Source organism: Polyodon spathula, chromosome 2 (assembly GCF_017654505.1).
Source record: "Polyodon spathula isolate WHYD16114869_AA chromosome 2, ASM1765450v1, whole genome shotgun sequence".
Lineage (NCBI taxonomy): Eukaryota > Metazoa > Chordata > Actinopteri > Acipenseriformes > Polyodontidae > Polyodon > Polyodon spathula.
Window position 1 is genome coordinate 11,723,448 of NC_054535.1, and position 255,223 is coordinate 11,978,670.

At 38.3% G+C, this 255,223-nt stretch overlaps 4 protein-coding genes across 7 annotated transcripts in view; 1 reads left to right on the forward strand and 3 right to left on the reverse strand.

Annotated features, from left to right (window-relative positions):
- Positions 1-7,483: 7,483 nt before the first annotated feature.
- On the reverse strand, positions 7,484-112,019 carry LOC121330153 (janus kinase and microtubule-interacting protein 1-like). The gene is made up of 13 exons (XM_041276464.1): positions 111,725-112,019; positions 53,014-53,273; positions 42,564-43,058; positions 31,600-31,809; positions 30,714-30,833; positions 29,262-29,408; positions 28,454-28,600; positions 21,624-21,683; positions 12,546-12,665; positions 12,097-12,225; positions 11,246-11,329; positions 8,986-9,048; positions 7,484-7,720 (listed from the first exon to the last, which is right to left on the reverse strand). Exons 2-13 carry the CDS (start codon positions 53,140-53,142, stop codon positions 7,529-7,531), a joined length of 1,896 nt encoding a protein of 631 aa, XP_041132398.1. The 5' UTR covers positions 53,143-53,273; positions 111,725-112,019; the 3' UTR covers positions 7,484-7,528.
- A 13,817-nt stretch (positions 112,020-125,836) lies between these two features.
- LOC121330168 (SWI/SNF-related matrix-associated actin-dependent regulator of chromatin subfamily E member 1-related-like) lies at positions 125,837-146,621 on the reverse strand. Its single transcript, XM_041276489.1, has 13 exons — positions 145,838-146,621; positions 143,269-143,360; positions 142,171-142,331; positions 141,670-141,749; positions 141,242-141,365; positions 140,771-140,897; positions 140,295-140,353; positions 138,950-139,058; positions 132,451-132,651; positions 131,695-131,786; positions 128,937-129,066; positions 128,431-128,492; positions 125,837-126,991 (listed from the first exon to the last, which is right to left on the reverse strand). The coding sequence occupies exons 1-12, from the start codon at positions 146,092-146,094 to the stop codon at positions 128,458-128,460; spliced, it is 1,467 nt and encodes a 488-aa protein (XP_041132423.1). The 5' UTR covers positions 146,095-146,621; the 3' UTR covers positions 125,837-126,991; positions 128,431-128,457.
- A 384-nt stretch (positions 146,622-147,005) lies between these two features.
- LOC121330163 (wolframin-like) lies at positions 147,006-160,748 on the forward strand. Its single transcript, XM_041276475.1, has 8 exons — positions 147,006-147,120; positions 148,034-148,272; positions 152,930-153,006; positions 155,459-155,603; positions 156,741-156,911; positions 157,439-157,525; positions 157,824-157,972; positions 158,236-160,748. Exons 2-8 carry the CDS (start codon positions 148,167-148,169, stop codon positions 160,033-160,035), a joined length of 2,535 nt encoding a protein of 844 aa, XP_041132409.1. The 5' UTR covers positions 147,006-147,120; positions 148,034-148,166; the 3' UTR covers positions 160,036-160,748.
- A 5,627-nt stretch (positions 160,749-166,375) lies between these two features.
- LOC121330172 (serine/threonine-protein phosphatase 2A 55 kDa regulatory subunit B gamma isoform-like) overlaps positions 166,376-255,223 on the reverse strand; it is a 100,522-nt gene continuing 11,674 nt past the window's right edge. The window contains exons 1-9 of one of the 4 annotated variants that reach the window (XM_041276511.1): positions 238,603-239,193; positions 201,920-202,017; positions 199,723-199,888; positions 197,784-197,896; positions 196,168-196,345; positions 190,268-190,432; positions 178,522-178,691; positions 174,540-174,631; positions 166,376-169,082 (exon numbers count right to left, since the gene is read on the reverse strand). In XM_041276511.1, coding sequence (XP_041132445.1) covers positions 168,791-169,082; positions 174,540-174,631; positions 178,522-178,691; positions 190,268-190,432; positions 196,168-196,345; positions 197,784-197,896; positions 199,723-199,888; positions 201,920-202,017; positions 238,603-238,672 — 1,344 coding nt within the window. In that variant the 5' untranslated portion in view covers positions 238,673-239,193 and the 3' untranslated portion in view covers positions 166,376-168,790. Of the gene's footprint in view, positions 169,083-174,539; positions 174,632-178,521; positions 178,692-190,267; positions 190,433-196,167; positions 196,346-197,783; positions 197,897-198,171; positions 198,266-199,722; positions 199,889-201,919; positions 202,023-214,721; positions 215,420-238,602; positions 239,194-255,223 lie in introns of those variants that run through there. The other 3 variants (XM_041276527.1, XM_041276504.1, XM_041276519.1) reach the window with 3 other exon arrangements.

Here is a 255,223-nt window from a genome sequence, read left to right on the forward strand (position 1 = left end):
TTGTACCGTTTTCATTTTAAGAACATGCCTGTTTTTTGTATGACTAATTATTATTATTATTATTATTATTATTATTATGAAGTATATCCTCAATTGGAATACAAAAAGGGTATTAGAACAACAAAACACTTTTAACAACATTCAATAGGAATACTGCATCTTTTCTTGTGCTGTATATCCCAGCTTACCTGCTGTGCTTGTTGCAAGAGCTCCATGCGCTCCTGTAAGACCTGACTGTCAAACTCTCGGCTCTGCCTCAGTATCTGTCTCCTCAGCTTTTCCACCGCTATTCTCAGCTCCTCCTTTTGCTTCTCTGTCAAAGCCTCACTCACTCTGTTGCCTGGGTCCTGCTGTAGAGCATTATACAGTGTGGCCTCCAACTCCTGGATTCTCTAAGATGATTGAAATGAACATGGAACAAAAACTTTCACGTTGAGACGCAAATCAAAGAAACCAAATGACAAGCACACAATGAAAGTACTACTAAAACCTGTCTACAACTATTAAAACCTGTCCTGAAGCCATTACATTAAACAATACAAATGACACAGTAACAAATCTTCCGAGGTTAACTTGCCAATAAGAATAAAATAAATGCAGACCGGGTTAAGTGTTAAAAATACTCCCATTTCAACAGTTTGATTTTATTCTCTGAACCCAGTGGGTGATGTTATGTTTAGGGAATAATGAATGTTAGCAAAACAAATAATAATGGAAACAAAACAAAGAAGTACCGAGCCTGCTATCAAAAGAAGCTTTCAATCTGCCGTGCAACTGCAGGAACAAACTTCCTGTCTTTGTTAAAGTAAATCAGTGCTACTGCATTAAAAAAAAAAACAACTAAAAAAAAACCCTATTGTAGAAACACAATCTGAATCTTAACTCCAGAGCAAGCGTTGGGCTAATGATTCATTAAAATATTCTCGTTTTACACCACGAACTTACGCTCCCTAAAAAGTTTATTTTCTACTATACTAACTCTAGTAACAGAAGCCCCCTCCCTCCTGAGGGCCTATGGTTAATCAATCCATAAATGCCATTGTTGTAAAAGATGCAGTATCCCGTTACAATTTATAGAAAAACAAAACTAAAACTGTCAGCCAAAGTGATAAAAATGTTATTTTCACAACTCACAAAACCGTTATTAGTTAGGCACCTTAAAACACAACCTTTCAAATGAAACCGTTCCCAAAGCGTTGTATTAACCAATAGTCAATTCTCAAAGCATCTGATCAACCAATAGTCAATTCTCAAAGCACTGTCAATTCTCAAAGCATCTTATTAACCAATAGTCAATTCTCAAAGCATCTTATTAACAAAGTGTCAATTCTCAAAGTGCTGTATTGATGAATATTCAATTCTCAAAGCATCTTGTTAATAGTCAATTCTCAGTGTTGTATTGATGAATAGTCAATTCTCAAAGCATCTTATTAATAGTCAATTCTCAGTGTTGTATTGATGAAGTCAATTCTCAAAGTGCTGTATTGATGAATAGTCAATTCTCAAATCATCTTAATGAATAGTCAATTCTCAAAGCACCTTATTAATGAAGTCAATTCTCAAAGCAGTGAACTGATGAATAGACAATTCTCAAAGCATCGTATTAATGAATAGTCAATTCTCAAAGCATCTTATTAACTAATAGTCAATTCTTAAAGCACCTTATTAATGAAGAGTCAATTCTCAAAGCATTGTATTGACGAGTAGTCAATTCTCAAACAGTTGTACTGATCAATAGTCAATTCTCAAAGCATCTTATTAACCAATAGTCAATTCTCAAAGCATCTTATTAATGAAGAGTCAATTCTCAAAGTGTTGTATTGATGAGTAGTCAATTCTCAAAGCATCTTATTAATGAAGAGTCAATTCTCAAAGTGTTGTATTGACGAGTAGTCAATTCTCAAAGCATCTTATTAATGAAGAGTCAATTCTCAAAGTGTTGTATTGACGAATAGTCAATTCTCAAAGCATCTTATTAATGAATAGTCAATTCTCAAAGCATTGTATTGATGAAGAGTGTGTTCCTACCATGTAGGCCTGGTCCAGTGCCTGTTTCCTGTAATCCAGCTCTTCCTCCAGATAGCCCTTCTGTTTACTGAATAACTCCTGGCAGAGAGTAAAAATGCCCTTAACTCATCACTTATTCTGCACAGTTATTACAGCTTGGACTGAGGCTACAGCCAACAGTATGCTTGAGTACTAGACTGAGAGGTGAGCATTGTGGCCACTGAAAGAACCTGATACTGTATCAAAACAATTATTTTGCTCTATTGATTGCATTTTTGACATTGCCTATGAAATACAGTAAATGACACAGTAACACATATTAAGGGCTGTGAATTAGTTGCCCTTGAGCTGCATAGCAATACAAAACTATACTCCTACCTTTAAAGGAGTGCTAATTATATCTAATCACACATCCTTATAGATTTATTAACATTACTACTGGTAGCCCTTTTATTTTGACTCTTGCTTCTTCACCTGTACTTTTATAGTTCCGCATATGCCAATATTTCAATTAGAACCTATGCTATACATGGTCTGACTGCAGGCCTGGCATTTTGTTCGACTTCTATGTGCTTCTTTTAAAACTGTACATGTGATATTTATGTAGTGAATGATCAAACAAAACCAGAAAAGATGTAACTGGAAGAATAGCAGCAGATTATTCAAGGGGAATCAATTAAAATATTAATGAATTTAACTTTTCTTCAGTAATAAACCATTGAGAATAACCATTTGACAGCCTACACCTCAAAAGAGACAACTTATTTTGGTTTATTAACAATGACTATGATATATATATATATATATATATATATATATATATATATATATATATATATATATATATATATATATATATACACACACACACACACACACACACACACACACACACACAGTATATAAATATCACCCTTTCACATATTTTACAATGAAGAGACAGTCAATACATCCTAGTACAAACAGTGTATTAATCTGAGTTTAAACAGTTTAGACTGTTTAATCGAAATCAGTTTAATCGAACAGATTAATCCGAGTTTAAACAGTTTATACTGTTAATCTGAGTTTAAACAGTTTATACTGTTAATCTGAGTTTAAACAGTTTAAGTGCTTAATGTACTGTATTACATTTGCTATCAAATACAGCATTACAGGCCCAATTAAAACCATGCCCTGACTGGGTCTTTCTGAACTAGAAAGACTGACAATGGCTTTTGCTCATTAAAGTCAACTGTCTTACCTTCTCATTCTCCAGATCCATCATCTTCTGAGCGAGTGCCGCCTCTGTGCTGTCAATTTGTTTTAACCACTGCACAGACAGAAAAAGCAAGGGAAAATTGCAGCTGTTTGAATGTAAGAGTTAAATAGCAGTGCTTTTAACTCTCTTAAGGTACTGACACCATGTGACCTGAGGAGGGTTCAACCAAATGTTTAATACAGAAATACAAAAGGGTATTTTTATTGTTTATAAAATGAAAGGGAGATGAACACGATAACTGATACAAAAGTACTTCACTGTTAACTTTGAAAAACCTAAAATGAACACTTACCATCCACATTTTACTAACACTTAATTTCACACCTGTTTAATCTTATTGTGTGTTTTCCATGACTACTACCATCTATGGTTGCATCTGTTTCGATATTTATTTTCAATGCTTGCTACATTTCCAGCAAGCTTTTGAATATTTAAAAAGTAATATGGCCTATTCTTTACTCGCTACGTATATATACTATAATGTAAATCTAGCTGCTATAGATTATTATTCATAAGGAACTGGAGAAAAGAAAAGGACACCACCCCATAAGTTTTTTTGCATCTCAAAACCAACAGATGTCAGTATTGCCCAAGGAATGCCAAGGAGGTACACTCTAAACTTAGGTGCAAATCATTTACCCCAAGTCTAGTATTTTCAAGTTTCCCTTTCTTTTTTTGTTCTTAGTTTTAGATACAGTTACTTTGCAGACACTGGTGTGCCAACCCTCCTTTTCTAAAAGCTGACACTTAAATTCTTTATCCCAATATGAGTTCATCTAAAATGCAAAGTCAAAGGTGAGTTCAGTGTAAATGTAAATAAGTGTGGGAAAACTAAAGGAATGTCGTACAAAGTCAAGCACTAACCAGGCATCTGCTGTTAAGCTTATATATTTATTATTATACCATAATTCTGAAAAAACAATGAATAACATTCACGTAGATGCGTTGTTTGGTGACTGGCCTTCGTCAGTGCAGTAATACAATTTTCTTTAAACTAAGGAACCTCATCTCTACGTGTGGTTTCTGCCCCTACTATACATCAAATAAAAATAGAACACAAAAAAATGTAAAACAAGAAAAAAAAAAAAATCAACAAAATTAAGTGGGTTGGCAAATCTTTATTGAAGACAAAATAACTAAAAAAATCTCTCTCTCTCTCTCTCTCTCTCTCTCTCTCTCTCTCTCTCTCTATATATATATATATATATATATATATATATATATATATATATAAAAGATAAACAAACAATAAAACCCATAAATGGCATGTTCTTGAATCGGTTCTTTGAATTGAAACAGTACCTTTTCACAAAGTGACAGCACAGTTCCTGCCTGTATTACTGCAACTTGTTCTTCATTTCTAAGGTTCTGGAAAAAATAGGATTCACAGTTTGCAACTAACACCATGAAAACAGAAATAGAACATTCCATTACAGACTTTATTCACATCAAATTAATTTAAACCAATATACATATTTCCGCTCAAACGTTCCAATCTCATTTCTTTAACAATTGGCATTTTGGAGTTAACATTCCCATGTTCCAATTACACTTAAGTTTTCATTAAGACACAACATTAGTAGAAAAACAATCAGTTATGTGTCACAATTGTTATTTTATTTTCAATAGCTTCAATTTTAATGTATTTTAATCATACAAATAAAATAAATCTCAGAGCATTGTGTTTTCTTGTTCTCATTTGGTGAACCGTGCAGTCAAATTGGTTCTTATTTGCAGGAGAATACACAAGATACAATGGCCTGCAAAACAGTGATAGATTTTAAAATAAAATGATTTGTTTAGTTTGCTATCTTTGCTTTACAAACTCCCCATGTGCACCACTACTCGTACAGTAGCTGTCAAGGCCAAGCCACAGCTTTCATGACATCCCACAGCGCTTTCTGTGACAATGCCAGCTTTATCTACCCTTTCTAACAGCACTGTCGCAGTTAAGAAGTAAATATTGAACATGGATGTTTCACAAAATAAACCTGATGCTATTTTGCTATAAAATAACATTTTACGACTTACTCCATTATCTCCAAGTATATCAAGCTTCTTCATGAGGTCCGGAATGACAACATCCTGAAATGAATTTGAGTGTTTTACAATTGCGCGCATTAAAACATTTAAACATTCCATGACACCTATATCTAATTCCAGTTAACATAGTTTGGTATTGCTAGCACTGCAGCTATAAGATAATTTTAAAAAGTAATAATAATAACAACAACAACAACAACAATACAGAAACAAGGAATCCATGGGTCAACCTGAAAAGTGCTTTGCTGGAAGCCATTGATTTTTAAGGATATGCGGTGACTGTAGAAGAGCAATGCCTGATAATTTAATGCACCAGGAGTTGCCCGCTTGTTTAATGGAGTACAGTACATAATATAACATTACTTTAATGGAGTGTGGTACTTTCATAACCAACACACTGACAAGTGTAGTGATCACAGCTGCATTTAAAAGGTAACCTTTTCCATGAACTACCTCTGAGTCCTTTAACTAGGTTCGCATGCTGCTGCTATCCCTTACCTTTATCCCCTCTTGGTGACAGTGGAGCTGGAGAGCACTGCTGTTGTTCTCGGAGAAGGCTCCAATATGAAGATTAAAAGCCGGGGACCTGCGCTCCCGTTCCTGCAAACACCACACCATTCGTTTAGCCTCAGTTTTAAATCATTCTGCTTTCAGTCAGGGGATTAAAATCATTTAAACACTATCTGAAGAATGCCAGCAGTTTCTAAAACTAATGGCACAAATAATGGCAGAGTAAAACATTGCCCTGCCTTGTAAAGTGACATGTGTACACACTGGTATTTAACCTTTTCTATATGTTAGTTTTTTTGGTGCGTCTCCGAAAAGAGCCCTAATATTCACTTATAGGAAAGCTCAACCTTCCTTACTAATTCTGACCCTGTCTAGGAGTTAATGCAACAGGCCCTAGGTTTGTTCAGGGGTTGAACGCCAGGATAACCCACTCCTGGGTTTTATAAGCACACTGGGGGTTGCTGCTACCATTTATTTTTCAAGGTGGTCCAGGATGACCAAGGTGCTGTAAAATGTCACAATAAAGTCCAGCTATGGTTTATATCGGGAGGGTATAGATAGATCAAATCTCAGTAAGCATACAGGCTCTCTACATCCAACAGCTTAAAATAACTTTACTTTGGCAGAAACAAATTTGACTTTTGACAATGATTGATCTCACATCTAACAACGTAACCCTGTCATGAAGTAATATTTATAATGAGATGAATAGCATGGGTGTCAATTCAAAATGGTGAAATTATTATTATTATTTATTTTTTTAATGTAACTTAAAAGGCTAAGCACTTTGCTGGGGCTGTAAGCTGAGTTAGGATTCAGGTAGCATGCAAACTGAACTGCACAGAACAGAACTGATAGATACACGGGTACTTACATCACTTTGAAAACATGCAGAGGTACTTCTGAAATGAACCAAGGATGCTTGTATAGGACAGGTTTCAGAGCAACTGAACAGATGCCAAGATGATAAATGAAGGATTGCAATAAACAAAACCAATGAATGGGTCAAGTCTAAATGAAGATGTATGATGTTACTATGACGGCATGTAACACGAATTCACCCAAGGAATGTGTTCTATTTTCAAGAATAAATTGAACACACTCCTTGTTGCACCATTGTAAAACTTTCAAGGCAATGTAATCACAGATACAAAGCCACCCTCGGGCAACTTTCATTGGTGTTCCAGGTATGATAGTGCATACTACAAACTTAATCCTCAAGCATCAAAATATGCATTTAATAAATATACTTTAACAATGCAAACACTGATAATAAATCATACATCTAATTTAGTTATACAAGTGATTTCTAGCAAACCAGTGCATTAGATGTTAATAGAAGGATTTTATATAGCTCTATATTTGTAACGATTGCACATGAACAGAAATCACAAAATAATAAATATACATGCAGGATAAAATTAAAGTGTAAAATGAACTAAGGATGCAGGTACTTAAAGTTTATTTTTTTATTAATATTTAAAAGAAAACAAATTTATACTTCACATATTAGAATATAATTTACATTTTTATTCATACATATATATATTACCAAGGCATGTTAAACATAATAAAACATAATAAATTAAGTCAGTGAAAAAATATTATTTTTTCAACATAACCACATTTATATAAAAAAAAAAAAACAGTAACATTAAAAAAAAATAATAATAATTATGTGTTTCACAAACGTGAGTGGTGCCCTTCAAGCTAAAAATAACTGTCTTTGTGAACATAAGTTTTCCTTTTTGGTTCAAATAGAATCTCCCCTCCAGTGGACAGTTTAGAGATGGAATCTCTTACTTCAAGCTCAAGTACTCGGAACTCTAACAGTTCATTCTGGTCCTTTGAATCCTGCATCTCGGCCCTCAGAATGCCCTCATCCCCCTCTAGTTTTGAGATCTAAAAGGAAAAAGGCACAGGAAATTCAGAAATACCCATATTGAGCTATAAAGTGTGCGTGTGTGTGTGTGTGTGGGTAGCACTTCAGCGGTTGTGCGTGTTGAGAGTAAAGAGATGATATCTTCAATTCTCAACCCCAGTCACTATATGTTGCTTCTAGAGGCTACATATAGGCACATATTACTCCATGAGCTGGTGTTTAGAATCCCTTTGTAACAGCTGACAGAAGGCAATGTAATACAAATTTCTATTTTTGCCAGAATTCCAACCCTTCTGCTCTGGGATTTGAGTCACACCACAGGGACAGAAAGAATACTGGCTTTTGAGGATCATTCATAGCAAAACAGGTTTGATGGAGACATCAAGTATGGATGAAGCCTGAACAACCTTATAATCAAGTACAGTTTGCAATGGTGGTCTTAGTGAACCTAGGAACTGCAGCAGTCAGTGACAGGAGGCGTGACATTATGCACCAAGAACTCTGCACTCAAAATACTTGAAGGTTTGAATACAACTATTTGATTGTGTCATTTGGAGATATAAACCCACACCAACTATTTTGGATTCAATATTTTGGATCATGTAAATATTTACTTGTCGCTATTTATAATAAAAATAGGAGTTAGATAATGGGTGCTCTACTGAAACCTGATTATGAACAGGGTCCCTTTCATGCAAGTATCATTGTAAAGTGTTACAGGCAGCCTTGATCACTCAAATCTCTGCTTTCCAGTCTTAAGACACACATACAACTTAAAAACCGGTATTTATCTGATTACTGCATTTACTACCGCAACAGATTTAAAAAAAAAAATAAAATAAAAAATCTTATAATACCATTCTAAAAAATTTGTCTAATTAGTTACTAACGAGTTGTTTCAGCTTTTGCGGTTAATTGGTAGACAGAGGCTTTTCCATAAACAGGTGGTTGGTGGCACTGGATAAGCATTGTGGGCTGGCTACACAGTACTGTATACTGTAAATATTGCCATGTACACAAGTAGTTGCATTATGTATTTCCTCTAAATTATTAAAATAACCCTAACTTTGATTAATGCTGTTTGACATATGGGGTGTTAAGTGACTGTTGGTAAAACAGCTGTTTAGAAGGAGGGAAGGGTTTCTGTTTTACAACATAGTTGATGTAAATCACAGAAAAGCTTTTAATACATGAAATATCCACCACTGCACCTAGTCTCTGTGCACTAATCAAGCTTTCATATTGCAAATTGAAACTGCTGACCCATATTATGGTTTCTATGTACCTTCTCTAAGAGCTCCTGGTTTGTTTTGATGAGGCGTTGTTTTTCCTCCACCCATTTGGAGTCCTGTGGTTATAAAATAAATAAATAAATATTGTAGCACAACATCAAAAACAAGCATAGGTACTCATTTCACATATATTTCCTAATTAATTTACAAACCAGGCTGTATATTCAAATAGTTTGTAAATGATGTTATACCCAGTAAGACCTTTTTTGTCCCCGTGCTTTTTTGTCTATATTGTGGTAGAAACATTTTGTTTTTACTGGTAAACGCACAAAGAATTGCTGTCCACGTGAGAAGACCCCTCTGACTTAAAACAGCAGGAAAACATTGAACCACCTATCATTTTATTAGACTGAAAGGCAGATGTAGACAGTACTGGAAAGGCCTTTTTGAGAAGGTAACATTTTGAAACAAAAGCGCTTTTGTACAGAAAATTAGACACTTAGCCATGCTTGAGAATCACTTTTAACATTTACCCCATATAGACAACATTCACTGAACAGCCATGAGAACAACGACAAGACATAATGGGATACAAACAGGACAAAAGGCAAGCCATGAACTGAAAATGGTGAAGAAATGAGACTAAAAACGAGGACGGCAATAACAAAGCAGCAGCAAACACGACAAAAAATGAGGTTAGAAAAGGTTTACATTCGCTGTTGTGTCAGTTTTTGTAGTAATTTTGTTCTCATCAACACAAGTACAAACTTGCCTGTTCTTCCAATTATTATTTTTATGCTGATCAAGGTGTCTGAATTGATTCACGCCCATTTTCTCTTAAAAAAATGGTCATTTAAGAGCCTTCCTCTCCAGTATACAGAACAGAGAGAACGGTGCTATAACACGGTGATGAAGAGATGACTGGAAAAATATGAATATTTACGATATCCGAGTTATTTTAAAGTTACGCAAATAGTCATCTGGTAACCTACCAGTTAAACAGCATTTCTGATATTGGCCCAAATTGAGTGTTTCCCTACAGAGAATGCATTCATCTAGAGCAGGGGTGACCTGGAGGGCCGCAGTGTCTTCTGGCTTTCGTTCCAACCAAGCTCTCAATTACTTAATTGGTCTAATTATTTGATTAACTGGACACATTTAACACTTCTCTCCAGGCCTCAAAATGTTTCATCGCTCGTGTACCTTGAATCAAGTGCAATTTTAAAACCAACTGTAAAAGACCTTGAGAAATATTAAATATGGCAAATTCGACAAATAATTAGATCAATTATGTTAATTGAGAGCTTAAGTTGGAATGAAAACCAAAAGACTCTGCGGCCCTTGAGGACTGGAGTTTGACACCAAGATCTAGAGTGATGTGCTCTTCCCAAAGTTTAAACTATATTCTCTTACCTTTTCAAACCAACAATGTGCCACAGAAAGTGTGCAGTTTAAATTCTGATATAGGTAGACAAAATGGGCTTTGTGAAAAAAACACAAAAAAAAACCCTCAAAGCCATTAAAAGTATAACTCTCCTTACAGCAATAACTATAAATGAACACAGTAAAATAACCGAGAATCATATGTGAAAATCTGTACTTTAGCCTGTTTAAAACTAAACTTTCTTTTTTTTTTTAAGTAGTTGCCAATTATTTTTTGTATTTTTTCTCCCAATTTAGAGTATCCAATTATTTTGAGGCTCAGCTCACATCCACCACCCCCACGCTGACCCGAGAGTGGCGAAGACAAACACACGCTGTCCCCTGAAGTGTGTGCCGTCAGCCAACTGCTTCTTTTCACACTGCAGACTCACCATGCAGCTACCTCAGAGCTACAGCGTCGGAGGACAACGCAGCTCTGGGCAGCTTAAAGGCAAGCCCGCAGGTGCATGACTAGACTACAGGGGTCACTGGTACGCGGTAAGCCGAGGTCACCCCCCCGGGTGTCGATCGGCCAATTGTGCACCGCTCCCTGGGAGCTCCAGTCCACGGTCGACAGTAGAATGGGCTGGACTCGAACCAGTGACGTCCTGTACTCCACTCGGGACCCCCAAAACTAAACGATTCTATGTGGAAATGCTGATTTGATCTAAAGATAAGCCTGATTTTTATTTTTATTGAAACACATATCATTGTTAGAGTTTAGGTGCACTGCAGCTAAAACGCAGGATATAATGCAAACATTTTATGATCAAATCGAACAGCCGGTTGGCAGATAAAGTCAATAAAATGTCAAGCAAAACAGAAAGCAGTGATGATCATGCACAGCAAGGCAATGGCGACCCTAGCGAGTTTATTTCCAGCTCCTTTTACCTGCCCCCTTTCTACCAGGGATCTCTCAAGGTCTTCTATTTTCCCCTGATATCTTACTAGATCCGCCTGCAGCTGCTCACGGGTCTGTGGAAATAACAACAGAACACCAATTAGTTCCTTTGTTAACCAATGGAGCGTTCCTAACTCTCTCAAACAGGAGCAGGGAGAAAACAACAACAATGCAGAACTGGCATCCCTGGTGGAGATAAGAGCAAGTGCACAATGAGCAGTGGAAAAAATGTGAAGACACTATCTCAAAAATGTGGTCTTCATTGATATAGCCAACATGAACGATATGAAGGAAATCTCTCAAGGTGTGTCGTCTCAATTTTGCAGAAACCAAAAAGAAAAAAGTGTCACATCTTAATGCAGCAGCCAAATTGGGTCTCATGGTTCTATACTGGGTCACAGATAACATCTAAATTCTTTGTCAGAGCGTGTGTACATTTTATGTAATGCCATTGGTGTTTAATTGAATGCTACTGTTTTTATCTTCTCAAATTAGGAATGAATCCCAAGAGCTTGGTTTCTGGCACAATTAAAATGTATGACTATAATTAACTTAATTTCAGAAACGCTGTCAACCATTAATACTGAAGCAAAGTCTTAACATTCCATTAAAAACTGCATGAGAGCATTGGATAAGCAATGTAATAAAATAAATTACTAACCCCCTACCCCAGCCCTATGGTAAGTATTATAATAGGCAGACTTTAACACGAAACAGTAAGTGATAAAAATCACTTCTGTGTCTAAACTAAGACAACATCAGCATGTTTGTACCCATAAAATTAAATCACATAAATGGAATTCGTCATATGGGCTAGATTTTTTTCAAAAGGTGTTCCTACCCTAACTTCCCTCTCAGCGTCCAGCGTCCCCCCAACTTGCTTCTGAAGCAGAGCGTAGGCCCTCTGCAGTGCCTGGTACTCCCTCGTCAGCTGTCTAAACCGCAGCTCGGATTCTTCTCGCGATATACCCTAGGCAACAAACCAGAAAAAAATACAAAACCAATGTCAAATAGAGTAATATACATTATGGACAGAAAGTCTTTATAAATGTCTTTATAAGACATTTAAGTCTTTATGCCGTCTTTATAAATGCATGCTTATTTAATATGAAGTAATGTTCACAGAACCTACAAGCCTGTCATCAAATATCTGTAGGTTAGTCTGGACGCTCAGTTTTCATCCTTGGTTCAGAGGTTCACACCCACTCTCTCTCTAAAGGTATAGGAAGTGGCTGTGACCAAACTGAGAATATCAAGCTGATGGTAATGCCGTGTTTCGTTTGTTCTTACTTCATCCAAGTCTTCTTCTGGAGTAGCCGGGGTCCTGTCTGTGTTGTAGGAAGTCAAGGAGGAGGTCTCGGAATCCACTGACTCTTCATCAAATCCAAAATATGTCTCCACAACATGCCTCTGCAAACAAAACAGAAGGTCACACTACTGAGACTGAGCGGTACCATGACATGCATGTGTGAACTCACACACATCTCCCAGCAACACACTGACTGCAAATCACCTTACTGTAGAAGGCATGTTTGGGGTCAGAGCACAATGTAGACAGCAATATAAACCAAACATTGATTGTCTAGAAACCAATTTGTCAGCAACTGTGACACAACACACCTCTGTGTATTCATTTAAATTCAGGATTACAAAGAATCAAGGCCATTAATTAGTTTGAAATTCCGAACAAACAAGGAGTCACAGGAGACTGGGCAAGCACCATACTGTACGAGTTTTCCCTCGACTCCCTGTCAGGGAAACGGCGCTCAATATTCGGCTTTTTTATGAAACAGCTAAATCAGTGTTGAATGTTTCTGTGACTTGGGACACTATAGTACTGTAACTACACCCTGCAAATATAGGCAATATATTGTATAAAATGAATACACTACAAGATTCAAAATAACTGATGTACAGGTAGTTGATAGGGGTTATATCTTGTAACCTATTATCAATTATGGCTTGTGTTGCAATTAGCTGGAGAAATTGGTAAGCAGTTCCCATATATATATATATATATATATATATATATATATATATATATATATATATATATATATATATATATATATATATATATATACACACACACACACACACACATATAAGTACAGAGTATATATTACATAACACAGCATCATTTATACAGCTCTTACCAGTGTCAACTGCACTGGTAGCAAAGCTTGTCCAGGTGAAACCACAAATATAGAAACTGTAAAAGTGTACATATATTTTGAACAAATGCTAAATAAAAACTATTTATAACATATTCCAAAGGTTTCACAGACCCCTACATTGGGGAATCTGAATCCCTACCTTCATGTTTGTAGGTCATTTCTTGGCAGCCAGAAAAGTATAGGCAAACAAGTGCACACAAACAGATGAAGGAAGAAAAATACAAGACAAGAATCAAATCCTCCATCGTAGAATAGTAAATGCAACAGGCAGGTAGAAACACTGTTCCGCAATTATCCTTGATTCATTCCTACCAAAGCAATTCTCTATGCTATCAATATCAGGCAGCCGTGCTGTTTTTTTTTGTTTTTTTTTAAAACAACACACAACTATAAAAAATGCGCAGTGACAACTTCCTTTTTTTTTTTTTTTTTTTTAGGAAGGTACACAGAAACTTGAGATTGAAGATTATAATTCTGTCCACATAATTATAATTTATAAAACAGCACCGCTGTAAGATGAAAATCCCTTGTCTTGACTCAATTCCAGTCACAGCTCAAACAGGCAAAGACAACTGTTTTTTCTTTTAATCACCACTCTGTGAGGTTTTAAGGCTTCATCCTTTGAAGCACTGCTGAAAATCTAAGAAGTGTGAGCGTGCATACGTGATGACAATACTTCTGCAAGTCTCATTGACTCTGGGGGTTTGAAGCTCCACCTGCTCAAAATTACCTATACAAATATCAGTAACAACCTTCTACAGATCGTAAACAATATTTTTAAAACTGCACGAGACTTGATTTAAATTTAAAGTTCCTGTATTTACAGTCTGCATTGTAGAATTATAAAAGGAAACAGAGAGAACGGTACAGATAATGGTGAAAACACACATGCAACAGAAAAAAGCTTCTGTAAAATTAAGCATTAATGCTTTTAAGAGAGACCCACACTTTGTTTATTACATTATTTAATTGATTTCTTGTTTTGTCATACCTAGTGCTATTGCATTACATCTCACTTGCTGTGCAGCATTTCGGAACAACTTTTAATCTGGAAAATAGTCAAATCACTCCATTCCCTCTTTTCCCTTTAACTACTTGTCGAAATGCTCTAATGCTTTCAGCACTGTACCCCCCTCTCACTTGCTGACTAGCTGACAAATCAGAGCTGGCGGAAGAGTCAGTATCATTAACTTCACCTTCAATAAAATCAACAATATCACTGCCGGCTATGCTCTGTATCTGAACACAGTCAGTTCTCACAGACAACTCACGCTATGATTCATTAGTATCTGGGACCTCAGCTTCAGAAACTAAGCTGCACTTTGCTGTATTAGTGTTGCTGGTTCATGCATTTCTTTTCCCCCTTGGGCAATTTAACCAAGAAAAAGCCTATTCTTTCTCCATCTTTTTTTTTTTTTTTTTTTTTTTTTTTTTTTTTTTTTTTTTTTTTTTTAACTCTGAGACAGTAGCTCTGTCATTTGAAAGCCCTACTGCAGGCGCCTCTACACCTCCATTCACATTAGCTGCTTCTCTCTCTCCTGTATCTATTTCAGGCAGTCCCTGTACCTCAATTTCCTTATCTACCGCAATATTAGACTCAACCAACCCTGACTGAAAATCTTCGGTCTCTCTCCCCCCTACTTTGTCTGCCGTGCTGCTAGTTGAGGGACCAGCTGCCTGGCTCTCTGCACTCTCACTCGCCTCAGGGATTCCTTCCCCTTCGGTTTCACTATCTCCTACAGTCTGCCTGCAGTTCTTCACTATATGCCCCTGACACCCACATTTAGAACATTTCATCAATTCAGATAAAGCAAAGACAACATATTCACTTCCGTCCACACAAAACCTAAAAGCTACATTTAACTCTCAGTTCGGATCATTAATGAATGAAACAACATGGTTTTAAATCAAGGGATTTACAGCCCAGAGGACTCATTGTGATACCTGACATTCTGTCTGTGACAAATTATTATTTTCCTGGTGGGGGACCATAAGAGGCTGGACAGAAACTAAAACAAATAATTTCTCACTACTCAGGAACACAACAGATTTATTCATTTGTGAAGCATTTCTCAACAGGGACTACCACTTCCACTATAATCTTTATACCATTTCTCTGTGTTAATTTTTTTATATTGGTGCACCAGCAAGAGTAGACACATAACAGTAGATCAGGAACTGTTAAATGAAACAGAAAAAAACAAAGATTGAAAAAAACACCACAAACAAATAAAAAATTTTTAAAACAAACTACAACATGGGCTGGATAATGTACTTAAAGAAAAAAATATGGACATTCAAAAGAAGAAGTTCAACTGGGGACCAGTATTCTGTCTCAGTTTTATAACGCTGAACTGGACTAAATACATAATTTAACAGTAGAAGTTTTAACATATCTGCTGACAGCAAGTTTAAAACCAGCAATAATGTATTCCTGTCAATCAGGAAAACTCTCAGAAAAGCAGGTAACAAGGCCAGACACGACCACCCGAATTACAGGCCTGGATTTTAAACATCTGCGGGAAACTGAGGTACTGTCCCCTGACACTGTGGTCAGATTGGTATGTAAAGTCTGGTACGATCGTCAACTTAATCTGTCACGTCTTGGACGTGAGGGTGACTGACAACTAACAAAAACATATTTTGAGATCCAAAAGGATGAAAACATACTAGAATATGTGTGCCTCGCATATAACGAGTTCACAAACTCACTTCAAAATCCGGCTTCAGTCTCCAACGCAGCTGCTCCCCTTATTGCCATAGTGTCATTTGAAACTCCGCCCATCATCACAGCTTCTACTGAGTCCTCCAGTTTCTTGTGAGATGGCATTTTCCATGCAGAAATTCACAATAAACGAACATGTGCAATTTAGTTTTTAATAAGCAAACAATGAATTTAATTCAGTTAAATTTGGGACTATATTACACCGCGGATGTATACACAATAAAGGTCCTGGTTTTGGCTTAATTTAAATGTGTTTTAACTATTTTAATAATTTTTCTTCCGATAAATGACACGTAACTGTGTTATAAGCTGTATAAACCATTTCGGGCCGTGCGGTTCCCATGATATATACCACTTCTTGGGTGTGATATATACCACCAGGGGTGGTCTATATAATGGGAACTGCACGGCCTGCAATAATATATATATATAATATATATTATATATATATTATATTATATATACACCACACACACACACACACACACACACACACACACACACATATACATACAAACAGAGCTCTGGAAAAAATTAAGAGACCACTGCAAATTCCATTCCAGTGTCTGTTGAATTCCAACACAGGCACACCTCATTCTACTGAATGAGGTACTGATTAGGGGATCACCTGAACCAAATCTTATTTAACGAGGAAAAGTATAAAAACCACTCCTGTGGTCATCACTATCCTCTTGCAATAGGACCAGCTGGATGGCAAAACAGTGCTAGTAGTACCTCAAAAGTAATTGGAATCAAAAAATAACTATTGACCATGCCCAAAGAGTTGAAAAGGAAAGTTTTGAGTGAGGAAAAGAAGGGTTCAATTCTGACTTTACTGGCGGAATACAGTGAGCATCAGGCTCCTAGGGGCAGGGTTGAAGTCGTGCAAAGCTAGAAAAAAGCCCTTCATCAATGAGAAGCAAAGAAGAGCCAGGCTGAGGTTTGCAAAAGACAATAAGGATTGGACCGTAGAGGACTGGAGTAAGGTCATCTTCTTCACCAATTTTCAGCTTTGCCCAACACCTGGTCATCTAATGGTTAGACGGAGACCTGGAGAGGCCTACAAGCCACAGTGTCTCGCACCCACTGTGAAATGTGGTGGAGGATCGGTGATGATCTGGGGGTGCTTCAGCAAGGCTGGAATCAGGCAGATTTGTCTTTGTGAAGTACGCATGAATCAAGCCAAGTACAAGGTTGTCCTGGAAGAAAACTTGCTTCCTTCTGCTCTGACAATGTTCCCCAACTCTGAGGATTGGTTTTTCCAGCAGGACAATGCTCCATGCCACACAGCCAGGTCAATCAAGGTGTGGATGGAGGACCACCAGATCAAGACCCTGTCATGGCCAGCCCAATCTCCAGACCTGAACCCCATTGAAAACCTCTGGAATGTGATCAAGAGGAAGATGGATGGTCACAAGCCATCAAACAAAGCCGAGCTGCTTGAATTTTTGCGCCAGGAGTGGCATAAAGTCACCCAACATCAATGTGAAAGACTGGTGGAGAGCAAGCCAAGACGCATGAAAGCTGTGATTGAAAATCAGGGTTATTCCACCAAATATTGATTTCTGAACTCTTCCTAAGTTAAAACATTAGTATTGTGTTGTTTAAAAATGAATATAAACTTATTTTCTTTACATTATTCGAGGTCTGACAAAACTGCACCTGTTTTGTTATTTTGACCAGTTGTCATTTTCTGCAAATAAATGCTCTAAATGACAATATTTTTATTTGGAATTTGGGAGAAATGTTGTCAGTAGTTTATAGAATAAAACAAAAATGTTCATTTTACCCAAACACATACCTATACATAGTAAAACCAGAGAAACTGATAATTTTGCAGTGGTCTCTTAATTTTTTCCAGAGCTGTATGTATGTATGTATGTATGTATGTATGTATATATATATAAATAGAAGGAAAAACAGGGGAGAAACCCTCACTCACTGAGCTCCGCACACATGCCAAAAACACTATAGACCACAACAGACAGCACCAACAGAGACAGACAGACAGACAGACAGATAGATAGATAGATAGATAGATAGATAGATAGATAGATAGATAAAAGTATTTTAATGGAAGTACTGAGGCCAGTTTTTTTCATTTTTCTTTTATAAAATATCAAAAGGAGATGTCCACAAAACATTTACCACCAGGTTTATACCCTTTTTTCTAACAGGAGAGAGAAAAAAAAAAACATTGCAAAATGTTACAGAATAAACAAGAAACTACTACTGGTAATGTGTGTGAGATGATAAATTAATCTTCAACTGAAGTGTTACCTTATCAGGCTGATTTTTTTTTTTTTTTTTTTGAGGAAATGACCCCAAATATCCAGATATAATGGTGTCTGATATTATCAGCATTTCAATATTTAATGGACCTTATATACTACACAAGAGATACTAGCTATGAGAAGAACATGCATCACGGTGCTAACTAAACAAGATTTATAAAACAGCTAGCTGTTCATGCAAAGAAAGAACCAAACACCAAACACCAGAGTCAACCCTTAAGGCAAGACCAATATGAGCCCTCATAGTAGGCAAGCTGGCTACCAGAGTTTTCTATTTGTTGTTATACAGTACACCCTCACTGTAACGCCCTTCATTACAACGACCCTTCAGCTGAAAAAAACCTGGCCCCTGGACCCCAAATAAAATTTAAAAAAAGGTAATCTAAACATGCTCTCAACATTGCGGTCTGTGCGCAAGGGATGCCACCTTCACAGTGAAGTCAACTTTTTTGTCTTGATAAAAAGCATGCGCTGCATAACTATGCCTCCAATACGAAAATCATTTTATGTTGCAACAAAGCTGGAAACAATATTGATTGTCTGAAAAAAGCAGTAACACAGGCTGTCGTGAATACAGGTTGTCAAAGTACTCTGTTTTTTGGCTTGTTTGGTAACCATGTTGCAAAGCAAAATTGATTAAAGAAACCCCCCCCCAAAAAAAACAAAAAAACTTAAGTATCTGATTAACTTTTCATGTCGGATTGATTTTGAATAAAAGCTCAGTTTGGGATTCTTGTACGTTCAGCTTCAATTTGGGATTTGTGCTTTCTGTACTGCGTTTTAATTCTTTAGTGAATAAGATAAAGCACTGCACACATGAGAAGAACAGGTACATGTAATTCTACTTTTATTCACAATCTCATCTCCTTAACTTACTCAACAGTTTATCCTTCATTTTGATTGTCCTTTCACTATAACGATCCCCTCGATATATAATGAAAAAAAAGACTCCAACAGGTTCGCTGTAGCGAGGATGTACTGTATAGTCTAATGGAACGGATCAATAAACAATTCCAACTCACTGATGACTTGGTCCTACAGAGGGTCGACAAGGACAGATACAGTATCCAAGGGCTGTGCTGATATTCCTGTAAACAGCCAGTATTAAAACAGATACAGTGTCCAAGGGCTGTGTTGTGCCAGTATTAAAACAAGTTCTGTCTAACCCAAACTACAGTACACAGAACTGGCAGTCAGAGGACCTTAATTAATGGAGCCCACTGATACAACTTGGCTCCGTATTCATTTTCATATTTACCACAAGGTTTGTTAATGGTTTCCTGTTTATATCTATTAAGGCAAATACATATCAGCTCAAGGAGACCCGGTTACTCAAAGCTTTAATATCCATGCGTCCAGTATCAACTGGGTGTACTGCAGTACACCAAAGCGGATCAAGCTCTCTGATGCTATCGGAAAGTAATGATTCAATGAATCCTAACAATGCCTTCTGTTTAATTAAATATGAAACAGATTTATCTGCAACACAGATGCGCATTCAGTCAGCTGATGTCATCTCCCTAGCACTTTTACTCTTTAAGTGGAGGAATCCCACATTGATAGACCATTTGTAAAAACGCCATTAACCACGCCTCCCCTAGTTACTGTTGCTAGGTCAAGCTACCAAGACAGAAATGGCAGCCGCCACATATTCAACTGTTTGGCCTTGCGAATTAAGTAAAAATGTTGTCTGCTTTTGATAGAATGACAGAATCTCGTCCCGCAGTGGACAACATGGGGTTAAGTACAATGTGAGGGTGCGTCATTGTTTTTTGCTCGGGAGTTTATTTCTAAATATAAATTTTTTGTTTTTAGCACTAACGTCAAAGAACATTAATATCGTTTTTGCAGCATTTTAATGAGTTTCCACAGGTCTAGGAACATAACTCATTCACCTTACAAAAAATGTGCAGTGTAAGGAGCGTATATCAGGCTTATGTCTGTGTGTGTGATTACGTCCCTGACTAGCACTGCTGCTGCCTTCCCCTGTGCATGCTACAGTATACTAAAACCATGTTATTTTGGAACAAGTGACCTATACTTGCAGCCAGTGTATCACTTTCTGTAAGGGTTTAAATAGAGAATATAGAATAAACCTGGAGCATTTTCTGTGACTTTCATTGTCAGTTACTAGCAACAACGGATTTGTTTATTTTTATTCTAACAAATGAATCTTAAATCTACAGTTGTACAGTGTACAACATAATGACAGTAGTGCTTAACTCCAAAAGACAAATGTTCAATGTTCGTTATCTCTTTTCTTTTAATTCTGTTGAACTCCATTTCAACAAAGTTAACTTGGTTTAAGCTATTTAAATATTTAAATATATTGGCTGGTTATGTCAGACATGCGAACGGTCAATTGCTAACGTTTTAATTATGGGATATGTGCTCTCTAGTGGTCATCACTGACTAGTTTCTACTGGTCCTGGTCACTGCTGCATGGTGTACAATGTGAAGGACAACTGCAAAAAATACTGTACCTGAACCCTTCCGTTAGCCGCTATCCCCATTGTCATCCTATGGCCCGGATGCTGCTGTAATCACATCTCCCTGCTTATTTGATTGGTGGTTTTTCTTTCCTTTCTTTGGGGGTGGGGGAGTGGGAGGGGGGGGGGTAGTTTCAAATGTCTTGCTTTTTCTTCCACCTTACCTCTTTATGATTACAATCATTCAGGTTGGTTCTAACTTCTGTTGCTCCATTATTGGAAATGACATACTGAGAGCAACTTTCAACCCTGCGCGCTCCACCTGCTTCATGTTATTAACATAGATCACCAAGTCACTGCATCATGTGATTTCTTTGGGTATAGGAAGTACACAAAAACAGCTGGCAACTAGGATTCTGCAGACTCAGATTATGCAACAGAGTATCAGAACCACTCAGAAAGTTTGTCAACATCATAAACATAAAGAAAGAAAAAAAACAACTGACATAAGACTGCAACACTGCTAATCAGTCCAATCGGACAACCAAAATGCTATTCTCTATACAACAAATGATACAGAGCATTGAGTACTGGACTAAATCAACAACCTGCAGAGCAAATACAATTACTTACTTCTGCAGGACAAGTCAGGACAGAAACCAAGAAAAGGACCAGGAGCAAAAAAATCCTCTAACAGGCCTGAATAGTGAATACAATGTGTTTTCGATTATTGGTTCCCTTACCATTGGTACCTTGATGTTTTTCCTTTTGGTTTTCTTGCATCTCATTAGTCGGTCTCGTTCCTATAGAGAAAACAGATTTTTCATTTAGGCAGGTCAAAGTCTCTCCTAATACAATAAATACAAACTACACAAAGCTTCCCATTTGGTATGATGCAGTTTTGAGGCATTAATATATTATATACTAGAAAACGATTCAGTGAGAACAGCCAATTGGCTTCCAAATCTATTGGGCTTCTACTCTGCATAGATGCCCGGTGACACGTTGAAGTGCTTAACTGTGAATTACACTTTAAATCAATCCACGCATAAATACAGGCTTTTTCCCTTAACATTCTAATCTTCACCTAATCTGATAGCATACAAAGCTACTTAAAACATACTTTCTGACGCTGGTCTAGAGACAAAAGAAATCATGTCTGTGACAGGACACCCTAATGAAGGCTCAATTCTCAGCAATAAACAAAAAAGACACGATTGGTCCACAATTCTGTCATCAGCCAATCCACTCCCTGCCAGCATGAATGACGCCCCGCCTCCAGCAACAAGTTTTGGGTATGTAGTTTTTCTATTCTAATTATGTTAGGGACTATTTTTCTCAGTGAAAGTTTACCCAGCCAAATATGAGACATTCGTGGTAAATATAGTTTTTAAAGTTTTTTTTTAAGAGAAAAAAAAGAAATCGTTTTCTAATAGTAATAGAGCCCTCTTGATGCGGGCTCTACCGTGTGGTAGATGACCTTGACTTTCGTTAGTGCCCTCGCTTACGGCTCGGGATGCATAACTCCAGTCGCGCTCATCTACCACACGGTAGATCCTGCATCGACGTGCTCTATCGCTTAAATATATTAAGTCAAATAAAAATGCACCCATTGTGATGTTCAGGATGATGATTATATAGATAAAAATTCAGCGATGGACAAATTGGCAGTCTGGATGCTCAGGACTATCAAAAATTAGGACCGGACTACTGAACTGTAATGTTCCAAAGCCCGTGGGACTACTGACGGCATCCAAATTATTATTTTTTTTAACCAGTAGTACAGACTTTATACTTGCATCTTGTCTTGATTAACGCAGCATGTGGGTGCGAGTTCTACATTGAACACTGAGTCATGATTAGTTGTTCACTAGGTCCATGCTTGTGGGAGTGGGCTCTATGCTGAACACTGAGCTGTGATTGGTTATTCTGCTGGGTTTGGTGCAGGCGGAAGTTTGTGGCCATCTGATTTTGCAGAATGCCTAAAGCGGACGTTAAAACTGCATTGTAAAAAAAAAAAAAATCCAAGTAAAGGTAAGCCACATTTATTAGGAACTCCTGTTTTTAAATTGTAGATCGTGATCTTGACAATTAAGTCGATCCCTGTGTGTGTAATTGTTAACAAGGTGTTTGCCGTTTAGTTATAAGACTGCAGAAAGTTTTATATATAACTGTGTGAAGATTGCTTGCTGTCTTTAGATTCCTCTGAATCGGAAGGGAAAGTTTGCAGCAAAGTTTTATTTATTTATTTATTATTTTTTATTAAGCGTAGAGTAACTGTTTATGCATGAGGGCTGACATGGAGGAGAAGAGCGTTTCTCATAACAGATGAGAGAGTGTATGCGGGAGCTGCTTCATTGTCATCAAACTCTCACCGACCGACGACGGTCCCATTGCAGAAGTAAAACAAGGCTCAATTGAATTATTTTATGCGCTTACTACACCTTAACTGTTAGAACCTTCATAACTTGTTGTTGTGACAAGCTCATGTTGCAGAAAGCACATATGTTACTGTTTGAATGTACATGGATATATGTCTAAAATTTGAAAATTTCGAAAGTTAGCCTAATTGAAAACCTGTTTGTTTTACTGGAATGGGTCACCTTTTTGCATGTGTTGACTGCTTGTCTACTTATCTTTTAGCTGAGGGCCCTGATCACACAGTGAAAGGAAAGGACATACAGCAGGACTACTGAAAGATATCCACTAAGCAATTATAAGAGAAGAAACATAAAAAAGAATGATGAACAGCCTGTTGTGATACGGATTCAAAAGATGGACTGACAGCAGTTCTGCAGGCGGGTCGAGCGAAATACTGGCAGGGGTATTCTAGCTGAGTAAAAAGATGAGACGTCTCTTTAACACTGCATATGCATGTGCAAAGAAAGACAAGCCTATCGCTGATTATGAGCTTGTTCAGAAAAAGACCTTTCATTAGAAAAAATGACAGACACTAGCAATGAGCCTCATTTAGTGTGTTGTAACTTTGATAGTGCTGCAGTAATGATGAGGGTTAGATCAGGAGTGAATACTCAGCTTCGAAGTAAAATGCCTTGAATCATACCAATTCACTGTATTAATCACAAACTGGAGCTTGCTATATTAGATTCAGTGAAGGAGTTCAGTTACCTTGCAGAATATGAGAAAAGTATGAAAGACTTATTCAAATTATACTACTTTGCTCCAAAGAGAAGATGACTGCTTAGTGAAGTATGTGAAACTTTAAATGCAGATGTGGCAAGGTATGGTGACATTAAGTCAGTTAGATGGGGTTCATCAAAATGAAGAGCTGTAACTGCACTCAAAACCCATCTGGTTTCTACAATTCTTCACTTGAAACACTCGAGCAGCAGCAGAAATACAGATGAAACTGCAAAAGCAAGGAAACTTCTGTAGACAATGAAATCAACTAGGTTTGTACAATTCCTGCATGAAATGCAAGACTTCTTGACCCTGGTTACAAACTTGTCTGTTACAAAGTTTCAAAGGCACAGTTACTTCTTGTCTGATATTATGGTGGATCTAGAGCTCCTCAAAGAAACACTGCTTGATCTGGCAGAGAATGGTGGTGTAAACATGAACTCTTTTAATGCAAGTTGCAACAGGGAAACTAAGATGTACACTGATGCTAACGGCAACTCCATTAAATTATCAGTCGCTTTTTCCTCAGAAAATCTCAACTGTGATCTTCACAAATTTGTGAGGTGCACCGTAACATCCCTCATTGAAATATTTTATTATTTTGCAATCCTCCTGTTTCAAATTTTCAAGTCTTCAACTTAAAAAAGAAGTGGCCATATGAAGTAGAGTCTCCGAGGCAGTAGGGAAAGGAGGAGTTTAGCGGCTTGTACGATCATGTTAATGATGTGTTGCCTGTTGGAGTTAATGACAGGTCACTTCAAAAAGAGCGGAAGATCATGAAAAGGCATCTAAAACATCACAGATTCTCCAGCTCAACAGATATACAGTGGGTTGCTGAAAGAGAATCCTGACAGCATGTCAGGTAAAGAGTTGGTTAAGATTCTTCTTACTATTAGCTCAAGTACAGCAGTGTGTGAACAGGCTTTTTCAGGTTTGAACCTCATAGTTACACGTTTGAGAGTGAGCTTGATAGAAGAAAACAATTATAGCATTCTTAAAATCTACTGTGATGGCCCAAGTCTTCAGGACTTTAACCCAGATCCTTCTATTGAGCATTGGATCTTTTCAGCCCAAGGGAAGTAGACACCTACAAGGGCACACTGCATCCACCCAAACAAAGTCTGTGTCAGAAGAGATTTATACTGACTTTGTTTCTAATGACAGTATTGACAGTGATGATGAATTTAAAGGATTTGAATAGAAAGACACCTCTTTAACAATGCCTTTCAGTACTTTACACAAACGTGTAAAACTAATATATATATATATATATATATATATATATATATATATATATATATACACATATTCTATGTATTTTCCTAACATATCTACAAAAAGTAAAATGCTGGAGATTGTCTTGTTTGTTTTACAGAAATTTGGGGCGATTTGATTTTGTACTTGTAAAAACTCAGTGGCATTTAGTAATGCTCTAATCCTTTTTAAGAGGCTTATCCAGGCTTACCATTTTATTTTCACTTGATTTATAATTTAAGGTGCACTTTATTTTATTTAATTTATTTTAGGGCAAAATGTTTCACATGACAAATACTTGATTGTTGAATGTTGAAACATATGCAAGAACTATCTGGCAAAGAAGGCAAGTGAAGGACATGCAATCTAATGACCTGGCCTGCCCAGTCTCCAGACCTCAATCCCATAGAACTTGTATGGGACGAACTGGACAGCAGAGTCAAAGCAAAGCTACCCACAAGTGCCCTACATCTCTGGGAATTCCTGCAGAAGAGCTAGGAGGACACGTCGGGTGATTTCCTGCTGAAACTTGTTAACCAAATGCCTTGTGTTTGTGAGGCTGCTATTAAGGCAAAGGGTAGCTATTTTGAGGAATCCAAGATTTAGAGACAATTTTCAATTTTCTTGAACATTGCTTTGATACTTATGTTTTGTTTGGTATATTATAACATGTGTTTTCATTTTCAAGCATTTGCAGAAATGTATACGACCTAAAACATTGTCAATTATGAAAAAAAAACTAGTTTCCACCAAGTGTATTCAAACTTTTGACTGTTACTGTGTGTGTGTGTGTGTGTGTGTATGTGTATACAGAGAGAGAGAGAGAGAGAGAGAGAGATGTCTATCAAGCTAAAAAAAAATATATGTACTGGTATATGACAATGAAATATTTTACTCTTAGGTGTGTGCGATCGAACAAGACATGATGAACAATTCATTATAAATGCTTGCTATAACATAATTACATAAACTATCTTATGTGCTTGGACTGTTTTGTCTATTTCTTTTCTGAACCTTTTACCACCTTACAATTGGTGCGTTAAATGGAAATGTTTATTTAATGAAAAATGTGGGCTACCAAAACTTGTGTTGGGCTACCGTAGTTTACCAGTTAATGAAAAACAAAAAAAACTGAAATGTCTTGGTTAGATAAATACTCAACCCCCTGAGTCAATACTTGGTAGAACCATTTTTGGCAGCAATTACAGATTGCGTCTTTTGGGGTAAGTCTCTACCAGGTTTGCACATCTGGATCGTGCAATATTTGCCCATTCTTCTTGGCAAAATTGTTCAAGCTCTGTCAAGTTGGATGGGGATCGTTGGTGGACAGAAATCTTCAAGTCTGGGCTTTGACTGGGCCTCTTAAGGACATTCACTTTCTTGCACTCCGGTGTTGCTTTGGCTGTGTGCTTGGGGTCATTGTCCTGCTGAAAGGTGAATCTCCATCACAGTCTTAGGTCTTTTGTAGACTGAAGCAGGTTTTCCTCAAGGATTTGCCTGTATGTAGCTCCATCCATTTTGTCCTCTACCCTGACAAGCTTCCCAGTCCCTGCCGATGAAAAAAATCCCCATAGCATGATGCTGCCACCACCATGCTTCAAAGTAGGGATGGTGTTACCTGGGTGATGTGCTGTGTTTGATCTGCGCCAGACATAACGCTTTACATTTAGGCCAAATAGTTCAATTTATGTTTAATTGGACCACAATGTTTTGCCACCTTTTCAGTGTCTCCCACGTGCCTTTTTGCAAATTCAAAGCAGGATTTTACATGGGCTTTTTTCAGAAATGGCTTCCTTTTGCCACTGTTCCATACAGGCCAGATTTGTGGAGTACATCAGCTACTGTTGACACATTGACAGTTTCTCCCATCTCAGCCATGGAATGCTGTAGATCTTTCAGAGTTGTCATTGGTCGATTGGTGGCTTCTCTGACCAATGCCCTTCTTACCATGGCTGCGCAGATTCTGGGTGGTGCCGTACACCTTCCACTTCTTAATGATCGACTTGACTGTGTTCCAAGGGATAGTGAATGCCTTCAAAATCTTTTTATACCCCTCCCCTGATATGTGCCTTTCCACAACTTTATCCCAAAGTTGTTTTGAAAGCTCCTTGGTCTTCATGGTAGTTTCTTTGCTTTGAATGCACTACCCAACTGTGGGACCTTACCGAGACAGGTGTATTTAATCTGAAATCACGTGAACCACTTTTATTGCACACAGATGGACTCCATTTAACTTATTGTGTGAATTTTGAAGGCAATTGGTTGACACTGAGCTTATTTATGAGTTAAATAGCAAAGGGGGTGAATACTTATCTAATGAAGACTTCTGAGGTTTTTTATTTTTAATTGCTTAGTTTCCCCCCACCATTTATTCACACATTGAAAGTGTTGAGTAGGTTGTATAAATCAAAGGGGAAAAAAAAATCAATTTAAATGTATCTAGATTTCAGGTTCTAACACAGCAAACTGTGAAAACATCTATCTAAGGGGAGGGGGGGGGGGTTAATACTTCTGAGAGAGAGAGAGAGAGAGAGAGAGAGAGAGAGAGAGAGAGAGATGTCTATCAAGCTAAAAAAAAATATATGTACTGGTATATGACAATGAAATATTTTACTCTTAGGTGTGTGCGATCGAACAAGACATGATGAACAATTCATTATAAATGCTTGCTAGCTTTTCTTATATTAGAATGTGTTGCATTTATATATACTTTGCATTCATAAATCATCTCTTCAGTTAAAAACATTTATATGGGTTGATGCACTTAAGTTCACACTCGCTGTGAGAAAGAGTTGGCAGCATCATCAGTGCTGATTAAGGGAAGAGAATTGCAACGACATTATTATTATTATTTAAATAAATAAAGATACTGTAGGTAGAGGTTACTAAGAAAGTAATACACAAATGTAGGGAAAGAGGGAGATGTCTCTCAGAAAAAAAATAACCAAATTTTAGACATCAATGACTTTTAATTATTAAGGTGGTAGCAATTTTTAATTGAAAGGAGAGGAAACACTTTGCAAACTCCAAACCTCTCCAGTGTATCCTAAAAACAACTTGCAACCCTACTGGGGGTTTATAACATGCAACAAACATGCTGTGTATAAATGGAAAACAAATGCTCGTTAACGTTCCAGCCGTGGGACGTGAAACTCGTTTTTTCAAGCAATAGGCTTACCATGGATAAGTCGTCTATCACATTCTGCTGCTCTATGACCTGCAGCTTGAGAAATTCCACTTCCTGCTCCTCGTGGGTCTGGTTCAGATCGTTGAGAGAGCTCGGTCTCCTCAGAGCAGTCTGAGTCTGCGTGTGACATTTTTCTTTCTGCAAAATAAGGGAGAGAATTGGTGGGGGGAAAAAAAAAAATCTTTAAAATAGTGAAATAGCAAAACAACCCCAGTACAGATTTAAATGCTGCTGTTACAGTATTCTACCTTTCACTGGTATGCTATTGTGAGCTGAATAGATACAATACAGAGTCCCAAAACTGTATATATGAAATGGAAAATGAATATTGGTGTACTGCTGGACAATCCAGCGGGTGGATTCCAAGCTATATGTGGCTCATTGAGTGCCACAATATGAAGGTAAAGGCTGGACATTTGATTTTGGATGAAAATAAATGTCTGTTTAACGTGCACAAAAATACCGACATGGTGTGCACTCCAGTTAAATGTTTTGTTGAATTTATTAATTTTGTTTTGACTTCTCTCGCTGGAGCTAAATGGTTATTGATATCGGCATAATTTTTTTAATAAAAGAAAGAAAACACACTAAGAGGAATGAAGTTTCAGTAGAGTTTGCCGGGTTGAAAACAGGATTGGAGGGGGTTTCAGAAAAGGCCCTGAACAAGGTACTAAACCCCCATCCCCTCAACAGACCAGTATGTGCGTTGACAGCTTCAATTACACCAACAGAAAAAAAAACGCACAAACGAAACAAACAAAAACAACCTTCAATGTGTCCACAATCCATTGTCACTCACCATTTGGGCATGCTCCCGTGACAGATTCTTTAACTTCTCCTCCATGCGCTGTAGAGACTGCAGAAGGTCTTCATTCTTCTTGGACAGCCTCCTGCTCTTTTCAAACAGCGGCTTCATCTGACTCTCCGTCTCTCGAACCCGCTTCAGCTAAAACAAACAAAAAAAGGCTTTGAAATAACAGCCGATTTAAAAGGTAAGAAATGTGCTTCATTCACTATGCTGTTCTATACAAAGTACTCAGAGCAGGACACCGAAATTCAGTATACAGCTGCAGGGCACCAATGAAGTTCACAATTTATTTCTTTATCCCAAATAAGTCAGTTTTCCCATGTGTTGCTATGTGGGAATCAGTAAGAAAGTCTTGGTTGGCATAGATTTAGAGCCTCATTTTAACAGTACTTTAGTTACATTATTAACCAAGTTTTACTTAGTCCTTCATTGTTTGTTTGTATGATAAGATGCAACTCAAATAGAACCACAGAGTTGAGTTAGAAACTAAGGGGTTCGGGTAAATGTATGGGGCGACAAACATCCATTTCAATGGAATTTCGATCCATGTCAAATCTGAGCACAGGCATTCCAAATTGCCATTAGGAAATACAAAATAATTTTAAAATGTAGAAAAAAAAATGTGTTTAACAAAATATTTATGCAGCCAGAGTAAATCAGACTTCTAGTTAATTCTGATGCACAACTCTGAATTTATGAATGAAACCACCAGTGTGTAGCATATAATACATATTTGCATATTTAGCATTCAGCGTCCAGGCTCTCCGGACAGACTTCAAATCAATGGCATTACAGATTTCATGACAATGTCTAGATGCTCTATCTCTTCCTCTCGCTGATAGGTCACATTATCTAAATGTAACCGTTGACCCCGTCAACATGAATGAGGCTAGATGACCTCAACCCATGCAGAAATTCTCCCGGTTCAATGCAAAGTGTAATCTGCACATATGTTTCCAACTGTAATATTAAACAGATGGTTTTAAATAAACCCCACTAAATGTTTATACAATGATACAGATGGTTTGTTACTTATGGCAGCAGGGATAGCATGACAAATGTGATATTAAAATGGAGTTTACATGCATAAGGGAACTGTATGAGCTCAATGAAAGAGCATTACAAACATATACTCTGAAAATAAAATACCATAAACATAAATAGATCATTAGTTGTTGAACAAGTTATAATTATCTATGTTTATTTCATTCATTTTCATTCATTGTTTCCAATTGTGCCAAGAAAATCTCCACTATTACACCACTATCGATCTTCATTCCCCACTGGAGATAAAATTCCAATTAAGAGAGATTTGTATTTTCTTCTTATTTACCAAGGATTGTTCATTACAGGTTTACCACTGCCCCTGAGATTGTGTTCTATTTAAATACCATAAATGTATCCTCCCCTCATTGTTAACTAGCCACCAATGAGTTCCCTTACCAGCTCGTTCCTTTCATCAGCCAGCAGTGTATTCCTGTCCTCCAGTTTACGAATCACTGCATTCAGCTCTGCGATTTTCAACTGAAACCTCCGCAGATCTCTGTCATCCAGCTGCTGTTCCTGAAAAGAAAAGCACTCAATATCACAAGTTGTCATTAGTGCATTGCCTATCTAGTTTATCTATCTTTATTTGTACATCTTTTTTGACAGCAATGACTTGTTTGCGGCTGTAAGCCTCCATCTATGTGTACCGAAGTCAACAAAAACCTCAAAACAACATCAAAAAAACAAAGTTAAATATTACCCCTCATTCTTTTCATCAGGAGTTGATATACTGCATACATTCAGTAATCTATCAGGGTCTCCTTCTTGAGGCTTTTACTATCTCATTCCCTGAAAATCTACAACAGCAACATCATCCATATAGCCTGAGACCACCTAGTATAGTGTACAAACCACAACCACAGTGACCTTTGTTATATAGTGACCCACTGAACCACAGAACCGGGAATAAGGCAACACTGTTCCAAGTGTCAGTCTCTTAAAGTATGGCTTGCAGCTACCCCATTCTAACTTGAGAGCACTGCATTATTAAGGTTATTATCTATAGGGGCACAGAAGAGAGCTGGCGAAACGTTGTGAATAGCAGCTTTACTTTGTCACATCAACAGCTTTACCACACACTTTCAGGTGGTGCTGAATCCATCTGGACAGTCTGCTCAAACCCTTCTTAGAAGCAATTACTGCAACGCACCCAAGGGCCCTTTACAGTTCAGTGATGAAGACACTGTACGTTCTCATAGCTTTACTTTATTTTAAAAGCTGTAGCTACTCTCATCCGAGGCTTCAATGTTGCAGAAGCTCACCATGGTGCCACGCATCTCACCTGGCTCAGTATAAAGTCTGCGGAGTCTCCCAGCAACGGAGGAAGCTCTCGCTTGGGGCTGCCATGACGTCGCTCAGCCTCCTTCACCTGCAACAGCTGCTCATCCAGAGCCTCCTTCTGCAGAAGCAGCTTCTGAGAGTAGCCGGCCTGGACACCAAGCTCCTTCTCCAGGGCCAGAATCATCCTTTCCTTGCTTTTGATCTCATCCATCTACAGAAATACAAGGGACAGAAAACGCTATGAAGCACAAAGATTCTGAATCATGACTGGAGGGAACACCAAGCACATGCTCCACTGGACAACAGCACTTTATTGACAAAGCAAGAGCTTCCTATAATAATTTATTTCTAAATTCCATAAGGTAAAGTTGCAGCTTTCAGGTGATTTAACTGCCCCTGTGTGTATTTCTGTGTTGTATATTGCGTGTAGTCTGTTAATGTTGAACAGTCATTGGTACACGGGATGTAATATGGGGTATGCGCATGAGTGTTTAAACTGTATATTTGTATTTAGGCACGAGGATTGCACAGCACTTCACGTGCAGGTAAAATGTAATATGCGAGCACGGGGAAATTGCACTTTATTAATTCACGTGCAGTTGTACCGCGACTCCAATTGAATGACTGATTATCAAATCGAGTCTCGGTACAGCTGCATAAAAGCAGCATGTTTTCACTCACTCGGGGTTGTGTGTTCGGTGAGTGGAGTACGGGATTGGAGACGGAGGTAATAATAATAGTAATAGTTAAAGTAAGAAGTTCTCACCGTGTTTGTCTTTGTAGTCCGTTTTGTTTGTCTCTATTTTGGCGAAAGTGCCGTGTCCTGTGTTTTGTTTGTCTTACAACCTTTTATTTTCTGTCTGTTCATTTATTAAATGCTGAGCGCAAGCAAGTGCTCAGCTTCACCAAAACTCCACCTCTCTGTGTATTTTGTGTTGGTTCCTGTTTCTGGTCTGACGTCACCCACTGCAGCCATCTTTGTGACAGCCCCATACCACACAGTATATACATTTCAGTTTCTATGGTTTTCTGACTGAAACCATCAGTAATGTCTAAAGCATTTTTATTTAATTTAAACCCATTACAATACAAAACATTAGGGCTGGAGAGGTTGGCTTTACAATATTAACCCTTTAAGGACCGTGACCTGGTAAACAAAAAACAAACTTTGTTTCTTTGACTTACTGTGCCACCATTATTAGCAGTACAGATTGTAAACACATATCACTAGATAGGGGAGGGATTGAATTTCACTTTCTTTGTGTGATGTCACTGAGATGGCATTTTGTTTTTAAAGAGCAGCGTCAGTTTATAACAGTGCACCGAAAGAAAAAACATCAAAACTTGTTTCGAGCTAATAAAAAAATGGAAAAACCCTGTAAATCCAATGTATTTGACTTACAGAACATGTAGAACATGTATTCTCCTGTGTGCTTTCATATATACATGGGTGAAAGTGGCCAATGATCCTTTTAACTGAAACTCCTGGGGCAAAACCCTGGCCCAGGGGGTCCGCATAGGCCCCTCAAAACTCTGGGGTTGTACACACTCTCAAATGCATTCTGACCCATTTTAGACCACTTTCAGAAGCAAATCTGAACTCTACTTTTATAGAAAAAGAAATTCAGAGATTACTTACAACTTGTCATTTTATCAGATGGATCAACCTTTCTCAGTAAGGCAGTTCCAAATACTTGCCATGTCAAAAGCACTGGTTTACTATATGAAAAAAAGACTTCATTCTGAAGCCTTTATTTTCTTTGCCGAATACAACAATGAAGGACCCAGTCAAGAGTTGTTTCTTGTTTTATACCAATAAAATGGTCTTATTCCTCCAAGAAATTGTGTCTTTGCCTTTGCGCTTGCTTCTAAATATGGTCCATTGAGTTAGAGGGCAAAGTTTGCACATAATAAAATATCTTAAAACAATAATCCAACTGCTGCTAGTGCAACCACGTCATTTCTTGCTAGCGTTAAAATATTTATATTTTTTCCTTTAAATATTCTTTACACTTCGAATCGGGTATATTATTTTATAGCTTTAACAAGGGCTGACAATTGCGCAGAATTTAAAACACTTGTACAAATTGAGCTGTCCACGAATGAAATTTGAATACCTGCGAAAACATTTAACAGGTTTTCCACGATAAAAAAATGGGATTCTTTCAGATTTGTATTGCGTTTTACCACTCTGTTCAGATGATCCAAGTGGTCTCTCAATCACAGAAAAATAAACCTTTTATAAAGGATCTCTACTGCAGCCCAGATAGGCCACAGGTGCTGGCCAAGCGAGGCAATTACTAATTAATAAGCAAGCTCTGTTTCCCATAACAGCAGCACCTGTAGCCTATCATTCAATTAACTCATCAAACTCATGGCAGGCTGATTCCAAGCCAGCCATGGATCATTCCAGCTGTCCCCTGCTGTGTGGACCGGCTTGGTTTCAGCCTGCCACGGGCGCCTCCTGCTGGTTGTTCTGTGAACTGGCTCACAATATGTATACATTTATTTTTACAACATCTATAAAATATCAAGAAATGAGTGGATATAAGCAGATACTGTTTCATGAACTAAATTTATCAGGTAAGTTTTTATTCTCCTTATTACTTCTAATAATGGAATGGAGAACTATTTTATTTATAAATATTTTGAGAAAATAAAAAAATCGAGAGTAGCGTCCATTGTTGATTATAAAAGACCCTGAGAATACATTTTTATTATGGAATTGCAATCACTCAGCTGAAACAATGTTTTGCAATCTGCCCAAAGATTAATAATTTTCAACAAGACTTTCAGGGAGTACTGTAAGGTCCCTCAGGTCATAGAATATCAAAGTATGTTTTTATACATGTATCTTGAAGCAGAACACATAATAAAATAATATTTACTAAAGTATTTCATAATGTTCTCCAGAATATTCTGGAAAAAAGGACACCACTTCCAAAATATTTTTTTAGTATGACAGAAATATAGCCAGACAAAAAACAAAAACAAAAAAACACACACCACAACCACAACTAAAGACCTCTGTGTATATGCTGTATGACATTGATAAAGTGAAAAAGTAAAGTCATTTCTGAAATGAATGCATTATTAATGTAATTGGATGCATCTGTGGATCTTGTTCTATCACTATTTTCTTCCTGTTCATTTTTCCCCATTTGTCTTGACATTTGGTCTGGTTTCTGTACAGATGATTTGTACACCACCTTCACTTTTTTTTTCTCTCCCTCTTAAATATTAAATTTTCCTTGCAAACAAATTTAAACAAAACAAATTAACAAAAAAAAAAAAAATCAGTAAAGAAAAACACAGCCCCATATATTTTGATTTAGTTGAATAACATGATAAAGCATCAAAACACTTTAATATGCCTTGACCTGCCTCGGAACCATATTCTGCTATCGAGACACATTAACTGGCAAAAGCCAGCAGATACACAAGCAAGGACTGCCAAACATACAGTCCCCCAATCCATTGTACTGCTTGATACACAGTACACAGCATGTCTACAGAGCTCATACAATGCTGCAGCTCTGATAGCCAGTAGTACTGTACAGGTCACTGCACTCTCACCAGAGTTCCCATCCAAGCTGGGAAAATGTACAGCGGCAAAAACAGAAAACAGTAAACAGGGAATAACCGGTAGACTAAGCATACTGCTCCAACAGTGGCAGTCCCAGATATTGTAGTTACAGAACAGGCTCAGTATTTGCCAGCAATTGGTAGGTACTGTGAACAAAGAATTTCCCAGCACATGGATTTTTATTTGATCACCTCCCCTCCCTTATTTTTTAGTTAGCTTACCTCAAATCCTCAGCTGAATTAGTATGTCCAATACAGCAAGTTTTTTTTTTCTTTCCTTTAATTCTTCTCTTTATAATTTTTCTTTTTTTTTTCCAGTTAATGGTGTTCTTAGGTTTTTATTTCAATGATCAGTTATTGTGAATATTTCCCTCCCTGCCCCAAATGTCTTTTTATCTTTAATATTCTCAGATGGGTCTTCTTATAACAGCAACCGCTATTACAAATGAATTACCAAATAATGACCAAGTTCACAGTGTCAGTCCTGTCTGCATCTGCAGTGATGAGATGCAGCCGAGTGCGACAAGCTGAATGTACTTTTTAAATAAAATAACAGAAATACAATAGAGCCATGCATGCATGCACAATGCATTCCATTGGCACTGCTGTGCTAATTAAATCTCAATCACGCTTTTAAATTGTATCACAGGACCCGAGGATGCATGTCAAACGTATTCATGGCCGATAAGATGATCCCTTAGGCCTTTACGCTTCTTCAATTTTTCACCCCCAAAATCAGTGTGAAAAAAATTATACATGAGCTGTCCTACATCATCCATACAAAAATGTCTGTCACTTTCAGCTGAAAAGAACCATGTTTTTTTTGTTTTTTTAACTAACATACCCCGAGTTTAAATCCTAAAGCAATGCTTCCCAATATTACACCATAAACCATTACATTTTTCCATGATCCGAGACTATCTGTGTCTTACTTTGATTACACTCTGAAAACATGTTAAAAAAAACAAAACAAAACAAACACATGACAACTTGCTCTGGTAACCATAGAAACAGATCCCTGTACTGGCTTTGGGGGGAAAAGAAAAAGCCCTATTATATCCAAGAATATAAAAAAAAGAGAGGATACCAATTTTCTGCTGGAAGGAATGTCTTTCACAGAACTCCAGACTGGAAGCCAAGAGGCTAAAGGGAAAAATAACTGGCTTCTGAAATCCCTTCCCTTGTTATGTGCAGAAGGCTGCATTAACATTTAGTTTTACAGGGTTTACTATAAAATTAGGGTACACCAAAACTTTAAACACAGTTACAACATTACACATTTGTAGTAGTCCCAGTAGTCGTGTTAATACTGTATGTATTTTGCAATTAGCGTCTTTAACCAAAACAATATTTGTATCATTATTCTGACCTCTACTGTACAATAGTACATAAAACTGTATGCGTGTGTGCAATAAAGGCATGTCTGTTTCTTCAAATGTCACAACTGGAACAAGCAAGACAGGACAAATGTAAATTCAAAAACAAGTAACAAGAAAATAGATCACCATGACTTCCAGTATATCATACAAATCTGACATACCGGCAGTCAGATGCACAAACAGGCAGCTTCCGTACACCCCAGATTAACACACACTGAATAACCTGGGCTAAAATGGTTTTACTTTCAATTGGAAAATCAGGTTATGTGGATATAAATGCAAACCTTTAAAAAGTAGGCCACATGTACAGTAAATGTACAGTTAGGATAGCAAAGGGAAGTCTGACATTTATTTCACAGAAAATGTATAAACCACTTAGAATTTTCAGCAGCTTGAAGTTAATATATATTCAGTGTAACACATATTCATGTTTAACCAATCTGTTCCCTAAATCTCATTATTTTGCAGATAACCATGCTTCTGGTCCATGTTAGCGCCTTGTGGCAGCATGGCTGGGTAGATAGAAACTTGGAGACAATTAAAGCAAAATTTCTTCAAAGGGATTTTCAAGAAGGATGATTAGCAGCTTGGTAAGCAATAATCCGGCTATCGGCTTACTCCTATCTTGGAATAACCTACAGTAGTACTAACACTGAATAAAAAATTTGTTTTCTACAATTGGCTGAAATATCACAAAAAAGCACCACCATCACTTGATAGTGCACCTCATTATTGTATTGCAGTACTTTTCTTCATATTCAGCACAACAGTTCAGATTTATCTATACCGAGCATCAAAAGAAACTTACCACTATTATAATATGGGCCATATGCACTTAATTAGTGAAACAGTTGATTGGACACGGGATATTGAGTGATTGCAGCTGTGCAATTGCAAGCTTGAATAAACGCAGTAAAGAAAATCATGGAAAAAATAACAAATATGCCACTGTCTGTCAAGAGAGCAGCGCCTTCGTGCAATCGGCATGTTGGAGGCTGGACTAACATGCCGATCGCTCACAGCCAGCAATTTCAAACCTGGCAAGACGGTATAACCAGACACACTCTGTCAATGACAGGCCACAGACTGGGAGACCAAGAGTCACAACACTGGCCAAGATCGACAGATGTCAGTTGTTAAATCAGCACAATAAAAAGTCACTGCACCTGCTCTAAAACAGAGTTTGTCATTTTTTGATAACATCTAGTGGATTTTATCCAAATATAAGTGTGATGGGGAACTGCCCCATCTATATGAATGTGTTTGGAACTGGCAGGGAGGGGGTTAAATTCCTCCCTGCCAGGAAAAAATGTGAGAATGTGAGAAGCTCTAATTGAATGATTAGTAATTATTGATTAATTGGGCTCCAGCCACAGGGGCTAAAAGCCAGGGGAGAGGGCCTGGCTGGAGGTGTTTTTCTGTCTGGGAGTTTGTTTTGTGTTCAAGAGTTTTTGGGTTGAGAAGAAAGGAGTGTCTTGTTTTAAAAGACTTGGAACCTGACCATTTATTTTGTAATTTGACTTTGATTATTTGTGTTTGAACTTCTTTTTGTTGACCCTTGTGCCTGTTTATTTGATTATTTTGTTTAAATAAAGAATTTTATTTTTGCCTTTACATTGTCTCTGAGCCTCAGCCCTCTGTGATCCTGTCACAATAAGTAATAAGTTTCTTTTGATGCTCAAATACAAGTGATGCGTTTCTTTTGATGCTCAGTATATTTTTAAACTGGATCTTATTTTAGAATTTATATCACAAAGAAACTACTTCTGCCAACACTTTGTGTTTCATACATTGCCCGTTATAATAACAGAATCCTGCTTCAAAGTTCTTGGAGTGCCGTGTTTACAGGATAATGTCCGTAGACAACCCCATTCTCTGCTACTGGGGGCTTGTTGGTTATTTCGTGAGCTCACAGTACTCCAAGAGCTTTCATGAAGTATCCTTTATATGTTTATACACAAAAAAAAACACAGACTTGTTCAACTGTAGCATTGATTAGGGTTTGTAGTATTGTAATAATTACACCAATAAACAAAACGTTTCTTCAATTTGAATAGGTTTGTAATAGCTTAATATTTTATGGGTGTATTCAAGTTTGGAATGTACATGGGCCACTCAGGAGTTGCACTTCACTTATTGTAGGTCTGAAACTGTCTGAAATCGGTCTACAATAGTGCTCGACAATTAAATTTGACAGCAGGCTAAATGACACGCGGGCAGCCGCAGAGCGTGCCACTTGCAATACCCCCAACCCCCCAAAAAATGTGTTGCAGCATGGCACAAGGCATACCGGCTCATCAATTAAAATATGAGGGTCAAGCTGGTTGAAAACAAATCAAAAAGGAAAACAAAGTAATAGCTGTGATAGTATGTCTTGTAATTCACTGTGCTTTCTCAGCCAATAGAGCAGTGAGCGAGAATCCACTGTTGAACCTTAGGAAAGAAGTATACAGTAATTGACATAGACAGCTTATTAAAGCTGATTGCTGGAATGATGGGTAAGTGATGTGAATCTTGGTCATATAGAAAGAACCAACTAAAGAGTTACACTGCTACTTCTAATCTAGAGTCATGAATTTACATGCGCTTGCTAGTTTCACTTCATGCTTTTTCTTTTAAATGTATTATGCCTGTCCCATAGAGTCAGCCCAGGCCATAAGAAATCATTACAAGCTCTACTTTAAAAATACAGATTAAAATAGCTATAAAACCCATTTTTGGAATACCGCTACTTATAAATGGGTCAATTTTATAAGATGAAAACTAAATTAACACCTTGAATGTAGGTAATGCAAACATGTGCCTTATCAGAGCACACTATCTGCTCCATGTCAAAAACAATTTGGAAATTCATTTTGGGTTATATATTATACTGGCTCAACTCAAGTACATTGCAATTCCTTCAGCCAACCTAATTTCATTCTCTGTCTCCATCTCGCTATTCTCGTGCAAGCCTCTTGGCAAATCAGGAGGATTTTGCAAGCTGGGTTTCAGTGGGTTTACAGCATACTTTCCTCCATCAGAAAAAAAGGAATGGTTTCCTATCGTTTCCGTATGTTTCTGCATGCAGCACAGGGGCCACTTTCCTGGCTGGCATGAAGGATTGCTTCCCTGCAGGAAGGAGAAACAGCAAGACAGCCCGTGCAGAGACACTCAGCCAACAGCTTGCTGCTGACTCAGAGATGGGCACTGACAGGAATCGACTGGAAGGCAGCTAAGCCAGTGCCCTGCTCTCTGCAGGACTCTCAATGCTAGCCCTTCTCCACGGTGACAAATTATCCCAGTTTTGAATTATTGTTGTCTATGTTTTGCCTTCAGCATTTTAGCTGCACTATTCCATGGCATTCTCCACTTACAATATAGTAATATAAATGCACTTGACCCTACTTCCCTTTTGTCAGCATTATACTGTACAGAATATTAATGATTTCTTATAACGCTGCAGAAAGACAATCAAAATAAATAATACGGAAGTCACTAACAAAGAAAATGTCATTATTAAATACACCAACACACATTAAGATCAATATTGTCAGCAAATGCCTTTATTAAAGTTAAGACAATATTTTAGATCTAAATAGTGCTACATAGTGTATCTAAGTAACATCCTGATTTACCATCATTAGAAATGCCAATAAAGCAGACATTTCTTCCTATGGGATTCTCAAGAAACATTATTTATTATTTATTTAATTTATATAGCACCTTATGTCATAGACCCCAAGGTGCTTTACAGAAAACATAATACTTGCAGCTTAATAAAACATTAAAATAGCATTAAAAAGATAATAAAAAGACTATTTCAAATAAAAGTAAATACATTTCCAATCATTATAAAAAAAAAAACAGTGATAATGAAAAAAGACACTAATGTGTATATAAATAAGTCTTCAATCTTGACTTAAAAACAGCAGGACTCCTCCTGGCTTCTCGACAAAAAGGGTAGAGCGTTCCATAATGTAGGAGCCTAATAAGAAAAGGCTCTTCCTCCCATACCATTAGTATTTACCCTTGGAATAACCAAGAGCCCTGCATCCTGAGAGCTAAGACTCCTCTTAGGAATGAATGAGATTAACAGCTCTTGTAAATAACCAAGTGCTAATCCATTAAGGGCTTTGTAAGTTAAAAATAAAAATCAATTCGAAACTGCACAGGAAGCCAGTGTAAGGAGGCCAAGACAGGAGTAATATGTTCACCTTTTCTGGTTTTAGTTAGACTTCTTGCAGCAGCATTCTGAATAAGCTGCAAGCGAGACACCAAATACTTTGGAATCCCAGAAAAAAAGTGCTTTACAATAGCTGATTCTCGATGAAACAAAGGCATGCATTAGCCTCTCTGCATCAGATACAGAAATAATAGATCTAAGTTTAGCTATATTTCTCAAATGACGAAAAGAAGCTTTAAAATGTTCCCAATATGGGACTCAAATGATAGAACAGGTAAAAAAATGGCCACCAAATTTTTTGCTTCAAGTTTTAGTTCTGAGGAAAGGCTGCTATTCTATATAAATCAACATTTTGTAATTGGTGCTGTGAACCCACAAGCATGTCCCTTTTATCAAAATTCAACATCAGAAAATTCTGTGACATCCAACACTTTATATCCGCAAAGCAGGCAGCTAATAGGGTCCCAGTAGAAGGATTGTCTGGCTTGAAAGACAAGTACAGCTGAGTATCACCTGCGTAACAATGGAAATTCACTCCATGCCTGCGGATAATATCACCTGATGGCAACATATATAATGAAAACAACAGGGGACCTAAAATAGAAACCTGAGGAACACCACAGACAACCTCTGACAAATCAGACTTCATCTCCCCGACAGAAACGTACTGAAACCCATCGGAAAGATAAGACCTAAACCATGAATGGACACCGCCTGCCAAACCCACTAAACTCCCAAGCCAATTTAATAGAATAGAATGGTCCACGGTGTCAAAGGCAGATCAAGCAGAATTAAAACTGAAGGAAAGCCAGAATCTGAGCTTATCAAAAGTTAATCTACTACCCTAATAAGAGAAGTCTCAGTGCTCTGTGAAGATCAAAATCCAGACAGATTAGATGTCAAAGCGCTGCTCTATAGAAACTGGAAATCAGTTCAGTTTTCATGGCCTTTAAACTACAGGGATGGAAACAAGACTCCCATTGCATAGCAGTTTAATCCATTCCTGGTTTTACTATGAAAGTTTAATAAGATGTACCTGAGCTTGTCATCTATAGACTGTGGGCAATCAAGCTCGTAGTAAAACCTGGAACAGGTGAAACTGCTATGAAATTTTTTTAACTAAATAACAAATAGTAAACGTCCTACAACAGCCCGTCGCCAATTCGGATTTGAATATTTCTATTTTTATTTGATTTGTAAGTCCGACCACAAAATAAAGATACAGGAATTTTCAGTGTCACTGTTTGCAGAAGCTGATTCTGGCTACCCTGCTGGATGCTGTACCACCTGGAGCAGGCATTGCAGGGCAGCAGAGTGGTACACAGAACACCTGCTCCACTGTATTCTTGCAGCAAAGGAACAGCTGCCTGTTCATGTCTCCCAATATAAGCTTGTGGAGAAATGCAGCACTATTAACACAGGAAGTGCACAGTTAAGAGTTAAAAATATAATTCAGTTAATTATAAAGAAAATGATTTTTTTTTTTTTCCTGCAAAAGTATATACAGTGAATATGATTAAAAACCAAAACATGCATGAAAATAACTACAAAGCAACATTTACAAGATAATCAACTCTGATAACTGTTCATCTTTATAACTGGAGAAACAGATACATAATTCAGCCTTCTGTGTTTGCAGGTTATTGCTTTTGGCTTGATGCATGTTATGTGTATTTAAAACCTACTACAAAATCAATCCTAATGTTGACTGTTATACTATCTCCACATTCAGGGAGGGGCGGTAGTGACCATGTGAAACAGGGGGATGGCGAATGAATGCTTTAGATTAGGGTTGAAAACCCGGTGATGGAAATCTCTCCTGAAGGATTAACTCACCAGCCGACGGATGTCCTTCTCACAATCCCGCTTTATCCGGCTCGTCTCCTCCTGATGCGACTGGTGGGCCGACCTCAGGTCTGCAGCTTTGGCTTTATCAGCCTGCATGATGTTATTCAAAGTCTCCTCCACCTGCTTCTTGGCCGACCTCAGTTCCAAGTTCTCCTGCTGCAGTTTGGTGCGATCGCTGTCGAAGGCGCGGCGGGCTTCCTCCCGGGCCTCACTCAGCAGGGCCATCTTCACCTTGTCGGCCGCCCCGTCCCGCAGCACGTTGACCAGGGACTGCATGCGTTGGAGCTCGCTGTCCCGGATCTTGATGACGCGGGTCAGCTCCTGTTCGTGCTGCTTGATCAGGACCTCCCGCACTGCCTGCAGGTCCTTCATCTTCTCCTCGTGGAGTTTGGCCTTTAATTCCGTCACCAGGACCGTGTGCTTGTGCTGCTCCAGCTCCCTGCTTTGCTTGGCCTCCTGCATCTTCTCCCTCAGCTTGGCTACCTGGAGAAGTTATATAAAAATTTAAATTAAAAGTTACGTTAGTAAAATACATATGCCCTTGTCAAGAACAAAAACAAACTAGAATGCATGTTTTCACATGACACTCACACAAAATCAAAGGTTGTTTTACAAAAGTCCGCTTACTATAGTAAACATCTAATTATATTGTGAATATTTACATGCATTGTTTAAAGATCGTGAAACAACTTGTTTTGCTGCTGCAAGTGAGTCATGTAACATTTATATGAAACGTACAAAAATTTACATTTGCAGCTGTATAATCCATGTGTATTGGTACTAATATACTGGAGAGCTAGCTGGCCTCCCTTCTCAATTACTGCATTCATATTTTCAGTCAGGGTACATGATAAGGGGAGGCAGTTGATTGGTCAACAACAGAAAAGGTGTAGACAGAGTTTAACTTTCCTGATGAATTCACTTAGGAAGTGCAAGTGGAACATATTACGACTCAAACAAAATTGAGAATCTAAGCAAAATGAGAAAATCCCCTAATTTGCCATGTATGTACATTAATGTGGTCATGTGACACTACGTGCAACTATTCAGCAACAGTCATGGCAAAGACTGATACCCGATTTCACAAGCAGCATGAAAATGTAACTGGCACATCCCTCAACATAGTGGCTGCACTGACCAAATGAGTGTTCCTGGACAGTAGTGCAATTACAGATGCTACCATTAAAATACAGCAAAGGACTGCTTTCAAAATTATTTGTTTTATCACAGCAGTAAACACAAAGCACACGTACGTAATAACCACTACATTACATCGACTACATGTATTGTGGAGTTAAACTGAACCTCTGTTTGATTTGGTAAACATTTCACTCAATTCAAAAAAAGAAAACTTAAAAAGAAAAAAAGCCAGGTTTATTAATATCAACTATTTGTGTCAAATGTGCTACAGCAGAACTGTCATTAAGCAGTTCAAACAGCAGCCTCCGCTCTCTGGTCTCTCATAAACCAGAAATAAAAACAACACTGGCGCAGCTCCACAGGCAATGTATGCTTGTGACACAGCATGGAATGTTGATTTCTCCGAACGCGGTCGTTCAAAATGTAAACATCTCCACAAGGATCAATTAATTGCGATGCTTACTGACACTTTTGGTCTGGATGAAAGAGCTCTTCAAAGATGTGCAGACACTGCATGTTCAGATCTACACAGGGCTACTCACTGGGAGATACCACTTAGGAATGCTTCTAGTGTGAACTCCCTTTTTACAAACTGCAAAAAGAAACCTGCAGCACAATCCATTAACACTGTACAGGGAGAGAAAGAGAAGAAAAAAAGCCAAGTACACTAGCCCAGTTTCCATGTTTTTTTTTTTCTTTTCACAACACACATTTGATTTTGCTACAGCAAATATAGACCTTCAAGAATTCAAAAGGTCAAAGTTACCCTCTCTCAGTTGCCAGAGCAGTATTGGACATCTTACTGTGACAAGACACAGACGAAGAGATGCTTACTGATTGTGTATGCTCCAGTCAGAGGCAAACCCATCAATAAGTCGATAAATAACCAGCTTGCACATTACACAAGACAGACCATCAGCCTACACAGACAGCAAACAACACTGCAGCACTGAAAAGAAAATAAGAATGCCCTTTATCACAAACTTACTGACAAAAATAAATAAATAAATAAAGATATAAATGCAACATTAGAAATACATTGCTGTGAGCCTGCTATTAACAGAGTCCAGCTAACATTTAGTGCCCTTTGAATGTCGTACCTGTTTTGGCAACACTGCACAGACCCATTTTGGGAAGCAACATAAATTACTACTGTAATTTACTATAACTCTCTGTAGTTGTGGCAAGGATAACATTGGGGTACCACTGTCCTTGTGAGAGGATGCTCTCATTAAAATGATCTGCGATCGAGGCACAGCATTGCTAGATGATTAGATTATTTGCCGTAGGATCTCACCTTCTGGACCAACAGGTGCCATCCCAAAGGTGCCACCTCTGATGTCTGTCAGAGGTGAACCAAGGCTGGGTGATGAAGGACCATCAACCCCCCAGAAAAGACAGACACTTGTGGTGGAGAGGCAGGAGAGAAAGACTTAGTCTTAGTCTACATAGTATTGGGTAGAAAATAGGTTTAGCTTAGCCAGCTGTGCCTCACCCCTAGAAACACAGCAAGCCTCCAATTCAGGGATACAAGGACTAAGAATTTGGCAAAAAAGTTACATTTTGTTCTTATCTAATAACACAAACATACTGATACCAGACAGTTATTGGTTATGTTAACAGATAGCTTTAAAGTTTGGTGTTCGGCTCTCTGAAAATAACGAGGTGGTCGAAACGTTCTGATGTGATGTAAATGCAGTCGTTGTAGTTCAAAGCACAAAACGCTGTACATATTAGGGTAGTAAATACAGGTATTTTATTAAAATAAATGTTTCCTAAGCCATCAGTTATATTTTAGTCAGGTAGACTAAAAGATTACAGTAAAACAATTTTAGAACAGATAAATTCATTAGAAAACTAAATTGGTCTTGAACCTGCTCCCAATAAAAGCCTCAGTTTTACAACAGATTTTTATTGTCAGTCAAGGGCCTCGGTACATGAGAGAAATTTGCTTCCCAACAGGCTTTTGAAACTCGGTGTGGAAATGAACTGCCATTGGTTATTACTCTATTGTAAAAGGGAGGGAAAGGTAACAGTTCTTTTGAAATCAATTCATTAATACATAGGTTTGTTTCGTTAATACTGCACCTACCACCAAATACTTCTTAAAGTTAATTACTCAGAAAATTGGAGCAGCAGCACTCCCCTAGTGCCTGTAGCTGTCTTGAACATGCTGGTTTTTATAGTTACATTTTTAAATAATCTGAGGCAACCATTTTGGTAGAGTTACAAGAACAAAAATGCACTTAACAGTATTCAACAGGAGCTTTTCATCCCTGTACTGCGATTACAAAAAAAGAAAGTCTTACGGAACTCGCTCCTTTTACCTCCGAGCAATCAGAATAAATCATTTTCTGACAGCTTTTACATTACAACATTTTTTTTAACATCAAGTACACACCCACATACAATGCAATTCACAGTATTGTATAACATGCAAGGCCCCTTATATAAGGTATAACCAGAACATACATATTCTAAAAAAAGAGTGTGTTAATGGTCACCTGCCACCAGCGATAACGGGCAGGGACACGGGAAGTGGGGGTGCAGCCGCACCCCCACATGCCAAGGGAGGGGGGTGGTGGCAGTGCGACGTTTCTCATTAACTTTAGTTTATGAATGAGCATTTGCACTGCCTGCAAGAAAGTCAAGAATCAATGTTTTAACCAATTAGTGTTGCCGTGTGCGTGCTGTCATTTAGTGTTTCAACCAATTCGCACTAAGCATTGCTATGCGAGGGAGATGGTCATTGCTCCAACCTATCTGTCTTGACCTAGCAGCTGGTTTCGCTATGATAACTGTGTGTTTAACAATGTGGGATGGCAAAACATTACAAATGAATCTCTGTAACTTCCAGAACCACATTTAAAACAGTCGAGAATAAAGGCTATAACTATATAACTGTTAACATGTGTCAATATAGTTCTCAATAAACAAATCGTGACCTGCCAGCGTTTCTTTTTACTAGAAGTAAGAACCAATCCACGTTCTGTATGCCACTTATTTTAATTTAAATTAAACCAAAGCAACCATACTCAACTGTGTTTCAGTGGTGCTGTCTTCTCTGTCATGTTCTTTTTTTAATTCCCTTTTTAAAAACTGTTACAGCAACAGCCCAGACTAGTGAGGCACGATCATTTCCAATAGTAGGCTCATACTAGTACTGTATTTGGAATTTGAGATTTTTTTAGAATGAATGCATATATGTGTATTCCCAGTCATGTGAAATCCATTGATTAGGGCCTAATGAATTTATTTAAATTGACTGATTTCCTTATATGAACTGTAACTCACTAAAATCTTTGAAATTGTTGCATGTTGCATTTATATTTTTCTTCAGTGTAATAAGTAACAGTTGCTACCAAATGCCAAGCAGTAGTGCATTGCCAACGAAATTACAAAAGGTAGAACTTTCCCGATTAGCTTGGGTATCTAACATGTTTTCAAGTCTAATTTGTGTTACTTAAGAGACCAGCACAATTCAAATGCATGAATAGACCTATTAAACCTGTCGAACAGAATGAAAGTGTAGCGTACACGGGGGAAGGCAGCAGCAGGGCTGGTAGGTGACGTAATCACATACAAAGACATAAGCCTGATATACGCTCTTTGCAAAGGAGCCGGCTCTTTTGTAGAGTGGTATCGGCACTATGCTTCAATGCTAGAGGTCCCGGGTCCGTGCCCGCCCTCCGCCTGTATGTGGACTGCCTCGCCCTGTGTGATGCGCCTGCCTGCAGGAACCAAGATCGCTATAGAAAGCATTTTAATGCCGAAGATTAATGGATTTAGTGGACCCCCCTCAGTCTGAACTTCGTTCCTGCGTCTCTGATAATGGGCATGCCAAATTTATGTTTAATAACTGCCTGGGGTTAACCTCCCTAAATGTTAACACTAAACTTTTTATTTTTACACCAGTGTAACCATTAACCTGTCTCCTTGTAAACACTCTGCCCCAAGTAGACGTGAGAAATGCTACATGAAAAGGTACCAGGTGAGCACTCCTTTAAAGCTAACTGGCAGACCTGCTGTTTTTGCATCAATATCCAGTATTTTATTAGCAACCGATGCCTCTATAACATGCACATCACAATTATATGCAATACGGTTGGCTCCCAACAATATCCTTCCACAGAGTTTCAGCTGTAGTTATTTCTGCTTACCATTTATTTATTCCACCATTCTGTTACTCATATTTTCCACATTTTCTGTGGGGAAGAATTGTCACCAGTTTGCCAAAACTAAATAGAAAATGAAAACACCTCTTCTACGGTCATACTAATTTGGAGGTTTTTTTATAGTCACTTGTTAGTTATTTTTCCACCCAAAGCATTTGTTTTAATTGACTGTATAAAAACTACAGTGCCACTGGCACAGCTTCTCTGTTTGCATAGACACATGTTCTGTTAACACTGAAGTACTACATGTACAGTAACAACAAAATGTGATTAGTGTAAAGCCATTTTATTTTGTTTAGAGAGCTCTTCAGTATAGATATGAGACTGGGACCTAAATAAACAGGTGCTGGTCAAGTAGATCCAGTAGTATTCTAGTATCTGTTTTACAACTGTTCTGGACTAATTCATGTAAATGGCACTGTGACAGGGTGCCCACCCCATGTGTATATTTTATGCATGATTATTGTCTTCATATGTATTATTATTAGCATATGTGTGTTGTGTTCATGTGCAGATGGACGAAAGCCACCCAACATTATTATTTATTATTTGAGACCCTCTCAATAAAACCGTGGGAATGTGGCTGGAGCCTTAATGAGGTAATTTATTAATGGGTAATAAAGGCTCCAGCCACAGATATAAAAGACCCACTATGGGCTCATGGTGGTTGGAGAGTAGGAGAATCATAACGCGAGCGATTGCTACCAGCCAGAAAGCAAAAGGTACTTGTTCTAAAGTAAACGTGACTTACTGTTTATTTTTTGTTTTGTTTTGGCCAATGTGTCCATTTCTGTGTACATGTTTTTGTTTTGTTTAAATCTTTATTTTTGTATTTATTAAATACGAGTGCAGCAGCGCCATTTTGCCCCGTACAACCTGTGTTTATGTTTAATTTCCTGGTCTGATGTCACCAGCCACACACCACACAAAGCCATCTGTGACAGGCATGCATTCACTATTCTTCATCCCTGAAAAGTAGTAGCCTGCTCCGTTACTTGCTATCACAGATGAAGAGCCCGAGGTGAAAGAAAGTTCCATTCAGTCAGTTGCAATGGCACTAGTGTCCTGGAGAAAAAGCAGACTGGGGGGAAAAGTGGATCGTAGTCTAGGATTTAAAGAGGAGGTTTCACTGTTTCTAAGGTTTACGCATAGATCGCTGTACTAGTGCTACATCTGGGGAATTAGTAGAACAAGCCCAGGGAATAAGTAGATTGGATACATTAACAATAAATACATAATTTTAAATGAAGTTTGTAAGTATTATTTGTATGTCTGTTTAACGTTATTGCAACTGAAAGTTTTTTCTAATTTAGCTGTCATGGTGAGTTCTTCTAGTCTTTTATTTTTTTTAAAAACTAGGCTGATAAAGTTTAGTCTTTGTAAACTGTGATAGTTACCACTAGGCCTACTGACCAAATAATATAAGCAATACTAATAATACTATATGATTGTATGTCATTAGAATATATTACTAAAACATTTTAATATCGATTAAAGAGTGACAACATTTTGACATGTAAAGCCTTTTAATAATACACAGTAAATAAATCTTTGCGATCACACATCAACTACGGCCTACATCTGACTAACAACAACATTTTTAAAACACACACCAGCAGAAATAGTTGACAAACGTTTAACACTTTAGTCCGAGTATAAAGACATAACAGAAAACTTTGCATCACACATATTTTACAGACAGAAAATAAATAAATAAAACCGGTGTGTGAACACATTACCATACGATCTGGCAAATAAAATGATCAGACAGAAAATGCTGAGCGCAGTTAACTTCTCCTTTAAATCTTCCTTTTACCTCACTGAGCTTACGTGATCTACTTTTTCCCTAGTCTACTTTTTCCCTACAACACCGCTACTGTAAATATGTGTCATTTTGCTCCAGATCTAAACATACCCATGACACCTCCTCTATTCTGAGCTTTTACTTCACAAGCCTTTGCCAAACTATGAATACTTTAAGGTGGAAGTGGTTCAAAGCAGTCATACAATGAGTACAGAACATTGTCAGCAAATAACTATTTACACGATATATAAACATATGTTCTTATGATACAAGTGCAGAGTGTATTTATCCTCAGACAAATAGGATATGACACAACATCCTGTCAAACAGTTTAATAACCTGTGCAGCACACAACTGGGGTAGATGTTTTTGACATGCACACTGAGTGAAGTCCCTACCAAACTAGCTGTGGCTTTGTTCACATCTGGTACAAAACGTTTGGCATGAAGTTTAGTAAACAGTCAATTTACCCATCACAGAAATGATTATTCAACACAACCTTAGTTATAAGCATCTATTTGAAAAAATCATCAATGGATACCAAGATATTTTTTGCAAACATGCATAAGCCATCAACTTCTACAGCAGTGGTTCCCAACCTGTGGTCCACGGACATATGGAAATGGTTAAAAGAAACTGAAACTTTGCCATCAGCAAATTTCAATGTGCAAAATGACAACATTCCTTGCTGACCTGGTTAGGTACGCTATATAAATACTTTTCTTTCTACATGTACTTATACATATATAAAAAGTAGTTTCGAAATGCTGTTGTGAAAAAACACGTGGCAACTATCCCACAGGGAAAAAACCCAAACACTATGGTGGTCTCTACATTGAAAAAGGTTGGGAACCACTGCTCTGCAGGAATTCAACTTTCACTCATTTTGATGGGTCTACATCTGAGAAGGTATTGAAAGTATGCAACTGTCCCTGCTTGATACACAGTATCATGCAGTATTAACAGCATGCAACTGTCTATGCTTGGGACAGACTGGTGACTTGATTTTTCCACATTTAAAAAACTCAGATAAACTTCAGCACAAGCAGCCATTTGAAAACAAGTTTCGACACCTATGGAGAATGCTGACATTCGCAATCACAGCATAAACATTTGTACCCTTTGATATTTCAGACTAAAGGTCATTGTGCAAACAAAAAATAATGTGGACAGCAAACACTGATCAGTCTGTGGGAGATGACTGCTGGCTGCCATTGGCACTGATATACAGTAAGTAAATTACAAGATCAAAAGCAATGCAAAGGGGCTCCCAAGTGGCGCAACTCCACGTGGAGTGCAGGATGCACCCTATAGCCTGGAGGTTGCCAGATCAAGTCCAGGCTATTCCACTACCACCACCCGGGGGAGGGGTCTTAGGTTGGCCAGGGTGTCCTTGGCTTACCACGCACCAGCGACCCCTATAGGCTGGCCAGGCGCCTGTGGGCTTGCCTGTAAGCTGCCCAGAGCTGCGTTGTCCTCCAACAACAGCGGGCCTGCAGAGTGAAAAGAAGCGGTCAGCTGACAGCAGACGCTTCAGAGCACAGCGTGTGTTTGTCTTCGCCACTCCCGAGTCAGCACAGGGGTGATAGCGGTGAGCCGAGTCTAAAATACAATTGGATATTTAAAATTGGGAGAAAAACAGGGCAAAATCAATTACTGACCATTAAATAAAAAAAATAAAATAAAAAGCAATGTAAAAGATAAGTATATATGCTGTTTCAATTGCCTTATCAGCCATCCTGTGAATACAACACCATTGTGGCAGGGCAGATACCCTTTACATGGATGTGTATGTTTTTATTCTTGTGCAATATTTTTTTTTGTTTATTGTAAATAATTTGAGAGCCAGATGCTCCGCCCGAGACACACCATCAGCTGAGTTTGTTTACAGAGTTCCTTGCCATATAAAGGCAAAACTGACTCAAATCAAGGCTGATGAGACACAACAAGACCAGTCCGCGTTACCCTGTTTGTGGAAATCTTATGAAAGCAGAAAATCAGGAAAGCAGATACTTCACACTTTACTTTGCCATTTTCATCTCCTCTGAAAACCTACCTCCTCAGCTGCAGCAGTGCACTTAACACTCTCAGACCGTGATCGAGTCATCCAAAACCAAGAGTGGGTTTACGATAAATGTTCAAATACAAGCATTCCTGGGGAGCATAATACCTGTGTTATTCAGCAGTGAACAATTAACCTTAATGAATATACTGTAGCTGCTTTCAGATGCAATGATGAAAGGCATCCTAAATCCAAATGTAGAACCTTAGATTCTGCTTTAAGTCCCTATACAGTAAATAGGCGCAAAGAAGAAACATGGAGCCAATTAACTACAACAAATATAGAGCGCAATAAAACTGAAGTCAACAGGCCACTGAGGTGAAACATCTCCGCTAACAATCTGTGGAAAAGGACAGATTTTAATACCTCAACAGCTAAACACTGTTTATCTCCACTGCAGGCTCATTGCAGATGTATGAGTCAGAAAGAATCATTATTGATTCACTGCAACCAGCTGCAAAATTCTCTTTTATAGCCACACGGCTCTGGATGAAATTGAACTCAAATTGAATCCACAGAAATGAGTGTGTTCTGTGAAATGAATGTTACACTGCTATGTTCAACGTGACTAAGTCACATAATTCAATAATAATAAAACTATACTGCAGAAGCTAAGGTTATTCAACTGAAACATGACATTGTACTTTCTTTACTACAACAAAGTAATGGGTTTGTGTTTTTATTTTTTTTCTGGCAAATAAAATCACAAAACTGAGAAATGCTGGACATGCTGTAGATATTTTATTAAAATGTTCAGGGCATTTTCAGGCATTTAATTATTAACACAAAATTAAAAAATAAAAAGAATATTCACTGGATGCCGACAGTTTCCCACTCATGATACAGAGGTCTTAAACAAACTTCTGGACGCAACATGTCTCGGGGATCTAGCCCTCATAACCTTTATATCACGCAGTATTATTAGCCACTGCAGGATCGTTATTTCCCGTGAGATGGTTCTATATACCTTCTGAGATGGGTTAAATCTACAGCAAGGCTTTTTTACTCAAAATCTGTTTACATTTCCGAGATATCATTACAACCAGTCACCACTGTTTTGTAGTATAATACACATGGATGTGCTGTGCGTCTGGTGTCGTATTGAATAAGAGCATGCAGTTTGGGTGAGAGCACTGCAAAGCAAGGCTGCTTAAAAATATCAAAAATAACATTCTAAATTTTGATTACAAAGGAATGAATAAGTAATTAACACACAGAGCGTTTCGTCTGGATTGCTCTGCAGAAAGGGGCACATACCTTGCCTTTCTCTTGCTGGAGCTCAATTTGAATCTCTGTCAGCTTAGTCCCAAGTTCCTCGTTGGCAGACTGTAGGGCGTCTATCAGGGCCTCAGGCTTTTCCCCCTTCCCGCGGCTTCTCTTTGACATCTTTGCTGAAGTTCTCTGTTCTTCAATAACCCAGAATGGAATTCGTCTATCATAAAGGAATCATGGTCTCAGCAAAAGTGTACTTCACAGAGCTTTCAGCCCTCATCAGCAGCAGCTAACTTGTGTTTGTTCTGGAAGAGAGTGCAACAGAGACAGGACAACACTGTCACCGTTTACCAATGTGTTAAAACATTGTTTGATCACAACAGCAAATCAAAGGAGAATGAATGCCTATCGCCTAGAGATCCTCTACATAGGAACAGAACCTATTGTGCAGTACCCAGATAACCAGGCTTCAACCAAGAGTCTCAAAATGTAAGAAAACACCAGGCACCTCTCTATATAGACAGATTTAGATGTTAATAACAATCTAAAAACAAAATACTCTCCATTTCATTACAATTCACTACACAGTTCTGTGGATAGAGCAGAAGGAAGAAGGAAGCAAGTTTTCTTCCAGGACAACCTTGTACTTGGCTTTATTCATGCATCCTTCACAAAGACAAATCTGCCCGATTTCAGCCTTGCTGAAGCACCCCCAGATGAGTCCAATTTTCAGCTTTGCCCAACACCTGGTCGTCTAATGGTTAGACGGAGACCTGGAGAGGCCTACAAGCCACAATGTCTCACACCCACTGTGAAATGTGGTGTAGGATCCGTGATGATCTGGGGGTGCTTCAGCAAGGCTGGAATCGGGCAGATTTGGCATGAATCAAGCCAAGTACAAGGTTGTCCTGGAAGAAAACTTGCTTCCTTCTGCTCTGACAATGTTCCCCAACTCTGAGGATTGGTTTTTCCAGCAGGACAATGCTCCATGCCACACAGCCAGGTCAATCAAGGTGTCTCTATAAATCAGCTATAAGGTCTATATAAATCAGCTCACCGCTCGCAACCCCCCCCCCCCCCAACTTGAGGAACGGAGGCTGGAGCACGCATCCTCCGAAAGGTGCTCCTGCCAATCCCTCATTTTTTCGCACTGCTGATCCACAGCGAGGCCACCAGGCCTATAGTGCCGGAGGACAACACAGATCTGGAGGCTCCACTGCAGAACCATGGGCGCCCTATCGGCCACAGGGGTCGCTGATGCGCGGTGAGCCGTGGAATCTGCTAACCTAAGCCCTTCCTACCCAGGCAATGCTCAGCCAATTGTGCGCCACCCCCTAGGAACTCCCGGTCACAGTCAGCTGTGACATTACCTGGACTCAAACCTGCGATCCCCAGGCTATAGGGCATATCCGCTTGGAGTGCCTTTGCTGGATTCGCCACTCGGGAGCACCCCAACAACATTGTTTGGTTTAAACTATTTATAACCACCACTATACAAGGAAATAAAAAAAAAATCTTAGTTTTCACTAGTAAAAGACACAGAAAACCCTTTATTCTGAAAAGTGAAAGCATCATGTAAAACGTTTCCCTTTTTGTTGGTCTTCACTTGTTTAGCTACAGCATGCTCAGTGCAGGCACATGCTCCACAACTACCCCCATCACCCAGAAAAGAAAACTCTCCAAACTAATCATACTCAGTAAGACCGATGAAGGAATATCCATGTGTCACAATCCAATAAAACTCCCCAGTACAACCTGAAAGGTTCTGCTCTCCACTGAAATCCCTGGCTCTGATTAAACAACATATGCCTGAATGGCCAGTATTCACACGCGAATAAAGCTTCTTAATGCTGAATGACAAGGAAATGTATTAAGAAATTCCGTAACTAAGACTAATCAGTTTGAAGTGATCTGGACTGGGTTCATTGTCTTGAAATCTACATCAGGTGATCCTAGGAAGACTTCCTCACATCTAACTGTCAGTGGAATGTCATCACTTCTTTAAAAAAGTAATGCCAACAGTATTATCTGAATACTGTTCTTAAATGTATTATTCCAAGTCATTCAAAATACCCAATATCTTGGGTGCATGTTTGGAGAGAGGGAGATGGGGTAATTTAATAGCATTTCAGAATTGATATTAAGGCTGCTAAATCAGTCACACTTAAATAATGTAATTTAGCACAAACGCAAATTAGATGATTCCAATTAAATGCATTTCCATCCAATCAGAGTTATTTTGGATTACACAACCTCTCCAGGGATTGCAGACAGGCTTGTTCTGGGCATTAGCTACAGAGACCCTTCAAATAAATCAGTCACACCCTTTAACCAACACAAAATGACTATGTTGTACAACTGGAAAAAACAAAGAAAATAATTCAGAAATGAGAACCCACGATTGATGTAGAATGATCATTTATTGATTTCAAGGGAAACATTCCCATACGATATACAGTATGAAACTTTTGGCACATGGCCTTGTCCACATGAGCTTGTCAGCCGCCTCTACGAAGAAAAATATGTAATATCTAAAACTAAATTTTAAACTAACTAATGCCGACGGGCAGGAAAAGCGGCTTCGGGCCACCTTCTTCCAAAAAGACACAGCCACCTCTACCTCAACCCTACTCAAAACGATAGGGGGAAACCTTAGAGAATCCATGGCCACGGGTAGCCCTGCCTCCAGGCTCCAAAAGAAGAAGAGAAAAAAAAAACTCCCTAAGGCTAAAGGAGTTCCACTTTAGGAACTATTTAGTTCCTAAAATGCCCCCGAACCCACGGGAAAGGGCAGCATCGATATACAAGCTGAGAGTGACGGCAGATGTAAAAGAATCATCATAAAAAAATAAATGCCGTTCTAGTGGAAGAGAATTCGAATCCATAGTTTGATGTCAGCACTGCACCCTGTGTTGAGATTGATGCAGTGGTGCAGATCAGGAAGAGACAACGCTAAATTTAACAGGCAAGAAATAAATTATCGACCTTAAGGCAGAGGTCGGCAACCTCAGCGTAACCACGCTGTGGCGGCCCATAAAACGGCTTGTTTCACACAGAATTCACAATGTAAAACCACACAGAATTCAAACAGTGCTGATCTGTGCAACAGCAAAGACAAATAACTATTTAAATGGGTTTCATTTACTACCTGTCCATTATTTCAGTGTTTCTCAAAGAAAAAGCACTCCAACAAGTGGGGAAATAGTACTTTAAAAGGTACGTGGATTCGCACCAAAAGCAGCCATAACACACAAATGCAGGTTTAATCTATTCCCATTTAACATTACATGTGGTTATTAAATTGTACATTTTGATACCATCAAGGGAAGAAAAAAACAAAACAAAAAAAATTCTCTTAAATTAAAACAATTTATTTAATTTGGCCAACTTCACCTCTGTCATTTCTCTGGCTCAACACTTTGCATACAGTTACTGCATAAGCATTGATTACGTACTTCCACGTGACGTTAGCTGCGTGCCTTGGAACTGTTACATAAGAACATAAGAAAGTTTACAAACGAGAGGAGGCCATTCGGCCCATCTTGCTCGTTTGGTTGTTAGTAGCTTATTGATCCCAAAATCTCATCAAGCAGCTTCTTGAAGGATCCCAGGTTGTCAGCTTCAACAACATTACTGGGGAGCTGATTCCAGACCCTCACGATTCTCTGTGTAAAAAAGTGCCTCCTATTTTCTGTTCTGAATGCCCCTTTGTCTAATCTCCATTTGTGACCCCTGGTCCTTATTTCTTTTTTCAGGTCGAATAAGTCCCTTGGCTAGTAACCACTGACAGACTGCGTGTGGTGTGAGAAAATCACTCCGGCAACAACACAGAAGCTGGCTGTGCAAGTGCCAAGGCAGCGGATCTAATCAGTGTTTTCGTTTTTTTTTTTTAAAAGTAATACATTGATAAAGAAACTCAGAGGGGCCGCCACCAAACTTCAAAACGGGCCACCACTTGCCGACCCCTGCCTTAAGGTATAATCCTGATAGTAAAATTGTGATGACCGAGTAATGAGAGGAGTTTGCGTTTAGTACACATTTTTTTGAAATAGCAGGAAGTGAGAATTTCTCTGATGCAACAGTTTTTCCTGGGGGAGGTGTGCTTCCATTTTAACTGAAACCAGTTCAATTCCCAGGTATTCAGGACATGTACAGGTATTAAGGGTACTACATTCCATTTAACAAACGTTTAAACTTTTAAAAATATATAGTTCTCATGAAAAGACGCTGTGTAAGGGGGGTAGTATGCGCCCCCCTCAATGTCCAGTCTCGACAGCAGGAGAAAGCAGGAAGTCGGACATTTTGGGGGAAGTGCATTAGCTGCAAGAGACCTGAGCATTTTAAAATAAATAACTTGAAAGATGTTACTGCAAATTACTGCAAAATATAAATATATATATATATATATATATATATATATATATATATATATATATATATATATATATATATATATATATATATATAGGTCTTTTACATCGGCTTTCCTACTCTCTTTAAATGCAATTGATACCTGTTAATCCATCTGTTTCTCAATCACAACTGAGAAACGCGTTAATAGTAAAGTTACTTTAATTTACTTTTTTTTTTTTTCTGTGAAACCACTAAAAGGGCTTTTAAATCTTTAATCTTACTTTTTCATTTAAATGAAGACGCGAATCAGCTTTATTAATTTAACACTACAAGCCCCACGGCGGTCATTTTGGCATTTTTTGGTTTTAAAATGTAAATGTAATGTAATTTCGCCAGTCATGTAACACACATGGGGTTGCGTGTTCATGTACCTTTCTGTCCGTATGTATTAAATATGCTCACAAAGCATGAAACGCGGGAGTGCAGAAATAAAGGAGATATATTACATTATACCTAAAAGCCCCGGGAGCAGTCACATTGACGGCCACACAGAAAACAATTATGTTGTGAGTATACAGAAGAGCATTCTACTTTATTATCTTTATTTACCAGTCTGCAATGTGTTTAACTGTAATCAGATTAGTCTCTACACTCTGCCTGAGTGAATGACTGACAGTCTATTGTTTTCAATCAGCCTTTTGAAGGCTGGCGCCTGCTTGCCAGCTGTGCTGCTTTGGTCAGTCGATTAGCATCGGGACTAGTGAAAATAACTACCAGAGCACGTGGAGTTTTACTATGCAACAACATATGGAGTTGAGGTTTTGGATCAGATGGCACAGAAGTATTCTGTGAAAGCTGGCTCCCGATGGTGGTCTGTTCAGGTGTTTTACAATGTATTGGATCTAGAAGCCATCAACTCTTGGGTACTTCACAAAGAATGCACGGAGAAGAATTTACCAAGGAGAGAATATATTTTACAGTTAGCACAGGAACTTTGAAAGAAGCATTTGGAACAGATGGAGACCGCTAAGCGTGTACCCACAGCTGAAGCTGGCAACCCCCGCTGAGAGCCGCAAGAGACGGCAATGCCAGGTTGTTAAGTGCAATACAAAACTTTGGACAGATGTGCCCTGTGCAGATAGATGGCGTTAAGCAGCACATTATCTATGTTGATTGTGAACAGCCTTAGACTCAAGGTAAAGGGATACCCTTTCGTGGAAAAATGACCATCTGATAATAAACCAATTGCTATCGTTTCTGTTTTATAAATATGTACAGTATGTTGTAAACCGATGTCTGTTCAGATGTTTATATTTTCTTGTTTTGATTTGTAAAATAAATGTTCATGTATAACTATAAATAATATTTAACAGGCTTAGGTTGTACAGATGTCTATATGACGTATTAAAAAAAAATAATTCCATCCGACCGTTTCTCCTTTCGTTATACTATTTACAGTGTTTTGAATACAGCCGTTCAGAAAGACTATTGCAGGGCTTCTAGGTATGAGTACATCTCTGGTCCTTCTAGTGTTAAATACAGTTACTCGTCATAACGATTGTAATAGTGCGTCCAGCAAAACGTTTTATTTTTCGTTTTAGCTTTAATAAAGATTAGTCGCTTATTAACATGTTGGGATCTCGTTTGTAGAATGAAGACTTGGCCCAGTTAAAAGCCCATTAAATTGTTTGACAGAAAAAAATAACTAAATCAAATTACTAAATTAAGCCCCATATATTAATAAATGTATAAAAACAGTGAAGCAGTATGAAAAAATAATAGCATCAGCGGTACGATAACGGGCTGTTTTGATTAGAGGGCGAGCACTAATTGCATTATTACAGAAATGTTATGCAGTCTAATTATTCAAACAGCGCTAGAATCCAAATTGCTAATTTATCCTACTTACTGTATATGTAAGAACTAGTTATGTTCACACCAAACTAACTTTATTCCAAGTACAGCATTACATTAATTCAAATAATCAATATTCTGTTTAAAATAAATAATATTTTACTAATAGCAATACTTTGTGCTTATCTGACAGTAAAAAAAAATATATACCAAAAAGAAACATAAAATGGAATCTGTTTAAAAAAAAAAAAAAAAAAAAAAGTATAACATCAGCACAACCAGTCCCAGAATAGCAAAAAAAAAAAAAAAAAAAAACAAGAACAAAAACACAGCCTTCTGTAATCTGGCTCAACAAAAGACATTAAAGTTGAGTCTGGTATCCACCACAATTGTTATTGGTTGCACGCCATTTGCAATTGTCTCAAAAATGAGCCATGCTATGTTTTCAGCCCCAACATTTCGCTTGCATGTCTGGGCCCCGCCTCCTCCAAGCTAGATCAAACCTCAGTAGAAACAGACTAGTCATGTGACCAAAAGCATGCTGGACATTAGGAGGTGAATATCCAATGACAATGAAACCACATGACAAAAGGTAGGAAGTAATAATAATAGTAATAAAAAAAAAATTGAGTAGCCCTTATTTCCAGACACCCGCTTCTTAACACGATATTGCACATTTTTGATAAAGTATAAATGATTAAGCAACATTTTAAAAGTTTGACACTTTACTAACATTTAATTGTTTTAACTATTTACACCCCTAAGGAGGGATCTAAAGTATTTTCTTCCGATAGAGGAACCCCAAGTTTATGAAAAACAGTTTTTAAAATGGTTATAGAATGAGCAGGGGACTGGTCAGTAATGTCAAGAGGCTGAAATTCATCTAAAAAATGGTGCACGAATGGCAACCTGTATTTATTAAGGAGAATCAGCATAAGCCTTGAGAGAGAGAATTGAAAATATGAAGGCTGGTCCAACATGCAAACGTAAAACGTACTGCAAAGTAAAGTTCTTTCCACTGAACCCTGAATGGGTGCCACTGAGAGGAATGAATGGGCATGACCTGAAAAGCATCTGTGGTGTCAGCCTTAGAAATCCATGCCCCTTGACCTGCAAGTTTAATTAACTGAACTGCATCATTTATTCTAGCATAATGACCTGAAAATTGATGATTTGGGGGGGGGGGGGGGGGGGGGGTTAAATCATTTATACTAGAAACTGAGCCAGAGTGAGAGCACAGTGCGTTTACATGAGCATAATAATTCCTATATTTTTTGGAAAACTAATTCCGATATCAAAAATCTTGTAAACACAGTTTTCGGAAAATTTATCGGAATATTCCGAGTCAGTTTTTGGAAAACAGCACCTAGAAATTTCTGGTTAAATTCCGAAAACTAACAAAATGTATATCATGTAAAACACACTTCAGAAAACTGATTCCGAAAAGTACTGCACATGTGCAAAGTTTGTCCTTCATTCCTGCACGTGGTTTTAGAAAACAAAGAAAATAATAATAATCTGTAGTCAGTCTGCATGCATCCATTTGTCTAGTTAGGGATAAAGTAATACATTTGTTAAAGTCTGTATGTATTTGTTAATTGCCCATACTGATACTTACAACGCCCACCCGTCATTGAGACCTGCAATTAGATAGCTTACGAAAACCCTGTCGGGATATTCGAGTAATGATGCAGGATTGATAGGTGTAGATGCCAGACTCTTTTTTTCAGAACTGAGGTGAGTGTTTCTGGGGCAAACACTTTTACTGTAACTATCACCACAAAAACTGCAAATGTGATGTAAATTACAAAAGCTGAAGGAGCAGACATTTTCATTAAAATTTACTGCATATGGGTTTTCCAGCTGTAAAAAAGGCCCGTCTTCCCTGCTTGTTATTTGAATGAGGACAGCGAATCATGAGAGTGGGTTTAGATGGTATTTGGCATGGCAGAGAATAGATTGATAGTGGTTGAGAGTGTGGAGTAGCAGTATCTGCAGAAGGTGCGAGATGAGGATAAAAATGCAGTGTTTCAAATGACTGCAAATATGAAGCACATAGCGTGGATTTATGAGGAGCAGAGCCACAAACCTGGCACGAGAATGCTTTAAGACCGACAACATGTTGGCAAAACAATTTGTTGTCCAGGACGCCCAGGTTTACCCAGACATTAAACTGTTCTAAGACTGTTCTAACTGTTCTTGTGGCAGAAAATGACTTATGGCAATAAAAACCTGTACACCCCATATCTCATTGATAAATCAATAACCATGAAGAGATAAGCATCTAGCTCCTGACAGCACGTTGGATATGCGTAACAAAGAATGTCCCTGTAGAGACTGAAGGCAGTAACAAATTCCGAGAGGGTTATTTTTTTTAAACAGGCATGGGTCTTCAGATTTCAGTACGACAGAAACTTGCCGCCATCCAAAATTCTAGTGTTGTAAACTTCTAGGGAAAAGAGCAACAGAAGGACAAGATTAACGTCCTTACCTTCCTGGATTTGCGCACAAATTTTACTGGAAACCAGGGACGGACGGGGCAACAGAGAAACTGCTGATTGAGATTCGCTGCTGCAGCTTGCTGTAGAAAAGTTGAAGGAGGGAGGGGAACTGACAGCATCGCTGAGACCGGGCAGGGTATTTGGATTCGGAATTGCTGTAGACTGGAAAGAACAACCAGAGACCAGACTGTGAGCAGGCTGAGATGATTTATGGCGTGTATCAACTAGAAAGGCACTTATCTAGACAAAAAATAGTGGATTGTAGAGATTGGAGAGCTTGAAAAATGACTAAGTTGGAAATGTCGCCGATGGAGTCAGTATGGATTGGACTATTTGGGGCAGATGTAGGAGAATCCGAACTTGATTGAGGGGAATGAACTGAAGGACCATGATCATCTGGAATCCGCAATGAGGCAGCTGGATGAATAGCTTTGGTCGTGGAAACGTTGGAACGAAGAAGCAAAAGCAATCAGATCTTTACAGGAAGTGCCTGCATTGTAGGATACTTTCCTTTTGAACAATGTAGCCAATGAAGCCAGCCTTGGACTTGCAGCTAGAGATAAACCATTTTTATGCAGTTTGGAATGCTTGGTTTAACGCTTGGAGGAGTCGCCCTTATGCAAGACAAGTCAAAAGACGCCAAACAAAACAAGAGAGCGTAGACATTATTGATTAATGTGTGGATTCTCCTATTCAGAAAGACAACAAGTTTCCAAAGAAAAACAAACTATAAACCAGAAAAGACAAACCTGAAGCCTAAACATGTTTAAATGGCGATCCATTAGTTAAATATGAAGCAAACAACAGGAATATGTTCAGCAATGTAAGGCACTGTACAATATGTATCCTCCACCCCAGGTAGCTTGCAAGTCCAAATTTTTGCTATACTAACAGGCAGTGGCATATAAGTTGCAAGCAAGTGTCCACTTTGGAAAATGTAGACATTATCTTGTCTGCATGGATGGGACTCAGCCAACACTGCCTGTTACACTATTACCGTCTGTTACACGACCGAAATAACATGCTGTGACGGAAATATAATGAGTTCTGGTTGGAAATCTCCCTCCGACCTGTGAGGGCACAAAATAGTGAAAGGGGAAGTCTTTGGATAGGCTGGCCTGACAGTTCATTTCCAGGGTCGGGAAGTCGGTCAGCCTGAATGAAGGCAAGACTCAGTTGCAGGAACGTATTAACCTGGAAGGTAAATGAGGTAGCAGCTGCAAGCAATAAAAGCATCTGCAATTGTTTACCAAGGGGTCACATGTGATAGCATAAAGGGGGCCGGAGAATCAGTAATCTTTTCCTTCACTTGGTTTTGGGTTTGAAAACGGAAGGAACGGGAGAGATGCAGAGAAAGCGTATCGGAAATATTTGTGAGTGTTTTCCGTGTCTGTTTAGTAACTGGCTGTGTTTTCTGATTATAGCACTAGACAGCTAAAAAGAAATCCGGAGCTGTCACCAATGGCCAGCACAAACCGAATCAACACTGCACTTCAGTCCCGATTAACATTGTTAGCACTGTCGTTCACAAATAAAGCATGTATTATATTGTACTGCAGCACATGCACTGAGAGCACTCACTTTGGACTGGTGATCGGGTGTGTCTAATTGTCTGTGTTTAAGTACTGTGTATATTATTTAAGGGACTGCAACCCTTTTTCAATACTGTGCAGTACACATGGCTGTGTATTGCAAGCTCGTTATTTATTGTCTGGTCATCAGACCCTTGGATTATAAACAAATAATAAACAAACCATTTTACCCAGACTTTGTTGTCTGTTGGTTTCTTTGGATTATTGCACCAGCAGCGCACCTGCTATACACCTGTTCACTATCAGCAGCCACTTTGCCACTGTAGAAACTGTGACATTATTTAATGTATGCTTAAGTGTCATGTGGCCAGCTAGTCCCTCAACACAATGGCTACATATTGATCAAGGTGTCAATGAAGACAGTCTCCTGGGTGTTTTTTGTATTGTTAGTACTGGTACTGCATTTAACTCTCTACTTATGTTCAGAGGAGGTGCATTTGCACCCCTTTCCACCTTCCGTGTGAACTCTACTATTGCCACCGACAAAGGTTATCAATTAAACAGACTGTCAACTTAACATGTTTGAGGTACTAAGCTCGTTATTCATTTCAGTTACAGTATTAAAAAAAGTCTGGGATATTTAATAACTTCTGCTTCATTAACTGATACTTGCAGGCAAATGTTTCACAAGGTAAACAAGAACTCCAGCAGGAGTTTATTTTTCCCAGGTAGTAAGTTAATGTGAATTTTCCTGTTCATTAGCCAGCTACAGGCAGTGCCAGAATATACTGCATCCTGCAAGTGGTTAAGGGAGTTTGAAAAGATGCACAAGGACTGAAGGCACATTCAACCTTTTCTAAAATGAAATTATTTACACAGTTATTTGCATTATTTACTACAGTTATTTACACAGCTGTGGCACTGTGCCCCGCCCATGTGTGTGTGTTATGTGTTATATGTTGCATGTGGTGTGTTAATGTTGTTGCATAGGTAGTGGTGCACGAGTGAGTTAAAATATATAGTTGTATTTAGGCACGAGGATTGCATAATCACTTCACGTGCAGATAAAGTATCTGAGCACATGACTGCACAAATTACAGCACAGCTGTATATACAGAGGCACGAAGCACTCATTCGGGGTTGTGTGTTCGATGAGTGGAGAACTGGAGAGGAGAATAAAAAGTAATAAATAACAATTGTCTGTTTTGTTTGTCTATTTATTTTGGCCTTGTGCCGTGTGCTGTTTTTTGTTTAACTTTTGTTTGTTTATTAAACGCACTGAGAGCCGCAGCGTCTCAGTGTCACCTGCCAGTACCGCCTATGTGTGTGTTTCTTTCTGGCCTGACGTCACCCCTACAGCCAGCCTGTTCACAACTGCCCATATGCATTTCCCCAGCTCAAAAAGCTACTAAAGGTTGCACATAAAACTGCCTTGGCTTACTAGATTATTAATTCTTGTATATAAATTAAATATGGCTCTAAGAGCTGATCATCATATGTCAAATTATTTGGAAGTTTATTTACAAAGTTTCAGAGCTAACCAGCATCCCTACAGTAAGTCCGACTTACAGTAACACATATAGCCCACTTGTCTGATATGGAATAAATACTAATTAGTAAGCATATACTATAGTACATGTAATTCCAGATTTTTCTGGTCATTTAAATCACAAAAGAAAACAGACTAAATATGAAAAAACCTGTTTGACAGCAGAACGGTACAATCTGCAAAATATACCCCTAAATCACAGCATTATTTTAATTATAAATCAATGCAGTGCTTCCCCGAAGCTGTAATTTGTTAGATAACTGACTGCAAAAGATAGCCATTAGAGAAGGGAAGGCTATGCTTGAAGCACAAAAAGACCACAAAACTAAGACACTTGTTTATATGAGTTCATTGATCATTTTACAAAATAACATTTTAAAAGTAGGTACATTTTTGTCAGACAACAATATGAATAAGTATATACAGTAATTTGGTCTGTACTGTACAAATGTATGTCAATGAAAAACACCTTTTTATTGAAAACATTAATTCAAATAAAGTTTTGAAATCATGATCATTTGTTCAACTTCAAAAGCACTCAAATATAAAATCTTCAGTTCTACTGTACAAAATGAGTCAGGTCAGGCAAACTGGTGGCTCTTATGGAGTCACAACAATTGAAGGCACACACAAAATGTAACAAACCCATTACTTATAATGATAAATAATCATACCAATCAGACTAAGCCAGTCCTTTAGAGAAACGCACCAAGCAAATTAGAACAGTCTTGATGAAGACTCTACAAAGAGCTTCAACGCACAATATGGATTTCCTGTTAAAAAAATCCATTGAAAGCAAGCTTGAAAAATATCAAAATTTCAGCCAAAATCGAATTACAATGATTCTTCATTGCATAACAGTTGTCTTTTCAACATGAATTGACCAGCACTAGAAGGCAGGCAGTATAGTGCTCTCTCTCTCTCAAATGCTGTTGTTGGGAGAAATTCAAATGGGTCAAATTGTTTGTTTCACTTGTCAATATTCTTTAAAAAATAAAATAACTATTTAAAATAAATGGAAGTGTGTATTTGTCTAACTGTGCAGTAAGCGCAATAGCACTTACCACCTTTTTAAAATGCTCTCTCTAGTGGTCAAAGTCTGAAATACAGGCACAGTAGCATATAGCAGTGCCTCCCAATGCTTGTAAGCCTGAGTAGAATGGTTCAATGCCCTTGGTTCAATTCATTCTGAAGTCTGCATCTACTGCAATGGTAAAAGCTGTCCATCAAGACTGATAGGTAGGGCAGAAAGGAATTTGAAAGGATCCATACCCTGGGGCACCACTTCCTTCACAGTGCAATGGTCTCAATTCAAGAAAAGGATACAGACCATGCAAAGCTCTTTACTGACAAACAAACAAGAGATTCTGAAAAGACAGCAGCATGCTTAACAATCAAGGAGGTACTGGTTATTTATAGCAACCTTAAAGACAGGCTGCTGGAAAGCTTCATATTACATTTGTGATATTGAGTTTGTCAGTTCTAGGAAAGCTGCTTCTAGTTATATCTGCCATTTTTTGTACTTTAAAATACATTAAATAATATGTTGATTAATTAAAACTGTGCCTGCATACGTACTGACTAGGAATCGTGCAGTCTTGGTAATGTGTTTTGTGTAAAGCAGTATATTTGAGTATAGTGGCCTACATATCATTTCTATAGACATTTTCAGGTACATTATGATGTATAACTTTTTTGCAGACCACCAAATGAACAGTCTTAACTTAAACAGCCCTTGCTGCCAGAGTTTGACACCCCTGACCTAGACAATCAATTATCATTTCTGGACTTTCTACATTCAAACAAATTTCTGTAACCAAGTAATTCAGTAAGATGTATTTATTAGTTAGTAAATCGAGTCAGTAAAAAGAATCGAACTGCACATCACTAGTTTTCAGCCCAGAAAGAGAGGTTTAAACAGCGTGCCGATCAGTTGATCCTAACGACTGACCTGCTTAATACGTGGATTGTGTTGCTGTTTGTAGTTGGAAGGGAACAGAACAGTTATTTGTAAGTACATCTGCAGGCTTGTTTGCTGATGTAACTACATCAGCTGTTGAAGTAATTAATTTTCTATAGTGTTCAGAGATGTGGTAGATTGATGTGAATTTAGATAGCATGTAAACTGGACCAGCTCCAGACCTGCAGGACAGTATAAATTGGCAAACAGTGTCTTAAAACACCAGCCGTTCTAAGCGCCAGCCAGTCTAAGGGCCACACGTCCAAGGGCAGTCTGAGCTGTGGCAGTCTCACTCTTAGACAAGCCACGCCTCACTGGTAGAGGTGGGGGCACTGCTGCTTTTGCTAACTCTGTTCTTACTGCCTCAACTCTCTTTCCCAGTCTTCTCTTCCTTTGAGCAACTCGCTACCAAGCTCCCCTCTCCCATGTCCCTGACCCTTGCTGTCCACCAAAGAATAATTGCAGAGTTCTCGCAATTCCTCTCCCTAATCTGCACTTCAACTGACAAAATTCTACTCCTAGGTGATTTCAACACCTATGTTAATTTGCCTTCTTCCCCTCTACCGTGACCAACTTTGTCACACTCCTGGACTGTCTCAATCTGTCAACATTCCCACTCACACCTGTGACCACACTCTGGATCTGCACCAGGGATCGGTTTTTCAGAACTTTGGTAATCAAATTTCCGTGTTTGATCCAGGGTTTTTCAAAACACTGAAATGCCATTGAGATTATCGTGATCCGGATTTCGTTTTGGTAATCCGACCGCACTTTTAAATCACGATTAAATGTTGCAATTGGGTTTTTCAGAATTTAAAAAGAGGAGTTCAGGATTACTGTGATCCTACGGTGGAGGTGGATTTAACTTTTAAATGACCATAGGACATGGATATTTTGTTTGAATTGTCATAGCAAATACGCACTATATGCAATAATAGAATGTCAGAATATAATATTTACATATTTAAAGTTTTGTATCCATACAAGCAAAAAGGAAAACACGTATTTAGTGGTATAGGGTTAATAAAATAGCATCCGCATATGCTTTCACATACGCCTCCTTAAAGCTCGTCTGGAAAGCTCGAGGAAGACTATGAAGAAAACTGGTTAACTGAAAAAAAAAAACAGTGCTTGTTTATATTTCCCAGCCACTTGCTAGTGCACTGTCCTAGTGCAGCACGTGTAGGGACTCTTACTGTCCAAGAGGCTTTTACAGTATGCTCAGGCCATCATGGATGGATGTCAGTTAACCCTACTGTAGATACTGGAGATCTGCCGAAATGTTTTTATACTGCATATTCTGCAACGACAACCCCAGCCCTTTCTTGAGGACTGGGGGAGGGATTATACAGAAGCCTGTAGTATTCCAGCACACTGATTCAAACACCAGTTGGTTTACTATAAACTGGCTTCAGCAGCATTTACTTTCATTTGCCTTGCTTTTAAGTTTCTTTATTTATTTGTGCCAGCATGGTGGCTCAATTGAAGAACTACACTTCACATGGCACATCGAGCCATTTCCCCACGGTTCCAGCAGATACACACACAGCAGGTGAGATCATCCAAAAAATTCAGCAGGTTAACAGCAGGTTTAATAAATAAATAAGTCACACTGTGCTTTATTGTACGATGCTGAGTTCAGCTTAATTATCTGCAGTTTCACCCTCTCGACAGCATTTTTTATTTTTTCCTACAAATTTAAATCTGGCCTCATGACCCAAAAAAGGGGTTCCCAGAGTGCTGCTTTTTTTTTTCTTTACTGCAGGTCTAAAAGTATTACAGAATTCAGACATGCAGTACCACTTCATCGTAGATTCAGTAGCACAATTCGGGGATATATGGAGACACCTTTCAATCCTTCATTCGTGTTGGTTTTCTTCTTTACAGTAAATGCTCCCCAGCCCATTTCAGCCTCTTACTGGCATTTTAATTTCGTCACCTGCATTCATGAAGCCCAACTACTGGGCAGCCCTGCAATGACCAGCCTCCCCTTCAAGTAAATATGTTTTTCCCCAACAGCTGGATTTGCAAATGCTCCTTTCTTTTTAGAGAATGTGGGTAGTGACATATTTGGTTTGTGGATGCTGCAATGGTCAAAACACTCAGCATTGAAAAAATAATCTAAAAACGGAACAATGATTTAAAAAGCATCACTGGTTAAAAAGGGTTCATCAAGCCTTCTATACTGTGATTAAATAATTTAACCAGATCAGGGAAAGAAGTCAAACAAGCCATTTTGAACTCCGCTCCTCCATTATCACAGTGCTGCACCTGAAGGAACCATGATGTTTCAATGCTTCTAAAATATGCCTTTGTTGCACGGTACATCACTCCCCAGACCATGACTTGACCTCTTTTAGAAATCTATAGAATAGTTTGGTTTCTGTGGCACTTCAATTTTCAGATAAATTACATACCTCTCTCTTCAGAGAAAAAAAAACACAACACTTGCTTTCCTCTGCTGTTCTAAGTATTACACTAACATTTATTATAACATCTACAGCATGACTGCAGCCTTAACCAAACTGGAAAACTACATTTAAAATTAGCAGGTCAACTCAGAATACTAAAACACGAGCACACTCATTTATATTCCAGTTTGGCACTAAAGGTGGAAGCAGTAGTCTTATTTAATCTAGCATACCTACTGGTAATTACACCACAGAAACACTCAAGCTGCTTGTTTCAGCCCATTGCTCACATTACACTAAAGATGCTTGGAAACATAAGATGGGAAGTATTGCAGTGCATATAGATAAAATAAATAAATAAGCCTTAGTTGCCCTAAAATATCTTTTCAAAAAACGTCAATAAATGACTGTCACAAAGACGGCTATAGTGGGTGACATCAGACCAGAAGCAAGTTAGGACTAGGGTTAGAGACAGACACTGCAGGTACGGTGCAAAATGGCACTTGCTTGCACTGGTTTATTGTAAAATAAAAGATTGAACAAAACAGAAAACACTGACTGAACAAACAAAATGGCGCGTTGGCCAAAGTAAATACAGACAAACAAAGTGGACGAACCAAACAAGTATCGTGCCAGTCCTCTCGCACAAGTAGCATTTGTTATTTTTTTAAATCTTTCCTTTCCACACCCATTCTCCACTTACGAACACACAACCGTGAAAACATGCTGCTTTTATACAGCTGTACCAGGACTCGATTGCTAAAATCAGTCATTCAATTGGAGTTTCGGCACAACTGCACGTGAATTAATCTAGTGCAATTACTCATGCTCACATATCACATATTACGTTTTACCTACAACCTGATCACTGTACATTATTTATTTTAGAACACAAACAGAGGCCTAGAATATATTTTACATGTAAACCTGGATGATTGATAGTTTTATGCTAAACAGTGCAAAAACTACAACAAATAAATACAGAAAAGTTCACATTGCCTACTACACAGACTGCTGCAAAATGCTCTATAGCATCTCTGTATGAAGCGACATTGTCTTTGCAATACAATGTTCCTGATAACGTGGGTTAGCACATACCACCCAAAAACCACCCACCAGCAATCTCGCGCTTGTTTAAGTTGTTTACCAAGATGTTCTCGATGTACTTTTCCCAAACATGGATCACAGGGTTAGTTGGTCTCATTTGCCATGTGGCTGCATTTAATTTTATCATTGTAATTTACTTGCAGTAGCACAATCCATTAATAGCATTTGTCTTGGGCCACAAAACAAAAGTAGCTATGCAATGACTTCCAGGTCAGGGGCTAGGTCAGACAATCCTATGCATTATTAACCATTGTTTCAATACACTAGGTCAATTTCTGTGTTGATTTGCAGCAGGATATTCTTCAACAAAATGAATTGTGATGATGTGATCATTTAAATTCGAAAAGGTAGTGTACACATTTTACAATGTAATGTATGGATCCTTGCAGTAATTATCTACAGCATATGAGTTTTGTGGCACTGGGAATCAGCATCACAGCTTCAAAAAACATTTCTAACCCTTTGCGGTCCTAAGTCAGACCATGTCTGACATCATCAAAAAGACGTCAAGCACAGGTCTCCAGTCGTTTTTTCTCCGGAAAAAGCAGAGAAAACATTTCAATGGCCAAGTGAGACCAATAGGAGCCAAAAGAAAAGGAAATAACACCACAGAGATAACACAGATGCAAACAAAGAAGATAGCTGCTCCTGCATCCAGGGCTCAAATAATATCACATACATTTATGTTATAGTAATAAAATAATGACTTGGATCGCATTATTGAGGAGTTTGGTGATAGAACGAGAGATCAGGAGAGGATTTATCAGTATGCATGACTATGAAGAGGTATATGAAATAAGGGGCGAATAAGGGGTGGGACTTTACTGACGATACTGAGTGTCCTTTTGTGATTCAATGCCTTTTAAACCTGTTTTACTCTGAATAAAATATATTTTAAACAGCGTGTGTGAAAATAAACTGGACCTGACGCTCCTTAAGCGCTGAATAAATGGACCGCTGAGGGCTAAAGCAACAGAAAGCAATCAAGCAGAATTTAGTGAATTAAAAACAAGAGGCTTGACAATGAACTGGAAACAGGCCAAAAACCAGGAATGTTAATGGACTCTTTGTCTCCATCTGAAACTAACTTAAGAATTACCAAGTGCGATCAATAAGACGACTCTGAAGACACCAATACCATGAACATCACTCAAGGAAAACTCAACCGTGCTACAAAGAGTATTCCTGCTCTGACTGGTTTAATAGAACTAAGTTATTTTGTCTATTCCCTTTGCTAAATTATTTACCAAAAAGCTCTGATATACAGTATCTACCTACAGGAGGGCCAGATCCTGCAACAGCCTTTCCTGCTGGTACAGTATACTGTTACTTCAGGATTTGCATGCAGACAGAAGAAAGTACTTAGACTTCAACAAAACCTTCTCTATTCCACAGATGGCAAATCAGTCACCTCTTTAAAATGTCTTGTTAACCGTTCGATTTTGCACTGTAGTCTTTGACTAGCTTATAGAGTTTAACCCATGGACAGCAGCCGTAGGTTTCAAAACAAATACTCTAAGAACGGTCTACACTCTGAGTCAACTGGTTAAGAACTAAAACTGTCAACGGTCTTTTTTCTGACAATAATTCGTCATTTTCAGAAACTATCATATGTTTTGCTAGTATGTAGGCATACAGCATCACTGTAATCTTTTTCCAAGTTCTGGGTCACAGAAATGGGATTCTGAAAGTCCTGTCCTAGCTGCTTTCAGTATTCAAACAAATATGATTTATTTCCAGTTCAATGCTCAGGCTTTGTAAATGTGAACCAATGTAAGCTCCAACCTAGAACATCACTACTAAAAGTATTGAGTCCAATTTATCACTGTGTAAATGAGGCATCGGACAAACAAAAGTTTCAGGGAAAAAAAAACCTAAAGTAAAATTTACATTAAATATGGCCATCACCTAAAATGGCAATGACTAGCACCAAATCACTGATCAAAAGACCAAGATTGTGAATATCCCATCAATAAGAAAATAGGACCAATTAATGAATAATTCAGAACCAGCACACCATCGAGAAGACATTACACAGCAGTATTGTACAGCATATGCATACCTCTTCTCAAAGAATTAATCAGCAATGTGACTCCCTTTACTCCAGAAACTTGCTGAACTGTAGTACGCACCATCCAGAAAAGGCTGCTTGAGATTAGTATACACTCATCTAAAAGAAATTTAACAAGAAAAATAAAGATCAGACACTAAACTGGATTACAGTTTGATTGAGTAAACATTCAAATAAATATCAATGAATGCTTTCAAAATGCTAATCATTGATCCCTGCAAAACAAATTCAGAGAGCTAGGAAGGAAATTAAAAGACAAGACCAAAACTGTGGTATTTTCTGGGATACCGCCGGCACCTTGCAAAGGACCATATGGACAGCTGGAAATAATTAATCAAAACGCATGGCTGAAGATGTGGTGCACACGGGAAGGCTTCACCTATCTTGATCATTGGACCACATTCTACAACAAGGACTATCTGTATAGACGGGTCAGACTGCACTTAAATAAAAAGGGAAACAGTCTACTTGGGGAAAAGATCCCCAAGCAGGTTCAGAAGCATTTAAAACTATAAAGGAAGGGTGGGAGAAATCAACAAAAAAACAGAAGGGAGATCGCATCAAAACAAGGACAACTCAGGTAAGACAACCATTAAATGTATTTATCTAAATGCTAGAAGTATCAGAAACAAAATTTTAGAACTTGAAGCTACTGCACTAACAAGTAACTATGATGTGATAGGTGTTACAGAAATGTGGTTGTCTGAGCGTGATGGGGACGAATATAATATTAGTGGGTACACACTGTATAGGAAAGACAGGCAGGACAGAAGAGGAGGAGGGGTAGCGCTATACATAAGAAACAGTCTTGAAGCCCAGGTGTTAAACCTGGACAAAGAAAATAAAGCCAGATCAATATGGGTCAGAATAACAGACAAAAATTCAAAGGGCATAATAATAGGAGCATGCTATACACCACCAAATTCAGATGGTGAGCAAAATGATCTGTTATACAATGACATTAAAAAGTCCGTGTAGCCAAGGAGAAGTCATACTAATGGGGGATTTCAACATCCCCCATATCAAATGGGAAAACCCGGTGGGGAGCACGACGGATGAAATTGAAATGGTGGAAATGACAAATGACTGCTTCCTAACACAATTTGTCAAGGCACCGACTAGAGGGGAGGCATGCCTTGATTTAGTCTTTTCAAATAACGAAGACAGAATAACTAAAACAGAGGTCAGAGAACCACTAGCAAACTCAGACCACAACATGGTCTCATTTGAAGTGTTTTTTAAAACCCCAAAAGTAATGACTAAAGCTAAGGTTTACAATTTTAGAAAAGCAAACTATGAAGGTATGAAACAGAGACTAACAGAAGTAGATTGGAGTAAAAGAGAAAACACCCACAGAAAAAGGATGGTTGTTCTTCAAAAATGTAGTACTAGAGGCGCAAAACAATTACATCCCTAAAGTAGACAAATCTAAATGTAAAACTAAATTGCCAAAATGGTTTAATAGATCAATTAAAAAAAATATTCACCGGAAAAAGGCACTTTACAGAGCGTTAAAAAGGGACCAAAAACAAAGTACCCAGAAAGAGTACACGAAACTGCAAACGCAAGTCAAAAAGGAAGTTAGAAAGGCCAAGAGATAAATAGAATGAACATTGCTAAGGGGGATAAAACCAATTCCAAAATGTTTTTCCAATATTACAACAGCAAGAGAACATTCAAAGAGGAGGTTAAATGTCTAAGAGATACAAATGGCAAAATCATAGATGAAGAAAAAAAAATAGCAAATATATTAAATGATTACTTTTCACAAGTTTTTACAAAGGAGGATATGGACAACATGCCCACATGTCATCCAGTTCCTATCCAGTTTTAAATAACTTTAGCATAACCGAGGCAGAAGTGTTAAAGGGACTAGGAGCTCTTAAAATAAACAAATCTCCTGGGCCGGATGAGATCCTCCCAGTAGTACTCAAAGAAATGAAAGAAGTAATTTACAAACCGCTAACCAAGATCATGCAACAGTCTCTTGACACAGGGGTTGTACCGACAGACTGGAAAATTGCAAACATAATACCTATCCACAAAAAGGGAAACAAAAATGAACCAGGTAACTACAGACCAATAAGCCTGACTTCTATTATATGCAAACTTATGGAAACTATAACAAGATCCAACATGGAAAATTACCTATATTGTAACAGTATCCTGGGAGACAATCACCATGGTTTTAGGAAAGGGAGATCGTGTCTAACTAACCTGCTTGAATTTTTTTGAGGATGCAACATCGATAATGGATAATTGCAAAGCATATGACATGGTTTATTTAGATTTCCAGAAAGCTTTTGACAAAGTCTCGCATAAAAGATTAATTCTCAAACTGAATGCAGTAGGGATTCAAGGAAACACATGTACATGGATTAGGGAGTGGTTAACATGTAGAAAACAAAGTACTGATTAAAGGAGAAACCTCAGAATGGAGTGTGGTAACCAGTGGAGTACCACAGGGATCAGTATTAGGTCCTCTGCTATTGCTAATCTACATTAATGATTTAGACTCTGGTATAGTAAGCAAACTTGTTAAATTTGCAGACGACACAAAAATGGGAGGAGTGGCAAACACTGTTGCAGCAGCAAAGGTCATTCAAAATGATCTAGACAAGATTCAGAACTGGGCAACACATGGCAAATGACATTTAATAGAGAAAAGTGTAAGGTACTGCACGCATGAAATAAAAATGTGCATTATAAATATCATATGGGAGATACTGAAATTGGAGAAGGAATCTATGAAAAAGACCTAGGAGTTTTAGTTGACTCAGAAATGTCTTCATCTAGACAATGTGGGGAAGCTATAAAAAGGCCAACAAGATGCTCGGATATATTGTGAAAAGTGTTGAATTTAAATCAAGGGAAGTAATGTTAAAACTGTACAATGCACTAGTAAGACCTCATCTTGAATATTGTGTGCAGTTCTGGTCACCTTGCTACAAAAAGGATATTGCTGCTCTAGAAAGAGTGCAAAGAAGAGTGACCAGAATTATTCCAGGTTTAAAAGGCATGTCATATGCAGACACACTAAAATAATTGAATATATTCAGTCTTGAACAAAGAAGACTATGCGGCGACCTGATTCAAGCATTCAAAATTCTAAAAGGTATTGACAATGTCGACCCAAGGGAGTTTTTTGACCTGAAAAAAGAAACAAGGATCAGGGATCACAAATGGAGTTTCGATAAAGGAGCACTCAGAACAGAAAATGAGGCATTTCTTTTACACAGAGAATTGTGGGAGTCTGGAATCAACTCTCCAGTAATGTTGTTTAAGCCGACACCGTGGGATCCTTCAAGAAGCTGTTTGATGAGATTCTGGGATCAATAAGCTACTAACAACCAAACGAGCAAGATGGGCTGAATGGCCTCCTATCGTTTGTACATTTTCTTATGTTTTTATATGAGCATCGATGGAGCTTTGATGGGAAATGCATTCATATATTACTCCTGTTGGAGTGTTGCTACAGTATATCCTATACAGTAAGCAACACTTTGAAAGCATGCTGCAATACACTGTACATGACAATAAAATAACTGGCTCTCTGAGGCAATTATTTCTAGTCCCTTACATTTAATAGAGGTGATCCTATTAAATGTAATGTGAAACTGCAGTTACAGTTTGATTTTACTGCAGTGGGTTAGTCTGCAGTTCCAATGGAATTTTCCTACATTGTGGTGTTAAACTGCAGTTACAATGATTATTTTTGTCTCGTATGAAACTGTAGTTACAATGTGATTATATTAAAGGCTACTGTTATACTGCAGTTACAAAGTGATTACATTAAACGTAATCTTAAACTGCACTTGCAATGCGAGTCTGCATCTCCACTGAAGATCAAAAGGGCAACTTCAATTTTTTTGTTACAAAAGACTCCTGAGGTACTGGAGATGCTTGTGGAAAAACAAATTCTATTCCTAAACACTTTCCTAACATGATCATTAAAGAAAGCGATCAACTCCATTTTTCATTTGGAATAGTTGTCCTTTATTAAAACATTGCTACATAAAATTAAATAAAACAATGTGTTTCAACACCAACTGTGTCAATTATCCAAGTAATTACAGTGCATATAGAAAGTATACACCCCCTTTCAAATGTTCACCTTTTCTTAACTTATAGCCTGTAATTAAAATGCATTAAAAGTTTTTTTTGTTTTTTTTTTCATTTGTCTACACATCCTACCCCACAACTTCCAAGTGAAAAAAATATTCTAGAGATTTGTAGAAAATGAATTAAAAATAAAAACTGAAATAGCCCGATTGGATAAGTGTCCACCCCCCTTGTAATAGCAATCCTAAATTAGCTCAGGTGTAACCAATCACCTTCAAAAATCACACACCAAGTGGCCTCTATCTGTGTTAAATTGTAGTGATTCACATGAATTCAGGATATATTCAGCAGTTCCTGTAGGTTCCCTCTGCTGGGTAGTGCATTTCAAAGCAAAGACTCAACCATGAGCACCAAGGCGCTTTCAAAAGAACTCCGGGACAAAGTTGTTGAAAGGCCCAGATCAGGGGATGGGTATAAAAAAAAAATATCAAAAGGCCTTGAATATCCCTTGGAGGATGGTCAAGACAATTAAGAAGTGGAAGGTGTATGGCACTACCAAGACCCTGACTAGATCAGACCGGCCCTCCAAACTGGATGACCAAACAAGAAGGAGCCTGATCAGAGAGGCTACCGATCAGAGAGGCTACCAATGTCAGGATAGAAAGGAAAATGAATGGAGCAAAGTACAGAGAAGTCCTTGAGGAAAACCTGCTGCCCTCTGATGGAAGTTCACCTTTCAGCATGACAATGACCCAAAGCTACAATGGAGTGGCAAAGGAATGAAAATGTAAAATGTCCTTGAGCGGCCCTAAACCCAATCCAAAATTTGTGGCATGACTTGAAGATTGCTGTCCATCAACGTTCCACAAGGAACTTGACAGAGCTTGAAGAGTTTTGTAAAGAAGAATGGTCAAATATTGCCAAATCTAGGTGTGCAAAGTTGGCAGCTGTAATTGCTGCCAAAGGTGCTTCCACCAAATATTAACTCAGGGGGGGTGGAAACTTATCCAATTATGATCTTTCAGTTTTGTATTTTTAAATATGTATTTTTTTTTCTCAATAAAAAGCTTTTTTCCCCTTAACAGTGTGGAGTATGGTGCGTAGATAAGTGGAAATGCATGAAACTCTGGAGGCACTGACACAACAAAATGTGAAAAAAGTTCAAGAGGGTGTAGACTTTCTATAGGCATGGATATAGTTAATTAAATACTTAGTTGCACAATCACATGTATCAGACATCCAATTAAATAACAAAGCTAGTAAGCCCCCTATCTTATTGATGGTTTACTTTGTTTATAACTATTATTTTAAAATATTCATGTCCCAAAATGGATTACAACATTTTTTTCAAAATTTAACAAGACAATTACACAGCAAGTTTTATGTGTGGGTTAAGGTCTAATGTTTTGTTAAGCCTTTGCGGTTCCATTCATTTTAGAGAGCAAATCCAGAACGTCTCCCTTCTCATAAGTTGTTTACAGTATATTCCCCCCTCTATCAGTCTCAAGTGATTGTGAGTTTCACAGTGTCTTGCGATGGTCCATACTGTTACTCCGCATCACTGCTTTATATTCTGCTGTTCTTATCTTCAACTTCCTTTTAGTTTGCCCTACATAAATCAGACCACAAAAAATATTTAAACATGGCAGTAATTAGTATCTCTAGACATAAACTTGCATATACACAATTGACTGTTTTCACCAAAGGTCACAAGTCACAGCTCACAGGTCGAGAGGGAGATTTACAACCAGAACTCATTGTATTTCTGTCATAATCATATATTGCTGTAATTGGTGGCAACCTGTTGGTCATGCTGCACTTGTCTTCTAATGCTAAAGCCAAACACTGTAGGTCATGACACCAAGTAAACCGTCCTTGGCTAAGACCCATCTTACATTCTGTCAAAATGTCTTAACATAGCTGACGATCAACAAAAAGGACACCATAGATCCTCTCCTACCCATAGATTAAGGTTCTGTGGTGAGAAGAGAACATCATATGTTGATCTGATGAGGAAACTGATCCTGCTCTATTCCACTGTCCACAGATCTCGCCAGCCAATCTTGCGTTGTTCCACTCTCCCATCTCGCCCATTCTCTCTGCTTGGCCTTGGAAACTGCCTTTACGCACCTCATCCTCTCCTCTTGCTTTTGCACCAGCTTCCTCTGTTGATCTGGGGCTGCTTTGTGCCATGTAGGAGGAGCTGAACTGGGACCAAGGCCTCCTCCTCCATGCCGCACTTGCCTTTGCATCTTCCACAGCTTTCTGTGCCATCCACTTTCTTCCAGTTTTCAACACAGGTGCTGCCTCCCTCACAAATTTGGTGTGTGACTCTGCCAATGTAATTTTCAAATTGAACCTTGGCGCACTTAAACTCCTCAATTAGAGCTGGGACTGGCAGATGCAGTATCCCTTTGCCACAAAGTCCCACTCTGCTGATGCAGGGTGGAAACTCCTAACCATTTCCTGACATATGAACTGATTAACGCTTCCAGCGTCTCTGCTGTTGTCAAGGAAACCTCATTCACAGTGAGTGGCCACAGAAGTCTTGGCAGTAGATCAAACTGAAAGCAGCAGAGTTTAAGTTTGCCCGGTAAAGTGCTGCTGTCTGTGCTCTTCAGCCCTTGCACTGCTTGTTGTCTCACTTCTCCCACACGATCTGTGTCCTTTAGGTCCCTATCATACCATCTCCCAAGACTTTTCACAGGCTTCTCAGACACTGTTGGTATTGCCTCACTGTTAATGTAGAACCTCTTCTCCACTACCTTACCTTTATATTGAGATGGTCCTTGACTTACTGGGCTTGAAACCCAATAACCGATTAGTGCAGGCTATTGCTGTAGTCACGATTGTCATGTCATCCATGTATGCTCTAATTGGTGGCAGTCGCATTCCAGAAGCCAAGCGTTCTCTTCCTACTACCCATTTTGACACCCTAATAATTACTTCCATTGCCATGGTAAATGCCAGTGGAGAAGTGTTTACTGTATCACACACTGTTTTCTCACAAGCTCTTGGGCATTTAACTCCAGGCTTGTGCCTGCTGAGGTTCTTTTCTCTCTTACGCTGGTTCATCTGACCGGTTTCACAAGGATCATTAGGTTCATCACTAGTTGTGTTTATGCAAGTCCTTCTCTCATCCATCTCATCTGCGATAAGGGTGCTGACATCCTGCAAACTATAGTTTGCTTCCTGTCTTCGGATTTCATTGGACTGACCTGACTGACGTCGTAAGAGGTACTGATCAATGCAAGGCCCTTGTCCCTTCTCCCTCAAGCATTTCATTCTTACTTGATGAATCTTCAAACCCCTAACTGTTGTCACCTTGCTCCAGCTGCAGACAAACCCGGAGTTCAAACCAAGCTAGTCCTTTGTGAGGTACTCTGCATTCTCATATCTGTTTCTTTTCCCAAGTCGTTAACTGTGTTATCCAACGTTGAGTCATCTTCCACCCCCGCTCTCGCAGACTCTAGGGGTATTTTTCTCTTTAATTTCTTAGATGCCTTGGGCGGGTGTCATCAGCATCCTATTCCATTTGAAAACACAGAGCTCGATCCTGCCAGCCACAGCAGGGTTTATTTCCTCCAGTCAGCCGTCTCTCCAGGCTGTCACAAGGTCTTTCCCTCATCACCAGCTGCACTATTCACAGCAGTCACTGGTCGTGTCCAGATCTTCATGATTTTCATTACATGAGAGTAGGTGTTAAAACTTCATGCTGATATTCGACTCAGCTCTCGCCAAGATAAGCACCAACTAAGACATAGCTTCTTTTACTGTAAACTAATGTGATCCATTTGCGTTCCACACAAACACGAAGCCTGAAGTAAGAACAGGGAGTCCTGAGGCAGTCGGGCATGAAAGTGTTGGGATCTGTCCTGCAGGCACAGAGGCCACAGGGCTACAGGACAATCTTTGTTTGCTTTTCCTGTGCGACTGGAGTGGATTAAAAAAACCATACAGTTTTAGAGCTTCCTTAATGACTTTACAGCAAACTCTTAACCTTGGTACTTCTATAAAATCACGTAATTCTAAGTTGCCCTGGATAAGGGTGTCTGCTAATAATAATAATAATAATAATAATAATAATAATAATAATAATAATAATAATAATAATAATAATAAACAACAACAACACAGTGAATCAGAAGGAAGGTATGTGTATAACGGAATATCGTCACAAATAGAAAGTGCTTAAGCGCTACGGGTGTCGATATAACCCATACAAAGACATTCACTGTGCTATAATTATATACTGCTTTATTATTAATGCACAACTTACAAATACAGCTACAATACATTTGTCTTCTGATCATTACCAACCTTTATTTAGTTCATTGTCAATTTTACTGAAAAAGGGGAAAAGGTTGCGGAAGAGAATACCGTTACGTGGCTGAGGGACGTAGACGATTCAAATGGACTCAACAGTTCAATGTAATTCAAGAGGTGCCTCAGGTATGATTTTTTTTTTTTTTTTTTTTTTTTTTTTTTTAAAGCAGGCGACATCAGCCGTGCCGATATGGAGAATAGAGCACAGCAAAAGCTGAAAGTGGCACAGGTGACATCATGAATGGGTTTCCCTTTGATGCACCATGGAATACAGAAGGTGAAACGCACACTTTGGATTGCTTGAAGGATCCTGAGCAATTTACTGTATAATGATGAATACACGTGATACAGTATACTGTTGGTATAACTACATGCTTCCCATGTAATTTTGGTTTTGTATATCAAATGAGTCCATCAATAATACTTACTGTATTACACATTATGCAAGTTATTGTCAATATAAATGTGTTTATACTGTGATCACAGCATCACATTGTGACCTTAACGTATCATTACCAGTGATCCTAGTTTTTCCCAATAAAAAAATGAAATTCTCAGATGAAAAAAAAGAAAAATCCACATTATTCCGCGCGTAGAATAAAAGAGCTAAAAATTAGTTCTCTGCCGCATTATAAGCCAACAAACACAACTATTGGGTAACAGATAACACAGGAAGTATTTATTGATGTTCTTGTTACACTTGTGTCTCTATGTTGTATCTTAGTTTATAATGAACTATTCTTGAACTGCAACCTTGTATTGCAGTGTAACATATGTAAGTTGCTTTGGATAAATGCATCTGCTAAATACATAAAATAAAAATGGTTACACATATTGACAAAATCTGAAAGTACAGTTTTCCGCTGTTCTTTGACAATTGTAAGATGCTGAAATGATCCAAAACACAGCGAGCCGTTTCAGTGTTTTCTATGGCCCTACTGTTTCAGCCTCATCGTGTTTACGTTTCCTTGCGTTCAATTTGTTTAGCGCTTCCCATGTGTTCTACAATGGTCTAACTATGAGTGTAATCTACAGCCTTGCTGCATGAAGTACAAAATAGCACGTGACCATCAACCTGAAATTCTTCCTTGTCAAACTTGTTGATCTGATCTTTAGGGTTGATTGTTATTGTTTTTGGCATCTTTGAACAGCTCTGGATACTGAAGTAAACTGAACATGAATACAGAAGCAGTTTTGCTTTACTGGTTATTCTAAAACACACTCACAAGCAAGGCTTCATGAAGCAGTTTTAACTGCTAAATAATTTATCAATTCACTGCATAGTCAAAAGCAGCAACTATAACATGACCTAGTGTTTGTGAGATTTATATAAATCTCGGCACACTACATATTAGAAACCCACCACAGCAGCTGGGTACAATAACAGTGTTAGTTTAAAAAACAGCAACTTTGTTTTTCACCCATAAAGAAATGGCAATAGAAAAAAAATAAAATAAATTGTGTCACAGGACTCCAAAATTGCTGTTAAGTCCTCATGCGGTGCACACTATCAACATTATTATTTGCATTTTTTAGTTACACCAAACATCAGGGATAAAGTGAGAGAAATAGTTAGATTTCCTTTACCTTATGCGTAGTGGAAGGGAAAGAGGCTCAGGCTATAACATTAACAGAGACATGCCTCCAGTAAGAGAAAAGTCACATGACACAAAACCCGTTTCACTTATGGGAACTAGAGACAAACAAAGACATGAAACCAGAATACAATAAACAAGCTTTTAAGAGGTCAGATGGTTGGAAGCACTACTGCACCACATCTCTCTTTGCTTCAGTGGGCCATGACTACTACTTTCATTTTACACACAAGACAAACATGTCTGCACACAATACATAGGCATGACAGCCACTCCCCGTCAGCACCAGTGAAAATGTTATAATACAGACAAGTTGAGAGAGTGTATAATATATTATACATCACACAGTGTCTGATTTATTGGCCACCACTGGTTTAGATCAACTATAAGCAGCTTGGACAAGTTAAAGTTTCTTAGTTTTTTTTTTTTTTTTTTTTTTTTTCATTTTTGTGATTATTTTCCTAAAACTTCTCAGCAGAAGGGTGCCAAACAAATCATTACATGCCCTCTCAATGAAGGCTCTTGACCTTGACTTTCTCTGGCGCCATAAGCTCAGGATGCATAACGATAGGTTGCGGATGCAACCCCGATTCCCTGAAAGAGAAAATAACCATCAACGTATGGGACATTGCCGTCAGGCAGTAGGGATTGGCTGAGCTCTACAGCAAAGCTGATGATAGGCCACTGTGTGAGCTGCCGTGTAAGCCCGCCCCCCTGGGAGCTTACTATACGCAGAGCGCAGAGACTCTCTTCCTCTTTTGCTCTTCGGGCCGAAAAGGATTCTGGAGCGACCTCGCGGGTTGATGGTTATTTTCTCTTTCAGGGACCCGGGGTTGCATCCGCAACCTATCGTTCCCTTTCAATTCGAAAATAACCATCAAAGTATGGGAACAGTGTACCCAAGCTGTCGCGAGGGAGGATTCTCGGCAATAGGACAGACTTACGTCATAACGCAACTGCGTAGGCAACACATCTAGGCATACAACTGCTCTGGTGGTGGAAAACCTGCAGACTCATAGGCTAATTTAATAGCATCCACTATCCAGTGGGAAAGGCGTTGTTTTGACAACAGCTGACCCAAGGTCTTAGAACCATGGCATATGAACAGTTCTGTTTGCCTCACGGTCTTAGTACGGTCAATATAACACCTCAATGCCCGCACAGGGTAGAGCATGTGTAACCGTTGTTCCTCTGGAGAGGAAAAGGGAAGAGGATGGAACGCCATCAACTCGACCTGCTGGTTCATATGGAATGGAGATATAACCTTTGGCGAAAAGGCTGGATTTGGGCGCATGGACACCTTAGAACCGTCTCCTGCGAAGCGGATACATGAATGATGCACTGACAGTGCATGTAACTCGCTGACGCGTTTTGCTGACACTACCGACAGCAAAAACGCGGTTTTCATAGATATGAGCTTCATATCCACTGTGTGGAGAGGCTCGAATGGTGCCTTGGTAAGGGCTTCTAGCACCACGTCAAGGCTCCATGACGGTAAGGTCATGGTCGCAAGTGTCTTGCGCCTCGCAAGGCAACCCGGTCCGTCAATGCGTACCAGGCTGATTAAATACACTTTAAGTGAACCCTTCATCTAACAGTTTCTGATGCCAAAAAATGGCAACCCGGTGATAATCCGTCAATGCGTACATGGCAGGCTGATATCTTGGAACAACTGCAGAAACAGGCACGGAGGACACCATGCTGCGATGCAGAAACAGGCACGGAGGACACCATGCTGCGATGCAGAAACAGGCACGGAGGACACCATGCTGCGATGCAGAAACAGGCACGGAGGACATCATGCTGCGATGCAGAAACAGGCACGGAGGACACCATGCTGCGATGCAGAAACAGGCACGGAGGACACCATGCTGCGATGCAGAAACAGGCACGGAGGACACCATGCTGCGATGCAGAAACAGGCACGGAGGACATCATGCTGCGATGCAGAAACAGGCACGGAGGACATCATGCTGCGATGCAGAAACAGGCACGGAGGACACCATGCTGCGATGCAGAAACAGGCACGGAGGACACCATGCTGCGATGCAGAAACAGGCACGGAGGACATCATGCTGCGATGCAGAAACAGGCACGGAGGACACCATGCTGCGATGCAGAAACAGGCACGGAGGACATCATGCTGCGATGCAGAAACAGGCACGGAGGACATCATGCTGCGATGCAGAAATCATGTTTGGAGTATTTTTTTTATTTAATTAAGATTCAGCCATTTTTTATGCATGTCAACTAAGATTTTTTGACTCAATTGAGTCTGATCATTACAAGACAAAACACAAATACAAGGCAGTGGATTTCTGCTGCTGAGCATCTAACAATAACTACTGTTTTTTGGAAAGTTTGTCTTTCACCAAAAATATCTGCCAATTTCTTATATTAGTCTTTTTTTATATTCAGCACATCTAACATTCCCCTAAACATTTTCTATCATAAAAAATGATAAATTGCAAATTTTCCTCATGTGTCCAATTGTCTGTAGCCATATTTCCTATTTAACAAAACTGAGACTGAAATCAGGTGATTAAAAAAAGCACAGGCACACAGAAATATTGTCAACTCATTTGCTGAAAATAGAGCAGTGGACTATTCGAGCAACTTGATTGCCAACTGAAAATCTGTTGACAACTCGAGCTGTCAATTAGTGACACATGGCCAGTTTGTATTGTCAATTTGAGTTGCCAAGAAAATAACGCTTCAAACATCGCTTGTGTATCTCTGGCCTAAGACTACATTCAAGAAAAAAATGAAAGATGAAGGTTGTAAATATACGTTTGATACACTAAACATGTTAACCTTCTTTGTAAACGATCGGTCTTGCTTTGTTATTTATAGTCATCTTTATATTTGTTTTAATTCAATCATTACATTGATTTCCCATACAGTATTTAATTAGTTACTATAACTGAAACAAAATTGAAAATCAACATAGGATCACCATAAAACAATAGATTTTCGGTTAAAAGTTTACTAAAATGATGTGCCGTTTACGATTCTTTATTGAATAAATATTGAAACCTATGCAGCCTGTGACATTGTTTGTTTTAGCTTATTTTCCTTTCTTTAATAACATTAATAAACAAGTTAAATTTAAAAAGATACTTTCGTGTATTCATTCCAATAAGATGTAATGAATTGGAATAATGCAGATACAGGAAAGCACAAGCAATACAAGGTTTTGGGAAACCAAGGTTTCCAGGGAGAAACCCAAAGAGCTGCCCATTAGATTGATGCTTGGTGTATTGGTTATTGTTGTATTGACCAGAAACTTGGAAAAGTATAAACAGCAACCAATGGGGACTGTGTTGAGTTACCTTGACTTGTGTCTCCTATCCAATCTAATATTCCTGTCTGGAACACACACACACACATCCACCCATCCATCCATCCATATATATGTTCCAGACAGGAATATCAGATTAGACAGGAGACACTCACATACACACACACTGTATGAGTTATACCTATTTTAGACAACAGGGTGAAGCTGACCTGGGCACAGAAGAAATAAACCCAGCCACATTTGCAAAAATGTTTACCCTCATTCAAATGTAACTCGCTGCATTGACTGGGTTGGAGGCAAGAGATTAAATGTTAGCTAGTAATATCTTTTAATGCACCAGGGACTTAGTCACAAAACTCCATAGAATGTGTCAACTGTATTTTTCCATATTGCAGTTTTTGTATCATTTATCATAAGTAACGGTCATAGGAAAGTGTAGCACGTTGCTATAGGATGTAATGAATTGGAATTGTATGGAAAGGCATAGACTGGATCCGAACCGCAAATCATACAGCCCTAAGACAAACGTCTTACCATTCAACTATAGATCAAATTCTACAGGAAAGAAATACTGTAAGTGTGTCTTACGCTGGTGTCAGTATTATTAAACTCAGCTGCTAGGAGGAGATCCGTTACAAGAGAAAGACTGGAAAACCTGATGGAAGTACAGTGCAGTGCAGCAGCTATTAAAACACTGTGCCTTACATTTCCATTGTGAGGTTTTTACTGCAGCTCATTTCCATAACTGTCATTAGCTCTTTATGTCTCAAAACAGTGCACAGCCTCAGGCTTACAGTTCCACAGCAATTAAGAAAACTACACTACACATTACTTCTTATACTTAATATAATCCACACACACACACACATTAATCCATGTTAAACTAAACAAAATAAGATTAGAACAGCTCGGCTGCATGCACAAGTACAGTTTACTGTATAATCACTTTAAAATCACTTCTTCACACAAGGCTGTAGCGCAGTGTAACAGGGAGAGGTCTGTTCTGACTCTGCTGGCGTGTTCACAGGCTGCAGGAAGAGGGCGGCAGTCGTCCAACAACCGCCTGTGAGTCATGGCAGTGACACGGGGAGGTGGGAAAGTGGGTGTGTGGACTTTCCTCCTCTCTGAATGGCTGAGAGGCGCGTCTTGGGAGATTGTTAGCCCTATAAATTAACGCTCTGTTGTTTCCTCAGATCTGCCCTGTTAAATGCGGGGAACCCTTGGGCAGACCCCTGATTAGTATATCAGAGCAGGCTAGTGAGCCGGCAGTGTAGGACGGTGATCCGGGTCGCACGGGCAGTGGTGACCGGGATATCGCTGCAAAGTGCAGCACCTTTTCTTTGTAGTTTTTGTTACTGTTTTATTTTCCCTGTTTCTTTGTGCCTTCTGTTTTGAAGTATTGTTTCGAAGCACCTGCAAGGGCGCCGGTATTGTGTACCATCGCTTAGTATGCCCGTGGTTCTGTTTACCATCGTTGGTAAATCAGACCACGGACCCACAGCGCCATCTGCGGGACTAAAGAAAAAACAGCACCCTGAAATAAAAATGGGCACCTGTCTGTCTCCTGTGTCAGTGAATTACCCACCACCCTTCCACATGCAGCTATAGGATTTACGTGTTATAATGTCACATGTTCAGACAACCTATGGAGAAAACAATCTTTAATATGGCTTATGGACCAAATTCTGCGTTGCAACGTACTTGGTTGCTCATGTACTGTAACATGAAAAACATTCGTAGTCTGTTTTCCATCAAGTAACGACTCTGGTTCCTACAATTTGCAAGAATGACCATTCAGCATTGCTCTGGTAGCACACGACAGCGATGCAAGGTTACACATCATTCTTTAAAAAAAGAACCTTGCATGTCCAAAAAAGATTTCAATGACCACACACAGCCTTGCGGCAGCTGATCTTGGGTCTACTGTAGGGGATTGTGCAAGAGTAACTTAGTCAAAGTATCAGCACTAAGATTTAAGACATGTTGTTGAGTGTTACTTTTGTGCACGACAGTAAATTGATAGCAATCTAAAAAGCGTACATTGTAACTATATCGAGCAACATAGTCTGTGTGGGGATAAACTGTTTAATGCATACACACTCTATTAAACCCATCTACTCTGTCTCCAAATCCACTTTGGTCATCTACCTGGAGAGAACTATATTAGTGACAGTAAATAAAAGCTTTTATTTTTGTACTTGTACTGCTTGTAAAATGCAATATTTCAGTTTGCCACCTACTGTACATATGCATTTCAATCACCTATCTAATGAATACTTACAACACCTTAAACTGTGCACAAAAACACAGTAAATTGGTTAAAAAATTGGCAAAAAAAAAAAAACACACACACTTTTGTATAACACATTGGATACTGCTGAAGAATTCTTCCCCAAAACTGCATCATCAACTGCAGTTGGATCTCATAAGCTGCAGTACTGTCCAATAAACACTCGAAACAGCTTCTCCCATCTGGGACAGAAGCAACGTCCCATGCATGAGCAGTCACCTTGCTGTTTCAGACAGCCAAGGAAACCGTCACATTTAGACATGCACGTATGTTTCTGTTTTTAAACCGCTGTCATTTAAAAGGTTTTAGGCTTATGCACTGTTGCTACAGTATTAAAGGCCAGTTGCTAATTTGTGATAACACTGCAGGTTATTCTTGTCAATACAATTCTGCATATTACAGGCTCACTAGATAAATATTAAGGCTCATTCCAGGTTAATTTACATGACCTATTTGGGTACATATTCCAACCGTGATATGGAAACATACAACATATTACAGTTGGGCTGTTGTCTTAATCGTTCAAAATACTGCCCATCACAACTCTGATCCAGGAATACCTCATTTCCAAAGGTCCAACCTGAGGGTTCTTTGAACACAATCATATGGATCCATATTGAAACTAGCTACAAAATGTGAATGGAAATGAGTGTGTCGATTTGACATGGAAAAACCCTTAATTATTTTCAAAACTGTTATAAAAGGAATGTGTGTAAATAAAATATATTTAAGTTGTTCTGATATTTCTGAAATCATTTCAATCTTGCACACATCTTTTCACCCCCATAACCCGAGACATTTCTCTTTAAATCTCTAGGGTGTTTCAATGTTAAACATACGTTTCGAGATAATCCTATTGATCCCTGCTTGGAATTAAAAAACCTTTTGTTTGGTTACTGTGCAGAAAATTGTGGTTTGATTGTAAAGCAGGCCCCATCTGAACTCAAAGCTGTTTGAAAGCAGCATGACCTCAGGAAGTTTTTACTAATGCTCCATTACAGGATCAGTGCAAGGGATGCTTACCCCCATCATTCAATTATCACAATGAAAGTAATGTGCTGCAGTGCTGCTAAATGGATCAGTAGAATATTCAATTCAATGGTACAAATATGTACAGTGAAAATATAATGTGATCATGTTTGCACACAAAGCGGTAGGTTTGTATTCATTAAACATCAAAAGGGATGTTATTTTCTTTGTTTATATATGCTCTCGATTCAATTTGTTGTACTAAGCATTCATAAAGAGATCTGTTAAGTGAAGACTGGCAGAAGAAAGAGCTTGACAGACCAATCAAACTATGCATTTTTGTCTGATAGTCTACAAACAATTAAATGTAAACGCTTGTCAAGACAGACATTCTCAAAAAGGCAGCTAACTGGGTTAATAAATATAAGGTTAAAAAGAGACACTAATAGCTTAAGTAAAATCAAACCTGTCGCATTACTGCGCAAACTAAATTAATAATGCACTGAAGGCTGAAATGAGAAACTTGGGTGTACTGTTTGACCCAGTTCTTTCTTTCGAACATCATATTAAAAGAGTAACTAAAGTATCTTTCTTTCATCTTAGAAATATTTCCAAAATAAGACGTTCTCTCTCATTATAAGACTGAAGCACCAACGTCTGCTGCTTTTAAAATAAAACTGAAGACACATTTCTATAATCTGTCTATCTTAAAATGAATGTTTTCTTTTATCGTCTATGGTTTTATTGTTTTGCTGATTTCGCTTTTATTTATGTTTTATCTACTTATTTTTGCATTTACTCTCCTGCTCATGTATTTTCATTTACTGTGATTAGTGTATTTCCTGCTGTATTTTCTGTTTTAGCCATGTAAAGCACTTTGAGGCATTGCTTTTGTGAAAGGCACTATATTAAATAAAGGTTGATTGATTGAAGTTAATTAAAACTTATTGTTCTCTTTATTGCTGAAAGTCCTGTTTAACATTTTAGACCATGGAATCAACCCATCCCCCTTTATAGCATCTCACTGCACCAGATCCTAATGCAAATATCAGACCCTTCATTTCCATTCTGCTCTGCAGGCCTGGCTAATCTCAGAGGCCCCATCTTTGGTGCACTTTAGTCGAATAACATGCCTTTAGCCAAGACAAGATCTTTCAGTCAATACAGTTTAATGCAAAATCAATGCTTACAGAATAAATTTTACCTGTTGAAATATTCAAGACTTGAGCATCCTAACAATTCAGCAAAAAAAATATACAGAACAACAAAAAGAAGTGCAGTTGTCAAGGGACTGATGCTTTGCAAGAGGCGCAATTAATAAAGAAGAATCCCTGTCCTGAACCGACAGGTCTGCTTGTTACAACATCAGCTCTTATCAAAACTCAGGCACTGATCTCATCTCAGTTACAAATTAAAGCACTTGCCTTTTTCTTCCAGTCATGCACTGAATGCTTCTGTTATGATGTCCAGACGTCCTGATAAAATCGTGATCGTCCCGATATTAGGGGCTTTGTCCCGCGTCCCGATCGAGGTGCTGTCGGGACACCATTTGTCACGATTTTTAGAGTAAACGTTGAAAACCCAGGCATAAAATGTGAAATTTTTATTTTCTCGTTAGGAAATTTCGTATGAGAGGCTGTTGCACTGTTTCGCGGTGCAACAGCATACTCTACTGGTTTAGGACGTGTTATTTGAGCGAGTTGTTTGCATTGCATCTATGTGGCTATCCAATCACGTTAACCTTCAGTCATTCGGTATGCATCATGTGTTTCTTGGTGCGTGCGTCCGTGCGTCTGGTTTTACTGGCGAAGTGTCATGATGGCTGGTGTGCATGTACCAAACTCAGTGGGGGAAAAAATGGATTCAAATCATGCTACGGAGGTCTGGAATCCCGCTGGAGACTGCTGACTACTGCATGGGTTAACCAGGGTCAGGGTTCCAGCATTCACGCAAGAAGAAACTGCAGCCACCATGTGTATGCTGGGACTGGGTAGGAACTGAGCTCAGTTTCAGGCAACAACAGCCTACAGTATAGAGATAATTGGATTCCAAGGGTCGTCATGTTTAGGGAGTAGCACTAGCCTTTTTTACAGCATCTTTTATTTGTAGTTTTTGTACTGTGTTTTGTTTTGCATTTTTGTACCACTTGCTGTAGCAGTTCTCTGTGAGTTACCATCGCTGGTAATGTCACATGACCACCTTCGCTTACTTTCGTTTCTGTTTGTTGTTAATAAATCCTGCGCATTTTCAACTTCACCTCCAGTTGTCTCTTTGTATTGCTTCAACAGCGGCTACCCACACACGTGACACGAGCAAGATCCTGTCACATTGTCCCATCCAGGAATTAATTTTATCAGTACAGAGTCAAACAAAGAAAACGTGCCTGTTAGGGTCTAAAACTCTAACTGAACAGTAAACAGCAAGTTGTTTGAACCAAGGAGGCTGTGCTGACCTTCCAGTTTGTTTTGTGAAAGCTGTTGTTTGTTTCACGTTCTGTTCAGCAGCCTCTGTAGTAGCCTTTTGTTTAACGTGTGATTCTGAAGCTAAACAGCAAATCGATCATATTTTCTTTGTCACATTACAAGATGTGCAAAACACTTAACCTCCATCAGCATGTACAGTTTATTTGGGAAATGTATTGACACGATCCTCAGCTGAAATATACTTTGCTTGTTTTGCGCTGTCATCCATTTTTGGTATTTTACATCTAATGTTGAAAACTAGATTTTAGTGTCCTAAACCAAAACAATGCAGCACTGACTTTGTTACACCTGCTACATACAGTACAGCAGATCAAAGAAAAGCCAGTACAGACACACTGATAGGCTGTTAAAACATTGTTGTCATCTGAACATTAAACAAGAAAGTTAACCACTTGAGTATTTTTATTTTCTTTTTAAACTACATTTTTTGTTTTTAACTAAGTGCAATGGACACAGGAAGGTGAAGGAATAAAAAAAGCCTATCTACAGAAGAAAAATACTTAGTTTGCATCACCTGCATTGTGCAGTAGTTTTCTATCCTCCCCTCACCAACTGAAAGTGTCCCAATTTTTCATTCTTGCTATCTGGTCACCCTAGCTACTGTACATAGGTACTGTATAAGTTTATATAATGGCTTGCTACTTTTCGATTTTAAATCGGTAAAGCTCATTAAATGTCGAACACCCACAAAATATGAGTTTGAAAAACATTTACATAGCATAAACGTCTGTAAAACCACTCGTTATTTTTTTATTTTCTTACCAAAAATAATAATTTAAAAATCCTCTCTAGTTTGTAATTTGTATACTTGCCGTCCGTCCCGTCTCCATTCCGCTCTGAATGGCTGGGGGTTGCTGTCAGTCATCTCAGTGGTCCTTCAATAGGCTACTGTAGTTTCACTGTCAGCCATTTCACCCTGTTCTGACAGATCTTGTTAACTGAACAGCGCTAGAATGCTCTTATTCATTTATATGACTGTCAATCATCAAGACCTGCACCGACTACACATCCATTCGCCAGCTACAGAGACTGTCATTTAAAGCGCCTACTTTAAAATTAGCAGGTTAAGGTGTAGGTAAGCTTTTGCTATAGGTATATGGTGACAGTTACTAAAACATAAGAACATAAGAAAGTTTACAAACGAGAGGAGGCCATTCGGCCCATCTTGCTCGTTTGGTTGTTAGTAGCTTATTGATCCCAGAATGTCATCAAGCAGCTTCTTGAAGGATCCCAGGGTGTCAGCTTCAACAGCATTACTGGGGAGTTGATTCCAGACCCTCACAATTTTCTGTGTAAAAAGGTACCTCCTATTTTCTGTTCTGAATGCCCTTTTGTCTAATCTCCATTTGTGACCCCTGGTCCTTGTTTCTTTTTTCAGGCTGAAAAAGTCCCTTGGGTCGACACTGTCAATACCTTTTAGAATTTTGAATGCTTGAATTAGGTCGCCACGTAGTCTTCTTTGTTCAAGACTGAACAGATTCAATTCTTTTAGCCTGTCTGCATATGACATGCCTTTTAAGCCCGGAATAATTCTGGTCGCTCTTCTTTGCACTCTTTCTAGAGCAGCAATATCTTTTTTATAGCAAAGTGACCAGAACTGCACAATATTCAAGATGAGGTCTTACTAGTGCATTGTACAGTTTTAACATTGCTTCCCTTGATTTAAATTCAACACTTTTCACAATGTATCCCAGCATCTTGTTAGCCTTTTTTATAGCTTCCCCACATTGTCTAGATGAAGACATTTCTCAGTCAACAAAAACTCCTAGGTCTTTTTCATAGATTCCTTCTCCAATTTCAGTATCTCCCATATGATATTTATAATGTACATTTTTATTTCCTGCGTGCAGTACCTTACACTTTTCTCTATTAAATGTCATTTGCCATGTGTTGCCTAGTTCTGAATCTTGTCTAGTTCATTTTGAATGACCTTTGCTGCTGCAACAGTGTTTGCCACTCCTCCTACTTTTGTGTCGTCTGCAAATTTAACAAGTTTGCTTACTATACCAGAATCTAAATCATTAATGTAGATTAGGAATAGCAGAGGACCTAATACTGATCCCTGTGGTACACCGCTGGTTACCACACTCCATTCTGAGGTTTTTCCTCTAATCAGTACTTTCTGTTTTCTACATGTTAACCACTCCCTAATCCATGTACATGTGTTTCCTTGAATCCCAACTGCGTTCAGTTTGAGAATTAATCTTTTGTGCGGGACTTTGTCAAAAGCTTTCTGGAAATCTAAATAAACCATGTCATATGCTTTGCAATTATCCATTATCGATGTTGCATCCTCAAAAAAATCAAGCAAGTTAGTTAGACACGATCTCCCTTTCCTAAAACCATGTTGACTGTCTCCCAGGACCCTGTTACCATATAGGTAATTTTCCATTTTGGATCTTATTATAGTTTCCATAAGTTTGCATATAATAGAAGTCAGGCTTACTGGTCTGTAGTTACCTGGTTCAGTTTTGTTTCCCTTTTTGTGGATCGGTATTACGTTTGCAATTTTCCAGTCTGTCGGTACCACCCCTGTGTCAAGAGACTGCTGCATGATCTTGGTTAGCGGTTTGTAAATTACTTCTTTCATTTCTTTGAGTACTACTGGGAGGATCTCATCCGGCCCAGGGGATTTGTTTATTTTAAGAGCTCCTAGTCCCTTTAACACCTCTGCCTCAGTTATGCTAAAGTTATTTAAAACTGGATAGGAACTGGATGACATGTGGGGCATGTTGTCAGTATCTTCCTTTGTAAAAACTTGTGAAAAGTAATCATTTAATATATTTGCTATTTTTTTTTCTTCATCTACGATTTTGCCATTTGTATCTCTTAAACATTTAATCTCCTCTTTGAATGTTCGCTTGCTGTTGTAATATTGGAAAAACATTTTGGAATTGGTTTTAGCTCCCTTAGCAATGTTCATTTCTCTTTCTCTCTTGGCCTTTCTAACTTCCTTTTTGACTTGCGTTTGCAGTTCCGTGTACTCTCTCTGCGTACTTTCTTTTTGGTCCCTTTTTAATGCACTCTGTAAAGTGCCTTTTTTCGCTGAATATTTTTTTTAATTGATCTATTAAACCATTTTGGCAATTTAGTTTTACATTTAGATCTGTCTACTTTAGGGATGTAATTGTTTTGCGCCTCTAGTACTACATTTTTGAAGAACAACCATCCTTTTTCTGTGGGTGTTTTCTCTATTTTACTCCAATCTACTTCTGTTAGTCTCTGTTTCATACCTTCATAGTTTGCTTTTCTAAAATTGTAAACCTTAGCTTTAGTCATTACTTTTGGGGTTTTAAAAAACACTTCAAATGAGACCATGTTGTGGTCTGAGTTTGCCAGTGGTTCTCTGACCTCTGTTTTAGTTATTCTGTCTTCGTTATTTGAAAAGACTAAATCAAGGCATGCCTCCCCTCTAGTCGGTGCCTTGACAAATTTTGTTAGGAAGCAGTCATTTGTCATTTCCACCATTTCAATTTCATCCTTCGTGCTACCCACCGGGTTTTCCCATTTTATATGAGGGAAGTTGAAATCTCCCATTAGTATGGCTTCTCCTTTGCTACACGCATTTCTAATGTCATTGTATAACAGATTATTGTGCTCACCGTCTGAATCTGGCGGTCTATAGCATGCTCCTATTATTATGCCCTTTGAATTTTTGTCTGTTATTCTGACCCATATTGATTCAGCTTTATTTTCTTTGTCCAGGTTTAACACCTGGGCTTCAAGACTGTTTCTTATGTATAGCGCTACCCCTCCTCCTCTTCTGTCCTGCCTGTCTTTCCTATACAGTGTATACCCACAAATATTATATTCGTCCCCATCACTCTCAGACAACCACGTTTCTGTAACACCTATCACATCACAGTTACTTGTTAGTGCAGTAGCTTCAAGTTCTAGAATTTTGTTTCTGATACTTCTAGCATTTAGATAAATACATTTAATGGTTGTCTTACCTGAGTTGTTGTTCTTGTTTTGATGCGGTCACCCTTCTGTTTTTTTGTTGATTTCTCCCCCCTTCCTTTCTAGTTTAAATGCTTCTGAACCTGCTCGAGGATTTTTTCTCCAAGTAGACTGGTTCCCTTGTTATTTAAGTGCAGTCCGTCCTATCTATACAGATAGTCCTCGTTGTAGAATGTGGTCCAATGATCAAGATAGATGAAGCCTTCCCGTGTGCACCACGTCTTCAGCCATGCGTTTTGATTAATTATTTCCAGCTGTCCATATGGTCCTTTGCAAGTTGCCAGTAGTATACCAGAAAATACCACAGTTTTGGTCTTGTCTTTTAATTTCCTTCCTAGCTCTCTGAATTTGTTTTGCAGGGATTTTGGTCTGTCTCTTCCAATGTTGTTTGTACCGATGTGGACAACTACTACCGGGTCGTCTCCTGTTCGTTCTAGGAGCCTGTCCACGTTCTCAGTGATGTGCTTGACCGAGGCTCCCGGAAGGTAGCACACTGTTGTAGTAAGGGGGTCCAAACTGCGAATTGAACTTGCTGTGTTTCTCAATATGGAGTCCCCAACAATCATGACCTCCCTTCTTTTTGCTCTCTGGTCACCACTGTCAATAGGGTCCTGGATGTTGTTCCTTTCGTTCTCTTGTTGTTGGTTCTGCTCATCAAAATTCTGAAGTGACTCAAATTTGTTGGTTGTTTTGATTTCTGGTGGTTGTGTTTGACGAAGTTTCTTTTTTTCCCTGCTTATGCCTACCTGAACCCAGCTGTTCTGACCTTCTATCTCCCTGGTGGCTTTCAGTCTGTTAGGGGTGATGCAGACTTCCATGAATTGTGGGTGTGCCAGTTCCTCAAGATCCTGTTGCTGTCGTACTTTTTCCAGCTCCATTTCTAGCATACTTACTAGTTTATGCAAATCCTGGATCGCGCGGCACTTTACGCACACTTGGTTTAGCTCTGCTGGGTTTTCTCGGATTTCCCACATCAAGCAGGTGTCACAGATTACTGGCTTGAAGACCATGTTGAGGGTTTTTTTTTTAAGTTTAGTTTCTTCTGCAGCCGTCAACCTGTTTTCAAACTGCTTCTAAACTGCTCTGCACTTTTCCACGCCTGTACTTCTCCCACTCGCTGTCGCTGGGAAGACTGCCTCGTTTAACTGCGTTGTTCTGCTGTGCTGTTGGCTCCTCCCCTCGCCCGTGTCTCAGAACGGCGCTGAATTTGAATCAGCTGCTCCGAGTTTCAGCTTGTTTGTTATCAGAAAATCGCACGCGGCTGTTTGACTTTGAGCTGCTGCTGTGTTTCCCCAATGTCCTCTGTTTTCTGATTAAAGCAATTCAAGATGCAATTTCTCCTTACTGCTTCTAAACTGCTCTGTATTTTTCCACGCCTGTACTTCACCCACTCGCTGTCACTTCCACTCACTGTCGCTGGGAAGACTGCCTCGTTTAACTGCGTTGTTCTGCTGTGCTAGTTTGACTTACTTGTAAACGTATGCTATAAAAGTATTTTTTTTTTTTTTTTTTTTTTTATTTGTGTAGGGTCTTTCTTTACAAGGTATCACTCCGCTGTGGCCAAACGATATTTCAATTAGAATGTTGGTAATCATGGTTTTGTTGCATGTTGAATATGAACATGATAAAGGGGTTTCGCTAATGAGACGTTTCACAATGACATTATGCTTTAAAAAAATAAAACATAAAAAAAATTAAAAAATTTAAGGTTTCACTGATTCTCTACTGGAACTGAAAAATAAAGATTGAATAAAAAACCCCGGTAAATTCTTTCTAAAATAAACGTCGATTTGGCAAAAAAAAATAAAAAATAAAGTAGTAAGCCTATTTATATACCAGTAAATGCGATTTTAGTTTATACAGCTCACATTACATGATTTTTAGTGTTATTTAAATTGATGCTTCAATTGTATTCTATCAAATGCTCCCATGAAAATCCTTAATTTGCCACAGCTCTATTTAAGCAATAGAACCCAAGAAGGTTTTACCACCTGGTAAAGGCTCTTCTCGTGCAGAGCCTCACCAGGTGGTAAAACCCTCTATCAGCGTCCTACTGCTATTAGAAAATTGCTGTGTTTTTAAAAAAAAAGTTTGAGTACGTTATTTAACGCTGCACAGTGTAGATGCAAACCATATTTAGCACTTTTAAGTCGTTTAAAAGTCAACTAGGGTTAAAGGGCATAGTGTGGACAGGGCCTAAGTTGATCTCTGGCTAGCCTTAATATTTTCAAGTGTGTACAGGTGCCTCCACTACATTGTACTGTGCATCCATAGCAGGTGTGGAATAAAGATTGGTTCACGCTTCATAAAAAAAAAATACGTTTTTAATTACAGCATCTCGCCGTGTCTTTGCATTATTTAAAATAAACTATTAAAAATGACATTTAGTTTAATGAGGCTGGTTAATAATGAATGTTTAAATACTAGTTTACAACTAGCGATCAATTTATCAACAACTGCTGCCAACCAAGACAGCCATTACCCTTGGATTGTGCACCGGAAGCTGGCTGATGAGTAAAAGCCTATTAGGAGTGACTAACAAAAAAATAAATCATTATTTAGGGTTATCTGGTCAATGCTGTTCATTACATGAATACTGGACTCCTCTAGTGTGAAAAACAAAAATGTAAGTGGTTAAGGTATCAAAAATATTTTAAACCAGCTATAAAAAAATATATATAATCACCTTTATGATTATACACAATATAATTTCAGACACAGATATCATTTGCGCATAACAATGTGAGCTTTGTAAAAATACAGTTGATTTAACATTTCAGGAAACGGGACACAGCATTATGAAGATAATCTACCTCCAGCATTTGGTCATACTTACAGTATGGTGTGTGTGTGTGGGGGGGGTGGGGGGGGGGGGGCGGCGGGGGGGGGGGGGGGGGTGTTGCTGAAATGTGTTTCAGATGCATTCAAGTTTTAATTTAATGGACTAGACCTCTAAATAATTGAATTCCTAGGTCTTGGCCAGTTGCCAGCCACACAGATGATCACACAGCTTCCTCTCAACTTTATACAATCTGCCACACTGTATAATCTCTTAAAGTACAAAAACAAAGATCCCATTAAGGGATAGTAAATAGTGATCGCAAGCATTAAATTACCATTTGAAGATCACTTTGTGAAAGTTCTTTTTTTTTTTATGTATTCATATTGTCTTTTGTATAATATGTTTGGCGACAGGCCTAAATCATTTAGCTCCTCTTTCAATTTGCTTTTTTTTAATTAAATCACACCTTTGCTGACCTGTAGCTGGCAGATGAGTCCTCTAATGGACAGCAGTCCATTAACACAAATTTTATAATGGTGATTCCTCCCTCCATTATTAGACAGTAATAAGTGAATACAAAGGCTGAATCTAAATAGACAGACATAGGAGGCTATTAACATTACCTTCTTCACATCACCAAACCTAGACAAAAAAAAATTGTAACAACTGATAGAATGTTAATATGAAACGGCATGGGAAATTCTAGCAATATGATTGGCTTGAAAGAGGAATTTGTGACCATACCTAGACTTAATCTAAATTGTTTCATTTGAATCTTATTTACTGACTCACAGTTTGAGGAAAACCCTTTTCACAGTAGAATGAACATGACCATTGTAGTAGACTATGATCCAAAGAGAGATCCACTTTGAAGGTATACAGAATACAAACTGGATGTCAAGGAAACTTTGCACAAATGATTCCCCAATCGCATGTGTTCGGCAGTATTCTAGCTTTACCTTCACCTTGTAATACTACACACAGCAGCACTGCAAAAGCACTGGAGGAAGCCTGTGCTTCCTTTTATTATTTTAAACAGTCAAGCAGGACAGTCATCTTAGTCTGATTTTGAAGAGTTCGAAAGTCGTGGCTCAAATTAAGCACTAATCCATTATTTTAATTGCATGGTTTGCTTCAGTCCACATGCAAACACCATTTCATAGAGGTAAAAATAAAAAACTATCCCAGTTATTCTTTTACCCGTGTACACAAAAACGATCATGGATACACCTTCCTCACAGTACTGACTTTCATAAAAACACCCTGGTGTTTCTAAAACAAATCTATAAAATCAGGAGTTCAAAGCACCAGCTCCCGTCCATTTACTTTCTTCAAGAGAATACTAAACACCAAACTTTACAAGAGCTGAGCTGCAGGGAGAACTAGCTGCCTTCATTTGTATTTAGTGATGCTTTTAAGTGCGATTGCTTAAGGACAAAAGATGTGAAGAGTAAATAAGGTATAAGACATGTGAACAGGAATTTCAAGAATCTTTACTGTCATTTAACAAGTGTGCTGCTAGTCAAGGGCTAGTGAACTCTGTCACAGATATGGTGCTTTTCAACAAGTCAATCAATACGAGATTTTGTTTAATCACTATTATTAGATTAATCCATTTGGACAAGTAGTGGGATTTCATTTTTTATTTCCACGGTGGTCTTAAACACAACCATTACATTTGAGAGGAAGTGTGATAGAAACAGAGTGATTCTTGGTGGTAAAGGGAACAGAGTACTCTTATCCATGGAGAAACAGCGACATACCCCACATTAAAAGTGTACTTATCGGTAGGACCGAAAAAACGTCACCTGGTAGTAGGGGTGGCAGAAAGGCTACCACACCCGGTTATTCTGGGCAGAGACTGGCGAAAATGAGAGTATTAATATCATTAATGGCAGTCTCAGCCACACACAAACATGGCAGAAAAAGGAAAAGATTGGTGATATTTTCCCCTTACAAGCTGAAACGTTTTTGCCTGTTTGCGCTGTAGAAAACGAATAAAGAGAGGAGGACTGAAAAATGGGAGGGAACATCAATGAGAAGAGGCTGGGGTCTGGTGGGAGAATGCTCGGATGGTAACAAACACCAGTCAAAGGGGGTCGGAACACAGTGTGACCGAGAGGGCGAAGTTACTGGGCCATCCAGGGCAGAAGCTAGTCCAGCCCCTCTCAATATAATAGACATGTGGCACTCAAGCGTGGTCACAGTGTTGGGCCAACACAACGACCCCTCACTGGTGCACGCTAGGACAGGTCCGGTCTATTGAAGGTAAGGATGTTGAAGGTGCTGGGGCACTAATATTTCTGCACTTCAGTATCAAGGGGCAATTACTGTATAGGGTAAACCTTGCCACGGGCACAGGACAGCCTGTATCCCAATTATTAGTTCCCCCATCTTGTCGACCCGAGTTCATGAGGCTGGCGCATGATATCCCTTTTGCGGAGCACCTCGGAACTGACAAAACAAGGGATCGAATATTGGCTCGATTTTATTGGGTAGGTCTTCATGCTGATTTGTCGAAACATGCCCAGACTGCCAGTGAGTAGCGCCAGGTCAAGCGTGCACTGCAAATTTTGTCCCACTGCGGATTATTTCCACCCCCTTTGAACGCACTGCAGTGGACATAGTGGGACCTTTGCTACCTTCTGATTCCAGGTTTACACATACATTAGTGGTGGTAGATTATGCAACGCGATATCCAGAAGCAGTTCCACTGAGGTCCAGTAGTGCAATTGCCAAAGAACTAGTGCAAGTTATGGCTAGAGTAGGGATCCCCAAGGAGATTTTGACTGATCATGGAACCAACTTTCTGTTTAACACATTACAGCAAGTGTATAAATCATAAAAAATATGTCCCATCAGGCCACCTATTTATCATCCACACCCGATATTATCATACACAGATTAAATGGTTTGGTGGATTGCTTTAATCAGACCCTGAAGCCGACGCTGAGACGTTTTGTAAACCAAGAGCAAAAACATTGGGCATCGATTCGAACCCTACTCCTTTCCCCGAGAGTGTATTAAATGAAAGACGTTTTATGCCTTTATTGCGCTTTTATACAAACGAATAATTAAATAACAAGAGGAGGACTGAAAAATGGGTGAGGGAACATGCAATGAGAAGACAGCTGGGGTCTGGTGGGAGAACGTCCGGGTGACCATAAACAAAAAAAAGTCAAAAGAAATGTTAGAAAACACAAAATGCTGCACAAAGAGGGCTCCCTTACTGTGACCCTCCTACTTTTTCTTTCGGACAGAACACAGTAGTCCAGCCCCTTTCAATGTAATAGCCATGTGGCACTCCCCAAGCACGTGTCATCAGTGTTCCAGGGCCAACACAACGACCCCCCCTCACTGGTGCCGCCCCTCAAAAAGATGACCTTTTCCATGGTCACGAGATCTTGGTAAGTAAGGAGTTGGTTTGATGCCACCTACTGGGGAGGCTGAATCACAGACCGAAAACCCTTTGACTTCACATATCCCACCCCTCAGAGTGGAACAAGGAACACTGTAAACCTCTAAACCTCCCTTTTCCCTCCCTCCCGGGACAGCCTGTAACAGCAATTTGATGTAACTTACCCGCACGATACCTTATTTGAAAGACGAAGGGTTGGAGCGCCAGGCACCACCGCGTAATCCTAGCGTTTGAATCCTTCATCGTGTCTAACCACTTTAAAGAAGCGTGATCTGTGATGAGTACAAAGGGTCGTCCCAGAAGATAGTATTTTAAAGATTCCACTGCCCATTTCACTGCCAGGCATTCTTTCTCCACTGCCTCTGTTCTCTGGGCAGGCATTCTTTCTCTACCTGGGACAGAACCGCCCCCACCTTCTGAATGCCTGTTCTCTGGGCAGAAACTTCCGACTGCGATATATCGGGTGTTCTATACCATCTCTCTCCTGGGACAGAACCGCCCCCAGACCAGTCTGCGATGCATCTGTCTGCAGGACGAACTCTCGGCTGAAATCCGGGCTTATTAATGCTGGGGCCTGACTCAAATTAGTTTTAATAGATTCAAGGCTGTCTGACACTCTGCACTCCACTTAACTTTATTTGGAGCGTTCTTTTTAGTGAGATCAGTGAGAGGGGCGGCTAATTGACATTCAGGACACTCCGATACATACTTCCGCACCAGACCATAAACCCCAGGCCAAAAAAACCGGGCCAGAATTCGTTCCTGAGTCTTTTCAGTTCCCAAATGACCTGAAAATGGAATGTCATGCGCTAATCTCATGATTTCTGACTGAAAAGGCCTAGGAACCAATAACTGTTTTACGAGCTGTCCCGTCCCGGGAGCCCGGGTTATTCTATATAATAAGTGCCCAGATACAGAAAAATGCGGAAATACCACCGGTTGTCCTTCCTGCATATCCTTCCCCTCGATATATCTAACCCGTTTCCAAGCATACTGTAACGTGGGATCATTTTGTTGTTCATATCCCAAGTCAATATCTCGGTCCCAATGGTTAGGTACACAGAGAGGAGTGTCTTTTTATTACATGACCTTCCACCTCAGTAACCTCGCAGCCCCGGTTACACTGAATACCTACTCCCTTTCCTTGCCGTTTCAACGATTGGTTTACTTCTGTGTCAGACCCCTCCCCTTGTTCCACCCCCTTTGAACGCACTGCAGTGGACATAGTGGGACCCTTTGCTACCTTCTGACTCCGGGTATACACCCTATATTAGTTGTTTTTCTTGGGCGGATTTTAGGGTTAAACAGGTCGGATTGCAACGGAAAAATCTCACCAATTGTTTTCTCCTGTTGCTTTAATTGTCCCCTGGTAGAAACTAAGACCATTTCCCGACCTAAAATACGATCAAAAAACGGCCAGTCTCTTCCCAGGAGAACAGGGAATGGTAAACATTCTGTTACAGCCACTTTACAGCAAGCTGTATAAATCATACAAAATATAACTTTATGGTGGGATAAACCTATTTTTCATCCACAGATTAATGAGATAGCCACTTTACTTGTAATCCAGGCTACCCCATCCAAGCCGAGCTTGCCGAATCAATGTTTGTGCACACCCAGAGTCCGCAAATGCGTAAGTACTCTTTCCCCCGACCTGTACTCTTAACTGATAAGGGCCCTCCCGACATTCCCCAGTGTTCCTACCTGTTACTGCTGACCAGGATCTTGAGCCAGGTCCACCTTTATTACTGGACAATTCCTGGCAATGTGTCCAGGCTCATTAGAGGGGTGGGAGGGGCACAAAGGCTCGTCCAAAAATGTACTGCAGAATGTGCTCCTACCAAGAGATCGCCTGGATTTGGTCGGTCGTTTGGTCCACGGCAACTTCAAATCGGCTCAGCACCGGCAACAGCAACATTACAATAAAATGCACCAATTCAAACCTTTCGACCAAGGAGACAAGGTAATGCTGCTGCTTCCCTCCTCAGAATGTAAATGAATGTGCTACATGGCAGGGGCTATATGAAGTGATTTGGGCTATATGGAAAGGTGAATAATGAAATTAGACAGCCCACAGCCCAATTGCCGTAACAAACGTTAAATTTAGTAAAGCCCTGGCAGACAAGGGAGGCCTTAGTTATAGCCCCAGGTGAAGTAGAGGATGACTTAGGCCCCTGTCTAGAGACCCCTAGCACTAAAGTAATTTCGATGGGGCAACAATTGTTTCCAGATCAGCAATGAGAGCTACGTAAGCTTATTGGGAGTTCAGCAATGTTTTTCCTGACTTGCCCAGTAGTCTTTACTTGTCTTCAAGCGCACTGGTATTGGTTTTTTTTCCCCCCTCTGTTTTCTTTACAATATAAGTTTTTTGAGGGGGCACGTGTTTCGTCATAGAAGGGAAGTGGCCGGAGGAGGATGAATTTTACCTTCGGACCAACTAACCTTGTTGAATATTACATTATCTCTCCCTTAGGTATAACAGTACGAGAGAGACCTTATCAGATCCCAGAAAGTCGACGAAGTGGTGTTAGTAAAGCGGGAGGAGCGAGTGGTGCAGTCCAATTGTGATAGTGGCCAAAAAGGATGGCAACAACCGCTTCTGCATTGATTTCCATAAGGTAAACTCTATTGCCAAGTTTGATGCCTACCCCATGCTTCGGATCCACGAGCTTCTAGATAGACTGGGAACGAAAGAGAATTTGGCTAGGGTTATGACCATCCTCCAGTCTCTATGGGTAGCCCAGCTGACAGCTAACTTGGGAAAATGTGTTTGCCAAAAGAGAGACAAAATATTTGGGATTTTTAATGGAGAATGGAAGGGTGAAACCCGCTGTCACCAAAACCAAGACTCAGGTGAGGTCACTTATGGGGTTAGCTGGTTATTGCCGAAGATTTATCCCCGAGTATGCCACAGTGGTTAACCCCTTAGTCGACCTCACAAAAAAGAGTGCACCCAATTTGATTAAGTGGTCAGTAGAATGTCAGGGGGCATTTGATATGAAGCGAAGACTCTGCCAGGCCCCCACCCTTATCACACCTGATTTCAACAACTGATTCATCCTCCACACCGACACATCAAATATGGGTTTGGGTGCGGTCTTGTCCCAAAAGGTAGACTGAGCAGAACACCAGATACTGTACATCAGCAAAAAGATGCTCCCCTGGGAGTGCAACTACTCTGTGGTTGAAAAGGAGTGTTTCCATTAAATGGGCTACTCACTCTTTATGATACTACCTGATGATCTTGTCACAGACCACGCCCCACTCAAGTGGTTAAGCACAATGAAGGACAGCAATGCCCGGATAACTCAGTGGTATCTGGCATTGCAGCCCTTCATGTACCACATGGTACACCGTGTGGGGAAAGACCAACAAAATGCAGATTATTTTTCCCGTGAGGGGGGAATAATGGGAAAGCTAGATTCAGCCGAGTGTACCTTCAGTGGGATATGTGACAGAAACAGAGTGATTCTTAGTTGTAAATCTCCCTCCCGACCTGTGAGGGTGTTAAGGAAAGGGAAGAGAGTATCCTGGATTGGATGATCTGACAATTTATTCCCTGTGTTAAAAGAAAATCAGTCGTCTAGAAAGGGGGCGGAACTCCAGTACACTAAATCATCGACCCGGAAGGGGAACGATGTGGCAGCTGCAATCGTTTACCAAGGGGTCATGACTGACGGTACAAACGGGACAGAGCGACGTGATCTGTTCCTTTGTTTATGGTTAACAAACAACTTGGAAGGGCAAGTATTTGTGAAATGTATCGCAAGTGTTTTGGTTGTTGTCAGCAGAGGCCAGCACTAACCTGGACATCACTGCACCTGTAGCATGATATACGTATTTGCCCCACGAGCACTACAGCACTCACCCAGGACTGCTGACCATGTTTGTATATTGTGAATGTAATAACTGTGTTTATTATTTGGGACTGCAAACCCGTTTTATAGAACAGTGCAATACACACTGCTGTGCATTGCTTGGGATTATTGTTTTACGGTCACCAGACCTTACAAATTAGATCTCTTTCTGATTGGATTATCCCTGTCTGTGTCTTCCTTGCACACCGCATTACTCCTACACCTGTACCCTGCGAACCACTTTGCTACAGGAAACTACAGTGAAAAATACCAGCAGTGCACATGGGAGTCAAAGTTAATAGGGATCTCTCAGAGCAGCCCATTCCACCAAGGCGCTCACCAACACTGCTGAAGAACAAACTGACAAACAGCAGATCAGATCACCTTAAGACCTCCTTCCTTAAATCAGTGACCTCCCATTATGGAGTCACAATGCATAGAGATGACTTAAAACAAAGAGCTACTGAAGTTATTATTTAAAGATGTTGCAGTTGAAGCTCATTAGGTAGCTCTGCTGGACAGCTTTAAACTTTTTAAGTACTTCCTCTTGTGAATGTTTCCTTCCTGGGGTTAATTGCATCATACTGTGATCCAGGATAGACCTAGTGGTAAATGGGTTTAACAACTAACTTCTAATCAGCTCAGTCATTAAGGGCAGCAGCTGATTCTCAGAACCTTTCACACTGACCTAAAATACGTTCATGATGAGTTGAATAGTAAGCAAAGAAGGGCTTCCCAAATGGAAGTTGAGTAAAAATTCAACTTGTGTTACATTAGGTTTTCTTTTCACCAGCACACTTAGACCTGTATTGCTATGGTGCTATAAAATTTGATTTAAATTTAGGCCCTACTGTCAATAATAATAATAATAATTATAATAATAATAATAATAAACTGTTTTATATAGCGCCCTTAAAAGCATTCTTCTCTGCGCACTTAACAAAAGAAAATATAAGAAGTCATTAAAACATCATAGTCCCTAATCTCTATAGGAAGAGAGTTCCAGAATTAAGGGGCATAGCAACTAAATGCCCTGTCACCCATAGTGCGTAGCAAGCACAAGGGACACTCAACAATCTAAGATCATGTGAGCAGAGGTTGCAAGAAGGAGTATAAAATGATAAAAGATCAGTTAAATAATGCGGGGCCAGTCGATGAAGAGCCTTATAGGTAAGCAGTAGAATTTTAAAATCGACTCGGAACCTAACAGACTGCCAATGCAAGGCCTCTAAAACAGGTGTGATATGACCTGTGGTGCAAGACCTGGACAGAATTCTGGCTGCAGAGTTCTGGACATACTGCAGTCTGGCAAAGATGCAATTTAAGACACCAGCAAACAGGGCATTATAGTATTACACCTGTAAACAAACACATGGACTAGTTTTTCGGCCGCAGATTGCGAAAGCATAGGTCGCAGCCTAGCTATATTTCTGAGGTGGAAAAAAGAAACCTTGACAGTGTTCAGTACATGCAGTTCAAAAGTTAACCCAGGATCAAACATCACACCCAGATTTTTCATTTTAGAAGTAAACTCAAGCATGGTGCCATCAACAGATAGATTTAAGGCATTAGTTTTACCTAGCTGGCAAGAAGTGCCTAGCAGCATTACCTCAGTTTTGTCACAGTTTAGGTGTAAAAATGTATGTGACATCCATTATTTTATATCAGACATACAAGCTGTAAGAGCAGAGGCAGCAGCAGCAATGCTGGGTTTAGAATGAATATAGACCTGGGTGTCATCACCTTAAAATGACAATTCTAACCATGTGATCTAAGAATGTGGCCTAGAGGTTACATGTACTTGCTAAATAAAAGGGGGCCCAAAATACAGCTAACACAAATGTAGGGTGTAGGTAAGGAGGTCACATTGTCAAATGATTTGAATGCAATCTGGCTTATCTAAACAAGCTCAAAGCCAGGTAAAAGCAGATTTTGAGAAAAAGTTTTCTATATTGGAACAGAAACCAGAACAACTCATACAAGTGCAAGGGAAATGTAAAAAAGGCAATCAAATTACATTTGAGGCTCCTTTATTTTTAAAGAATGCATCTTTTATGGAAAAAATATGTATTTGCCAATATACAGTGCAGCTTTATCGATTTGTGGAAGCGTTACAGAAATCTGCCTTATTCCTCATACCGTGCTGTATTCAGCTTCATGATTATTTGGCCAAAAGAAGTTTGTACCAAGCACGGTATTTAATGACTTGACCTCGAAATGCAAAAATTTCTATTAACCCCATGACTTGTAAGATAACCATACTGTTCTTTACAAGAGAAGATCAACAACTCAAATTACACTCCCCACCTGGACTACAACCACAACATTCAACACAGCCCTATAGCTGTGGGCAAAAGTTTTGCAGCACCCTATAGGATTAGCTCATTTAGCTTCTTAAAGCTGAATGAAACCGGCTGAATAATGTTAACATAGTGAATTACATACCGCTTTTTAGTTTCCCACATACTTAATGAAAAACTGACAAATTGAAAAAATGTGACATTTCAAAATCGAACATAAAATACTGTATTAGTATTATGGCTTCCGGTAGATTTTTGCGATATCATGCTTTTGTTTCTTTGATAACATGATGTTAAATCAAAATTAATCAAGATCAAAATTACCTTCACATAGGTTTATTTTTTTTATTATATCTGAATTCTAAAATTCTCGTGTTGCAAAACCTTTAGCCATAGCTGCCAAAGGAATCTGGTAAGCCAACAGATTGCTAGACCTCAGCATTTATCAACAACGAGAAAAGTACACACACCCTTGTTTACTGTACAATAACGGCAGATAGAATGGAAGATCAACTGCATAACAAAATACATAAAGATTACACAAGCGGTTCTGCTTTTCTACAGCTTTTTGTACTGGCCATTGGGAGTAAAAGCAAGCAGGGGAGGGAATCATCATGTGACTGTACAAGTTTTGAGTACTCCAACGCTGGTAAAACAACAAGGCTATTACCGTTCCTTTTGTCATTATGCTGCCATGAATATCAGACTGCCGTACATAAAACTACTGAAAAATTTCTTAGGAAAGGTAAGCAATAAACAAAGTAATACAAGTCAATAGAGTAACATTTGGCAGATGCATTTATTCAAGGTGACCTACAGGTGTTACAGGGCAGTACAGGGTTAGAATGCAAGATTAATATATAAATACACTATACTAGTATTAAAACTACTCTAACATCCATAGCAGTGCGTTAAAGGCAGATACTGCAGTTTGTTAATACCAGCTCTCCACATTAACACCAGTGACGGCCTATGGAGGCTGCCTTCCACACAGAGGGGTAATACTTGAAACGAGTCTCGTTTTGGAGTGATTTTGAGGATTTAAAAATGATATTTTCAGTAGCCCTATGAATGCTTCTGTACAGATAGCAGGGAGGCCTGTAGAATTCATGCAAAATAAGAACCACCACTTTAGTATCTCCGTGTTGCCGAGGGCCTTAAAATTGAAAAATCGTCAAATTCCTGTGTGATTTTTAAGTACATGTTCCTTCTAAAGTAGACAAGATATCACTTTCAAATTTCTTACCAAGTCAATTATTTTACCACAAGTCCTTCAAATACTCACATATAAACCCACTAAAGATCAATTTGTTAACCCTTGTCCCACAAGGTATTTCACCCCTTCAAAGATGAGGCCATTTTCATCCTGAAGCCTTTTTGTGGGGTCATTAAATCAGACAGTAAAGTAGACAGACAGTAGCAGAGCTGCACACAGAAGGCCAGTTAAATTAAGAGCACACCTAAGCAATTTGAAAATGATGTCTCTTCTACTTTGTATTATGTATTTGTTTGTATACAACTAAGCTGCTCTGGGTAAGGGTGTCTGCTAAAAAAAAAATAAATAAATAAATAATACTACTACTACTTTAGAAGGAACATGTACTTAAAAATCACTCAGGAATTTGACAATTGTTCAATTTTAAGGCCCTCAGTAGCACAGAAATACTGAAGCGTGGTACTTATTTTGCTTGAATTGTATAGGCCTACCTGGCTATCTGTACAATATCATTTTTAGATCCTCAAAATCACTCCAAAATGAGACGCCCCCACAAAAGTGGTGTATCTCAGCAATCTTTATCATTGAGCTTAAATATTTTATCCTGGTTTCATGCCTGACGTGAATCTTCCACTGCACAAAATAAGCAAAATGAAAATCTTGAGGCTGGGATTTTCCTGGATTTTGGTTGATTTGACACAGAATTACCCTGTTCATTATTTTCAGTCAACACTGCACACACATCTGTTGACAACATGTTATGTGTTACTCTTGCATACAATTATTCTTGCAAAAAAAAAAAAAACTATTAAATCACTAAAAGAAAGAAGCTTACATTTATATCAACACTAAGTAGCCAGCATCCTTGAACTGGGTGTAGGGACTATGAGCAGCTCTCTGATAAAACAATAATAATAATAATAATAATAATATAATAATAATAATAATAATAATAATAAACTAGGCCTGTCAATTAATCAGTTAACTTCTGCAACTGACGTGTTAATTTTTTGGGGCGATTAATTTTTTTTTAACACACATTGATCGCACTACACTGTCTTGTCCCTCTTAGCATACCACAATTCATTTCCTGAGGCACCATCTTAATACAATCAAGTGCATGCCAGGATTGAATGAGTGTAGTCATCGCATGAATATAAAATTAGTTACGGAACCACATTATGAAGGACTTGTGAATGGGAAGTTTATTTAAAAAAAAAAATCTTTCTGAGTGTTCACTGGATAGACAGAGGGTTATTTGTATCTACTGTCAAAGCCAGTTCCAGTATCACAGAAGAAGAAGGACTGAGATGGATGCAGTAATTGTATCAGTTAATTATGCAATTAAAACCGAGATTAACTGAGAAAACAAAATCAAGATTCATGTTTTGACACCAAGTATAAACATAAATGTCTGGTAAAATACTGAGCACACTCAACCCGGGATGAGGTTAACTACCTTGATTATATTTATTATTCCTTGTTATGTATTTATTTAAAAATGTCAATTATCTGCTATTGTCTATCTGATTTTTGGACGTTTTGACATATTCCCAGTTTACTGCTGTTCTGCATGCTACTCATAGCTTAGGAAGGAGTACAAACCGCGAACACCTCAAAACAAATCAGATGAAAAATAGCAGACCTGAGATCTGCATCTCTTGGAATCTGGTCTTGTTTGTAAACGCATTATGTATTTAGACACATACTATATAGTAGTACTATATGGCATTAAGGGACAAAAAAGGTTTTAGAGAAATCCTAAAGGATTCTTTTAAAAAATATCCTATAGTACTCAAAAGGGTCTCCCTACAGTAGTACTATAGGACACTATAGGACTAAAAAGGTTTTAAAGAAATCCTATAGGATATTCTATAGGACTTGACCAATTTACTATAGGACTTTCAGTAGGTTATTTCCGTTATATATATAAACACTGACTTGTGGGTGTATATCTCCCCTAACAGCACGAGTATTACTGCCTTCAATTAAAACTGACAAAACACACAAATATGTCAAGTTTCACTTTGTAAATACACGTCTAAAAATGACGTTGAGACGTGGCTATGAACTATACCTCTCACAATTTCTTTAACTTATAAAAGCTGCTCAGTCACATTAAACTCCGGTAATTGTATTGGAATTCTGAAAAACGAAACCCGTTAATGGTTCGAATTCTGTTGTCTGTGCGACCCCACCCATTTTACGTGTTGAGCTCTGCACCACAGACCACATCCACTGGATCCGCTAGTGTTGCAATTAATGAATCTCTTACAAGCAAACGACTTTATTCTGCTTTATTTTCAACAAAGACGTGCAGGAAAGCCCACTTATTAACCAAAATGGGGCATGGTTTGAAAAACTGCAAACACAAGTTTGATGAAATCTGTGTGGAATGCTGAATTTGTAAAATTCACAGGTTTAGTCCTCAATCAAGCACGTTTTTTTAGCGCAATAATAACCGCACACATTACAACGTAGTCGACCTTAATTGAGGTTGACGAGAGAAGTGCTGAAATCGGTCATGTAACTGGCTGCAACAATTCAATTACATTATCTTAAAATATATGATCCACCAAACACCACAAAATCTCATAATTGCAGCATAGAGTATTCTGAAACCGCACCTCTGGTAATGTCGATTTTACATGTAGTTGCAGATTCTTATGCAAAGTAAATGTTTGCTTCGACTGTGTGGAACCGCAATAGAAAGAATTATGTGGAGTCAGAGATATTTGCATACCACCACCAGTTTGCAAATCTAGATTACACAGATGAATGAAGAAAATAAATGTGAAACGTTTCTACTAATGACAAAGTACACTGAAATAGCCCTAGTTTAATGTTACATTAACTTACCAGTACTTGTCATCGTAGTCTACGCGCTCTTCATGTCTGCAACCGTGATAACCTTTTGCAAAGAGTTGTTTTATTTCCTTTACCGTACTGCCAGAAAAAAAAAAAATCTTCGAACGAAAGCGCACCACAGCCAAGGGTTGTTTCTATATTTCTGTGTCCAAGGAGAAGACTAGATTGTTGTCAATTATTACCAATGATTGGTACTAAAATCGGCCTCTGTGTGTGGTTGTTTCACGTTCAGGAAAGTTTAATACTGAATACTAAAACGTAACAGACACACAAGTGTACGTATGGACAGCTCCCAGCTCTGAAGCACACTCTGCAAACCGGTACTCCGCCCATACACGTCAGCGACCACATACAGCACATTGCTTTACAGAACACATACAGATTTGTGCTCTTAAAGACCCAGCGCTGCACAGAAAAAGGAGGCCACATCTCAAGCACACCTGGCCTGACAATGTCTACAGTAATAACTAAGGGGTCTTGGGCACGCCACCAGTGGGAGCATATATCTATATACTATCTAAAATATATATGAAGAATTGCTTAAGAGTTCAGAGGTTGATTAGTAGAATACAAGTGCAGAACAAAATATGTTGTGTACATGGGTTGAGTTGTATTCATTATTACTGAATTCTAAATAAGAGTACAGATTTCCTTCAAAAGATCATGTCTACAGTTTCCACTATAGTGCTTGGTATAATAGAATATATTACAGTATTGTTTTTGTTGAAATCTAACTCTAAAAAATGAAGAATAGCAACCAGCAGTTCATTAACAAAGTATGCAGGGGCTCAGTGCACTTTTATTGGGCAGTTTTTACAAGTCACTACAGACTAGATGAGTCATACTGTATGTGCTGTCTTTTTTTAATGGTCATTTACCCAAACCTAAATACGGTCCTTTATGACTTATCACTTAAAACATAATCAAGTAGGGAATGACATTTACTTTATATTGCAATATGTCAGGTTGTTACACTGTTAATAGGGTGTAGGGCCACCCTGGACAGGCTGGACCACACAGATCCAAAGAAACAAGTCAGCAAGGTGTTTAAATTGTTCTCAAGGGCTGTGGCCATTCCACAGTAACACTGCCTTAACATTTCCACAGGGGAAGCAGAGAAGGATATCTGCAGCAGTCTGTTCTCCAGAATGGCCCAAAGCAGCATCACATTTGAGACTGAATCGTGAGAAACATTTTGTTTTGCAGTCTTTGCATTCTCATAAATGCTGTCATAAAATTTGTTACCAACCAAATGTACTGTAATTGAGCATTGGTCATTTCAAGTAAATGTCAGTGATTAATAGCCATTAACACTTTCACTGTAATGTTTTAGATTAAATCATATGTATTATATCGCATATTACCAAATTAAAAGTATTAAACAGTATAATTGTGTAATATTATAGAAAGAAATGTTAGGACAACACATTTGAGAAAATACTTTCAAAGCAGCAGTAGCACAATTGTTCTGAATCCCTGACAGCCCATGTTTGTGTTCCATCCAAGGCAATTCATGTCACCATATAATACAGTGGCATTATTGGTTGTGAAGGACTTAATAACATTTTCTAAACAGGTGTGTTAGTCATGTTTTCTTCATTCTTTTAACTGAAAACCGCTTTATAAGTTGTTTCTGAATGACCCTGTAATGGATGTGAGTGTTACTATCTCTATGTATAGCCACTCAAAAGGCTTTCTCAAACTGTATATGAATAGACACTAATTTTTAACTATGGTTGTATTTATGAACATAAAACTTGATGTCACCTTCCACCAGACATTGTCTTGTGGTCTGGATCAGCACAACTTGTTCATCTAGTAGTGTTAACAGTGCCATGGGAGGATGCTGTGGATGAGGCGTATGAGAGGAAGAAACTTCGATATGCTCAACTAACTGCTGAAGCGGAACAGCGAGGATGGAGAGTCCAGGTTTACCCAATAGAGGTGGGTTGTCGAGGATTTGTGGGACACTCTACAACTTGGTTTCTCAAAGATGTCGGGTTCAGTGGCCAAGAATTGCATCGCCCAGTGAAGAACTTAACTGAGAAGCAGCAGAAAGGAGCAGCAACTGGCTGTGGTTGAGACAGAAAGATTCTGGCTGGGGATCTTAAGCACAATAGAAAGAAAGCAACGCTGATGTACGGGTAAGTAAGCTGGGCTGAGTTGAGTGGGGGGCAGAGGGGGGTGATGCTGGGATGCCAGAATCACTGTTGAGTCCTGTTGAGGTATTGTGGGCTAGTCGAAAAAACACAGACGATGGAAGGTGCCCACTTGAAGACCGCAGAGATGTACCCTACTTAGCTCAATCCAGACAGTCATCATGCTGATGCGCTGGGGAGACCGCTCTGTGGTTGATCCCCGGAGTCAGCATTGCAGCCATTGTGTGTGCTGATGCGCTGGGGAGGAAAAATAAGCTGATCCCTGGAGCCAGCATTACACTTCAGCCATCAACACCAGGCAGAAGGATATCTACATCAACAAATGGAAAGAAACGCAAATGGATGGAGATGAAGATGGATCACATTAGTTTACGGTAAAGCTATGTCTTACTTGGTGCTTATCTTGGTGAGAGCCAAGTTCAAATCAGCATGAAGTTTTAACATCTACTCTCATGTAATGGGAATCATAAAAGCTTTCATGCCTTCAAGTGAACATGTAGAATTCCATTACTCAAATCAAAGACAACTTTTAAAAGGAACATGGCTTATTCAAGGAAATTACCTGGCAATCAATGGATAACTACTGCCATATAAAACAATGTGAAATATGGAAAAGCAATCCTTCAGATCAGGACCTGCCAAGTGGAATATATGGAGCCAATAGAGAACTTGGCAGGAGAGTGCCAAGTAACAGATGCGGTGAACATAGTGGGGTGGGCAGATGTTAAAAAAGCTCACCATAGTGGCAGACGCATGCAGACACCCATGCAGGCATCTCTCCGTAAAGACCCAGGAATCAAGTGAATTTGTAATGCTAATTGAATGGTCTGTTACAAATAATTGAAGCACCTACAGTAACTGTTAACAGGCGTACACACAATAACACATGACTGTTGCCACATAAGTTTCAGTAACAACAGAAATGCATGACTTCTGCATTTCTTAACACTATTTTCCTGTGAAAGATTATGCAAAAGGTATAGAATAACACAGTATTTGATTTGAGTCATCTTTATTTTCTGAAGTCAAAATGGGTGCATTAAAATGGCAATGTATTTCGAGGTTGTCAAATTTTCACTGTTTACACCACACACAATTATCTGCCTACTTGGCTTCATTTGGAATGAGCATTTTAATCTTGTCAAAGTCTCGCTTTGGCTCAGGGAAATGCAGCAGAGAGAGCTGTTAGGTTAGAGAGCCTTATATAAATATAACATTGTTTTTTCAACCACTGAGTTTGTTGAAACAGTGATGCTGCAGGAGGAGAAAAAATACACACACAAAAATTATGTTCATACAGAAGCGTTTACCGAAGACTGTACAAGAGGTGGTTAATGAGATTATGTCGGGAGGAATCCCCTAACTGATTAATATGCAAGTGCATGCAAATATCAAAACAACTGTGATTTTGTAGCAACAGAAGATAAAAACTGATACAAAAAGTAGAAGAATACAAGAAGCTTCCAGGGGCATACATTAGGCAACATCTGCCACTTGTTACCAATTTATATTAACAGCCTATTGACATCACCTCCAGGAGGCCCCACTCCTTCTATATTTGACCAACTAGAATTGCTAGATTTCTTTTACTCTGCTAGTAGAGTAGTATGCCTTAAAATAGTAACATAAATGTATTTGCCATCACGTCCTGTATTTTTAACAGACCCCCTAATGCACAATGGTATAGAGGAAATTAAAAAGCTGCACAGCGACACCCAGCTCAGCTCTATTCCTCTATGTGGATGACTTGACAGAAAAGCAATTTTCAAAGAGCTAAACAGTGAGGAAAACTATGGACACGCATACCAGGCTACGATTTAATTAGACTCTGCAATACTTCAGTAAGGGGAGGCATTCCACTACTTGAACAGCCTCAACATTCAGCCATCATGCAGGTTTTCTTTTGTACTATAAACTCAGAAGCCACTCAAAAGGCCAGGTTTCAGAATATTCCAGTACCGGTACATAATGTCTTATCTGGTGCACTGTAGGCTATAGTGACACAAATATAACAACATCTGTGTCAGTGACGACATTTGTAAATAAAATGTTATTTATAATAAGTTAACCCTGTCTCTTATGGTATAAGTATGTCTTCTCTTTTCGCGCTTTGGGTGACAGGACTCAAACTATCCACCTGAAAACAACTCTTATCATAAAGGACAGGGTAAAATGTACATATTAACTTGTATTGAAAAAAAAGCTAATCTCTGTTTGTAAATGTTTGGAGATAAAAATAAAAAAAAGCAAATCATATTTTGAGCTTATTTACTTTAACAGAGAACATGCATTTAAAAAAAATTAAAGTGTTCATAACTTTTTTTTTTTTTTTTAATGAAAGCGATAAAATGTACTCAACATCCACCATGTTACTAAACAACACTCCTTAGATATGGCATAACAATACACATACCACAGCTAATAATGTTTTGGACTGGTGACTACAAGTAAAGGAAGCTATCCGTTTTTGCTTAGATTTTATGTTTTCAGTTGTATGCATCGACTTGCTGTTTCAAGCAGGCTTTATGGATGTTGATGATAAAGTCATAATTGTTTATTTGAATAAAGGAAACCAGAGGGGTCTATTAAATTGAACTTATCAGTGGCAAGTCTAATATACTGCCCTGGTATAGATCAGGGTTTTTCAACCTTTTTTTAACATGTAACCACTCTGTTGGGAGGTTTCTGCTAAAGAACTTTTCGCTCAGTGAATGGTACCAGTTGCACTAAAAAACAGAATAATCTGATTAACACATTTTATTCCCTGTTTAATTAATATGTCATTTTTCACAAGTCTGGGACAAGGCGGAATACCAAACAGTAGGCTTCATTCTTAAAACTTAAATGACATGTCTTTGGATGCACAGAATTAAGACAGTATTTTAAGAATCTCTTTGGAAACACTCACGATGTCTGCAGGGAGTCACAATCAAAGTGTGCAAACCTTTTATCTTGATGGCCATTAACAAGGTGCAATGCTCTATCGTGGGGTTGTTCTGTTTTACAACAACAACACTTCAGGAATGGTCTCACACTTGAGTGCAAAGCATACTGAACAGCATACTGTGCTACTAGCCCGTGGTATTGCTACATATTCAGCACACAATGAACCGGGTAAGAGGCATTCAAATTCAAATAATCACTGTTTCACACTAGTGTGAAAATGGGCAAAGTTACACAACCTAATTCAAGTTATAATTGCTTGTGTATGTATGTATGCATGTATTATTATTATTATTATTTTATTTATTTATTTATTTATTTGCTTAGCCGACACCCTTATCCAGGGAGACCAACAAGATATTTTCAGTCATGTCACACACCACACTAAAAAGACCTTCATCAGGCTGTGTGAACCCTAATAACGTTCTTTGGTGTGAAACGTTGCTGTTTTTATTCTATAATAAATGAGATTTTAATAAATAATCAACTGTTGGTGTTGCACCTTCATGTCTTCAATTTTCTAGACTTACAGGTCATAAAATGAGAAGTGATTAAATAATCAAACGTTACAGTGCACAGGAAAGCAATAAATCAAATTAAGTTATAATTAGGAGAACACAGTTACAATTAAGAGCAATGTTTCTTATAGTTAAGATACCTTACAACAAAAACAAATAGGAATGCAAAGTACAAATGCGTATGAGAGCATTTAAGAGGTATGTATACATGAAGAGCAATACAAGCTGTGCTACAGAGAGATGCAGGAAGTCCATTCCATTGTGAAAAGCAGAGTCACAGCAGCGGATTGGTAAATATAGTCCAGTGAGGTTGAGAACAGGTGCAAATGGGACAGGTGACTCTTGAGGAAGAGTCTGACCGTGGTCAGGGACTGTGCAGTTCTGATATCCATGACCAGATCATTCCACCACAGAGGGCACTTGCAGCGGAATTAAAGAACCCATGTGTTCTTTTTTATAATTATTATTTCTGTAAAAGTGTAAATAAAGTTAATTTATACAACTTGCATGAGGGGAAGGCTGGCAGGCAGTATATTAAGAGCGAGAGCACTCTCTCTCTCTCTCTCTCTCTCACTAACTCAATATGGTTCCCTGCTGAATGGTATGTGCTGTTTTTTTTTTCTCTCTACATCAGAAAACTTAAAAAATATAAGTTATTGCTAGACCAGAAGCAAAGCATATGCGGAAGCTTGACCTTCACACCCATTTTTGGGTAAGATTATATAACTTTTCGGCTTTAAAAATCAGATGTAGGTGTACATGACTAGTTTCAGTTTGTGGAAAATGTGCTACAGCGATAGTAAAGCTTTATGAGTATAAATCCAGGAGTTAAAGCGCAGGTTGATAACAGGGAATTTGATTGATATTTGAGGCAAGTTGCCCCTCCCATATCGTGGAAGACGCCCCTAGTTGTTAAAACGTTTTAAATGTTTTATAAACATTTGTGATTTAAATACAGTTCTTTGTGTGACTTGATCTACCACTCTAATGCTTAAAATGTTTTAAAAGCATTTGTGATTTAAATGCAGTTTTAAATCCTAGTGTATTTTGTTATTTTACATCTTTACAAAGTTCACCTAATTTTTCAGGTGATGTGTATTGTTTTTGGTGGGGGGGGGGGGGGGGGGGGGTCATTTTGCCCCATACCCGAGAGCATCTTCCCCCAGGGGCAGAGCAAGACGCCCCTTGGAAACAAAAAAGTTAATGTATTTACTTTGATTTTTTTATGTGGCATTTGCATATTCATCTATGCACTTTAACTTTCATTTTTCAACTTCTTGTAATTGTATAAAGAATATGTTTGCTATGCGGTATGAAAATGCGAATGTGCAGTATGTATGTATATTTATCATTTTATTTATTTATTATCTGTGAAGACTAGCTGTGGATAACATACAGTACTGTGCAGAAGTTTTAGGCAGGTGTGAAAAAATGCTGTAAAGCAAGAATGCTTTCAAAAACAGACATGTTAATAGTTTATATTTATCAATTAACAAAATGCAAAGTGAGTGAACAGAAGAAAAATCTACATCAAATCAATATTTGGCGTGACCACCCTTTGTCTTCAAAACAGCATCAATACTCATACTCAGACCATAGAATCTTCTCCCACTTGATCTCTCCCACATGCTTTCTGGCAAACTCTAGCCGAGATTTGATGTGAGTTTTTTTCAACAATGGCTTTCTTTTTACTGTATGCACAGTGTCTCCCAGCTCAGCCGTGGAAGACTGTAACTCCTTTAGAGTTGCCATAGGCCTCTTGGTGGCTTCCCTGACTAGAGCCTTTCTAGCCCGGATACTCAGTTTTTGAGGACAGCCTGTTCTAGACAGATTCACAGCTGTGCTATATTCTCTCCATTTCTTAATAATGGACTTTACTGTGCTCCAGGATATTCATTGTCTTGAAAATGTTCTTATATCCTACCCCTGATTAGTGCTTTTGAAGAACCTTATTCCGGATTTATTTTGAATGTTTCTTCGTCTTCATGATGTAGTTTTTGTTAGGAAATGTAATAACCAACTGTGGGACCTCCCAGAGACAGGTGTATTTAACCTGAAATCATGTGAAATACCTGAATTGCACACAGATGGACTCCATTCAAATAATTATGTGACTTAAAGACAATTGGTTGCAACAGGGCTTATTTAAGTGTGTCATGGCAAAGGGAGTGAATACTTACGCAATCAATTATTTTCTGTTTTATATTTGTAATTAATTTAGAACAATTTGTAGATGTGAAGAATGCAAGGCAAGGAAAATAGTTGGATTCTTCAGATCAAGTACAAACACCAAAGCTAGCAGAAGTCCAAGTGCAACTTAACAAACCACAGCAAAAGCGAGTGCAGGCGGTAGATACTAGATGGAACAGCACTTATGAAATGTTTCAAAGGCTTGTGGATCAAAAGTCAATTTAAAGTCAGACACTGTTCCCCTGACCTCGGGTGAATGTGACATTGTTAATCAGTGCCTTTGGGTTTTACAACCATTTCACACAGCAACTTTAGATTTGAAATGTTTCAGCATCCAAAATAATTCCACTGACCAGAATGCTGCAAATTATGTTGTCTTTTACTTCAAGCAACATGAGCTTGTTTCAATTGGACAACACTTTTATATTTTAATATGATTATTTAAGAAGGTTTTATTGGTTAATTGCATCTGTGGTTGGTATGTAAACTAAATATTCCAGGCAATTTCAGCCGAGCAGTGTCTTTATAAAAAGCTCTGAAATGTTCCTTTACACTGTAAGGGTTATTTAAATTACAGTTGACCACTTAACCAAGAAAATTAAAAATGAAATTGCTTGATATTGTATGCCAAGTGTAAGAAATGTCACTATAGAATGCATTGCCTTCTCTGAGCATTAGTGCAATTGTCACTTTACTAAATGTCTTCTCTGGAGATAGGGGGCTGTCTTTACTCTCAATGTTGAGTTGTGCAGATCTACCAAGAGATGGCACTGAAGAGCATGAACCGCTTCATGTGCTTCAGCTCAGTGAATCTTCTTGAGAACCAAATGATTCAGCAGGTTCAGAAGGCTTCACTTTTCCCATCACTACAGTTCAATGAAGTTGGCCTTGTGATACTTTTAAATTGATTTGTTAAATAATAATCTAAACAAAGCCCATTTGAATTGCCTGAAGTATGAATAAGCTACCAAAGTACTTGTTTGCTTCACATGAATAGCTGAAGCTTCAATGAGACACAGAAGCATCTGAATCGTGTGAACCCCAATAAACCACACCTGAACCCCAATAAACCACTGAATCACCCGGACCCCAATAAACCACGGAATCACCCGAACCCCAATAAACCACGGAATCACCCGAACCCCAATAAACCACGGAATCACCCGAACCCCAATAAACCACGGAATCACCCGAACCTCAATAAACCACGGAATCACCCGAACCCCAATAAACCACGGAATCACCCCAACCCCAACCACCAAACCCCAATAAACCACTGAATCACCCGAACCCCAATAAACCACGGAATCACCCGAACCCCAATAAACCACGGAATCACCCGAACCCCAATAAACCACGGAATCACCCGAACCTCAATAAACCACGGAATCACATGAAGCTCCAATGAAGCCCCAATTAACCACTGAAGCACTTGTTTGCTTCATATGAAGTGCTGAAACATCCAGGCAATTGAATTGTGTTTAGCCTCAATGGAACACAGAACAATTTGAGTGGCCTGAAGCCCTCATAATGATTTCATAAGGCATCATTTAAAATTACTGATTGCATGCATACATGTAGTGTCCAATTATTGGGGTCAGTTTTTCAAAAGTGTTTTTTTTTTATGTTTTAATTTTAAACTCATAAAATACAAATCATTGTTACAACAATTAACTGGGTTGTGTGGATTTATTCATATTGCAAATAATTTAGTAAAGATTTTTGAAGTGCAGGGTTTTAATAGTTTATAGCCTTAAACAAACAAACACCATGATGTAACATACTTAAAAAAAAAACATTATAGAAAATAAGCATTGCGCTTTTAATGCAGAGTCTACATTTATAATATAAAATAATTAAATGAAAAAAAATAAGTTTTTTGAAGAATTAAACATTTGGAAAGAACAACATAATATATTGAGAAACTAGAGGGGATCGAACCAGATCACCTTTATTGTAAATTAGGTTCTTGCCGCATTGCTATACAAGCCTCACTCGTAAGGAACTCATTCAAAGTGTCAAGTACACAGTGCAAAATCATGAGGTATGATATCGCTAAACTGTTGTTTGGTCATCTCTCAAACAAGCAGTGCAGTGAGCAAAAATGACATACTAGGTTTCTCTCAATTTATTTGTTTCATGAGCTAGTTTGTACTTTCACCACAAAACAAACCATATTTTTAATGCCTAATTCAGACTTAAAGATGTATGCATTTATTTCTTTATTCCAACTGTTTTATTTAATGTGATACACGCTGTTCATTTGGCCACATGAATTAAAAACTTAAAACAAAAATAATATAATACAACTCTGTTTAAGACTACATTGTTTCTTTCCAAATGCAAACAAAATATTCAATGTTATTGGTTAATTTCTACTACAAGGTAAAGTAGTAGATAAAAGGTTCTACATTAATGGTGAGGCAATACCAACAGTGTCTCTAAAGCCACTGAAAAGTCTTGGGAGATGGTACGATGGGGATCTAAAGGACACAGTTCGTGTGGGAGAAGTTAGACAACAAGCAGTGGACGGATTGAAGAGCATCGACAGCAGCGCTTTACCAGGCAAACAAACTCTGGTGCTTTCAAATTGGTCTCCTGCCAAGGCTGCTGTGGCTACTGACTGTGTACGAGGTTTCTTTGACAACAGTTGAGAAGCTGGAAGCTTTAATCAGTTCGTACGTCAGGAAATGGTTGGGAGTTCCACGCTGCCTCAGCAGAGTGGGACTTTTTGGTAAAGGAATACTGCAGCTACCAATCTCTGCTCTAACCAAGGAGTTTAAGTGCGCCAAGGTCCAACTGGGAATGACATTAGTAGATTCACGTGACAAATGCATAAGGGAGGCAGCACCTGTGTTAAAAACTGGAAGAAAATGGATGGCAAAAAAAGCTGTGGAAGATGCTAAGGCTGCCCTTCGAATCGGAGATATTATGGGGCAAGTTTAGCATGGAAGAGGGGGGCTTGGTCTCAGTTCAGCTCCTCCTACATGGCACAAGGCAACCTAAACCTCTGGGTGGGTGAGGATCCCTCATGTCCTTTGTTTTCATCACCTGCAACATTAAGGCACATTTTGACAGGATGTGAGGTAGGTCTTAGCCAAGGACGGTTTACTAAACGCCATAACCAGGTGCTGCAATGTTTGGCCTTAGCATTGGAAGACAAGCGTAACCTGACCAATAGGTTGCCATCAGTTCCATCAAAGCATTACACACACAAGACAACATTCCTCCGTCGAGGAGAGCAACCACCAAGAAAAGGTGTTAAAACCAATCCTCGCCCAGGACAACTGGAAGCTGCTAGAGACTGGAAAATGCTGGCAGATGTTGGTCAACAGCTTATTTTTCCACCTGAGATTGCCACCACTAACCTTCAACAAGACATTGTCCTGTGGTCTGGATCAACACGCCTTGTTCATATGGTTGAGTTAACAGTTCCTTGGGAGGATGTTGTGGATGAGGCGTATGAGGGGAAGAAACTTTGGTACGCTCAACTAGCTGAAGCAAAACAACGAGAATGGAGAGTCCGGGTTTACCCAGTGGAGGTGGGTTGTTGAGGATTTGTGGCACACTCTACAACCCGGTTTCTCAAGGGTGTCAGGTTCAGAGGCCAAAAGTTGCGTCGCACAGTGAAAAACTTATCTGAAGCAGCAGAAAGGAGCAGCAACTGGCTACGGTTGAGACGGAAAGATTCTGGCTGGGGATCTCAAGATGATGGGATGCCAGAATCACCGTCGAGCTTGAGATGTTGTGGGCTAGTCGACGAAATACCGAGGACAGAAGGTGCCCACCTGAAGACCGCAGAGATGTACCCTACTTAGCTCAATCCAGACGGTTGTCATGCTGATGCGCTGGGGAGACCGCACTGGGTTGATCACCGGAGCCAGTATCGCAGCTGCTGTGTATGCTGATGTGCTGGGGAGGCAAAATAAGCTGATCCCTGGAGCCAGCATTACACTTCAGCCATCAACATCATCAGATGGAAAGAAACGCAAATGGATGGAGATGCAGATGGATCACATTAGTTTACTGTAAAGCTGCGTCTTAGTTGGTGCTTATCTTGGCGAGAGCCGAGTTCAGATCAGCATGAAGTTTTAACATCTACTCTCATTTAATGGAAATCAAGATCTGTATGCATTGTTATTTAAACATCTTGTTTTTACCTGCCCCTTTTTAGATTCTCTGCTGTCATTTGATTAGCCGCATCTGTTTAGGCCAGTTATATTCTGATTTATTGCTTTGGTGTTCTTTATGTGTTTCATTTTAAATGTACTTGATTTATTATTTGTTTTGAGTTATTTTAAGTCAGTTTGTTTTACACTACTGTTTGAATTTGATTATGTGTATTTATTTATTTTATGTTTTGTTTGATTCACACTGGCTCAACAGTACACTTTGCTAACCAGTTATTGCCTGTATAGAAAACATAAGAATTCAAAGCTAATTGTAGATTAGGTTGACTTCTGTGACTACCTAATTCAGGAATTTCTTATCTGATAAATTTTATTAGTTTATTTGTATTTGTTTGCATACCGCTCAACTAATTGATTGTTAATAAACTTTTGGAACTTATTTGAAACCCCTTGATGCCTGTGAACAAAAAAACATAATGTGCTACACCAAGGTGCCATGATGCGTGTGTGTGTCCCATTTCACCAGTGCCAAAATCCATTTCTGTATATAACAGATTATCAAATAGTCATACAAGCAAAACAAACTTTATACATGCATGAATTTTATTTTAAACTGTCCACCCAAATAAAACAACAAATATGTAAAACTGAATCAATTTCATTTCAAGTATGTCAGATTTAAGCAAACAATATACTCTTTTTAGTGCAGGCTAAACACAATAAGAAATATGTTCCACTTCAATTACACACACACACTATATATATATATATATATATATATATATATATATATATATATATATATATATATATATATATATATATAAAAAGGAAACCTGAAATAGAAAATGATTTACATCCCATTTTTAGAGGGATGATGGTTCTTACCACACAGAAGAATGTTGAAGAATGATGGTTGAAGTGAGTTGACCAAAATCAAACAGTGTTATATTTTTAATATGATGATAATCTTCAAGATTGTTCTGTTGCCATTGCTGTGAACCACAACCAGCAGTAGTTTTTCACACAGGGAAGCAGGAAAATTTTAAATGCGTCACAAATTTAAAAAAAAAAAAAATTGTTCAAAATGAATACATTTACAATTAAACAAGTTTGAGATTTGGATGTTAATAATTGTAACATGTTCTCTGAAAGAATTGTTTATGACTATTGTATGCTTCTCAATTTGAATAGATCTCATAATACTAAACTCTGTGGTTGATTTGCAGACTGAATGAAAAAAACACAGAAATATTTATATTTTTAATGCTTTGGGGGAAAAAAGTGCAAGGAAACAGAATATACAAGACAGCCATTCATATACAGTACACTTAAAATGCCAGGATAATGTAAAATTGTTCTTTTTATAAATTGTTACTTATGCAGAGCCTGGGTCAATTAGATGAAATACCCAAAACCCACTATTTGGAAAGCTCCAATAAGGTTAGTAACTAAGCAGGGCACAATGCATATAATTAATCTGAATACAATGAGCTAAGACTCTTTGCAAAAACTAATCACATTGATTTAAAAAGTGTAGGTCATTCTTTCCAATGTTACAACCTCCTGTTAAGAATCTGTAGTCCAACTGCACAAAACAAGATGTTCCCAAACTCCCATTTTCAAATCCCAAGCCCTACTGCACTTCAGAGGTTAGAATGGAAGTAGAATATTTAATGTGAATGAAGAAGTCATAGCTCTTGGTATCCATGCAGTAACTCCAAAGTGCCACAGCCCTACCTTGAAAAAGGAACCACCTCTTGGACGTTAATTGGGTATTTTAGTTTCCATAAACTTTCGTTGGGATCTTTTCAGAGGTAAAAGTGTCAATGTGACGCAGTCTTTGAAATATTATTAATGTTCACTAGTCAATGGGCACAGACCACCAGAACATTTCAATAAGCCCCTTGCCATCGTTAGCCTCTACTAAACAAGACTAAAGTTGAACCAGTGACCAAAAAGCCAATACTGTATCTCACTGAGCAACTTACTGTACACGTAGCGGCCTTTTCTTTTTCTCCCAGTTATTTTATTCACAATGCTGACATTTTATTTATATATATATATATATATATATATATATAATATATATATATATATATATATATATATATATATATATATATATATATATATATATATATATAAAATGTGCAAATATGTGATGAGCCATGCAAACTCCCAACATCTTTCTTCATATGAATTTACAAATGGGCTGTTTTACTTTAAAAGGACAAATATAACTATACTTAGAAATTAACACCTAGAAACAACTTGAAACCATCAAAGACATACCACTACATATGTTACCAAAGCAAATAAATATTATATTAATGTTATAAAGTGCCTATTTAGATGCATAACGTACGGCACTAACAACAATCCCAGCAGTACTGCTGCTTCTCAGCTTTCCACTGGATCTGCTAGTTCTGCTACACAAAAGCAAATGGAATGTAAAAAAACCCAAAACAAAACAAAAACAAACAAAAAAAAACACTTTGGTGTTCGTAGGAGCAGTTAACTTAATGTGTTAGAGGGCCCAACCAATGCCTAATTGTTATTTTCTTTTCTGGTATCAGCAGATCCAGCTAACAGCAGAACATAAATTACTTCTGCAACTATGGTAATTTACAAAGCATTTACCTCAGTGCTTACATGTTAACACCAGTTGTTTAATCTTAATAAATAATAAAAGAACCTATGATAAGCTTAGAGTTTTCGGAGCAGTTCTAGTAGTTTGTTTTTCCCGGGTCACAAAAAATTGGTGTAAACCTGCAGGGGAGAATGTCTTTTGAATTGCCTACAGTGGGTTACAAAGGACTATGCACTGGGCATTGCCAGGACACAGAAAATAACCAAGCAGCTCCTTCAAATACTGGTTGACATCAACAACATAGTGTTTTTCAACCAAACTCCAATTAACAAAGACACATACTATTTATAATGTTGGATAAAGTGCAAAAAATACCCTCTTACAAAACATATGATAAACATATACTAAAAGCATTTCCACATTCAAAACCGCTAAATATGTAAATCATTAGCTATTAAAGTGCTATTAGAAGGGCCTGTAGTCTGCATCAGCAGTGGTACTTGTGGGTTGATTATCAGGTTGACCATTAGGGCAAAGTTGAGGAGAAAAAACACATCTAGACAGTCAGATAAACAAGAGATGTCAAAAACTGCCCAGTCCCCCATCGTGGGTCTCCTACACGCATCTCTTGCAATTTAAGTTGCCAGCCTTCCTCTTCTTCCTGAATTTAGTGCATCTTGTCAAACCCTCTTGTAGAGTCACAGCACCCGTTACTCAGTCCAAGCCTGTACAATACATTACCAAACATAAGAGTTAAGAGCTGAAACCAGCAGCATAACAATATGAACCTCCTGCTTTAAAACTAGGACTATGACACTGACATTGGGACAGTTGCACAGCCCTATTCCAAGTCTCACCAAGGGGAAAGTGCGTTTTTTCCTCCTTGTTAGTAGAAAAGATGCAAATTGCAAGTCTAAAACTTGACATTCTATTTTACCTTGCCCTGTTTTACTTAAACAATTGCTGACTGGACTATTTTCAGGTTTGGTTTATATAACAAGACCGAGGACTTATGCAGTGCTGTCACACTCGATGTATTTGCAATGCAGGCACATTACAGTACGTTAGCCTCCATTGGAGCAGTGAAGTCCTAGGAATAACAATCAAACGGCATAAGGATAACTCTTCCCTTATGTAAAGCCAGTGTAGTAAATCTGCTTGCTTTACTGGGCTCATTTTGTATATGGCACATACTTTAAACTGTCTTTCATACTGTAAGTCTTACAACAGTATGATTTCACAAAGCTTTACTAGATTTTTACCATGGTAACATTAACATTAAAATTAACATTTTCAGTGCCCATGATGAGAACCTTCATCAATTTAAAGTGTATTTCGACCTACCAAAAACGATAGATCTAAAAATGCCCCTCGCTGCTTAAAAGAAAAAAAAAAAAAAAAAAAAGTAGTAGCAGACAGTGTGTAATCAACATCTACAGTAACATGCTCTGTGGAACCTTACAGAAACACTGCTTCTTTTGGTCTAGTGGGGTCTGATTTTGATCTCGCTGGCAACTGTAGGCATGTGAGATGTCAGAAGTAAATACGTTATACAGTAAACTAAACTAACATAAATAATACCAAGAACATGTTTATACTGGTAACCAGAGTTAACCAGGTAAACTAACTGTTAAAACAATCACAATTCTATGGCATTCAATTGTTTCAAGAAATTCTATGTACCTTTACTAGTTTTTTTTTTTTTTTTTTTTTGAAACACTGGGCAGGTGTGTGGGCACAAAGAAGACACTAAATTTACAATAAATTAGCCATCATTTTGTACTGATATCTGCATCCTTCAGAACCTCATTATCTTGGTCTTTGCTCACCGGCCTAATTGTAGTTTAATTCCTCTTTAATGCAATCATAGTCCTGAACAGAATATCAAAACTTTTAATGTGAGGAGGAAATGTGCAATTGGGAGGGGGGGGGTCAGTCATAATACACATCTTAAAGTTTTATATTTAAAAAAAAACCCCAAAAACTGTTCGGTCTCTTAAGCTGTTTCTCATTTTGTAATATTAACATAGAAATTTCTCCTCTAATAACTGGAATGGATGCTTTGAAAATATGGCTTGTGTGCAAATACTGTGGTGTCACTGGAAAGGCCAGATGTTAGGCCTGGACCTGCACTGATGCTACTGGGGTAACAAAGTGACATTACCTTTAGAAGCACTCAACATTCACTTCATCAGAGTATCGATTGCTTCTGTAAAACTGTGTTCCCTTGACAACATGAAAACAAAAAACAGAATTAGTTTGGGTTAAATAAAATTCAAACATGTCTTGATTGATCTTCTCTGAGATTGTGCATCCTTGTGTACAGGGGCTGGAAAAAATATGTTCTTTCAGTATTTAAAAATAACAATTAAAAAGGGATTTCGTTTACATGAAGAACTAAACAAAGACCTTCCCAAACTGCTACGTCTAATTAGCTTTGTATGTATACATTAATATTTAGACCACTGTGATATCTTGTGCTTGTTCTATTAACTTGACCAGCAAACAGACAGGATGTTCAGTTCATATGCTATTAAACAAGGTTAGGGTTTTGGGGTGTACCTCTTACAGTGTATTGTCATTGGCCTCAGGGAAGTGTAGAGTGAAACATCTACCTGTGTTTTAAAATGGAATGCGCTTTAGCGTTACTTTGCTCTATAATAAACTTACCGCTCACACTTATCGGAATGTGAAACTTTAATAACATGGGAAACATTTTTAAGCTGTCCAGCTGGGTTTCCAATGTTCCCCCATGGGCCTGCAGGCTTCTCAGCTCACTTTCTAAATGTAACTTCTGCTTCTGGTAGAAAAAAGAGACATTTGATAACAGGCTTGAGATCATTGTAAAGCTTTGGGAGGAGTGATAAGGAAAGCTTCAAATGTATTTTCTTATTAGTACAACTGTGGCACCATTTTCACTAAGGCCGTCATAGTTGTGCCTTGGTCTTTTTGTTCTTGTTTTCTTTTTCTTTTATAATAATTAGGGCTCCTGATTTTCAGTTTTAACCGCTAAAGACTGATAAACCTCCCCCCAATACAAAAAAAATGAATCTGTGTATACCCAATAAACAACAGAAAAACACTAGAAATGGTTACTCAATTCACATTGACTTGACCCCTCTCCCTGTGAAAAAAAAAACATAATAATAATAATAATAATACTACTTTCCCAGTGCAGTTGGGCAATGTCCCTCCTTCCTGACTTATATCATTGATTCGTTCTGAATACTTTAAACCCACCCCAAATACTGAGTGGCAGCAAATTCCTACATTTCTATTGGAGGATTGTACATGCCTAAGAGACTTAAACAAGATAACAATTTAATTTGGAGCAGTGTTCTTGCTAGTGCGACTTAAAGCTATACTACAGTTCAATAGTGTATTTACATGCTTGTGGAATTTAAAAATTGTGGCGAATGTAAAGCAATGCCTAAACACACAAAAACCCCAGAAGAACATGCCCGTGACCATGAGGATTTCATTGAGGAAGGCAGCAAAGGAGAGCAGGTACAAGTGCGCAAGTACAGTCAAACATATACACATTGTGAGAGAAGGAAAAGCCCAAGAATTTTGGAAAGTAACCGAAAACAATCATACAGTATATAAAAAGCGAAAGCCCCTAAAAAAAAAATTAAAAAAAATACATAAAACTCGAAAACAGCTAAAAATAAGCACCGAAAAATGAAATGAATAAAAACAGAAAAAAAGAAGGCCAAATCATAATGAATATTTTAAATGTCATTTCCTGGCAGATTTCAAGGTCAATGACAGGTAATAACATGGATTTAAAAGTCTTGCTTGTTCACAGCTATGGCGCTCACCTAGTGCACCAACACACAAGGCCTTGCTGTGTCAACTCTGATGCACAGATGAACTGGCATTACAAGGTAATTTACACCAAACTATGACTGTTTGTTTATACACCTGTTTTTCTAACCAATACCACATTCAGTTGTCTACAGCCGAGTTACTGTATAAGTGGAACTTGTTTATGCTTGTGGTAATAGTAAAATAAACTTTGTATGCTATCAGGTGTGTTTAAATGAATTATTAAAGAGTATGTTTTTTTTATTTCCCTTGTTTGCAGTCATTCTCAGTGGGTCTAGATTCTGTTGATGCAATACTAAGTTATCATTACTTTCCCATCTTATTACCAAGAGAGAGAGGAGGAGGGGCCAGCAGAGTTTATAAGGTCTCGTTGTCAATGGTTTAAATGGAATGAGGAAGGCTGTTCAGTGCAGGCACTTCTCCAGACAGGCTTAAAGCTATTAACAGTATTGCAGCAAGAAGGATTGCAAACATCACAAAGGTAAATGAAAGAAAATTTATTAAAATTACATTTGAAGCACCTTACTCTTTGACTGATTCCAACTAGGATTTCCCAGAAGATAAAAAAAAAACAAAAAAAAGTGTTTTCTTGGTCAAGGTTTCTATCATGAATGTTTCATCCAGTGTATAAAAGGTCCATGACAAAAGTGCTAAGCATCCAAACCTCTTGTGCTGAAAATTTAAAATGAATGTTACCAGGCACCAACTGTTGCTAAGCAACCCGCCACACAAGGAGCTATTCCAAGCTAATTGGCTTAATGCTGCATAGACAATTTAATAGTTTTATATTAAAGGGCAAACATCTGTCTCAGATAGAGGCGTTACTGTACACCTTGTAACTGGAGTAACCAAAAGCACTTCCAATGAGGGAAGCACATGTGATAATAATAAGGTAACATACAGTACAATATGGTTCAAATTCAAACCTTTGGGTTCATAATCAAAGTGCTTTTAACAGTTCACCTAGGAGGTGAGCATCGTAGGTATTCTCATTAGTTTTCAATTGTTGGATCAACAACTAACCAGGATTAGTTGCTGTAGTATTTGCTTTATTAATTTAAGCCATCAGTATCGTCGCGAGCTGCACAGTCCCATGCGAGTCTTTCTAGTGTCTAAAAGAAAGTGTGTATCCATAAACCATACCACAGTTAGAACAAGAACACCTCTTAATTCTTACTACAATCGCATCCTGTCAGACGCAGGATGCAATTGTAGTAATCAAATTAATTTCCACAGAGCTCCACTTTCAAGTAAAGCTCTTCTGGTAAAGTATTCAATCCAGATACCTCTTCTGGGTAACTAGCCAATGCAGTAGAATCAAACACCTGTACTTGGCTCAATTTTTTTATGACCTACCAAGCAAACCAGTTATTCATTTCCTATAGGATTTAGACATACCTGTGCCTAATGGGAAGGATATGATAGTCATGATTAATACATATTTTTACAGGCCTTACCCTGCCCAAGATAAAGCTAGTAACTATGTTTGATGCATGTCCTTACGGCAAACAATTGGACACCAAGCAACATAACTCACAGGAGTAAGTTCTATTCAAACAAGCATGTTACTCTAAAAGGTGTTTCCAGCACAGAGGCCTACCTGCAGCTCCTCCAGTTGTCTGTTTAAATGGTCATGCTTTTCCATAGCTTTCTCCAAGCTAGTGTTTAGCTCACCGAGTTCAAACTCTCTCACTACGAAGACAAAAATAAGACAATAAATAATTACAATTGACACAGAATGTCAGAATTCAAATTTTAAGGATTAGTGAAAGTCTACAGTGCCATATGGAGTGCCTTTACTGTCATTTTTCTTTTGGAAATTGCTCCTGAATTGCATTAGCATCTGCAAATATATGGGAAAGTCTATCATTTGAATCAACTGTAACTGTAACTGCAAGTGAAATTGATCCCTCTGTACATCAATGATACAGGGTGCAGTACTAGATCTTCAGATAATCTCCCTAAAAAGGAGAGTCACTATGTGACACCTCCACAACTAACACCCATTCATATAAAATCCTCTTGGTCACTACAATTAATACCATTTATATTTGGCCTGAGGAGTTTAAAAAAATAATAATAATAATAATTAAAAATTAAAAATATGAAGTCTGTATCTCAGATGGTTTATACGCTTTTGTAAAAGCAGCATGCGACAATGTAAGCCCTACCCCATGGGAATATGAGACCTTTAGTAAGCAACACAGTGACTCTGATGGCGCATTACCAGGTGATAGTGTCCACTCCATGGGACCTTGTTGCTGAAGAAAGAAATAACCCACACAGGAATTAACCCCAGCTTCACACAAACACTGTGGCCGTGGTACCATCTCAGCTTCCATTTCTGCATACTCACACGTCATCTGTTTGAAGATGAACTCCTGCAGGAAACCAAGGTCTAGTGAGGTGAAGCTGTGCTGGGAAGGGAGTCCACACAACTGGGCCAGCTCTGCCACTGCAACTTCCTCCTCTTCAGAGTCTTCATCCTTCGCTTTCAGCTCCTCACCCTCCTCCTGGAGCTCCTTACACAGCCCCACGGTCTCCTTCTCAAACTCCTCTGGGGACCAAAAAAGAATGGTTTCATGGGAAATGCTGTCTTAATTGTACTGAAGGAGTGGGTGTGACTAATTTATATTTTTACCAATGGAATTCCCCATATACACCCCTGCCTAATCCCAGCAGCACCCTATAGGTGGAGATAGCATATACAAGGATATTAAAATAATAATTATTGGAGGCAGGAGAAACACCAAGCATCACAGAAGCTTAAGTTTCATTTCGTAATTTAATTACCCATTAGCACAGCAAATATCCATAGGGGAAAAGTCTTCCACAGTTCTGGAACGATGTGTTAAGAGGAAAGAGTAACCTGACAGAAGAGGCTGGGATCTAACCTCCAACCACAAATCCCCAAGCAATAGGGTTATCACTACATTATGTCAGAAATGCCATCAAATTTAAAAATTAAAATTGTTGTGGACTGTTAGTAGTCAGAACTGCATGTCTTATAAGTGCAACAAATGTAATGAGTCATGTGCTGCTGTGTGAACTACTCTAAAACAATTTATGAAAAGTAATTTTAACTCTGAATAAGCAATGATGCCAATGACGCTTTAAAAAAAAGACCTTGGGCCCACTGTGACTAAAGTCGGGTTTTAAACTTACCTCAGCTGCTGACAATCTGTCTAAGCATGTTGATCCCATTTGAAACACAACCAGACCCATTTGAACAGCTAGTGATTAAAGCCTATTCCGTGAACCTGTGAACAACATTCCAGTTAAAGAATCAAATGTAACGAATCAACCTGACCCTTCACTGTTCCCAGAGTACTCACTGATGCTCCTGACCCTTCACTGTCCCCAGGGTACTCACTGGTGCTCCTGACCCTTCACTGTTCCCAGGGTACTCACTGGTGCTCCTGATCCTTCACTGTTCCCAGGGTACTCACTGATGCTCCTGACCCTTCACTGTTCCCAGGGTACTCACTGGTGCTCCTGACCTTCACTGTCCCAGGGTACTCACTGTGCTCCTGACACTGTTCCCAGGTACTCACTGATGCTCCTGACCCTTCACTGTTCCCAGGGTACTCACTGATGCTCCTGACCCTTCACTGTTCCCAGGGTACTCACTGGTGCTCCTGACCCTTCACTGTTCCCAGGGTACTCACTGGTGCTCCTGACCCTTCACTGTTCCCAGGGTACTCACTGATGCTCCTGACCCTTCACTGTTCCCAGGGTACTCACTGGTGCTCCTGACCCTTCACTGTTCCCAGGGTACTCACTGATGCTCCTGACCCTTCACTGTTCCCAGGGTACTCACTGATGCTCCTGACCCTTCACTGTTCCCAGGGTACTCACTGATGCTCCTGACCCTTCACTGTTCCCAGGGTACTCACTGGTGCTCCTGACCCTTCACTGTTCCCAGGGTACTCACTGGTGCTCCTGACCCTTCACTGTTCCCAGGGTACTCACTGATGCTCCTGACCCTTCACTGTTCCCAGGGTACTCACTGATGCTCCTGACCCTTCACTGTTCCCAGGGTACTCACTGATGCTCCTGACCCTTCACTGTTCCCAGGGTACTCACTGATGCTCCTGACCCTTCACTGTTCCCAGGGTACTCACTGATGCTCCTGACCCTTCACTGTTCCCAGGGTACTCACTGGTGCTCCTGACCCTTCACTGTTCCCAGAGTACTCACTGGTGCTCCTGACCCTTCACTGTTCCCAGAGTACTCACTGGTGCTCCTGACCCTTCACTGTTCCCAGGGTACTCACTGGTGCTCCTGACCCTTCACTGTTCCCAGGGTACTCACTGGTGCTCCTGACCCTTCACTGTTCCCAGGGTACTCACTGGTGCTCCTGACCCTTCACTGTTCCCAGGGTACTCACTGGCTCCTGACCCTTCACTGTTCCCAGGGTACTCACTGGTGCTCCTGACCCTTCACTGTTCCCAGGGTACTCACTGGTGCTCCTGACCCTTCACTGCACCATATCAGTTTGGTTTCTAGGCAGCATCGTCAATTCTTGAATGGAAAACCAGGTTCTTCACATATTACTGGTGTTACCTTGTGAGTGAAATTACCCCCACCCATTCAGGGCCTTCTTTCATGTCAGTAACCAATCATCATTTTCCACTATTGACAGACATGCTTTGCAGCCAGTAAGATGTTTTGACCCTGAAGATGCTGCTGGGGTGAAATGACCTAAGAAGTAAAGCAGTAATATACTTCCGGTAAGGCAAGACAAGGAAATTGAGAGCTATCTTTAACCTAGTGCAATATATATTTTAAAGACTTCATTTTAATATATAATTGATCCTAGATGTACTTTTTTGTTATGTGAAGAGACCTTAGATCATTTGAGAAAAATATAATCTTACCCCTAATCCTAAACTGTACATGAAGCTGGTATAACATGTAATAATTCAGTTCCAATAAAATTGCGAAAAAAAAATTGTTTTTCAGGACAGACACACATTTAGCTTTACTACTGGCATACGGTAATTCAGCACAGTAACAATTCAGCAATGAAATGCTGCCATCACCTGGTAACCTGATGGCATACCATCCTTTATGCAATCTGCACACAGAACTGCCAGAATCAGTAATACAGTTCCTTTGGACTGACATACGTTAGAAAGATATTGCTGACATTCAATGCACATTTTTGATCCTTCAGTGAGATGTACAATAAAACCAAAAAGTGTTTTGTGAAAGGCCAGAAGCGACACTTAGTCACTCCCAAACAGTTGTTAGCAAGTCTGAAATACAGTTAATTTAGTCATGATCTCCAGTTACAACTAACCCACACTGTCAGCTACTGCATCAGTACCAAAGCAAGATCATTAAAATAAGTCACATTATTCAAAGTTAAATTCAAAGGAAAGCTCCTCACCCTCCTCAGAACAGATTGCAGCAATGTCAAGGGTGGTTTAAACAGGTAAAAACCATGGATGGTCTGTGAAAGGTATAATCTCCCCTGCTCCATTCTGCTGACATCAGCTAGGTCCATGCTGCTTACTCCACAAAACCAGTGCGGATTGTTTATAATCTATTTCAATAAAATACTTGTATGTAAGCTGATAACAAACTTGTTTTTCTATGCTTGTCTTTCATATTCTGGGGATATGCAAATGCAGAATGACCACTCCCCTTTAAAATACTGGCCATGTATTTGAAGAGACGATTACCTAGTCAGAGATAACAAGGTATTTGTTAAGCAAAAGGGTCTGAGTGATAATGGAATGTTTAGTGATAAGTGACTCAAACAAAAAAGCTGGACAACTGCAGCTGCCATGATTATTATAGAGACATTTTTCAATCGTATTACATACGCTGCTCTGTATTTTTCTATAGTAAATTATCACACCAGTTGCTTCTTTCAAATGTAAGGGTAGAGCATCGTTCACATGTTGCTCTGAGCTAACTAGTCAATGACTTATGAATGCAATATTCTATCAGTAACAAAACTGCCTGGCTGAGGTTGCCTTTGCAACAATGAGAATTTACCCCAGCTAGGGAAATGCTATGAGTTCACTAGTACTTTGTTGTTTGTCCTTGTCTTGAGCACTGCATCACCTCTACACCTGCGCACTGCAAATTACTTTGCCACAGAAGTGTATTCCCTTTGTTGTGATATTGTAAAAATATGTACCCAGGTGCTTATCATAGATTTTGGGGGTTCATGTATAGTGGCTGTATGCCTTTAAGAAGAAAGGCATGATAGGATATCAGCTGAACCCTAGTCAGCTGATATACAAATGATTAAGCGCAGACAGGTTAAATATTAACACCAGCAGAATAGGGATAACCCCAGTTTCATGCAACAGTTCAGTTGTGATGGTGACCAAACGAGTACTGTTGTGTAAAAAATGTACTTAAACAATGGCATTCAAGAAGTGTAGAACAAGAACATCGAAAAACAATAGACACACTTGTGTGTTGTACACGTGCCACTAACAAAATGCCCTGAAAACTTAACATAAAGAAAATAATTTTAATGAAGGGCTGTAATGCAGCAAAAAGCTCAATTACTTAAATGAAAAGATTACTGTACCATGCTGAAAAACGTATTTAATAATAAATAAACCAACGTTATCTTTCACCAGTCACCACCTAAATAAAGCTTTGCGTCCAACGAAGAGATATTTTTCATCTACAACAGCCTCAACATTGTTTACAGTAAGTCGTTTAAAACTAGAACAAGCGCGTTTATAGGCATACATAGAACAACCATGAACGGTCAATTTGACAGGCATATTAAAAACAGCATAAATATTATAATGAAAGGACAAACAACTGAATATAAGTCTTAGTTTTATTCAGGAATTTAAGCATCTACACAACCGAAACATTATAAACAAACGGACATTTGAAAAGAAATGTGTTTAGATACACAAATATTACATAAAGTACAACCTCAAAAAATGTTAAAAAATGAAATAAACATATTTGAAATAAATTGTGTACATACAGGTATAAACGATGTAAATAAGTATCCAAAACACTTAAATAAATGGGTTTATCTCCCTAACTTTTGCAGCTACACGATTCGTTCTTTATCAGGGTAATTAGTACATATATTTAGGAAAAGTCAGTAAAAGTAAGGAATGCACAGCTCCATATCTTAAACACACGGACCGCAACTTAAATTGTAAAACAGTCAGTATGACCGCCTTGGTCGTTCTAGTGTTAAGTGTCAAGTTCTAGTAAGATGATGTCCTGATAATATCTCTTCAGCCAAAGAAGCAAGCATGGTAATGCAGCGTGAGTTTTGTACTAAAGCAGGGTCAGGTGTTGCAGGAAAAACAAAGTTTAATTCCCAAACAGACCAGGAAGGTGAAAAAAGAAAGGATAGAAATACTTAGGACTGTAATTAGGAAGTGCACTCCTGAAAAAAATAACTAAATATTTGGGGAATTAAAAATGAAATCTACTGCAGCAAACAAAAGCAAACAAAAAAAAAACTGCCATTCACTAAATTTAGCTCTCAGATTGGGCTAATGAAAATATCTCAAACATATGACTGTGTGTTTGCTGTGGTGTATTTAATATCGAAAGCAGGAGAACGAAAACGCTGCAATTTAAAGTTGAAAAATAAATGTTAACATCGTTAGAGCTGTCTGTGTTACATGCTGTCAGATCAGGACTACACAATTAAAGGTGCGATCACAATCAACAATTTCACATGCATTTTCAGCAAGTCTTGTATTGCAGTGGCCCCGATGCTCCAAAAGTCAAATTTTCTTCTTTCTGACCTTGCCAGACTGTGAGTAGTACTTAAATAAAGCTCCTTTGTTGCACTAATGGAGTACTTTGTCAGACACTACAAGCAGACCTCTACTAGTCTACCACATACTTAAACCATGCAAAAATGTGCCAAAATGCACCGTTTTAATCGCCACCCCAACGCCCCCCACAATGAGATTGGTGCTCCTTACTACTTTTTTTTTTCTTTTTTAAATTTACTAAATCACCAATTGTTTTATTATTTTCTCCCAATTTGGCATATCCAGTTATTTTTAGGCTCAGCTCACCGCTACCACCCCTGCGCTGACTCGGGAGTGGCGAAGATGAACACATGCTGTCCTCCATCAGCCGACCGCTTTTTTTCACACTGCAGACTCACCGTGCTGCCACGTCAGAGCTACAGCGTCAGAAGACAGCGCAGCTCTGGGCAGTTTACAGGAAAGCCCACAGTCGCCCGGCCAGACTACAGGGGTCGCTAGTGCGCGGTGAGCTGAGGACACCCTGGGCGGAGCTTGGCCAATTGTGCGCCGCCCCCTGGGAGCTCTGTCTATGGTCAGCAATGGAATAGCCTAGACTCGAACCGGTGACCTCCAGGTTATGGGGCGCATCCAGCATTCTACTCGGAGTGCCTTTGCCTTACTACTTTTTAAGTGCCACATATCTTAAAACTAATTGAAACCCATGGATATAGCAGACAAACTGGAAAAAAAGGAAATGTTTAAATGCTTCAGTTGCTGAACAGTGCGGTACTTAAACATGTTTTTTTTTTTATTTGTCTGAAAATCAGCTGAAATCTAACTTCCACCACATAGCTGCTGTACCAAGGAACACGTTCTACAACAGATAGATAGCTATGTGTGAATGAATTCCCAACAAATTACGTATCAAACAAGAGTGGTCTCCATGGCTACGTGCTAGGGAAAGACCACCTATTCCAAGTACTCCAGATGGGAATTATATCAAGGGACACCTTGAAAACCAAAGCTCCCGCACCAAGTACTCACTCTTGGTGTGCACAGACTAGCACGCTTTATTGATTCTTACAAACACTGTTCTGTCTGTGTCAGCCTTCTCCTCAGTCAAGCAAGGTTAAAATGTGCCATTACCTGTCAGATTCTGTAAATGCAGCTTCCCCAGGAGATGCTCCTTCTTATTATGCAGAGAGCTGAAATACTGATTGCATGTCCTGCAGTACAAGTCACTGGTGTCACGCCCCTATTTAGGAGACAAAACACAAAGGGGGATAACATAATTATGTGCCTGCGCTGCATGTGTGGATCACATAGTGTTGTTATATGTTTTCAAAAACACTACAGCTGACTATTACAGTAAAGCCTACTGGTTTATAAAGGGGCTGGATTAAACAGGTTTTACTGTAATAGGCAAATTCCCTCATGCTCATTCCCTCCTGGCTACAATGTAGCCATTGTCATTTTCTCTCAACTTTCATGAGTACTAAATTCGTAATCAGAATTATTATTTGCATTTTTTTTTTTTTTTTTTTAAGGATAAAAAGTAAATGTTTCACAAGCAGAGCACTACTTTTCACTCTACCGCATAAGAGCCACCAGTGTTAATAATCCTGGCTACAGCCAGAACTAACCTCAACAAACCTGTATTTTCCTCCTTTTCTTAAAGGCAGGTTATAAAAACAACTGCTCAACAAAATGTCATGCTTAACATATTAATCTATTATTATTATTATTATTATTATTATTATTATTATTCCTTAGAAGTTTTACAAAATATCACAGTTCAAAGTATCACCTTTCAGAATCACATTACAGATAAGAGCAGTTGTAAAGTACATTAAAAATCAGTAGCAAAAGATCAAATTCAAATAAGAGCAAAAAATAGAGAATACAGTAAATAATTACATGTAACAGCGGGTTCCACTAAGAGCAGGTAACTTATATGAAAAATATTTGCTTATATGAGTAAAGTCCAGTATGAGCACATAGCGAGTACGATGATGGATGAGAATGATTTCAAATAAGAGCAATTACAAAAAAAAGTGAATACGGATACCTATAAGAGTAAAATCAAATACAAGATACAGGAAGTAGTTCTAATTAAGAGCAGTAGTAGAATACGGCAAGGTACGGAGCAGTTCAGTGCAAGTACAAGCTGATGCAAGTACTGGTACAACTGGGTGCCATATAGTCCAGTATAGTCGAGAGTTGTGAGGTTTACAGATGCTGTCTGAACAGGTGTGTCTTGAGGAGGCGCCGGAAGGTGGTCAGGGACTGAGCAGTCCTCATATCTGTGGGTAGGTCATTCCACCACTGAGGGGCAAGGGTGGAGAAGGAGCGGGCTAGTAGGAGAGGACAGTGTGAAATAATAGGCCATTCTTGTTACCTGGTTATACCTGGTCCATCACCACCCAGTGCTCACTGAATCGAGCGCTTGTTAAGTGAGTAATTACACCTGCTGAGATTTTTTGTTACTTACATCCATCTGTGAGAGAGCAACAATCTCATTTTCAAACTCAGCATCCACCATTTCAACACCTGCAAAAAGTTAAAGAATTGTTATTTTTCGGTTAAATGAATATCCCATATGAAATTGACACCTATTTTGGAAAGTAATGCTTAAGCTTTAATTTAGCACATCACTAACAATTATTTCGAAATTCCATAAACTATAACCTAGTAGCTGAACAGTCAGAGTCATTTAGGCATGTTTGTCACAGAGTAGAAAGCCAAGACTGAAGCCAAAAACTGGGGTCCAAGACCAGCAGCCTCTCGTGTCAAATCCAGTGCGATTCTCTAAACCAAGGTTGGTGTCAAGTGAGGCAAACAAATCAAAACTTTTTTTTTTTTTTAGTATTCAGAAGCCTGCTGTGGAGAAACTGTACCTCAACACCCATGCAGCCTGGTCTTGTTTTTCCTCAAAGACTATCTGGGCTTAAACACTTCACAACTCACCACACAGGACCTTCACTTTATGAACAGCTTTTCTTTTCAGAAATGCCTTGTAGGCCTCAGAGTTCTGATAGGCCTTTAGCTCCTCGATGAAACGCTGCTTGTCTTTCTCTGCAGCAGTATTGTACTTCTGCAGGTCGGCAGGCAAAAACAAACACGTGTTAACAGTATTGCTTTTCTCAACTGAACTGAATCTTTTACCAAATCTAACCAAAAAGAACACTGGATAACACTATTTAAACTTTAACACTGCACCTGGCATGGGTGTGACTATCCCAGTACACTGGTGCACACAAAGTTACATGTTACAATAAAATGATCTACTTAGGTTACTAGTCGCTATGTCAATGACAATCAAATCTGCTTGGCAACAGATACTCTAATTTTTGCGCATAACTTCGGGGATGGTTTTAAGACCAGTAAAACACCCATACTAATGCAAGTCATGTAGTCAGGTCACAATGTTCGGATCACCTGCTTTTCCTCCTGGGATAGTTGAGACCACCTAGTGCCCAACATCTTGGTGATTTCAGTAAAGGGAATATCAGGGTGCTCAGCCTTCAGATGGACTTTGTTCTCATTGACAAATATTACATATCTAGCAGGGAGGATGAGAAGAGAAACAAGGTACAGAGAACAGAAAATCGATATTCAGGGTGTAAATTAAGTCATAGGAAAGATGCAAAGTAGTCCAAGATTGGTACTAATCTGGCCACTGCTTGTTCCAGTCTTTGTGGGCCTCTTCTCTTGGCCTTAATAAATCAAAGGCAAAACGGGCTTAAATGTTCTTAGGCTTGTTGATGTCATGAAACATAATTGTTTGTTGAAAGTGATGTAAATTTGTACACCACCACAGCAAATGTTCTTAGTAGCCCTTATTCCTTCATAAGTGTATTGCTTACCCTGTAGTAGGAGCGCGAGGAGCAGAAAATTCTTTGGGTGGTTTTCTTTTCTTTCCCTTCGGCCAACCACCTTTCCTTTTCTGAGAAAACAGACAAACCATATTTACTAAAGGTTGTGACAAGCCTGGGGCGAATAGCTAATGGAGAAAGGCCTACTCTTAAAAACCAAAACTTGCAAAACTGGAATACCTTCAATATTTGTATGTGAAATGACAAAACAAAGAATTGAAAGGTAGTGTATAGCCTATCAACAAACAACTGCCTCATCATTTGATTAGTACAGTGATACGTGGAAAATGAACCAAGGGAGGTGGGAAATGAGGGCTCCTCTACAGGCTTGTACCATGAGAGAAGTGGAAAAATAAACACACAGCAAGTAGTTATGCATATGACATGCCATCATTTTAAATCTTAAAGATTACTTTTTAAAAGGAACGTTTTTAGCAAGAGGGAGTTGGCTATTCAGACATCAGGGTTTAAAATGTTAAATAACTAGAGTACCTTCGGCTCCTCTGTGTCGGGGTCCTTTGACTGCAGCTGCCCATGCAGGATTATATTTTGTGCTGGCTCCAAGGCTGTATTTAAAGGGTGTAGAGGAAGCAGCTGTGCTCCTGGTGCCAAGGGCAGTACCCCATCCTCACACTGCAAAGACATGGAGGGCACTGTTAATAGAAGAAACAAAAATCATTAATGTTCAAGAAAAAATGTTAATAAAAAGCATATAGCTGACAAAGCACTAACAAATAGGCTGATCACCTGGTGAGCACTGCTGGAAGGTGGGACCACAGACGACTGCAAAGTCATGCATGCCATTGTGGATATAATCACACCTCACTGCAGACTTGGCTTACATTTGTATTTGTTTTTCTTTTTTCAATTTAAGCAACATTTAAAAATACAGTATTTTCATAAGCCATAGTTTTCTTTGGTCCTTGACTTGTTTTGAGGTGAGGAATGAAACACCTCTAACAGTATAAATCTAACCTGAAACAACTTTGCTGGTAATGAGTAGGTAAATTGTTATTCCGAGTCCTTTTCTTGGGCTTGTCTTTGCACTTGCCTTAAAATAGGACACCAATATCTATGATCCAGAATCAGTAGATGGGTCAGGCCATGCCAGGTTTACATGTGGTTCCAGTCAAATCCTAAGAAATTTGACCTGTAAAAGCTGACTCTGGATTGACTCATACGAGGTAAGTTAAGCAACTCTCAATACCACCTTATTTTAACACATTACCTACCTATCAATAATCAATCTGTTTTCTTATGGTAATCGATACACACAGCATGAATACATTAAAAGAGCGATTTTCAAAAGGGTCAAAATAAGGTCTAGGTCGCAAAATGATTTTTAAAGCCTGATTAACGTAACCACATCACTTGATTTATCTTTTTAAACCGTCAACAAGAGAAGACACGACTCGTTTCATCTAAACCATTTCAAACCCATATACTTAGTGACCCAAATCACGTTTTAGAAATCAATTTGCGATCTATTTTGCCCCATTTGAAAATCATGGTGTAAAACCCCAAGACCTTATAGATGGATTTAAATAAAATCTAGAAATCCTGAAGTAATATTTTATTTCATGGTCTCACCTTCTGCCTGGAGTTCCAGGTTCACATCAGAGTTTAACTGCCCCACGTAGGACACCGTACTTCCACTGGCATCAGCAGCCACACACACAATTCTAAAAACATTGCAGTTAAAACAACAAAAGTTCAGTAAACATGAGTCTTAACTATAACGCGTTCAGTAGTTATGGTACCATTTATGCTTTTCTGCAGTGCCAGCAGGTAGCAATCTGCAACCACTGGGGGTATGTTCTGATCCGGAGATACTAGTACAGTGCTTGCTTTATGCCACAGCAACCGAGGTACCAAGATATGGACCTACATTTCATAATAAATTAATTTCTGTATTTTCCTCACTTTATTTTTTGTTAAAACATCCTATTAAATCTTAACGACCAAAATAATGTGACAGAATTTTTTATATTTGAGTTAAGTACTGGTGTAGTGTTATTTTCAGGTAGGCAGCGCACTGTACACACTCACTCATGCCTTAAAAACCGCTAAGAAAGCAGAATAATGTTCTAATTAGTATACACCTTACACTGTATATACCACGCAGTATGGTCTAAATGGAGTGCCAATTCACAAGGTGCCTCTGTATGAGATCTCCAACTCGAAATACAATGGAATCCTATTCTCCATTTCTACACTTAAACGAATGTAAATGCAAGACGTTCTATGTAAAAACAAATAGATTAATTAGATTAAAACACATTTTTATTTCAAAGCAGCACATGAATGAATGAATGAATGAATGAATGAATGATATTCATTTGGTACTGATGACCGATGTACTTTCCCACAATAGTTTTTACTTCCAATAATTAAATGGTTGGTGTGTAGCTACTGACATCTCATTTATTCAGAAACTATAATTAATCTACAGTAATGCCTGCAATAGTAATGTTAACCTGTATTATTATTATTATTATTATTTAGCAGATGCCCTTAAACGGGGCAACTTAGTTGTCACAAAATATACACGTTTCAACTGAAACTGAAATAATTTGTGACGTACCTTTCATAGGCTCCCGTGTAAAGTTTTTAAACACAGTTCCTGTCTCAATGAAAAGTTAATTATTGTTTCTCCCCTGAAAGCAAGTTGCCCTGTCTGTCTGTTTCTTGCTGTTGTGTGCTCCTCCTATGAGCTCCCTGCTACTGTAGCAGCCATCACAATGCTAGCAACAGCTTTCTATACAGCAGACTATCAACAAAACTCAAGAATTACAATAAAGCGGACCCAGTGTACAGGGAGTTCTATCTCGACTGCTACCCCTGGCACAATGGAAGATCAGTCTCACCAGCATTTTTCAGGTCAGTAGAAGGCCAAATATATTGACAATTGTTCAGCATGTTTCTGTGCCATGCAGTAAGGCATTTGTGGAGAGAGTTTTCAGTTTAATGTTAAACCTTTGGACTGACGAAACCAATCGCCTAGGTGTTGAAGTGGTCAAAAGTGAGCTTTGCATAAATTACAAACCACATGTTCACACTTAAGTGTATAGTTCAGAATAGAGAATCGATGCAGTTTGAGTGTAAAACAATCTCAATGAAGAGGGACACGCAGAGCGGCTTGGAGCTTAAACACAAGGTAATAAAACACAGTTATCTCTCTAGATACCTGTCTGTCGTTATTATTATTATTATTATTATTATTATTATTATTAGAATGTGCTACTCATAAGTGTGTGTTGTAGTGTATTAGCATAGTATACTCTCATACATCTCTGATTCGGTCCTGTAATTCACTGTTTGAGGTGTGTGCGTGCATGCTTGTATGTGTGTTGTGTATATATGTCTTGTTTCCTTAGTAGTGAGCTGCCTTATTTTTGTTCTGATTTAGTTGAAGCGTGCCTGGTTATCAAATGCAGTACTGTTAACACACCCAGAGACATTTAATAAAAGTACCACGCTTAAGAGAATATGGTTAGTATTAAACACCTCCCCGCGGTCTAAGGGGAAACAATTTAAATAAATTGCCATACATTAACAATATTCACTGTACTTAAATGACTCTCACACGGTACCTTTTAACATGCAATTCATTGCGAGCGCAAAGTCACCTGCCTCTCCGGAGAGAATACAGCAGGTGTACAAAGCACGCGCACGCAGTAAAGGGGCTTATTGCGCGCAAAACACGTTACCGCAGCTTAGTGCATGAGGTCCTGTAGTCTTGTTCCTAGTGAATTTTTTTTTTGTTTGTTTGTTTGTTTTTCATTTTAGAGAAATTGATTGTATGTTTCCAGTTTAAGTTTCCAAAAAAACATTACAATTAAAGATAAATAGTTAAACACCCATCAGATGGCAATCGAAAGCACCTGTACCAAAATCTGCCATTGCACTGGTCAAGTTTTGGTACATCTACCCTCTGACGATATACCACTTTCTAACACTGCACCGTAACCATATATATTTGTTTGATATATATATATATCAAACAAAATCATATTTAACTGTTCTTGTAAAGCATGACTATTATAAACAAAACTAAAAAACATAAATATTTTAATTTGTGCAAGTGTGCAACGCTGATAAAACAACCCCCCAAAACGTGTATTTATGCCGTTAACACTTAACACATCTGCCAACTTACCTGTGCTGGCCATCGACATTTTGTACTGACACTGTAACAGGGACACCATCTACAAAAGCAGCAGGTACAGAACTACCATCCTCGACGTTAGAAGAGTTACCGACCCCAAATCCAGCGCCTGCCGCCCGGACTGTGCTGTCACAAAGCCCCACCGACTCCCCCAGTTGTAGGTGCTGAATGGTAGTGAGGTCGAACCCAGTAACCGGGATAGGAGTGACCACAGTCAAAGCTCTACCTAACGAACTGTCCCGGTTCATCACGAAACGGCCATTCCTGGCGGCCAAAAAAGCAAAACACTGAAACACACAGCCAACAATTGTCAGTGCACACAGGGAGAAACAATCAATCGCAGATTTCAGTGTACTGCGTAAAGAACTGAATTTGTGATGCAGTTATTATCGGAGATTGACTGTACAGAAAAAAAGTAATCCCCAACAGATTTTTGTGAAGGCAAAAAGATTTCACATCATATCGATGAATCTTGGGACCTGATAATATTTATGTCATGACGATCCACAGCAATGTCAATTATTTTGTAAACCAATTGCCATCACCAGTCCAACCATGCGAATTCAAAAGATTTTCATGGTGTCAAGTTTAATCTTTTGCGTGGGGTTTGATGAACAGCTGTTGAAAAATCATATTACTTTTTTTTTTTTTTTTCCAGATTAAAAAAGGTATACCATTTTATTAAAAAATAATACCATGTAGGAAATTACTATAATTTGCTCTAATTGTTCGTAAAGGTAAGGTGACGATATGGCTCCGTGTTCAGCGAGACATTTCAGGCTTTTCAACTCACAACCCAATGCATTATGGTAAACGTAGTCCTGCTTCTCTTAAAGGAAAGAATGGTACCTGAGACAGGTAAAACGGACCAGAACGTATTGAGTTGCGAGTTGAAAAGCCTGAACTGTCTCGCTGAACACGGAGCCATATGATCACCTTACGTATAGTGTAAACAACCAAGCAAAAATAATGATTAGCCATGACTTTAGTATTGCGCTGCCTCTTTATCCAAACCAATCATAAGACAAAATGTTATCATGTTTCCAGATTGACACTTCCTTGAGCATTCACGTAAAGGAATATCGTAGGCGGGGAAAAAAAATCATGTAAATACACCAATCAGATTAGAGCAGAGGAGGGTTTATGTTGATGAGGGTTTGTCTGATACTGATGTTATTACTGCAGTGTTTGGGAGCTTTCAAGTTTGTGTTAATGGAGGAATGAACAGGAAAGACATCGCTTTGCATAGATCTGTAAATCTTTTATTTACCAGCGTAAGTAAATAATATATTTGCATCGCTAGATAAAGAGTGATTTAGGTGTGAGATTTACCAAGGTTGTGGAATCATGTTTTAAAAAAATTACACTTCAATTAAATTACAAACTTTCTCTATTTTCTGACGAGGCGTGATTAACAATACCTATGCTCTGCCTATTATTTCTGTCTTGTTATACAGTATTAAAAGCCACATCACAAGGAAGGCGATGAAAACATTTTAGTAAGGTTCGTCTCCCATGTTGCGTCTTCTCTCTGGGCGTGTGCAGTGCCGCACTGTTTTGTTGCCAGTGGCATGTAGCAATTTAATAGGCCGACAGACTGATGTTACAGAATGAGAAAGACATTTTCCCAGTGTCAGTCATGTTAATCAATGATTTTATTAGTATTAACTTTCTTGTTTACATCTATAAAGTGGAATCTGTTGGTCAGCCAGTTTGTTTTCTTCCCTGTTTTAAAAGACGCAGTTCCCTGTTCTTTACTGCACTAAAGGAACTTTACCGTAGACCTGTGTATAGCAGGTCTATGAAAAGATACCATTCAAAACAGCAGACCAGTATGCAATGTACTGTATACTGCCTGGGGCCAGTAAAAAGACAGAACCATTTAATTAGGTACCCTAGGCTTGTCTAGTTAGGCAAGGGCTAATCAAAAGCATGTTACAGCTTGAGAATCACCACAGTTTGCATCAGTCACTTATTTGGATAATCTAAAATAAACAGATTTCAACAAGTTGACATCCCTACCGTTGGAGGCCTAGGAAATCAATGTGTACAAACAAGTTAAAGAAAAAATGGAACAGTGTTCTGTATTCCTTTTTGAAGTAAAGGTTGAGTGATGTCAACAGCAGCACCAGCCCTTAAATGTCCCCACCTATGACTAATCTAATTCTCTGTCTGCTTGTTTTTCAGCTGAGATGGATGCCAGTCCCCCATCCCTGGTCCCACAGCCCCCACCTGTGCCCCTCCCCCTCCCCCTCCCCCTCCCCCTCAGCCGGGCAGGTCCCAGTTGAATGTGGGTAGTGCCTTCGTAGCTTCTACTGCCATGCGGGAGGAGAAAATGAAAAGTGAAACATCTGCATCTGGCGACTTCTTCTCCCGATCCTCCGATGGCATCTCTTCGGTTGGCGGGACATCGTCTGAAGAAGCCGGTAAGCAGGATTTTCCAGGAAATACTGTGCAAGGCTGGGGCTGTGCTGAACTGATGATCCGCAGTTGCTGCTACAAATAAAATATATTGACAGTTATTTTAAAGTACCCATACTGTAGATATATTGGAATTTTAGGTTACATGCACAGTTGCGAATGAGGCTCTCAGTTCTTTCAAACATTTATAGGTTTAGCGATGCATGCCCTACTACCTACCCTGGGACTAGCTTCATGCGGTGTGTGTCTGATATTATTACTCTAATCTTCTTATTTGGTTTGGTATATTAGTTGTAGCCTTACTTTTGTTATTGTACTATTAAATGCCCTTTCAGAAAGGTTGCCCTATTGTTAGTATGTATGTGTGTATGTATGTATATATATATATATATATATATATATATATATATATATATATATATATAAAATAAGATATATTTTATGTGCATACACAATATGTCATTCATATGTCCCAGTATTTAATCATTTTAAAATTAACTTTCACAGAATTTCACAATGAATCTGTCTCACTGTTGCATGAGCAAACCACAGTAATGTATTGCACAATCCAAAGCTATATTAAAACAAAGTTAAAGTACAACTTTATTAGTCAATTTAATTTGTAAGTACAAATATTGTCGTTTTATAAAGTACATTGTCTACAAACTCATTTGTTTCCTATCAGTTATAATGTCAGACTAGCTTACCACCCACCCATAAGAGAATGGATTTCTTCCAAACTATCATTATACTATCAGACTATTACAGTACTTCTAAATCTCCCTTTTCTTTAAAACAGAAGGATCCCACAATCCCCCCCAGTTACCTTTTGACGCACAGCAAGAATTTCCGAGGTTGGCCAGGTTGAAATGCTCTTTTGATTTCAGCTAGCCGTGGCCAGCCGAAGCTTGTAGCGCTGGGCTTCCCAACTCAGGTCCTGGGGACCCACTGTCTTCTGGTTCCAACTGATAACTTGGTTACTTAACTAGACCCTTAATTGAACGAATACCTTGCTTAATTAGAGCTTTTTACTTGTTTTCAGCTCTTAAACGGTTACAGATTTCAAATTAGCAGTTGGAATGAAAACCAGAACACATGTGGGGGTCCGCCCGAGGACCAGGGTTTGGAAGCCCTGTTGTAGCGCCAGGCAGTAGAAACGAGGCATTAACGAAATGCCCTGAAAACTTAACAATGAAAACCAATTTAATTGAAGCAATAAGCTTAATTAAGCAACACAGCAAGTACAGTGGCAAATGGACAAAACCACGCATGGGTAAATCAATGATTTTAGAATTGAGAATATTACAGTTGTCACACTGTATTGAACTTACAGATTAATAGAAGTTCCCGCGTACAGTCTTTGCTTTTGACATGTAATAATTAGTATGTCATGTGTACGTTGTCTCTCTTTATTATGAGACATTTCCTATTGTTGAGCAATCATAGCCCAAAACTGCTTAAGATGACATCTCTTGCATTAAGAAACACCCTGCTCATTACATATTAATTTTTTTACCTCTAGGTTGCTACTAGTTTAAAGCGCAAATGGCTTTAGGCTGTTTGAACAGACTTTCTCATTTCAAGGTAATTCAATGTCTGACACTTAATTTTCTAAAGTAGCTCAAAGACAGATAGAGAAAATGAAACCTAACTGAGCAAAAGAGCCCAGAACCTGTCAGAATGATTGCGAACATCATAAATATTGCCAGGTTGTTTGAGCTACTAGCGTACCCGATTCATGATGCTCTTCGCTCTGATTTCCAGTGGCAGGAGATATGTATGCATGTCACATACTTGTTGTAAGGAAAGAACTGAAAAAAGAAACTCCTGCCCCCACTCACAATTACACTTCAGGATGCTGGCAGAGGTGAACCGTCCCAATTTCCATTTCATATTCAATTCAGTTACTAAAAATGTATATTGGTGCGATCACTTTCAAAACTACACATGCTCAGACCGAAAGTGTGAAGTGTTATACCCAGAGAATGTTCAATGTAAACTCTTTATAATAGCACAAAGAAAACTAATCATGTGACCATCGTGTGCTAGAGATGTCAACGTAGGGGTGAGACATTGTGGTATTGCTGCAAAAAGGAACCCTTTAAATACAGCAGTGCTCCAGACCTCTTTGTTTGAGGATGCATGAGCATTGCATTTGTGCATTTATTTTTAAAAAAGAACTGTAGGCTAAGTGGTGTTTTGAAGACTTGCATTTTGGCTGTGTCCCATGTTGTCATGGGTTATAAATTAACTGGGCAATACATTTCTCGCAGTGTCAGGATTGCAGTGTACCACTATCACATTCCCAATTTTAACAGTAGGTTATATTCCAAAGCCGTTGCCTTTTGCCATCGCAGTAGAAAATGGCAGATCCCCCACACCACAACTCGATTGTTTTAAGACATATCATGATTCCTGCAGTTTTATTTTTCATTTAAAAGACATCAACAGCCAGAGAAATACCAACTGAGTAATGTGTGAGTAATAATTTAATGTACTTGTATGATTAATAATTTTCCTACCCCATTGTTGGATTCAGACTCAGATATTGTCTTCCTGAGTGACATGAGCTGAGAGCTGGATTGGATCCCCCATACATGTCTTTTGTGTGGTTAATAAACCTGTGTGAAAAGAAGCCAGGACACTAGAACAGTTTTATTTTATTCATCAAAACATATTGAAAATAAATTATTAAAATGCACTTGCTTGTTTTAACTGCAAACATGGAATACTTGTCAAAGCAGTTTGACTCCTTTCCTGAAATGTCAACCCCTCTCACGGTAAGTAAATAAACCAAACTAGCGTATTTGAGCAATTGGATTTATTCCTGTAGATCTTATTTTTGACCAATTGTCTTGTCCTAATTTAAAAAAAAAAAAAATAATTAAAGTTACAGTACCACCCATACTGAATCATAATACATTTTCATTTCAGCATGGAATGACTCTGGCACAAGAAAGGCAATCTGTGTATGCTGTGAAGAAGTCAGTCAATCAAGCCAGGCCTTTAGGACAAAATTATAATTTTCTTAACTGATTAAAGAGAGTTGCTTTCTGTTGGTTTTCAGAAGGATCTCCCCCCCCCCCCCCCCCCATGCCTTCACTTTGCTACCACATCCCTGCAGACCATTACAGTTTGTGGACAGCAAGTCTGTTTTCACGGGTGACTGAAATAACTATTACATCCTACAACCGTACCATATCATGTCCCTGTTGATTTCCACTTACTCTGTGCTTCCACACTGCATGCTCGATTAGTGGAATTGATTCTTCTGCTAGAAGTTCAGGTACATCATTGCATTGTGTTATCGCTAATACCTGTTCTCCACTGTACCGAGCCTGTACCGATCCTTCATGGTGTGGTCACCAGCCTGGGCTCTTTTTCCACTGCAGAGCCAAGCCATGGACTGTATTGTACTTTTCTCTCATCGCACTCGCTCGCTATGTTGTTTGTTGTTTGTACTGAGTGACTCAACGTAATGATGAAATTCCATAGTATGCTCGGATGTATTAAATTTGAATTTAAATCAAGGGAAGTAATGTTAAAACTTTACAATGCATTAGTAAGACCTCATCTAGAATAGGAGGCAATTTTTACACAGAGAATTGTGGGAGTCTGGAACCAGCTCCCCAGTAATGTTGTTGAAGCTGACACACTGGGATCCTTCAAGAAGCTGCTTGGTGAGATTCTGGGATTAATAAGCTACTAACAACCAAACAAGCAAGATGGGCCGACTGGCCTCCTTTCATTTTGTAACCTTTATATTCTTAACCACGCCTCTGGCTTGGCTTGGCTTGTAATTGGATTCAGATTTCTTGTGAGGCTGGAGCTTCACGGTTTGGTTCTCGCTCGGCTCGACAAATAGCCAGTGGAGAACCATCCGTACCCTTACAGTACTGAGCCCTCACGGGTCAGATGTGTCAGTGGAGAACCACCGTACCGTACTGAGCCCTCACAGGTCAGATGTGCCAGTGGACGAAGGGGTACAAGGTACCGGTACTGTGTCCTGAGGAGACTGATGACCCTTTAAGCAGGACAGGCAGTGTGTACAGTTTAAAACAAATTGCAGAATATGCTGTTCTTTCAACTGCATGCATTAGTAACATGTACTTACGCTGGCAACATGCACCCCCTTGCCACAGCTGTAAACTAAAAATGAGCGCTATCAGCATGACTGGTGTTTATGAACAGCATGCACAGAAAATGATAAAATAAGAGGAAGCCTAGGTGTGCAGATGAGTTGTTTGTACTACAATAAAGTCTATCAGAATGACTGATTTACAGGATGTAAAATAACTTCTGTAATGTAACATAGACGGACAGAGGTACAGACAGAGATATAGCCCCACAATCTGATCCTCAATACCCTTTGCTAAATAATGTTATAGTGAAGTTTCATCACAATTTAATAAGTGATTTCCATAAAGTTTCATCACAATTGGTTAGGTTTTCCTGATATATTGACATAAGGATCACCATCTGCACTTTATCTCTGTTGCTGGGAGGATAATTAACATACTTAAAGCGTGAATATGAGTAACATGTATTGTTTTTTAATATGTCTGAGACCGTGCTTGTGCAGTAATCAGGCCTCAGATTTCTGAAGTGCCAAAAATGAATTGTGTTTGACCTATCTGAATAGTGCTGTTTGTTTGTTTGTAGAAAAAGCAGAGCAAGAAATAAACTTCAAAGAACAGGAAGAGAGGGCTAAGGCTGGAGACTCAAAGGCCCAGGCTGTGGTAAGGCCTGTATTATTTTTTATTTTCTTTGCGTCTTTACTCTTGATGCTTGTGTATTTTAAAACTAATGTCTTATCACAGAGTTCATCAGTTTTCCTGTTAAAACATTGATTATGTGGTTAAACCGTTGAACCTAACCTAAGTCGGTATATAGAAGTAAGTCCTGGAGTTTATTTTGCATTTGTCTGGTTTTATTTTACTTGAAAGTAGGGCTGTGTTCGAAGGTTCATTCGCTAGCCAGGAATTCAAAGGTAGTTTTAAACCTTCGAAGGTTCGTCAGGTGGCATTCATTTCGCAGTGTGTGTGAATACTATAAATCACACATTAAATGTCACTTGCATGCAAAATTCAATCTTTTTTAATGTATAATGCATATTATGTAAACAAGTTATTGTATTAAAATCCACTACCTAATCATTATACATAGCAACTCTATATGGCGTGTATGGAGTAGGGTATAGTATGCCAAAGCACTGGGGCGGTACCTATTGGTTGTAGTGCCACAGTAAAATATGTACTGAATACCTAGTGTACAAGACAGTGTAAAACCAGTGCTGTTGGTGAATGTTTGAAACATACAAAGTAGTCTGTATGCTACAATTAATAATTTTAAGTTTGAAAACTGAGCACAGGCCGCTTCCAGGTCGTGTTATCCAGAGTCAGAACTTTAATTTCTTCATTCATTTGCTGTCTTGACAGCAAAGAGTTGTATAGCGTAAGCTGTATTGAAAAATGTCCTGAAACCCCTCTGCTTTTTTTTTTTTTTTGTTAAATGCCCAGACGACCAAAAAAGTTGAATGCAAACTGTATAAACGACTGTTGATGTATCATGGAGACGCATCCAGTCTCCAGGGTCACTTGACAAGCGTAGGTTATTATTATTAGTAGTTGTAGTAAAATGCGACTGTCCGATAACCTGCTTGGAACGGTGACTGTTAAATAAAGCTTTGTTTTGCTTAAGTCCGTTGCAGTTGGTCATGCTGCAATGCAAGTTTACTGTCTATATCAATTACGTGTAAATGTGTATTTTTATTTTAAATGATAAAAACATGATTACTGTTCTATATAACAGAATTTAAAATGCATGTGAATGTTTTATTCCAGTTATAATATGAATTACCTGTGAAATTAATAGGACTTTCAATGAAATATAAACAAGTAGCTATGGTGACGTCACCAGTAAATTAACTAGTACCACAGAAGGTTTGAACCTTCCTTCAAAGGTCAAAATGTACTCTTTGTTGCAGCCCTACTTGAAAGACCCCATTTGATATATTTAGGATTAACAATCATACAGTTCATAAAGTTGCTGAAACTGTTCTTTGAATACTGCAGATATACAAAGATTCCTGGTGCAGTTAATGGTACCACGTTGCAGTTGTCTGGCTGAATTGTTCTGTGTCAGGAACAATTTGGAGTTTGTAAAAAGAAAAGATGTTGTAGCTATCCCAAGTCATATGTCATGCTACAACAGCTAGACCAGCAGCAAGCTCAATTTGACAAGAAGTGCAGTTTGAGGGATTTTGTTTTGTCGTTTGACATTTGTACTCTGGTCTTTCTGGAAGAAATTCCCGGCTGCAGAGCATTGCTCATCTGTTTGTTTGTGTATTAAAGTGTGCACACAATGTGTCTGAAGTGGTTAGATAGACTAAGAAAAAACGCTGCTGTTAAAACTTAAAAGCATATTATTCTTTACTATATTTTATGTCCTGTTACAGAAGATTGCTATTTTAGAGCAAACAAACTCATTTAAAAAAAAAAAAAGCATTTTGTTGCTTGAGCAACTAGTAAACATTTTGTTAATCCTCTTAACTTGTGAAGTCTGATAGTCACTGTACCTGCAACACATACCAAAATAAAATACCAGCAATAATGCCAAGAAGCCTGTTTTCTTTCACAATTATAGACAAGCAAGCAAATGTCTTTTCATGTGAATGCCTGGATGTATTTCAATATTGCCTACAGTAAGCGACCTGTAACTCGGAAGCAAAATATTTCCACTGTGTGTATATTGTTTGAGAGAAAAGCACAATGATTTTATTGTAAGTATGTATTTTGTAATCGCATATCCTGCTTTTGATAATGTTAACTATATTGAAAGAGGAAGCGGGGAAAGCCCAGTGGTTTGAACCAGGAGATCATGTGTCCCATTCCCACCCTGACTGTTCTGTCACATTTCAACTGAAAGCTAAGGGATAACCAACCACAAGGGCCATTTCAGTCCAGGTCTTTGTTTTATGTACCTGTTAACCTTCACCATGGTTCTAAAGTTCTTAATTACTGGACTGAACGAGTTGGGCCTACCCTTGTAGAAATATACGAGAGGGCTTGTGCGGTGTTTGTTTCGCAGGTGTTTCTTCTGTTCATGCAGTCCAGATTAAAAGGTGCTGTGCGTATCCAGAGTAGTCGGCTCCTGCTGTTCGTATGTTTTATTTTGTTTTTGTTGTCGCAGGTTGGCAAGTATTACTTGCAGTTAGCAGAGCAGCAGGATGAGGAGTTGAACAATTGCAATGCAGTGAGCTGGCTGCTTCCAGCAGCAAAGCAAGGCCGGGGAGAGGCTGTTCAGCTGTTACGAGCATGCTTGGCTGAAAGAAAAGGTTTGTTTGCGCAAAAAAAACAAACGCGAATAGCTTTACAGTCTAGACATGCTCTTCTTGCTTCAAGGTTTAACTAGTGTAGAGTACGGAGAATGGCGTTCGGCTGAAAACGAAGTCTGTAAAGGTTTAAACATTGAAATCATAAACGGCAATAAAAATTGTAAACCAGTATTTTTAAACCTTTTTAATTTTTCTAAGGATTTCACATTGATTTTCAAAAGATTGATGCATTGCAAACAATTGTAATAAATACTGTATGTGGACTTCAATATAAAATTTGAAATAAATGCAGTACAAACAAAAAATACTGGAAATACAAAAAGTCTACTTTTTTATTGAATTTTAAATGGTGGTTTACCGTTTTTAAACAAAAACAACAAAAGGTTTTAAAGGTGTACTCTATTGGAATCTAGTGGGTTTGCAGCCCGGGTACTGCAACCTGCAAATATCAAAACCTTCATGTTCAAGGTTTTTAAAAAAATAAAATAAAGCAGTAGACATCAGTGGTAAGTAATGGGTTTGTTCTGGAGAGTCTGTCATTATTTCTAAAAGTATTAAAGCAATGTTTTATGTTCTCCAAGCAAGGAACTTGTCTTTGTCCTTGCCCTGCCTCTCCCTGTCTCCAGGTTATAAAATATTATAAAGACCCAAAATGTATGTTTAATGAAAACTAACTATGACCAAAAGTTTTGCATCACCCTATAGAATTAACTAATTTTGCTTTGTAAAGTCGAATGAAACCTGCTGAATAATGTTACGTTAACATATACCTACTGCTTTGTATTTACCATGTACTTGATGAAAAACTGACAGATTGAAAAATGTGACATTTCGAAACATGAAATACTGTTCTGCTGTTATGGCTTCTGGTAGACCTTGTTGTTCTTTGATTACGTGATTTTTTTAAAATAATAATAAAAAAAATCTAAAACTTGTCCATAGCTGTACATTTCTATTATATTGAATTATCGACATTTGAGAAAGTTGAGGAAACTTTTGAAATGATTTATGGTTTTGGTTGACCCACCCTATACAGGAAGTTGTATGCCAATAAATCTGAAAATGTTCCTTTCAGTAGAAAAACACTGCCTGCAAGCAGTATTGTTTTGAAGTATTCTGCTATTTTATTCGTGTTAGGCATCACCACAGAGAATGAAGAGGAAGTAAAGAAGCTGTGTTCAGAGTCTGAGTTTGAACGCACTGTGAGGAAAGCGGCGCTGGTCATGTACTGGAGGTTGAACCCTGAGAGGAAAAAGAAGGTAGCAGTGTCTGAAATGCTGGAAAATGTTGAGCAAGTCAATGCTGATGGTAAGTGTGTGTGAGTCAGATGTCGACTATAGAAACGTAAATGTGTAAATTGGCAGAATCTACTCATTCCATTCTAGTACCTTTGGCCAGATATTTGTTTAATTTTATATAGCTATAATGTTATTGGGGGACATGCAACCATGGCCTTTTCAAATACTGCTGACTGTAAAAATAATTACTGCAATATAATGTAGTGTACTGCGTACAGATTTTACAGCGCCATCTAGAAAATGAAATAAAAAATGTATTTCAGCAGCACCTATTCTTTAATTTGAAGCATAATGTTGTTAAGAACTTTTTAGTTTTAATTAACCCACTAAGGCTTTTAAAATGTTTTCATATTTCACTTAATAATTTGAAATACAAGATCTTAGAAAAATATTTTTCTAGCACATGCATATCCACATTTCCTAAGCTGTGCCAGCTTGAGTTGGATAAATTTTACATTGGAAAGTGAATTCTAAAGGAAAGAAACAAGCTGCTTTGTAAGATCTCATTGCCACTAAAGGGATTGTCTTTGTGTGCAGATGGTGTTGGAGCAGCTAAACCAGAGCCTGTACCGTCATCTCTCCAGAAGCAGAGAAGAGTCCTGGAGCGGCTTGTTAGTAGTGAATGTAAGTCTTTACATTTTGATGTGATGTGTCTTTAAAAAGCTTTTCATGTCCATAGTCCCATTCCCCAAAGAATTCCAAACATCCCCACACCCATACCACATCATTTATAGGTTAGCAATCAAGGATTTGCAAAAGAGGGATGTAAGCAACACTTGTGCTTTTAGGGGGAACATGTCCTGACATTTTCTTTTTCTTTTCTGTAAGGGATCAGTGGACAATGTTATGCAGTGAAAATATATTTATATTGTGATCTCAGCAGTAAGAAATAAATGTATTTGTTGTCTTGATATATTTTCAGCCAGCAAGTATGTTGCTCTAGAGGATTTTGTCGATATTACTAAAAAATATGCAATGGGCATTATCCCACCAAACCTGTTCACAAGCAGCAATGACAAAGACGACGAACTTGCAGGGAAGAATCCTGAAGACCTGCCCCTAAGGCAGAAGGTACCTTCAGTTTTAATAATACACTAGTGTTCTTAATACAAAAACTGCTTTATGTTCTTAATCAGTGTGAAACTTTACACATCTAGTTTACATTTTTTTCTAAATATATCTCATCATAAGATCTATACAACAAGGGTTTCATTAGAGAGGTTAAGTTTGTCTTCAGATATTATTACATTTAATAATCTGTTTTACCTGAAGTGCCAACCTTTAATGATTTCTGTACTGTAATATTTGATTTCCCTTGTTTTGTTTTTTTGTAGATTGTGAAATATCCACTTCATGCCATAATGGAGGTGAAAGAGCATCTTATTGACATAGCTTCCAAGGCTGGCATGCACTGGCTGAGTACCATCATCCCCACCCATCACATCAACGCTCTCATTTTCTTTTTCATCGTCAGCAATTTAACCATTGACTTTTTTGCCTTTGTTATCCCTCTGGTCATCTTCTACCTGTCCTTCATTTCCATGCTAATCTGCACTCTGAAGGTCTTCCAGAACAGCAAGGCCTGGGATAACTTCAGAACGCTGACCGACTTGCTGACCCGCTTCGAACCCAACCTCGACGTTGAGCAGGCTGAGACCAACTTCGGCTGGAACCATTTGGAACCGTACTTATATTTCATGCTTTCAGTCGTCTTTGTGATATTTTCTTTCCCCATTGCCAACAAAGAATGGATCCCCTGCTCAGAGCTTGCCACCATTGCCGTCTTCTTCACACTTGCAAGTTATATGAGTCTGAGCTCTTTCGTGGAAACCTACACGAGAAGAGCTCTGCTGATAGAAGTGGCCTCCTCTGTGTGTGCCATGAGCAGAAACCTTCCAGAAAGCTGGGCTTTCCTCCAGTTCTTTGGAAAAACCTTTGTGTCCATTCCTTTAGGCAATTTCATTGTTCTAAAACTGAGCATCCCATGCTTGCTTTACATGTACCTCTTCTACCTGTTCTTCAGAATGGCCCAGCCAAGGCAGTTTAAAGGCATCTATTGTTTCCTGGTTCCCTATATGGTGTGCTTCATGTGGTGTGAGTTTTCTGTGGTGCTGCTGCAGAATTCCACCGGCATTGGCCTCATCCGCGCCTCCATTGGGTATTTCCTTTTCTTGTTTGCGCTGCCGATCCTGATTCTGGGGTTTGCCGTCATGTTTGTTATCCAGTTTATTAAATGGTTTACCTCCCTGGAGTTTATCAAGATAGTTGTGACCTTGGCTCTGTGTGCCATTCCCATTTTTTTCCACCTGTGGACAAAGGCCAGAATTTCCGTGGTAGACGTGGTCAAATCCCTGACCAGAAGTTCCATCGTTAAACTTATTCTGGTGTGGGTCTCTGCTGTCATGTTGTTCTGTTGGATCTACGTGTATAGGTCTGAAGGGATGAAAGTATACAACTCCACCTTGACCTGGCAGCAGTATGGTTTCCTGTGTGGGCCAAATGCTTGGAAGGATGCCAACATGGCACGCACTCAGATTCTGTGCAGCCATCTGGAGGGTCACAGAGTTACCTGGACTGGGAGGTTTAAGTATGTGCGAGTTACAGAGATCGAGAACAGTGCTGAATCCACCATCAACCTGCTGCCCCTTATCGTCGGAGATTGGATGAGGTGCCTGTACGGTGAAATCTATCCAGCATGTGACCCCCAGAATGTTACTATAGAGGAGGATGAGCTGTGCCAACTCAAGTTCCTTACAAAACACGAGTGCCATCTGAAAAGGTTTGATCGCTACAAATTTGAAATCACTGTGGGCATGCCCTATAAAAATAAGACTATAGAGGAGGATGACGCCACCAAAGACATAGTCCTGAAGGCCAGCAATGAGTTTAAGAGAGTGCTGCTGACTCTGGGACACAGAAGCCTTGTGGAGTTCAGCACTGTCCTCGAGGGTCGGCTTGGCAGCAAATGGCCAGTGTTCGAACTCAAAGCCATCCGCTGCTTGAACTGCATGTCCACACTAGTTCCAGTTGGCAGGCAGTTCAAAATAGAGTACAACTGGAGGAGCACAGTGAAGACTGCATTAAAATTTGCGTTTGATTTCTTCTTTGATCCTTTCTTATCTGCAAAAGCATAGTGTTATGATATGGTATGCAGATTTAAGGTACTAGAGTGAGCTATTTCAGCACCTATATATTTCAAACTACTGTATATGTAAGCAATGTATTATTCCTCAACTTTGCATGGAGTTCAGTCTTACGTTAGCTGTGCCTTGTGTGGGACATCGGATTATTAAAGCAGTTCTTAGTTGCTGTAATTGGAATCGAACTGTTAAGATAAATTCGGAGAAGAATAGGAGAGCACATTCTTTAGTGTGCGTGGTGTTTTGTATGGTTTTTTTTTTTTTTTTTTTTTTTTTTAAATACCCACAGTATTAATAACATTTTGTTATAGCTTTGAGACACTTCGAGACAATCTTTACTGTAACTAGTACTGCTTTTGGTTTACCATGCAATACTACAGAGGGTTGGAGTTTTTTTTGGTGAAAGGTAAAGCGACAGAACTTTACTTCCTGTTGTGACTGATGTAAAATATTCTGAAACTGTAGAACATAATTTGTGTGCTTTATGCAAATGTTATAGAAATAAAGATTCTATTGGGCTAACTGTTACTATCTACAGTAATATAGTAATACATTTTTTTGTGTGTGTGTGAGGATGTCAAGACATAAAGCTTTACACTAAAAATAGTTTCATTTTCAGGGGGTTCCCGAGTAGCGCATCCAGTAAAGGTCGCTCTGCTTGAGTGCAGGATGCGCCCTATAGCCTGGACATCGCCGGTTCAAGTCTGGGCTATTCCACAGCCGACCGTGGACGGGAGTTCCCAGGAGGTGGCGCTCAATTGGCTGAGCGTCGCCGGGGGGAGTTAGGTCGGCCAGGGTGTCCTCAACTCGCCTCGCACCAACGACCCCTGTAGTCTGGTTGGGTGCCTATGGGCTTGCCTGTAAATTGCTTGAAAGCTGCGTTGTCCTCCGACGCTGTAGCTCCTGGGTGGCTGCATGGTGAATCCACAGTGTGTAAAAAAGCGGTTGGCTGACGACACCCGCTTCGGAGGACCGCGTGTGTTCATCTTTGCTGCTCCCGAGTCAGCACAGGGGTGGTAGCGGTGAGCTGAGCCTAAATACTATTTGGGCATTTCAAATTGGGAGAAAATAATAAATAATTGGCTACATTTATTTTTTCCTGAAAGAACTGCTAAAACGAACATAACACATACGGTTCTTGGGACCTGTACTGTATATTCTAATTTTGCGCTTGTAAAATAACTTACTTTAAACTTCTTTTCAGCTTTAATTGTATTTAAAATGATTACTTTATTCTACCAAAGTGCAGTAAATGTCAGCTTTGCTAAAATAACACTAGTGATGAAGAATAACTAGCAATTAACTGTTGCCCTGAGCAGCATTCAGATGACTCCTAATATGGTCTTTGTTTGTCACAATAAAAAGTGGATCTCTGGGAATTAATTATTCACTGTACTGAAATTGAACTTTTAAGTTGCTCAGTTGGAATGGTAACATCAAGAAAAGTAACACATACAGTTTGATAAATGTTACAGGGTTAATGCAAGACTAGCAAAGTAAGCCTCTAATGTAGTGTACTAGATGATATGTTTGTTGTACATCGTGAATGCCCAACAGTACAGTTCATGGCATTTGTTAGCTACAACCACTAACCAGGATATATTAAAGTTGTATACAAAAATGTAAATGTTGATGGTAACCAGGATTTGGTCTTCAAGATATTACTGTAGGTAGATCTCCCTGTAAGCTACTTGCTGTAATAAGGAATTAAGGTATATTGGAATTCCGATAATACCAAGCTAATGCTTTTGGGATCAGAAAGTCAGCTAAACAGTACAATCCCATGTGTTTATCCAGTGGACAGCTTCCTCAAGTGCTGGTTCATAGTCCTGTTGCAGATGAGTGCGATACGTCAGGTGCAGACCGCTATAAAAGCTGTGCAGCTTCACTCCGACCATGCAGCAAATGTTGATTATCCGACCCTATGCGTATGAGAAAAGGCTGTACGACTTTCCAAAAAAAAGTGGATGACGTGATTTCTGACCTGTCACACAGTTTGAAGTACGAACCAACCTTTACTTGCTGAAATGAGGAACTAATTTTTGACCCAGATCTTTAATTCGAACGGTATATTAGGATTGTAACCAAAGTGTAATTTCTTCACTTTTAGAAATATTACTAAAGTTAGATGCTTTCTTTCACTACAGGATGCTGAGAAATTGGTGCATGCCTTTGCATCACCTGTTTTCAGGTATCGCAAACTATGTCTTATCCCAGTTACAGCTTGTACAAATTGCTGCGGCCAGGGTTTTAACAAGAGCACAAAAAAAAAAAAAAAAATACCTATTCCCCTGAGCTAGCAGCCCTACATTGGCTCCTGGTGCAGTCTAGGGTGGATTTTATGGTCCTACTTTTAACCTATAAAGCCCTGAATGGTCCGGACCCATCATACTTAAGGGAAAATTTAGTCCCTTATTTCTGGGAGGCCTGTCCGATCCCAGGATGCTGGGCTGCTTGCTGTCCCAAGGGCTTTTAAGAAAAACACAGGTGGTAGAGCGTTCAGTTGTAGGGACCCCGCAATGCATCATGTACAACATCAAACAAGATTGTTTCCACTTGTACTTGTTTTTGTTTAAATAATTGGGTGGGGTGGGGTGATCTAGGGGAGAATTGGAATTGAGTTGCATATTTTATGTTTTAATTACCACTTGCTGAAGTGCCTTTTCATTTTTACTGCCATTCTGTAGGTCAGCTGATGCTAAACCTGCCTTATGATGTTTTTGTGCATGTATTGCCCTTACTGTATCTCCCCATTGTGAATAATAAATATTGACTTCTATGAACTGGTTGTGATTTTGTTTTTATAACACATGAACACATTTGCCAGGACTAATACAAGGTAGGGTTTTATTGAACACCTGGCATTTCGAGCTGCAGCGCTAACACTTCAATCTCATACATATATTCAGTTAGTTCTTGTTTGGATTTGTCTTTATCACTATGGGTTGTAGGGAAATATGCAAATAAAGCATTACAAGAGCCAATCAAATTGCGTGAAAGTTGCCTAACTGCTTCTACAGTTGCAGCATTTTAAAAGTCAAAATACAGTAGCTGCATACATGTTTTGCCCTTTTTGCGCTGTACTGATGAGCCCCAAAAAGGGTGAAACATGCGGCCACTATATTTTGACTTTTAAAACGCTTTGACTAGAAGCCGTTGGGCAACTTTCACATGATTTAATTGGCACTTGTAATGCTTAATTTGCATATTTCCCTACAACCCATTGTTTTTAAATACTGTTTTCATTCACCTTCACTCGAAAGCTACTTGTCTTTGTTACTATGAAAGCTTTGAGGCATAGAACAGAGTGTTGGAATGACATGAAGCTATGTACACGCTTTCAGAATGCTAGGGGAATGAAACATGCAACCTTGCACAAAAACTGACCAGCGAACTAGATCTATGAACATCATTATTTGCAATGTTAGGTAAACATTCTTCTAGTTAGAATCCCATAATTTTAGTAGAGTAATGTTGGAAGTTGTCAGGGTCAGTGAAGGCAGAAGGAGCTACCTATTCATCACTCAGCTTTTATATGTTAATCTCTGCCGTCATATGGAGTCTTAGAGGCCGAGGACATTTACTCTGATCTGCAAGGACGGGCTTTCAGAACTAAATAACAAAAAAGTTAATTCAATTTTTATTTATTCATACATTTGTCTTCTCTACTTTCTCCACAGTAGGCTGAATTGAATCATCAAAGGTTTCTTGTTTGTGCAAAAATAAAGAAAACAAGTTTCCATTTAACTGTGATTTCTGGTACCTTTTCAGAAGATGTTTGCAATGGTATGAATCTTATGAAAACTCCACATAAACAGGATGTTTTTGGTCCTAACCTGACTGTGAACTTAGCCTTCACACTGGCTTCAGACTAAAGACTTCGGCCTTCAGTAATCCAGCCACAGCCTCAGGGTTTTGGCATCAGACAATAATACACACACACACACACACACGTATAGGATAAGAGCGTATACGACTGGGATACAGTATTTGTCAAATGGTTCACTTGACTCTTTTACTCTGTTTAAAGTTAAATGCTTTGACCACTGGCTCAGACAAGTCTCATGAGCAGATTTTTCATTTGGTCTCAATACCATCAAATGTTGTGAATGTTTAATTTTAAACAGGCTATTTAAAGTATGGTAACTGACTTAAAAGAACAGGGATACTCTGACAAAATGAGCTTAGGGAGTCGCTTATCTGCTGTTCTGTCTATTTTTTTTCTTCTTGTAAGTGCATTTCAGTCAAAAGAGCCAATGCACACTGAAGCGAAAAAAAGAAATAAATGCAGTATTGATTTAAATGCACAATGCAGCCAAAGCTTGTCTGTGAGCTGCAAACAAAAAGTGGAAGAATAACAATAGAACCATCGAGCATCTGTTTCATTCATAGTCATTATAGCTTCAAAGGTCACTGTTTGTTACTCAGGTCCAGTCTTTTTAGTGTTGTCATTGTATATAATGTTTATAGTTTAAAGAGTAGACATGCATGCTGTAGAATAACAACTTAAAATGTAATGTCCTAATAGGGCATGGGAGACAGCAGTCATTGTTCACACCACAGGGGGGCACTCTAAGCTTAATTGGTTAAATCACTGTCAATTTAAATGGATGTTGTGTTGTTTTTTCATTTTTATTTATAGATAAAACACAACGCAGGGGTGGAGGTTGGTGCTACGAACTAGAATGAATGATGCCTCCACTTTAATGCATTCCAAAAGCCAGTACCAACCTCGTATCTTTCATAATAAACATCAACAATGTTTAAAAAAAAATAATAATAAAAAAAAATCAGTGTGAAGTGGTGAAGACACTATGCTAACTATTATTTTCTTGGTTTTAGGAAATAATATATTTTAAAAAGCCGTACTGTAGATAGACTATGGTAGTTAATTAATTAACAACAGAGAATCAATATAATCAATAATTTTATCAATTATTTTCTTGTACTTAATTTGAAATGTATCCTCACCACTGTAACCCACTTACTGATCATGAGAACTAAAGAATCCCCAATGGCATATTCATACAAAAAGAGAATTGTAAAGGTTGGACTATAGATATTAATACGGTAGTATGACTAAAGAGAAGATGTTAGTTCTCTCCATGGTTAATCTAGATGTGTTTCAAAGGATGTCAGTAAGCCTCAAAAATATAATACCCTCAAAAATACCCGTGTGCCTTTTATCTTGGTCCACTCTTGAGAAAAATTGACACATGTACAGTAGTTCACTTTACACTGTACAGTATGAGACGTTTTCTTTTACAAATTATGAAACTACAGCACTGACAATATATTTTTGTTCATTCATTGTATTTTGACTAACAAAACCATTATAAATGATAGAGGTTGTAATTTTTTTCATATTGTATTTGCTGTAAGGTACACAGTTACAAAAACATACTAACCTTACTATTTAGAGACATGTATTCTTGGAGACATCTATGGGAACACTTAAAGCTAAACTTGCCACCTTATTTCAGATAAGAAACAGCTGCATCAAACATACACCTTGGAAATACAATGTACAGCTGTTGATAAATTCAAGAACTAAAGCCCATGAAAAATGAGCCAACTTTCAGACAACTGTTTCTGTCAACTGCTTATGCAACAGGCTTATTGTACCCAAGCTAATAAAATCAAGACAATAACCATTGTGACAATGTTACTTTAACTCTATAGCAAAGAAAAGAAAAGCTGCTTTGTGGTTTCACTGACTTTATATATGTTTTATATTATTTATTCTACTATTGTGTAGGACACTAGCATGTGTCACTGGTGAAACCTGGTGTCAGAGCATTACGATTCCTGGAGTGCTGACACTGCTGCCAGCATCTGTTATTGTTTAACTGCTTGACATAGCACATGCAGAATCACATTGCTAATGGCAGTACACCAGATATTTTATAGGGATACTCAACATCTTGTCAATTATGGTAGCGCTGTAGGACCACAGCAGAGCACAGAGTGGACAGGTGACTTTGTAAATCATCTGCTATGCTACACACGATCTACATTGTATGACGTTCCTGTGAATGCTGAGTTGTAACCTAAATATTCCTAGTTTGGGACCCTAGATCAACAGACGCAGCACAAACAGGAATGGACTGCCGTGCCTCTCACACTTTTCCGGGTCTGTACAAACTCCAGCTCACAGCTTAGTAATATGTCTGGAATTGTATTGTTAGTTGAACTCTACCTTTGCTAAGACAAATAAATGGGCTACACACCCCAAAAACTATAGGATGCAATTTTGTTGAAATCTTTATTTGAAAACTCATATTAACATATTTATAATCCTTTATTTTTTCAAATTTTGTACTAAAAATTACAAGAAACAAAAAGGAGGGGAAAAAAAATTCAATAACGAGAACTTAAAAGCAGGAAAAAGTTCCAAACACAAAATTGGTGGTTTCACAAGCTTTTATATGAAATAACAAAAGAAAAATCGATCCAAGACCCCTGTGAGAAGACAATTCATTCTCTCAATGACATTCGCCACATTGCTGCATACCACTCTCTTTGGACAATACCACATGGAATACAATTTGAAACATTCAATAAGGAGGTCATTGGTCATCAGTAAAAAGCAGAAGTACATTGCAATGTTACTTTGGGTAACCCTAAGGGCATTGATGATTACCATCGGCAGTATACCGGGGCTCTGAACTAAGTCATCTTAAGGGAGATCAGTTTTTTCAAAAAAAAAAAAAAAACATCTTATTAGGTTACTGAGAGAGTAAATAATATATACATATAAATAGTTCCATTCACCCATTTGTATTTTTTGTATTTATTTATTTTTTTGAGTACAGTGTTAATAATCATTTCTCATTCTCCTTTTTACTCATTAAAACATTTTTTAGGCATTACAAATGTACACAGTAATACTGAACAATGGTAAACATGCTTTTGTGCTTTGAAACACACAAAGTATATCATGGGTTAACGGTAGTGGGGCCGAGTGAGTACTCTGCAAGCCATTGTGCAACACGTACTTATGATTCAAAGAAAGGCAGCCAAAAGTCTAAAAACAGATGTACCATGCAGTCTCGTATTGCAAAGTGGACGGCTATGTGTCTCTATGTTTCAACCTTTAAAAAATATAGCCAGTGATCTTATTTAAAAGCTTTTGTGATGGCTGCATGTTAAAAGAGTGCAATATTGTACTGTTTTGAAGTGTCATTACTTCCTGCTTAAAAACTTAATTTAGCATATATTTACAAAAAAAAAAAAAAGGGGGTTTTTACTAAGACATACATTCAGGTTTGTAACTTAATCCGTACAGTCACCTACGCGAATATGTGTTCCTCCTGCATTAAGACTTCCCACAATCCTCTTCCTGTAAGATTCTGCAGACACTTGAATGTCATGACATTGAAATGATATCATAAAAAAGCCCCCATGGTACTTATCCTAAAGATCTTGGAACAGATTTCAAGTACCAAATGAAACCTCAAACAGTTTTAGTACATTTTTTGAGCAAGTTTCAGTTTTATGAAACAGATGGTACGGTATACCATAATAGAAGCTGGAATATGCAAGTTCAAAAATAACATGCTGAGATTGGGACTTTTGTTCATTTCTCTTGCAGCTGTTGAGCACTGGCATACAAAAACAGAATTCTAAAGATTGAGCTACAAATATGAATACAGCAGTATTACTAAAGATAGGATGTAAGTTCTCTCCATGGTTAATGTTGATGTGCTTCGAAGGGTATCAGTAGGCCTCAAAAAAAAGTGACTGGAATATCCCTCAGTGTGCCTTTTCTCTTGCTCCACTCACCAAAATCCAGTTTATTTCAAAAAGTAACAGTACAAACAGGGCCATATTTAATCATATTTTACACCAGATTAGACAGAACCTTCTTCAGTCAACATCATATAAAGTATATAATACACAGGTAAATGAACAGCAAAATAGTGAATTTATGGTTTGTCGTGTGTGTCCCCTCCCATTTCAAAACATCAATAAGTGCAGATTGTGTTGCATACATACTGTACATTAGGATGCAGAGACAACTTTACAAAACTGCATGAAGGAGCAATTGTGGTCGATACAACTATTTTGAAATGAAGGTCATATGCTTTTCTGATTCGCAGTTCAAATATTCATAGTACTTGAACCTGAAATTGCTTTGTTTATGACTGTGTACTATGTACAGTACCTTGAAGAGATTTTCATATTACATTTCTGTTTCTCATACCTTCTCATGTTTTTGTTAAATTTTGTTTCATTGTTTACAGTACAGAATATTGTACTATGATATGAATAGAACAGCAAGAGTCAGTGTTCTAATAGGAGTAATTCATTCACACCAGGGTAATTGCCCTAGACAAGTTTATTTGATGCAAAGTGTTATAAAATATGGGCCCTTGCTATATGATAGAAAAATACACAAAGAACTTACACTTAAACAATAAAAACAAAGGGGAAAAAAAGAGCTGTGACTAGGACTTTAACACAATAACCACAAACATGAAAAATATGCATTAATTTGTATTATTATTAGCTGTATTTCTGTTTTAGGCAAAAGGTCAGCACAACCCTGGTGGCTTAAAGAAGCCCATAACTATCAATAGTAATACACCCTAGTGATGAACCACAACCCACAACTCCAGCACAACGAATACACCCTCGAGGAAAGTTATCAGCAGGTACAGTACTTGAAAAACTTGAGCATGACAGAATAGAGAGAGATAAATAAAGGGGGGGAGAGATTCTGTATATGACCCACTCATTCAGATACCTAGTGCGTCTCCGAGTTGACTTTATCCTGAAATATGTACAGATTGTTTGTCGCTGCAATGGCAATTATGTTCTCTGCCGGGTGCCACGCTGTATGCAAGATCTTCTTGGAAAAGTCTAAGCTGTCCACGTTAATATCGTCCTTCCTGCGCTTTCCTCCAGTGCAGACGCGCCGGGGCTTCAGCACAGCTCTGGGCTTGCTGCTCTCTCGGGAGGCCTCCAGGGTCACATCCCGCTTCGTGTTGCGGTCAAACATTCTGAAGAAGTTGTTGTAAGCACCCGTCATAATTACACTGCAGGTAGGGGAATAAAAGCAAGTGAACAGGTTTTTAAAAAATGCAGAATAAGTTCAAGTCTCCAAAGACTAATTCAGACATTGAGCCCAAACATAAGACTGATGGATTTGTTCCGAGTGCCCTTGTAGTGTGTGTTGGGACAGTGAAGCATAGTTCAAATGAATGTCCTGTCAGGCCAAGGTAATTCCAGTCTCAGAGTGTCATTCCATTCCATTAGGTATAAATAGTTAATTAGCTTCAAGTTACATTTTCATCTAGTGAACCCCTAGGCTGTATTGCCAGCAATGTAAAACAAAGCCTGATTTACAGTAGCTGTTCAACGGATGTTGTCGGCAATTACTGACATAAAAAAATAGACTTTCATTGATCTAGCTATGGCTGACAACTATAATTGAAGAGCGGCTTCTTAAGTTGGGATTGCTACTCGCATAAGAGACGTAAAAATATATTTGACAGAATGCTGACAGAGACAGAGGACTTCAAAATACTACAGTACAGACATTACTTATATAGCTTCACACACTATACAGTAGCTAGAAATCACTACTCAATCTTTCCACGTCTGAATGCATTTGTGTCTAATAATATTTATTTGATGTTACCAGCTAATAATCTAGAAAACTGAATTCCAACTACACAGCCTGCAAAGCTGATTCAAAAGGTCTTGTTTGTTATTAACTTAAAAAAAAAAAAACACCATGAGAAGCATTTTAAGTTATGGAATTTGTTATCTCCCCTGCCCAACTCACCAATGTGCCAGCATCTTTAGCCCAAGCTTTTATTGTCATAGATACTGCATTAATTTCCTCTGTGGAGCACTGCTCTGGGATCTCACTTGCTTAATCCTGGCAAATATTAACAGATTACAGAAGTCCAGTGCAGCCCTTTGGGGGACTAATTTAGGCTGCTGAGAGTGATCTTAATGATTTATGCTCTCTATGAACATTAAGGACCATTGAGAAATGAATAAAGATTTAAACTAGAGCCTGCTCAGACAGGTTTATGAGAAGTAATTATTTTTAATAAACCGTGTCATTTCACGTATCCACTATTTATCAATGCATTTAGCTCCAGGTCACAGTATGCACGCTAATTTATCGTAGTACATTTAAACTAACTGCAGGTCGAACACAAACACTAATTAGTAACAGCATATCTCTTTCACCAATGGAATGAACTAGGCCTTGGCTATTACAGAAGGGTTGTTCGTGATTTTTATCAATGGTCAGGCTTTACACATTAAGGAAAGAAGAACGACTCCACAATGTCAGAAAATCCCTTTTTAATCAAACAACTCTACAGTTCATTATTATTCAATAACACAGGCTGCATTTAGATAGCAGGAGATTTTAGAAATTATGAAAAGTAACTGAATCATTTTGATAGCACTTCTAGAATTGTTAAAATGACTAGGGTCTACAAGAGTCCAAATATGAATATAGTATTTTATTGCTATCCAAACCTATTGTGCATGGCTGGATTGTTGTTTTTTTAACTGAAGGGTGTTTTCATTCTTATCCCCTGGGTTATAAGGAGAGCAATAGTTCTGAAGCGTCCCTCTGTCACTAATGAACGTGTATTCCAATGAGTAAACTTGCAGCCGTGACTGCAGCAGCTTACAAGAGCAAGGTGAGCAGGTTTTCACATTTTTTTTGTTTTGCCATGTAAAATTTTGCATCTTCAGCACATCATGATTTACCAATAGGTCCTAAACATAATGCACACTTACGTGTTTGTTACTGGATTATAAATATGCCAGATGCCAGCTTTTTTAATATTGTTGCAGATGTGTCATTTTCCAAATGTTTTTCTTTTTTTCTTCACACTTTTGGAAAGCCTTGTCAATATACTCAATACACAACTGTGCTTTGTAATTACCTAAATGTTGCACTGGAGCTATAGGTTTCGTTACCAGGTTTCATACTGTATCCAGTTCTAACGCACTTGACAAAGCACTGACAAGTCACAAACAAGGGCTACCAGGCTAATCTTAGGACTTAATGGCATGAGCTATGTGGACAGCTTTAAAGACTTGTATCTCTTCAGCCTAAAAACGAGGAAGAGAGGATGTCATTGAAGTTTGTAAAATCCTAAATGATGTTGTTTTTAGACAGTTCTAAACGCACTGAATCGCGTACCAAGTGTAGTACAGTAGTAACATATAAAATACTTCCATCATTAAAAACACAATTCTGCCCTATTGAATTTGATCCCCTTAGTTGGGGGGAAAAAAGAACATGCCCTGATGGGCCGATTAGCCTCTTCACATTCTCAATTACTCCTATTTTTCCATTAAAAAGAAGCAGTACTGTAGAAAGTTATTTAATAAAGGCTGTGCCTTTTGGAAATGCTCAGAAAGCTATCAAATGACTAGGGGCCAAGATACATAAATACAACTATACTGCTCTCTGGAGGGCACACGTTAGGAGTGGACTTGAATCAGGATTGGTTACATGTACAAATAGATTACCCAGACCTAAATCTCGGCTATGCAATTCAGATACTCTCAATAACTTGCTTGTCCTTATATTAATATCAATATTTATACTTGTACAAGTGTGTATATACACTATATGAGTACATATGGCCACCCAAGGCAGCACAGTTTGAACTCAGAATAAAATTAGAATTGCATCACAAGTAGTTTAGATGATAGTGGTCACATATTAACTTTCAAATTAAATGTTTAATTTCGACTTGGACAAACACTGACTGAATCATACCAGTCTAGCTGGTGGTAACCATGACTCAGAAATACCAAAGGTAATGAAAAAGACTCAGTCCACTCCAGTTTACCATCTACAGCACTACCTTCTGCTAAAACAACGTAAATATCTTTTGGGACTAGAGAGTGAATTGTATTGCATTGTTGCCTACAGAAAAACAACTGTACAACAAACACAACCCTATTCTGTGTGCAGATTATAAATCTACCCAAAGTACACTGTGACATGAAGCGTTCCTTCTCAGATTGGGTTGATCCTATCTTGATTAGTGTGTCTTGGCAGCAAATCACACTCCAGTTTGACAGTGGATATATTTATTTAATAAGGAGCCTCTCTCACAGCTGTCTGTACTAAGAGCACAGCAGGGTCATGCTGAAAACTAGTTTCTGCATATCTTTTCCAAAGGTAATCTCAACCCCATGCCTTCCCAGCTTTTCCAATCCATTTTGAAATACTCTTTATATTTTTGAAATTGCTATTCATTTCAAATGCAACCGTGCGTGGGTTATGCTGCATATTTGAACCTGTAATGCTCAAGTTTACAATAGATACACTTTACAATATTAGATAGGGTAATATGTTCCACGTAAGCTTCTATAGGCTGATCCAGGTTCATTATGCATGTCGTTTTTGTAAAAATAAAGTCACACATTGTTTAACTCTTTGAACACTGCAGTGCCATAAATAAACCATACGTATTGTAGTTTACCAAGACAGTGTTTACATATATACCCTTTTTTAAATTATTTTTATAATCATTAAAAATAAAATGTATCAAGCAGCGCACACATTCAGTGACAGAGTACAGAAGAAGCTGCTTTATATCATGATGGCCGTGCAGGCACAATTCGTGATATAAAGCGGGTCATGATTTAAACTGAGTTTTACATTTGCCTATGACAGCATATTACGAGTGAGAGAAAACAAGGAAAGAAAAACTAAAAGATGAATTAAAGAGCAGTGTTTTAATACCGTACATTTGTATATTGTTTTTTACATTTAAACATGCATATAGTTTACTATAGGACAAATACATTTTGTATCATTAACTGGAACGAAACATTTTGTGTCATTATCTAAAAAAGGCACACATTGTCGACTGATGAGAGCTATGAATTAGGCGTTGCACTTTTTTTTGTGTGCATTTGTACAAGGCTATGTTAAAGAAAAAAAATGTTGGGGACTGTTTTTTAATTGAACTGTATCCTGTTAAGACCGCCCCCGCAGCATCTGACAGGCTGCACTAAATGTCAGTTTATCAGCCTAAATGATTACTGATTTTTAGTTGCGTTGGAAATTAATTACATCCTGTGGATACTCAGTGAAGCCAGGCCATGCAGCATTTGACAGGCTGCACAAAACATGACAATAACTGGGTTTGTGAGATGGTATTAAGAGTGGTAATTTCTCAAAGAACCTTTGGTGCACCGCAAGTGGTTTTTGAAAAATCGTGAAAATAAACGGGATATGATATTAAGTGAGCTGATATAAAATGGGTTCATCTGTATATCACCCTTTAAAGTTTTAAAGTTAATAATTCTTTTTAGTGCTCTTCTGTTTTTTGAGGTTTTCTAAACAGTAAAAAAAAAAAAAAAAAAAAATAGTAATGCTTCAATGTATATACCTACTTCACTTTCTGAAAGAATTACATTCTGTTTATGGTAGTGTGTCTTGCAGATGCAAAATAATCAAGTAAGTAGTCATTACTGCTTTGCTTCACATGGGAAATAACATGAATGCATCTATACCCTACAAAGATTACAAATTGAAAAAACGTATATCCTCCTGAACGACACACACTACCAAATCTCAATAGCCTTGTCACATACACTGCAGCACTGGTGTTTTATGGAGATATGTCATGATTTATGATTAGATTTGTTCTCTAGATGGTGACCGAAAACATTGTGCTATTGCAGGCAGAGCTGTAGCAGAAAACCCCCTGGCCTTCACATCATTCTCAAAGCACTCGACACATCTGCTGTGCCATTATGGCAAGAATCACTCTGTGCTACAAAGTGGAATCACAGTAACTGGATGCTAGAATCTGTGGGTTTAAAGGGACATATGTTGTTTAGTATTGTTTAGCAGTGAAGAATGGTGAACAATAATGTTTCCTGCATTCTTCTCACTTAGCCAGGGTTGTGAAAAGGGCTGCTTCACAGCTGCTAAAATGCTATAAAAAGGGTGCACGTTTATTCATACCATTCTTATAATTACAGTTTGCACAAGTTGGCACAGAATTTGATCCCACTTCAGAGAGAGACCATTACGAGACAGAGAAAGAGGGAAATGTTCAGTATTGAGTAGGGTTCTTTCTATGGAGGAAAGGGGGTGTATTAATATGCTGTAATCTCAGCATCTTCAAAACTACATATGTTCAAGATATTGGACTGTACATGAAAATTATTTGCAACTAACTGTACATAAAATGTCCTACTCTTTTATACAAAATTCAATTTTTTTGTATTTTCCCTCCCCAAACAGTAGCAATATTATTATTTCCCAGTATTTGTTTTTAGAGTTATCAAAAAACAATAGATTAATGTCCTTATAAGAATCAAAATGTACAATTCTCTGCAGCAGGCATTAACTTGGTCTGTTTAACTTTGTCAGTCACCCAGAAGAAGTTTTTGCTAATGTCACAGTGTGAACTGATGTGTCAATTAAGTGTACAATGCCATGCAACTGATCAACTACTATTCTTTTTAATGACCATTTTACTTACCTATCTGTACCATTCCAAGCACATTCAAACTTGTCAAAGATGCAGTCATTCTCATACAGGGAACAAAGCTTGCTCTGGAGGTAATCGTGAACCTAGAAAAGATTCATGTCTTCATGTTAGAATGCTTTACAGGTTGTTACACAGGTTTTTTTTTTTTTTTTTTAATTTAGGTATCGTCAATTTTTTATCCCGGTTTTTCACCCCAATTTTGTATGACCAATTATTATCTGTATCCTTGGATCACCACTCGCATAATTTCCCTAATGACAGACTGACATACACATGTGTAGTGGTAGGGGAGACCTTTGCATCTCTTAAAAGCATTAAGAACACAATCCAGCCATGCCCTGTAACCTTCAAGCAACAAAGGCCTTTTTTTATTTGTGCAGAACAGAAGGCTGTCCCCATTGCTGAAAACAGCTGACTTGCAGCTGCCTGTGCACCAACATGCACTCAGCAATGCAAATATAGAGAGAGAGAGAGAGAGACCGCATCAACCTCAATAAGACTTTGACAGGCAATCGCCAAACTGATTAATAACAACATGTGTATAATGATTCACAGCATTTTATTAATACTAGCTGTAATGCTGATAAGTTTTTGTTTCAGAAATCTTTATTTGCTCTATTAATGTCCCAATAGTACAGGTATTGATTTAAATGTTAAAATATCTGGTATGTCTGGATGGTTTAAAGATTTATTTGCAATTGTTGAGTTAGATTAGTATGTACAGCATGAGCCCTAAATATGTACTGCATTATTTATTTAACAGTAAAAAAAGACCACAGTAGAAATGATGCTAAATCACATCCAACTATAGCACCAACGCCATGGAAAAAATGGTTAAAGCAAGTGGTATAACTCTGAGGAATATGCCAAAATCCAAGTACAGTAACCAACAGCACAGTTATAGAGTGGTGAACGGACCGAGACTGAAAGCTGGTACTTTTGTTTTCTGTTCATGACCTTCACTTTTTGGGTCCAGAATTGACGAGTGGGTGCTGGTAAGTGCTGAGCGTCTGTGTTAGAACATATTTTTCAGTTTAATGGAATTCCGAGAGGCACTCGGGTATATTTTACCGTAACAATATTGAGAATAAAGCTAGGTAAAAACTACATCTGGTACGGCGGATGTCATGAACTGGGTTTCTCTGTGGTATGTCTTGGAACACATGTGCTTTGACAGGATTAGTCCTCATCAGTTTCAGCATGGTAGATTCTACTAGTTTACCATTTGACCACCTCCATTAATGACCTATCATAAAGGCAAAGACATCATAAAACTATCACAATGTAATGTCATTGTCCAAACATGTGGTGTTTCATAAAGCTGGGTAGTGGGCACCACACTCGTACCCCCCTGTCTACTAGTTTACCTCTCTCAAGTTGTGTTGTGGTATTTTAAGGTGGAGGAATGTGCACTGGGGGACTAAGTTGAGACCACCAAATTAATTTAACTAGTGAACCAAGAGAGATTTGAATGCAATGGAAAAACTGGACACAAAGGATTACAAAGTTGGAGTGACTGAGTAGTAATGACAGAACCCACACTTTTGTCACAATAACTTTTGCATCCTCAGTCTCAACAGCGAACATCAAGCTGCTGTTTATCTGAAAACATGTAAGAATATTTTACATCAATACAAAATGAACAGTAGAAAACTCGCAGCGATTCCCTGCTGCCTAGAAAATCAGTCTCTCTTGTGCTCCTCTGCTGCAATGCAGTTCTGCTCAGTCTGCATGGAAGGGTGTTTTTCAACACTGAAGCTAAAAATAACACATTGTGATTAACCACATTCTGGTTGATGCTCATTGTGTGCCCTCAGCATAATGCATTGTATACTGATACACACATACATGTAGCAAGTTCACTTTATACATTACGATCGGTCTTATACACAAAAAAAAACAAAAACAGTGAATTAATTAGGACCCCAATACTATTTACTGTACAAATGGCCTAACCTTGAATTAATCAAGTTGGTGAATTCAATGTAGTTAAACCCTACTGTTTAATAAACATGTTGGTAACCCTGAACAGAAAATTTTCCCCTTCAAATATATGGACATGATTTTAGCAAACTGTGAAGTGGTATCCTAAAATGTATTGACGCTACGTGGCAAAGTCTACAGGGTGTTCAAACTGTGGGACATAGGACACTTAGTGTAATCATTGAGACCTTTTCTTAGGAAACACAAGCAATTTGTGGATACGTATGCACCTGCCAATCCACTGTCAACTTTCTGACACCTCCCAAAGACTTAAATCGGAGATGGGCAGCTTTTAGATCACACAAAATGTTTCCGAAATATTGTTTGTAAAAAAATAACTAGCTGGCTACATTTATATATTATACACGCACATATACACAGTGCCTATAGAAAGTCTTTCAAATGTTCCTTTTGTAGCCTTATAGACTGGAATTAAAATGCATTAAATATCTACACATCCTACCCCACAACTTCCAAGTGAAAAATATATTCTAGAAATTTGTAGAAAATTCATTGAAAACAAAAACTTAAATAGCTTGGTTGGATAAGTGTCCACCCCCCCTTGTAATAGCAATCCTAAATTAGCTCAGGTGTAATCACTCGCCTTCAAAACCACACACCAAGTTAAGTGGCCTCCACCTTTGTTAAATTATAGTGATTCACATGAACTCAGGATAAATTCAGCAGTTCCTGTAGGTTCCCTCTGCTGGGTAGTGCACCTCAATGCAAAGAGTCAACCATGAGCACCAAGGCACTTTCAAAAGAACTCCGGGACAAAGTTGCCAAAAGGCACAGATCGGGAATGGGTATAAAAAAATATCAAAGGCCTTGAATATCCCTTGGAGCACAGTAAGAGACAATTATTAAGAAGTGGAAGGTGTATGGCACCACAAAGACCTTGCCTAGATCAAGCTGTCCCTCCAAACTGGATGACTGAGCAAGAAGGAGACTAATCAGAGAGGCTACCAAGAGGCCAATGGCAACTTTGCAAGAGCTACAGGCTTTTATGGCCGACTGGTCAAAGTGTGCATGTGACAATATCCCAAGCACTCCACAAATCTGGCCTGTATGGTAGGGTGGCAAGAAGGAAGCCATTACTCAAGAAAGCCCACCTTGAATCCCATTTGAAGTATGCAAAAAACACTCAAGAGATTCTGGTCCATGTGGTCTGATGAAACTAAAATTGAACTTTTTGGCCTAAATGCAGAATGTTATGTTTGGCGCAAACCCAACACAACGCATCACCTAAAGAACGCCGTCCCTACTGTGAAGCATGGTAGTGCATCATGTTATGGGCATGTTTCTCATCGGCATGGACTGGGGCACTTGTCAGGATACAAGGGAAAATGAATGGAGCAAAGTACAAAGAAGTGTTTGAGGAAAACCTGCTGCGCTCTGCAAGAAAGGTGAAACTGGGACGGAAGTTCACCTTTCAGCATGACAACGACCCAAAGCACACAGCCAAAGATACACTGGAGTGGCTAAGGAACAAAAAGTTAAATGTCCTTGAGTGGCCCAGTCAGAGCCCCGATCTAAATCCAATCGAAAATTTGTGACTTGAAGATTGCTGTCCATCAACGCTCCCCAAGGAACTTGACAGAGCTTGAACAGTTTTGTAAAGAAGAATGGTCAAATATTGCCAAATCTAGGTATGCAAAGTTGGTAGAGACCTATCCCAAAAGACTCACAGCTGTAATTGCTGCCAAAGGTGATTCCACCAAGTATTAACTCAGGGGGTGGAGACTTATCCAATTATGATCTTTCAGTTTTGTATTTTTTATATATAATTTTTTTTTCCCCCTTAACAGCATGGAGTATGGTGAGTAGATAAGTGGAAAAAAATCCTCATTTAAATGCATGAAACTCTGAGGCACTGACACAACAAAATGTGATCAAGGGGGTGTAGACTTTCTATAGGCACTGTATATTTATTTATTTTTTTAACCAGATTTGCCTTGTGGTCCCCTCTCTTCACAAAAAGAAAGGTTACCTGATACGTTTCAATGGGCTTGTTCTCCATGTTCATATCCCAGACGTTGACTGTGAGGTAATCTCTTGTTAACAGGTAGCGTCCACTGTGGCTAAACTTGACGTCGGAGATCGAGGAGATGATTTCAGAGAAGAAGGAGCGATTACTAGGATCTTCAGGCTCTTCAAACACTGCAAAAGATGGGAAAAAATACATGTAATTATTATTATTACTATTATTATTATTATTTATTTTAAACATTAGATTTCCACTACACAGTTCCCTTTGTTGAACACATCTGTTTCTGAAAGTATTATGTTTTTTGAAAACTGTTCCAAAGAGAGAGAGAAATGTTCCCCCTGTTACGGTTACAGCACAAAGACAGCATTCAACTGGTGTTTGCATCTGGGTGTGATCTCAATAAAGATGAACTAATTCACAGAGTATGGTTTGAAAATGCAGGACTAAATGATCTTGATGTGCAATATGTATTTACATAACAAGAGCTGCCGAAACTACGATGTGTGTTAACTGGGTATCAAAAAAAGAAAATGCATCAGGACAGACAGATCCTCACCAGAGTAATTATTCCAGCGTGTACCATGGACTTCACTTGATTTGGGAAACTTCATACCACAAACGACAGGCAATTATGTTTAATCAAAGCCAAATCAGGTTGCAGAAAGCTATTTACTAGTGTCAGTCCCCAGAGCTGTTTCTTTTTGATGATTTGAATGTGACAAGGCGAGTGACCCATTTGACATGCAGTTCCATCACACAAGCACAATTCCATTTAGCCAACCTTCCATTACTGACCATTTTATTTTTACTCCCATAAGCATTTAGTTTGTATTCTCCTTCCTGTAAGCCAGGTGAATGATTCACAGGGAATTATTCTGTTACCTCTCAGTACACTATGATGGCCAATTTAACTACTGCAATTTGAGTTTTCCATCTTGCAGGTAAAAAAAAAAAAAAAAACACACAAGACTTAGGTGGAGACGTTCGAGACTCCATGCCATGAAACAGTACAGAAATTTGTCACTTACATATATTTAACCACTTACTAAACTACTCACACATATAATAGTAGAGTGTTTCTACAATAGGAATTGTTAGGCTTTGAAACTTTATTTATGTATTAGATCTAATAAGTGCTGTACCACAAACAAACAAGGGCTCTATGATACCAACACCATTTATATACATCTCTCTTTGGAGCTTTAAAAATCCCTACCATGATGGCTAAACACAATCCTGATTGAAAAGGTAAATTACAGTAAGCTTAAGAAATATTTTTCACTAGGAAGACTGACATGTCAAATATTGCGCTACTGATGCAAATTTGAAATATCAAATACTGTACAAGGATGTACAGTATTTGCAAAATCACACCAATCTTTACATGTGCCACTTTAAAAGGAAGAATACATGAAGACAGATACTGTGCTAGAAAATTATTTCAGTTTCCTGCAAATATTTCACGAGGACTTCGAGAGACCTCCCCTAGCACACCCTTCGTCACTGTTCTTCACCCTGCTCCCAGACTAACTATGTGTCGCAGCTTATTCCATGAATAGGCCAGACACTGACATCTGTTACACCACAAACGCAAATGCTGTTCTGTCCTTTAGGGTTTGACCTACACTTAACTGAGATTGCTATTAAAAAACAACATGGATAATTAAAGCCTGAATATGGATGATCCGATACCCTTGTCTTCGTGGCTAATGCCAGCCGTCTCTACTGTACAAATATGGGTTGAAAGCAATACCAATAGGTCTTGATGCGTTTTAGAAATATAATGCTTTAACTTTGTTTTTTTGTTTTATTATTTAAAGTATATAACACAACATGCTGCATAAATGTTTGTGGCAGTTTACTAAACAATGCTTAATTTAAAAAAATCAATAAAAAACCTAACTGCATGTCATGCTGATGTTCAGTTGTCCTTCAATCATCTTGGTCACATTTAACTACTCGGGACATTTCAACCAGTTAAAAACACTGGACCTTCAAATCAGTCTTTGTGACAAAATAACTGACAACATATATGAACACAACAGTGTATAATATATGTGTTACCTGAGTGGGTCAGAATCCGATTTACAATGAAAACACAATGCTTAGACTGAGTAATGTTGGATACAATTTATTTATTTTATTTATTTATTTGTGTATTATTATTTCACCAATTCAAGGGCTTCTAGGAGTTTTGGTACATGGAGTGTCTTATGTATTTTCATTACTTTTTTCTGAAAAAGGGTTGTCGTCTTAATCAAACCTGGTAGCCACCACCAGGTTTGCTAGTTTGCAATTGCAGCTGCACAAGATGTATGAATCTAAACTATCAATTTTAAATTACTTTTGATAAAAATTTAACTTTAAAATCAGGCGTGAGTTACTTAACAGCAGAATAAAAGCTGCATGGTACCTCACCAAATAAATGCAGTAACCACTGGGGAGGTCAACCACTATACTGGGTGGAGCTATAGGTTTTTATTAGTATTATTATTATTATTATTATTATTATTATTATTATTATTATTTGTTTTAATACTGTTGAACAGCTTTGCATTGAGCTGACATGAGTTGTTTATTTCAACAGATTTAACATTGAAAGTGCCCTTGACGAAAATGCTACACTTGCACTCCTTCTACCTAGGTGCAGAATGAAATGCCTTCCCCTTCTTCAGCAATCCTCAGGAGTCTTTCATTGGTACTCACAGGGGAACTGTGTGGTGTACTGTAACTATACAGCAGAAACAGCTGAGACAAGATAGCAAGAAGGAGCTTGCAGAGTATGGTAAACAATGCTAGTCATGAGGGGTCTCATTTTCATTTAAGTCTTTTAAATTTCAGATCTCTCTATACAGGAAATCAAAAGTATTTATACAGTCTTTCAGGATCATAGGTTCCACTTGACATATAGCAGTTGAGAAATACATGAACGTTTCCATAATCAATTTGATAAAGAAAATCCAATATGTAAAAATCAAACATGTACAGTAATTCCTCATTCCCATGTGCAAACAGTGGTATTAAGAAGGGACAGATTAAGGTAGGCAAGTGATGTGACACTAATGTATCCCATGTTTATATAACAGAACATACTATTAGCAGAAAGCCTTGGAAATAGTTAGAGCTCTTTCAAATAAACTGTCAGAATGTGCACTTGGGATAAGCAAGTACTGGTTTATTTCTTTATCCGTGCTGTAGTTTTTATCAGTCAAAATATATTTTCTAGGTCATATTTAACATTTTCTTTGGAGGTTACATGTTCTCAGAACTAGTCAATACGAGAAAGGAGAGCGCTTTTTTTTTCTGGAAGGGATCATCATTCATACGTTGAATGTAACTTTAACAAGATAGAAATCAAATGATAGTAATCAACCAGAAGCACAATTACCACTCAACACTCCACACTAATTCACCATCATCACCATCCTCCTCCTCCTCCTCCTCCTCCTCTCAATTGTAACCTAGAAGCTACAGACTCCAGTGTTTAAGAAGCCCCACATCAAACAGTACAATCATTTGCCAAGAATCAGAAAAAAATATATAGGTAATATTATTATCAATAATGGCGTCAAATATACCCCACTGTTGTTCTTCAGTTACCCAATGTTTACTGCTGGCAATGTCATCTCCTGTACACTCTGCTACGCTCTATAGTGCTACTGGCTAACTTATTGTACTCATCTCCAGCCTGTGTGCAACAAATTAAAAATCAATTTCCACCAGGTCCTGAGACATTTAAAAGGAAGGATTAAGCAGGTCTTGAAAGACAGAATGGATTATTTGGTGCTGCTGGGTTGTTACGCAGTACTGGTCAAAAGAAACAGATTTTGTTTAAAAAGGGCAATGAATGGTCAAAGCTGACAATGAAACATAAGCCTTTCCAATGAAAAGATGACAACACCCCCAACATGGGAAAAAGTCAATAGTAAATTAGCAAGTCCTATAGGAATTTCCTGTCATTGGTTTTTCCAAGTGTCTTATGGTTTTGTGGTGGATTACAGAGAAAGGAAATCTACAGAGAATAAAAGGTCAAGGCCTAACTATGCAGGTTACCAGAAAAAAAGATGGTCATCTTTAAAAGGATTTCCATTTTTGATATGTAAAACAGTTTAAATGATAAGGAAAATTGATTCATTGGGAAAGATTTCCCTACTGGGACTTGATAAGATCTGGACAAGAATTGATTGTGGGACAAACCCAATTAACCCCAGCATCTTCACAGACTGATCTGCTTTGGAAATGGCTTATCAGCCTAGACCCATGATCGGGCATGACAGACATTAATTTGCCCTGGTCTAATTGCGTTATGGAGGTCCCAAGGGTGCACACTGAAGGCAAACCAGTTGTCCCTCATCTTGTCTTAGAACTGGCCTTATTTCTGACTCAGACTGATTTCAGACCCAAGCAAAACTTAACAAACATCAATCTTAATAATCAAAGGAAAGTTCACTTGTCAAAGTGAAATTGCAGAGAACATCTTTAAAAACCTGAACATTTCATAGCTTAAAATATTGGTTTGATTTTAAAGGAAAAAAGATTTAACCTAATGTCAATAAAATCTTTATCATAATAATATAGTACGTTGTGTATGGTCTTGCAATAAAATGCATAAATAAAAAAAAAAAATTGTAAAAATAATAATAATAATAATAATAATAATAATAATAATAATAATAATAATAATAATAATAATAATAAATAAATCCCCTACACTGCTGCCAATTCAAATAGCAGATTTGGCAGTCAGTTGTAAAACCAAGATATATGGATTGGACTACTATTAACTCATTTTCATAATATGGTCAAAAGATACAATACATGGCAGCAATTTGACAGTAAGCTTTTTGTTTGGTTTGCACATATGACAGTTTTTTGTTTTGTGTTTTACATTTTCCCTTCTTCCCAATTCAGTTTCACAGCACAGCCAGCAATCCATGGCCATTTCTAGACATAATTACAATGTGGGCTGGGCTTTACAGATTGAGCCGCACACAGCCCCTGCACTTTGAAAACTTATGGGGAAAAGATGTGTTTAGCAATGAAAATATTGGCATTATATTGCAAAATGAAAAGGTAAAAAGGGGCTTCAGATAAGCCAAGTCACCCTGCCTCTTGTATGAGTGTACCGAGTCTTACAGCTCAGTGCACATGGGAAACACACAGCTGCAATGGCTTAGAATATTAAATGAGCTACTGCATATACCCGGGCATATTAGCTATAGCAGACCAAATACAGTAAAGACAGGGTCATCCTGGTGTTCAATAAGCAGTAGCAGACCAAACACAGTAAAGATAGGGTCTCTTGGTGTTGAATAAGCAGTAGCAGACCAAACAGTAAAGACAGGGTCATCCTGGTGTTCAATAAGCAGTAGACCAAATACAGTAAAATAGGGTCATCCTGGTAGTACTGTACATCAAAACCTATTAGGATATTAATCAAATGAAGATATTTAACCAGGAGAACAATTACCACTCAACACTCCACACTAATTCATAATCATCATCATCCTCGCAATTGCAACCAGAAGGCTAGAGACCTCAGTGTGTAACGAGCCCCAGATCAAACAGTGCAAGCAGAAACCACACAACAGGTGGACACTTGCAACTGTTCAAGCCCCGTTGATTTGCAGATGATTGGCACATTTTAATTGCTTAATGGTAAAAGGCATTCACTAGACCACAGTCTTCGTGGTTTTTATAAGGCTGGCCGTCTGGCTAGATTTAATAGTGTTCAGTTTAATTATTCTATTTTAAGGTGGTTCACTACAGGGGAAACCCTGTTTTGCCATTTTTCTCAATTAAATATGTAAAATATCAAAGATGTGGCTTTCCATTAGTATGTGCAGATTTTCTATAGGTATGTGCAGCACTCCAGATAAGCTGCATACTGGATGTTTTACGCATTGAAAAAATATTAAATTCTGGAAGACATAATGCAAATAACACACATAACTTTGCTGCACTGTTTCAATGGCCAATTGTGAATATACTGGATGCAGTAGCTACAGAATGGATCTTAGAAATGCCAGGACAGCTAATTGTAGCCTGCCTTGAGATTAGCAGAAACAAGTGACCGATAAAGTCCAGGTTTTCAATAAAAAAAAGTAAATAAATAAATACATACATAAAGAAACGGTTGAATCCACTCACTTGCAGTGCATGTTTATGACTGTTGAATAGGCAACTGGATTCTTGATTTTAGGATTACTCTGCACTGTTTTAACCCCCTCAACCTAACCAACCAATTTAATATATTTATAGTTAGGTAAGAATCAGGGTGGTTTATATTGCTACAGCAAGGCGACCAATAAAGAATACAATAGATTTTTTTTATTTTTTTATTTTTTTTTTGCATTGTTGCAGTATCAGTACAGTTTTTAAAATATTTTTGGACATTTTCTTTTTTCTTTTTAAATTTTTAGGGAACATGTCTGTTGATTTGGAAAGGGAGAGCACAAGGGACTGAGAAAGGAAGGATTTACAGAAAACAGCTATGAAAACTATAACAGCCTAGTGCTAGAGGGAGGAGACTGTGTACGCAGTAGATAACTGCATCAAGAGTAGCAGCTTCCCAGACTATAATATTATTAAGACGGGACTAAATGCGAAAAAGACAATGTTGGATTTGTTTTCAGGTAGAAAAAAAGGAAAGGGAAGTTTTTTACTGTAAGACCAAATATTTGTACAGTAGCTCAAAGGAACATTACAGTTAAAATATAACTGTAGTTAATAAGTTAGCATTAAAGTATGTACAGTATTTACTTAAAGTACTTTAAGTTTATTAATGACTTGAAGTTAATGCTGCATTTTACGTACATAATGTCTAAATTGCAGTAAATTACTCAATGACCTAAAACCTTATCTGGAGCGCTAGGTTGGAGAACAATATCTTTTAAGCATAACAGAACATAAATCTAATTTTCATTGGATTTTTTTTGTATGTATGAATTTTGGCATTTTCCTATAAAAATAGTTGAAAGCATGGGGACTCCCAGTTATTATTTTTTTTGTTTGTTTTTAACACAGAATGCTAAGGACAGGACCATGGTGATTACAAAGCCCAATATTTAAAAGGATTAGGTTTTGGGGTTATATCGACAGTGTGCTATTTACATTGTTCGTTATACAGGTGAGACCATTAGCTATAAAAAAAAAAAAGAAAAAAAAAATCAATGGTAAATGTATCAGAAGGATAATAGATATTTTAAAATTATGTTCTAGATAATTTTGAATTCTCACTTATTCTTTTAATGCATCCCTTCAGAGGCCTTAAATTATCATGTGTTTCAACAATGACTTGTGAGGATGGTGTATCTAATTGTCAGTGCCTTCTCAAGTACATTTGGGTCAGGTAGAATTGACCTCCCATTTCCATCCTTGTGGTCTGCCTTGTCGCTATGCAATCTTCACAATTATTATATATATATATATATATAGATATATATATAATATATATATATATATATATATTATATATACACAACAACACACATATATATATATATATATATCATACAGCTCTGGAAAAAAATTAAGAGACCACTGCAAACCAATTATCAGTTTCTCTGGGTGGGTTACTATTTATAGGTTGGTGTTGGGTAAAAAATGAACATTTTTGTTTTATCTGGAAACTACTCGACAACCTTTCTAAGATTCCATAATAATAAAAATATTGTCATTTAGAGCATTTATTTGCAGAAAATGACAACTGGTCAAAATAACAAAAAAGATGCAGTGTTGTCAGACCTCGAATAATGCCAAGAAAATAAGTTCATATTCATTTTTAAACAACACAATACTAATGTTTTAACTTAGGAAGAGTTCAGAAATCAATATTTGGTGGAATAACCCTGATTTTCAAGCACAGCTTTCATGCGTCTTGGCATGCTCTCCACCAGTCTTTCACATTGATGTTGGGTGATTTTATGCCACTCCTGGCGCAAAAATTCAAGCAGCTCGGCTTTGTTTGATGGCTTGTGACCATCCATCTTCCTCTTGATCACATTCCAGAGGTTTTCAATGGGGTTCAGGTCTGGAGATTGGGCTAGCCATGACAGGGTCTTGATCTGGTGGTCCTCCATCCACACCTTGATTGACCTGGCTGTGTGGCATGGAGCATTGTCCTGCTGGAAAAAACAATCCTCAGAGTTGGAAAACATTGTCAGAGCAGAAGGAAGCAAGTTTTCTTCCAGGACAACCTTGGCTTGTACTTGGCTTGATTCATGCGTCCTTCACAAAGACAAATCTGCCCAATTCCAGCCTTGCTGAAGCACCCCCAGATCATCACCGATCCTCCACCACATTTCACAGTGGGTGCGAGAAACTGTGGCTTGTAGGCCTCTCCAGGTCTCTGTCTAACCATTAGACGACCAGGTGTTGGGCAAAGCTGAAAATTGGACTCGTCAGAGAAGATGACCTTACTCCAGTCCTTTACGGTCCAATCCTTATGGTCTTTTGCAAACCTCAGCCAGGCTCTTTGCTTCTCATTGATGAAGGGTTTTTTTCTAGCTTTGCACGACTTCAGCCCTGCCCCTAGGAGCCTGTTTCGAACCGTCCTCGCCGTGCACTTCACCCCAGCTGCCGTTTACCATTCTTTTTGAAGGTCACTTGATGTCATCCTACGGTTGCTGAATGACATTCGAATGAGTTGGCGGTCATCCCGGTCAGTGGAGAGTCGTTTTCGCCCTCTGCCGGTCTGTAGCTTTGTTGTCCCCAATGTGTGCTGCTTGACCTTGTTCTTATGAACCGCCGTCTTTGAAATTTTAAGGATGGAAGCAACCCAACGATCACTGTATCCCTCTGCCAGTAAAGCCAGAATTGAACCCTTCTTTTCCTCACTCAGAACTTTCCTTTTCAACTCTTTGGGCATGGCCAATAGTTATTTTTTGATTCCAATTACTTTTGAGGTACTACTAGCACTGTTTTGCCATCCAGCTGGTCCTATTGCAAGAGGATAGTGATGACCACAGGAGTGTTTTTTTTTTACTTTTCCTCGTTAAATAAGATTTGGTTCAGGTGATCCCCTAATCAGTACCTCATTCAGTAGAATGAGGTGTGCCTGTGTTGGAATTCAACAGACACTGGAATGGAATGGCTGCCATACATGTAGAGATGCTGATTTAAGAAAAATTTGCAGTTGTCTCTTAATTTTTACAGAGCTGTATGTGTGTGTGTGTGTGTGTGTGTGTATATATATATATATATATATATATATATATATATATATATATATATATATATATATACACACACACACACAGAGTGGCTTGCAAAAGTATTCAGACCCCTGACCAATTCTCTCATATTACTGAATTACAAATGGTACATTGAAATTTCGTTCTGTTTGATATTTTATTTTTAAACACTGAAACTCAGAATCAATTATTGTAAGGTGACATTGGTTTTATGTTGGGAAATATTTTTAAGAAAAATAAAAAACTGAAATATCTTGCTTGCATAAGTATTCAACCCCTGTGCTGTGGAAGCTCCCAGTTTGCACCGATGAAAGAAATTGCCCTAACGAGGACACAATTACCTTACCATTGGCCTCCACCTGTGAACCATTAAAGTTGCTGTCACATTTTCTGGATTAAAAACCCCACTGTTGAAGGATCATTGGTAAGGCTGTGAATCTGAAGGAAAATGAAGACCAAAGAGCATTCTACAGAAGTTAGAGATAGAGTAATACAAATGAATAGATTAGGGAAAGGGTACAAAATAATATCCAAGTGTTTGGATATCCCAGTGAGCACAGTTGGATCAATAATCAGGAAGTGGAAGCTGCATCACACCACCCAGGCACAGCCAAGAAAAGGCCGTCCCTCAAAACTCAGCGCTCAAACAAGAAGGAGACTTGTGGGAGAAGCCACAGAGAGGCCAACAATCACTTTGAAGGAGCTACAGAGTTCAGTGGCTGGGAGTGGAGTAATGGTGCACCAGTCAACCATATCAAGAGCTCTGCATAACACTGGCAGTATGCGAGGGTGGCAGGAAAGAAGCCGTGATTCAAAAAGTACCATCTGAAAGCACGTCTGAAGTTTGCCAGAAAGCATGAGAGTGACCCAGCTGCGATGTGGGAAAAGGTTTTGTGGTCAGATGAGACCAAGATAGAGATTTTTGGCCAAAACTCAAAGCGCTATGTGTGGTGCAAACATAACAATGCCCGTGCCTCAAGACACACCATCCCTACAGTGAAGTATGGTGATGGCAGCATCATGCTGTGGGGATGCTTCTCATCAGCAGGGACTGGGCATCTTGTTACAATTGAAGGAAGAATGGATGGAGCAAAATACAGGAAAATACTGCAAGAGAATCTGCTTCAGTCCGCTAAAAAACTGAAGCTTGGGAGAAAATTCACCCTTCAGCAGGGCAATGATCCCAGGCACAAGGCCAAAGCAACATTGGAGTGGCTCAAGAACAAAAAGTGGCACTATTTGAAAATTGCGGTCCACAAGCATCGTCCAACCAACCTGAACAACCTAGAGCAAATCTGCCAAGAAGACACTGTGTGCAAAGCTGGTACATACTTACCCCAAAAGACTTAAAGCTGTTATTGCAGTGAAAGGTGGCTCTACCAAATATTAATGTGTGGGGGTTGAATACTTATGCAAGCAAGATATTCCAGTTTTTTATTTTTCTTAAAAATATTTCCCAACATAAAACCAATGTCACCTTACAATAACTGATTTTGAGTTTCAGTGTTTAAAAATAAAATATCGAACAGAACGAAATTTCAGTGTACCATTTGTAATTCAGTAATATGAGAGAACTGGTCAGGGGTCTGAATACTTTTGCAAGGCACTGTATATATATATATATATATATATATATATTTTAGTACAGCAATGAAGTTTAATGTGTTGCCTCAAAAACACACTGGTTGTTGCTAGTGAAACACTCAGTGCTGCAATGCACATTTTTCCCTTTACAACACAGAGACATACTGTGTGTTGAGAGTATGCATCTTCCTGCAGCAGCTCTGCATCAGCTCCTTTATCCAGTGCACAGTGCACTGCAGTAATGCAGCATTAAATGGCTATTTTCTAACTCACAGTTTAATCAATGACTACAAGGACCTATTACACCTTCAGGCACCAAATATCACTCGCCTATCTGGGGATCTTTCACTTACTGTTGTCTGAAGCAGCCAGTTTATCAGATACACCTTATGGGGTTCCAGGTAGTGCAATTTATTATAACACTGAAAAGCTTAATGGTAAATTATTATTCATATAACAAGCCTGTGATCTGGTTTTAATCAAATACCTGAGCAATACAAATACTTAACTGTACCTCTAAATTTAACAAATTCTACATAGTTTTCTAAGAAATACTACTCCCAGGAAAGAACAAGCTGTATAAGAACATAAGAAAGCTTACATAGATGGAGAAACATTCTAATTTCTGCTTGCTTCCAGTTTTACACTGTGTCTGTATACAAGGAATTATTTATAGGATTTAATGGTCCCAGAGAAATGAGTATGGAAGTAATACAGTTACCACAAATCATTTAGTTTAGTGTACTGCACTTTACACACACAGTAACACGATAAATTGTAGGGTAGCATGACAAAAGGGCTGTCACACATGATCTGTGTACAGTATAATCTGTGTGTTGCACTGGAACTTCACAGCCGGTGACGTTTGCTTGAGATGCAAACCTCATACATCATGAGCATAATTCATGTCCAGTTGTAAAGACAGCAAATATCTTTTGAAGCAACCAAAGCTCTCTGCTGTCACTTACGTTTGGAGTGCTGGTCACACAGCGCGGAGGCCCTCATATCACAGAGCCGGAGTGTCCCTTTACTGCTGCTGTAAACAAAGAGGTTACAGTGGTCGGGGTGAAACTCAGCAGCTGTGATCACCTCTGTCAGCTCCTCCATGTTGGCAGGCTTGATGTCCACAATATCTGAAAGAGACTGTTAAGGAAATGCATGGACAAGCACCAGCCACAGATGCAGCAGCAACGTGATTTTCGTAATGCAGCTGTGGAGGGTTTTGTGTAACCTCTCTAGGCTTAGATCATTTTTAAAACTTGCTAGGGTAATAAGGACACGTTATTTTGCAAGGCAGGTCATTGTAAAAATCATATTGACAAATCAAAAAAGTTGACCACAACCAAAAAGCAAACCAGACTGATTACTAAAGGGGATAACATTTGTAAGGTCAAAATATACAGACATAACACATTGGTATTTGCATTTTAAAAGACACAAAGTAGTATATTAACAAACCACTGACCAGAGATGACTATCTTCTTGCACCTATGAAAAATACAATAAAAGCATACCATACTCAAACATCTTTTCCTTAAAAATTTTATTTTTTGCAGTTCATTATCTACCCAGTTTAATTCACCATTCCTGAATTATCAAAAATAATTATATTTAAGATTCTTGAATATTGATTTCATTTACATTATTATTTATTAAATTCACTTGCATAAACATATTTTTTTATTTATGTGCTTCATTGATATAAGGAACCCTCATATCAGTATAATGGACAATGCTGTTTACAAGATAAAGTGCTCTTCTGACAATGAATGCTGACAAAGTTAAGTCCATTACCTCCTACAGCAGAGACCTCCAACCCTGGTCCTTGAGAGCCCCTATCCTGCAGGTTTTATAGGTGTCTTTACATCATCAATGGCTAAAGATCTGGAACACCTGTTAGTCTTGACTAATTAAGCCAATAACTGGTGGAATTGAGTAACAGAGTTCGACTGAAAGAAACCCAGAAGACCCTGTAGCTCTCCAGGACCAGGGCTGGAGGCCCCTGCTCTACAGTGTTCAACTCCTAAAAGTACAGTACTTATTCAAGGAAACTATTTAGTTCTGCATACACATTCTCCATTAACAAAATAATCATTAATGAGCTTAAAGTAATGCATAATTGAGCAATTCAACATGGTACTGAACAAAACTGTGATCCACTTATATAGAACAACCAACATTCTGGTAAATTTGCATATTAAATCATTTAGAACCTTCATTTTTTCAACAGAAAATCACACTTTGATTATGACACAAAATGTGACAAGTACCCCTGCTGAGGTCATTACTTCTTTATAATTCCTGGGTGTATGGATGCTAATCCTTTTGAAACAGAGGGGAGTGAGATTGAGGAGACTGTATTTCCTGAAACCACACAATTAATCCTTTGCAGTCCATTTATTCAGTGCTTGTCAGGCACATCAGGTCTAATTTATTTTCACATGTGCCATTTAAAATATATATTTTTCAGAGTAATACAGGTTTAAAAGGCAGTGCAAAGCAAAAGGACATCAGTACTGCATCTCCAGGCAAGCCCCACCCCTTGTTCGCTGTATTTTTCATATACCTCTTTACAGATGTGCATAATGATAAATCCTCTCCTGATCACTCGTTTTATCACCAAAACATCGGACTGGAAAGGGACAATTGTAATGTCGGACCAGGTCCGACATAGGACTGAAAAGGGCTAATGAATGCAATTAAAAAGATCATCCTGAATTGGTGGAATTACATGAGGTTTGATATTATATATTTATTTGCACAATTATGCCACTGATCTTGAACAAACTAAAAGCAGCTGTAATTACATGAAAGCATTGGGTTATAATGGGTCAGTGATTATCTGAGCTTGAGGTAATAAAGAGGAAGCTTAATGTACTTCCTGGTCAATAACTCTCTTGAGGACATTATGAGTACATAGACTTTCTACCATAAACTATAAAGGTTTGGCATTGGGATTTGATATGAAAAGGGGGAACCCCTCAAGTAACAGACATCAATGTCTGCTATATTTTGTAATGATTTACATACAACAAACAATAACCCTTTTTGGAAGGTTCTTTTTCCGCTAACCATGGTCTTAACTCGAATCTACTGTGGTAATATTTCAGAGAGTTTTTAAAACTATGCAATAACATGTTGAAAGTGTAATCAAAAATTGGGTAGAAACTCTAAATAAAAAGAAAGGTTCAATTAGGTGACCATCAGGAGCCGATACAATGAGGAATAAATTGAAATCTTATCTCTTTTACAGATGACTAGACATGCCGCCTTCGAGCACTGCTTTTTACTCATGCACACTGCATTTGCCCCACAAGGACCACAGCAATGTAGCACTCTGGATCATTTCCTGGAAAGATAAGCTTCTTTGAATGAAAATGCTATTAAATAGGCCCACAGCCCTGACATCCACTGCAGCAGATTACAATGTGACCTGGTTTCCCACCATGCATGACACAAAGATCGGAAAGGACCTCTCTTTACAGCCATGTCTACAAAATACACAATTTCTCTGAGGAATACAAATTACCAAATTAGATGGCATTTAATTACAAATGATGACAACATTTTCTGCCGTTCTTTCCCTGAGCTATAGTGGAGATACCTGGCGATTCCTGTAGATCCTTCCTAACAGTGCGATGTTAAACAGGGTGAAATATTATAATAAACAAAGAGTGGGGCAAAAATGTGGGGATTTTTTGCAGATGCATCTAATCAGGCTTACAGACCCCCAGGTAAAAGAGAGAGATGAAGAGTTACAAGGGGCCCCAAGGCTATCTTGTGAGTTTCTGTATCACTACTTGCATCTCTTCACACTAGTAAAATGTGGCAAACATACTGACTTTTACCAGTTTTCCAAGGTATAAATCAGCTTTTCTTTTGTATTTCAAATTAACTTAATGTTATTTATACCCTGTAAGGTAATAATTAAGTAATCTTTCCAACAAAAAAAACAAATTACATGTTTTCCTTAAATCTGCACATGTGAGAACTTCATAGTTAACAATAATAATGCACATCCTACATTATCATTTTAAACCAATTTCTAGGAAAGAATAAATCATCCACCCAGGATTACACAAGGTAACCACTGGCTGAGGAAGGCCTGACCCCCCGAAAAGTACGCTGCATCCTAACAGCTCTTACACAAACATACAAAAAAGAACTGTATTCAGGCTTTTGCCAGTAACATGTGGACAAGGTTCTTTACTGAGAGGAAGCTTCCTCAGCACGTCTGGTGAAGTGAGACTACTGCAATTATCACCCAGGGGCTTGCTCTTCTGCAGTTTGCGTCCCTGATTTCCACTGGGATTTGGGCTACTCGGTAATAACCCAGGACACTTCCAATCTCTTTATGCTGCATTAAGATATTCAAATGCCCCCAGAACACCAAATCAGAAGATGCTCTGCATTTCATTCTCTATTCATCATTCTGTTCCAAGTCCCTCTAACAAGATAGATATGGTGCAGCTTGTGCTGCACCATTTTTTATTTGATAAAAGCCACAAAGCCTGGTTTTCTTCAGTATCTTTTCAATAAGCAGGACTGTTAATCCTAGTACCCTGGCTACACTTTAATGCTGATCAGTATTGTGTCTGAACCCACCCCCTCTCCCCCACCATACATTTCTTTGGCGGTTCACTGAGGAAAGAAAAAAAAAGAAATAGCAACACAATTTGTAATGCTGATATCACAAGATAATTATCTTGGTGGAGCCTCAGCTGGAGACTCAGTGGCATCACTGTTACCATGACAACACCTCAAGTCTTTTCTGCGCACACAGCTATAATCAGTCATCAATAAAAAGGAGAATCTCAGTCCCGATAGAGGGTTTAAAATGTGAATGTGTAGAAACATAAGGAACAACTTGTATATTAAACAATATACTGACCAGCCATGGCTACAATCCTCGTATAACAGACAGCCTTATGTAATGTGTAAGCCTCTTGTATACTACCTTATCATAAACACTTGCATACTTTATAGAATGATGGTCCATCACGTAACCCTTACTGGAATACTGAAGCACACAGTGTTCCTCTTTAAACATGAAATATAGCAACAAGCTAAAATTGAGCAATATCTGTGCAGATGTGCTAACAAGCAACAGAGACATTAAAGAGCAAGCGGCAGGGTTCCGAAAATTATAGCGTTACAAGCCCCCATGCATTGCTACAACTGTTTAAATAACTTACCTGTCATTTTTCTTTTCATTGTTAACATCCTGACAACTTTTTTTTTTAACAACCCTGCAATGATTTTAGAGGACTGATCTCAAACTCCAGTGCACTAGAGTGGGCATTTTGAAAAACAGTTTGAAACAGATTTGAAAGTTATACATGTAAAAGGTTAACAATGAAAAGAGAAATTACAGGTATGCTATTTTAAAAAGTTGTAGCAACACGTGGGGGGTGTATAACGCTATAGTTTTCAGAACCCAGCTACTTACTCTTTAATAAACCGACCCTTTGCTCTCAGTTATCTGCAGTGGCTATTTACAAGATGGTCATTGTGTCAGGATAGCTTCAGCCATAACTCACATTCTTCATTTCATTTTCCACATGCTCAATAACTTCCACCTTGCCTTGCACATTTTTAATGAGCAAGTACTTTCAATGTGTCATATTTTTCTTCCTAAAAACAACACTTTGTTTATTATGTGCACTGCTTCTATCACAAACATCTTGAAAAGGAGCATCAACCAAGGCTTAAAAACCAATCTTACCTTCACCTTGCCAGTATTATCATCACAGCCCTTATGGTAGTGTTGAAGTTACTGTGGGTTGGTTTGCCAAGTTTTTGTTTAATTTTTTCCAATGAATCGGTGCACATTTAGAACGCTCCCAGTTACCATATCAATTCCTGATTTGGAAATCAGAAGGCATTGCAAAACATTCTTTTAAATCTTGGACACATCACTCATATTCTAGTAATTAGTTTTAAATGTATGTAAATGTTGATGCAAGTCTCTCGTACAATAGTGTAGGTCCTAAAAAATGTAGATCAGAATAGTATTGCTACAAATGTCTCTAACGTTGAAAGTCTACTGTATTAGCACTGTGAAACTGAATTACAAGAATAAGCTTTGGGTTGTTAACCACAAATAAAAAGGTAAAATGCAATAACAATGAACATTGTAGAATCCTATTTCCTTTCCACCTTAGCAGGAGTTACTGGAACACAATTAACATGAACTAAAGATCCTTCAACCCTACAGGTTTATTCCATCCACATTACCATCAAAGATCTGTTAAACTGTACTGGATATTACCAGCAGGCTTACTCTACTTAATTATTACCCGAGGCCACAACTAGTCAGGATGGCAGAAGCCTTGTGATGGGTGCATCACTTCATCCACAGCTCATCAACAGGAGGCATGACAGACATGGCCATCTGATTGATCTCAAATTTCAGTATACAAAAGTAAGTCTGGACAGCACATCTAAGTAACATCCCTCCAGTAATGCAGTTTCTCTCATGTATAAAGCACCACTGAGGACATCTCATGTTCTCATGTCAGATGGTAAGCCTTCAGTTGCAGTGCCCTCACGGCATGGAATAATTATGAACACTATTTCTGAGATATAACAGCTCAGATAACCCAAAGGCCTCAGCTAAATAGACAAAATATTGAGAGTACATTAAGAGTACGAATGTCTTCAAAGCAAGATTTTTTCTGTCTGTTCACATACAGGCCTGTATAAAAGGCTACACTCCCAATTATTCAGTTCTTGGTTAATGAGTCAAAACATTTGTAAACCACGTAACAGTTCTACTTTTTAATCCCCCTATAAAATCTGAATCTTATAGATTAACCACCTTTGGTAATGGCTCTGGCTGGTCATTTCAGATAAGTGTAAAGGATACTGAAGCTCCTGTCGGTGATCCCCAAGTGCCAGAGGTTAATCCTGAGGTCATCAGCAGACATGTAGGTCTCACAATCGCTGTTGACGGAGATGGAGTTGACATGGTAGGTGTGAGCGTTAGCGAAGATTCTTCGAGGGCTCACCTCCACCATCAGGTCCACTGGCATCAGGACTGGCACCTACAAAAGGGAACCGATGTGACTTCTGAATTATGAACTCCAATTACATACGAAACTCAGTACGGTTTCCATTACAGCTGACCCGGTTAAGAATATTGTGTCAGTCACTTTCCTTATAGGAACATTTCCATTAAAGTTGTGTGCAGTCAAACTGCTCATGGAAACTGCCAGTATTAGCTCTTAGCAATTTTAGAGTTTTGCAACAAAATTGCTGAAATAAATAATTGTAGGCATCTAACTTTTCCTCATCCACAAAAGTAAAACTTTTGCTACAAAAGATTTTTCCTAAAATTCTTTGTTTTCTAGAAATTATAAATTTCCATTGCGGTACGTAAACATTTGACTACAACTGTACAACTAGAATTGCTTTTGAGAACAAACACAAGGCAAACCTGAGGTGATAATTTAAGGGGAATGCCATGTCAAATTATATTTATATCACTTTATTGATATTAATGAATAAGCGGAACATGTGAGAACACAGTAAAAAATTAATTTTCATAACACTGGCACATTAGTACAGTTTATAGATAAGTCAATCATTTACTATTTTTTTTTTAAATTTACATATTCTGTTAGAAATGTATGCTGAATTTATAAGTCAGCTCTTGAAACACGTCATAAATTAACATGGAAACCGTGAAACGTCATTAAAGCAGGACTTCTGCTTGATCAACATGGCACCTCTTGTTATTTTTAATATGTAATGCTCACTAAGGATCAAACAGCAACACTGTATTTGACACCTCTGCCAGGATAATCATTGGGAAGCTTTTCAGAAGTGACTACACCAGCTCGCAGTGCTCTGTAATGCACTAGACAGCTGATGAGAGCCCCTGGGTAGTCTGGGGAGTTCAGCATGCCACATTCAGGACCAGAGCGTAATCACTGCATCTCACCTGCACTTGCTTTCCACCAACATGCAATGCATCTAAAATATACTATAGCAAAGAACTAGAGCATTTTGGATTTTGTTACTTACAAACTGTTTCATAGAAATAAAATAATCTTCTGGATTAGGATGGATTAGGATCTATGGGCTTTAGCCTTTACATTCTTTGAGAAACCAGGATCAACTTTTGTTTAATACTGTACTGTAACAAAATAAAAAAAGCAACACATATTTTAGATCCAAAATGTACATAATGTATACTAAAACTTTTTTTCTGCAAAAAAAAGGAGACGGCAAAGCACAAAAACTTTCTGAAAAAGTGACTGGCAGTAAAATGTAATGAGCTAGAAGATATTTGTGTTGTCTCACGCTTAGCGAACATACACATTTCCCTTCACCACATAATTTAGTTATTACAAGCAAAATAAACGAGCACATGGAAAACAAGACAGATACACACCGTATCCGAAATGCGAGCATGATCACTTTCTTTCTTATATAGAAACAAGCACAGGTCCAAGTTCTCCAAAGAAGCAGTCAGCTTACCTGCAGGGATGTCACTGTTGAAAGATCTTTAAGCCGCCCTTCTTCATCTTTCAGGTTGTATCCCTCTGGCCTCTTATCTCTTTCACTAACTTTCCATAATTTAATAGTTTTATCTAAAGAAATTAGAAGAAATGTATACTTGCATCAATAATAGAAGTGATACAGCCTTTATTACAAGATTGTGCCAAGATTATAAAAGTTCCCTGTCTGCCAGTTAAATTAAAAAGTGCATAAACAACATAGCCAGTCTCTATGCTTACAGCAGTTATGGGTCAGGAATTGTATTTCTATAATGAAAACAAATACTCCAACTTTTGTAAGTTATTCACAAAGTAAATTAAACTTGAGTAATATCAATGGAAGCAGAATACAATTTTTGGTGGGGTACCTTTTGTACAAACAGTTGACAACAGGGTCATCCACTGTTTTCTTTTGCATTTGATCATGCTGTACTAGCCACAGGATAGGTAAACTGTATGATGTCACTGCTGGGGTTTCTCCACCAAAATCTAACATGTTTCCTGAGGCAATGGACAGAACACAGGCACTGTTGAAGGTGGTGGCCCTTTGACCCAGACATGCTGTTAAAGGGCAGCAATATTTTAAGACAACCCCAGTATTACACCAGCCAAAACCAATTCTCAAACGCGAGGTTCAATCATTACAAAACGACAGCCCAATCAACCAAATGCCAACTTGTTAACCCTTTATTGTATGGTGCATCATTGCAGAAAACTGCACTGATTCTTCTCCTTGTGATATTAGACCATTATTGATAAGCTCAGTCATCTGAGATCAAAGCCTGTCTCTTAAGTAGTGGTACATGTCCCCTCTGTGTGTGATGAATATATTTATTTTGTGCATGACTCCAGTAAGTTTGCAGTTTCCAGTTTTTTCTCTTCAGGTAGAGTGGTAAAAGATTTCCTGTGTCCACCAGTGTGTATACTATATCTCGTAAGCATTTATCTGTCAGTGGTATTTTTCCATATGTTTTACTTTCAAAATAAACTATGGTATAGTAGCATCTTCATGGTATATGTTTAAAAGCAAAGGGAGAAATAACCACACATTGTACTACAGGCACTGTCGCACGGAGCTGTGAAATCGATTTGGCAAAAGAAGTGCTTGTATTCCTGCACCCATGACTTTCTACTGAAATCTCTATTGAGTTCCCTGCTAACTGGAGGTACCTTGGCTGAATATTCATGCACTGTTGATATTTTTGGGAATCTTCTGGACACTCCATTTAAAAAAATATATTATAATGCAGTCTAAAAACAATAGGTCTCCAAAGGAGGCTTGCATACAACAGGTGAACTGTTGATACAAAATAAAACATCAATGGGTGCAAATTTAGCAGAGATTGTGACATATTTAAGTTTACTTTAGCAAAACATTTCGAAAATTGTACTTCGGTGTAAAGACCTTGATAAATGTGGCCCATTGTGTTGGCCAAAGCCATGAGTCTGGCTCTAAGGAGGTCTCCTTCGTGTCAATGGTCTATATTTGATGGATATCTACCACTACTGCACCTACAGAAGGATAAAATTCATGGTACATTTAATAAACTTGAAAAGAAATTACATTCTCAAATTGTTGGCGTGAACATACATAGTTCGTCTTCTGACTGCTTGAAGCGTTGACACATTGGCACGGCTAGTCTCTAGGGTCCAACATGGTAGCGTAACACCTTGAAGAATGACTACATGCTTTAGCGCATCGACCTCTGCACTCAGAAATCACACCACGAGACTAACTCATCATGATTGCCACCAGGTTCCACATCCCAATTGCCTGGTCTCTGAACACAACTTGAGATACTGCAATTGAGTGCCCAATAGCTCTGGACAAACTCAGAGCTATTTCAGCCACAAATCTGTTTGTAGAGTCCTGTGACGAGCACATAATCCCAAGTTTATATGTAAATGCAAAGTCTCACCATTGGTTGATAAAAGGAAGTGAGCAGCATTCTGTTGTGGCAGCCACCTGATTTTGTTAATCTTCTCCTCGATTTCCAGACTCTTCAGGTAATCGAACTCAGGCTCATGGCTCTGAAAAGTGCTATAAACATTGTACTCTCCCTGGCAATGAGGCTCATTTTTACTCTGGGAATGAGAATGGGGAAAAGAACACCATTATAACCCCAATGAAAATATGTGTTATTAATATTATTAGCTTTATTATATAAGCAACTAATTATGTATCCTATAGATTTAACAAAATGTTTCAATAAAACTATTAACACAAGTTTTTTTTTTTTTTTTTTTTTTTAAAGCTTTATACGGTAATTGAGCAAGCAACATGCACACAGTGAAGTGTTAATTTAGCTATCGTGAGAAATTAACAAGGTATTCAGCATTATGCTGTTATATTAATATTTTCACACTATATGCCGTGTTTTTTTCTGCAGCATCATCAGAACAGCTGTACGGTCAGCTGTACTACTTTATTAGCAAACGTGTGATATGTACATGTATGTGTGTGCTACACAAATAAAAAGAGATACAACCCAAAAGTATAACATTTACAAAACCAAGTGATTCTGTATGGCATTGCATTCAACCTATAAACTGCTGGAAAACATTCTGCATTCAGTCTTGAGGATTTACAGAAAGCGTGTGACTGATGGTTTCCATTTAAAACACATTTTTAATGTTCGGGTTTGATTTTAAAAAGAATGTGAGTAATGATTCATGGATTTAAGTTTTAAATATTGCCTTGTACTGAATTAATTTAAAATGTTTTATATATAAATAATTTAATTAGGATCTTAAGATATGCAGTATGTATACACACCACAAATTGGACAGAACCACCAACACTGAGCAAGTCTGACATTTTTAATAGATCAACTAACACTAATGTAAAAGCTTTCAAACAGAAGCAATAATCTCATATTTTAACTGTAATTATATTAAATGTCATGTAGAATAATTTCAGGACACCCCATCTCACGCTGCGGTCTATTATATATTGAAAGATGCTGCCCCCTGCAAACTGTCATCACTGAATCTGTGGACATAGAAAAGTGAAAGATCAGGGACTAGCTGGTATTTCTCTACTACAAACACACCTCTAACCGCAGGCTGATAAACTCTGTATTATACCATTAGACTGTCAGTCTGTTGTTTTCTGACAATACGTAACTTGTTCTAAAATAAGGGACAGTATTCAATGTACCCCACTAACCATTAACCGGGACCTCTAACCTTTTTTTTTCTGTGCAACATACATGGTCATGGAATGTCAAATGACAGCATTTCAAAACATTCTGATGTTTTTAAGATTGCTCTTGCGAATTGATTTCTAATGACAGTCTTGTTCTGAAATAGGTTATACACTCTGTGAACAAGTAGCATCACATAACTATTTAAGGCCTTGTGTTAAAATGGTACCAGCAATGGACCGACTTGGCCTATTCCTGGCTGGCTGAATGCCTTATTTGTCTTTGAGATGGATACATCTCTTGCTGCAAGCTGATCTTTAAAAAAGGTGGTGTTGATTCCAGTATTGTTACTAGTATAAATCATTTTAAATTAATTTAAATAAAAAACAATACCCTCCTGGATTAAGTAAATAACCTTAAATTTTATCTGAACTAAACTGGAAGTGATACTGCTTGGGTAATTCATATTTAACAAAGCTTGCTTACCAACTAGCTGCTTTACTGAGGATGAGATTGATGCAACCATATTCTTGTTAATTTAAGCTGTGTAGGACCACCAATAAAGAGATACTATAAATCAAGGACTACAAATTCTCAAAGCCAATTACTTGATTGGTAGTTTCTCAGAAAGGTTTGGGACATCAGCCAATCAAAAGGAGATGGAGTAGCCATGGGTGTTTATATTTTCGTGGTCTGTATTTTGCTTTTAGACATCATGGTAATGGAGATCTCATTAGGAAACTACTATTACCAAGTGGCAGCAATTTCAGATTACTATTCTTCAAAAGGTAGTTGGTCAAGCAAATGGTTAAAAAATGCAATAGCCAACCATTGCTTCAATAAGTCATCTCAGTCAAAAAAAAAAAAAAATGAATTTGACTTCAGAAATTGAAAATGGAGAGTTATATTATAGGAGTAAATGGGTGTTTTATATAAGAAATTGCATTTTTAATAGAATTCAAATGCCTACCTCAGGTTCCCTCTGGAATATGACAACACGCCCCCCTTTGTCCCCAGTTGCCAGCAGTTCCCCTGTCTGGTTGAACTCAACTGTGGAAATTATATCAGCTGAATAACAAACAGGAGAAAAAAGCTACATATCAGATGCATATTTCAGCCCATGAGTTACAGTTTTTGTCACACATATATATATATATATATATATATATATATATATAGACACACACACACACACACAAAATATTGGGAATTTCAGTGGTAAGATGGAGTTCTACAGGCAGAGCATTCCAAATCTGTGGACCAAGGACTGAAAAAGCATGCGCTCCAAAGCGTTTGTGTTTAAAACGTGGCTGACACAGGGACATGGTGTGTGAGGACCTCAGACTCCTAATAGGATTATAAACCTGCAATTCAGTCAGTTAGATAGTGAGGAAGTTGCTTATAAAAGTGTTTTGTGAATTAAAAACAGTAATTGGAATTGTGCACAAAGCTCAATTGGGAGCCAATCTAAATCCAGTAAAATTCGGGAAGTTGGATCCCGATGGGCTGAGGCATTCTGAATGCCCTGGAGCAGTCTAGTTCAACACCAAGGCAGACTCATGTTGCCATAGTCGAGACAAGATGTTAAGAGGGCATTCAGAACAGTAGCACAGTCTCCGTCACAGAGAAATGGTTTAATCTTTTTGATTGTCCGCAGATGGAACATGCAAGTTTTAACTACTTGTTTTATCTGGAAGCAGAAATGACAGATAATTGTCCAACACTGGACCCAGACTCTTAGTACTAGTCACTAATAGGGGGAACAAGTACTAGACCCAGACTCTTAGTCCTATTCATTAATAGGGGGAAGTTCCACTGACAGTTAACGACGATGCCATGTGCCTCAGATCGCAAAGTTTAGCCTCCGACCCAAACAGCAAGTATTCTGTTTCGTCAGGGTTAAGGTTTCAACCAATTGCCAGGCATCCAGCTACTAATATCAGACAGACAAGCGATCAGAGTACTGAAGTCCTGTTCATCCCGAATTTCAAGATATAGTGGAGTATCATCGGCATACTGGTGGAAAGAAAGGCCATGTGCCCTGATCAGTTCCCCCAGTGGCTTAACATAGATGACAAACAGTAGGGGAGATAATGCGAATCCCTGTGGGACTCCCCATGTGACTGGCCTGGCTGAAGAGGAATAGGGACCCACTGTTATTTTTTGGGAGTGACCTGTCAGAAATGACCTGATCCAGTCAAGTATGGACCTGCAAATGCCCATATTGTGCTCCACACACTGCAATAAAAGACTGTGGTCTATTGTGTCAAAGGCCGCTGAGAGGTCCAACAGGATTTTAAACACACGCACACATATAGATATATATATATATATATATATATATATATATACACACACACACACACACACACACACACACACACACATTTTGTTTTTGCAGTTGCCACCCACACTGAATAAATTTGAATTTAAATTCAAGTACGGAGGGGTAATCTTGTGTTTGTGATTGTGTCTGATACATGGGTGATAAACAGCACTGTGTGATGGGTCAGTATTATGTGGAGGAGCGCAACCAAGAAGGGTTGAACAATTTCCAAACCATCAACCTATTACTAAAACAAATAGGTGTCTAAATCACTGCCCCACCCAGTCTCCAACCTTATTCACGGTGAAAATACACATCTTTGAATATCTTACTTAAAATGATACAAGGATAACAGGGATGAGCAATGGTGCACATTAACACATTACAAAACAGATATCCATTGTACCGCATGGAATAAAAAAGTGCAACATGCAACCTATTACTATTGGAATGCGAACACCCAATTATCAAAATGTTGAAAATGAATATCAATAGTGCTTCTGATGGGAGGATGCCTTACAAGTCTGACTTATTTGGGCAGCCACTGTTATCAAATCAAGCATGGCTTCAGAGTATTTCTCCAGGATTTCCTTCTGGAACATTCTACATCTGATCCATCACTGTTCCTGGTGCAGGTACATTCTGCCTCTTCCTGTTACTACAGAGAAATGTTATTGCAGTGCAACAGCTTGCAGTATGCCAGACGCTTCCTCTCCACCCCCCTCCCTCCTCCAGGACTAGTAAATGCACTGTGCTGGAAAACAGTTCTCACTTTCCAAGCGACTCTGCGCAGTCAGTTGACCCAGGTATCCTTGCGCAGCAAATACATTGTGCGTAGCCTGCAGCATCACAAGACCTGACCTAGATTTCATCTGCCCAATTTGTATCTATTTTGCTGGGAGGAACAGGAAATAACTGTGTTGAAAGCAAACAGATTTTTGTCTAAAATGTCTGTGCTGCTTTATGAATCACACGCACACTTACACACCCAAACTCCAACTTGAAAACAAATGCTGTTTTGTAGTTAGCCTAAAACAAACAAAGTCAAAGTTATAAAATGCTTAAGTTGCGCTAAAAACTAAACACAAAAGTACAAAATCTACAGAATATAACACTTAAAAGAACACTGATTAATCTTTGCCAGATTTCATGGCAGTGTAAACGACTGCAAATTGCAGCTTTGAGATTTTGTACTGTATCACGTGACAGACAATCTTCAGGAAGAAAAGGTAATAGACAAGGAAATATCTTAAGACCATTCAGAAAAAGCCTTCCTTAAATTTTAAATAAATTGATACTAAATTCATACTGTAGTTGCTTTCCACAGGTTCAACAAGTAGCTTGTCTTTGAAAAGGCTTCCTAAAGTACACGCAAAGCAATTAAAATGCATCAGTAAGAGACAGCCGACCTAGCAGGTCAGGGACACCCCCAGTTCTATTACGCACAGCAGCTCTCGTTCCAGGAGAGCAGAGTGAACATCTGCCACGGAAAACCACTCACACACTGGAGTAGCTGCAGGGTTGAGAAACGACATCAAAACACAAGATTTTCATCTGTGTAAAAAAAAAAAAATCTGATTTAAAATCAGCGTGAAGAGAGGGGGAATTTAGTGACAGACAGTCATTCTGCACTTCATTTTCTACTGCAGGATTAGCTGTTTCTCGGTTTAAACACTGCTTGGTGCCCAGTATCTAACAATAGCCTACATCCCATATCTTCAGCTGACATGTGGTTTGCAGGCTAATCCATTTTTCCTGTTACAACCATATATGAACAAATATTAGGGCCACCTTTATGATCCAGGTATTGGCCTTAATCCTTGTAGCTACCCAGTGGCCAATTAGGCATTTAAAACACAGGCTGTATAGAAAGCACCTCCTGTGCCTGCCATCTGCACTACCGTATGTTCATCAGCTTTGTTTTAGTGGTGTGTGAGCTACTGTACATTTAAAGTATTGTAAACATTAAGACACTGGATTTGTATTCTGTGACCTAAAAGTCACACTTAATCGCTCACAATCAATTACTCATCTCATTGTGCCACTGGCAATTAACACATGCAAGGATTTATTTAGGAGATGATAAGGTGTGTTTAGTCCAGTACCGTTTAATCACTGTTAACTCCTTGAGAACAAACAAAAAAACAGCCAAAACCAAACAAGCCTTCACCAACTGCCTTCATCATGGAAGTGTTTAATGCTACCAAAAGCAGTTGTAGTGGTAAAAGTATTGTAGTATTAATATGTGGGAATACTACAACTTACATAAAAAGGGGGGAAAAAAAGTGGTATGAGCTGTTGCCAAAACTCAAGACATTTCTCTATCCAGTGTTGTTTGCATAAATGTAGTCCCCCAAAGCAGATCAACTACAAGTAATCATGGACCTGTGTAATGGGTTTCCATGTAGACTAACAGAACTTCACTTAACAAGCATCTTTTATTTGAATTGGATGTTATCAATCTAATGGACATAATGGCCTTGTTGCACACATACACCTTTAATTAAACACTTAGGGTCACTAAAAGGGTAGTGGAACGACACTATTACTCTAAAAGTACATCTTTTTTTAAAAATCCTATCACCCTAGCACCCCCTCCTCCTCAAATAAAATACAGAAATAAGCCAGGTTCAAATGATGCTGTTAAACTATTGCAAGGTTTGTGTTAATATGAATTAAACATCTCCAGTCTGTTTATTTACCATCTTTAAAAATCTGCTGATCAGTGACAGCACATTCTTACATTTCTATTGGAGCTCTATCTTCAATTCTAGCTTGCAAGATTATAAAGAGAGTTTTCAACAATCAGGAATGGAGGCTTGTGAGCAGGACTTAAAGTTGTATAGGTAAGGAGGATTTAAAACAGAATTGTGGCGAAATGGACAAAAATTCCTACACACAAAAACCCCAGAAGAATGTGCCCATGCCATAGGGATTTCGTTGTGGAGGACAGCAAAGAAAAGAAGGTACATCTTAAGTGTGCAAGTACTGTTGAGTTACTACACATATTTTGACAGAAAAAAAACACAACAAAAAAAAAAAAAATGGTCAAGCATTTTGGAAAGTAATCGAAAACACTAATTTGATACTGGATATCAAAAAACATAAAACCCTGAAAAAAAAATATATATATTTACATAAAACTCAAAACTAAAAAAATGCAATTAATAAAAAACGAAAAAAACAGGATCCCTAGTTTAACCCTACATTAAAAAAAAAAAAAAAAACATGCCAAAACAAAGTAGTTTGCAAGGCTTTCAAACCTATGTACTGTAGTTCCCATACTTTAAATTACAAAACACCCAAAGCATCTGAAAAACTGGAGCTAGACCTCTAAGACCTCTTAGATTTCTGTTGTTTGGACCCTCAAGTTTTTTTTTTTTTTTTCCCCTATTTATTACATACAAGCCCTATGGCATGAATGTAACAATCAACCTGAAAAACCAGTACACTATTTGAGACTAAGGATGTAGGCCCTCAAACCTCCAGAATCTTCTAACATCTAGGATACATTGTGTCCCAAATAGTACAGTTAGATGAAATAGCTCAACCTGGTTTCAGATATGACCACAGTGGTTTTGGCTGGACAGTGCATTAAAATACCCTGTTCACTAGTACATGTATTCCCTCCCCCTCTCTCTCACACAAAGAAAATGGGTTTGCAATGGAATTACAACACCGACTCCCACTTTCTATCAAAATATCTAACAAACTGAGACAGCTGGCTACAGTAATGAAGGGAGCTGGGCGATGTCTGGGATTCATTGGGGAAGAGATGAAGCCAAGCTGTAATAATTACAAAGAACGTGCAGTTGTTCAACAGCAACTCATAAACTTCAATTTCACACTCTGCAGGAAGGTGCCTTCAACATCTGCAGGATACATGTATTCTACTGGGAGTCATTTATAGGGTGAAATTTGAAAAGGTGCTGGGGGACGGCTGGGCTGAAATCAATTACAGTCCTTACGATGTGCATTTTTAGTTTAGATGACAATAAAGCCATAAAAAGACAATTACAACAGGTTGAGAAGGCCATTTTCACCGTCACAACCACAACCCATTATTGCAATTATATTTACAGTTTGGTAACACACACATACAAAAATCCATGTTCAAGCTTTCCAACACTGACAGAAGAGTACCTTGCAGTTTTTAATGTTGGCAATTATTATAACAATAACTAATATAAAATTAAATTCAGGTGTACTGAGAGCTCTGCATAAACACAATAGCAGTTAATAACCATTCAATTTTAAAAAGTAATTTTATGTTAAACCCCCCACCCCCGCTATACAAAACATTCACTTGAAAACAACACAGATGATTGATATAAAAGGCTGGCGAGCATCCATTCTTTCATTTATTTTTTTTTAAATAGCCATGATAGATATACAGAATACTGAGAATTTGTTTTCATAATAATTCATAAACAAAGTCCGTATTTGTCTTCATGTGTTTTATCGTTAAAATATATCAATACAAAATCTTAAATACCACAGCAGTTTTGAAGCACAGCATCATGCAAATCGGACATGGAAAGCACAATATATAACAGTAGGTACAGCAATACCCATGATTCTACTTTACTGCAGCAGTTTCTACATGATTAAAAATCAAATACATTGGAAAGTGCATTAACCCATTTAGAATATAACAAATAACCACAACAGACAACAGAAGTTAAAGCCTTTTTTTTTTTGACTGAGAAAAATGCATGTCCATTTCAGGAAGACAAACTGCTCATCATCAGTAATTTTTTTTTCAATCTCGCTTCTTTTTTATTTTTGCCTTGGTGGCTGTACGCTTTAAAAATGTAAAACCCTATAAGCTTCCCACAGAGCTTGGCAAAAATCTGCCTCAATAAAACTGAGACATTCTGCATACTCTATACTAAGCAGTGCACTCGTTACAACTCCACTTAGTGTTATTATTTTTTTTTTGCACCAATGCCCATTAGCTCAGTTCCCTGGGGCTTCCCTCTGAATAATTAGATTAAGGGGTAAACATCTCTTATCAACCACAGAGGGGGGTAATGGGAGTTTATGAAAAGACACATTGAATCCAGATGCTTACACGGCAAGACCATGTAAAGCTAATTTACACAGCAAAATTAATGCCATCATTTTCATAATGTACACAAAAGAATAAATACATAATCTAGCCAGACTCCCACCATAAAATAAGAAGTGACAGCTGTAATGAAAATGGTTTTGAGTTTACAATAAATGTCACAGATGTTGCACTCATAACGTGTGAACAAATGTTCATTTGAGATTCAGCTGCTGTCAACTTGTACATTAATTCCGATTTGACATGCACCATTTAAGTGAATAATATGTTATTAACTTAAACATAAACCCTTCAGATAGCTCCCAGGTCTGTATATCCCCCAGAACATATATGGAGAAATTAGGAGAATTGGACCTGTATCTGTGAATTGCTAAAAATCACATGTGTTGACATTTTCTATGTCATTACTGGTATTAATCATCTGACTCTTCGGAGGAAAAGTCATTATTGCTAAGAAAAGTAATGAACAGTGGGCATGTCTTTTGTATGAATCACATAAATGTTTCTCCTTGCCAACTAAAAGTCTCCAGTCATTCTGCCAGTCAACAGCCAGTTCTAACGCAAAGTAGGTAAGAATAAGATTGCAAATTTGTTGGCACTACACTGTCCAGTGACTCTAAAAATCGACAATGGTTATAAATCCATCAGGATTAAGAGTGAAGCCTTCCTTTTAATGATGCTCAGCAAAAATGATCAGCTTTTAGAAAAATGTCCATGTCTGACTCATCCCAAACCAGATGTACTGTAGTTAAATGGATTCTGGTGTAATTCGATTTGCCTATTAAACATCAGCTTTAACACATAGTATTTGTTAAGTTGTAGGTATAAAACCATGTTGGAATCTCATCCAGGGTTAATGTGTTAAGAGTACAACTCATAGTCAAAAGGGTCTGATGCAATAGTTTTCTAATGTGTTGTATTTTATTGCTTAATGTGAACATCATTGGGATATATTTATCCATGCTTTTTAACTTAAGTTGTTTAAGTTGTTTTATTTATTTATTAATAATTACACTGCCTGCATTTTTAAGAAATACTGTAGTGCCAGTGAACGTATAGGAAAGCATTTTAACACTTATTTTAGTTTTTTCTACCATAACCTCTAATTATACACACTTAAAATAAACAAATTCAAATTGAGTTAATTGTACCGTCCACTGGGTTTTGATTCATGTTTTAATGTAACCCTAAAAAAGACACTAACGTTTGGTTAATGTTTATCAAAAGTATACAAGAACGAATGTAGGGCGTGGTTAAATGCTTGCATGTAATTGTCTGCTCATTATCAGCTTACTTGAGACTGGAATTGCAGGGTGATGTTCACATTTTCCTTCAAGCCTAAGCGTGATCAGTTGTCAAACCAAATCACAGACCATTTAACAAACTTAGGGCCTCATGCACTAAATTATGGTAAATTACCTGAAATACTGTGTGTAAGAGAAACCCATACTGCATGCAAAAAGGAAAGCGTGACCGCTCTATACACTAATAAAATCATATGCACCAATAAGGCATGTTAAATGATTCATTTGCCAGTCATTATAGCACGTGAAAAGCTGCACGTGTTACACACCCTTTACTTTACTATATGGGCACTCCAAAAGGACTGGTAGTACCTTCAGTGGGTCTTCATAGGATGAGGGGAGGCGGCCCGGGAATGTCTTGCTTTGAAACGGTCAAAGCGGAGAAACAGAAAATATTTAACTGAAAACAAATATTTGTTTGTTAACCTTTATCCCCCTCTGGTTTATTTTGAAGGTACTCCAGTACAGAAACATTGGCTAGATATAAATGTGTTTCTTTTAAAAGGGATTGAAAGTGTGCGGTTTCTTTCTTTTTTTTCTTTTAAGAAACTTTAACCTTCCAGCTGCTTATCATGTGATTTCGACGTGCTGCACAGCCTAGTCACAATTTGTGCAGTACTCACTGTTGACTTTCCCATGACAAAAATGCTAATGTTTTCAGGACCAAAATAATTCAGAGTAATTCATGTGTTAAAAACACAATTGTTTCTTGGCCGTTTCGGTAGCAAGTCGTTGAAAAAAATACAGTACCTCATGGAATTTTATACAGCACTGTCTATTCTTACAATGCATCTTGCACAGAAAAAGCAACACGTTTGGAATCGAAATAAAGGAAATGACTACGTAATACAGTTCATGTGCAGTCATCTTTTGGTAAGTTGCATTTTCAGAATCGTATCATTATGCACAGGATTACAACACTGTGTGTTAAAATATTAATCCACAAAACCAATGAAAATCATCCTATGTAGCCTATATTTTACATTTTATTTGTAGTGTTCTGTGGAACACAGGCAGCCATTTATCCTGGAAAAAATTAAATACAGTACCTAAAAGAAGATATACGCGGTTATCATGTTTCCCACACAGCACTACCCTGTGGTCTGCTCTATTTATATTGTGATTCAGACACATACCGCCTGGTTTCAATAAGCAGTAAACTTAACACACGTTGAGAGACTTATGAAAGCACCTTCTGGTAAATATGGTTTTTATATCAAGTCCCTTCCTCGCGGTATGCCTGCTATCTTTCTTTCAAATGAAGACAATAAGCATCAGGCTGCTTTTTTTCCATTGTAATACTGTATCTAGCTGTTTACACTAGATTCTCCCATATAAAAAAAAATTATATATATTGTAAGGTAGCAGGGAGGGGGTTAAAATCCTTCCCTGCTAAAACTTATGAGAATGCACGTTTGAGTCTAATTGTTTAATTGTTTAATTGTTTAGTAATCCCCTGCACCTGGTGGTAGTTGTAAATTAGAGCCAGGTGCAGGGTATTTAAGAGAGACAGGCAGTTTGTTCGGGGCTGCTGCTGTGCGTAGGGAGGCAGAAGGTGTGGTCTGCTTCCAAGCAGTCAAGGTAAAAGTGCTGTGTTAAACCTTGTGAGTTGTGTTTGGGTTACAGGTAAACAGCTTAGCTGTCCTGGTTCAGTTAGGTTCCAGACAGTATAGTTAGTGCTCCAAAGAAGGAGCTAGGTGTTTGTTTTGTTTAATTTATTTGATTGGTGTTTATTAAAAGTGCGCGTCAGCGCTTAAATCAATTCCATTTCTGTGTCCTGGGTCTGGTCTTAAAGGGGCAACGAACTCTGTGAGTGCGAGGATCGTTTACAATATATATATATATATATATATATATATATATATATATATATATATATATATATATATATATATATACACACACACACACACACACAGTGCTGTTTTTTGAAGGCAAAGGGTGGTCACACCAAATATGGATTTGATGTAGATTTTTCTTCTGTTCACTCACTTTGCATTTTGTTAATTGATAAATATAAACTATTAACATGTCTATTTTTGAAAGCATTCTTACTTTACAGCATTTTTTCACACCTGCCTAAAACTTTTGGACAGTACTAATTTATATATATATATATAAGTACAGTTCAGAGGTTAAATGTTCCATTTGTTATTTTTTATTTGTATAAAATGTACTTACTAAAACGAATACTTTCTTTCAATTTACCAACGTGAGTCATTTGAAATTAGTACTAACTATGTTATGGCTAAAAACAGTTCAATGTTGCCTACCGTAGTTTAAATTACAATTCACAACAGCAATAACATAACATTTGGCCTGGTTTTTTCTACTTCAGGAAGAGGGCTTAAACTTTTAAGGGTTACATTAATTAGGCCTGCGGAGGTTTCCCCTGAAGACACCAGTGCTTTACACATGCATGCTCTTCTTTGTAACAGACTCTAGGCTTGTTAAAGTGACACACATTATTAATATTTGATGCTTTCCATCTACTGTGCATCCAACACTCCTTGGTGGGGGTAACTTCTAATGGATCATGAGCCTTATTTGTGCACATGTTTTTTTTTTTTTAAATAGATATGCAGCTACTAAAGGGCTGCGGCGGGTAATATCATTCTGTGTTATCAATCACTGTGTATTAAAGGGAGGCTATCTGATGAGCTCAGAGTTCTGTTACCGAGCTACAATCCAACAGAAATGATTATGCGGCTGAATAGCCAGCTTGAAAGCAAGCCGTTCAGGGGCAATAGCTTAGCATTCGATACATTTTACTGAACATAACAGCAGCAAAGTGTCACCTTTTTGTCATTCTTTTGCGATAGCCGAGGATGACTTTACAAACCACCAAGATGTTTCTCAGAAAAACAAACACTATTGATGTTTTTTTTTGGTAAAAACCTGCAGTACAAGGAGTTGGTTAATAGAAAACTGAAAAAAACAACCAAGAAAAAAAACCTTTAATATCATGCTGACACAGCAGCCCTTCACAGTGAAACAATTAACTGCAAGTAGGTATACAGTGCTGGTACTATAAAATCAATAGCTCACAGCATGCTCATCGTAAAGGCCGTCTAACTGCAAAGCCCATTTTAAAATGATGGGACTGTCAAGTCTAGTCTCATTATATAGATAAGCCAAGTGTGACTCCTGAAGTCTTACACCTGCTCACACTGTTAACCTTTACAGCTTTCTTGAGGATGAACCTCATAAGATGCCCTTTTATATACAATAAAACTTTCAAAATAAAAAACACTAATCAGAGAATAACACACTGCTGCACTGTGTTATTCTCTGATCAGTGTAACATATTACAGTTATGAATGACTGTATTACAGAATAAAGAAAAAAACAAGAAAGCCCCATTGAATACAGGGTGCACTTTACTGCCTGTGAAAATCTATTATATAATTCACCTACAGGGATTGAATACGTTATTTTATCTACCGTATGCAAAAGCTCAAGAACAGTTTCTATTACGTTAAGAAAAAATAGGCCTCAACAAGAACGTACTGTGTATGCCATGCTAAGGATAATACAAAATGAAAACATACTGTATTAGGGTAAGGTTTAGAAATACACCAAGGGCCTGACTTTCCAAAGTTGGTAAATTACTCAGAGTAAGGGTTAATAACCTACGTTGCAATTTTCCATTGATAGTAGAGGCACTTTACTGTTGAGTAAGTGTCATCTAACTCCTGTTCCTCCCCATAATGAATAATACTATATAGGTGTGCAAAACAGTTACATTATAATGATGTTTCCACATACGCGAACGTAAAATAATCCTAGGAAGTGCAGAAGTGTATAGAGTTTGGAGACAACTCTGCCCGCCCCTGTCCTCCAAAGCTGCTATTTGTCTTTTGTTCCTCTACAAAATTTGCTGGACATTTCTAATTATTGCTATATTGTGTAACATAGCATACACCAGAATTATTTTGCAACGTTGCTCTGGCTTCCAAATCCGCCTTAAGTAAATTCACAAAGATCATAAATGGTTTGCTTATCAAACCGAAAATGCATCAAATAACATGTTCATCAGTGGCATCCATAAAAGATGACCCTGGTTTGAACAATTCAATCAGCAGGGTCTGGTCTGGTCCCCTGTTTTTTCTCTTGTCTTCTGCAACAAAAGCAACAAAGCCACCTTGCCTTTCTCGGATCAAAAATCTGAGTTTCAGTAGGGGTTTATATAATACATGTAAACTTACACCACTCTTCAATGGTATAAATCTACACTTTGAAATTACGTGAAAATTGGCCTTAACAAGCTTGAAAAATCACTTTAAGTTTAGTAAAACTTAAATTTACTTGGTGTGAGCAGGCAATTAGTAAAGTATATTTACTTAAAATGAACTTAAGAGTAACTTTACTTGACTTGGAAAATTGAAAGAAAAATAGTACATTTACTCAAAACAGCCCTTATGTAAAACACCTTTAATAACTTTGTAAAATCAGTTACAAAATGCGACCATATGATCTGATTAATAGCCTATTAATTATCTATTGAATCTATTTAATTAAAATAGGTTTTGAAAAGAGCTAATACAACATAGTACAAAGACTTGGTTTGTCACTCCAAGTCAAGTAAAACTGCATGTGCCATATCAAACAACCAACAAAACAATGGACACCCATTCCTGGTCTGGCAGTATGCTACAGCAAATGGAAGGCTCTTTGCTTCTAAACTCTACACACACTTGCTGGACATGACTAGAGAACTATGCTACCAATCATGTGACATGTGAGTGCAAGTTTACTTACAGTGCAAACTTGTGTTATCCCCCCCAAAAAAATAATAAAATCCTACTCCAAGGAAAATGGTTCTAGATTCCCTGTTGACTACTTTCTGCTATCACTACCAAAATATTGTGATAGATTGCAGATCAATTTTTTTTTTTTTTTTTTTTTTTTTTAAAATACAGTAAGATCATGTCAGCAATAATGTATGCCTGGTCAGTTCTTTAGTAAGGCAGTTACTGATTAGCTGAAGAGTTCATTTTAGCTATTCAACACCTGTTCAGTACAGGACTGACACATTCAACATAATTGGTGAATGTAAAGTCACTTTTAAGTGTAACTTGCAAACTGCTTGGGTTCCAAAGGCAGCGTTTTGATGTCAGAACACAGGGACTGGCTAGGATTCAACATCCTGGTGTGTGGAGTCCGGGAAAGGGTTGTTAATCCACTTATAAACACTGCCCTGACTTGGCTCAGAGCTCAGCTCAGCTTGCAGGCTTTCAGATGTGTTCAGAGACAAGGCTTAGCATGAACATCCCTGGAAGAGTGAGCATGGTCTGAGTTACAGTGCACAGTCTTTCAAAATAAAAGGTTATAAGTCATGCAGCTTTCACTGTTTATTTTATTTTTTTAATCAAATCAAGAATCCCCCAAAAAATCTGAGAATACAGGTATAATATCAATTATAAATACTGACATGAGACTACAGGTTTAGGAGTGAAAGGGTGTGTGACACTTTGTTCTGTACATCAAAATGTTTTTGACATTTGTGCCGATACAGAAAAAATAAATGAATAAAAAAAACTAATTTTCAACAAACTGAGTGTAGCATTCTTTCAGTATACATTTGCTGCAGCCTTTTATAGTACAGTATACTCTCAATATGGGTGACAAAAACTGATTTGTCATTCCCTCCCTCGCAGCCAAGGCGACTGCCAGAATTCAGTAATATACTTTACATATCCATGTCCACAGGGTACACCATTGCGTTTCAGATGTTGGAATACCACAGTACTTCAAAAAGTAAATAAAAGCAAAGTACCTTAAAACCATCAACTAACAACATCACCCTTTACCATAACCTGCAGTAGAGATATCACATTACCACCTCAAATTACAGTACAACCTCCATTACTCCTATATCACACTGCCTTCCACTACTTATCAAAGCAAAGGAAATACAAAAACAAAAAACAACATCACTTGACATATATGTCCTGTTTCTAATAAAACTGCCCATACAGTAACCATTCCATATTAGTTTCTCTGTCTCCAATTCAACAAGGAGAGGCTTATGCTTTAGACACACAACACATCACTCATTTATAGCATGACAAGGCATGTAATTGGCAAAACACCTTTACTGAACATCTGGCATCAAAAGTAATTGTAAAAGACAAAATTTTGTCCAAAGCATACTACAATACAATTGTACAACATGCTGTCTCATATCTTTCATAATCTACCAAAGCAAAGCTGGGACAGATGCCAGATCACGGAGGGAAGGCTGACCCACAGGAAGTGAAGTTTAAATTTTAAAAGTACAATATAAAATAAAATGAGCTCTAAAAGCAGTTTCCCTCACTATTTAAGTGGCATAAATCAATTTTTTTTAAATGTGTGGCCATATTTTAACTGCCACTGCAGACAATTCATCCTCGTCCATGCACACCATATTCACTGTATTGGTGCTAAAGTAATCAAAAATTGAAAGAATTGAAATCCCCCCTCCTTCACACAAAATTGGCCTTTCTCCATGAATGCAAGTTCTTCAGCAATAGGGAAGGGTATGTACAGTATGTAGGCAGCCAACAATCCCCTCCAATACAATTACCTTTTTTTTTCTTTTCAATGTTCAATCATTTTCACTGAAGCATCCACTCTCAGAAGGAGGGGGGGGGGGGGGGGGGGGGTCAAGTGTGACGAGATGATTTTCTTGCTTGTGTGTTTTCTGTTCCTCAAGCAGACATCTCTTGTTTATTCAAGGAAACAAAAAGTTTTTCTGTACATAGGCTAGGCTGGCTGAAACCATACCTGCGACCCCCGGTGCAATTATCCAGCAATTTAAAATGAGACGCCTGACATTCACTTCAAGCTATTTGCTGCTGCCTGCGTGCATATCATTAAAGAGTTATTATAGGCATGGTCTCAGGTGGCTGCTGTTGAACTGATTGTGCTAACTGCACCAAATGAAATACCAGCAATAATTATTGCAGGACTAATTTATCATAATGCAATCCATTGAAGGTGCTTTCACACTCAGATTACAACAAACATTTTTGTAGACTGATGTCACATGCATACAAACACTGACCAGAATTGTAAACTGTCAACAAGGCAGAATGTACTCTACAGTATATCCAACAACAAACAGAGACAGGTATGTAGTCTAGTATTACAAAAACTTTATAAAAGAACAACTTGTCTATAGCAGTCATTGCAATTCCACTGAAGTTACTGCTATAGTAACAACTTATTCAGTGATATAATACAATACAGGCTACATTTTGCAACCTGTCAATTTGAAAAATGTGACCCATGCATGTTGGCAGGGGGGGGGGATTGATATTGTGAAGAAAAAAAAAAATTTACAGCACGGCAAATTAAATACTGTGTACAAAATTCTCATGAAAACAACGTTTGAGGGAAATAAACATTTATAGTAACCATCCCAAGTTCAGTATACATCTATTGCAATATTTTTAGAAGAGAAAACAGTAAAGTGTCTGTGCTAGTAAGACATGGCGATGGGTATTCCTGTAGGAATTGCTTGTAATTTAGGAAGCTGGCACATGACCGATTTATGATAGCATGAAATCAGACAGTTGTTTTTAGGCTGGCAAATGAAGTAGAATTAATGGCCTAAAAGTAAATTAAAAATTCCCTGCATCTATTATAATTAGCTCTACCTTAGACACCTTTGAATACGTTTTTTCCTGTTAATGTTTCCCAAGAGAGCTGGCGTATTTTCTCAGAGGAGAAAGTCTGGAGGCAGGGGAGTACATTTACATGTTCAGTTGTCACAGCAGGAAAATTACTAATTCCAAATCATCAAAAAGATGAGGATATAATAAAAGACAGACTCGCCCTGTCACTACTGTGTGAGTGCATCAGTAGCTATTTGGGGACATCAACAGTTTCCCTTTATTAAATAACTCCTGTTGAAAATCTCAGAAAACGTCATGGAGAAGCAGGTTAAGGTAAGAAGATAAAGGCCGGCTGCTTAATTGCCAGGCCATCAATGACGTGTTGGAATTCATTAAAAAGGGAAGTGGAATCGATTTTAAAAAAGGAATTTGAATTGAAAAACAGGAATTGTCCCCCAACCCTGTCACAAACTAAACTCTCTTCAGATTGGACTCTAAGACTTTGAAATCAGTTATGTGGGCTCCTTTCTTCCGGTGCAAACTTAGTTGTCAAGCATTACCAGTTTGTTTATGGAAGGACTTCAATCCTGCAGCTCAAGGCTTTTTTAAAACGCAATGTTTCCTGCCCCCTGACAAACCATAGCAGATCCATTAATATTAATACCTGTCATCAATGACAGGATGGCAAAACAAAAAATTCACATGTTCCCTTTCACCCCAATTGTATCAATCAAGTGGAAATTGCCCTGTGTTATGCAACCCAGACCAATCTGCAAATTCTGTGACAACTATAAAATAAGTTATTTGCCTTCATAATTATTTTGTTACAATCAATTAAAATCAAATGCATCAAAACTTCAGCAGTGTCAGCACACTGCTACCTCTGCTCCATCAGCTTACACGATTACTACGCAGACTTAGTTCATTATACTGAACAGTGAATACTGCAATATACAGTACCAGTGAAAAGTTTGAGTACACTTGCTGGAAACTAGGTTTTTATCATAATTGACAATGTTTTACGTCATATACGTTTCTGTAAACACTTAAATGAAAATGCATGTTACAACATACAAAACAAAACAAAACATAAGGAGTATCAAAGCAATGTTCAAGAAACCTGTCTCTAAATCTTGGATTCCTCAAAATAGCCACCCTTTGCCTTAACAGCCTCACAAACACGAGACATTCGGTTAACAAGTTTCAGCAGGAAATCACCCGATATGTCTTCCCAGCTCTTCTCAGCAATTCCCAGAGATGTAGGGCACTTGTGGGTAGCTTTGCTTTGACTCTTCTGTCCAGTTCGTCCCATACAAGTTCTATGGGACTGAGGTCTGGAGACTGGGCAGGCCAGGTCATTAGATTGAGTTGTCCTTCACTTTCCTTCTGCGGCAGATAGTTCTTGCACAACTTTGAGGTGTGTTTTGGGTCATTATCTTGCTGAAGAATGAAGAACTGCCAAACTAGCCGTAATCCTGATGGAATGGCATGCCTCTGAAGTATGCTATGATAGCCATGCTGGTTGAGCTTGCCATGGACTTGGTAAAAGCAACCCCAGACCATGACACTGCACTCCATGCTTGACAGTGGGAACCACACTTGCAGAACTCATGCGCTCACCCTCTCTGCGTCTTACAAATACTCGGCGGATGGACCCAAATATTTCAAATTTTGACTCATTGGTACATAAGACCAACTTCCACTCCTCAAACGTCCAGTTTCTATGTTTTTTGGCCCAGGCAAGTCTCTTCCTCTTATTCTGCACTCTTAACAATGCTTTCTTTGCAGCAATTCTTCCAGTTAGCCCAGCTTCATGCAATCTCCTCTGAACAGTTGATGTTGAAACATCTGTACTTCTAGTAGCATTTAGCTGAGCTTGTATTTCAGGGGCAGTTAATCACCGGTTTCGCAGACTTGTGATTCGAATTAACTTGTTCTCTGATTCTGAGGTCACCCTTGGCTTGCCTGACCTTGTCGGTCCTCATGAGTGCCAGTTTCTTCAAATCGTTTGATGGTCTTGGCCAAAGCAGTTACAGACACTTGCGAAGTTCTTGCGATTTGTCTTAAAGATTAACCTTCATTTCTTAAAGTAATTACAGACTTTTTTCTTTGCTTAACTGTACGTATTTTGTCATTTTCTGCTCCCTTAGTCAGGAATGACAAACTTGTGCCTATACTACCTATATTTATAGTAATCATGGACCCTCACCTGTTAACAATAATTGGTGACAAAAGGTTAATTAGGTTACATGCTAGTTAACTCAGAGAACACCTAAAAAAGACGTACTTTTATACTTAGGCCAGTGTTCTAACACCGTGTTGTACACGTTTCAGACTTTTAACTGACTTGGGCTTCAGACTGAAATCCCCTTGCTTTGGGTGACCACTTCATTGAAATTGACAAGATTTACATTTTCATTTAAAAATTCAATTTTTGAATGCAATTCACTTATGACTATCAGCTTATACAAAGTACACATATCATATAATTAAATATTAAGTGTTTATAGAGATGTTTATACAGTTAAAAGCATAGATAATCATGAAAAACCTGGTTTCAAGCAGGTGTAAAACTTTTGCTGGTACTGTATGTATTTCCCTAAAAGTTAAAACAGCCCTTTTTGCATAAAGCGGATTAACTCTTTATGACCTTTACACAAACATTCTTTCCAGGCTTGCACTGTTTGCAAGCTACAGTATAAGCCACAAGAGCTAATCTAGAGAATTTGGAGGATTTACGTACAAGCAATTATAATGGGCCTTCGACTTTGGAAAACATGCTTCATGTTTTCTAGGCTGTATCAACGTGTAAACATGAATTGTTAAATCTAAATAATTTCTTTATGTATTTCTTTTCTTTGAAAAGACAACGACATTTAAAAACAATATTTTTTCAGGATCCTGCCTTGATCCATCTTGGTTACATGTACTGTAATATGCAAGTTGAATCTGCAGTGGGATGTTGTAATATAGGGTTTAAAAATTGGGTGGGCAAGAGAAACAAACATTTATAGAAAAAAATAAACATAACCATCACATAGACAAAGGTGTACACAATTTAAAAGTATAGTACATACAGCAAGTGTAATAAGGAAGAGAGTAGTGCTTCAACGCTCTGTGGTGCTAAACCTTTTACCAAAATGCTGCAATTTCTCCAAGTCACAATTGACTGCAGTTTTGTATGAACAGCTACAACAACAATATGCACCTGAATGTTTTTTTGTACAGTGGTGTCTTCAGAACCGTACACAGGGGGCACTTAAATCACTGGGGTGTTCAGGCTCCAGAGGGAATTCAATCATCCCTCAAATCAATACTGTGTTGTGTGGAGTACATGTCCAGCATTATAAACCATTAAAAGCTTTAGCTAAACTGCTGACCGGCAATCTTAGGTAATAAATAATATTATATATATATATATATATATATATATATATAATATATATATATATATATATATATATATATAGACACACACACACATGTACTGTGCAAAAGTTTTAGGCAGGTGTGAAAAAATGCAGTAAAGTAAGAATGCTTTCAAAAATAGGACATTTTAATAGTTTATATTTATCAATTAACTAAACGCAAAGTGAGTGAACCGAAGAAAAATACTCATCAAATCCATATTTGGTGTGACCACCCTTTTCCTTCAAAACAGCATCAATTCTTCTACGTACACTTGCACACAGTTTTTGAAGGAACTCGGCAGGTAGGTTGGCCCAAACATCTTGGAGAACTAACCACAGTTCTTCTGTGAATTTAGGCAGCCTCAGTTGCTTCTCTCTCCATGTAATCCCAGACAGACTCGATGATGTTGAGATCAGGGCTCTGTGGGGGCCATACCATCACTTCTAGGATTCCTTCTTGTTCTTTACGCTGAAGATAGTTTTTAATGACTTTCGCTGTATGTTTGGGGTCGTTGTCATGCTGCAGAATAAATTTGGAGCCAATCAGATGCCTCCCTGATGGTACTGCATGATGGATAAGTACCTGCCTGTACTTCTGAGCATTGAGGAGACCATTAATTCTGACCAAATCCCCTACTCCATTTGCAGAAATGCAGCCCCAAACTTGCAAAGAACCTCCACCATGTTTCACTGTTGCCTGCAGACACTCATTCGTGTACCGCTCTCCAGCCCTTCGGTGAACAAACTGCCTTCTGCTACAGCCAAATATTGCAAATTTTGACTCATCAGTCCAGAGCACCTGCTGCCATTTTTCTGCACCCCAGTTCCTGTGTTTTCGTGCATAGTTGAGTCGCTTGGCCTTGTTTCCACGTCAGAGGTATGGCTTTTTGGCTGCAAGTCTTCCATGAAGGCCACTTCTGACCAGACTTCTCCGGACAGTAGATGGGTGTACCAGGGTGCCACTTTTCTGCCAATTCTGAGCTGATGGCATTGATGGCCATCTTCCGATTGCGAAGGGAAGTAAGCATGATGTGTCTTTCATCTGCTGCAGTAAGTTTCCTTGGCCGACCACTGCGTCTATGGTCCTCAACTTTGCCCGTTTCTTTGTGCTTCTTCAAAAGAGATTGGACAGCACATCTGGAAACCCCTGACTGCCTTGAAATTTCTGCCTGGGAGAGACCTTGCTGATGCAGTATAACTACCTTGTCTTGTTGCTGTTCTCAGTCTTGCTCAGTCACACTCAGGTGTATGACTTTTGACAGTAAACTGTCTCCAGCAACCTCACCTTGTTAGCTGAGTTTGGCTGTTCCTCACCCAGTTTTAAGAACATAAGAAAGTTTACAAACGAGAGGAGGCCATTCGGCCCATCTTGCTCGTTTGGTTGTTAGTAGCTTATTGATCCCAGAATCTCATCAAGCAGCTTCTTGAAGGATCCCAGGGTGTCAGCTTCAACAACATTCCTGGGGAGTTGATTCCAGACCCTCACAATTCTCTGTGTAAAAAAGTGCCTCCTATTTTCTGTTCTGAATGCCCCTTTGTCTAATCTCCATTTGTGACCCCTGGTCCTTGTTTCTTTTTTCAGGCTGAAAAAGTCCCTTGGGTCGACACTGTCAATACCTTTTAGAATTTTGAATGCTTGAATTAGGTCACCACGTAGTCGTCTTTGTTCAAGACTGAACAGATTCAATTCTTTTAGCCTGTCTGCATATGACATGCCTTTCAAGCCCGAAATAATTCTGGTCGCTCTTCTTTGCACTCTTTCTAGAGCAGCAATATCTTTTTTATAGCGAGGTGACCAGAACTGCACACAATATTCAAGATGAGGTCTTACTAGTGCATTGTACAGTTTTAACATTACTTCCCTTGATTTAAATTCAAACTTTTCACAATGTATCCGAGCATCCTGTTAGCCTTTTTTATAGCTTCCCCACATTGTCTAGATGAAGACATTTCTGAGTCAACAAAAACTCCTAGGTCTTTTTTCATTGATTCCTTCTCCAATTTCAGTATCTCCCATATGATATTTATAATGTACATTTTTATTTCCTGCGTGCAGTACCTTACACTTTTCTCTATTAAATGTCATTTGCCATGTGTCTGCCCAGTTCTGAATCTTGTCTAGATCATTTTGAATGACCTTTGCTGCTACAACAGTGTTTGCCACTCCTCCTACTTTTGTGTCGTCTGCAAATTTAACAAGTTTGCTTACTATACCAGAATCTAAATCATTAATGTAGATTAGGAATAGCAGAGGACCTAATACTGATCCCTGTGGTACACCACTGGTTACCACACTCCATTCTGAGGTTTTTCCTCTAATCAGTACTTTCTGTTTTCTACATGTTAACCACTCCCTAATCCATGTACATGTGTTTCCTTGAATCCCAACTGCGTTCAGTTTGAGAATTAATCTTTTGTGTGGGACTTTGTCAAAAGCTTTCTGGAAATCTAAATAAACCAAGTCATATGCTTTGCAATTATCCATTATCGATGTTGCATCCTCAAAAAAAATCAAGCAAGTTAGTTAGACACGATCTCCCTTTCCTAAAACCATGTTGACTGTCTCCCAGGACCCTGTTACCATACAGGTAATTTTCCATTTTGGATCTTATTATAGTTTCCATAAGTTTGCATATAATAGAAATCAGGCTTACTGGTCTGTAGTTACCTGGTTCAGTTTTGTTTCCCTTTTTGTGGATCGGTATTACGTTTGCAATTTTCCAGTCTGTCGGTACCACCCCTGTGTCAAGAGACTGCTGCATGATCTTGGTTAGCGGTTTGTAAATTACTTCTTTCATTTCTTTGAGTACTACTGGGAGGATCTCATCCGGCCCAGGGGATTTGTTTATTTTAAGAGCTCCTAGTCCCTTTAACACTTCTGCCTCAGTTATGCTAAAGTTATTTAAAACTGGATAGGAACTGGATGACATGTGGGGCATGTTGTCAGTATCTTCCTTTGTAAAAACTTGTGAAAAGTAATCATAGAATATACTTGCTATTTTTTTTCTTCATCTACGATTTTGCCATTTGTATCTCTTAAACATTTAATCTCCTCTTTGAATGTTCTCTTGCTCTTGTAATATTGGAAAAACATTTTGGAATTGGTTTTAGCTCCCTTAGCAATGTTCATTTCTATTTCTCTCTTGGCCTTTCTAACTTCCTTTTTGACTTGCGTTTGCAGTTCTGTGTACTCGTTGTAGAATGTGGTCCAATGATCAAGATAGGTGAAGCCTTCCTGTGTGCACCACATCTTCTGCCATGCGTTTTGATTAATTATTTTCGTTTTTGATATACTGTATGAAATTAGTGTTTTTGGTTACTTTCCAAAATTGAGCTTTTTTGTTTTTTTTTCTGTCAAAATATGTATAGTAACTCGACAGTACTTGCACACTTAAGATGTACCTTCTTTGCTGTCTTCCACAATGAAATCCCTCTGGTCACGGGCACATTCTTCTGGGTTTTTTGTGTGTAGGCATTTTTGTACATTTTGCCATAATTCTGTTTTAAATCCTCCATATTTTAACTGTAATACAGCTTTAAATCCCGCTAACAAGCCTCCATCTTGATTGTAATCTTGTTTTAAATCTTGCAGACTGAGTCTCCAATAGAAATGTAGGAATGTGCTGTCACTCAGTAGTTGGGGCGGGTTTAAAGTATTCAGAACGAATCAATGATAGATACAAGTCAGGAAGGCAGGACATTGCCCAGCAGCACTGGCAAATGTATTTATTATTATTATTATTATTATTATTATTATTATTATTATTATTATTATTATTATTTTAAATGGGAAAAGGGTAAAGTCAGCGTGAATAGATTAACCATTTCCACAGTTTTTATTGGCTATCCACCAATTATTATTTTTTTTTTTTTGTATCGGGGGTGTTTTATTGGGTTTTATCAGTTAAAATCGAAAATCAGAAGCCCTAATTATACTGTATTTGCCAATAGATATACTTATTTAACTAGAAACATGTGCTCTCATAAAAACTGACATCAGATAACCAGGCAGTATTTCTTCAATGAGTTTTCTGATTTATTGACTTTTTATACATTTAATACAGTTTAATACGGGGTCTCCAGATCCCGTCGGAATTAAAATAAAAAAAATAGAAAAAAAGGGGGGCGGGGGGTGGGGCTCAGCCACGCTGGGATTTTGGATAATTTTGATGGATTTTGATGAACTGTACACTTTACTGGAGGGAAACCATGCTGCAGTAATTAAATACTGGCTTAGTTTTAAACAAAAACTGTGTTTTACGTGCTTATTTCAACCGATTGATGTCACATTGATCGTTAGCCTTCTAAAATATGAAAGAAAAGCTGAAAAAGCACTTGCCATTTCCCAGAATGTCTTGCTAGCTCTACTGGAGAAGTTTCAGTTTGTCCATAGCTATTTATTACCAACGTAGAGTTTATTATAAATCCAGTGTGTTAGACGTTAGTCTGACTAAATTGCAGCGGAATCCTGCTTCACTCTATCAGATTGATAACCACAACCATCATGTGACACTTACTGTAGTGACGTTGAACTGCTATACTAAAAAGTGATATTCCATTAAAAATAGTAATTTGTTAACTGTATTAAATCATGGATACATTTCTAATTAAAAAGCCAAACACAAGTTCTGCAGTTGCTGAAGGAAGAACTGGGGTTAGTTGCAGCAGGACTGAATCAGCTTTGTCAGTAAGTGCTGGTGTTATGCCGAAAAGTGTCATTGGAAGAAATGTCATTTCTGTAGTTTGTGCGCATGCAAATTCATCTGTGCATGCCTACTGTAAAGTTGTCATTTTCATGGCCAAATAGTGTCAGTCTTTAAAATTAAATAACTTGTTGCACTAGAAAATGTTTACCTGAGGATAAATTCCCTTAAAGTATAAGGTGGTATCCAGAAAAGTTCACTTTAGAACGTAAACTTATTAAAACACCTTTACGTAACTGAGTAGAGAAGTTTGGAAATCTGTCGTCAGCTTACCTTTAGGGATGTTTTACTTAATTCAGCTATGTATTTTGACATTTTAAGACTCATGGCCATGTTTTAAATAAGTAAAGCAGAACTTATTGTAACCTGTCATACTTAATGAGTTACATGTTGTGCTACAGTCGTCATCCAACGCATACAGGCTAATATAGTTCGTAAACTATCTTATTAATTTAAGATGCAACCAATGGAATAGTTTTTCCATGCATAAAAAGCAGGTTTATGGAGTCCACTATTTACTTGGTTTAACTTAAATCAGACAACTAGTACTGTAACGAGAACAAGTAGATCGCCCATAACCACATTATTATTGCATATATATTTTCTAATATGATGTTACATTATAATGCACTACGTGTTTCACAGTATATTGTGGGCATGTAATCTGTGAAGGGTTGGTTTTTATTGATAGTGTCACTGCCAAATAGCTTCTCAGTTTAAATAACAATGCGACACTATTTGGCAAAGTGACACTATTGGGCATCTATAGATGCCCAATAGTGTCACTGCCAAATAGTGTCTCCAGTCTGGTGACACTATTTGGCAACTATGGACGCCAAATTCTGCCAGGTGACAAGCGAGAAGGAAAAGCCAGAGAGCGGGAAAATGACCTCAGAATAGGGCTCAACTACACCAAAACACTAATCCCATTAAGCTTAGTGCTGTTGACACTGCTCATAATAAAATAGGGCGATCGTATCAGTAGGAGTAGTTCTGATTTGCTTTCTTTATGACCAGAAAAACAACAATGTTTTTTGTGAAGTTTGCTGTTCTGCTAATAAATTTAAAGTCCCACTTGCAAGCACCTCTAGAGAAAGAGATTAAAATACAATTTTCATTCAGGAAGGGCACAGAAATTGAAAAAAAAAAAAAAAAAAACACTTTACAAAGGTTTGCTAGTCACGAGAAATCAAGTTAGCATCGTGCCTCTGTCGGTACAATAGCAGCCATTAAAGGAAGCATTAACGTAGCTGCAGCCTGTTCGCAAAGCAATCTAAAACATATGAAAGTAGCCAGATGTGCTCTAACGAAAATTCTGTCATCCCTAAGGTATCTGGCCTGTCAGGGTCTTGCAATACGAGGAAAAGTAGACAAACAGTCAAATTTGACAACTTTAAAATCTACGCATGGAAGACATCCCAGCATTAAAATCGCTCAGGATACAAAATTACTTTCACATGACATTACAAACTAAATGCTTTAAATTATGGCATACGATATCCTTTGTACATTAACAAAGGAGAGGAACTCTACCAACATAGTTACCAGTGTTATAGATGATGTTACAGTTGCATTGTGGAACACATTGTGTGTGGGAACACATGACAAGTGAAAAGTTTGTTACTGGGGGATGCGACAGCAATCACATTGCCGAATTCTACAAGGCTGACTTTGACACTGATCAACTGCAACTACATCGTTATATGCTTATTGACTTTGCAAAAGAACTTGTCAACATTTGAGGCTGCGGTAAAACTCCTGAGCTGTGAGCAAGGTGAACATTTGCGACCACTACTACCAAAGCCGGTCAAACTGATAAAGATTGCACTTATGATCCCAGTCCTCTTGTACATCGCAAGGGTCATTCTTAACCCTTCATAGGATTAAGACCTGCCTTCGATCAACCATAGGGCAAGCCAGACTGACCCATATAACCTTGCTTTTGGGAGACTGATCTCAAAGCAGTGGCAAATGAATTCCAGGCGAGCCATTTTCAGCGTTTGTTAAATGCAATGATAAGTAGATAACAGGGAAAACAAAACCAAAAGGAGCCTTTGCAAAGTAATTTACTTTGTTATCAAATGGGTGGAAGTACATTATGTAAACAATAAAACTGGGTTGTAAAAGAGTAAATAGGAATGTATCTAGTAGACTGAATTTGAGCTCAATCTTTGAAGACAATTCAAATTGACTGTGCACTGTAAAGTACAAGGACTGTAACACTACATCGATTGGAAGGAGTGGAATTGCTTGTGCGCGGTTATATTTTTAATACAAAAAAATAATCCAGCGGAACCTCTGTCTTGCAGATTTACTTTATTACAAACATACTAAAAGTGATATTTCTAAAAGACTGGCCTTGGAGGGGTCAAATAAAAAAGTGCTAGGACTAGGAGTGCTGCAACACCCCAATACAGAGGCTACAGTTTTGTTCAATGGCTTTCAGCACACCCACTTTAAAAATTGTTCCAGTGTCACTGGTCAACTGGAGTCGTATCAGTTATGTAGGTCTAAATAAAAGGGTACAAGACCAGACATGCTTTAATTGAATGCAATAGGTTAACTTTTAATAGAAGTATGTGTGGTTTATTTTATTGTTTGTGTTACACACTTAAACATTTTCTTTTTATAAAGTGTTTTATTAGAACTTTACCATTGTCAAATAATAATAAAAGTCTCATGGCGAGACAGATCAAGAGATGTTATGAAAATGTTAAAAAAAAAACGATGTAATTTTGTGACATTCCACAGCTGGACTTTATATACGGTCTCCACATGATCTGCATACAAACAGCATGTCCAAATCTCAGTATCTCCTTAAAATAATCAGCTGCAGAATACAAAAATAAATAAAAATAAATAATATTAAAAACAGCAGCAACACAATTTTAGTATTTTAGAATAAAACTACTTTGAACACTTATTTTTTTTTACAAGTAGAATATAATGAAATAGTAGTGGTGGTACTTATGTTTAAACTGACAGTAGTGGCTTGGGGGGTGGTTTGAAGTGACAGACTAACGCAAAAATGCAAATTTTTTTTTTAAAAAATACAATAATTATTTTTATTTTTTCTAGCTAGATTATTCTATTTGCATGCATTTTTACTTGTCTGTCACTATCTTATTTTCTTTTGGAACTGGAATAGATAAGCTTCAAGTTCAAGTTTGTGGACACTGTTTTTGATAGATGCCGTGATCTGGACTATAGAGCCAGTGTAGTGTTAGAAAGTGGTACATAGGGCTCCCGAGGGCACATCCGGTAAAAGCAATCGCGTAGAGTGCAGGATGCGCTCCATCGTCAGAATGTGGTCTGCATACCAAAACTTGCGGTTTTCCTACTGTGAAAGAGAGGTACATTCTTTTTTGCAAACTTAAGCGGAAACAGACAATCAATTTCTCTACACAAGAAAAAACTGTTTCAGACAAGTCCACTGTAAAGTTGCACAAGTAAAAAAAAATATATATATATGTACGAGACCCAATGTATTGCATATGATAAATATGTGCATACTATTTTCATAAAGGTGGAAAAAAATGATAAATTACATAAAAAATTATGTAAAAGACTGGAATATATGATACATTCAATTTAAAAAATATGTAAAAGACCGAAAACAGCATAACGTACCAGATCTGAATGGACGCTTCCCGGCTTACTTAGCGGAAGTTGTTTAGGCACACGCGAGGAAGCGCAGTGAGCCGCGTACCGCTTTTTAACGCTGACTACACCAGTAAGAAATTTTTTCTTTTACACAAAAACATATTTATGTATTTCCCCTTTGTGTAGGTTCACAATGGAATTAAGCAATGAAGTTCACACAGACAGATTTCTAGGTTGACACTGCCTAGTGTATTGTTAATGCATTTTTCACACATCTGTACATGATTTTCACTTTGGTAAATGAAATGGTATTAAGTTATTCTGTCATTCTGTTTTGCTATCAGTCAATCCTTGTGTCATATTAGTCTGATATCTGCCTGTTTGACGGTAGGCAGTTTGATTTGAGACTTTAGTGCCTAGTTTTACACTGAATTTGCCCAGTGAATTCATTGACATTGCTTGTAAACAGTGATGGCGAAGCAAAGCACAAAATATTTAAATCACAGACTTTGATATTTCACACATCGACTTTAAGAAACTCTAAAAGTAGATAACGTATATGATTCTTCTTTTTTCATAAATGTTTGTTTTCAGTAAACTCATAATTTTTAAGGTGACCAATGTTCTGTTTTCAGTGCAAACAAATAAATTACATTCCAGAGATTCAGGGAGCTCAGCAAAATTAAATTACTTATTTTTCAAGAATGCAGATAGAAATATATTTCAAGTGCTTAAAACATAGAACTTGGTTTAATGTGGTAAAGAGAAAGCTTGTTAAAAGCCAAAGAATTACTTCCTTGTTTACCATGCTGACATTATTTATTCCTTATAAAACTTAATGCAAAAGAGAAAAAAAAAACAAAAAAAAACAACCTCTGTTCTGGTTGCAGTTGGATTTGTATGGGTGTGTGTTTACGCTACAACCTAACTCGCTTCCAATTTCTTATTCTTACTGTGATTAGCTGCAATGACAACAGGGCTAACCAGTGATTAGATAATGTTTTGTGGGTTTTTACTGTGCACAGTTTCCTAGTAACGGTAACAATAATATTACTTTTGTAAGAGAAGATAAAAAAGGACTCTCATTAATATCTCAGTCACGAAGCCTGAATGTTCGAGTATAGTGTGTGTGTGTGTGTGTGTGTGTGTATATATATATATATATATATATATATATATATATATATATATATATATATATATATATATATATATATATATATATACACACACACACATACACACACACACACACACACACACACACACACACACACACACACCCCTCTGGAAAAAATTAAGAGACCACTGCAAAATTATCAGTTTCTCTGATTTTACTATTTATAGGTATGTGTTTGGGTAAAATGAACATTTTTGTTTTATTCTGTAAACTACTGACAACATTTCTTCCAAATTCCAAATAAAAATATTGTCATTTAGAGCATTTATTTGCAGAAAATGACAACTGGTCAAAATAACAAAAAAGATGCAGTGTTGTCAGACCTCGAATAATGCAAAGAAAATAAGTTCAGATACATTTTTAAACAACACAATACTAATGTTTTAACTTAGGAAGAGTTCAGAAATCAATATTTGGTGGAATACCCCTGATTTTCAAGCACAGCATTCATGCGTCTTGGCATGCTCTCCACCAGTCTTTCATATTGATGTTGGGTGACTTTATGCCACTCCTGGAGCAAAAATTCAAGCAGCTTGGCTTTGTTTGATGGCTTGTGACCATCCATCTTCCTCTTGATCACATTCCAGAAGTTTTCAATGGGGTTCAAGTCTGGAAATTCGGCTGGCCATAACAGGGTCTTGATCTGGTGGTCCTCCATCCACACCTTGATTGACCTGGCTGTATGGCATGGAGCATTGCCCTGCTGGAAAAACCAATCCTCAGAGTTGGGGAACATTGTCAGAGCAGAAGGAAGCAAGTTTTCTTCTACCTTACTTCCCTTCGCAATCGGAAGATGTCCAGCAATGCCATCAGCTCAGAATTGGCAGAAAACTGTGGGACCCTGGTACACCCATCTACTGTCCGGAGAAGTCTGGTCAGACGTGGCCTTCATGGAATACTTGTGGCCAAAAAGCCATACCTCCGACGTGGAAACAAGGCCAAGTGACTCAACTATGCACGAAAACACAGGAACTGGGGTGCAGAAAAATGACAGCAGGTGCTCTTGACTAATGAGTCAAAATTTGCAGTATTTGGCTGTAGCAGAAGGCAGTTTGTTCGTCAAAGGGCTGGAGAGCGGTACACGAATAAGTGTCTGCAGGCAACAGTGAAGCATGGTGGAGGTTCCTTGCAAGTTTGGGGCTGCATTTGGTCAGAATTAATGGTCTCCTCAATGCTGAGAAGTACAGACAGATACTTATCCATCATGCAGTACCATCAGGGAGGCATCTGACTGGCCCCAAATTTATTCTGCAGCATGACAACGACCCCAAACATACAGCGAAAGTCATTAAGAAACGAGGCAGTCTTCCCAGCGACAGCGAGTGGGAGAAGTACAGGCATGAAAAAGTACAGAGCAGTTTAGAAGCAGTAAGGAGAAATTGCATCTTGAACTGCTTTAAATCAGAAAACAGAGGACATTGGGGAAACACAGCAGCAGCTCAAAGTCAAACAGCCAAGTGTGTTTTTCTGATAACAAACAAGCTAAAACTCGGAGCAGCTGATTCAAATTCAGCGCCGTTCTGAGACACGGGCGAGGGGAGGAGCCAACAGCACAGCAGAACAACACAGTTAAATGAGGCAGTCTTCCCAGCGACAGCGAGTGGAAGCGACAGCGAGTGGGAGAAGTACAAGCATGGAAAAGTACAGAGCAGTTTAGAAGCAGTTTGAAAACAGGTTGACGGCTGCAGAAGAAACTAAACTTCAAAAAAAAAAAAAAAAAAAAAAAAAAACCCTCAACATGGTCTTCAAGCCAGTAATCTGTGACACCTGCTTGATGTGGGAAATCCGAGAAAACCCAGCGGAGCTAAACCAAGTGTGCGTAAAGTGCCGCGCGATCCAGGATTTGCATAAACTAGTAAGTATGCTAGAAATGGAGCTGGAAGAAGTACGACAGCAACAGGATCTTGAGGAACTGGCACATCCACAATTCATGGAAGTCTGCATCACCCCTAACAGACTGAAAGCCACCAGGGAGATAGAAGGTCAGAACAGCTGGGTTCAGGTAGGCAGAAGCAGGGAAAAAAAGAAACTTCGTCAAACACAACCACCAGAAATCAAAACAACCAACAAATTTGAGTCACTTCAGAATTTTGATGAGCAGAACCAACAACAAGAGAATGAAAGGAACAACATCCAGGACCCCATTGACAGTGGTGACCAGAGAGCAAAAAGAAGGGAGGTCATGATTGTTGGGGACTCCATATTGAGAAACACAGCAAGTTCAATTCGCAGTTTGGACCCCCTTACTACAACAGTGTGCTGCCTTCCGGGAGCCTCGGTCAAGCACATCACTGAGAACGTGGACAGGCTCCTAGAACGAACAGGAGACGACCCGGTAGTAGTCGTCCACATCGGTACAAACAACATTGGAAGAGACAGACCAAAATCCCTGCAAAACAAATTCAGAGAGCTAGGAAGGAAATTAAAAGAGAAAACCAAAACTGTGGTATTTTCTGGTATACTACCGGCACCTTGCAAAGGACCATATGGACAGCTGGAAATAATTAATCAAAACGCATGGCTGAAGATGTGGTGCACACGGGAAGGCTTCACCTATCTTGATCATTGGACCACATTCTACAACGAGGACTATCTGTATAGACAGGACGGACTGCACTTAAATAACAAGGGAACCAGTCTACTTGGAGAAAAGATCCTCGAGCAGGTTCAGAAGCATTTAAACTAGAAAGGAAGGGGGGAGAAATCAACAAAAAAACAGAAGGGAGACCGCATCAAAACAAGAACAACAACTCAGGTAAGACAACCATTAAATGTATTTATCTAAATGCTAGAAGTATCAGAAACAAAATTCTAGAACTTGAAGCTACTGCACTAACAGGTAACTATGATGTGATAGGTGTTACAGAAACATGGTTGTCTGAGAGTGATGGGGACGAATATAATATTTGTGGGTATACACTGTATAGGAAAGACAGGCAGGACAGAAGAGGAGGAGGGGTAGCGCTATACATAAGAAACAGTCTTGAAGCCCAGGTGTTAAACCTGGACAAAGAAAATAAAACCGAATCAATATGGGTCAGAATAACGGACAAAAATTCAAAGGGCATAATAATAGGAGCATGCTATAGACCGCCAGATTCAGACAGTGAGCAAAATAATCTGTTATACAATGACATTAGAAATGCGTGTAGCAAAGGAGAAGCCATACTAATGGGGGATTTCAACTTCCCCCATATAAAATGGGAAAACCCGGTGGGTAGCACGAAGGATGAAATAGAAATGGTGGAAATGACAAATGACTGCTTCCTAACACAATTTGTCAAGGCACCGACTAGAGGGGAGGCATGCCTTGATTTAGTCTTTTCAAATAATGAAGATAGAATAACTAAAACAGAGGTCAGAGAACCACTGGCAAACTCAGACCACAACATGGTCTCATTTGAAGTGTTTTTTAAAACCCCAAAAGTAATGACTAAAGCTAAGGTTTACAATTTTAGAAAAGCAAACTATGAAGGTATGAAACAGAGACTAACAGAAGTAGATTGGAGTAAAATAGAGAAAACACCCACAGAAGAAGGATGGTTGTTCTTCAAAAATGTAGTACTAGAGGCGCAAAACAATTACATCCCTAAAGTAGACAAATCTAAATGTAAAACTAAATTGCCAAAATGGTTTAATAGATCAATTAAAAAAAAAATATTCAGCGAAAAAAGGCACTTTACAGAGCATTAAAAAAGGACCAAAAAGAAAGTACGCAGAAAGAGTACACAGAACTGCAAACGCAAGTCAAAAAGGAAGTTAGAAAGGCCAAGAGAGAAATAGAAATGAACATTGCTAAGGGAGCTAAAACCAATTCCAAAATGTTTTTCCAATATTACAACAGCAAGCGAACATTCAAAGAGGAGATTAAATGTTTAAGAGATACAAATGGCAAAATCGTAGATGAAGAAAAAAAATAGCAAATATATTAAATGATTACTTTTCACAAGTTTTTACAAAGGAAGATACTGACAACATGCCCCACATGTCATCCAGTTCCTATCCAGTTTTAAATAACTTTAGCATAACTGAGGCAGAAGTGTTAAAGGGACTAGGAGCTCTTAAAATAAACAAATCCCCTGGGCCGGATGAGATCCTCCCAGTAGTACTCAAAGAAATGAAAGAAGTAATTTACAAACCGCTAACCAAGATCATGCAGCAGTCTCTTGACACAGGGGTGGTACCGACAGACTGGAAAATTGCAAACGTAATACCGATCCACAAAAAGGGAAACAAAACTGAACCAGATAACTACAGACCAGTAAGCCTGACTTCTATTATACGCAAACTTATGGAAACTATAATAAGATCCAAAATGGAAAATTACCTATATGGTAACAGGGTCCTGGGAGACAGTCAACATGGTTTTAGGAAAGGGAGATCGTGTCTAACTAACTTGCTTGATTTTTTTGAGGATGCAACATCGATAATGGATAATTGCAAAGCATATGACATGGTTTATTTAGATTTCCAGAAAGCTTTTGACAAAGTCCCACACAAAAGATTAATTCTCAAACTGAACGCAGTTGGGATTCAAGGAAACACATGTACATGGATTAGGGAGTGGTTAACACGTAGAAAACAGAAAGTACTGATTAGATGAAAAACCTCAGAATGGAGTGTGGTAACCAGCTGTGTACCACATGGATCAGTATTAGGTCCTCTGCTATTCCTAATCTACATTAATGATTTAGATTCTGGTATAGTAAGCAAACTTGTTAAATTTGCAGACGACACAAAAGTAGGAGGAGTGGCAAACACTGTTGCAGCAGCAAAGGTCATTCAAAATGATCTAGACAAGATTCAGAACTGGGCAGACACATGGCAAATTACATTTAATAGAGAAAAGTGTAAGGTACTGCACGCAGGAAATAAAAATGTACATTATAAATATCATATGGGAGATACTGAAATTGGAGAAGGAATCTATGAAAAAGACCTAGGAGTTTTTGTTGACTCAGAAATGTCTTCATCTAGACAATGTGGGGAAGCTATAAAAAGGCCAACAAGATGCTCGGATACATTGTGAAAAGTGTTGAATTTAAATCAAGGAAAGTAATGTTAAAACTGTACAAGGCACTAGTAAGACCTCATCTTGAATATTGTGTGCAGTTCTGGTCACCTCGCTATAAAAAAGATATTGCTGCTCTAGAAAGAGTGCAAAGAAGAGCGACCAGAATTATTCCGGGCTTAAAAGGCATGTCATATGCAGACAGGCTAAAAGAATTGAATCTGTTCAGTCTTGAACAAAGAAGACTACGTGGCGACCTAATTCAAGCATTCAAAATTCTAAAAGGTATTGACAGTGTCGACCCAAGGGACTTTTTCAGCCTGAAAAAAGAAACAAGGACCAGGGGTCACAAATGGAGGTTAGACAAAGGGGCATTCAGAACAGAAAATAGGAGGCACTTTTTTACACAGAGAATTGTGAGGGTCTGGAACCAACTCCCCAGGAATGTTGTTGAAGCTGACACCCTGGGATCCTTCAAGAAGCTGCTTGATGAGATTCTGGGATCAATAAGCTACTAACAACCAAACGAGCAAGATGGGCTCATTTGTAAACTTTCTTATGTTCTTATGTTCTTAACTATCTTCAGCGTAAAGAAGAACAAGGAGTACTGGAAGTGATGGTATTTCCCCCACACAGCCCTGATCTCAACGAGTCTGTCTGGGATTACAGGAAGAGGGACAAGCAACTGAGGCTGCCTAAATCCACAGAAGAACTGTGGTTAGTTCTCCAAGATGTTTGGGCCAACCCACCTGCCGAGTTCCTTCAAAAACTGTGTGCAAGTGTACCTAGAAGAACTGATGCTGTTTTGAAGGCAAAGGGTGGTCACACCACATATTTGATGAGGATTTTTCTTGACATTGACTGGCACTTTTCATTATGCTGTTTCCATACATGTTTCTGTTTTCATTACATAAACACAAATGTATAAGGACATAACAAAAAAATTTAAAAAAAAAATCACATTTTATATTCTTAGGGGGCACTTATATATATATATATTAAAAAAACAAACAAAACAAAAAAAACTCAAGATGTATTCCTGAACACCGCAAAGCATAATTGTGGGACTCATGGGACTAAAGTGGTGTGAATGTTTCAGTTTTATTCATGTCAGCACACTGTACAGACAAGGATCCCAGGGAGGGTAGCTAGAACTACTATGGAAACAGCCCAACAGTAATGATGGACTATCTGAGTGAGAGGGAGGAAATTGACATAAAATATTCAGGGATATTTCAGGACTTGCTCAGATGGTAAGGCAGATCATACTGCTATTGTATTCCTATTTGGTAAGTTTGTCTAGCAACGTTTGAGCTGTTACTAATCAGTAACAGAATTATTGTTAGATAAATTTAGCCTGCAATAATACAGCAAAAGGACACCGAGACATCCGCTATGCAACCCAGTATACCATTTCCTATGAGCTGGTAAATTACAATGTTTGAATTGATGGCCATTATCCTTCTTTTCAAAAATGAGAATCACTACAGCTAACAATGACCTGAACCTGTCTATACACACATACACATGTGCATACTACAACACTGAAACCTTTGGCTAAAGAAGAATGTTCATGTTATCAATAGATTGGGAAAGTCATTACAGTAAAGGGCTTTTTATTGTATTTTGAACACACACACTCATGACCTTTAATGACCCTCCCTGGCTCTCAGTGCCCATTGGTGTTGTAGGAGCTGAGTGCAATGCAGCAGTCTTCTTTTTTCAGCACAGTCTATGGAGACTGAACAAGCCTCCTTTTGAACAAGCTTCACAATGGTTAGGAAGCATGTCTACGATCAAGGCAAAGGCTCCTGTGTAATGCAGTTGAATTCAATGGTAAACTATTTCAGGACCTTGATGAAGACTGAATTGGCTCAATTAAATAACTGAACACACGGCTGCCTGGAGGGCCCTTTTTGCTGATCTAATGGAAACTACTTAAGCCCCTCATTGTGCTTACCTTATACACAAACCATACATCAGCTCATCTCACACTGCTGGCTGTTAACTCTTTGCTACCAAGTTATACCTATATACATGCTCCCCGTACACTCACTATCCACCTATATGCACTTATTAATGCTTAATATAATGAAAATATAGTGGCTTACTAACAATGGCATATAAAATGTTAGATCTTAATGAAGTTAGCAGTCTCACTGTAAGCAGGAGGACAGCTGGCAGTCTTTTTTGCTGACTCACTGCATCATTAGTAATATGCTCACACACAAAGGCTGACAGGTATTAGTCTAGATAATTTTTCATCTCCTGCCTCAATACATTTTTATATAATATTTCTGCTTATTAAAACTGTACCAGTATTAACTGTAATAGAAATCCAACTATACTGTTTCATGTTCAATAACATGCAAAACTGCAGAGGACAAAACATCTGGCCCAAGACTTACATCTGCAGTTTTTACGGGAAGAGATGTTAGATTTCAACTCAGAGAGCTGATAAGATAACTAAAACTGTATATTACAGTACAGTATGCTTAAGCTCATTGTTTTCCAAAGGTTAAGCCTACTGCTTCATCAGATTTCATGCAAAAATGCATATGCACAGGGGGCAGTCTCATGTAAAATTTAAGAGCAAATGTTCAGCTATGTTACAAATGGAAGAACCAGTATTGGAATAAGCTCTCCCATGTGAATAAAAAAAAAACTATACTACTCTATTTTATTGCCAAATAAATAATATAGATCCTAAAGAACATATTTACAAATATATACAATACAGTAAATACAGATTACGTATCGGTTACAGAACTCAATACTTTCTGGAGGACAGTGCATGTAGAGTAATGTATAGAGAACAAGTGATGAACAGCTGTTATGCCATTGCTTGCATGTACTGTATGGTTATATAACCAACATTATACAATAGCTCACACAGTTCTGTATGCACAATAGAGGAATACACACAAAGGCACAACATCTCTTTGAATTCTTCAGGTCCTAAATGAAAAAGTATAATTTCAGTCTCTGTGGGTTAAAATTATGCTTAGCATATTCATCTATTTTACTATTTGCAGTTATTGGGTCAAGTGGGGAAGCTGTCTATTTTTATTAAGACAACTCTTGCAACCTATTTAACTACTGTGTTTCTAATTGCTAAAAGTACGACACGACCATATGAAAAACAAACAAAAATGACAGGAAAACCTGAAATGCATCCTTCCTTCATTTTGTATACTTATAAAATCTGATGTTTTTCTGTAAAGTTAGCAAAGTAGCCAAGTAAGAGCAGACAGCACTTTCCAGAAGAAATATTCCATTAGGCAAATACACTCTTCATAGGGGTGCATGGAATAAGATTACACACCAGTGCCAACTGTTACATGCCCAAAACCACTAACACCACTTAGAAAATCAACACATAAATAATTAGACAGTGATGAAACAGTTAACCATGCCACAAAAACAACTTTGCAACACTACCTTCAGTCACATAGTTGTGGTCTCGGAGAAAGCTGTGGTTGATTTTCCGGGTGTCAATGTCCTCGCCCATTTACAGCAGGATTACTCAGCATGCCCATCAGCAGTGGACTGATCGAATCGGTAAGCTTTCTCACAGGAGCACCATCCATGCTGCCACTGCCTAGCAGAGGCGTAGAACAGGCAGGGGTTCGCAGCACAGCATAACAAGAGCGATGCGGTACAGATTTGGAAATGTGAAGCAAATTAAAAAAAAAGTCTGGTGGGAGAGAAATGGGGATGGCAGGGAAAAGAGGGCAACACCACACACAAACGCTCAGCTTGAAAAGCAAAAGGGGTGGGAGCTAAAATAAATAAAGCCCCAACAGGAGGTGGTCCCTTATGTTTTTCTGTGTATCTGCCGCAGCACTCCCCTTGCAGTTCTAAGAACAAGCCAGTCCTTTAGTCAGGTAGTCCTCGCACAAGATCCCATGCAGTACCGGCAAGGAGCTTCTTTGCTGAGGAATTTCAATAGATTCCTGCTGGATGCAGATAATGATCGTGCCTGCTTGCTGCAGTAAAAGGCTCTGTGTGTGGGTGTGTGCCAGAGAGAGAGAGAGAGAGAGAGAGAGAGAGAGAGAGAGTGTGTGTGCAAGTCCAGCTACTGCTGTCATATGGCTGTGCTGCATTAGGGTTAGCTCCTCCCAACTAAAATCAGCCACTAGCCATGATATGCATTTCGAGAGACTGCAGGTGATTAAAAGCTAGGCTCGGGGATATACAAGCAGCTGAGTTGGAATCTGCACAGCTCTGGTTTGAGAGATACACAAGTACCTATTTCCCCATGAACAGCAGAGCAGCTTATGACAGCATCATTATCTGCCCTGAATTGCAAATACTTCAAATCTTGGAGCCATTATTTATTTTTAATTAAATTGGCTTTGCTCCATCAAAAATCAGTTTATGGTGGAACAAGCCGAAGGAGTGAATGGTTTATAATTTGAAGATATGGGATTATCTTTGCCTTTTAGAGAAGTCACTCTAAAACAAAAATGCCCCCAAGTAAGGTAATTGGACATAAAAGCAACAAAGCCCTACATGTGTCACCAAAAAGGTGTTGGACAATGGAATAGGTATCCACAGACAGATATGGAACATAAGATCTCCTGACCTACGGTACTCGTCTAACTCCCTCTCACTACTAGATTTTAAAGCTAAAATCCTGTTCAATTTTAAAACCAAGATATACTGTATAGTGTCATTCTGAAATATGAAAATCTATCAAATAAAATACACGTTTTCCTCTGCAGTCATTGCATACTGACACTACATTGGTTACCAAGTCAGTTCCTGGCTCAATCTTGGAGCTATCGCTCTTCCCTCAAACATGTCCTAAGCATTAATTTCAACTCTCTCAGTTGTTTAGACAAACCCATTCAAGAGCATCTTTTTCCAAAGGCTTTACAGAATTCACACTGGGCTCCTGTTGTCAAAAACATGGGGAATGCTAAGCTTTCCCAAAGTCTTACCAATTTGACCCTGATTTTATTGCTGCAAGAGACTCCAACTGTAAGATTTACTGTATGACAAACTATTAACAATAGCAATGGCTGAAAAGTATAAAAGTTGTTTGTAAAAACAGTATGGTATCCACTGAACTTAGTATTAATTTCAAAAGGCAACACCTACACTGGCATGCTCTACCCAGGTCATGACCCAGTGTCATGCGGGTCGGATACACGATTTCGCACTGCTTTTGATAAAGCAGGTTGACCTGGGTAACAGACGCAAGTGCACAATATGCGTATCAATGCCCTGAATGCAGCTTGTTATTGATGCTTCCATCCAAGCTTCTCTAGATTGAATCGTTGGCCCAAATGCTGATTAGAGCAAATGTTTCTACATCTCTGCTGCAATATGGCTCATGCAGTGTCTCAAATCAACAAAAATATGGCTAAACAGAATAAACAGAAATGTTCCTTGCAGAAGTGAAACCGTCATGCAGAAGTGGCTGTTTGTTATTGCATTGGCTCACGAACGTCAGTCACGCATTTTGTCTCGCTCAACGCGTGTCAACCCACATCCTGACGTGGGTCACAGTGTGTTAGGGGCTTTAGATGCACACATATCCAGTTTAACAGTGTTATCTAACAAATACCTTCAAATAAATCTTACTTGTCGTGTATTCAAAGTCATAGGTCTTAGATCCACCTGTATTAAAGACGCACACATCCTAAACAAGTACTCATTTTCCCTGCCAATTATCTTGTTGTATTATTATTATTATTTTAACAATAATAATAATAAAAGGTTTTCCATAGTGTTCATGAATAGCACATAGGACAGACGTCAATCTTTGCTTTGCTGTGACTGGGTAATGCAAACAGTACTGCATTATTGCCAATAGTCTGGAGGTCACTCGAGTTACTGCTTCAAAAGCACATACTGCACAATTGATTTTTCTCAGTTTCTTTGCAGGCTCAGGTACTGTGCTGTTTACAGAGCAATGTCAGTTTGTAATCTGAGGCAAGGATCACTGATGAGAAGGTTGATTTGTTTTTCTGTTACTGATCGACTTGGCAGGAGGAAGGGACATCTTTCTGACTGTGAAGTGATCTGGGAGACTAACTGAAAAGGAGGAGAGCAGTTCTCCATGTGCTGACAGCTCTGGGGACCCAGGCATTACTTCCACCCCGGTCAGTCAGTTACGCTCCATGCGGTTCCTCGGATACAGCTCTAATTAAGCAACCATACATATCGATATTTAATACTGCAGCATTTTCGGGGTAAAAAAGGATGGTGGCTGAAGCAGGCATCACTTTCAAAAGACTCAAATTGAATTTATTTTACAATTAAGAAATAAACAAAAAAGTGAAAAAGGGACTGGAAACTAAGCAAAAGTTTTCACACCTAAAACAATTATCAAGGTGTAAAAGTAAATTATGCCAGTGCATATGAATGAAGGCTTTCTATATTTATTTCTAATTATTCAATATGTCGCTGCCACAGATGTAAATACAACACCGGAACTCTTAGTATCATGAGAAAAGTAATATTTTACTGCATGCACATGTAAAAGTAAGTGATTTAGAGACTGCAGGACAGACTCTTGCAAGCACCAGTTATATTATCTAAAAGTTTTTCTAGGCAATTCAAAATCCAGTAAATTCTATTCTAGTCTATATTTTTTCAGAAAAAAAATGACATTAGAACCCTTTCTTCTAGAGCCAAGTATGAAGTGTTCTTCCCTGAACACGCCTTATTGCTACACAAGTCATCTGCCATGTTTGCAGGAACCCTAGCAAATACGTCATTGCTTTGCACACTCACCTGCTTCACGACACCTGGACATTTCACTGCACATGAGCAATACATCTGAGGACTAAAGTGGCTCCCATGAGAAAGACAACAACACGATCACTGCCTCAGAATTCCCTCACTTCACCCTTGGCCCCACATCAACAGTCGAGTTGGCAGAGGGCTTGGCCACTAGTCAGTGCACCAGATGGGACAAACTAGGAGTTCTATGGTGTGGACCAAGCAGTAAGTATGCAAATTAAATTTGTATGCTGCCATACTGTGCATGATGTTTGAAAGAATGCAAATTTTTTAAATATCTTGTGACTATGTAACCAAATCCCCCACCCCCACCCCCCAAAAATGAACTGCAACATTTCACTTGAGGCAAAATTGAATATACAACAAGTGCACAATAAGAAACAGTGTTAAAATTGTAACAAATTTTGCCTGAGACAAAAAAAAAAAAAAAGGGATGCAACATTAAAAATTCTTCCCCACCCACATATTTTAAACACACAAACCAGATGCACTCACGTCTGGTTTAACAGATCCTGATTAGCACTAGTCTTGGACTGCTTTACCTAAAATAATATTAGTTCGTCCAAGACTGCTGCTAAATTACGGTCTGTGAAATAAGGCACCCACAAAGCAGCATGAGGATAGTAGAAGACAAAGTGCTCCTCTGGCAGATCCATGTCATAGAAACAGTACAGTGTGTGAAGTAATGAGCTATTCCTTATTCAAAGCAGAGCTGCATTTTCATTTCCTGTCGGCTTCTTTTTAATGAAGAAACATGTGAATACCATGAAATGTTATGAAGCACCTGAATTCCCGCTATCTGAAGAGCTGAGTGCTGCATGCCAATTTATCTTCATCCACCCCCTTACTAAGAAAAGGTTGCAGCAGCAGGGAAAAAAGACCTATAAAACCTTCAAATCAAATTGAAATATTATGTTTTTTATTTATTTATTTGTAATATCTTTCATGACCTGAAGATTCACTTTTGTTTTTATCACTAAGCTACAGTGAATGGAAGTAACCTAGCAACCACTATTTGGGAGCAGATATAATTGACTCCTACTCAAAGGGGTTGTTTTTGTTATAAGGAATGGTGGCATGTGCAGTAAAGGAGGCAGGTATAAATGTACCAAAATGTATATAGATATTATTATTATTAAAAAAATGTTCAACTGAACCTAGAAAAATCATACCTACTTACTGTATGACTGCAGTTTCCATGCACCTAGTCAGTGTTTCCAATGAAGGAAACACTGTTTATTCACTTGTTCTTTTGCTCAAACGTATCAAAATAATAAGGTTCTTAAAATACAATAAAACAAAATGCGCACAGCAGCAATTATTTTTCAGTTCAATGACACCAGCGCTCTACACTTTAACTAGTTAAGGGTGTCCCGCCGAGAGGCACACAGTCTGCAAGGCACTGATGCACATTTGCTTGGCTGGTTGTATTAGAGTGTCGGTGTAATTGAGAACATCTTTCATAGCAAGGGATGGTTCAAATTGTATCATTATCAAAGACCAATGGGGCAAACAAATGAATGGACGTGCTAGGATTTATTCATTGGCTTTTAAATCAGTACATAGAAATAGGAGGGAGAACTTTAACTACTACTACTGAAGTCTACTATCAGCTGGGTGAAAGTGACCCACACATTGATTTGGTGCAGTTTAGAAGAGTAATTACCATTTTAAAATTACACCTTCAAAACACAGATGTTGTTTCTATTAGCACAGTAGTGTTCACCCCACCACCCACAGATGAGACAAATATTTAATATTCCAAGATCCTTTCGGATTTAAAAACAGACAAACAAAAAGAGAATATCTCCAAATCAATAGAAGAATTTGAAAGGATTTAGGAAAAAACATAGATGGGTAATACTATATCATATGAAGCTAATTCAAGTGGCGGTTTTGCCCTTTTCAAATGTAACTGGTGGCTGAATGCATCAACCAAATGCATTATTAATGTCATGAACTCCAGAGGTTGTCTTCATAAGCAGAGGCGGTTCTTCAAAAGCAATACACCCCTAAATACTGGGATTGTTCTGCTGAGGATGTGACTTAATTACATCCAGCATTACCTCCCTACAATACTAAGAGCTGCTTGTATCAGTCAGTCCCCTTGCATCACAGACACAGCTGCAGCTGAGCGCATGAAATATGGATTACTTGGGATACAAAAATAACTAAACTGTACATCTGAGCCATGCACTGCGATGGCTGTGATAAAAGCACTGGTGTATTGGGGGACGGGGCAGGAAATGTCAAGTGCAATTCCAATTGTAACGGTATTGTGAGAATTATCATCATACTTTGTTTGTGCAACGCAACCTTGTTCTTCTATACTGTGCATGTGGGTGTTCTAAAGCATATTTATTTTCCGCATTTTATTTTAAATGGCCAGGCAGCGAAGTCAGAATAACAGCTTTCCCAAGCTTTAAATTCAGAGCTCACAATGATTTTTTGGGGGGAGGTCTGGATTAGAACTGCGCTGAGGACAGTATTTGACCCCTCGGCCTTGTGCTTGACATGCCTGTTAATAGCTGAATTAATACAGGGCCTGTAATAGTCTTTACCTGTGGAATAGTTCCCTGACTAGCTGACCATATATCAGTACTCTTGGAGGCAATTTTCCTGTTATGCAAGTCCATAGCATGGGTTCCTTTGCCAAATAAAGCCCTTGATTTTGCACTAGTTAGATGGTTGTTGTCTAGTTAGTACGTACAGGCTCAGTTAGTACAATATAGATATATATATATATATATATATATATATATATATATATATATATATATATATATATATATATATATAAAAATTCGTCTTTATAATAAAACAAATAAAAAATAACATGCAAAAACTAATTTCATACTTTGACAAAAGTATTTGAGCACCCTTACATTAGTATTTTGTGTGCCCACCCTTTGCTTTCTTTATAGCGTGCAGTCATTTTTTTTTGTATTTTGAAACCAGTCCCTGGCATCTTTCCAGAGATATTTTTGCCAATTCTTCAACACATACAGCTTTGAGTTCTGCAATCAACTTTGGTTTCCTTTTTGCAACAGCAGCCTTCAAGTCAATCCACTACATCTCAATGGGACTCAAGTTTGGGGACTGAGATGGCCAATCCATAACTAATCTTCCTTTTTCAGAAATTCCTTTGTAGACTTTGCAGAATGCTTAGGGTCATTATCCTGTTTGAATACAAACTTCAGCCCAATAAGCCTTCTAATACTGGGTAACAAATGACAGTGCAAAATGTCTTGCTGCAAAATATCATTTATTGATCCTTCTACAATACAAAGGTCACCAGAGCCTGAGGAAGAAAAACAAGCCCATACCATCACACAACCTCCATGTTTAACACTGGGTATGATTAACGTTTCTTTAAATTCTTCTCCTCTCTTCCTTCAAACATATTGGTGCTTACTGGTGAAAAAAAGTTATATTTTGAATTCATCGGACCATTAACTTTGGTTTAAGAAATCATCAGGATTAAAGTATTCAATGGAAAACTGCAATTACTTTCTTTTGTGTATTGCTCAATTTTTTGGTCTTCCACACCTAGAGCTAGCTGCAATAGTTCATGTTCTCCTGTGTGTAAATAACAGCCCACACTGTGCTCTTCGGTAAACAAAGTCTGCTATTTGTCTGGTAGTTTCTCCTTTTTCATTTAGTTGTACCACTGTCATTTTGAGATTGTTGCTATACTCCTTAGTTTTAACCATTTTTGTTACCTTTATTAATCACAAATTTCCAATAATTTCTTCAGCACTTAATTATATAATAAATAAATATTTAGTCATCAGGTGTTGGTTTTCAATCACATTCATTGTCAATAATTAGCAATGAATGGGTTTCATATGAAATATGTTGATTATCCAAATCCTTTTGTCAAAATAAAAAAGTTTTTGCATGTTTTTTTTTTTCATTTTATGTAATAATTTGCTGTTTTATTATAAAACTGAATCTCAACTTTAAATTTATATCTTTCAATAGAAATCACTGAATTTGTGGTTTCACACACAGGTGAGATAACTGGCAGATATTCTCGTTTTGTTGATTGGACAGTTTCACATACAATGAGTTCACGGATGGGAATAAGATTCCCAATGCAAAGAAGTTTCCCCAGTCCAGGTTTTAAAAGGAGCTTAATTAACCATAGTGTATAGATAACAACATCAGGTAATACTCATTAACCAGTAGAACCACAAACGGATCAAACTGCTTCTGTATGCAATGGGAGTCTTACATGCTTGGTGTTGTAACCTGGCCGATCATTATTTAGCTGTGTGTTCTTGTGTATAGACCACATTATAGTTATATCTCATAGTCTTCATGTGCTTCAGCCAAGAAGTCACAATGCTTACATTTTCAATAAAGGTGACTGCTGCGAGGCAAAAGAAATGTGCTCTAAATGTCCCAATTTTTTTATTGTTTTATTTTAAAATCACCTCATTATTACAAGACAGTGCGATTGTTGCAGGACAGTTTTATTTATTGCCAAAGAGTGTGATGCTAATTCGGCTGTACTTTGCCTCTCTTTCACAAACTAACAATTTACGAGTCTGTTCTAGCTGTACTCAGCGCTTTCAATAAACCAACACAAATGAAACCCTTTAATCTGAAGGTGGCTGCTACCGCAGTCAAACTGTCAAGGGATGGTTTAGGGTTTCCTGTTGTGGTCCAGAACTCAGCTTGGTCTTGTATATCCATGGACCAACGTAATGATTTTCAGTTAAACACAATCCATGTTTAATTGCCCTCAATCCAGGTAGGGATACTCCAGTGTTGAAGAGATTCACCTGTCTTAATTGTGTTCAGAAAATATTTAGAAAACAAAAAGTTGCAAGATTTGGTTGGAACAAGATACAGTAGCTGGGCGAAGGAATACAAATATTGTACATGGCACCCAGGTAAATGCTAACAACTAGAATCCAATCCAATCCTGTACCTTTACATTCAGCTGAAAAATGGGAAGGGGCCTCAGGTTCCTGCACACTTGTTGACTCAATGCTCGGTGTTCTGTTTTGTATCATGCAGACTACCCCGAAGCCCACAGGATGGTTGCAATTTGCTTCTGCACATGCATATACATTTTCACTGCAGTCACATGCGTTGAGCATTGGTCTAGAATTCTGCAGCCCTTTTAGACCAAGGAAGTGCTACTTGGTCCCTGGTGCAAGTAACTGTAGTTGCACTTGTTCATTATAGTGATTTTGTTCAAAATGTTTCACCTGACCTCATACAACGGAAAAGCAGCAAGTGGTGCAACCTGCCTGGAGTCAAAGAGGAAGCCTGCTTCACTACTGTCCAGTACTGAACTTGCAAGTTCATTTCAGTTGTCTGTCACAGTGTTTGCTCCTGGGCTGGCTTAATAATGGGTGTGAAACATCACAAGACCTGGAATGTAAGTTGCATTCAAAACATGCCCCTTCTAGCTGAGTGTCAGTGACAGTCTTTTAAACAAAAGCCTTCAAAGGGCAAAAAAAAAAAAAAAAAAAATGAACAGCTTACAAGATTTCAATACTGCGATCAGGAAATAAATACCATATTCCTCTGAATTTGAGACGCAGCCCAAATTTACCACCCTCAAAAAATAAATCAAATAAATATGCATTTATAAAGACACAACCTCAAATTATGCTGTTGCATATTACAAAACTGACACAAAACAGTGTTGTAGATTAACCAGCATTGAACTGTGGCACTGCAAAATACAGAGGTCTGATCAGCATTTCCAATCTGTCCAAGCTGGTACTGTTTGTTAGGAATGCTGAAATTGTAAACATTTCTCTTGGGATTCCTCAGGAATATTGGTTTGCATTGTCTCAGCAATGAGTCACGTTGCTGCTTGTGCATTCAGGCAGACGGCTTTGTTGCCTTTTCTTGGCAGTCAGTCACGTTGCTGTTTGTGTACTCAGTCACATCTTGTGTTGCCGATTTTAATAGGCACATCGCTATACTGTACTCGAATTTAAGACAAGCTATTTTTGAGAAGCAAAAAAACCTGTTAAAGCGCGTCTTAAATTTGAAAGAATACGGTAGATCTAATGAAAAAGCAACTGAATCCAGGCCATATAGTATGTGTGCAAGCAGTACATCACGTTTTTCTGTACAGGGGCTCGTCTTCTTGACTTCAAAAATAATTTCAGAGGTCTTCAGTGAATTTTTGATGTGCTTTGATGTGTTAGTCTCACTACAAAATATTATTCATCCAACTCCCAGAGTTTATCTAAAGTGTGTGAAGGACCATTACCCCAAATTAAAATGATTATACTTAACAATTTAAAGAGTTAAGTCTTAGTAAATAGACACATCTGCATGTCTACATACCAATACAAACACATGCCACAAATAACAGTACAAATGGTCAAAATGTTCATTTAAAAAATGCATAGCAGTAAAATACTTTTTTTCTTTCTTTGCATGCATTTTAGAATACCTTCATGCTTTAAGCCTGCAATATGAAACACTTCATTAAAATTACCACACATGGTATGAGAAAACAGGACCACGTGGGTCTGTTTATGTTAACTACTAATTAAATCTATTAAGTTAACAAAAGTCTGCTGCCTTAAATGATAACATTTGCATTTGGGTCATTCCGTACGAAATCAAATCACCAAAAACCTCACATCTGTGCACGTTTACTTTTGGAAGAAGTGGTTACAGTGTAAATTTTAGGCCTGAGTGACAACCTGTTCATGAGATACAGCTCAAAGTTGACCCATTTTGGACCCCCACCCATGGTCATAACTTCCTCCATAATTGACACAGCAAAGGTAGTTTTGGTGGCATTTTAAAGCTCTTGAATAGCACTATCTTCTCGTTCTACGGAAGGATCTGTGAAGTGCATGATAAAGTATGTGTGATTCTGTGACCTTTGACCTCACCCAGGTCAAATCGCGTAACCTTGGATTTTTGTCAGTTTTTGACAGACCCTTATCTACATTTCCTGCAAGTTTCATTTTGTGCCTCCCGTTGGTTGAGAAACAGCACAGAGTTGAATGCAGTGTCAGGTGAATCTTCTAAGAGAAGCGATTACACACGTAATACAATTAAACAAAAATATTTAGTTGTAATCAAATATACTTGCCTGTTAAATTGAAGCTGCAGTGAACTGGTGCAGCTGTAACACGTTAATTAACCAATTTGGCCTATTAAAACGTGACTAAATTGTAGCACAGGTAAATTAGAGATCAATACTGACAAGTCCCTTATAATGTGAAAAACAAGAAAACCCAACTATAACTCAACTAAGGTGTGTCCCTAAACATGGTACTCTTCCAAAAAATATTTATATGTTGACATAAAATGTTTGTAGCTAAAATGTGACCCATTTGCAAAAGAATCGTGGAGTGCGTCGCACTAAAGGTTGCAACTTAACAAAGAAGCAGATCAAGGACCACCAGAAGCTGAACTTCATGTATGGCCAGAAGTTGTTATGAAGTTGCTAGGCCAATCATCTCCTGACCAAGATCAAACATCATCTTCAACACAGTGACCCCAAGGAGTCTGGTTACAGAGAATCCAGCCCTCATGCTGTTCAAGACAAACAAACTGAAAGCAACAAAATTTTCGAAGCTGAAAAGAAACAGGAGATTTCACAAATAAAGGTGGCCTTGCAGCCAATACAAGAACCTCCACTGAAGAGAAGGAAATTGTCACAAAAGTTATATGCAGCTCAGAAGGTAAAGAATATCAGAAAAATCAATGAAGATAAAGCTAAGAAAGGTTTTTCCACAAACAGAAGTGGAAGACCATGAAACAATCAATGAGCAGGCTCAGGCATATCAAGAGATGATGACCCAGCTGAAGGAAACATATCAAATATCAGTCAAAGTCAGCAAGTTCATATTTTGACAGCTGTCCCAATGTCTTTGTCTATACAGAGGACTGCTGCCAAGTTTAGTGGTACCTACCACATGTCCAGGACAGCCAAGGCTTTACAGGAAAAGAACGGATGCCTATCAGATCCAAATCACAAAAATGTGGGGAAAACACTAACTGGGGAGAGTGCTCAAATGGTAAAATTGTTCTACAAGAGGGAAGATGTTATTCGACTCGTGGCCGGAAAGAAAGAAAGATTGTTTCTGTTTACAATAAAAGAGTCAGGAAGGAGGGAGCACAAACAAAACAGCTTGTTTTCTGCAATCTTTCAGAGGCCTGTCGTTTCTTCAAATTACAGCATCCTGACATTAAGATTGGCTTCTCCAAATCTGCAGAGCTGAAACCAAAATTAGTGTTTATTGGCAGGCAGTAGTGGTACACATACCAGAATGTAAAGCTAATATTCATTTGTTCTAAGCTTCCACAACTGAGTGCCAGTACAGAAGTGCCTTTGAATCACTATCAGCATTGCTTATCTTCTCATGTGTTCCCCATCCAACGTCGATTGCCACTTAGCAAAGTGTGAAAACTGTCCATCACTTGAAAATTTCAAGAGTCATCTACAAATGCTCTTTCAAGAAAGCATGGTGAACGCAGTGGAGTATCGGAAGTGGACTACAACTGACAGATCCACCCTTCAGACAATTGATGAACCTTCATAGAGACTTTCACAAGCAACCTCCAATGTCTTCGTCGACATGATTTCATTGCAAAGACGCAGACTGCATATTATCAACAGCTGAGGGATGAAATCCTTCAAGAAAATTAATTCCTGGTTGTTGGTGATTTTGTAGAAAACTTCACTTTCATCATGCAAGATGAAGCACAATCACACCATTGGAACAACTTTCAGGCAACCATACATTATTTTGTTTGCTATTTGTGAGACAAAGATGGGAATTCTCAGCACATCTCATATGTTGCAATATCAGAATGCATGACTCATGACACAGTCACTGTTTATCTCTTTCAAAAGCATCTTTTGATGTTCTTGAGCAACAATTCTTCAAGGTAAGAACTGTGCCTGGCACACGGCATCTCCACTTCTTTCAAACAGTCCTTGTACCAGAGTTCTCCCAGTCAGTAAAACAAACAGAACAATCAATCACAGTAGAAGAGGACATACTACCATTTGACCAAATGAAAAGATGTGTTACTGTTCAGTATGACAGTGACTGGTGGTGTCTTCTGATCAGAAGGAAGGTTGAAATTAACTTCCTGCACCAGAATGGACCAGCACGATCATTCGGTTTCTGCCCAGATCAAGTTATTGTAGACATGGGGGATGTACTGACATTAGTGGAGCCAACAACTGCAACAGGAAGCACATACACCCTGAGAGACAAGGAAATGGCTAAAGCATCAAAAGCCTTGACATAGCGGCTACGAAGGAAAAGGGCAACTTAAGTAGTGGTAAACTGTGTTGTATGCAGAACTGCAAGGACAGAGAACTGGAAACGTAGCCATTTCATTTTCACCACATCACTAACAATAAGTTTTCTTTTCCAGGCTCAGTGATTCATTGATTTTGAAAAGTGGTAATTACAGCTCCTAAGAAGCATCACTTAATACAAAACATGTGCTGACAGAAGTACCACTGGTGGGGACAAAATTAAACGTGCACAATTCAGGAAGGATTTATATTTAATTCACTTGTATTTGTTTGTTTTAGCCAATTGTGTAAATATGGCACCTTGGTTAACTCATTAAAGTATTAGTAGCTGCACCAGTTCACTGTGGCTTAAATTTAACCGGAGAAGAGAGTATACTCTATTACAAATTAATATGTTTATTTATTTGTATAAAGGTGTGTAATCGCTTAACTTAGAATATTCACCTGACACTGCATTCAACTCTGTGCTGTGTCTCAACCAACGGCAGGCACAAAATGAAACTTGCAGGAAATGTAAATGTAATGGCTAGGCTACAAGCTATCAAAACTGACAACAATTCAAAGGTTACATGATTTTACCTGGGTGGGGTCAGAGGTCACACATTCACACAACTTTACCTTGCATTTCACATACATTTTTATATAATGAATATATAGTCCCTTTAAAATGACACCAACATCAGCTTTCCACGTCAATTACGGAGGAAGTTATGTCCATGTAAAGGTAAGGTGGGTGTCCAAATCAGGACAAGCTTCAATGACCTGTATCTCATGAATGGGAGGTCACTCAGGCCTACAATTACAGTGTAACCGCTTCTTCCAAAGACAATAATATGTATTGAAGTTTATCAACATCAGGAGGTCAAGTGAAAAATGTCAGTTTTTGATTGATTCCATATGGAATGACCCATTTATTAAAATAATAATAATGTACTGTTTGTGTCAGTGATTACATTTTATTTGAAAATACCATGACCAAGGATTTGAATATTAATAGTACATTATTCAGGCATAACCATCTGTCAAAGGAAACGTTCCGTCACAAGTGTCAAGCTCAATTCAGAAGGAACCTAGCTTCTCTCAGCTTCCACATGTCCCAGCAATATACTTAATCTCTTCCTAGTCAATACAGGGGTTGCTGCAGTGAGCTAGGTTGAATAATTGGCAATTTCCAAATTGGGGTATAAAAGGAGGTAAAATAATTGCAGATTCTGATTAACAAAAAAATCATTCAAGTTTCAAGTTCAAAATTCTCTTAAGATGTTTCAAATTATATGTAAATATGTCATATAAAAGTTTTTATGCAACATTTCAGGGTGTGTATTCCTAAATGAATTGATTGTAACTGGGAAAAAGTCAATATAACACATTTTTCAATTGTTACATTTTTTGTGTTTATTTGGTTTATCAAAAGAAAAATAGCTTTCAAAAAATACAGTTGTTTTATCATCATTGTTGCTGTTCTAGCAAAAAATGATTTAGTTTATAAGGTTGGTCACAACAAATATATATTGGTCTCAGTTTTGGTCTCGGTCTCAATACATTTGGCCTTAGTCTCGGTACGTTTGGTCTTGACTACATCACTGCAACTAACAATGGGATTTGAATAGAAATCATACATTTGAGTTTGCATTTTATACATTTTTAACTTTTAAAAACATAATCTGAACTCTTGACCCTTCTTTACAAACAAGCTGAAGCTATATACGGAATACAACTGATAACTGGCCATTAAAACTACTGAGCAACTAACCAGACAATCAGTGGGGGGGTGGAGGCTGTCAGTTGAAATGTCATATTGTCAGATCATTTGAATTGAAAAGGCTTTTTGCTCAGTGTCGGTATTGAGGACACAGAACCCAAACCATTTAGAATGACTGTAAATATTTAAAAAGTAAGGAAACATTTTTTAAAAAGTAATTAAAAACGATATTGGAAGCTACTTGCTCTAAAATATGCTTCTCATGAAATGTTTGCAAAGCATCACCTTAATAAAATCTGCCACATGCTCCCAAGTACAACATAAGACAGAAAAGGGGCACCGTACCCACAATTCCACAATGATTCATGAGATGTGTGACTAAAATGTGGGTCACAAGAGCAATGTCAGTACTGTATGTCAGAGAGGCTTTGGAAGGAACAGGATGAGCACACAAAAGTATTCTAAATGGGTGGTTTCGATCTTTGGTGTATAAATCAATCAATCCATTACAAAGGGTCACTGTGGTAGCTAGCCAGGCTCTTTTGGGATTAAAGTCTGCTGCAATTCAGCCGGGAGGTATGCAGAGAAATTAGAAACAGTGCTACAAAACAAATGTATACATACCTTAACTGTGGTGTGGTTAAAAGACTGAACAAGGAAATATTAAAAGTCTGACTGTATTCTTTATCACCATGTGGCATTACAATCACCCTATTTACGTTCTTCGAAATAAATACAATTGTATAATTAGTATTTGACACTGTTGTGTGAATGGAGGGAATGGTATATAAATTATTTTCAGGATGTATTCTTTTGCTAGATATTAAGCAGTCATTTCAATATTTTAATTTATAAATAGAATATAGATTGCAACACATTGCCACTGTGGCTAAAGCTTAACAAATTATAACCCTAAAATGTGCACCGCTACTCAGTCCTACAATAATAAATGCAGTGTTAGTGGCAGCACACCTTTCAGTTCTCTCACAGGTGCTCTTTAACCTCTCAGGACCAGAGTAGCCTTCAAATGGACTGCAGGAAAATGATTCCCTGGTCCCTAGGGGATAAAGGAATGGAATGCTCCCAGAGCTGTGTTTAACCTTGCAACCTTAAAACAGCTGCATGCTCTGGAGAGATCAGATTGTAGGTTATATTTTGATGCTTCAGCCCTACACAAATATTAACCAGTGACACTGACAGAATCAGTGTCAAGGACAAAAACTGCTGGTTCATCTGTTGGTTAACCTTTTGTTCTGTTTAAGATGTTATGTTATACAAAATAGTTGTTGCATGAGTTGTATCTTTGTAGCCATATTTTGAAATAAAACTGCATGAGGATAATATGTTGAAGTGCTGCAGCAATATCCAGCAGAGATAGACATTTACCTAGTATATTCTTATAGTTTATCTGAATTGCAGATTAAAAAGAAACTAGCAAGACTTCAACACATTTCACTCATACCATTAACAACCATTACCTTTTATATAGCTAAACACCAGCAAAAATATATATATTAGGAGGTCGGCACGGGCACCTGAAAACCCGGGTACCCGTCGGGTTTTAAATTACCCAACCTGAACCAGGTCTCCTTTTACTACCTGGGCATCAATTATAAGTTTGAGAACTTAAAGAAAATGTAACAAATATGACAATGCAGTTGTAAGTGTGGGTCTTTGGTTGGCATAACAAAGACAACATTAAAACAAGCTTTGTATTAGCACCTCAATAATAATAATAATAATAATAATAACTGCTGAAGTCATAACATCCTTTATGTCAGTGATAACACTTAATTATCCATCAATGATAATAACCATGTGGCTTCCAATACAGAATGCTTTATCTACAGTTACTGCGCAGATACAGTTTACCAAAATAATATTAGTAGCCTTTATTTAAAAATAAACAAACAACTAAAAGTACTGTGAGCGGTGTACCCCAGAAAATACTGAAAATCGTAAACATTTTGTTTTTATTTTAATGAAGATTTACTAAGAAAAAGCATACAGACTCCAAAATGTGTAGGTGCAGAGTACACAATTAAATCAGTATGAGAAAAACATTACTCACTTTGAACGGATGCCATGTTAATGTAAGACTAAAATATCTACGCTTATTTATCAGTTTGGATTTGGAGGACTACCTTTAAGTTTCATCTTGGACTATTGTGTTTTCCAAAGAGAGACTGGTAGGCAATAAAGTTAAAAAAAAAAAAAAAAAAAAGGATATGACAAAAAGGAATAAACAGGAAAGCGAGAGAATAAAAAAGGAACAGCAAGATATACTCCTTGCATATACTTATGGTTTTGTGTAAACTATGCTGTTCCGATTG

Excerpts from the sequence above, each read along its gene's own strand:
- LOC121330168 (XM_041276489.1), bottom strand. The coding sequence starts at position 146,094 with ATGAACCGGGACAGTTCGTTAGGTAGAGCTTTGACTGTGGTCACTCCT. Across the intron at positions 143,361-145,837 it reads AATGTCGATGGCCAGCACAG|AATTGTGTGTGTGGCTGCTG; the intron begins GTAAGTTGGCAG and ends CAATGTTTTTAG. Across the intron at positions 129,067-131,694 it reads GACAACTGGAGGAGCTGCAG|AAGCAGAAGTTACATTTAGA; the intron begins GTAGGCCTCTGT and ends TTTTTCTACCAG.
- LOC121330153 (XM_041276464.1), bottom strand. The coding sequence starts at position 53,142 with ATGTCAAAGAGAAGCCGCGGGAAGGGGGAAAAGCCTGAGGCCCTGATA. Across the intron at positions 30,834-31,599 it reads CAGACTTTATACTGAGCCAG|GAACAGCAGCTGGATGACAG; the intron begins GTGAGATGCGTG and ends TTTTCTTTTCAG. Across the intron at positions 12,666-21,623 it reads AAAACATCAAGGTACCAATG|AGGCATGTTGTGGAGACATA; the intron begins GTAAGGGAACCA and ends TTTTGTTTGCAG.
- LOC121330163 (XM_041276475.1), top strand. The coding sequence starts at position 148,167 with ATGCGGGAGGAGAAAATGAAAAGTGAAACATCTGCATCTGGCGACTTC. Across the intron at positions 157,526-157,823 it reads GCGGCTTGTTAGTAGTGAAT|CCAGCAAGTATGTTGCTCTA; the intron begins GTAAGTCTTTAC and ends ATATATTTTCAG. Across the intron at positions 157,973-158,235 it reads ACCTGCCCCTAAGGCAGAAG|ATTGTGAAATATCCACTTCA; the intron begins GTACCTTCAGTT and ends GTTTTTTTGTAG.